The sequence below is a fragment of the Curcuma longa genome, chromosome 2 (genome assembly GCF_044706935.1).
Source record: "Curcuma longa cultivar G26 ecotype Majalengka, Jawa Barat chromosome 2, ITB_CL_G26_1.1, whole genome shotgun sequence".
NCBI lineage: Eukaryota > Viridiplantae > Streptophyta > Magnoliopsida > Zingiberales > Zingiberaceae > Curcuma > Curcuma longa.
Window position 1 is genome coordinate 11,625,310 of NC_133862.1, and position 266,548 is coordinate 11,891,857.

General features: G+C 38.2%; 38 protein-coding genes and 2 pseudogenes across 49 annotated transcripts; 20 read left to right on the forward strand and 20 right to left on the reverse strand.

Annotated features, from left to right (window-relative positions):
* Window positions 1-2,696: 2,696 nt before the first annotated feature.
* LOC141817299 (nuclear transport factor 2B-like) lies at window positions 2,697-5,792 on the forward strand. Its single transcript, XM_074704982.1, has 2 exons — window positions 2,697-3,058; window positions 5,488-5,792. The coding sequence occupies exons 1-2, from the start codon at window positions 2,762-2,764 to the stop codon at window positions 5,560-5,562; spliced, it is 372 nt and encodes a 123-aa protein (XP_074561083.1). The 5' UTR covers window positions 2,697-2,761; the 3' UTR covers window positions 5,563-5,792.
* Window positions 5,793-5,807: 15 nt separating this feature from the next.
* On the reverse strand, window positions 5,808-7,839 carry LOC141821621 (pentatricopeptide repeat-containing protein At5g66520-like). The gene has a single exon (XM_074708991.1). It carries the CDS (start codon window positions 7,837-7,839, stop codon window positions 5,914-5,916), a length of 1,926 nt encoding a protein of 641 aa, XP_074565092.1. The 3' UTR covers window positions 5,808-5,913.
* A 792-nt stretch (window positions 7,840-8,631) lies between these two features.
* Window positions 8,632-19,913, reverse strand: LOC141821214 (uncharacterized). Of its 5 annotated transcripts, XM_074708613.1 has the most exons (10): window positions 19,751-19,913; window positions 19,354-19,447; window positions 18,918-19,291; window positions 17,666-17,854; window positions 14,872-14,964; window positions 14,615-14,797; window positions 14,428-14,530; window positions 14,168-14,353; window positions 10,518-12,925; window positions 8,632-9,353 (listed from the first exon to the last, which is right to left on the reverse strand). In XM_074708613.1, the coding sequence occupies exons 3-10, from the start codon at window positions 19,146-19,148 to the stop codon at window positions 8,802-8,804; spliced, it is 3,945 nt and encodes a 1,314-aa protein (XP_074564714.1). In that variant the 5' UTR covers window positions 19,149-19,291; window positions 19,354-19,447; window positions 19,751-19,913; the 3' UTR covers window positions 8,632-8,801. The 5 variants fall into 5 exon arrangements, with proteins under 5 accessions (XP_074564714.1, XP_074564715.1, XP_074564711.1 ...); XM_074708614.1 differs by lacking the exon at window positions 19,354-19,447; XM_074708610.1 differs by having other exon boundaries at window positions 18,918-19,447.
* A 1,242-nt stretch (window positions 19,914-21,155) lies between these two features.
* Window positions 21,156-25,293, forward strand: LOC141822341 (uncharacterized). The gene is made up of 3 exons (XM_074709784.1): window positions 21,156-21,463; window positions 21,628-21,750; window positions 24,859-25,293. The coding sequence occupies exons 1-3, from the start codon at window positions 21,220-21,222 to the stop codon at window positions 24,999-25,001; spliced, it is 510 nt and encodes a 169-aa protein (XP_074565885.1). The 5' UTR covers window positions 21,156-21,219; the 3' UTR covers window positions 25,002-25,293.
* Window positions 25,294-25,402: 109 nt separating this feature from the next.
* On the reverse strand, window positions 25,403-26,771 carry LOC141822468 (uncharacterized). Its single transcript, XM_074709918.1, has one exon. It carries the CDS (start codon window positions 26,754-26,756, stop codon window positions 25,755-25,757), a length of 1,002 nt encoding a protein of 333 aa, XP_074566019.1. The 5' UTR covers window positions 26,757-26,771; the 3' UTR covers window positions 25,403-25,754.
* A 1,536-nt stretch (window positions 26,772-28,307) lies between these two features.
* On the reverse strand, window positions 28,308-39,317 carry LOC141815204 (uncharacterized). Of its 2 annotated transcripts, XM_074703124.1 has the most exons (19): window positions 39,106-39,317; window positions 38,918-39,019; window positions 37,733-37,815; window positions 37,509-37,593; window positions 37,342-37,428; window positions 33,373-33,434; window positions 33,054-33,247; window positions 32,911-32,971; window positions 32,608-32,785; window positions 31,867-31,905; window positions 31,729-31,790; window positions 31,592-31,628; window positions 30,077-30,126; window positions 29,899-29,968; window positions 29,101-29,176; window positions 28,842-28,921; window positions 28,697-28,765; window positions 28,582-28,624; window positions 28,308-28,494 (listed from the first exon to the last, which is right to left on the reverse strand). In XM_074703124.1, the coding sequence occupies exons 1-19, from the start codon at window positions 39,145-39,147 to the stop codon at window positions 28,463-28,465; spliced, it is 1,452 nt and encodes a 483-aa protein (XP_074559225.1). In that variant the 5' UTR covers window positions 39,148-39,317; the 3' UTR covers window positions 28,308-28,462. The 2 variants fall into 2 exon arrangements, with proteins under 2 accessions (XP_074559225.1, XP_074559230.1); XM_074703129.1 differs by having other exon boundaries at window positions 28,308-28,624.
* A 204-nt stretch (window positions 39,318-39,521) lies between these two features.
* On the forward strand, window positions 39,522-41,329 carry LOC141815230 (uncharacterized). Of its 2 annotated transcripts, none has more exons than XM_074703143.1 (6): window positions 39,522-39,669; window positions 39,751-39,772; window positions 39,867-39,972; window positions 40,054-40,161; window positions 40,264-40,806; window positions 40,931-41,329. In XM_074703143.1, the coding sequence occupies exons 1-5, from the start codon at window positions 39,600-39,602 to the stop codon at window positions 40,363-40,365; spliced, it is 408 nt and encodes a 135-aa protein (XP_074559244.1). In that variant the 5' UTR covers window positions 39,522-39,599; the 3' UTR covers window positions 40,366-40,806; window positions 40,931-41,329. The 2 variants fall into 2 exon arrangements, with proteins under 2 accessions (XP_074559244.1, XP_074559252.1); XM_074703151.1 differs by having other exon boundaries at window positions 40,276-40,806.
* A 404-nt stretch (window positions 41,330-41,733) lies between these two features.
* LOC141815219 (zinc finger protein 7-like) lies at window positions 41,734-43,749 on the forward strand. The gene is made up of 2 exons (XM_074703138.1): window positions 41,734-42,909; window positions 43,122-43,749. The coding sequence occupies exon 2, from the start codon at window positions 43,136-43,138 to the stop codon at window positions 43,694-43,696; it is 561 nt and encodes a 186-aa protein (XP_074559239.1). The 5' UTR covers window positions 41,734-42,909; window positions 43,122-43,135; the 3' UTR covers window positions 43,697-43,749.
* A 3,330-nt stretch (window positions 43,750-47,079) lies between these two features.
* On the forward strand, window positions 47,080-48,904 carry LOC141821918 (uncharacterized). The gene is made up of 3 exons (XM_074709303.1): window positions 47,080-47,490; window positions 47,691-48,041; window positions 48,142-48,904. The coding sequence occupies exons 1-3, from the start codon at window positions 47,080-47,082 to the stop codon at window positions 48,715-48,717; spliced, it is 1,338 nt and encodes a 445-aa protein (XP_074565404.1). The 3' UTR covers window positions 48,718-48,904.
* A 1,774-nt stretch (window positions 48,905-50,678) lies between these two features.
* Window positions 50,679-52,969, forward strand: LOC141821623 (protein SYM1-like). The gene is made up of 5 exons (XM_074708992.1): window positions 50,679-50,796; window positions 50,922-51,100; window positions 52,025-52,253; window positions 52,663-52,787; window positions 52,871-52,969. The coding sequence occupies exons 1-5, from the start codon at window positions 50,679-50,681 to the stop codon at window positions 52,967-52,969; spliced, it is 750 nt and encodes a 249-aa protein (XP_074565093.1).
* An 830-nt stretch (window positions 52,970-53,799) lies between these two features.
* On the reverse strand, window positions 53,800-55,467 carry LOC141821963 (uncharacterized). The gene is made up of 3 exons (XM_074709362.1): window positions 55,118-55,467; window positions 54,428-54,526; window positions 53,800-54,338 (listed from the first exon to the last, which is right to left on the reverse strand). Exons 2-3 carry the CDS (start codon window positions 54,494-54,496, stop codon window positions 53,934-53,936), a joined length of 474 nt encoding a protein of 157 aa, XP_074565463.1. The 5' UTR covers window positions 54,497-54,526; window positions 55,118-55,467; the 3' UTR covers window positions 53,800-53,933.
* A 4,192-nt stretch (window positions 55,468-59,659) lies between these two features.
* On the reverse strand, window positions 59,660-61,117 carry LOC141822159 (putative N-acetyltransferase HLS1-like; annotated as a pseudogene).
* Window positions 61,118-66,360: 5,243 nt separating this feature from the next.
* Window positions 66,361-67,572, reverse strand: LOC141815598 (putative strigolactone esterase DAD2). Its single transcript, XM_074703554.1, has 2 exons — window positions 67,003-67,572; window positions 66,361-66,930 (listed from the first exon to the last, which is right to left on the reverse strand). The coding sequence occupies exons 1-2, from the start codon at window positions 67,422-67,424 to the stop codon at window positions 66,495-66,497; spliced, it is 858 nt and encodes a 285-aa protein (XP_074559655.1). The 5' UTR covers window positions 67,425-67,572; the 3' UTR covers window positions 66,361-66,494.
* A 7,347-nt stretch (window positions 67,573-74,919) lies between these two features.
* Window positions 74,920-75,664, forward strand: LOC141822429 (uncharacterized). The gene is made up of 4 exons (XM_074709877.1): window positions 74,920-74,928; window positions 74,997-75,188; window positions 75,247-75,432; window positions 75,534-75,664. The coding sequence occupies exons 1-4, from the start codon at window positions 74,920-74,922 to the stop codon at window positions 75,597-75,599; spliced, it is 453 nt and encodes a 150-aa protein (XP_074565978.1). The 3' UTR covers window positions 75,600-75,664.
* Window positions 75,665-76,876: 1,212 nt separating this feature from the next.
* LOC141821970 (UDP-D-apiose/UDP-D-xylose synthase 2-like) lies at window positions 76,877-79,698 on the reverse strand (annotated as a pseudogene).
* Window positions 79,699-82,919: 3,221 nt separating this feature from the next.
* Window positions 82,920-83,746, reverse strand: LOC141821733 (peroxiredoxin-2E-1, chloroplastic). The gene has a single exon (XM_074709079.1). It carries the CDS (start codon window positions 83,712-83,714, stop codon window positions 83,037-83,039), a length of 678 nt encoding a protein of 225 aa, XP_074565180.1. The 5' UTR covers window positions 83,715-83,746; the 3' UTR covers window positions 82,920-83,036.
* Window positions 83,747-87,555: 3,809 nt separating this feature from the next.
* LOC141821624 (phytosulfokines 5-like) lies at window positions 87,556-87,999 on the forward strand. Its single transcript, XM_074708993.1, has 3 exons — window positions 87,556-87,676; window positions 87,754-87,827; window positions 87,887-87,999. Exons 1-3 carry the CDS (start codon window positions 87,568-87,570, stop codon window positions 87,992-87,994), a joined length of 291 nt encoding a protein of 96 aa, XP_074565094.1. The 5' UTR covers window positions 87,556-87,567; the 3' UTR covers window positions 87,995-87,999.
* A 3,368-nt stretch (window positions 88,000-91,367) lies between these two features.
* On the forward strand, window positions 91,368-93,814 carry LOC141820705 (serine/threonine-protein kinase AGC1-5). Its single transcript, XM_074708076.1, has 2 exons — window positions 91,368-91,983; window positions 92,770-93,814. The coding sequence occupies exons 1-2, from the start codon at window positions 91,451-91,453 to the stop codon at window positions 93,590-93,592; spliced, it is 1,356 nt and encodes a 451-aa protein (XP_074564177.1). The 5' UTR covers window positions 91,368-91,450; the 3' UTR covers window positions 93,593-93,814.
* Window positions 93,815-96,429: 2,615 nt separating this feature from the next.
* LOC141816280 (zinc finger A20 and AN1 domain-containing stress-associated protein 5-like) lies at window positions 96,430-97,257 on the forward strand. The gene has a single exon (XM_074704092.1). The coding sequence runs from the start codon at window positions 96,785-96,787 to the stop codon at window positions 97,199-97,201; it is 417 nt and encodes a 138-aa protein (XP_074560193.1). The 5' UTR covers window positions 96,430-96,784; the 3' UTR covers window positions 97,202-97,257.
* A 3,924-nt stretch (window positions 97,258-101,181) lies between these two features.
* LOC141822036 (putative purple acid phosphatase 20) lies at window positions 101,182-102,751 on the forward strand. The gene is made up of 3 exons (XM_074709447.1): window positions 101,182-101,325; window positions 101,410-101,692; window positions 101,763-102,751. Exons 1-3 carry the CDS (start codon window positions 101,182-101,184, stop codon window positions 102,626-102,628), a joined length of 1,293 nt encoding a protein of 430 aa, XP_074565548.1. The 3' UTR covers window positions 102,629-102,751.
* A 426-nt stretch (window positions 102,752-103,177) lies between these two features.
* On the reverse strand, window positions 103,178-107,344 carry LOC141821945 (CAAX prenyl protease 2). Its single transcript, XM_074709334.1, has 8 exons — window positions 107,040-107,344; window positions 106,897-106,959; window positions 106,595-106,798; window positions 106,088-106,199; window positions 105,562-105,633; window positions 105,390-105,452; window positions 104,715-104,795; window positions 103,178-103,440 (listed from the first exon to the last, which is right to left on the reverse strand). Exons 1-8 carry the CDS (start codon window positions 107,277-107,279, stop codon window positions 103,307-103,309), a joined length of 969 nt encoding a protein of 322 aa, XP_074565435.1. The 5' UTR covers window positions 107,280-107,344; the 3' UTR covers window positions 103,178-103,306.
* Window positions 107,345-109,132: 1,788 nt separating this feature from the next.
* On the reverse strand, window positions 109,133-112,056 carry LOC141822037 (uncharacterized). The gene is made up of 5 exons (XM_074709448.1): window positions 111,636-112,056; window positions 110,481-110,595; window positions 110,320-110,401; window positions 109,687-109,738; window positions 109,133-109,345 (listed from the first exon to the last, which is right to left on the reverse strand). The coding sequence occupies exons 1-5, from the start codon at window positions 111,987-111,989 to the stop codon at window positions 109,280-109,282; spliced, it is 669 nt and encodes a 222-aa protein (XP_074565549.1). The 5' UTR covers window positions 111,990-112,056; the 3' UTR covers window positions 109,133-109,279.
* A 279-nt stretch (window positions 112,057-112,335) lies between these two features.
* Window positions 112,336-113,394, reverse strand: LOC141821625 (uncharacterized). The gene has a single exon (XM_074708994.1). The coding sequence runs from the start codon at window positions 113,392-113,394 to the stop codon at window positions 112,336-112,338; it is 1,059 nt and encodes a 352-aa protein (XP_074565095.1).
* Window positions 113,395-115,924: 2,530 nt separating this feature from the next.
* LOC141821964 (glycerophosphodiester phosphodiesterase GDPD4) lies at window positions 115,925-124,251 on the forward strand. The gene is made up of 9 exons (XM_074709363.1): window positions 115,925-116,125; window positions 116,215-116,301; window positions 116,381-116,478; window positions 116,811-116,871; window positions 117,875-117,955; window positions 118,156-118,248; window positions 122,978-123,067; window positions 123,588-123,715; window positions 123,920-124,251. The coding sequence occupies exons 1-9, from the start codon at window positions 115,928-115,930 to the stop codon at window positions 124,077-124,079; spliced, it is 996 nt and encodes a 331-aa protein (XP_074565464.1). The 5' UTR covers window positions 115,925-115,927; the 3' UTR covers window positions 124,080-124,251.
* Window positions 124,252-127,094: 2,843 nt separating this feature from the next.
* LOC141821894 (putative RNA-binding protein ARP1) lies at window positions 127,095-130,756 on the forward strand. Of its 3 annotated transcripts, none has more exons than XM_074709273.1 (7): window positions 127,095-127,461; window positions 127,639-127,771; window positions 128,189-128,330; window positions 128,559-128,595; window positions 128,682-128,988; window positions 129,105-130,539; window positions 130,616-130,756. In XM_074709273.1, exons 1-6 carry the CDS (start codon window positions 127,285-127,287, stop codon window positions 129,227-129,229), a joined length of 921 nt encoding a protein of 306 aa, XP_074565374.1. In that variant the 5' UTR covers window positions 127,095-127,284; the 3' UTR covers window positions 129,230-130,539; window positions 130,616-130,756. The 3 variants fall into 3 exon arrangements, with proteins under 3 accessions (XP_074565374.1, XP_074565373.1, XP_074565375.1); XM_074709272.1 differs by having other exon boundaries at window positions 130,612-130,740; XM_074709274.1 differs by lacking the exon at window positions 130,616-130,756 and having other exon boundaries at window positions 129,085-129,218.
* LOC141821626 (uncharacterized) lies at window positions 129,880-131,148 on the forward strand. Its single transcript, XM_074708996.1, has 2 exons — window positions 129,880-129,972; window positions 130,612-131,148. Exons 1-2 carry the CDS (start codon window positions 129,880-129,882, stop codon window positions 131,146-131,148), a joined length of 630 nt encoding a protein of 209 aa, XP_074565097.1.
* A 1,866-nt stretch (window positions 131,149-133,014) lies between these two features.
* LOC141816233 (protein STRICTOSIDINE SYNTHASE-LIKE 4-like) lies at window positions 133,015-136,649 on the reverse strand. The gene is made up of 6 exons (XM_074704059.1): window positions 136,365-136,649; window positions 136,062-136,283; window positions 135,853-135,920; window positions 133,903-134,139; window positions 133,661-133,793; window positions 133,015-133,568 (listed from the first exon to the last, which is right to left on the reverse strand). Exons 1-6 carry the CDS (start codon window positions 136,512-136,514, stop codon window positions 133,296-133,298), a joined length of 1,083 nt encoding a protein of 360 aa, XP_074560160.1. The 5' UTR covers window positions 136,515-136,649; the 3' UTR covers window positions 133,015-133,295.
* A 2,402-nt stretch (window positions 136,650-139,051) lies between these two features.
* LOC141822359 (zinc finger BED domain-containing protein RICESLEEPER 2-like) lies at window positions 139,052-145,183 on the forward strand. The gene is made up of 3 exons (XM_074709804.1): window positions 139,052-139,221; window positions 139,490-139,553; window positions 142,917-145,183. The coding sequence occupies exons 2-3, from the start codon at window positions 139,549-139,551 to the stop codon at window positions 144,931-144,933; spliced, it is 2,022 nt and encodes a 673-aa protein (XP_074565905.1). The 5' UTR covers window positions 139,052-139,221; window positions 139,490-139,548; the 3' UTR covers window positions 144,934-145,183.
* Window positions 145,184-145,981: 798 nt separating this feature from the next.
* LOC141822274 (ABC transporter G family member 42-like) lies at window positions 145,982-160,106 on the reverse strand. Its single transcript, XM_074709715.1, has 23 exons — window positions 159,799-160,106; window positions 158,393-158,602; window positions 158,182-158,266; window positions 157,935-158,094; window positions 157,790-157,866; window positions 157,646-157,699; window positions 157,129-157,219; window positions 155,705-156,006; window positions 155,335-155,616; window positions 154,938-155,254; window positions 154,331-154,491; window positions 154,099-154,208; window positions 153,867-154,017; window positions 153,580-153,687; window positions 153,280-153,446; window positions 151,538-151,870; window positions 149,892-150,182; window positions 149,717-149,800; window positions 149,374-149,507; window positions 149,057-149,284; window positions 146,930-147,101; window positions 146,525-146,779; window positions 145,982-146,422 (listed from the first exon to the last, which is right to left on the reverse strand). The coding sequence occupies exons 1-23, from the start codon at window positions 160,089-160,091 to the stop codon at window positions 146,153-146,155; spliced, it is 4,335 nt and encodes a 1,444-aa protein (XP_074565816.1). The 5' UTR covers window positions 160,092-160,106; the 3' UTR covers window positions 145,982-146,152.
* Window positions 160,107-163,429: 3,323 nt separating this feature from the next.
* Window positions 163,430-167,414, reverse strand: LOC141822201 (pentatricopeptide repeat-containing protein At1g80550, mitochondrial). 2 transcript variants are annotated; one of them, XM_074709637.1, is made up of 2 exons: window positions 165,880-167,414; window positions 163,430-163,720 (listed from the first exon to the last, which is right to left on the reverse strand). In XM_074709637.1, exon 1 carries the CDS (start codon window positions 167,412-167,414, stop codon window positions 166,074-166,076), a length of 1,341 nt encoding a protein of 446 aa, XP_074565738.1. In that variant the 3' UTR covers window positions 163,430-163,720; window positions 165,880-166,073. The 2 variants fall into 2 exon arrangements, with proteins under 2 accessions (XP_074565738.1, XP_074565737.1); XM_074709636.1 differs by having other exon boundaries at window positions 165,846-167,414.
* Window positions 167,415-167,595: 181 nt separating this feature from the next.
* LOC141822034 (uncharacterized) lies at window positions 167,596-175,940 on the forward strand. 3 transcript variants are annotated; one of them, XM_074709443.1, is made up of 10 exons: window positions 167,596-168,001; window positions 169,822-169,984; window positions 170,295-170,495; window positions 170,972-171,214; window positions 171,473-171,623; window positions 171,786-171,854; window positions 174,896-175,064; window positions 175,140-175,397; window positions 175,478-175,541; window positions 175,680-175,940. In XM_074709443.1, the coding sequence occupies exons 1-10, from the start codon at window positions 167,641-167,643 to the stop codon at window positions 175,732-175,734; spliced, it is 1,734 nt and encodes a 577-aa protein (XP_074565544.1). In that variant the 5' UTR covers window positions 167,596-167,640; the 3' UTR covers window positions 175,735-175,940. The 3 variants fall into 3 exon arrangements, with proteins under 3 accessions (XP_074565544.1, XP_074565545.1, XP_074565546.1); XM_074709444.1 differs by lacking the exon at window positions 175,680-175,940 and having other exon boundaries at window positions 175,140-175,655; XM_074709445.1 differs by lacking the exons at window positions 175,478-175,541; window positions 175,680-175,940 and having other exon boundaries at window positions 174,896-175,139; window positions 175,214-175,296.
* Window positions 175,941-177,745: 1,805 nt separating this feature from the next.
* On the reverse strand, window positions 177,746-194,961 carry LOC141820887 (signal peptide peptidase-like 2). Its single transcript, XM_074708248.1, has 14 exons — window positions 194,596-194,961; window positions 193,948-194,106; window positions 190,890-191,001; window positions 190,624-190,743; window positions 187,739-187,896; window positions 185,608-185,790; window positions 182,886-182,920; window positions 182,638-182,794; window positions 181,981-182,034; window positions 181,802-181,894; window positions 180,848-180,990; window positions 180,087-180,157; window positions 178,246-178,329; window positions 177,746-178,152 (listed from the first exon to the last, which is right to left on the reverse strand). The coding sequence occupies exons 1-14, from the start codon at window positions 194,776-194,778 to the stop codon at window positions 178,055-178,057; spliced, it is 1,650 nt and encodes a 549-aa protein (XP_074564349.1). The 5' UTR covers window positions 194,779-194,961; the 3' UTR covers window positions 177,746-178,054.
* A 2,890-nt stretch (window positions 194,962-197,851) lies between these two features.
* Window positions 197,852-199,434, forward strand: LOC141822382 (uncharacterized). The gene has a single exon (XM_074709832.1). The coding sequence runs from the start codon at window positions 198,201-198,203 to the stop codon at window positions 199,248-199,250; it is 1,050 nt and encodes a 349-aa protein (XP_074565933.1). The 5' UTR covers window positions 197,852-198,200; the 3' UTR covers window positions 199,251-199,434.
* A 5,444-nt stretch (window positions 199,435-204,878) lies between these two features.
* On the forward strand, window positions 204,879-206,157 carry LOC141822203 (alpha-1,3-arabinosyltransferase XAT3-like). Its single transcript, XM_074709638.1, has one exon. It carries the CDS (start codon window positions 204,980-204,982, stop codon window positions 206,126-206,128), a length of 1,149 nt encoding a protein of 382 aa, XP_074565739.1. The 5' UTR covers window positions 204,879-204,979; the 3' UTR covers window positions 206,129-206,157.
* Window positions 206,158-208,961: 2,804 nt separating this feature from the next.
* Window positions 208,962-226,961, reverse strand: LOC141820898 (DExH-box ATP-dependent RNA helicase DExH3-like). The gene is given in 20 exon segments (XM_074708258.1): window positions 208,962-209,825; window positions 210,003-210,113; window positions 210,212-210,364; window positions 210,575-210,634; window positions 212,324-212,632; window positions 213,100-213,248; window positions 213,345-213,414; window positions 213,754-213,957; window positions 214,131-214,325; window positions 217,491-217,763; window positions 217,843-218,010; window positions 220,405-220,535; window positions 220,629-220,788; window positions 220,888-221,076; window positions 221,893-221,988; window positions 224,404-224,570; window positions 224,573-224,648; window positions 224,810-224,897; window positions 225,011-225,165; window positions 226,400-226,961. Coding segments are annotated over 20 exon segments (3,660 nt in total). The 5' UTR covers window positions 226,859-226,961; the 3' UTR covers window positions 208,962-209,378.
* A 2,075-nt stretch (window positions 226,962-229,036) lies between these two features.
* On the reverse strand, window positions 229,037-232,227 carry LOC141822346 (serine/threonine/tyrosine-protein kinase HT1-like). Its single transcript, XM_074709791.1, has 3 exons — window positions 231,785-232,227; window positions 230,531-230,986; window positions 229,037-229,399 (listed from the first exon to the last, which is right to left on the reverse strand). Exons 1-3 carry the CDS (start codon window positions 232,148-232,150, stop codon window positions 229,187-229,189), a joined length of 1,035 nt encoding a protein of 344 aa, XP_074565892.1. The 5' UTR covers window positions 232,151-232,227; the 3' UTR covers window positions 229,037-229,186.
* Window positions 232,228-235,638: 3,411 nt separating this feature from the next.
* LOC141821734 (vacuolar protein sorting-associated protein 20 homolog 1-like) lies at window positions 235,639-240,634 on the reverse strand. The gene is made up of 6 exons (XM_074709080.1): window positions 240,350-240,634; window positions 237,788-237,940; window positions 237,543-237,695; window positions 236,475-236,558; window positions 235,948-236,095; window positions 235,639-235,849 (listed from the first exon to the last, which is right to left on the reverse strand). Exons 1-6 carry the CDS (start codon window positions 240,449-240,451, stop codon window positions 235,824-235,826), a joined length of 666 nt encoding a protein of 221 aa, XP_074565181.1. The 5' UTR covers window positions 240,452-240,634; the 3' UTR covers window positions 235,639-235,823.
* Window positions 240,635-244,108: 3,474 nt separating this feature from the next.
* On the forward strand, window positions 244,109-245,759 carry LOC141821899 (small ribosomal subunit protein uS5w). Its single transcript, XM_074709279.1, has 2 exons — window positions 244,109-244,545; window positions 245,649-245,759. The coding sequence occupies exons 1-2, from the start codon at window positions 244,150-244,152 to the stop codon at window positions 245,739-245,741; spliced, it is 489 nt and encodes a 162-aa protein (XP_074565380.1). The 5' UTR covers window positions 244,109-244,149; the 3' UTR covers window positions 245,742-245,759.
* Window positions 245,760-248,674: 2,915 nt separating this feature from the next.
* LOC141822103 (cytochrome P450 77A2-like) lies at window positions 248,675-250,413 on the forward strand. Its single transcript, XM_074709528.1, has 2 exons — window positions 248,675-250,261; window positions 250,335-250,413. Exon 1 carries the CDS (start codon window positions 248,718-248,720, stop codon window positions 250,212-250,214), a length of 1,497 nt encoding a protein of 498 aa, XP_074565629.1. The 5' UTR covers window positions 248,675-248,717; the 3' UTR covers window positions 250,215-250,261; window positions 250,335-250,413.
* Window positions 250,414-250,637: 224 nt separating this feature from the next.
* On the reverse strand, window positions 250,638-259,604 carry LOC141821047 (chaperone protein ClpD2, chloroplastic). The gene is made up of 12 exons (XM_074708404.1): window positions 258,836-259,604; window positions 256,871-257,019; window positions 256,551-256,780; window positions 256,363-256,471; window positions 256,154-256,284; window positions 255,352-255,453; window positions 254,987-255,268; window positions 254,710-254,819; window positions 254,315-254,609; window positions 253,527-253,760; window positions 252,066-252,299; window positions 250,638-251,228 (listed from the first exon to the last, which is right to left on the reverse strand). The coding sequence occupies exons 1-12, from the start codon at window positions 259,441-259,443 to the stop codon at window positions 250,938-250,940; spliced, it is 2,775 nt and encodes a 924-aa protein (XP_074564505.1). The 5' UTR covers window positions 259,444-259,604; the 3' UTR covers window positions 250,638-250,937.
* Between the last annotated feature and the right edge of the window lie 6,944 nt (window positions 259,605-266,548).

Consider the following 266,548-nt stretch of genomic DNA (forward strand, 5'->3'; position numbering starts at 1 on the left):
TTTACGGCTCTCGTTTGACGAGAGAACAACGGGTCCACCGTCGATCTGCGGGTCCCTCGTGATTGGGCCGTTCAGATCCGGTCATCCCATATACTTCATCAAAAGTAATATGAATACTTCAACGCACATGTAAATCATTTTTGTTTTTTTAATAATTCAGATTCTGAATATAACATCTTTTTCTCTGTCTATATATATATATATATATATATATATATATAGATGTGATATACTGCGCGACGAAAAAAATGCGACCCCGTGCGCGTGTGTATATCGACGCGCCCGGCGTCCGTTCATCGCCGTCCGACCACCGATTGCCGCCGGACCGGACCCGTTGGATCACCGGCGGTCCGGCGGGTACGACCACCAGCGCGTCTGCGTGTTTTGAGCCACAATCCGGCCGGAATCCGGTGATGTGTGCGCCGTCGAGTTGCGCTTCCAACGAGCCCGGGATGGTGGCCAACGGTGACCGGACGGCGAAGAACGGCGGCGATGAACGCAGGGAGGTCGGGCGGTCGCGTACAGGAGTCGGGTTTTTTCGTCGCGCGGGATATCAGACCTGTATATATATATATATATATATATATATATATATATATATATATATATATATATGTTGCGCACCGACTTCGTACGTGCCCGTGCGCGACAACGGGATCACCGTCCATCACGCGTGATCGCGAAGATCAGACCGTTCAAAAGTGGGAATGCACAGTGCCACTCGCCCCTGACCCGTCGCTATTCGGCCGCCACTGTCACTTCGCCGTCCGGCCATCGCCGGCCGCCGGACCGAGCCCGATCGACGCGCCACTCGTCGGCACGTCGGTCGGCGTCGGATTCCGATCGGATTGTGGTCGGAATCCGATCGAATTCGGCCGAAATAGTCGAACCAGCGCGCAGGCCACTGTGGGCAAAATCGCGGTCGGAGACCGGCCGAGGAAGGATCGCCGGCGGCCTTCATGCTTCGGTAGTGGCGCGCGCCGATTTCCAACCAAATCGCGGTCGGATTTCGGTCAAATCACGGTCGGAGACCGACCGAGGAAGGATCGTGGTCGCACGCCGGTCTCTGACCACAATTTGGTCGGAATCCGACCGCGATTTGGTCGGAAACCGGCGCGTGCCACTGCCGATTGCGTTCCGCCCAAATTATGTCGGATTTCGGCCACAATCCAGTCGGAATCCGACGCCGACGACGCGCTGGCGAGTGGCGCGTCGATCGGGCCCAGTCCGGCGGTCGATGGTGGCCGGATGGCACGGCAAGAGCGGCTGGAAGCGGCGGAGGTTGGCTATGTCACGCACAGGATCGCGCAGCGTGGGTCATGCAGAATATCAGATTTGTATATATATAATAGAGGATAACATGAGCATATACATACCAACCATTTAATGCCCTTATCTTTACGTTTCTAAACCTGTAGATTGTTATTCTATCAACAAAATCAAACTTTGGGCATGGTGTTCGCAAGTATAAAGCACAGAGCACTGATACCTCACAACCAACCTACATCCTTCATCTGGAGCGTGGACTGCGTTAGCCTTTACAACTACAATGGTTCAAAGAGCATCTCCTTATGTTTCATTGATTGTGTTAGCACTTGTGTCCTGCTTGGGTTGTGCCTCTGGAGCAAGAGTGCTGCAAGTAGTTCCAGGTGTCTCGATAGATCATGGGGAGGAAGGTAATGGTGGTGTTGGTGCAATGCGTAAGGTCCCAAGTGGCCCTGACCCAATCCATAATGGTGATGGATTTGGTGTCCGAGACATTGATACTATGCGCACAGTTGTAAGTGGTCCAGAACCAATACAACACAGCGTTGGTTCTATTGATAGAAATGATGTCGAGACAATGCGTTTAGTCCCCCAAGGTCCAGATCCATTACACAATCCTGATCAAAATGCTAATGATGGCATGGTTTGACAATGTATGAGTTTGAACATGAATAAAAGCTAAGTCTAAGTTTATCTTGATTTTATTGCTCTCCTTATATTGTTTAAATGTTTCTAATTGCAATGAGATCATTGATCAGAAAGTAAACTTCCTCTTCTGCCTTTCTGATGCCGGGAGAAGGTCAACTTCCTTGGGCTTCTCGTCCTCAAGCTCACTGAGAATGACTTCACTTTGCTCAGCAGATTTGCTTGTCTCTTCTTTCGCTGGCTCGGGCAAGAGAGGCTCTTCGACAGGGGAGACGACATCAAAGTGGAAGGTCAGAAGCAGAGGAATAACAATTGGAAGCACCAAGAGGAACAGCAGCACCATAGTGAACACCACAACCACATTATAGCTAAGCTCAATGAGGTCTTCAAGGATCATGGCAGCCATCAAATAAGCTGCCAGAAGCAGGCAAATGCTGTAGATAAACATGAAACTGGACGGATCAGAAGCTCGCAGAGGGCATGTACACCGGTCATTATGTATTGAATTATAGTATCTATTCATTTAATTATTATAATCATTATAATATTTATTAATCATCCTAAATAATTAAATGAATAGATACTATAATTCAATACATAATAAATATTAAAAAACAATACAATTTAATTATACATATAGTTGTCAATTTTTAATTTAATTTTATCAGCGTTATTAAATTGAAACTGAACAGAATAAAAAATTGTTTTTTCTATTTTATTCATAGGGCAGCCCATATTATAAATGGGCCGGTGCGTGATTGTTACGCATTCCCTTGCCCTCTCGCTCGCCTATTTAGCAGACGAAGAAGAGGGAGCGGCACTTGTTTCCCCTTTGACGGCGTCGGCAGCGATGGATCCTGACGCTGTCGCCAAGGCGTTCGTCGAGCACTACTACCGGACGTTCGACAGCAACCGGCAGGCGCTCGGAGGGCTCTACCAGGACGGCTCCATGCTCACCTTTGAGGGCGACAAGATCCAGGGTGCGGCTGCCATTGTCGCTAAACTCACTTCTCTCCAGTTCCAGCAGTGCGCCCATGTCATCTCCACCGTCGATTGTCAACCCTCAGGACCTCCTGGTGGTGTTCTTGTCTTTGTTAGCGGATCCCTCCAGCTCGGCGGCGAGCAACATTCCCTCAAGTTCAGCCAGGTATCTCTTTTTTTACCCGTTTGCACATTCTAGGGTTTGTTTCTATTTCGATGGTTTCATCACAACCTATGTTTGATTAAGGAAATATAATCAAACATGTCATAGATAAATGATTGCATTTTTGGATGGCTTATTTGTAGGCGTTCTTATGATTCCAGGTGCGGGTGGTATTATTCAGTCTACTTTCGAACCCATTATTTATTTATTTTTTAATTTTTAATTTTACTTTTTTAGATTTTGTTCTACCGATGGCAATTGAGTCCTTTGTCGTACATCAATTTCACAAATATTGACACGATCATTGTTTTGTGAAAATTCTCTTGTCATTTGTGATTGTTTAATATGCTAGTAAATGTTCTTGAATTCCTTATAAGATTAAAATATCATCAAAAAGGGTTTAGATGTGTGGAGATCAGATGAATCTTGTTGGATTTGAAAGCTTTGGAGTTCATGATTTAGATGTTAGATTACTTGTTTCTTTACATGATCATATTCTGGTTTTATGACTGATTTAGATAATCATCATTCTTGATAAGCTGTGTTTGTCTCAACTATTTAGGATACCTAGATGAATTATTTCCCCCAACTATTTAGGATGCCTAGATGAATTTAATCCCCCATTTGAACTTCATTCAAGGTAAATATCACAAGTAATATTTAAATCAATTAAATCATTTTTATATTGACCAATGGTTTTCTGTCTCCATTACTCGTTTTTGAATAAATTTATATTAACTCAATTTATTTTCTCTTATTTTATCACCTAATTGAGCTGCACCTAAATACTGGAATTTCTTATTTTATCCTTTATAGTAACTCTATATCTATCTTAGCATTTTCATCTCTATTAGATTAAATTTTTTGTACAAATTCCCTAACATCCTGAAACATTGATACACGAAGTATTGGGGATCAAACCAATCGTCTTATAAAATTTCCTTTTACTTAAGGGGCATTTGACATTCACACAGGAATCCAGAGGTTTGTCTTCATTTCAAGGATCTATTCTTTATGTAATTACATTATATCTTTATCAGTATCCCCTGGTATTCTAGACCTTCAGCTACCTTATTTAGTAGCTTGCAATGCTTAATTGTTAAATTAAATACTTGTTTCACAAGTGATAAATACTTTAGATATCCATAAAAATGTCTTCTAATATGTAATATTGAACATATGCCTCCACAAAAGATATGAGTTATGTTTTGGGTTGACTATATACCATTTGCATACACTTTCTGAAATTTTCTTGCATATGGTTTGTTAGCTTATCTAGTATTATTGTTAAAGATAATGATTTAAAGTTGTAGTTATGGAAATCATTTTTCACATTCCCAATGACTTTGACTCTAGTTGTAACATTATCATACAATCTTTTATTGCATGTTGTCCAAACATGGACTTTTAGAACCATGGAGTTAGACACACAAAGTTATGAGCATTCCATCTACATCAGTGCATTTTCCCCTTTCTGTCTTCATAGATTTTCCAATTTGCATAATATTATTGTCAAGGTCTACTTCATATCTGCAATAACTATCTTCCATTTTAGGATACTTTTGTTACTTAAGATTTTCTACCTAACCTTCTGTTACTTTGTGAGCAATGTGCCTAATTACAAAATGCTCGTAAGAGATGGCTCGCATCTTATGAATAAACTAACAGAAGGTCCACGTGAACAATACTTAAAGGGATCAAAGTTTGTCATGAATCAAATTACTAAATGAAACAATTCGGGAACAACATTTCATAGGTGGAATGTCTGGCCCACATGATTGGGATGACCATATATTCTTTTTTTAGATTATAATGATTTATCTGAATTTACTTTGACTTAGTTTCAGCAAATTGCTTAATTACAGAGTTACTGTTATTGCAGTTTGACATGAATGCTTATGACTAATATAAATGTACAAAGCATCAGGTAATTATATAATTAGTAACCAATTTGGTGATTGTTAGTATACACAATATGATGGCTTTTCTTCAGTTCAATAGACATGTTTTTACCTACTGCTCTGTTTTCTTATGTTCCTTTCTCTGTCTACGCCATGTTTTACATTGATCTTTCAATTTGCATTCGACTTGAGATTTACCCATGCATGAAATTCTGCACTTTGTTTATATGACTTGATTATAGAAATTTGTTGAAGAGCTGGTCCATTTTTTTTTGTTAGATCTATGAATTTGTTTGCATTTGCATTATTTTCAATTCCTGAGATGTTAAACACTTCTAGTTGCTTCGATTCTGATCGATTATACATTGAAGAATGTTTTAAAACATCAAACCTAGCTATTGTTTGTTATTTTTAGTTGATTATATTGGTAATTGTTACATCCTTTGCTTTTAAAAAAAATTAATCTCTATTTGTATGTTCCATTATCTAATTAATCAATGACTTGTTAATCAATGGTGCTTATTTTTGTAGATGTTTCATCTTATTCCGACACCTCAGGGGAGCTTTTATGTGCTCAATGACATATTCCGTCTCAACTATGCCTAAGTCTATTAATGTATCTGTGATCTGTGGCTGGTTCATGGCAGGGCCACCTGTCTGATCAAGTAGACCTTTGTTTGACAGAAGAATGCTAGTATCATCGTTGGTTCGTTGGGCTTTTCTATCTGAAGGGTAGTCAGAAGATAGTTGAACTTTTCTTTTCAGAACATTGGTGATCAAGTGATCTATTTTTACCTCCAGTTTCATTATTGATGTCGGATGATGTTAAATTTTAATGATTGCAAGCAGTGTTCTTTCAAATAAATTCCCATGATTACAAGTAATAGCTAGTTGCCGTGACACTTGAGTTATTGAACTCTGGCCTTTGACTGTTTTTTGTCCCATCTCATATTCTGCTTACCAATAATCTTTACAAGAACAAGATCCGTGCCTGAACGAGTGAAACCTGTTTCGATCTCGGACTACAATTTCACGGTTAGTAATCTCAGATATCAATTTCAAAGCAGCGTGACAGTCACTGCAAACTCTGAGATTCTTCATGATCCTGATGGGTGTGCCATCGGCAGTGTTCATTAGCCCAAACGCAACAGCAAGCTTCTCGCTATGGCGATACAGTACACGTTCCTTGTTCTTCTCATCCATGTCAAGCAACACTGCTGATGTATCAGGAACATAACCGTGATGCCTCAACTTCTCCAACAGTTCATCCAAACTTCTGTGGATCTCCTCAATTTGTGGATGTTCACTCTCCCCGGCGACGAACAAGTGCACCACTCCATCCAAGGAAATTGTGCTCCGCCCTGGAGTCTTCTTCAGTCCTCGATCCTTCATCATCCGTCGAATCCGAGCCACATCCTCCCATCGCCCTGCGTCGGCATAGATGTTTGACAGAACGACGTAATAGCCATCGTTACGAGGATCCAATTCCATCAACTTGTGAATTGCTTCTTCTCCCATTTCGACATTCTTATGAACTTTGGCTCCGCCCAGTAGTGCTCCCCAGACAACGCTGTTGGGCTCGATTGGCATCTTGTTTATGAACTCCCGGGCTTCGTCGAGGAGCCCTGCGCGACTGAGGAGGTCGACCATGCAGCCATAATGTTCGATCTCAGGGACAATGCTATAGTCTTCGGACATGCTTCTGAAGAACTGCCTTCCCTCCTGCAGCAGGCCTATATGGCTGCAGGCGTGAAGAAGCCCCACAAATGTGACTGCGTTTGGCTCAACGCTAGCTTCCTGCATCTTGGAAAAGAGCTCCAATGCTTCCTCAGCTTGCCCGTGCATCGCATGCCCACCGATCATTGCTGACCATGACACCACGGTTCGCTCCGGCATTTCGTCGAAGACTTGCCGAGCCATCTGCAGGCACCCGCACTTGATGTACATGTCGATCAGCGTGTTGCAGACGCGCACATTGTTCTTGTGGATTGAGCATTGCATTGCGAACGCATGGATCCGCTTCCCCAAATCGAGCTCTCCAAGGTCAGCACAGGCCGCGAGCACGGCGACCACCGTCACCTCATTTGGCTGCATGCCAGTGGTTTCCATGTCGCGGAACAACCGGAGAGCCTCACTGGGATTCTTCCACTGGACATACCCTGCGATCATCGCCGTCCATGACCGGATGCTCCTCTCTGGCATTGAGTCGAACAGCTGTTGTGCGACCGCCATTTCGCCTGTCTTCGTGTAATGCGTAATCATGATGTTCCAGGTGACCACGTCCTTCGCCGGCATGACATTGAAGAGAAGCCTCGCGGAAGCCGTTTCACCGAGGGAGGCATACATGTGGACGAGGGTGTTGAGGAGGAAAATGTCGGAGCGGAAGCCGAGCTTCTCGACGAGGGCGTGGACGGCGCGGCCGAGGAGCAGCGAGAGAGGAAAGCGGGAGCAGGCTTTCAGCACGAAGGATAAGGTAAAAGTGTCCGGAAGGACGCCGGCGAAGCGGAGGCGGGAGAAGAGTGCGAGGGCTTCGCCGGGGCATGGGGAGGAAGAGAGGGTGTTGAGGTGGGTGTTCCAAAGGAGTGTCTCGGAGGGGGCGGCTCCGTATAAGAGGAAGACACGGCGGGCGTAGGAGAAGTCGGAGGGGGAGGAGAGCGCGCAGATGGCTGCGACGCGGGCGAGAGAGATGGGGAGGGAGGAGGACAGGGGGAGGCCGGACTTGATGAGGCGGGCGTGGAGCTGCTGCAGCTGAGAGGGCGAGGAGAAGTGCAAATCAAGTAACTCTTTGGAGCTTTGCGAGGCGGCGACGGCGGCGTTCCCGTTGTCGCGAGGAGGCGACGTTGGAATTTGGAACGCAGAGAGAGTAAACGATGATGCCGCCATGGCTATTGGCACTTCAGATTTCGCAGGCACAGAAGCAGTGCCCCTCCGCTACTTCAGATTTGTTTCCTATTAATGGAACAATTTGGTTCTTTTATCTTTTAAGCAGCACGTATTCTTCTTTCCTTTGTCGTTTCAGTCATTCGTCATGTGTTCTTCGGACTGCAAAGACGAGAATCAAAAGAACACTACGAATTCTTCGAGATTCCGATCATCTTTAGTGCTTAAAGAGCTAAAGGAGAAATCTTTGCAAGTTATGACTCCACAGTGCAACTGTAGCAAGTAGATTTCGATTGATGAAATATTGAAATGTTGAAAAATCAGCTCACACAATAGTTTCTAAATACAAAAAACTTGAGTCCTCTCAATCGACTGATCTAGAACGAACTACCATCGTTGGGATGAGTCTTTTGTCATTGACAATTTTATTGAAAAATAGTTCACTTGAAGGAACAACACCTATCGAATATTACTGCAACTAAAAATCCAGCATGGTTATCTGCATCAAAATCTCACGGAAACACCCTATCCTCAACATGACGAGTGCAAAGAGAGGATACCAACTGAAGACAACTACAAATTTCAATGTAGTATCCCTGTCAAGGAAACAAATTAACTCACGGACGGTACACCATGGAACAGGAGATTGATCATATACAAGATATCTGACAGAAATTTGGTCTAGACATTGTATCCATCCACTAGTATGCGCTTTCAAAGTAACATTTATCAGTTCAATTGTTGCCAAAGGTACCGTCAGTCAATCGACAAGAATGATAAGGTTTAAAAGTGAACAATGGCATTAGGATTGGCCCGCGAAGACAACATTCTGTCAGGGATGTTTTTATTTGCCTCTAAACTGTATTCTCAATGTTTTTCCACCTTCAAAAATGAGCTACAGCACGAATATGTACACAGGAAATTTAGGAAAACAACTACAATTGGAATGAGAATGACATTTCTAGTTAAGGTGAAGAAGGTTGATTTGGAGATGAGCGAGAAGAACCTCTGTGATATGAATCATGCTTGTGATCATAACGTTCACCTTCTGTAACTCTTAACCTATGGGCTTCATTGCCGCTAGGTATATGCACAGCCCTCAGAGAATCAAGCACAAGCTGGTCAGCAGGCGAACCATTTGCAATTCTTTGATCATATGGGTACATGAATACAACAGGAGGAATTTGTTGGTCAGCAGCTGGAAGGACACCATTTGAACTGGAAGCAAATTGAGGGTGCATGCTATGTGCATTTTCTAGATTACTCGACAAATTTGTAGATGCAAATGCGCGGTCATGACCTCTGTGGGCAAGAGGCTCATGCCTGTATGACTCCCACCTTTTATCCTCATGATTTCTGGCTGCGGGAAGCCGGCCAGTCCGAGCACTTGCTCTATCAGATTGGTTGCGGCCATGACTGGGGTCAAAAGCCCTTGGTCTGTCCCCAGCATCATTACGATCATAGTTCCGGCTCCCTCGATTCCTCGAACTACTTTGTCGATCTCTAAAAGAAACCTTCTGTACAAAGATAAAGAAATTCTTTTACATGTCATATAATAGAAGTACAAAATACAATTTTATTATTTATCAAACTTCCCTTGCCCCTTTTTGGAACAAAGCACAAATATATTTTCCTATCATAGAAGATCAAAAAATATCATTCACAGGAAGTATACTGTTAAATAGGAGAACAAAACTGATCAAAGGATGATGTCGATGAGAATCAATGCCAGTATGCAAGCTGGGCCCAGAATATAACTTTGAGGAAACACATACTTGGGAAGAACACAGTTTAATCACTGTCGACATAACTGTTTCTTTAGAATAGAAACAGTGCCACGTACAACCAAATTTTAGAAAGCATTAATTAGGAAATAGCTGATAAATCAGACCCATGCCGAAAAAACACAAGAAAATGCAAAGGAGTCTATGGAGGGTATCAAAAGTCCAAGTGTACATGGTTTTGTGGTGCAAAGAGCAAGCATCGTGACACAGGAATTATGTATCAAAACTTTCTTGCAAATGATAATGCATTAAAATGGATAAAGGTACATATGGAACTGATGCATATAGAAAGAATAACTTCTATGTGAAGTAAATTAGACTAATAAATTGCTCTATTCTTATCTTTAGATTTGAGCTTCAATAAACTTTCAAACTACAAAGTTGTAGCTAACTGAAAACATCATATTGAGGAAGAGTTAACAGACAAAAATACAGTTCAGCGTAAAGTGCCCCATTATCTGTAACTAGGAAAACGAAACAAAATGAAGAAATTTTGGAATTCATCAAAAAAGAAAGAAAAAAAAGTGAAAGACAAATTTACAAACTTATTCTTCATTTAAAGCATGTTAGAAGCTTCTTTTCGAATTATAAGTCAACAAGTAACCAACTATAAATTAGTAGTGTACGTATAAATCTCCTCCACAGGTACATCAAAATTTTCATGCTTTATAATTCTTGGCAATAACAATTACACAATAATGCAATACAAAGATCAGATGCAAAATCTAGGCAAAAAATAAATAAATAAATCAACTGTAAGGACAACAAACAGGATAAAGAAATACAAGATGTAGAACAGCTCAAATAAAACATCTATTAAAATCTCAGGGAAAATATAAAAATTTCTAACAAACTTACAGATTTTCTTATAATATCAAAATGTTGTGAGAATCTTACAGGATTTGGCAGGTAAGTTCCAGTACCAACACGAGGCCTCGGAGCTTCATCTACATTATGCCGGAAGGTAATAGAGGCCGCATCAGGCCCAGACTGGAGTGGCATAACAGGCATCAGTCGAGAACTGTATCCCATAGCTTGTGCATAGTTCAGATTAGCAGAAAGAGATCTTCCAGGGCCATCCCATGGATAATGACCAGGAAGATAAATTTCTGGCCCTACATAAGGCGAAGAGTAGAATACAGTTCCATGATAAGTGTTTTGGCAAAACCGTCCATATACTAGATTTTGCTGATGGCCATTCAGATCACTGTTTAGAATGTCAGAAGTAGATTCCTTGGAGAACTCAGAACCAGAATTCATAGAAACAGTTGGGCTCACTACAGCCTCAGATGACTGCTCAAGGTTCTCCAATAAATTGACATGGTGTTCAGAACTTTCTTGAAATTGATCTGTCACTTCTTCCCTATCCAATTGCCCTGCATATCCATCTGTTTTTCCAGAGTTGGAAGTGAAACTACCAAAGGGAAATACAAAGTATGGAACTGGTGGACCAGTAGCAACAAATGTAGGAAAAAACTTGGAAAAATCCATGGCCCTCTGCTGGGAAGTATCAACAAGAACTGGTGCAAAAGGGATCAATGGATCTGACTGATTTTGCTCAGATTCCTGGCCTGGTAGATTCTGGCTTCTTGCATCTGGTGCAACTAAAGATGATGATTCTGTGATTGTTTCAGGCATATCATTTCCCACAGTTGAGGGTATCAAATCTGAGACATCATCATTTACCTTGACCAAACCAATGTCAGAGGAACCCTCAAACTGCAATCTACTGTTGTCTTTTCCACGAGGGGATGGTGAGACTGATGGAGAACTTGATTTTCTACCCCATTTTTCCCTGGCAGACCCTGAGGTGTTTGCAGTTGGCTTGTCTTTATGATTTTCTAATACAGATTTGCCTCTAGAACTGCTTCTAGAAGAAGCTGCCCGTGACAGAGGGAAAATCCTAGAGTTTGCAGTCCAGGAATTAGATTGAATATCATCACCTTTAGTTGTTTTGGATTGAAATGATCCATTGGTTTCTTCTCTAGTCAAACGTCTAGCTTCTCTGCCTACTCTATCATGTTCCCATGGAAATGAACCAGAATTGATGCCTCTTGCTGTGGGACTGGAGGTCAAACTGCCCTTTAGTTTTTGCTGCTTGTAGTCAGGAGCAACACTGTGACCAGGATTAGACCCTCTGGAGAGTACAGCCTCTTCTTCCTGCCAATTGCTGTGACCAACTTCATCTGCCTTGAGCTCCACTACTGCAGAATCATCATTAGAAGAATCAACAGTGCCACCCACATTTGAACTTAATGTGGCAACATTGATGTAATGGGAAAGGGGAATGGAAGCAAGACTTTGATTAAATTGCATAGTGGACGCCCATGGAGCCCCAATAAAGGGCAAATTTGAAGGCATAACTCCAGCCAAATTTCTCTTAACATAACCCATTGAAGTTGGAAAAGGTGAAAATGTTAGTGGCAGATTATATGGAGCTACATGCATTTGATATGGAGCCTGTCCATTAAAATTATGAATGCCGGAAGATCCCATCATATTCACCAAGTCTTGTTCTTCCTGCTGCATCTCCAAGGCCTCTGATACAGAAGCAAGTTCAACCCCCATGTTAGAAAATCCACAATCAACCTGATGGCTATTTGAAACATTGTTTGTGTCAGAAACCATTTCAACATTTTTATGTGCTGGAATCAGCCGCTTTGATGCAGAATCATCAAAAGACTTGGAATTGTGACTGCCTATCATTTCAGATCCCAAGTTTTTCATTCTGATATTAGAATTGAACTTTGTTTGGCTTTGTACTTTCACTGTTTCCATTGCTCTACCATGTCTTGCACGAGATAAATCCAAAGATGTTTCTGTCAGCTCAGGACTAGATCTAGTCCTTGCAAACTGAAGTTTACCCTGCTCTTTCCATGGATTGGCAGAGTGACTAGATTTCAAATTTTTTTGATTTTTTTCACTATCAAGAGAGACTGCAGATAAAGTGTTAGCTTTAAACATTTCCTGATGATTGGCAACAATTTCATTAATCGAATTATGAGAACTTTGGCTAGTTTCAGTCGAATGCTCCTTGGCAACTCGCAATATTCCATTCTCAAACCTCCTTCCAACATTTGCACTGGTTTTTAAGTGTTTAGGCTCAATTGAAAGAGTTTTTAATTGTTGAAAAGGTTGTAAATCTAAGCTATGAATATCAGGACGATGACCAGTACCATGTCTTATCCATGTGTTAGCAAAGAAATCATTTAATTCCTTAATTATTGCATCTTTTGGGCATTCGAGTAACCTGGCTAATTTTGTGGCTCCGAATGCAAAAGCACTACGTATTCTGGTGAAATTTCCTGACAAAAATGTCAAACAGTTATTTTCAGAGAATGTAGAACACCATGCTTCATACATGCAAGAGATGGACAGATGAAAATGGACTAATTGAATTTCCAAATTTCTAGAGCAAAACTTAACCTCAGTGTTATGATATATCATGTTGCAAATAACTAAGAGAGAGATATTCATACATGCACAATTTAATCAACTAATAAAAGGTAAAATGCATGCATTAGACTATGCATCATCTGTACATTCTTTTATCATTGATTTAACATGAGTGAGCAGGCGAAGATAAAAACAAATGAAATCATAATTCACAACTAAATGCAAAAACCTGCTGGCAGCATAAAAAGTTCTGCTGCAAAGAAAAGGCAGCAATATGTAAATCCAACAAGAAGTACCAGAATAGCTCCCCTTGTAGCATAAAATTAAACAAGAAGTTCAGATTGACACAATATGGACAACTTCCAGTTATATCAATCTAGTTGGCATTCATGGTTAAAAGACAAAACCGTGTATACCATCTGATTCCACACTGTCTATCTTCAATTGCACAATATCACTCACACAAATACTATCTGAGATAGGTCCAAATCATGGTTTAAAGTACTTGTTCCTTGCTGGAGTAGTTTCAGTGTCCAACTAGAACAGTACACTTTGATGTGCTGAGATTCAAGTCAAATGAGTGTATAATACCAAATTAAGTTTATAGCAATTGTAAAAATTGAATTAAAATTTTAGAGCAACAAATTCATCTCGATTAATGTCTAGTTGATTATACATTATACCAAAATTAGTGTGGTACATCTAATAAGATTGTAGGTTCTTGTAACATCTACTAAGATTAATCTCATAATTTTCTAAGACATACTAAACAATGCTACTAAGACATTTAATATTGAAATTGATTTCTCTATATCCATAAATATATCTTAGTTTACCATTGCAATTTCAACTTGGGCTAACATAATTGGAACTAAAATTAGTACGGATATAGGATATGAATATATCAAAGTCCACCACGTAGCAAATAAGTGCACCTATCTATAACATCTACCCACATTGAGCGGCAAAGACCAAGACTTAAACTTCTGCTCTCAAAATTATGTTAAATAACATGAAAATAATAGGCAACTAATGTTGAATAATAATGTGATATGAGCATAAAGAATAACCAGACTATGTTGATTGTTACTTAAAATGGAATAAAATGATATCATTAGCAAAGGTACGCTAAGAAATAGAGTTGCTACTACCTTTGCTCACACTACGTCCAAGATTGTTGTTCGTCCTTAAAGGATCAATAACATTAAAATGCTTTGAAACAAAAGGTTGGCTGTGATTTTCTTGTCCACCAGGTGTGACAGAATAGACTGCAGTGCGGTGGTCAATAAAGGCTTTGGTAAACAACAATTTGCCATCATCCTTTCTAGGAGGCTCCGCTGCACGACATTAGATGAGTGTGACAATAAATTAAGTATTATTAGTTCAGTAAAAGAAATGGCCATAAACTTACCAGTCATATCTGGAAGTAAACGGATAGGTACTGGTCCCCTAAGACTAATGCAATAGTTGTCCCAATCAAAGTTACTAAAAAATTCCAGAAACCGATACAAGACCTGCATTGGAAGAATTTGGAAAAATATCAGGCAAAGGTAAGTACTGTGAGAAATAAAAGATCAAATGCAACAAAGTTTAATCACCTCAAGTGGACCAACAAATGAATTATTGAAGACATGAAATACATAAAGCACCAATGTCTCCAATGCATATGTTGATATAAGCCCATGATGTGCACCCAATATTCGACTTTCATAATAACACCATGCTTTGATTAATATAATGCTTCGTTTGAATAGATGATTTTGATCTATCACTTTGTCCATCTATGAAGTATCCAGAGGTTATATGGGCATAAAGATGTATGAGGATCAACAGGAACAACATCAATTCTACTAACCTCTTCCAGAAAACAAAGTGTGCATAGACCACCAACTTGATTAAAAGAGATATCAACAACAATATTTTCAACGAGACACTTTATAAGTTTTACCTGCACAGATGGAAACAACACCATAAAAATGAGAAATTCATTGAACAGCGATGCTGGTAACAGAAGTACAATGCAAAGCAGATTCATCTTAAAATCTAATTGATAAGTAAACACATCAAATCAGCATTTAGATCAGGATAACCTAAATTAATCAAAACAACTCGTAATGCAAATTTTAAAAGTAAACTCAAGGTGCAAAACTTAGTTAAGAAATTTGTATTCAAATCAAGTGTTGTAAAAGATTCATGTAAGAATTTTTAACCAAAAAAAGTAGCTTAAGTTAGAAAAAAAATAGGCCAAATATCTTTATCTTGGTCTCCCATTGCTCCTTTCACCTTCCACTCTAATAGATTCAATCTTCTAACTATAAAATATATACTAGCTGTCTTTAACATGTTCATCGCATCTCTACCTGTTTCTTTTTTCTCTATTTATCAACTATAGGAGTCACCTCTAATTGCTCTCAACTGTTAGTACTTTGATTCATCCTTTCTATAAACCCCACATATATTCGTATGTAAGCTACATTAACTTTTCGTATGTGTTACTTTATCATAGCTTTTACTCTTGATCCATAAAGTAGGTAGGTTATAAAACTTTGTTATAATTCTTCCCTTTTAGCCTTTGGGGTCACAACAATCAACCTAGCCCTCCTCCCTGAGTCAAACCAATTAGCATCAAGCCCTCATGATGAACAAGCATATGCTCAATCTCCCCTCACCTACTGCCCTCATCACACCCATGTTTGTGGAACTAAGTGGTTTCTCGACAAAGAGAGTAGATCCCCCACCCAAATAGAATAAAAGAAAAAGAAATTCTCAAGGACCTAGATTTATAGATTGTTGCCTGACAAGGATGATAGCAATCAAAAAGAAAATGGACATGCAAAAAAGGGAGTTAATTATTCAAAAGTGAAGTGTCAAAACAACGAGAGAGACAAAATGTGTTCTCTATCACATGCAACACTTTAGATCTTGAAGCAATATTAGAGTTTGGCCACTCAATTTTCATTATCAATATAATGTCATCAATTCATCTTGTGTTTACATATCAAGATGAGAAAGTATTGTCTCTTTCAATATCTCTCTTGTCGAGTAGATGTCTCTCCCTCTGCATAGGAATAAGATTGTAATTATTTTTTTTTACTTTGGAAAGAACGAGGGAGAGAAACTATAAATTTCAAAACTTTAATTGTTACAAATATTTAAAGATAAAAAAATGACTTTAAAATGAAATTTTAGTTTTGCATTTTTTTTAAGAACAATTTGAGCTACATTCTATTCCTTTCTTCCAGCATTTTCCACCTAAGGAAATTTTTATGCCACCTTATCTCCTCCTGGATCTTCATCCCTCACGGCAAACACAATATAAATGTTGGAACTCCAATTTCACTTTTGTCTAAAACAATTATATTCTCCCTGTAAGTTGTAACTTCAAAACAATTGACTAACCTTTGTCTTGCTTCAAGTATCTTTCTCTCAAGTAGATGTCATAACTTCATACAGAGTGTCCTTAGCCATTTTCTCCTCATCTCTTAGAGCAATGTCAAATTTTAAACACTCTCTCCAAATATCAACTCCATGTCTCAAGATAGTAGAATTTTGATCTCTCTTTCTTTGCAATCTTCGATTTAAGGAGAAAGTAAGGAGGAGGATTGCATCTATCTTTTGACGGTCATCACCAACTTTATCTTTTGAAAATAATCTACGTTCTGAAAAATGTTATCAACTTTATTTTTATTAAGATTTAAAAAAACTTAAATTAGTCTAATCAACACCTCTTTTCAAATTAATCTACAGTTCACTTTATCAAGCTTCTTAATCACTATACTAGTATCATTTCATATTTTATGTAGTAAGCTACACACGACAAATTTTCATGTTGAGGGGAAGTGTTAGAAATAATAGTCTACAATCTTATTATGATGTGGTATTTCAACAATATTAGGAATATTAAGTTTAATATCATACCTGTATTTTTTAAAATTAATTATGCTTAAAGGCTATACGTACATAGATTACAATCTCCTTTGGTTAATACAATGATATATTATTTTATCCCTCTCTTTGACTATGTAATGTTGTAGTGTGATCGAATGTGAACAATCAAATCATAAGTTCAAATTGTAAGTCCAAAAAAAAAGTATAATACCAGCTAGGTGTGGCTCCAAAAGATAATAATATGAGAGACAATAGATTGAAATGATATGAACATGTTCAAGTACAATGAATACGTTATAAAGTAAGAAGAGTTGGATTGATCATAGTTGGTGTGAAGGGGTAGAGGGAGACCAAAATATTAATATGATAACAAACAATTAAATGGATTTGAATATTACTAATGATATAAACTTGGATAGAATTTAATGGAAGATAAGATTGATGCACATGGTCTTGAATCTTGATGATGAATCATCATCTAATAATAACTTAAGATTGGATATGGATTGGATGCCCACCAACAAAGATATCCTATCCTTTTACCTGAACTGAAGATAAATTCTCCAAGACTTAATAACTCACTGGAATCGGATTTCTTCATTTAAGCATCAGGCCAGAAGAGAAACATGTTAATAGCAACACTAATCACAACAACTAAACACATGGTAATTTATAACCAAGAAAAGAAAATAGCATAATAACCATATCAAGAGGCAATTGCCCGCATCCATGCAGAACATAATGGGAAAAAAAATCCACACCTCTGCTTGAATATATTTAACTTCTTTTACTCGGAACTCAGCATTTTCATTTTTCTCTTCCCTCTCTAATGCAGCACATACTGTAGCAGCCCACGTATCTTTTATATTCTCATTATCACTGAATGCAGTAAGGTCTATGTCTCCATCAGGTAAATAGGTCTTGAGAGGAACTGACCCAAATGTAAAAACCTGCAAACCAGAATTGGAACAAAATTGAAATTGATATCACTTGAGCAAAAGAAGACAAATCCATCTACAGGAAACCTAGCTAGATGGGGACCTATACTGTAGACAGATAACTATATATTTTGTATGTCTATATCAGCAGTGTTCATCATTCAAATAAAATCTAATTTTCATTTCAGTTTGGATTTTGATAAATAAAATGTAGTTTGATTCCATTTGGCAGTTCAACTAAAATTTTGGTCAGGACAAGTTTTTTGCAAGGTCAAACCAAAAAGTAAACAGAAATGCAATACTTGTGTGCATTGATATTATAGATTTATTATTTGATAGTTCATTTTTATTCAAAGATCAATAATCAACTAATCAAACTTGGATCTGTTGATATTTGGTTCAGCACTAACAAACCCAAATTTCAGCAAAAATTGTTGGTTTCAATAGAATTTTGGTTTGACTTAATTTATATAGCTTAGTAACAAAAATCCAAAATGATTCAATTTCGTTTGGAGGAAACCCACAGATCCCACACTCAACTCATATATTAAATTCTGAATTAATGATCTTAGTATTACTTGAAAATAGTTTCATGCTCATTATGGTAGTTACAATAAATTGCTATTTTATTATAATAATTAGTTAATAAAGAGAAATTGGATAATGTGTTATTTGACCCCTTTGCTATTTTTCTAATCCTGGCACAATGAATGTCAATGCAATTGTTATGCTATTCATGCCAAGGGAAAGAGCATGATAAATTTAGCCCATTGATCCCTATCCTAAACCTTATCCTTGTACAATATGTCCATGATAGGTTCTCATGAGAAAAGCCAAACAGCCCAAATAACTCGAACACAATAGCCAGTTCCATAGCTAATTGTGTCAACTAAACTACACAAATGGTGCAGTTACACTTCTGGATAGCAACTTATTCCAAGAAAGATCTAGGAACATCTTCCAAAGCTGGTGCACTAAATTATGCAGCAAAGAGATGACAGTGGAATTCACATATTGTGGTTCAGAAACACACTCATATTTTAGTAAGCAATTAGCAATAAGCATACACACTCACCGGGCAGGAGAGGCAGTCTGTAATCAGATGCTGGACATAGTTGGCCACAGCATTTCGGCGCTCCTCAGATGAGGGATTGGGCTGAATTCGTGCAATCAACTCAGCAGTTTGCACCTCTGCCTTAAGCCATCTATCTGCATCAAGCATTTGGGTCGCATTGGCCATTTCTTCAGGCAAAAGACCATTTGGAATTAGGCCATTTAGCTGTGGCCAAACTCCATGATCACCCATGTGAAGCTACGTTCAGTTGATAACAAATGACGTCTCAAATGCTTCTCTCTCTTCAAATGCAAAAATTCAACCCCAGATACGTTCTCAACAAAGAAGTACGCCAAAGCGGATTGCTCACAATATCCACAAGAAACAAACGGCAGCTGCAAATTTCATAAGACTCCTTTGTGATCTTCAGCCAAGATAACAATAAAAACAACAAAACCTGATCATCGTTTTCTCCACGACACCAACAACCAGCATCCGCAAGCAAAAGAAATTAAGTATCCACCACTGACTCTTTAGACAAGGCTCTTCCGCTGGAAAGGTCGAAGATTTCACTATATCGGCAGGTAACAAAAGAAATAGCTCTAAAACCGTAACGAAAATAACTCTGACTACCAAAGAGAAGAAAACTATTAAAAAAAACAGATAAATCCTCCACCTCCAGCACCACACTGTCCAATCTAATTAATTCCCGATCAATCCACGCCAAACCCAAAGTCGGAGGGGCGAAATCCCCCAATGGCGTGGAACACGGGAGACCAACCGAAGGGCAAAGAGGCCCCACCCCCTCAACCGCACAAACCCTAGAAAACACGGGGGGAAAAGCAGGTTCCAACCTGAGGCAAGAGCAAGGAGAGACGAATTCGTGAATCGGGGCGACGGCGGCGCGCAGAGGATCTGGAGACTAGGGTTCGAGCGAGGAGCTCCACGCTTTTGAAGGATTTGTGGGGAGATCGAGGAGCCGACGCAAGCGAGAGGAGCAGGAAGAATGCGGCCAGCTTCAGGGCCCAAGCATTTGCATTGAGGGTTCCATTCCATGCCACCTAATAATTCACAAGTATCTGCGCACTGCGTGTCACTATTTATTATTATTATTATTATTTAACAGTTTAAAATATTTTTAAAAAATTAATTACTCTATTGGCGTTATAAAGTGTGAAAATTGAATTCAAGAAAAACAATGATTGTTTTCATCGAAATGAACAAATAAAGATAACTGTAAACTCCTTTTTAAACAAACAAAGATATACCCACTACATTTGTCGACTTATAGACAAGGTGACTAATTGGATTCTTTTGGACGAATTTGGAAAAAAAAAAATCAATCTACAAATTACAATATTCAAATTACATAAATACCCAAGAACAAAAATTAGAAGTAGTTAAGTAATCATGATCATCAGTGACAAGACACCACTGATGATCTAAGAAAGTATTTTTGAGTTGAAAAGAGAGTGAGAAGAGTTAGAAGGGATTGAAAAAAAGCTAAATATAATATTTTTTTCAATTTGAAATATATTGGAATATTATTCTAATGTGTGAAATTTACCATTCAACCATGGATCCTATGATCACCTGATTGTGAAGAGGTAAATCTTATCCTCTTTTATAATTTTATTCCGTCGTAACCAACTCAGCTATGTCCTAAGATTAAAATATTATTTTTAACACTTGCATGTATAGCCGTCAATTTGGGTTAGGTCCGTTGGATTGACCCGTCCTGTCAAGTAATTTAGACGGATTGAGTTGAAATTTTATCAATCTATTTTAAAATGAGTTCATATGGGTTGGCCTACCTAACCCGTGACCCGCGTGGATTGGCCTGCGGTGGGCTTGGATTGACTTGCAGGTTGAGAAAGTTTATTTATTTATTTTAATTTTTAAATTAAAATAGAAAACTCAATGAATTAGTAGGTTTGATCTATTTAAATTATAATTTAAACTTAATTCAAACTTAAAAATTTCAACTTAATCGATTTAAATTATAATTCAAATTTAAAATTTTTTTTTTTTTAATATTTTTAACATGCCCGTTAGGTTGGATTGGAGATTTCCTAATCTGTGAAGTTAGTGGGTTGGCTTGCCCCACCCTGTCATATGATGGGTCTGTCATGGATTGAAACAGCTCTACCTGCATGAATGTATAATTTTATTGATTTATTATAATTTTATTTATTTTTGTGTTTTTTTATAAAGGCAATTGGGAGGGAGAGGGTTAATCATATTTGGGCTTGGGCTGAAGTACACAGTAGTGCGCGAAGGTCCCAGAAGGCTGCGGAGGCGTCGGCGCCGGCGCGGGGGGCTGATGGACCGTCCCTCTTCTCCTCGACCTCGTCGCAAACACGAGGAGGGGGAGAAGGAGAGCGACCGGCCGAGGTTCTTCGACACCAAGGCCAAGGCTATGTGTTGGAATAATGCGGATGTGGTGCCCGGCCGCCACCCCGATCGGTGGCGCAAGGACTCCGCCGGCAACGTTGTCTGCAAGCGCTTCTGGAACTGCCACGGATGCCTCTGCTACGAGTTCGACCACATTATTCCCTTCTCCAAAGGTGATTTTGAATTTTGATGCCTCGGGATCTTTTCTGAGGGCATTCGAGGTGAAATACTAGAAATAAAAAATCGTTTTTTCAAAACCATATCTCTAAAGGTTTTGGGACTTCGTTGTTGCTTGAATCTATTAGTATTGTTGTCAATTTGCGATGCCTCGATTTAGGTGGAGAATCAACTGCTACGAATTGCCAAATTCTGCAAACGAGGGTCAATAGATTGAAATCAAATAAGCAGTGGATCGACAAAGCAGAACTAGAAGGTTTCTCGTGCGACATCAAGTTCACTGGTATGGTCTCTTATTCTGATTTTTTAGTTTATAAAGTGAAATATGTATGCATTTGTTGTGTTTGTGCTCACGCTTCTTTAGCATCGATGTCGTCAAAATTTTCAAATAACATCCTGCAATATACAGCAATATAGAAAATGGATTTCTTGTTTTTTGGTCTTAGGTGCACGTGGATTTCTACTGTGCTGGGCTGAAGTTTGTGGCTTCAACACAATGCCTTCACACAAGACAATATGTTCCATGTAGGATACTTGTTATTTGCCTAAGGTGCACGCAGATTTCTTGAGATAGGGATACTGTAGAATGCTGAAGAGAAAAAGGTCTAGCCATGTGATAAAGAAGTCTAGAATGGTGAAGAGCAAATGTCTAGCCCTGTGATAAAGCAGTCTAGAATGGTGAAAAGCAAAAAGGTAGCCATCTAATGAGTGAAAAGCAAAAAGGTCTAGCCATCTAAGAGTTGCTCCAGCTATACAATCTTGTACACTAAGATGTCATTGAGAGAAAAATGGAAAGAACACTAGTAAGTCCTAAGGCATTACAAGAAATTCAAAATGCTTGTGATGGGGTCGAAAAAACAATATTCTTTTTTGTTCTTCAAGCTCATCCTGATTTAATGATATCTGGATCAGAGATTGAGATTGGTGAAGTGAATTTCATGTAGTTCATGTAAGTAACTCATTAATTACCATGGAGAAGAAATTTATATTCCATTGCTATTGCAAATTGGTGAAGTGGTGAGTTTCATGTATTTAATGAAGTAACTCATCAATTACTAGTAATAAGAAATTTTTATTTCATTGTTACTGCAAATAATTCCGTTAGTTTCCCTAGATTGGTCAGGTAGGAAGGATACAGGGAAAGGAGAGGTACTGGATGAATAATACCCAAACAACAGCTTGACCATACATTTTCTTTTAATCTTTCTTTCTGAAGACAAGGGTAGCAATATGGGTGTACCACTATGGGACATGTTCTTCGATGGGTGTGATGTGATGCTTACGGAGATGACTGAATAGGAGTTAACAGATTCAGGAAATAAGACACTGATGTAAACTAACAATCAGCCAAAATTATGTTGGATTAGGACAATTTGATAATGTTTGCAGATGTGGTGTTTTGAATACCTCTTAGCCTCTTGGAGTGTGGTATCACGAGCACAATCTCATAATTTGAATCACATGGGCATGTTCTTGAAATTTCAACAAATTGCACTGGGCATACTCAGCCAGTTGAAATTGAGAACTAGTCAAAATCTCTAAGAAGGAGCATATAAAAAATCAGTAAGGATGGACTCTTTATCTCCATGAACTATATAGTTTTATATGTTGGGTTATTGAAGAAGCCAAGAACTATCAAAATTGCTAAGAAGGAGCATCTGAAAAATTGGTAAGGATGGACTCTTTATTTGGGTGAAATTATTATTATTATTTTTTGTATGCTGGGGTATTGAAGGTGCTTGTTTTTTATGATGATACACAATCCATTACGTCCATGATTTTGGTAGATGCAGTTAGGGGTGGGGATGCCTAGTCTAAAACAGGTAAACTGAACAAATCAAACTGAAAATTTTAGTTATTCGATTTATCAGTTTGGTTTCGGGTGGAAAGTAGTTTTTTTTTATTTGATTTCAGTTTACAACTTAGAGAAATTAATAAAACCGAACCAAACCTATTAGTAACTACATAACTATGAATATATACTCTAACCCATATTAACCATAATTAACTCTAATAAGTATGTATATGATTATTGTTTAGGATGATTAGTAAACACTATAGAAGCTACTAATTACTGCTATATTGTTTAATAGCTTGGCAACTAGTATGTACTTGGTTTGTGATTATTTTTCTTAATTAAAATTTAGGTTTAAACTGAACCAAACTGAAATTTTTGGTTTGATTTCAACCCAAACCATTTCAGTTTCGATTTGGTCTTGGGTTGATTCTTTTAACCTGAAAAAAAAATCAGTTTGGGCTCCAGTTTTACTTATGAAACCAATATCTGAACTGTGCCCACTCCTAGATGCAGTCATTTGACAATGTCCCAATTAAGGTAAGTTGTGCTGTCGGAGCCAATCAAAACTAGGATGGAGGTGCCCTAATGGAGGCTTGTAACTATATGTTGTGAGGTCTCTGCGCCTCAATTGTAGTGAGCAGTGACACCTCATACTACCAACAGCTAATGTTGATTATTTTCGAGGCATTTGAGCAAGAATCGGTTCTTGTTGAGGTGACTTAACTATAAATTTCTTGTCACAGTTGAAGTGTAGGACCTGTTTATGATATTTTCCATCTCAGCCATGGCAATCGATGAACAGAAGGGTGAGGTTTTATTGAATTGCAGTACACAGGATGAACATGATGGTAGACCTGAGGGTGAAAGGCTTGCTATGTGGCAACTGCATTCACCGGTCATACACTCTTGCAAGAATCATTGCTTCAACAAGTGTTGATGGTGAATGTGTGTTCTCTCTAACATGGAGGAGCAAAGGCCCACCTGTGAGGATTTGGAGGACAAGATTGAGTTTTGAGTAGTTGTTTATCTTGAGGTTAGATTCTCCCTAGCTATTGTTCTTGACATGATGAGGGTCTCATTCTTCCAATGTGGCTGAGCTTCCTACTTGCTCTAATGATCAAAATTTTTGGTGTGATCCCATTGTTATGCCAAATTAGAGTCAGGGTCTGCATCATATCTCACCTATGGTCGGCTCTAATAGTGTTCAAGAGCTCTAATCGAGGATCAAACCACAAGTGAACTAGTATTGATATCAATCTTGCCAATGACTCATGACCAACAGATATCACCATTTTTCCTCTTGCAACCTATGGCTAGATCAAGAGGAACCAGAGATGGAGAAGACATGAGAAAGGTGATATACTCTTTTGAAGTAACTCAAGACTTGGAGATCAGGTGTAGTTGTTTCTATCTGCATTCTTATTAATCACTTATATATAGCATTTAATCCCTGTATTAATTGATATAAACTATCAAATGAAGACTTTTTGATTCATTACATGCTAATATCTCTTCATCGCTGTGTTTTCTTTTTCTCTCTTTTCCATCGTTGAATCTTTAAATCAGCGTTGAGCAAATCTAGATGTTTTGCAGATAAGGAGCTTGATGTGATTGAGATGGCTGTGTACGGGGATGTTACTCGACCAGGGAATCAATGTCGTTGCAGGACTGTGGCAGAAATGCTGGGGATGGTGAAATCTAAAAACCCAATGGCAGCATGTGAACTACCATACTAGCAAAATCAGGGACCAAATGACCCTGCCTGATTAATTCCATTTAATTTCTTCTGCAATTCTATTGCGTCGTAACCAACTCAGCTATGCCCCGAAGAGCATTCCATTTAATTTAACATCTCTTAAATGTGAAGTCTAATTGTCTGGAACAGTTTGGCTATTGATTATTGAGCTTTAGAATTTTAGCTGCTAGTATGGTGATATAGTTCTACCAAATGTCACTCAATGAACATGTTTGACGAACTCACTTGTTGAGCTCTATCATCTGATGATACAATTATCTTCGAGTTTTCCATTGCTTTTCTATTACAGAAACAAAATGTTTGGTTAATTTGCCGAAAATGCAATCAAAGATATGAAGATAGACAACTACCATCATCTATAATCATCATTTTTTTCCCATTGGCAACAAACTAAATGATAAGCAATCACCCAGAAAGAGTGATACAGTAGGTATTTAAATTAAGAAACAGTTATTCTTGAGCAAAAGCTAAATAATGATAGTGAAGATTTACTTGGTTATTTATCTGGAAAAATTAGGGAGGCACAGTTCTATGGAGTGCCAAGGTTGCAGCATCATCTCGTCAAACTGTGAGCTCTGGCTGTCGCAATTCAACCTGCAAACATTCTGGAGATTCTCAGATTCACCAGAAAAATCAGTGAACATACGTTAACTGATCGGAGCAAACATCTAGCTCTCCCTCTGTGTGATGGAAATGGCTCGGATAAGAATATCATGTCAAGAAGTTGTGTTCGTCAAGAATCCATTGCTTTGGCAGAGACATTTCCCTTTGCTTCAAGCAACTGAGCATCCTCGCCAGTTTCTTCGATGATGGAGGATCTACAGGTGAAATAGAAGACTGCGCTCATCATGGAATCGACTAGTACAACAAACGAATACATGAACACCAGAAGCGGTCCCTCCCATAGCCGTGATGAACCATCGCCGTAGCTCAGAGTTTTCACTCTGTGCTCGAATAGCGCTTCTACGAGAGCCATGCCAATCGTGGAACCAAGGAAAATAAGCAGTCCCGCCTGCGTCTGCCCCCTGATCACCTGCATCGATCTGAACAGTGCTTGCAGCCCAGAGATCTCTTCCAAGACGGAGATCACGCCGGCTAGGTTGCAGACGATGATGGTGTGCGCGTAAACCATCGAGAAGATGAGCACAGTAAGCAAAGCGGGGTAGACGATGATTTCGGGCGGGTAGCCCATTACGGCGAACACATTGCAGACGAGCAGAATGAGGGCGATGAAGATCGAGAGGCAAGCAGAGATGGCTGCGCAGACACAGATATAGGTGGAGATTAGGCGGGGCCAGATCCGCCGCACGACCGCGAAGAACTCAGAGTGGAGCGAATTCTTGCCGGCGTAGGAGCAGGCGACGGAGTAGGAAATGGAGGAGCGGGCGAGGAGGAGGGCAGTGGCGAGGAGCGGGAAGCAGGCGGAGGCAGATAGAATGGAGGCGGCGAGGTGGCGGCAGAGCTGGAGGAGGGTGCGGAGGGGCGGGAGGCCGCTGGCGATGGCGAGGCGGGCGAGGCGGCGGGAGAGGGCTTCGGTGGCGGCACGCGGGGCGAGGACGCCGGAGAGGAGGACGGCCGAGACGGGGCAGATGAGGAGGGCGAGGGTCGTCATGAAGGGGGACGGATCGGCGCGGAGGATCCGCACGGTCTCGCGCAGGATATCCAGAGCGCTCATCGGCAGCGGCGCCCTTCTCCCCTCTGGCACTCCGCCGCGGCCTCCGGCGACGGCATCCATCGCGAACGATCTCCTGGAATGCGCGTCTGCTTTGATTGATGATCCCAAGCGACGATGGTCTGTCCACCGAGCGACCGCTTTGATGGATCAACCAGAGTCGATTAGGCATAACATAATACTTGAACAAGAACGATCCTTGCCATATTAGGCCAAATAATCGGGATACAAAGTCAAATCCTGAATGAGTTTGTTGGCAAATACGATTTGATTCGACCTGGAATTACCGGACCGCGCCATGAATCTCCGATGTCGGTGGAGATAAATTTCCGATGTCGGTGGCGTAAACTAGCTCGTGAAATAGGACCAAAAATGAGCGCCTAGCACACATTGGTGCGATGAATTATGTCCCGGGGCTATAGGATATAGCCGTCGGTTAGCCAAGTAATTTAGGCATCAACCCTAGGTTGTCACCCGCCTGGGTTGGCCCGCGGTGGGCTTGGGTTACTCGCGGGTCGAGAAAGTTTATTTATTTATTTTAAATTTTAAAATTAAAGTATAAAACTTAATGAATTAGTGGATTTCATCTATTTAAAATACAATTTAATTTAAGTTTAAAAATTATAATTCAAACTTAAAACTTTCAACTTAATCAATTTAAATTATACTTCAAACTTAAAATTTTTAATATTTTTAATATTTTTTTATTTTTTCGGGTTGACCCGCCTAATACTGGACATGGGTTGGGTTGGAGATTTTCGCCCCGCCATATGATGGGCCCGCCATGGGTTTGCCATGGCCCGACAGTCTAAATGGAAATCGCAATCAAAGGATGCTGGACATTTGGATTGGCCGCTGCATGCGCTTTCCGATTTACCCTGATGCCCGGTGGAAAACCATGGGACTGGACTGGTCACCCCCAGGGATTAAGTCAATACGACTAACTGGGATTATCATATTTTTTTGAAGTGTCTTATCCCAAGTGGTAAGCATGGAGACATGTGCTGCTTGAGATTTCGAGTTTGAATCCTCTTAGCAATATGTATTTGTTGACTGAGGTGCTATGAGATTCAAGTCTTAGCAACGTGTATTTGTTGACTGAGGTGCTGTTGAGGCAGTATGCTCAGTCTTAGCAACGTGTATTTGTTGACTGAGGTGCTGTTGAGGCAGTATGCTCTTGAGATTCAAGTCTTAGCAACGTGTATTTGTTGACTGAGGTGCTGTTGAGGCAGTATGCTCTTATCAACCTAGTGGTACCTGCCTACAATTAGTCCCTGGGGAGGTTTTCTCAGATATGGTGGATCATTTCGACGGTGGGGCCGATCACTATAAAAAATTTACCCACTACAGTTAATCCCCGAGACCATGATGCCGCAGTAAGACATCAAAGGTTGTCACCCAGGCACTTGTAGTTGCGTGCGCTTCTCGATTTACCTTGATGGCTGATGGAAAACTTCCATAAGATCGGACCGGTCACCCCCAGAGCTTGATCGGACCGGTCATCACAGGGCTTGAGTGCGACTAACTAGGATTTATTATTTTTTTAATGTCAACCTTCTCAACGTAAAACAGTGTATGATACCGACATGGAATGGAAACTGCAAGGAAATGAAATTCTTTGTACTTTTCACTTTATTTATGGCCCACAATAAATCCAAATTAAACCTTAACAGTTAACACATTTAGGCAAGATGAATTGTGATGTACATATTTGTAAATAGGAAAAAATATGCTATAATGTATGATCGCACCGACATCAAGTTGTGCATTCAGGCTCCTCTAGGAACTCTTCCCGCTTTTTCTGTTGAGATGACAGCACTTGTCAAAGCATTTATGTAAAGAAATGCAGAACTACACAAAATTTGATCAATCTATTGGATTCGACAACCTTGTTCTTCAGCCTGGAGGGAGATGAGCCCACGGGAAATCCTCTGATAAACAAATACCAAAGCACGTAAGAACTATAAATGGAGATGAGGATTAAAATTTTCAGATGTTAGTACTTTGCTGGTATCTTGTAACCGCAGAAGCTCCAATCTCTCTGATGGCCTTATATTTAACAAGTTGATAAGCTGCCAAAAATGAACAGAATTAACATGCTAAAACGGTATTTTGACCATGAGATCCAACTGCAAGTGAGTGACATACCCAGAAACTGAAACGTTCAGGATCATCTAACTTCGGCACTCCCTCAGCTTCAAAAAGTTCCAATTGCCTTGATCTTCTACCTGAAAAACACAGTGCATTTAACTTCTTTCTAGCAAAACTCTCTTGGCTAAATTAAGAAACTACCAAATAATAAAACGAAATAAAATTCCAAATTTACAACAATAATATAAGCTAAGTAAAAGATGCACGAAGAAGTATGGAACATGGAAAGCATGATTATCGGTCATCATTCGAGTACCTATTCTCATGGATTCTCTTGCACGCTTGAACCATGCTTTTGTCAATTCTGCTGCTTCAATAGCCATTTGCATTAACTATTCAGAATCCAACAGGCAACTAAATTAATGAGTGCTTTGTCTATTGCGACTTCAACTCCAAGACATACGTACATTACATATTAAAACACACATTAAAAGTTGTGCAATAAAACTCATATAGACTTCGATGCAGAAAAGACAAGAAGGTGCAATCAAAGAAAAGTTGAACTAAACAGGCAACCAAAATACCCAGCGTGCATAGTTTGGGTTTAAGGATGTTATGGTGTTTCTGTGCACCTTACTATACTATAGGAAATAACAAAATGTCAATGTGGATAACTAAATGGTTTATCATTCCTGCTTCACTAGAAACAACTATTTGTTTATTGTGTAGCTTGTCTCACAAGTAAGAACAAGAGAAACAACTTATAGAATCCAAAAGGCTTTCCTATCTGATTGTCCTAGTAGCAATGGCTCATTTTTTAGGCAAAAGGAGGGCAGAACCTACCATCTACTAAAGAAGTCCAGCAATTTCCTTTGCTGCATTGGTTAAAGTGTGCTGCAAGCTCAACCATAATCAAAGTTTGTAAAGGGGAATTTTATCAAGAAGGAAAAGATTCAAAACACTACAGCGATGGATAATAAAGACACTCATAGTCTTATATAACCAACCAGACCGACCACCCACAATTGAATCATCAGGCCATTTATTCAGGGCGAAGAGAAAATATTCATTGTAAATATAGAAGATTCTTAGAAAAAGTACGTGTCATGCTTACATCCTCCTTCTCTTGAGAATCTTTTGGTGGAAGAGTATCCCAAATCCATTCAACTTCGGCAACACGATACCTGCAGTTATTCATAAATGATATTACCTCTTGTCATAGTGCACCTTTAAATCTACAGTACCAAACTTGCAAAAGCTCATGTATACTAATTAGCCTCTATATTACTAACCCATCTTGATCCCATGATCGTAGGATACGGAATCGCCTTTGTCCTTCTACCTACATACAGAAATGTGCTTCATATTCAGTTAATATCATGGCTACTAGTCATACATTCAAATACAAGTCCAATTGAAATCCCAATAAATAGATACAACTAGTAAAGGCAGCACAATGAACTAAACCAACCAGTTACAATAAAAAAAACATAAATATAAGCAATAATAAGTTGTGTGTCCCAACACAACTTGAGAACAGTTACCTAAAGTTTATCCTGCCATTAATCAATGATGATAGTCAGGTCAGTTTTAGATCTCTAAAATTTTTATCTTTGTTTACCCTCCGAACCTTATTCAATAAATAATTCAATTTGTCTAACTATGAAATGGATGATCCTTGTTTGAACATATACTCAAAGCCATATGTTTTCTCATCATCATCATCATGGGTACATTTAACATTCCACAATAAATCTTTATCCTATTGCTCCTAGTGACTTCACATCCATCTTGATATTAACCAAAATATAGATACACACATATTTTTGATCTACAACTTTTTGGCAAGTTGTTTGTTATTTAATTGAGATGACTTGACAAATTAAATCCTAAATGGCATTTTTAAGTAGGATGACTAAGAGAATTACTATAGTAAGCTAACTAGTGGCTATACTCTTGAAACTTCTGGTGAGATTTGTTAAAACTTTTACAAAGTCAGTTCCCATGTCTGATTAATCCTTACACTACTTACCAAACGATCGCTATAAGTTCTTACCAGATTACGATAGTTTTTCAATGCTTGTAACTATACTATCCTGGTCCACAATCCTAATGGATCTACTGGTAACAACTTTAATTTTACAGAAATAGGACAGATGAAAAGCAAAGAAACTAGGACATTGAGAAAAGGAGACAAGCATGAGTTTATACTTCTAGCTCTAGCACAATCACTATCCTAATCAGATATATAATAACATGGTAAAACTGTCTGCTTAACCTGATTGAATCTAATAAAAATGATTGCTTAGTTGTGGATGAGGACTCATATAGCCAACCCCACTTAGTGGGATAAAGGTTTTGTTGTTGTTGTCAGTTGTGGATAATGAGAGTTTCAGTGAGACACAGGGTCTATTGAAAGAAATGAGCAGAAAAGTCCAAGAATCTAATTGCCTTAAATAGTGTGATATATTGCAAATTTGCAAGTGGTTGAAAAAGCCATTCATCATACCAAAATGCATGAAACAAAGTTTTAGTGCACAATATCTAAAAAGAAGAAAAAAAGAGAAATAAGGCCAACAGTAAACCCTGCAGTAAGAAGTCAAGTAGAGCAGCACCAGTCTAAAGAATATCAATTAATCATTCTGATGGCTATACAAATATTATCAACTAACATTGCTAAAATAAGGTAATCACAGTAGCATCAAGCAGGTGAGTATTTGTTATAGGATGATCAAAAAGGTCAGGAGAGAAGGAAAAGTGTAAATATAAGTTAAAACAGAAGTATATGGACACACAACAAATGTTACCTCCAGATAAAACCGACCATCTGGGAGTGGTTCACACCTAGAAAAGCAAAAAAATCCTTTCATACATGGACACAAAAAAACAAGATTTCAACAACTGAGAAGCGACGGACATAAACCATGAGAGAACCAACACTTACTCAAGAATTTCTACTTCACAAGCAAAATCAGCAATTGAGCCTGTTGCAGGATCAATAGCAACCTGCAAGTTTACCAAAAATAGATAAATAACACTATGGAAATATTTTGAGAACTTATTGCTAGAAACAATATGTGACCATTCCCATTCGACGATTCCCTTCCATGATCCTCCTAACCTATAGAAAAGTGCAGAGCAAAATAATAAGATGCAAAAAAGATTTTGTTGGGCAGAATAAAGCAAACAAAATAGAAATCAAATTCATCCAATATTTTACAGAATTCCAAACAAACTATGGCTGGTGAGTCTGGCCTAAATTAGTCACGTGTATTAAGATTATTCAAGATTCCAATCATCTGTATAACAAAACAAAGTATGCAAATGACTGTCTAACAATACTTCATTTAGAGTTGCTTTGCCATATGGATTGCAAATGACAATTGAAACAATTCACCTCAGCAAAATTTGCTAAGAATTTAATCCATATCCGTTAAGTAATCTTATATGTATAAACATTTTCCTCATCTATAAAGCACTAACACTGAATAGCATATTTTACCAGAAAAAAGATCAGGCAAGTCATGACTGAAAGATAATTTTACCAATGTAAACACAAATATTTTAATAACAAACTGGTTATTTACATTGAATTTGCAGTTTCCCTTCATTTCTCTTCAGATGTTACATTATAAAACAGAAAATACTTCAAAAATAACTTTAATAAATTCATTCTTCAAGTTATGACATTCCAATACTGTGTCCAAACAAATTTAGAATCATTTAAAAAAATGCGAATATATTGAAATTCAAGCAGAAAACAGGTGCAAAGGTGTTATCTTAGTAGCTTAGAGCCTAAAAATGTTTAAATATATACACATACCATAAGTCTGTAGCGAGGTTCAAATATGTTAAGTGACATCTTTTGACATGGGAGGATAACATCCATGACGAAAAGAGGCATTATATCAACTCCTAATTGAGTTAAACTTTCTTGCTCAGACTTCCTCTCAGCATATTCTTCTGGAAAACTTTTCTGTATGATATTATTGAGTGTCACGCTGAAAGTGAAAATTAAAACAAAAAGGTCAATATTCTGGTCCCTGAAAACAAAAGGAGTGGAAGAATAAACAACCCAAAAGGCAATTCAGTAAGGAAACTACTAGTCAAGGCAAATGTACCTCACCTGATAGGATAGGTTCTAGGGCTGATGAATAAAACTCTCCGGCACATGGGACACTTGTTGCCTACCAGAATAAACCAAGTGACCAGGAAGTTTTAATAGTAATAATAATGATAGAAAAGTAAAAGTAATAATACTATGCGTACCATGGTCCATAGACTGATGCAGGCAAGAGCGGCAAAATGAATGTCCACATGGAGTGGTGACAGGTTCATACAGTAATTTGAAACATAATGTGCACTCTAAGTCATCTGTACGTTCTAGTTTCCAGTGTTTAACCCTTTTCCCTGAACCAGCCACAACCCTATCTATCTCCTGGAGGTATGTCTGGAGGAGATTGCTACACAGGATAAATTAACCAGTATGACATTCTATTTTGGCCAATAAGCTGTGTATACCATTTTTCTCACAAAAGAAGGTGCTACACTGGCAAAAGAATCAGATAACTAGAAAGTAATGTCGTACCTCAGAGGATCAATTTGAAGGCCAGAAAGAATGGTTTCTCGCGCCTCTTCATACTGCTCAAGCTGAAAAAAAAAAGAGGAAAAGCATAACTTAGTTCCACACAACAGGATTGGAATCTAGTGTTTTATATAATTGTATGGGTTGCAAGGGTGCAAACATAGTCCCACATCTAGAACACATAGAAAAGATCATGGGTTTAAAAGGATGGAAAGTATCTCCATTGGCATGAGACCTTTTGGGGAGAGCCCAAGAGCAAAGCCATGAGGGCTTAGGCCCAAAGTGGACAATATCATGCTATTGTGGAGATACATACATTCTTTTGGACCTAACAATTGGTATCAAAGCGAGGTTGCTCTTCACCGGACTAACCGCCGGATGAGCCATGATCTAGATCTAACCATGTGGGAACCCTCGGGAAAAAAACAAAGGAAGTAAGGGAGGCTCGAACCATGAGGGACATGGCAGCCGGACCATGAGGGACATGGCAGCCGGACCATGAGAAATGGCAGCCGAACCATGAGGGACATGGCAGCCGAACCATGAGAAATGGCAGCCGGACCATGAGAAATGGTAGGGGAGCTTCCAGTGGTCCTTTGTTTGAGGGGGGGATTGTTGGGTTGCAAGGGTGCAAACATAGTCCCACATCTAGAACACATAGAAAAGATCATGAGTTTAAAAGGATGAAAAGTATCTCCATTGGCATGAGGCCTTTTGGGGAGAGCCCAAGAGCAAAGCCATGAGGGCTTAGGCCCAAAGTGGACAATATCATGCTATTGTGGAGATACATACATTCTTTTGGACCTAACAGTATCACATGTGTATGAACTATCTGATCATCTAATCAGAAAGTGTTGCCACCAATACTGTGTTTCTGAGTCTCACATACGATAAGATATAAAAGGCATAATTACCCATTCATTTTGTAAGCTACTTAGTGTAGACACCCAGCATAAGTTCAACCAATGACATTCATTAGCAATGTGCCAGTATTCAATAGTATTTGTGCACCTTTTACATACCAAACCAACGAACATGCGAAAAAAGACAACGCACTCACACACAAGGGATAGAAACTTTCACAAATGAATCCAAGGGGAAAATTTTCTCAAACACCCACACAATAGCAAGCATTATCCAACTTATGAAAGATTATTTTAAACCATTACATCATTGATTGCCCCAGATAATGATGAATGTATTCAAAAGACAACCATTATTAACATCATGGTTTAAAATTTTGCACTGTGCCGAGCGAAACGGTGGAATTTGCCGTTGTGCCTGTTGTTCGACATCGGCACCGCGGGTTGTTGCGAGATCACGGCGATTTGCATGGGTCGCAGAGGCGCCGCAATCCCGCAATGCCTCCACGATCCTGTAGCACCTCGGTGATCCTGATTTTTTTCTCCTTTTTTCTTTATATATATATATAAAATATATTAATTAATATATATATATATTAATATATTTTATATTTAAAAAATATCGAAACCATATCAGTATGACATGATACGGTACTAAAACCGTATCATTCTAATCATATACTGAAATTCCGATATGAGTCAAAATTTTAAACCATGATTAGTAGTTGGTAAACAAAGATCTCGCAAACACAATCATTGGATGTTATGGGGATGTTAGATCGAGATATTTTCTAACACAAAAAAGGAAAGATAAGTAGAAGAGGGTAGAAAAGGGGATAAGGGAAGCTAACAACAACATCAGCCTTTTCGAAGAGGTGCAACCTCTCCTATGTGAGAGTTACATGAAGAGTCTACTTGAGGGTTGTACAAAGTCGAATAAGGGTTTTGTTACAATAGGAGGGGATCACAAGATCTCACAAACTATGTGTAGACATTTGGAAAGGGGAATCATATTGTGTTGCTTATGATTTCAACTTTCAAGATAACCATTATGTAAACTCTCGTGAGCATATAAAGTATCACTATGGGACTAAACTAACTAGACCTATAACCCTATTAATTTATTATCTTTAACAAAGGGAGGAATACAAAGAGAGAATTATCAGAAGAGAAAAATAGGACGTTCACTTAAAAATATTATCTACTTGGAAAGAAATAAGGAAGAATTGAAAAGTCAAGAGATCAAAATTTGCTTTTTTCTTTCAATCCAATCTCTCAAAACTTAAAAGAACAATTAGAAAACCTTTAAGTTTCTCAAATGTTCTCCAAGCGAACAATTAGAATGAAAATCTTAAACATTTTACTTTATTCTCTCTCTCTCTCCTTCCCTTTCTATCACGGTTGGCAAAATCGGTGGATCCCAATGTGAATCGATTGAGTTGGATCAATATCAATGGAAGTCGATTCAATTTAATCTGAGAAATTGGATGACCACTGATTCCCCCTTGGAATCTTTCCCGATTGATCGACAATGTGGGGATGCACATGTTGTTCTAGATCTAAAAGAGTCTTACCTTGATTTTAAATTTTTGAGAGGAATAGAGGTGATTTGGCATCTCTTTGCCTTTTCATATTCTTTGGGCGCTCTTGAGGAGGAAGGCAAGGAGCTAAGTCTATGGCCATTGCTGCAATGTTGTCTAGTGAGGTATTTAGAGGAGGTGCAAGATTTAGAGCTAATTGATTAATTAATCATTCCCAAACATAAATTTTTTTTAAAAAGGACAACCAAGTGTACAAAGCTTCTGTCAGTGCGGAGTCCCTGAAGAGTCGGACTACATTGGTCAATTATACACAGTCTTACTTTGCATTTTTGCAAAAGGTTGTTTCTGTGACTCGAACTCATAACCTCAAGGTCACATGGCAGTAACTTTACTATTACACCAAGGCCCCACTTCATTCCCAAACCTAAATTAAATAACTTTAATTATAATAATTTAAATAGTTTCATATAACTTAAATAATTAATTGAAATAAAATAAGTTTAACAAATATTAAAAATTAATTAAATATATTAAATTTAATTAGATTAACTTAAATAATTAAAATTAATTAACTTAAATTAAATAGTTAAATTAATCTAATTATAACTAAATTAATTAACATAATTAATTAAATACACACAATTAATCTAATCACAATTAAAATAATTTAAATTGGATGGTAATCTAATTTTAATAATTAATATTGGATAAGTTATTTGAAATTTATTTTAATGAGATTCTAAAATTAGTTTAGTAATTAATTTAACTGCATTAACAAGAATTCGTTAAAATTACGTTAGAACTGATTTTGTTAACCAAAATTAAGTAAATTAATTAAATGTTTTAATCAGAATTGAAATTGATCAAACAAGAATCAAATTAGTAATGTAAACTTTATTTGAGTCAAAACAAAGTAAGAGTGAGTTTTTTACTGATAGTATTTATATTTAATCAAATACAGACACATGATTTTAAACTTTTTATGTATCTTTTGTTATCTTATTCAACTTATTGTTATTTTGTTCTTTTCATATATAGAATATTTATTTATTACCAGTTCTGACCCCACAGATACAATACAGCCGATGCTTTAGATTTTTTAAACTTCTGACACTGATGCCAATATTTCCACCTGAGCTTTTTTTATCTTCCCTACACAAGTACACATTCTTTGTTATATGTACTTTCATCTATGATCATGTTGTGAAACTTCAAGATGCAAAGAGGGATATGGGGTATGGATAGTTAAGAGCATTCAAATTCATTTGATGTTTGCATTTAAGTATGCTTGAAAGAGAATCTAAATAATTAAGACAAAAATGGTAATAGCCCCAGTGTGTGTGGTTAAAACGGGACCAAACTAAAACATTGCAAATCAGGCATGCAAAGCCAAACTATAAAGTCTTTGGTTGTGGTTGGTGGGCACCATTAGTCACTTATAAGCCTTTACTGAGATAAATGAATGTGTGCAAATATACAATCATCCAACTTAGTGATCATGCTTTTATTTTCTTCCATGCAAAAAGATAATTGTCGGACTTAAGCAACCACAATTCTCAAACTCTTACCAGAACAAGAGCATTTGCCTTTAAGAAATATGCCTTTGGTGAGGTACACTGGACACGAATAACTTTTTCTGCATCCTTTAGTGCAAGCTGATACAGTAACTGAATGATTAGAATTCTAAGTCACTCAGGAAGTGATCAAGATAGAAAAGATTAGTAGGCCGCTATACCTCAGCATGAGTAGTAGGATCAAGCCCATTCAAGGGTTGATACTCAGAATCACGTGCCGATCGATCCTTAAGAAGTTGGCTGGTCCTGTAATCTTAAAAAGGTTAGGTTAATGAGAATAACATATGAAAGAACACTTAAAAAAACACTCCAAGCACAAGCACAAGAAATGAAAGCAAAAAGTACACCAGCCAAACAAAGTTGAACTCTCAAATAGTAAATTAACCTGCAGAAAGCAGCACTTCGATTGCCAAGAATAACAGGGTCTTGAGGTTTCAAAGAAAGAGCTTTGGAGTAATATGAAATTGCCTGTCCAGAGCCTCAATAGAAACACAAACATTACAAGGAAAATGATATTACTAAATCAGTATAACCTAATAGAATAAACAGAAAATTCTAAGAAGATAAATGCATGCTGTACAATTGAATCATTGGATACGGGGTAATAGAATGAACACCTTGAAGCATAAAAAGAAATAGACACTGCATGTTCTACACACAAGAGATGACCCAACCAATAAGAAAATTGGCTCATTTTGACAGTACAACCATCTGTACCAATAAACCTCCTCAATTAGTTCACAACTTCAAATGTGGAAAGAATTATACAATGTCAAATCTATCTTCATCAAACCAAAAGTCTAGATTATAGACAAGAATCATTGCCAACCTGACTAAATTGAGATATCATGGAATATGAACTAAACAAATGAAATAAACACACAAATATGGATATTCACAAAAATATAGTAAATCCAGCTAAATATATACAATGAGGAGAGAATCCACATATTCAAACCTCCATGGGACTCACTAATTAGCGTCTCTTGACCTTGGTTGGGAACAAAACCCAGGTTTGACTGAGGAAGTCAGTTGTGTGAAAAACAAAAACAGAAAAAGATTCATTGGTTCGCGAAGTTCTTGCTCATACATTATGAGATTATTGAAGCATCTTGCCCTCCTCTAGTAGCTTCTTTTGTTAAATAAAAGTAATCATAATTATGGTTTAGGAGTCATTTGTTGCAAGGTTTAAATAAAATAAGCCACCGAGTACGAGGTCATTCACACACTTTGGCCATGGTTAGTCGAAAACAAATGGTAAATAACGTTGTGCCACTGAGGTCATAGAGGTGGAGCAAAGCTTTAATTTCAATAAAACTGAAACGGGAGTGGCACTTTTTCACAGAAATAACGGATGCTTAGAGCAACAAAGAGTTGTTATTTGCTTGCTTACGTAAAAAAAAGTTGGACAGCGTAGTCGCCGAGCGACGATGCCCCAGAATCAACACTAACTGAATTAATTTCTCCATAATTTTCAGTACAAAACAAAGCACGAAGGGATTAGAAATCACGTTGCCAAACCAATCGATGATTTTGCCCCAAAACCTCAATTTGCATCTCGAAAGCTCACCTCCTCGAACCTCTTCTCCCGGAAGGCACGGTTCCCCCGTCGCAACAGATTGAACACCTCGGAGAACTTCTCCAGCGGGATGCCCATCTCCGCCTCCTCGACCTGCACGCCATGAAGCCGATCAAATCAAACGAGAACAAAAGAAAAGATGCGACCGAATCGGAGAAAGGGATGGGGGAGGGGCGCACCCAGACGAACTCGTCTACGTCCTGGGAGGAGGGATCCGCCATAGAAGGGACAAAGAGCGAGCGAGCGAGAGAGGTAGGTCGGATGGAAGAGGGAGGGATTAGGGATGGAGGAGATAGAGAGGAGGTTTGGTGTCGCTGGTGCGAACGCGCGGACACAAGCGAGGCGACGTGGTTCGCTGCTTCTCCTACACCATAGTCCGCTCCGCCACCACAAGAATGAGAATCAAACTAGAAATATTTTCTTCGATTTCGTTGAATTCACAGCTGATCGGTAATTTTGCCTTTTTTTTTTTTTTACCGACGAATCGAGGATTAAAAAAATATTGATCAATTATTTTTTATATAGATTTTAAAGAAAATAATTTTTAAAAAATAATTGTGAGGAATTAGTAAAGCACACATCAGAACCCCGTCGGTCGGCCGTCGTCTCGACCTAGCAACAAGCAACCGGCGGCGATTCCCAGTCTGCATCTCCGTCCGAGGCAGAGGAAGGAATGGCATCTTCCGGCACCGGCATCGCTGTCGCAGAGGCTGTCTGGGAGCAGATCAAATCCTCCCGCTCAGGTCTTTCTTCTGCGTCTCTTTCCTCCTCGACCGATGTAGCGTTCTTCGTTTCTCAGCCCCTCTTGATTCGATGATCACCAGCGTCCGACGATCACCTTTCCATGTGAGGCACACACTCTTTCTCCTCTCCTGCCTATCTCTCCCACACGGTGATACTGCAGGAACTGAGCCATCGTTTCCTCTCTGCCGCCGTCCAGATTGCACTTCCTCTTCGGCAAGAACTTGGAGCGCGCCGCTAGGATCGTCGACCAGGGAGGCGTCCGGAAGTTGTCAGCCACGCCCAGCGGCCGGTCCCTCTTCTTGGTCCATTCCCGCTCTCTCATTTCCTCCCCTCCTGCTTCTGCTTTTGCTTTTGTTAACCGTTTTGGGAGAGGGGGGTTTCAGGTAGTCGGGGAGTCAAGGAGGAAAGAGGAGTACATCTGCTTCCCGGAGCACCACTGCACTTGCTATTCCTTCTTCTACGACGTTGTCAATCGGGGGGAGCAGCTCTGCGTAAGCTCCCTCCCTTGTAGGCTCCTGTAGTTCAATTGAGTTTTTTATTTGCTCGATTCTCATTGTTGTTGTTGTTGCTGCTGCTGCTGCTGTTGTTGCTAGTGTAAGCATCAGATAGCTGCTCGGTTAGCGGAAGCTGTTGGTCAGCTCGACGAGCTGGAGGTGTCTGACGAACAGTTGGCGGTGATGCTTTCAAAGCTCTGAAATCTCGGATGCTCTCAGTAATGCGTTGCTAGTGCATTTATTTTGAGTTCTTGGATACTCCTCCTTGCAAGCGAAGATCACTTGAAGGGGAACTTAGTTCACAATTGTGTTTTCTTAGATGTCCATGTTATTTGAACTTGGTTATCAGTAATGGCATAGACTCGGATCCAAACACATATTTGACATGGCTATTTTCAAGATTTCTATACATGATCAACAGTGATTTCAGGTGTTCATGCTGAGAGTTGGTGTTCGAGTATTGATGTTGGAACACAGATACAAAGGAAGTAGATCAAAAGTTCAGTTTTCATAGAAGAAACTCACTGAAATGAGTGGTGGTCGGTCCATAAAGCTGGAGTGGAGTTCTACCATTAGTTATAACATCAGTATAGGACAAGCTCTGCTCTTCTATTGGTGAAAGTGAAACGCAAAAAGGGGGAGGTAGGTGAAATACTTCATCATTCTATTTTTCAAAAATATTTAATGTATTTAATCAAATACATTTTTTTTTCAAAACAGTGTATAAAATTTTAACAATTGTTTTGCATGGAACTACATGATCCAGGTACAAAAGATTTTATCATACTGACTAGCTGAAAACAAGATGATGAACACCCCATTCAATCTATAAAAAGGTTCACAGATAAGTATTTCCCACAACACTCCTTTCAAAGAAAAGAACTTTTTAGCAAGTGCTCTCTTAATTGAATTCCACTGACAAGTCCCTCCCAAAGTCAATTAGATAGAAGCAGGAAGATGTAATTCTGTGCTGGGAAGTTGTCATTGTTCTTGATTCTGGAAATTCTTATTAGTTGGAAGGCGAAGTTGAAAACGTTGCATCATCTTTGCCACGAGCACCAGTGAGCGACAGACTTTGTACCATAATTTAGCATCTCAAGACTGTCTTGTAATTGTGTCTTTCAGATGACATAATTGAAGCGAGCAACAAAATCTCCATGTGATCTATCTTTGTGATTCTTTATATCTGTAGTTATCTCTGTTTGGGAATCAGGTGGTCCTCCACTGCATTGCATTATCTTCAAGCTGGCACCATTATTGCTGCACTTTTGTTGATGTGGTTAAAGTAAGTTTTTGCAGCTCTCGCACTGAGTTGAGTTCCACACCCATCCCATTCAAGGCCTCGTGAGGCCATGATAAAATAAACAAGGTCAGCTCCAATTTGATAAGAACAGATTCAGGTGAGTGGAAGTGTGAAATCAATGGTTCTGGTTCGTTCTCCAGCACTTGCTAACTTCAACTAGTTCCATATTCTCCCACACATGAAGGACCACAAGAAGAACAAAACATGAAACGGCTGCGACCAAAAGGAATAATTACCATTGACTTCACCTGAAAGATTGGTGGCATAACTCTACTTTCTCTGTGCTTGCTGATGACAGAAACCACCATGACAGTTGATCCTCTTTACTGGAGGTGGCACTCCTCCTTTGCACGTTGGAGTTACAACACAAGGAATCAGTCTTTAAAACTGCTTCATATCTTTAGTTCAAAACCACATGTTAAATTATGATGTGGTCCAACTGCCAGAGAGATTTGAGTTGATCTGGATGAACATGTCAATGATTTTCCATGAGGATGGATTAATGCAGCACCGAATACAAAACTTCTGTAGTGCTGAGAAGAAACCAGGGATCAAGTTGCAGACTGTCGCTGAGGTGGGGCACCTAGGGGACTACAAAGTGGATCATGAACATGTCCACATCTCCAAATATGAGCAAATGAATTGTGCAAGTGAAATCATGTCCCTTATCTATAACGATCAGATTGTCTGACTCATCAATCCAATACCACAACTTCTATTCCACAAGGGAATAACAACGAGAAGCCTGGCATCAAGCTTCAGCAAAACCAACAGTGAATGCTTGGCCTTTTCAGGCGAACCAAGTTTCCCATTGTCTTGTTAACAGTGATAGTCCACCCAAACAATACAAAGTACAAGTGGTTCGGAAAGCACGACTACTTGGACATCCTCCACTACCTAAAGTGCTGGGAAGTCTCGTTGGAACTCATCCAGCCAAATACTCCACTAAGGAAGAACAATAGTAAATCGTGATTAATGCAGCACCCAAGTCTTGTAAACTTTATTGCCATTATTGATACTTATGTGGGCCGTGGGGACTATAAAGATGCAAAAGAAACAATGATAGCAATGTCAATGTGTGACATCTCCACTCAGCTGAATGCTTTCATGAAAACTCGAATGCAGCAGCAGAAATATCCTTCTCCTGGCGCAGACATGCAAAAATACAAGAAACAAGACTTAGTCCACCCTTCTGCCTGCCTTCACTATGCATGTATTGGCCAACTACTAGAGAATGATGGGAACAGAGGTCTTACATAATGATTGAAGTTTTTGAATAACTTTTTACTCGCAACAACTTTGTTCCCAAAAAACTTCTCACCAACATAGAGCCTACCTAAGCACTTACAGTTTGATAGAAGAACCATGGAAGGTGGACATGGAGTAGTAAAGAAACAAAAAGACCAAGGGAATCCTGAAAATTGACCTTCACCAGAATATAGGTACTATTTTTTTTGTTTTTGTTTTTGTAAAGTGATATATAACAGCAAAAGTATCCATTTCCACTTCTATTTCTACTGAAGAATTTCCTTTGAAGTTATTACTACAACATACTTTTTCTGCTTCTTTTTAAGGGAAACCAGCATAATACCAACGTACGCTGTGCAACTTCCTATCCTTGTTTTTCCACCCTCTTGTGTCTTCTCTCTTGTAGATATTGTTGATCGCATGGAAGGGAAAGAAGACTCAGACGATCAAAGGCAAGCACAACAAACCGTTGATCCTGGCAGCAGGAGCAATTTCAACGAGGAACGGCAATCATGGTTGAATCTTACGCTTGGTGGGAGCACCTCGTCAGCTGATGGAAGCTCTCCTAGCGCGCAGTGCAAAATGCAAAGCCGCAAGATGTTCTCGTGCAACTTCTGCATGAAAAAGTTCTTCAGCTCACAGGCTTTGGGCGGCCACCAGAATGCACACAAGAGAGAGAGGGGCGTCACGAGGAGACCTCAGCAGTCCCAGAAAACGATGATAGGATTTCCCCTCTATGCATCTTCTCTTAAATCTCTGGCAGTTCAATCCCACTCAGTCGCGCATGAGCAACACGAGGGAGGCTTGCCTACGATCACAAGATGCCGTCAGGTGAACTCTTCTGACACCGAAGCCACAAGGGTTCCGTTTGCGCTTGATCAAGTTAGAGGATCGACATGGCCTGGGAGCTTTCAGAAGAATTCTCAGCCTACGGCTTGTCCATCAGAACAAGAAAAACTTGATCTGAGCCTCAAGCTTTGATGAGTTTGACAGTCTCATGGCTTCCCAAAAGCAGGCTAGCTACTTTTGAACTTTGTCCAGTGCATTTTCTCCTCATCTAACTTATTTTTGCCTCCGCTCGCCAATAAACTTGATCTACAAGTCAAATAAAAGGTAGCATCACAAAGAAGAAATACTTGGGGATCATCAAATTTTCATGGAGGCAATTGTTCTTGCACTAGCCAGTACATGTCCACTGAGTTCCAATTCTCCCAAGCAATTAAGTTATTCAGCTTCATAGGTAATACTCTACCTCTAGTTCTCTTGAAGAAAGAGTTAGTTAAATCAAATATGCAAGGGATTGATTCGTGCAAAGCTGGTAGAAAACAAATCAATTGGAAATTAAACCAGAAACACCAGGAGAAAGAAATTTGATGTATGGATAGATGTCAAGTATCAATTGGTCATTAAATAGCTGTCTTTTGTTTGCATAGAAAGTTGAAGCTGGCTTCCAACTACCAAAGGTAAGTGCTATCATTTTAAACCAGTTGTCTGCTTCAGGTTTTTAGATAAAGATTAACAAGCTTGTTGAGTTACAGAGGCTGAGATTGTTTATCTCTTCAATCTTACAAAACCACTTCTAGTTTATCTATTCAGTTAGCATCACAGTCAGTAGTATGAATTGACTAGATGGGTAGGAAGGAGGTAATTCCTAGGTTATGTTGTCCAATAGTTTCCCTATGCATTTCAACTTCAACTTTGATTAGAACAGCATAAGATTGATAAGAATTCTCAATGAACATGAAAACTACAAATGAAGGAAGAAAAGAAGAAAAAGAATTCCTTGCTCCAACGCTCTTGGTGTTGGAACGAAATTCCATATTATGAAGAATTTAATCAACAATCATAAGAATTCCTTCATTCATTCAAGTACCTACATTTTTAAAAGCTTGGACATGTTTTCTTTTCCCAAACAAATGGAGAAGCAAAACTTGAATCTTTAAAAGACAACTTTAATAAACAAGTAGTGCACTATGATTTTCAAATGTCATAATATAATCGAGGTTTTAAAATCTATTCTAGTGAAACATCCGAATTAGTCTTTACGTGATGCAAATTTCATCCATAAAATTTATCTCAATTCTATGTATCTAACAGAGAGAAAAAGGACCAATTGAAAGTTGGAGTTGTCAATGTCGATCCAACAATCTAGGTCCGACCAATAAGCTCGTCGATAAGTTGATGACTCGAACTAATGGAGTTCCGTATGACAACGTAAATCTCATCCCTTTTATATTCTCGACATATCCTTCTCCATATCGGCTTGATATCTTGAACAACTTTTTAGTTGACATACCCTTTCGGATAAACTTATCTCTTTAGATAAGAGATTTAAGATCGAGACGAAGACTAAACTTCTTTTTCTTATGATATTGTCCAACCTAAATGTTTATAATTTATTGATAATCGCTTTTCAAGATATGCAATAACATATGACTTGAAATAGTAGCATTTTAAAGTTTAAATCCACCTTCGAAATCTTGGAACTTTTTTCTGAGAATAGAGAATTAGAAGTTCTGAGGGAAAGCACAAGAGAAAGCTTATTTCTTATTGTTTGTATGATCTTTGTTGTGAATTATATTGAGAAAAAGAGGGAGAGGGACATTGAAGGGTTATACGAAGGGTTGAAAACGTTAATTGAGTCAATTATTTTCTTTTAACAGCCTATTAATTAATATTCTGTGTACAGTAACAATAATTATGATCTTATTTTCATTCATAAAAAAATTAATTTACAATGATCAAATAGTAGTCGAAAATCAATTTTCCAGCACTTACATAGATTAAGAAGTGAAGGACCAGCATGACCCAGAATTCGCGGCGCCGAAGGGCTACGTTCATGCATGCGGCGTGCAGAGAAATTAAGTGGGGGCTAGAAAGCGCACATGATACATCGCTGGAAAACGCCATGCGTGCATGACTAGTACACATCGGTGTATGTATGCGGGGCAATGTATACAAGAGGAGGTTGGCTAAGGTTACACAGTCGTAGCTGGAGGCGGTTTGCATTGATTGCCTTGGTTGGGTCGCATAATGAGCCTTGTAACGCGCGTGGACAAGCATGCGACTCAAAGGACCATGGCTGAGGTGTACAACTAATCCAAGATATCGATAGGCTGTGAACAGGGACATTGTCTCCCAAGTACACAGGGATATATATATATATATATATATATATATATATATATATATATATATATTTTCTACGCTGCGCGATAGGTATTTATGCTATCCGTGCGCGATACCTTCAACCCCCAGCCGCTCCCGCCGCCGTCACCATGCCGTCCGGCCACCGGAGATCGCCGTCCTGGGCCCGGTCGACGCGCCACTCGCCGGTGCACCGACCAGCACCAAATTCCGGCCGGATTGTGATCGGAATTCGGTCGAATTCTATCGGAAATCGGCGAACCCAACACGCGGTCACTGTGGGCCAAATCATGATCGGCTTTCGGCCAAAAATCGATCGCGATTTGGTCGAAAATCGATCGCGATTTGGCCCACAGTGGCCGCGTGCTGGGTTCATCGATTTCTGACAGAATTCGGCCGGATTCTGGCCACAATCCGATCGGAATCCGGTGTCGGTCGGCGCGCCGGCCAGTAGCGCGTCGACCGGGCCCGATCCGACGGCGGTCGGATGGCGAGGCGACAGCGGAGGGTCAGCACGAGGGAGCACTATGCATCCCCCACTTTTGGACGGTCAGATCCTCGCTATCACACGTGATGGACGGTGATTCCGCTATCGCGCATGCATGCGTAGGAAGCTGACGCGTAGCATAGCATATATATATATATATATATATATATATATATAAATTGACTGAATGAGTTATCTTTTGCCAATTTATTGCTTTTCAGTTTGCGCCTGAACCTAATTGAATGCGAAAATTAAAGTAAAAAAATTGTAAAAAAACTGAAACAAATAATTAAAAATAATAATTGAAACACACCTGCGATGGCTTACGTGGCAACGGCCGACCGGGCGGTAAGTACCGTTACATCAGTCTGTGCAGATGATCGCCACATGGGAGATCGCAATTCACCTGTGAGGTCATCGCCCGAACAGGTGGCAGCTTCTTAATTGCCCCTCGATGTATCATAATTACAATTAATTGCCCCGCACCATTTGTCGGTCTTTTTTTACTCGTTTCTTTATAATTTACTACAATTCTCCTCCGATTAAATAATTATTTCGCATTCCAGCCCCTTAAATTTCTTGGCGGCCAACAGCTAACTCCACTATAAATAGCGCGCGGGTTCCGCGGGGATAGGGTTCCGCGGAGAGGAAGCGGGGGTTCTCGGCGCCGAGGAGGAGGTCGCGCGGTGCTGTGCCGGCGAGCTCACGGGAGAAGGAGAGGACATTGCAGATGAACAATATGCCGGTGCAGCTGATGCTTCCGCGGCAGAGGAAGAAGGGTCACCGCCGCCATTCGTCTCTGTTTCTGCCCCAGGAAGGGGCGGCCGCCGCGGCGATGGTCGGCAGGTCTATGAGCTTTAGAGAGACCCTTGCGCCCTTGATGGAGGGTCCCGACGACGGCGGTGCTGTAGATGCCGATGGAGATCGGAGGAGGGAAGGATGGGTCCACTGGATACGGATCCTGCTTTCGCGTGTTCCTTCGATCAACTCGGCATCGGTTGCTGCCGGAGGTGCGTCCTTCTCCTTGATCCGATGCCCCGACCTCCGTCTCCTTCTTGGAGTCATGGGTGCGCCGCTCGCTCCCGTCCATGTCAGCACCGATGATGGTTCGCCTCATCTCAGCATCAAGGACACTCCCGTTGTAAGTTTCATCTTCCCTTCTTTCTCTGTTATGCAGTTCAGATCGATCCCTGAGCTGCATTCTTTTCTTCCTAGGGCTTCGATATTTTCGATCTTCTTGATTTCCTCCATTTTCCTCTTTTCTCGACTCCGTTTTGTTGATGAATTCCATGATCCATCTCACATTAATGCCACTCAATCCTTGCATTCTCTACTCTTCAGGAAGTGTCATCAGCCCAGTACATCATGCAGCAGTACATGGCGGCGTCGGGGGGTCTGAAACTCCAGAGATCCATCCGCAACGCCTACGCCAGGGGGAAGGTGCGAATGGTGGTGTCAGAGTTCGAGACTACTACTAAAGTCATCAAAAACAGAAGCAGCTCCTCACGCAAGGTTGAGTCGGGCGGCTTCGTTCTCTGGCAGATGGCCCCAGATAAGTGGTACGTCGAGATGGCGATCGGCGGTAGCAAGCTCCACGCCGGCTCCAATGGCGAGGTTGTGTGGCGCCACACCCCCTGGCTCGGCGCCCATGCCGCAAGAGGCCCCGTCAGACCTCTTCGACGCGCGCTACAGGTTCACAATCACTTCAAATTCACTACTTTATTTGTTCAAACAACGAATTGGTTTGGAACGACTCCGCCACTGGATAATATTCGAGTAATTCTTCGATTAGGGCCTCGATCCATTGACGACGGCCAGAATGTTTGCCAATGCGCGTTGCATCGGGGAGAAAAAGGTCAATGGGGAGGATTGCTTTGTTCTCAAGCTCTGTGCTGACCCTCAAATCCTGCAAGCCCGAAGTGAAGGCCTCGCGGAAATCATTAGGCACGTCCTCTTCGGCTACTTCAGTCAGCGAACTGGGCTCCTCATTCTAATTGAAGATTCCCACCTCACTAGGATCCAACCTAACGATGGAGGTGATGCAGTGTACTGGGAGACCACCATTAGTTCCTTCCTCCTGGACTACTGCCTGGTTGAAGGTGTAATGATTGCCCACTCAGGTCGATCCAATGTCACCCTCTACAAATTTGGCGAGTCGGCAATGAGACACACCAAAACTAGGATGAAGGAGGATTGGATGATCGAGGAAGTGGCCTTCAATGTGCCTGGCCTCTCGGTGGACTGTTTCATTCCCCCTGCTGATATAAGTTGTGATTCAATCACTGAATCTTGCCAACTTCCTCAAGAAGAAAGCAAGAAGGGTGGCGCGGGTCACCGGGCTATAGAAGCCAGAGGATGCGTGCGGTAAGGTAATTTGGAGGTTGTAGTCTAGCGTTAGAATCATGAACAAGCAACACCTCAATTGTTCATACTCCTGCTTATTCAATTACGAAACCATAATGGTTTTGATAACCTATCTGTCATATCGTGGGTAAGATCATAGTTCATTAATTCTCATGGTCCTTGAGCTTTATAATTTGGGTGGGAAGCCTTCTTTTGTCCTCAATGTTTAATGCATTTCAATTGCCTTGCCCTTGATCTAATTTCTGACTTGTAACTTGACTTGCAATATTACCTTCAAATTATGGTTTCCTAATGGTGAATAAGAATTGAAAGATATGATTGTTTCAGAACTTGCGGTATGTTTCTACAGTGTAAGTCGAGATGAAACTCTGTGACTCTTTCTGTTCTATGCTAGATCATACTCCTTAGCCCTTGTTTATCCAGATGGTAAGATGTCTTTGTTGACTGAAGCATTCTTTCAGAAACTTTCTCTGACTAGCATCAGGAAGACAGAGGTGGCAATCTACTACATTTTGGGTCACTCACTGAAACATTCAGCTGTAGATGTAAAGGTACTGTCTTTTAATACCATGGCCAGGCACCATTAATATATTTTTGTCAGCTACGTGACTACGTCCCATGTGCCTCTCACCTTTCTGTACCTGCAAAAGTTGGAACAACGATGAAACTAAATAAGGCATCAAATCTTTCTTGCCTGTTTTATCATTTAAAATTGCCCAACTTACTCATGAACTGCTGAAACTGTAAATTTAAGATTTTTAAAGTCGAGGGGGAAACAGTTCCCTTCAGAAAATCTTTGACCAACTTGTAAAGACCAATTATGATCCCTTTGACACCTTTTGCTCTGAAATCTGAAGTGAAATACTGATGGGATAGCTTGTCCTGACTTAGAGAATTGCAAGAAGCTGACAAATGACACCAAAAGAAAAAACCTTCACTTCTATATTTTATTATGCTTGTTCTTCTTTGAGCCTCTCTGAATGGGTTCACCAGGGAACATGCCAACGAGGGTAGAGTCAAGAGGCGACTGCAACAAATTCTACTGTTAAACTGATGGAGACTTGTAGGGGGGCAGACACATTGACGAATCTATCAAGCACTATGATGCCCACTTCTAGTTATCGGATTACTTGTGACTGGACCTGCCTCTCCGTTTGAAGGCCTTGTCAGTCGCTATGCTTCAATGATTTCAATGGGGAGGCTATTCTTCGACAAAAGGTAGAATTTGTCACTCATTCTACATGATTGATCCCATGATGATTTGTGAAAAGATAAATCAAAAAATTATATTTGACCACCAAAGAGGATATTGCCAATGGAGAAGCCACTCTCCACAACTAGCTCATAGAAATCTAATAATGATCCACAGTGTGTCATTGTTCAAAGCTTTTGCACCAGGAGTCGTCTAATTCTTGGCATTTATGTACAGTTTGATTAGAGGAAAGGGAAATTAAAAAGTTCCCTCCGCTTTCTTATAACTCTAATTTGTCTTCTCCCTTTAAAAGTATTATTTTGATAAGGACATCTTAGAGTTAATTTTAATTAGTGCTATTTTTGTATATGTATGGCACCATTAGCATTAGTTTTTTATTTAAATAAATAAAATGCATAAGCGCTTATTTTAATCAGTGCTAATCACATATTATTACGAGAGTTTTAGCCATAATCTGACATGTTGAAATGAAATAGCAGTAATAATAAATAAATCAATCAATGGATAGGGTTAATCGATCCTGAGATTGACGGTGGAGATAACATCAGTAGCATCGGTGGGTTCGTTGGTTACGGTTATGCCAAGCAGCCGTCACTGTCAGGGAGCGGTTACGTGTAACCGACGAGGGAGGAGGCCGTACAATGCGGGACTCGGATGAACAAACGAACGAGCGCTCGATGCGGCGACGGCCACTATAAAACCAGGCGACGGGCAGGGAAGCCCCAAGCAAGCTTCGAGCAGAGTGTGGCGAAATGAGTAGCCTCCTTTTGGGCAACGCCCGACGACAGGTGCGCATGGAATCCTTCTTCACCGCCTTCCCGCTCCGCCCTCCGGTTGCCTCTGCGATCTGCCAAGGCCCCGCGATAGGAGGTCTGCGCGATCGCAGCTCCTCTCCTTCAAGCCTAACCTCTCCTGCAAGTCGTCGTGCTCGCGCCTGTCGCCGCCCGCGCCCTCTTCTTCGTTCTTCAACTCTCCCATCGGTTCCGCTTCCTCAGCCGCCGCTTCGATTGCCGCCGCGGCTGCTGCAGCTCCCGCTGCCGCTGCAAGTTCTTCATCTGTCCCCATCCGGAATGGGTTCTTGAGTTGGTACCTCCGGATGATCGAAGCGCACCCTCTTACAACCAAGAGCCTCACCGCGGCATTCATATTCGGCACCGCTGACATGTCCTCTCAGGTTCGTTAATTACCCATCGCCACCTCTTGTTTCCCCAAGTTTCTGTTGGTTTATTTGTTTGCTAGAACCAAGCTACAGAGCAAAGCAGAACGCAATCTTGTTTGTCGACTTTTGGTTAAAAAAAGACAAAGACCTCACAAGATCCAACACAAATCGAAATAATGATTCTCCAAATCCAAGATTCTATTACTGGAAGGTGTAAGAACTTACTTGAGCAACGAAATGATACATCATATCCATCCTCTGTCTCATTTTGCTAATGAACACCTGATCCTCGTGTTCTCCTTCAATTACTAGGAAAGAACTTGCATGCAACATCCTCGTGTTCTAGTTATGCGATAAGGCATGCATTTACTTGTACAATAAATTCGTTTCTAGCTATCACCTAATATATTTATAATCCTTGAGGGATCTTTCCCTACTCGTTCTAAGTCATATGTGACTAAAGTTCTCCACTCAAGATTATGCATGAAACACATGACAGCACATCAGGACATATCAATTGTCTCCAGAGAGCTAACATAAGGAACCATGAACATGATAAAAAGTTTGAGGTACGCAGGTTAAACCATCCCAAACCTCAGGGGTGTATGCCTGACGGGTAAAGTATAACTTGGTGATCATCCTTATGTGATGGATTTTAATGCCAGAGATCAATCCCATCCCTTTAAAATGAACTCCATTTTGCCTAACTTTTGAGGCAGATAAAATTGTATTAATTTTGGTTAAGTAAACCATATTACCATAATATATAAAAATGCTAATCATATTCTAATTGGTTCATTAATTATTCAAACCTCTATCATTGTCTCAGGACATTTAGCTGTAATTTGACTATAACCAAACACAAATCTACATATTGTCAAGTTTATTACTTCATCTTGATTAGACTGTGTTTCCTAACTCCTGTTCACTTCTTGGCAGATAATCACAACCGCATGGACTGCTAGTCTTGATATTGTGAGAATTCTACGAATGAGCGGATATGGTCTGCTAGTTCTTGGTCCTTCATTGCATTTTTGGTTCAACTTTATCTCAAAAATTCTACCAAAGCAAGACATAATCACCATTCTGAAGAAAATTTTACTTGCGCAAACTACATTTGGCCCTCTAATGACTGGTGTGTTCTTCTCAATGAATGCATTTTTACAAGGTATATTTGCAGTTTTTTTTCCTATCCCATTGTTCTATTATTGTCTTCTTCAACATGATGTTTTATAGATGATTATAACTTTATTCAGAGTCAGAGCTTGTTATACTCGAATTATTGGGGCAAAAACCTATTTGTTCAGTTAATTACTCTTTTGCCTTCTAAATGTGCTTCATTTAGAAGAGATTTTCATAGTAATGTGCAAAAGGCAGTTGTTAATGTGGAGAGGAGATTTCAACAACATGAAGTTCTGGTTTATTACTCTTTTGATTTGTTTATTCAGTTCGAGAAAAACTAACATTACAATCTTAACCTCACGAAAATTTAAGTTTATATTTTTAAACTAAATAGAAAATAAAAGGTTGACACTTCTAATTTTCTGTTCCTTTTTTTTTTTTTGTTTACCTTTCAGGTGAATCTGGTGATGAGATATTTTCTAGGTTGAAAAGAGATTTGATTCCCACTATTAAAACCGGATTTTTGTACTGGCCTCTGTGTGATTTCATTACATTTAAGTTTGCCCCCGTTCAGTTACAGGTATTCCTCACTGTTTTGTCACTACACAGCATGAGCTCTAACAATACACTCTCACAGGTCACTTTTTATTTTCCTTGAAACAGCCTTTGGCTTGCAATTCATTCTCCTTTCTTTGGACGATATATCTGACCCACAAAGCAAGCTTGAAGAAAGTAAGTGATCAAGAGAATTCAACCTCTTGACTTCTTTCAGACTTCGAAGATTCGTTAGTTGTATAGTCCCCATCTCGCAAAGCACTCAGGAGGAAGATTTTAGCTAAAGCACATTGAGTCAGCAGCATAAGTTTTCTCTTTTCTGTTGTATAGTCGTTTTAAAGGCATTTGTCTCAGCAAGCTACTTTGGTAGCTTGGAAATAAGGTTGAAATCGAAGTATCACCATTCTAAAGGCATTTGTTTCAGCAAGAAGCTATGTTTTCTTTTTGCTACAGTGTGGCCTTCAAAAAAGCTTGTACTTTTTTTTTTTTTGAAAAACAGGATATTGATTTGTTAATCATATCACTCTAAACATCATTCCATCTTATGAGACTTACAGTACATTGAAACAAAAAGTGTAATATATACTTTTTTAAAAAAAAACAAAAAGCTTGTGATGGTTTAATTTGGCACATTTATTCCAATAATTCTGTGATTTTGGCCAGATAGAATAATTTGTTAGCTTACCATACAAACTGTATCAACTTTACTTAGTATAAACTTGTTTCTCAAAATAAAACTATTTGTGTTTGTGAGAGATACTGCTGGTAGCTGCAAAATCTATATAGGAATAGTTAAGTACCAGACAGATTTTCGTTTGGTAAGTGATAACTACAGCATGTGTTTGTACTAGTTGATGCATATTTCAGGAACCTGCTTCGTCACAATAGGTTTTCAATTCAATTGTTGGTTATTGCAATACAGGAAACTCTTACATGAACAACCTAAGTACATATCAAGAAGTATGTCACTGTAACATGCCAAACTTTGTGACATGCCAAACTTGTTTTTTCTTGTTTTGTTCAAGAACTGCTGCACGTCTGCTCTTATACAGTCCATTTCTTGTTTAGACAATACACATTTCTGCACATCATCCTTATCTCCATCTGAATTCATACTGCTTCTCACTTACAGCTACAATGGTACCTCATCATAATCAAGAAAGAATCATTGTCAGCTCAGGCTCAAGCATTGAGAGAACCAAGGATTCTGCTTTAGTCCACTCTGGCTATGTGTTTCAAGTTGGAATCTCATATCGATCTCGGGAATCCGGAACTGCCCTGGTTCGTTACCCTTTCTTTGTGTAGTTGCTGACCCTGTCGAGGACGAAGAGAAACTGGATCCAGAATCTGAACATGAAGATATCCCTTTCTTTTTCTGTCGTCTGCTTCCAGTTGCAAGCGTCAGGTCTAAGTCACTCTCTTGGCATTCCACTCGCGTAAGATTCTTATCTTGCTTTTCAGTTGGGTGTTCCAGATCAAATGTCAGGTGGTGTGGATCCTTTTGGGCCTTCTTGTTGGTGCTCATATCTCTCATTAACTGCTCCTGCACTCGATACAGACGGTGGAGTTCATGCACCTGGATTGGAACAAGGATGGAACATTTATGAATTGAGATTTCCAGTAATTGCATGGTTTAATTTGTGAGAGCGAAGCATAGAAAGGCACCTGCTGTCTGAAGGTGTCTTCCTGTTTTAAGATTGATATCTTCAAGTATTGTTTATCATATTGCTCCATGTAGCTTATCTCCCCGAGGCCTTGTCAAAACTGCAGTGCCTTGCAATGTTATGATGATTTACAACACAATTTGCAGCAAACGAGAGGAAGGAAGATAAATAAAATGGAGATCAAGAATTGACAGGAAAGACAATATGGCTGTTTGTTCTAAACATTGAAGTACTACATTTCATAGTAACTATCATTCAGAAGCATTGAACTTCTTGATGGCCTTTCGACATCATCCTGAAGGGAAACATTTCAGGTTTCAGGGTGTAGAAGATTAACACAAGATATACTTGTTTCTATCCTTTCTATGTTGAGAGAGAGAGAGAGAGAGAGAGAGAGAGAAAAAAAACTAGATCATTTGGTTTTACAGGAACAAATTGACTCAATGAAGTTCATGAACGTAGATCACACAAATCATTCTCGGAACACTTGTAATTTTAACTTGGTAAAATCTTGCTGGGCAGCTACTTACAAATCAGCTAATCTACTAGTCCCCTAGTAGATTTCACTCTTAAGTTTCTTCAGAATTATAAGATCTGAATCTTAGAGCATCATATTAAAAACTGAAAAGGAAAAGAAAAAAAAAATCACAATACCAAAGGATTGAAGAATAAGGTGAAATAAAACCCTGACCTGATCACTGCTAGCAGAGCAATTCTTTTGCTAGGGGCCGGAAGAAAGAACTCGAGAAAGACTTAGACTTAAACTTGGAGGCCGAGGTAGAATTCAGGTTTCTTCTCCGAGACTCTCTCCTTCCCACCAGACCAGATTATTTAATGGGTTCTGCAAGGCAAGCCAAAGAAATCCCAGTGTAGAGTTCGGCCAGTGCAGTTCAAGCCTGCGAAGGTGAAAGATGACCAAGGAAGTACCAACGATGGCCAGTATTAATATAAGCAGACCCACAATAATATTCTACATATTAGTTCTCAAAACTATGAAGCACTACTTCAAAGAATCATTGGACAGACAGATATGGCTGCCATGGTAGGTCACATGTGCCCCAGAATTTTATGATCATAAAAAGTTGTCTCGCCAAACCTATATTCCAAACCTATATTCTAATTATTGGCCACCCGGCACCTGCATTTCTATCAATGGTTTGATACTTTGTGGAACAGATAAGAGCAGCTAGTGCGCTACTTATTCTCTTACGACATGGGGAGAAAATCTACATGCTTAAAGTAGCTTAATTGTGCTGAGACACAATGCCAGTCGAGGGCACAAACAATGATTAGTATCACGTCTCATACTAAAATCTTGTTGCCGGTCGCGATTGCTACAGCCATTAGCTGGATCTGCCCTTCATGTTCGCAGATATATATATATATTTGTATTTGACATCGAGCTGTACTTGTTAAATCTAATGCACATGGAGTAGATCTACCTACTTGACCATCAGGATGAGCATATCATAAAAATCGGGTAATTCATTGCATTCTTCTTCGTCGAGGTAGATTTGCTGCAATAAATGGTGGATCCAGATCGATCTGAATCTCAAAACAATGAAATAAAGAATGAGGTTGACAAGTCAATTGGTGTGAGACTGACCACTTCCATTGGCTGCATACAGATCTGGAAGCACAAGCCTTGGATCATGCTGGGGAAGGTACATCCTGCCAAATGTCTTAACTACCTAGAATCATCACCTTAGAAAAGGGATGACACATGGAACAGGTGTGCATTATTGCCCCAATCATACCAAAAGCATCTTTCCTTTTCTTCGGGGAAGGAAAGCTCTGGTTTTGTCCCTGCTGTACTGTACTGGGTGGATACAGGGCATTTGGAAGCTTACAGAAAAGAAACACAAATTAGATATTTGGAAAGTGGTGGGTCTGACGAGAGGGCATCACAAGTGGAGGTCATGTAGATGCATGCATGAACTCCTCCTCCTCTTTGTTCATATGAGTTCACTGAATTCTCCCCTCTTTTGTCAAGAAATGACAAGGGACACGAGGGCCAAAGGAGAGCACGCTTTGCCGGGCTTGGCAACCTCAGCGTCTGTCACCTTGGTGTGACAGAGTCCTACCTGCCATTACTTCTACACGAGCTAGGCCTGCGTTAGGCCTGTGCTAACCACGCAGAAACAAGAAGCTGAGCTTGGTGGATCAGCGTGCTGTCGTGGAAACTGTTTTAGGTAAGTCAGTCGCCATTATTATATATGGTGAGAATAAAAAGTACGTGTGTGCTCTGAATTGTAGGACAAGAAAGCCTTCGCCATGCTTCATTGTCTCTTCCCTCACGCGTTAAATGAACTAGATAAGGTTACCGAGTGACAGAATCGGAAAGAGATGGCCTTTGCCACTGCAGTTTGCTAGCTCCACCACAGAACACAAGTGATGCGATGCCCACCATTTGAGGATGAAGTCAAGAAACCTTATCCTTTTGGTTTTGTGCATAATATCTATCGTTCAGATAGACGGATGCCCCGCTTGGGATTCGTTCTTCTAGTGGAAGTGGAAATGGTTCGAACAAGATAAGTCTTTGGCTTGCATTTTGTCGTTTTTGAGTTTCAGATGATTTTGGAATCGAATCATGATCCATTTGGGCTAACTGTTTACTAGCTAGAGAATAGAAATTAGATTTAGTAAATGAAAACAACATAAATCAGTTTGGTTGATTGTTCAATTGTTCTAAAGAAAGAAGAGCGACAAGCTTGAAAACTGAGATGGATAAAACAAAGACTATGAACACCGTAGTTCCAGCTGATATTTGAATTCTGGAACCAGTGACTGTGCTCTGATTTCATTGAAATGACTTTAGGTTGAGTCCAAGATTCATGTCGCTGAAAGAAACTGGAGCATACATCCACAGCTCGTCAGAGCTTAATAGCTTCAGAAAGTTGAAGTTACATACATCAGAACTAATCCCAAAAGCACATTACCCAAAAGGATTTATCTGGGACTCGATGCAAGAAAATGCCAACCTTAACTTAATTGGACTTGCACACGTTGAACTGCTTCTTCCAGCATTGTGCTGATACGCCCCTGTCAAAAACAGTTATACTTAATCATTTTGATGCTTACTTTTGTTCCACTCGGAACCAGGTTCTGTAAAATCCTCAACCTCTCATTGATCCTTTCTCTCCTTTTCTTTAGATCACATCAAACAAATACACACTTTCATAGTAGCTTCTCCCTTCAGCTTCAGAGAACCATTTGAGTCATCATTTGAGCCTTGAACTGCAATTGCATGACTGGCACTTCCTTCATCCTTCTTGAACTGCGAATTGCTCCTTTTCTTTGTCACCTAAAACACATTATGAATGTGGATGATATATAATGTGATGAAGTAAGCAGAGGAATTTGTAACTCGTATATCCTCACACGGGCACGGGCTTTCTTGTTTGCACTTCCATTGTTTGGCTACTGATCCATTGAATTGAAGAGCAGCAGCAGCAGCAGCAACAGAGGGGTTTGAGGTTGCCTCTCCTTCAGTGCTAAAGTTCACAGGGCTGGAACAGTAGCCATGACAAGATCACAGCAAGATTTGGCATTGTGATCAGGCCAAAGCATTTGGTGTACCACAACACTGTGTTCTTAATCTTGCTGGCCAGTAAAGTAACGAGGGCAGAAAAGCAGTGCCATGACTTCACCAGTAATGTATATTATCTTTTGTCATGATTCTTAATTAGAATGATTGGTTATTCAATTCCATATGTTTAAATCCCTCCAGTTTTCAAAAAATAATTCATGGATATAGAATCTACATTCAATGCGTGCGACATGGAATTGAACATGATAATTAAAGCATAAGCAGATGAGTGTGCTGTCAGTTAATTAACTCAACTCTTTCTCTATATTCATCGCAATCTTACAAAGATTTGCCTGCCTCTTTCCAATAATCCTGAAAGCCACAGTTACCATGTGTTTAAATGCTAAGGAAGTGATGTGCATCACCAAATCTAAAGAACAAGCATTCAACTTACAAAAGCTCGAGATCGATCATTCAGCTGAGACTCACTCTGTTCGCAATGACTCAACTTGGACCAACTTAATTATCAAAATTGGATCATGTGATGTTAACGTGGAGAAGCCAACGTAGGTAGGTCTTATCTACTCATGATCTTAGAAATCCAAAAGTATTGATGCATGCATCAAGATGATCCTTGAAGAAACCTCATTCAAGCAAAAAACTTTGAAATGCTCGCTTAATTGACTCCAGTAATGTGAAACCACAGCAGAGTCGTGGCAATAAAACGTGGTGTTTAGGTGCACCAAAACTCTCGAGTCAACTGCAATAATCAACACTCTCTCTCAATTATTGGTGCGTTGCAAAAGTTCATGCAGTGCTTTTGACTCGGCGTGTTTATTTCTCTCTTCTCCTTGGCATGCCACGCACGGTCCTCTGCTTTTTGACCATTGCGAAGTAAGTTCACTTTCATTCTTGTCCTTCACACCTTTTCCACCAAAACATCTGTCCTTCAACTGCAAGTCATTGAAAGGACTTGGGTCCCGTTCTCTCCAAGGAAACAAATGGATTATGAACAGTTGACTGTTAAAAAGAAATTGATTGATTACTCGGATTTCAATGTGGGCATAATTGGAGGAAGATGAATGCCTACAAAGTCAAGATCATGAGCAAAATATATAAAATATACTTGTACTATAGTTGTCTTGATTAAGTTAATTTGCAAGGTTCAACAATGGGACGTGGCCTTCATTTCATTTGAAGAATTAACTGATAGATCCTCGCTAAGCTCCTTCAAGGGGCATTAAGTATTCATAGAATTGTTGAAGTGCATCATGAATATTGAAAAAGGCTTTTTACTAAGGCATTATTGTTTTCCCCTGATACTGTGAGCTTTTTGGGTGGTCGACAATGGTGTCTAGTGTGGGGCCAGCCATATTTCAACTGATGATCATTAGAATCCAAAGATTGTTGATTAGATGGGTCCATGTCAAATAGTATCTTTTTAATTTTCATGGAGGATGGCGAGTCAGTGATAGAAAATAAAACACTTGTAGTTTTGTTGCTGTTTTTATTAGTGTTTGGGATTACAAATAAATTAGGGTTGGTTAGTTGTAATAAACATGGTAAACATATTAGGTTAATTTTCACATAATCATCTATTCCATTTCATTATTTTCTACCTCTTTCATTATCCAAATTTTATCATATCAATATAGATATATATATACATGGAGAGAAAAAGAAAGAAACTGAAAATTACCATCTTTATAAAAAAAAATAAATAGAAAAGTGATTATCATCGTATGTTGTTGGTGTTTTATAATTCCCTGGGGTCCACAAATATGGAGGGCCCCGGTGCCGACTTGGTCCAATCGCCGACGGCGCTGTCGCTGTATTCCTCCGTCAACCGCTTGACGCACCACACGTCCTCCGCCCCCGACAGTCGCCGCCACATCGGTATCCCCGCCGGAGCGGCTCCGTCTCCGCGACCTCAGTGGCCACCACTGCCGCTGCCCCCCGCGCGCTGTTGTGCGCCTCTCTCCACACCGCCGCGGTCATCGCCGGGGCGGCCGGTCCCTCGCCTCCGACCCCGTAGAGGAACCAGGCTCCGAACGGGCGGAAGAGGTCCGGCACCGAGGGGATCCGTAGCCACGGCATGGCCCTGTCCGCCATCCGCGTCGCGGCCGCGGCCGCGCGCCGCAGCCGCGACGCCCCGCGCACCTCGAGCTGGAACACGCCGCCGCAGTCCCAGACGCTGGCCAGGGCCCACGACTCCGGCGGCGCTGCCAGGAAGGCCTCCGCGCCGGGCCACTGCTCCGCCGCGGCGCAGCCGGAGGGCACGGCGACTAGCGTGGTGAGGGAGAGGGGGTTCGCGAGGATGGCGTCGATGTCGCGCGGAAAGAACTCAGTGCCCGCGAACCGGCGGCGGTAGATGAGCTCCGCGTCCGAAGCCTGGATTCTGTGGACGGTGGTCGAGAGTGGGACGGGGAGGCGGTGCGCGAAGACCGGGTGGACGAGGATGGACGGCGTCCGGAACTTGGAGTAGCCGCACCGGTCGGTGAAGAGACCCAGCGAGGCCTTGTTGCCCTTGGTGGTCGCCATGTACGCGTACTCCGCGCCCTTCTCCCAAAACCACTCCTCCATTTGCTCCACCAGCTTCAATGCGATTCCCATTCTCCTGTTCAATTTTCAAACGCATTCATTCATTCATTCATTCAAATCGAAGCAATCAGTGCATGGACACAAACTCCGGCCAAATCCCCGACCAATAAACAAATTACCTGTGAGAAGGAAGGACTCGAAGGCCGAGGATGTAGCCGACCTTGGTGTAAATGGGACGCGCCTCCGCCGGAGCATGGCCTTTCTTCAACATGCCTCCGCCGCCACCCTGCGGAGCCATCTTCCGCCCGCAGGCGACCACCTTGATGCTGCCACGGACGACGCCCACGATTTCCTTCACTGGCCAACTCGTTTCCGCAACCTTAATCAATTCATTCAAAATCACCAATGATTACTCCATCACCATCATCGCATTGACGATAAGAGAAGAAGCTAATTAATTAAGCAGATGTACCAGCATTCTGTAGGCGGGGGAGTGGCGGACGCGCGAGGCAGGGTCGCCGAGCAGGTCCATGCAGAGCGAGACCTGGCCAGTGGCGCCACAGTCGCACAGCCGGTCGACGGCCTCCGTCGCCGACAGGTCCTTCGCCGGATCGTACACCCTCACCGCAATGCTCACCTCCCCACCTCCCTGGCCCATCCCCTGCGATCGATCCGCTGATCAAACGAAACCAATTATCGCTGCAAAAAAACACGCCGGTCCCCTGCTCTCCTCTCCGATGAGTGGTTGAGCCATTAGAGATCGAGGGAAGCGCGTATATATAGACGCGGATATCGCACAGACTGATCGCACATCGACAGGCGCATCAATCATTAAATAAATGAATTATATCGATCGACTCAGCGAAGGCGGAGGTGGTGGAGCTCGTGGCGAAGGAGGCGGCAACGATGACATGCAAATTAAACAAGAGGAGAACAAAAAAAAATGGCGGCTATGACTGCGCCGACTTGACCATTAATCCATTAAATTCCCACGGGCCCGGAAGACGAAGAAACCCTGGGAATCTAACCGTCTCATTTACATCCCATCAATCGCATTCCATAAAAAAAAAACTCAGTGCGTGCGTGGGTGCTTCCTTCATCCTGATGCGAAGGCGAAGAAAAATGTGGCACTTGCATGGCAATTGCAATTGCCATCACTGTGGAACGGGAAATTGTTTATTCGGCAAATTATTTATTGTATCTAAAAAGTTAACGAAGCGTAGACAAGGAAAGGGGAGTAAACAATCTGCATAATGAAAAGTATTGAAGATTTCTTGGGAATTAATTAAATCGCAGTCGCTGGAAACAGATGGGGGACAATTTGTAATAGAGAAGAGAGATTAAATCCCACCATATCAGATTCAATGGCTCCTCCCATTGGTGCGAAGAAGCGATCGTCAAATTTGACCCGGCCATGGGAGAACAAACTGATGTGATCGGCCATCTTCCGCGTTCCTTACCATTAAAAACGACCATAAAGAAACCAAACGCGTGTCCCACAAGCTAATTGATCATTAATTAACTAGTTTTCTTCGGATCCTATATGATTTGCATTCTATCTATTTTGTTCAGTCCCAATCATGGCTGATTAACTATGGCTTTCTTTTCAATTTCAGCAATGTAATTACTTGGCACCCTCTCATCCACATCGACCTGGATGAACTGATCATTGACTATAGCAGAGCTTCAGCTTAATTTCTGAAAAAGAATGTTGGTGAGTTTAGTCGGTGCAGAAACTACAGTCCATGTGTCCAAGAAAAGTTAATGCGATCGGAGCCTACTTTAAGGGTGGTCAAAGATCAGTCTTATATTTTATACTGAGAGCGATGAGTAATGGCATAGTTTTTGGCAGGAGGTTGATGGATCAAGTAATTATTGATCCTACCAAACAAATGGATATGACAAAGTGTTGAAGTGAGGAGGAAGGATCCTTTTTCTGATTTTTTTTGCTGCACTTCAATCGGTTTAATGGATTAGTTCGAGAACAATGATAAGCACAAATGAAATAAGCAGGAGACAGATTAAATTGCAAGTGAGCGTTGGATGATATTGGGTCTTAACGGACTAATATAGTTTTGTGAAAAATCATAGTGTCATTAATCGATGAAAGTTAAAATTAACTTCAAAATCAAAATTTACGTTTCACGTAGATAGATTTAGACTATTAATTTGCTCAAAACCGATTAAAGGTAAATGAGAAATTAATTGTTCAAAGTCAGCATATAAGGAAGTGCATGGAGAATAGTCCTACATCAGAAAAATTTGATTGGCTTCCCTTCCTTATTAATGTTGTTGTATTAATGGAGTTAACACAAAAGCCCATGTACTCTTTTCTAACCGGCGAGCAAGTACTTGCACCTACGAACCCGCGGTCCGCCACACGCGCAATGGGTACTTTGTTGGCGTACTTTGCACTTCGCATGTGCGAGTCATCGCAAGGAGCTTAAATTTATGCTTCAGAGGATGTGACAATGCTTGCGTGGCACTCGAATGACGTGTTAGACTCACATGTGACGTGGCAGTGCCTATGTGGCATCCACATGGGTAGGGAGAGATGAATGGACTACTAAATGGGTGAATGGATGACAACCGTTGATCAAAGAGGTGTGATGGATCACATGTGATATGATCTGAAGCGTTGGATCACGAAGAATCGCGATCTGACTACTAATGAGGAGGGTTGATCTAAAGCATCAAATCAAATGGATCATTAGATCCAGATCTGACGGCTGATGACAAAAAGAGATCTGAAGGGGGTTACAATTGCCCAAAAATCACAATCACTCACCAAAGGGTATTCTATGACCTCTTCCCTATCTATAAATAGATCCCTCCAGATGCTGAAAATTTCATCGAATCGTCAATTCAACTCATCCCTTGAAGCATTCATCTTATCTTGTGCTAGTCTCAGAATTTGAAGTGCTACTATTCCGAGACGGATATCTTGGAAAATGAATTACTGCTATCCGTAAGCACTTGTAACAGAGCAATATCGTTTTACAGAGATAGTGTTAAACATTAGTCTCAACGATCCGATATCAATTTGCATCCGTTCCGTCCGCCACCGACCAACAGTGAGTACTGTGTATATGATCAAAATATAAAATAAACATATATTTAACACTAACAAAGACAGTATATATAACATAGTTGAGAGTATAACAAAAAGAGTCATCTAGTGAATCATTTCTTTGAGTGAGACAATAAGATAAGTCTTTACAATGATCACTAATATATTTGTCAAGCACATGCAAGTGGACAAGTTGATGATTTAACAAGTATCGATGGAAGAAAAAATATTGTACGATGGAAGGATGATCCAAGTGATCAAAGTTGAGGGTGAGACTTACGAGCTCGACAATATCTGTTAAGACTTGGGAGACTTGGATCTTGTTGACTTGTTCCGATATAAGACAAAGCTCTGTAGCTTGGGCCAAACTTTTATACTTATTGATGTGTACGTCCTTCTTAAATGTAAAGACTTTCCTTATGCCTTTTTTTCAAGGGATAGTACACAGTGGTGGGCCGTGGACTAAGTGAGGAACTACATTTTGTCTTCATTAATACTTACAAATGGTGAGTTTTACTACCTAATGATTGTATTCGTGTGAAGTTTGTGCAAGAAATCGAAAATATATAAAAGGTACATGCATCTTCTATTCGTCCCCTCAGTCGACCATAACCCTAATTACTCAACCAAATTGGTTTCTTATCAATTTTTACTCTAATCCATTTTCATAAGTTTATAGATTAGCCTTTTCAATTATTTGAAATTCTTCTTGATCATCCTTGGAAGTTCAGACCCATAGAAAACTTAACTATTTTAGTGCAGTACTCAAACAAATTCCACTGCCAATTAAAACCTAGCGGGCTTTAAGGACGTCAGTTCAACCCGTATGGCTTCCTTCTAGCTACGTGCGGCCATGCATGAACTGGTAGCTAGGAAAAGGGCCATCATCTGCAAAACCATGAGTAGTGCTATAGACAAATTAATTAGTAGTTCGCGGAGAGTTCTTACACCTGGTGGCATAAATTGAAGAATCATTATTCGAAACTCCACTCAAAAAGTAATTTTTCACCTACAGTGGATTTTGTGCGAGCCGTGAAAGCCTGATGTCATGGGTTGGCACGAGTGTTTTCCGAATTTATTTTGATGGTTGATGAAAAATTTCCAGAACTGAATTGATCGCCTCCAAAATTGGTATGTAGGCCAGGGTGAGGAAGGAAGCCATGGTGGGTGTATGTGCAATTTAAATAAGTTGAAATTTTTTAATTTGGATTGTGATTTAAATGAGTCAAGTCTATTAGTCTATTGAGTTTTCTACTTTAGTTTTAAATTTTGAAGAAAAAAATAAATTTTCTCAACCCACGGGCCAACTCAAGCCCGCCACGAGCTGATCCACACAGGTTGCGGGTCTAGATGAGTCGACCCACTTGAACCACCTTGTTTGGCGGGGCGGGCTAATCCGACGAGCCCCACTCAAATTTCCAATTATGTTGCACTAATAATGTATCGGTTACTTTTTTAACCTTCTTATTCTCAAGTGAAGGATCTACGAACGAGAGCTCTTCTGCTCACGGATTTGTGTAATAATGAAATCTATACTTGACCACTCTTCAAGTCTCTCTCATCTGCACCCACTCCTCATCTCCATCATTGTGTTGTCGTCCCTTTGGTACTCTTGTTTGGGTCATCCTTCTTCTAAATTGTTCGTCACTTAATCTCTAATAATGTTGTTTTAGTTCTGTCGGGTGTTTTTTTTTTGAATTTTTCTTGCAATTCTTACAATTTTAATAAAAGTGACAAGCTTTTATTTTTTGATTCCACTCTTCTTCATCGACTCTTCTTCATCGATATGTAAGCCTGACAAATCATTACGTGGATAGGATGATACAAAGCCATGGTGAGGAAGGAAACCATGGTGTGTACGTGCAGACCATAGATACTCAAGAGTCAGACCACACTCAAGATGCTACTAGCTTGGATCAGGAAATAGAATTGGCTAACTAATTTTCAATTCTTGAATTTTCTAAATTTATATTTTTATCGTTCTTCTAACATTTTGTCACTGGATCAACCTTTTCTTTAATTTACTTGCTAGTGTGTAACGGAATCATTAATGGCCATGATTGAATGATTAATGATGAATATGTAACCTCTTAAACGGAAATGACCGACCATTGACAGTTCACTATTGAAGTTTCAAGTCAGGCGTGCAAAGACAATAATAACATTTATTCGGCTATTAATCGACAATGATATGGTGGTAGAAATCTCATTGCAACGTCGTGGTGGCAGAAATCTACCTCTTGCTTATGGTCTTCATATTCATTTTAAGACATCACTATCTCTTCGTGACTTTACTAATACTGGTTGGGATGACAAACTTAATAATCGTTGTTCCATTGAAACAGAGATGTTATCTTCCTGGGCTTCAATCCAATTTCTTGGAGTTCTAAGAAACAAAGATCCATTGGAAGTTGAAGATCTAGCCATAACATTGGGTGCTGCTGAAATTTCTTGAATTTATTTTCTTTTTTGAAAATTATATGTTCCCATTTTATCTATATCTGTCATCTATAGTGATAATGTTATAGCCACTTATTGCTGTGCTAATTCAATTTTCACTTCTCATGTAAAGCATATTGTCTTGGACTATCATTTTATTTGCAAACGTATCCAAAATGCCAAGTTGTGTATTTCTCATTCAACATCGAGGTTTTTCGATCTTGAAAGGACATATTAAATTAGATATGTATATATATATTTATAAATATTTAATTAATTTAATTATCAATTTTTAATTACTTTTATTTTATATAAATAATTATTTAAATTAAAAATTTATTCATACTTATCTAAATTTGATGAATATATATATAATTTTATTATTATAATCAATAATATCCAACTTCTTCTCACAGCCTCATGCATCCCTTCACAAATATCTTCAACAGTCAATGCTTTCAAATCATTGAATGCGACTCGCGCCAGCTGCTACCGAGGGGAAGCTAAGGCACGGCGAAGAACTTGGCCGAGGACGGCGGGGGCGCTTAGGTGGGGGAGGTGGCCTTCGACGGGGAGATGCTCCACCGTGGTGTTGCCGCCGAGATGGTGCTTGAAGTAGGAGGCGACGGAGAGGGGGACGGCGGCGTCCTTGGCGGTCTGCACGACGACGCAGGGGGTGCGGACGAGGCCGAGCACGCCGCGCAGGTCGCTGTTGAACACCGTCCGACACACGAAGACCGAGATGTCCGGCCGCATGTTCAACAGCGTCCGGCTGTACTCCTGCACCGCCGCAGGCACGTCCACGCCCACCGCCATCGGCGCGAACCCCTGCACCCACGCCTCGTAGTCGGACTCCATCGCCAAGAACACCTCCTCGGTCTGCGCTCTCTCGAACCCCCCATGGTAGTCCCCGTCGTTCAAAAACCTGGAACCCCAATTTCCCAACCCCAACAAATCATCGCGGAATGAGTTACAGGAAATCGATTAGAGCTAATACCTAGGGGAGGCGCCGATGAGGATGAGCTTGAGAAAGAGGTCGGGGCGGCGGATGGCAGCGAGGATGCCGATCATGGCAGAGACAGAGTGACCGACGAAGAAGCACCGGTCGACGTGGAGGGCGTCGAGGACCGCGAGGAGGTCGTCGACGTAGGAGTCCAGGGTGGCGTAGCGTCGGAAGTCGAAGCGGTCAGGGTTGACGCTGCCGGCGCAGACGAGGTCGTAGAGGACGAGGCGGTAGTCGCGGACGAAGAAGGGGAGGATGCCGTTCCAAGACGACTGGTCCGTGCCGAAGCCGTGCGACAGCACCACCACCTGCTCGCCGCTGCCCTCCACCCGCACGTTTAGTAACTGCAGCAGCTTCGCGCCGCCGACGCCGCCTGCTGCCATGTCCACAGCATCACAATTGCTGCTGCCCGCCATCGCTCCGAGCCAACTGATTCTGACCCGCCCACTCTACTCTGCTTCTTATAGCAAATACCATATTGATCCATTAACCATCCATGTGAAGAAGACATCTTACTTATCTTTCAGTTGTGCCAGAAGAGGCGAATAGGATTCCAATCTTCCGCCCTTTGGTGATTGGATTGCAGGATCTTGCCCTGCTATTGATTATTGATTATGGCTGGGATGTCAAAAATGCAACCGAATCGGTCAATTCGATCGGGATCGATTTTTAAAATATCAAATTAGAATTAAAAATTTTAAGATTTGAGTCAGATCTGATCTGAAAATTTTTTTGATTAGGGTTGAGTTCAGATTTATTCCATTTGATCTGAATTTAGGATGAAGTTATTTTAGAATTAAATTAAATTTTATTTTAAAAATTAAGATATTATATATATATATATCAATAATAATAGAAGGTTAGTAGGATCATGATGAAATATTAAGATAGAAATAAAGAATTATTAAAAAAATAATAAAAAAATTTAATTGGATCAGTTGAATTGTTCGAATTGGTCGGATTATTTGAGTTTATGTTTATAATTTTCAAATTGAATTCAAATTTGGATAAGTTTGGGTTTATAATTTTCAAGTTGTGTTTGGATTCTCATTAGGTTCAATTTGAGATTTTTTTATAATCTCTATATTTTGATCTGATCCGATTTAATTCATCTGAATTGACATTCCCTAATTATGAAAGAGAACTTGTACAATGGCCAAGAGATTGAGTTTGTCCATGAATTATTATTATTATTATTATTATATATTAATAATTTAGATAAATCAAAGCATAATTTATTCCTTTTCATTTTTATTTTTATTTTATTTATTAATTCAGGTTCTAGATTATGTTCAACTAATCCCAAAGATAGTGAAATCTAATTAAAATCAAATTATTTAATTCAATAAATTTTATTTTAAATATTTATAAATTAAAAAATAATTTATTTTAAATTTTTTTTTCCTAATTTATCCATATGATAAATCTAAAAGTGCAAATGGATGGCTCTCATTTTTTTTTTAATAATCCAAGTATTCAAGTCTTATGATCCGGCTAATCCTAAAGGTGACCGATCTAGTTTCATGAAAAATTTTCATCGACTACTAAGATAAATTCAAAATACAAGTGGCGGTCCACACGATATCCCAACGATCCTAGTGATTCGTGTTAGGACCTTACGAGCTAGAAAAGGGTTAAATAACTCTAATCGTTTCGCCGTTAAGATATATTAACACAAGGGAAACTTTGAAGTGATACTCTCACAGCACAAATGCTAATAAATTTATTTTATTTGGTTTACCACCTCCCATGGCAGCTAGTCCAAGACCTAAATTTGGGTTCTACAACCTCTATTAATTTTTTGCTTCTCAACCAAATCCAAATGCGGAGAACTCTTACAGCAATATTACAACAACATAACAACAACATAAGAAGAAAATGAAGCAAGAAGTTACGCTGATATCATTGTGGATGTGGGCTTCTTCTTCTTCAAATACTTGCACAAATGAAAGGGATTGAGCTCAAAAACTTCTCAACAAGGAGTTAGCACAAAAAAGTTGACTTAAGATTGGAGCTTTGCCTTCAAACCGTTCCCATTTCCTTTTATATGAAAGCTTATCTTGAATAAACTGCAAGCTTCTTTTCAGACGTCAGTCGATTGATATAGTCTTCAATAACTATTTTATATCATTAAATGATTTATGAAATCTATTAGATTTTGTTGGTAATTTAAATATTTATTAATTGATATGTTTTATCAATCAACTGACAGCAAGCAATCGAATCTCACAATCGAATCAACTTGCTTTTGATCGACATCAGTCGATTCTAAAGATATTCACCATTAATCGATTGATGTCATCAGTTGAATTGAACAACTGAATTGATAAGCTTCTGTTCGATTTCTAATCGACATTAATCGATTGATGCCCACCATTAATCCATTGATGTCATCAGTTGAATTTAACAACTGAATCGATAATCTTCTATTTGATTTATGATCATCATCAGTCGATTGATATTGACATAAATTGATTGATTATATCAATCGAATTCGACTTACTTTTGTTTGGTTCACGATTGAGATAAGCCGATTGATTTAACCATCAATAGATTGATATTTCGATCTAAATGCTTCCTTCTATTTTTCAGAGTATCAATCGATTAATAGAGACCTGAATTCACCTAATCTTTTCTACCCTCATACCCAAGCATTCAATGTCAAATGAACCTCCTATTTTTTGAACTTTTGTGCTTGGAGTTTTCATGTCTCTGCATCTTCATTCACCCTTGCATTTGATCCACAATCTGCTTGGGTTTCGTCCTTCTACCAAGAATTCAATGACCTTCTTAGATTTTTCTTACCTTGCATTCGGTCTTCCAATATGCACAGACTTCCTTTTGTCAAGAATTCGATCTTCAACTTTTTTGGACTTTTTCTTATCTTGCATTTGGTCTCCAACCTAAGAGGATTTTTCTCTACACACTGGTTGCACAAGTTAGATATGCTTGGGTTTCCTCCTTCCAAGAATTCAATGATTTTCTTAAATTTTTTTTGCCTTACAACCGATCTTCTGATTTGCACAGACTTCCTCTTGTCAAGAATCAAGTCCTCGACTTTCTTGAACTTTTCTTGTCTTACATCCGGTCTCCAACCTATGAGGATTTTTCTTTACACACTTATTGCACAAGTTAGATCTCATCATTTCATCTGCCTTAATTTAAATATTATCAAAAATTAAAATTATATTCCTTGAGTATGATTGCATCAACATTTCAAACGTGAGAGACGAACTTTTTACATTCCTTGAGTTTCAAATCCTGAGTGCATAAAAAGCTCCAAATTATACTTACCACTACCATAGTCCAGTCCAGGGGCTATTTCAAACAGCTTCCCCAGTTGATGATATAAGAGAAGGGTTGAATGATGCTCTATGAATGACCTCTTTAGGTGCCTCACCAAACTCAATTCATCCATTGCCAGTTCAGCTATTGGATGAGAATTGCCCAAGTTGGTGTGTTTATATTAATTAAATTTTAAAAGAAGTTGAGTAATGTCTAATATTACAAGCTCTAACAGCGATAAGTTATATATACTTTTTTTTTTCAACGGCAGTTAAATCCGATCCCAGTCTTCTATCTATCTATTTTGTGAAGTGACCTCATTCGCCTACCTCAATTTACTAAGACTTAATTACTCTAAACAATTGTTTAGTTACATGACCATTTTAATTCTTAATCGTTGCATTCCTTCCCAACCTTCAAAGGGCACTGATAACACAAAACATGCTTCATAAGCATAATCAATTCCAAAGTCTTTAGCCCAAAGTCTAAATAATCCATTTAAAAAATATATGTATTTCTTATAAAAATGAACAAGAGGATCCAACATGTACAGTAGTTTGACAACTTGCTTGATCCATCCATCGCACGAGGATCTCGATCGTTGACAATATAGATATACATTGCTGCTACATCAAACCCGTTACTACCCCTTTTTTGGCCACTTTTCTATTCTTTTATGTTTCACGTTGTGCTTTAAAATTAATTATATATATATGCTGAAAACGTATTAGCATGTTGTTATGGGTGTTATGATCCAGCCCGTAAAGATTAGTGTAAGGTCGGGACACATCGGACAGAAGGTTGACTTGACTTTATATCAAGTTGACTTGATCCTATATCAACCCACTCCGACTCACTCAAACCACTCGGGAGCCGCCACCTACCCATCCACTCGTGAGCCGCCGCTCACTCACTCAGCTCGGCCACGCTCTATCCGACGACTCCTTGCTCCACCTCTCGTTCTGCCCAAATCTAGCTCGGCCCATCCCACAACCATGGCCCCTAGCAGAGTACCAAAGTACCCATAGCACAGTACCAAGAGCAAGAGCCTTAGCTCAGATCCCATTCAGCCGTATTCGGACTCCACTTGACTATGCTCGTTCCTTGCTCAGCCCCACTCAAGGCCAGACCAATTTCCCTTTCTATCTTTATCAGTTAGTCAAATCGTCGATAAAAAATTTTGAGTAATTATGTGACATGATAACTTGCCCCTTGTTATCACAGTATAATGCTGAATGATGCAATTTCATGCTATTATGACCATGATAAGACATTTTCCACACTCTAACAGGACATATCTCCTTACAAAATCTTACCACTGGATATTTTCCTTAATTAATGACAAGACAGACCAGTATAACTTTCTCACTCTTCACCTATATAATCTTCTTTCTCAGCACATAACAGATACACGTGCTTAATTACATTCAACGAACTCAATACGTTTTTTCCTACAAATTTCTTTTTCTCCTTCTGGTAATTGACTTCAACGTCGAAGTAGTCAAGTCAGAGCACTTCTAACTTTCCTTCTCACTGTGTTGGTGCTCGCAAACCCCAGAGCTCATCATCTCCTTCCTCCTCACAAAGTCAACCTCCGATGCTGCGTGGTTGGTGATGTGTCTAAGAGGCGATCTTAACAGAAACACATGCATTATTTGAAATTTTACATTGATCAAACGAATTAATTAGGAGCAGAACTTTGTTCAAGTACGAGATGAAGATTGCATAAATAAAGTTTGTATTATCATTTATCAGTACAATAACAAGCTAGATCGGCGCGTATAAGTATTAATTAATTAATTCGACCTTTTGATATTTAATTAATTAAACACTGTTCGACGAGCAGCAGCAAATTAAATACATATATATTCGATCATTTATTACCATATATATATTCAACAATTAATAGCGGCGAGCGAGCGAGAGAGCGAGCGACGATCGATGGGAATGCATGCATGTAGCTACTATGCGTAGTCACACATCCCATAGGTGCAATTATGGCAGGTCCTGAAGCAGATCCCGCAGTTGTTCACGTCGAACTGCAGCGCCACGCACCGTCCGCCGCAGCAGCGGTACGCGAAGTCGCACTCGTGCCCGCACCGCCCGCAGTTGTACTCGTCGCTGCTGGTGTCCACGCACTCGTCGCCGCAGCAACGCAGCCCCTGCCTCTGGCAGACCCCGCGGTTGATGGTGCACCTCCTCCTGCCATTATTCTGCTGGAGGAGCCGCCTTTGGCTGACGATTTCTCCAGCCGCGGCGACCCCCAACGCCAGCAGCAGCGCGGCCACCAGGAATAACGCGGCGGCGGAGGCGGAGGCGGCTTTCCCCATGCCTCAGCTGCGGGCTAGCTAGCTAAGAAAATGCGATCGAAGCAGGGGTTGGAATTGGAATCCCATGCGAGGGCCTGTATATAATGAGGAGGAGGAGGAGCTAGGGAGGGAGGGCCGGCGATCGCGAGTTGAATTGTGTGCAAAAGGTTAGAGAGCACTGAAAGCAAAGGCGGGAAGAGTGGGATTGAAGGCGTTTGCAGTTGAAGCTTCTACATGCATGGCCATGGAGATAGTCAAACGATTTTGGGGTGGACGAGGCCAGCCAGTTGTGCGTAATCTAGGTCAAGTAATTGGCAAGGATTAGTAACATGGAAGAGAGGGATTAATTAAGGTTTTCGAATAATTAATTAACAATGAAATTTGAGATTTGTAAGGGGATTTTTTTGATTGGAAGAGAATAATAAATTTTTATATAAGAAAGGCTCGTTTCCAGTTCAAACGCTTCAGTTGCTTCGATTCGGGTGAAAATCAAGAGGCAGGCAGACTCTATTTAAATAATCAAAAGCTAGCACTCTGCTCGATTTTAATCATAATAAAAAAAAAGAGTTCTCGATGCACTCGATCAATGGCTCACTTGTTCAACAAGAAAGTTCTACCGACAGACAAATCGATTCATTTAATCAGTTATTTTTTTGTCACTTTTCTATTAATTTGTATGAATTTCTATTTATAGTCTGCGAATAATAGTTTTGACCTACTCACTTAGATTTTCTTTTTAAGTTCTTTGAGTCCCATGTTGACCAATACAAAGAAGTATATGTTGTGTTCATTGAACCTCTAGAATTATATTGTTTTACACCTTTATTTTTAAATTATGATTAATTTAAATTCACGTAATAGTTTAAATTGTGACTACATAATGATGATACATGAACCATTAATTGTTTCATACAGTAGTTGTATTTATATTTATATTTATATTTATTTTATTTTATGCATTTTTAATACAACTAAATAGAAATTTTAAAATAAATAACAATTTTGTTTTTCATAAAAATGAATTTGTCAGATCTCATACAGTCGACCTCATAATTATAGTATTTAACTCAATCCTTATCATCAATTTGACTAACTTTTTTACAAGTCAAAAGGTTGTCAAATCCATTGCCTCTAACCCATTTCATACTAGACCGACTCAATCATCAATGATTTAAGAACAAGGGCAATATTTATGCACTTCCCCTCTCGATGATGATTTAACAAGCTACTTCAACTCAAATCTGTTTAAAGTAATATTTTTTTTACTTTCAAGAATACGTACAGAAATTTGCAAAAACTCATAAGCTTAATGTTTCAAACAAAGGAGAAAATTTAATATCGACTGTGAATTTCAATTCAGATTCGTTACAACTCTGACGATTCAACTACCCCGAGGCGAAGGTAAGCAAGCAAGACCACGTTAGGCGTCGTCGCTATTCAACAGTTAATCCACGTACGAAACGCTGCTAAAACCGAAGGAACAAGCCTCATCGGGCGGAGTGAGCGGAAGCCAGCAGCAGCACTGCGGTGCATGTAATTCCTGCAAAAGCAAGAGCAATTAGTGCATAATTATGAGGCCAATAAGGACGAACAATGGCAATCCAACAGGTACACGGCCTCCTCCTCCAGGATCCAACAAAAGAAACGCTCCGAAAGGCCTCCTCCTCATTCAATGCGCCTCGTCGAGCTCCATGGAGTTTGACAACGAACGGTTTCCTTTTATCGAGAAACAGGATGAAGCTGTGACTCCCGATGCCGGGGAAGAGTTAACACCACTGACGTGGTTTCACGTGACGGTGCGTGGGGGGCGTACCGAGGCGGAGAGGGGTAGCTTCTCAACCGGCGCGGCCCAAGTCGAACGTCAACACCATGGCATGGCCTAGCAGTGAGGGGTATGGGGGCTTTTGGCTAGTGGAGACCAAAGGGTGAGTGCGAATGAGCCATTACTGCTGGCCTTGGGAGAAGGGCCCGGAGAGTCAGAGGAAAAGGGTGAATGGGAGGGAGAGGAGGTGGTGGTGGTGGAAAAGGAATAGATTAGGTCTTTGATGGCAATGAGTGTGGCTTCCTACCCTGAACCCCGAGGGCAGCAGCAGGCCATGCCTAGTAAAGATGGCCAAAGCACTTCTTGCCTTGTCCTTCTGATTAAGACCCCTCTCTTACTGCTGCTGCTGCTGTGTCTTTGCTGCTACGCTCACATTCCCTTGTTCCTCCACTTATTTTTCTCAACCACCATTTCCTTTCCTCTTCCCTCTCCCTCTCCATCTTCTATATATATATAACCTGTTGCCCCAGTTCTCTCTGAGTTAAGAGCACAACAATGATGGAGGTATGTGTGTTAGATTTGGCTTTGTTAGTGTGGATGTAAATTTAGAGGTAAATTTTGGTCGATTTTAGGAGTGCATGATGAAGAGGCGCCAGGTTCCAGCATTTGGGTACTGGGATTACTGCGACGAGCTCCCCGTCACCCATTACTTCGAGCTGCAGGCCGGGCTGATCCGAGGTCATTATTATGGCGATCATGAACACGAGGGCGTCTTCAGTTTGCCGACTCATACAGCACCAGCCTATCAACACCACCATAGAAAGGTACTTTTGGATCGCCATAACAGTTTGATACCCAAGTCTGATGTGTGGATGTTTTCAGGCCAAGAAAGTTGGTAATGCAGCAGGGGATCATAAACCATATGTGAAAGAGCAAAAGGGGAAGCAAGTGAAGGCCATCGCTGATCTTAAACAGCAGACGACTCCCAGAAGGCCCAGAGCAGCCAAGGCTGTGGACGAGGACTTGTACAAGATACCCCCTGAGCTCCTGTGCCAGAAGCCCAAGAGGGTGGGTGTATAATACTCGTCGTATCTTTGCATCGTCCCTGATTTTCTATAGTTCGTAGTTATGTGTGTTTTGCTGACGGTGAGAGATGTGACTGTGTGCAGAAGAGGTCGTTGAAGAACCTGTGGTCAGGATGTATGGGACTCAACAGCAGTCGCTTACGAAGCTGAAGACGGACGTATCTTTTTGTGTGCTTCGGTCGTTGCTGTTGTTTTTTTCTTTCTTTTGGTCAGTTCGATGTGATATAACATCGAACTGATCACTACTAAAATGACAAGTATCTGTGTTGCGTATCTACCTCACGGTGGAATTTAATGTAAGAATGACATCGATGGGAAATCAAACATTTAGCAGTATAATTGATGTGAGTCTCGCTGCTTAACCATCCAAGTGTTCATACTAGATTCAGTTAAACACATCAAATAAATGTTGCTTTTACTTCCACCGTTCTCTCTCAAGTCTGCATACGTTAAAGAAATTCTGTTTGAATTTTATTCTTCAGAGATTTAAGGCTACCGGTAAACAAACTGCTGCATATGATGACATAGAGGCATGTGCTCTACAGCTTTTATTATTGTGTTTTTTGAAAAAAAAAAAACAGGTAGGACTTGTCAGCTTTGGATAGTTAAAGGAGGGGGCAAATACTTTGATTAATAGCTACATTGGTTGTCATCTTTTGCCCCCACCTAGGACAATTCTGATGGTATTCTGGCTTTATCATAAAGGGTGTTAGGCTTTTGAATTCCCCTTCTGTGGAAACTTTCTCAAGTTGGGTCTGATGCAAAAGCTGGGATCAGATGGAATCTGTTTGGTGTTGAGTTAGCATGCATGTGAATCGTATAGAAGCTTTAGTGAGAATGGCATGCATGTTAATCAAATGTAGCGTTATTTTAATGGTTATAAGTTAAATACATAGTAGACAAGTTTTGGTAGGTTTCGGCAATCTAGGGCCAAACACATTGTAAGGTGGTTGTTAGTGATGCTCTTAGAGTAGGTCAAAAGAGGGCAAAAGTTTTATATGAATAAGTTACACAAGTACACTCTGGTAAAATGTAAAACAAAATATAGTTTATAATGCAATTGAGACTAGATATCACTAATTTAAGTTCTATTATATACTAGGAAGGTGCATCTCCATGATTTTTTATGGTACTAATTCTAGTAAAGCAAAATGTAATACTAGGGTCTCTAAATGCTTTATGAAGCATCAGGCTATTGTTTGTTTGAACATGATAACATTGCAGTGTGCAGTCAGGAGTGGACTTTTGTAGGCCTCTTTTTGATTCCCAATGCTAATTCACAGCAAGATTTTTTTGACATTGCAGTCCTTTTTAATCAATATTCAGAGGGGTAGTTTTTTGTTGAAGTTTTGGCAGCCCCTAGACTTGTTGGATGTTGGGTGGGATCATGCCTGGAGACTAGAGCTGTGAGCTAATTGCAAGTAATGTTTAGCAAAATAAAGAAAAATATGTTAAGAGTTATATGCAAAAGTTACGCTCTTCAGTAGTTAGTTCCTTAGGATCACACAAAATTATGGGTCATAAAAGCCCAATATTAACTAGTAAAGGAAAGAATATAAACCAACTAATAGAACGAATACGACCTTCAAATTGGATTAGAATAGATATGCCTTCAGGAAATCCATTCTATTTGAGCCATCTAGGTGGATGCAACCGACTTTGCCATTGATCTCCTAATGGCTTCTGAGTACGTCTTATGTTGGTAGGTCAGTGTTGAACCTAGCAAGTCCCATAGGTATGTCTTTGGGTTCCAACCTGTAATTACACCATCGTTAACTTGCATGTTCAGAATAAAAATCTTGAAAAGGAAACTCAGGTTGGTGTATTAGCTAAATACCTAGTTGTTTATTGATAATGGTCATGTCAGGAATTCGCTTATCACTATCATCATATCCTTCACCATAGAACTCTTTGGAACTCACATCAACAGTTGGTACCTCCAAAGGAGGTTCCCCCGACACCTTTGAATACACCTGGAGAGCAGGCAAGCTTCATTAAAAGATAAGAAAGACTCGGAAGATCTGCAATTTGCTCATAGAACGTAGAGGTACCTGTGTCATGATTTCAGCAAGTTGCTTCACAGTGACTTCGTTGTTAGGATTACCGACATTGAATATATGAGGATTAGCTCGAGAGGCGTTTAGCAGGGTGTAAAAACAGTTTTTATTTCATAGCAAATCTGCAAGAAATATAGAGGAACAAGAGAGTTACTATGATCAGCAGAACAGCCTCTATGATGTAGACAAATGTCCGTTGGGACTGACCGCCATCAACAAGTTTTAGAGGCTCATGTCGTAGGAGATTCTGTATCAGGTCAAAATGTATCTGTCATCTTTGATCGTGCTAGAAAGCGATATATGTATTTGTCCCTACATCATGACTGATACATACATTGCTAAAGCATGCCAAAGCCATAGGAACACCCTCACTAGGACCATCTATTCCAGGAATGAAGTCCATCCTCAGTCCAATCCAATTGAAAGGCCTCACAATAGTGAACTCCAGACCATTTTCTGCACCCTCAGCTTCAAATAATCCAAAAGGTGTGAGAACAAAAATACTACATTCTGCAGATACAAGAAAACATGAGTACACTTACCATATATTAGCCTCTCGATGAGTTGCTTTGATATGCATATGACCACCTCTGCTTACAAATAGGACCAAAAATGCATGGGGATGCATCTTCTTTCAGTACATAGAATTATGGTATCTATGTGATCACATATATTCTCATCTGCAGAATGGAGAGGGGGAAAAGTAAAGTATCAAGTAAGCAAGATACTGAAATCTGATATGGGCAAGGGTAAGGTATATAGCTATGGCATCAATTATAAATAGTTTGCTTGTTCACTATCTTACACCTCAAAACTTATTTTCTCTACATTTAAACTAATAGTCACTTCCATGCCTATTTGTAATGAAATTCTACAGTATCTCATGTAATTCTGCATATGATCGGCGCCCAATTCAATACCACTAAAGTGTATAATCCAAAAAAAAAAAAACAGAGTTGAGGGACGTGAGTCAGTCAATGCAATAACTAAATTGCATATCTAAAATCAGCAATGACAATTTTTAGGCGAAAGGGGCAGGTTGCTTGTATTGAGGTTCCAGACCAACCAATTTGGCATAACCTAAATACAGATACGGACAAACCATATGAGGTGTGCTTATGTGATGATCTATTAACTGTGACAAGCAAGCTAACTTTTCCCTTCAAACTCCAATCAATCATGACTAATTTATACACTTATGAGGATGAGAGCTAACATAGATAATCGAGATAACATACTTTTACACTAGGCAAAAAAAAAAAAAAAAAGCAATGGCAGTTCGGGAATGTTATCATGCTTTGATCAATTAATCTAGATAGACATATGACTCTTTATTTCCATACGATTAACTGTTCAGGCAAACAACGAATTATGTGAATGCTGTGGTTCACACCTTCTTGAGAGGGTGATCGTTTGGTAGAGGAAGCTTCCGACTGTTTTCCCATACACCACCCAAGTGGAGAAGCGAATGAGACGCTTGCTGTTCTCTGAGCAGTATCTGACCTACACAACCACGCTCCAGAAATCAGACAAACACCAAAGTACTGAAAATCTATATACATAATTGGATAGGTGAAGAAACCAAAAAACCTACGACGGGGAGAGCATCAACGAAATTGCTGTAGATGGTGTCTAGAGGACGGGTGTTATAATCCGCTGGTGTGCAAATTGCCGCCAGGTTGATCGTCTGCAAATCCAATTTTTAAAGAAAAACTTCATCAAAAGACCTTACGGAAGAAGACACCAAATGATATCAGCGTAGACCGGCTCAAAGCATCAGACGACAGATGAAAAAGACCAGTTCCGATCCGAGTTCCCTACACCGTAGCTAGACTGACAGACAATGAACATGCAAGTCCGAGAGCATCTAACTGTTGCAGAGAATGACAGATCCGAAGCAAGATAAGAATGTGCGCGTGTCCAAGTGAACTAGTAAGCATTAACTGACCAACCAGATCGGACATCTTGATAAGGCCCTCGAGCCTGGAATCGTGCTTGATGTTGAGGCGGTGAAACTGGATCCGTCCGTCCCAGGGGTGGCGGGCCTGGTGCCCCTCGGCAGAGGACGCCGGATCGAGCAGGTGCTTGATCTTGTCGTTGTATACGTCCATGGTCAGCACCGTGTGTGGCGTCTCAGTCATCCGTTTCTCGCATAGATGGGATCCAATGAACCCCCCGGCCCCAATCATGCAGATCGTCGTCGTCCATGGTCGAATCCCTACAGGAACCACTTTCTTCCCTCAATCCGCACAAAAAACGTTGAAGAAGAAGAAAGACGAGGAGAAGATCGAGGAATGCAGGAGAGGAGCAGGCGCGGCACCTCTTTGTCGCCTGAGTTTCAGCTGGCGATGCGGGTTTTGTTTGTTTAATGTTAGAAATTTATTTATTTATTTTAAAATTTTTATTCGTGAAGTAGTGGGCATAATGTTCGAATCTCGACGAAGTCGAGACAATATCCTCCTTCGTCGTGCAATTACAGCTTCTCGATTTATTTCATCATAGATAGTCATGGAGCCGACTGTGTGATATTGTTAGAGTGATGGATTTCACCTTTTGCTAAAAAGTACCCATTAATATGCTTTATTCTTTACTAGAAAGTGACTTATTATTAAAAAAATTCTAAATCCTATAACTTATATTTTTACTAAAAATATTTCTTATTTTAGTGTTAATTACTTAAGAGTAATTAAAATATGATCTTAATTATTCTACTAATTAAGATTCAAGATTGAAATTAGATCTTGAAAAAACTATCTCTAGGCCCATATCTGAACATTCAAACATAGGGAAAAAAAAAGATTGGATTTAGGATTCTCAGCACAAGTATATATATAATCTAATTTACTAATCATTTCAAGGCACCAATTTCACTTCATACTCCTTAAGGAAGCACAATTTACATTGGCCAGATAAATAGGCTACAAGAGTTGAAATACTATGCAGTCACAAAATGTCGAGTTGAGTCGAGTCAGAATTTTCAGACCGCGGAGATAAAGAGTAACAGCTTGTTCATTGACTTATGTAATCACAATTCACTGATTTATCGATATCACTTCTGTTCACTTCTGAATTGTGTTGCAACATCACTCTCCCAAACATAAAAGATATCAGTGAAGGGAAAAGTATATATGCACATCTATGTTCTAATAACTTAAAAACATAACGATATCGAACAAAACTTCAAGGTTCTACTGGCGAATAACTGATCATCCAAGGAGATAAACAGAAGAAAGGACACACAATGAAGTGGTTAACAAAAAGTAACAGAAGAGGACTGCAACTAATATAAAAGTTTTTTGTTTTAGTAAACATGATACTATATTCATTTTCAATAGAAAAAAAAAGGTACTAGTCCAATTGGTCATAGTTATAATACAAGTAAGATCGTATTATACCACAAACATTCATTCAACAATTTGACGACGACAACTATAGAGAGCAGATTTAAGGATAGCCACAGTTGTTACAACAGCAGTTACAGAAAATCCAAGCTGAATAAATACGCGAAAAAAGGTAACACAAATGGAAAACTCATTTAAACTACTTTGGGGGCTTGCGTGCATTATTTTAATGCATGAATCTATTAAGTGCCATGTATAATCTAAGAATCATGAAAATCGTAGTCATTCCAATCTAAGAACTGCCTATTGTTTGGAAAAGTCATGTGCAAAAGTTAATTTGATATCTATAAGTAGGATTGTCTACAAGGCCATGTAAACCAAGTTGTTGAATGAAATTTAAGATTCATTTGTTTCTTAGAGTATCTTCTTTCTCATTTCATTTTGGTTATAGGAGTGTCCTCGTTTCAATATATCTAGCATGGTTAATTACTGAATATACTATCTATTTTTAAAAAATTTCAAATCTATTGTAACCTTTAAAAGTTTGTCAAATCGATCTACTATTCAAAGGGATTTGATTTCAGTAGCCAGGTGATCTACATCACCTTCCAACTCAACCATTAATAATTAACTTTGATGAACTTACAAATTTGAAAACCCTGAAATGCAATCACCCCACAATAGGGCAATAGCAATTGTCTCACCTTCACCGTGATTGAGTCATCATCTACTCTCTCTCCCTCTTAAGATAATCCATGCCAGTCGAGCAAGCGAGTTCATGATGTTTGATCCTAATGATGACAGCTTGGACTACTCTCACCTTCGTTGCCCTATCCAAATCTAGTCTATTATCTACTCCATTTCCCTATAGATCATCCATGCCAACCGAATGAGTTCATGAAATTGGTTATGAGGTTGACTAGCAATGATTCTAACGAGCCTCACTGTCTACTACCTTTGCCTAGTGGTGCGCTCTCCAGGTTGCCAACATCATCACCTCCTTTGAGAGGGAATCACCTCATGTGTCTATGGAAAGGACCAAGGTTGCGGATTTAGAGATGCACAACATGTTGCAGCTAGACCAAAATATTCTATCTCGAGGATCCTATTGCCTATGCAATTGTTCTTTACTTAAGAATTTAAGCTCTAGCCTAACCTCTTCTCTTCATCATTCTACCTTAGTTTCTTGATTGAATTGAGTCCAACTTTTGCTACTTAGCACACGACAGCAATAACTTCTTAGCAGACCCTAGTAACAATTTTCCATCAACACCCACACTATTCCATCTTTTGAGACTTGTGGGATCTCTCACAAACCAATTCTCAAACTCATGTCAAGAAAAATTATTATTATTTTCTAACTGGATTGCTTCAGTTTAAAAATACCGAAACCATAGAAGGATCTCAAATCCATGGAACCCTCTGACTTCCAACCATCACCCTGACAGGAGCTATAGAAACAGGGTCTCAACCCATCCCCCAACTAGAGCTATAGATACAAGGTTGCTGGATCTCAGGGTTAGCAAGAGCACCAACAAGATCAACGCAGAGAAGTGGGGATTAGGGAATTAGAGCTTTTAGTTAATTATTTAAATAGTTGATCATATTGGTGAATTGCCAGGAGATTTAGATTAGTTGACATTCTGCCATGTTAACATTACCTCCCTAAGTCAACATTAGATGGACAAACAGTTTAATGGGTAATAGATTTGTCAAATTTGAGATATTGTGATGGATTTGAAAATCTATGCAGAAACTTTGTGATAGATTTAGTAATTAACCCTATCAACAAACATTTGCACCATAACACCTACGACGTCAAATTTATACTCTAAAGTTCTACAATGAAATGAGATATTAAGCCTGACAGAGATTCTATTTTGTATTTTATTTTATGAATTTCCATTCTCTTAGGCATTTTGGCAAATGCCTAGATTACGCTTAACTGACAATCCATTTCATTTTTCCCAATTAATATCCTCTTAGGCATTTGCACAAACACATGTTCTACTCGCAACAATCATCATCATACAATCAATCTGCCTCAATTAGCTAATCAACAATCTTGGAAATGCTAAATTCTCCAATATTTTTATTATAACGAGAATTCATTTATCCAAATTCAACATTTTTGGGGTGCAAAAAAGTAGACTGCAAACCTGAAACAGCAGGGATGGCAAAAGAGGGTATTAGAGGACCTTGAGCAACTCCTCGGGGCTGCTGATGGTAAAGGCACCTCCTTCCTCCAAGTTGAGCACCTTGACAACCCCATCATCCGCCAGCAACGCATAGCGCCGGGATCGGACACCCAGGCCCACGGGCTTGTCAGACAGATCGAGCTCCACTCCGAGCGCCCGGGTGAACTCCCCGTTTCCATCGGAGAGCAGCAACACCTCGTCTCCAATGTTAAGGTCCTTCTTCCAGGCACGCATCACGAACGCGTCGTTGACCGAGATGCAAGCGATGGTGTCGACGCCCTTGGCGCGCAGCTCCCCGGCCTTTTCCACGAATCCGGGGAGGTGCTTCTGGGAACACGTCGGGGTAAAGGCCCCCGGGACGGCGAAGAGGATGGCCTTCTTGCCCTTGGTGAGATCGGACACGGTGACGGTCTGGAGCTCCCCATCGGAGCCGAAGTAGGAAAGAGTGGCGTCGGGAAGCTGGTCGCCGACGGAGATGGTGGTCGCGGCGGCGGTGGCGGAGACGGAAGAGGCGAAGAAGCGGGGGAAGAGCGGAGACCGACGAGTATGCAATCGGAGCGGTAGATTGGTAGCGGAAAGGACGCAGTGGAAGCGGGCGGCAGGCTGGAGGAGGCGGGGCAAAGAGGAGGGGAGAGCGACGAGCTTGGCGGCGGAGAGGGAAGCGGCCATCCTTGGTAAGAAAGTGGGTGGCTAGGTCTTGGAGGCGCCTTCATCGCTGTGATTCCTTATTAACTGCAGCGGTTATGGGAGGAGACCGAAGGAATTAAAACGACTACATATTGCTCTCCCACAGACGGGGTACACAACGTATACCTCCGCGAGGATTGGACGATGGATGCCAATTGCCATGTGGGTCCCTCCTACGTGTTTCAGTGGGATAATCAATCCGTCGTTCGGCTTGTAGCAGCAAAGGAACGGCGTTGCCGGCTGGCCATCTGTCTTGCACGTGCAAGTATTTAAATGTGACCGCTAGATATTATTTTAAAATTGATTTTGATGACTTTTTTTTAATAAGAAAAGGCATGAAAACATCTCGAGCGTTACGTCATTTTGTTGAACTGCCAAAGGATCAACAACCGACTTTGCAAGGTTTACTTCTTCCACCAAATGATTTCCATCTCGAAGGGTTAGGTGTGAGATTTCTCTGTAAATTTGTTTAAAAATTAAGTTTTAATTAGAGTTGAACTAAAAATTAAGTTTTAAGTAGAGTTTAACTATGTTATATTTTTTAATAGCATTGTGTTATGATGTGGCGGGAACCTACACCTCTCACATGTCTCATATAATCAAGAATCATATTGAATTAGACGGAGCCAAGTTGAAGAAGAAGACGAAGAATCATATGGAACTATCCGTCAAAATCAAGATAGATCAGATGTGATCCGAAAGGAATCTGACTGTACCTAAACGGGACTCAGATCTAGTCGAACCTGCTTGGTACACTCATTCTAAAATACCTCAGCCAAGACATTTCGACCTTGACGACTCGGCCAATTGACATCTCAAACTCGACAAATTGGCCATGACATCTCGGTCTCGATGACTTGGCCAAGACATACTTGTCTCAACAACTCGACCAAAACATTCCAACTCGCCCACTCAATCAAGACATTCCGCCCTCAGCATCTCAGCCATGACATCCCTGCCTCGTCATCTCAGCCATGACATCATGCCCTCGACAACTTAACCAAGACATCACGGCCTCAACAACTCGACGAAGACATCACGACCTCAACAACTTGGCCAAGACATCCCGGCCTTGACATCTCGACCATGATATCTCACCGTCCGCAACTCGGTCATGACATCTCGGCCACAGATCAAACATCCCGGCCTCAACAACTCGGCCAAGACATCTTGGCCTCGACAACTCAATCAAGACATTCCGACCTCGACAACTTGGTCAGGACATCCCAGCCTCGGCAACTTGGCTATGACATCTTGACAACTCGATCAAGACATCCTAACCTCGACATCTCGACCTTGGCAATTCAGCCATAACATCTCACCCTCGGAGACTCGGCCAAAACATACCGACTTCAACAACTTGGCCAAGACATCCCAGCCTCGGTAACTCGGTCAAGACATTCCACCCTCGACATCTAAGCCATGACATCCCTACATCAGCATCTCAACCATGGCATCTCGTCCTTGACAACTCGGCCAAGACATTTCGATCTCGACACCTTGGTTATAACATCACGGCCTCGACAACTCGGCCAAGACATCTCAACTTCGGTAACTCGGTCAAGACATTCCGCCCTCAACATCTCAACCATGGCATCCCTGCCTCGGCAACTCGGCCATGACATCTCATCCTCGACAACTCGGCCAAGACATTTTAATCTCGACATCTCAGTCATGACATCATGGCCTCGACAACTCAGCCAAGGCATCCCGTCCTCGACAACTCGATCAAGACATCCCATCCTCAACATCTCAGTCATGACATCATAGCCTCGACAACTCGGCCAAGGCATCCCGTCGTTGACAACTCGATCAAGACATCCCATCCTCAACATCTTGACCATGACACCTCGGCTTCGACATCTCGACCATGATATCTCAGCTTTGACAACTCGGCCATGACATCTCGACCTTGGTCTTAGATCCCAACATCATCTCTGCCTCAGCCTTAGTCGTTGACTACGTCTGTCTTCAACGTCACTTCATATTGACCTTATTTCCTCTTCATTCTCTTCATCGATGATCTTCGAAGAGCACGCATGTCGGATTGTTCGTTGACTAGTAATTTGATCATCCACGATATTTGACTAAAATAAATTAACGTCATCTGTTGGAATTGAACTCATGACTGTTACTGATCTTTAGAGGATGCACACGTGCATCAGATTGTTCGTTAACTGGTGACTTAACTGCCCACGGTATCCGACCTGAACAAATTTATCGTAGACCATCTCTGTCTTTGCCTCGGATCTCAACACCATCTCTATTTCGGCCTCAAACCTCGCGCCATCTCTGTCTCAGTCTCAGAACTCGACACCATCTCTGTCTCAATCTTAGACCTCAACACCATTTCTGTCTTGGATCTCAAATCTCGGTACTATCTTTGTCGGGGTCTCAGACCTTGGTACCATCTCTGCCTCGGTCTCGGATCTTGACACCCTCACTGTCTTGGCTCTACTTGCCAACACTGTCTATTCTCAAGGTCACTTAACATCGACCTCACTCGCTTATCCCTCTTTGGGTCGAATCGATACTCTATGGAATCCACAAAGAACATGTGCGGACAACGACGGTGAATATTTTGAAACATGCATGGGACACCATATGAGTGATAAAGCAGTTTTGTAATTGTCAGGCCTGGTCCCTTTGATGTCATCCATTAGACATGTGGTGTTTGGCCATTAGAAAGGTCACCAACGGCTGTCAAATCCCTACTAGCTCTCATTGAAATGACGAAGAGGAGGGCAACGTTCAACGTGAAGATTGTCTTCTAATAACTATATAAATCCTACATAGGTAAGGAACAAAGGACTCTCACTTTTTTTTTACAGATACTCCATTAAACTTCCTCTTGATTTTTCTTCTTTTTCTTCCTCCTGCTTGGAACACAAGGGGCATAATCCTAATTGGAGCATCAAAGGGGTATGAACCCTTCTCCGGTGTGATTCTGACTCATTGATGAAGTATCTTTCATGCCTCTTTAATTATCCTCTTCGTTATTGATCTCCGGAGGACACACATGCATTGGATTGTTCGTTGATTGATGGATTGACCATCTACGATATATATTTGATCAGAATAATTTTTTTTATTCTTGTTTCTATTATTTAATATCACTATTCTAATATTACAAAGGAGTTATAATAGTCCAGCTTCCTTATCTCCCAATGTCATCGATCCTATACAAGGTACTTTCAGACATCTTTATAGACTTTCATTATTCAAAATTAAAGTGCCACATCACTAATACATTAATGTTTTCCCCATGCAAATCTTGAAGTCTTTCCAGGGCTCAAAATCAATGTTTTAGGACATAATACTTTCGCGTTACTCCTAAAAATGTGCATCATGCCAAGATTGATTGTGTATTATATATTATCGAGATTTCTATTAAGATTCATTGTGGGCAGGACCATAAAAAATGCACCATCGAATGATGAACACAATAACAGCCTTTGATCCATTGCACCATGATGCACTGCAATTGCAAGCTCATGAAAAGACCCGCAAGCAACACATGCACTTCAACTTTTGAAAAAGTGGCACCTATCCATGTTTTGAAAATTAAAAACAAACCTAGCAATGGACAATCTTGATGTCCTCTTAAACTGATCAAAATGGTTGATCTCTGATTTCGAGCATGACACGATCGAGTGGGTTGTGCCTGCACCAGACTTTGCATTGTGTGCCTGCTTAATTTGACTTCTCCTCTTCTTCACCTTCATCTCATGCCAAGTGTTAGTGCTCACTCATTTATGTACTGTGTGTGTATATATTCTCTAGCCTCGCTGCTGCTGCTCTCCACATCTGTCATCTCTAGCTGCAGACTTCAGAAATGAGGCAGTCGTCTCCTTTCTTCTTCCTGCTGCTGCTGCTCCTCCTCCTCGCCTTCCACACCGCAGCCATGGCTTCTCGTGTTCTTCGTCCACCGAGTGCAGGACAGGGTGATCAATTAGACACAGATGCCTTTTCCTTAACCTACTAGATGGCGATTCTCTAATGGTTGCCCTTTGGAAAACAGGAGAAGACAAGACTACAGGGCCTGAAGAAATGAAATATGAAGCAGTGGATGAACTGGAGTTCCCTTGGCACAATGTGAGTCCTTTCTTCTTATACTGTCCCGTTTATGAATCTGCTAATTGTTGGCTCAGCAGGTAGGCACGGAGGGATGCGAGCATGGGAACGAAGAATGCCTGGACAGGAGAGTCATGTATGAAGCTCATCTGGACTACATCTACACGCAGCATCGCCCTAAGCCGTAGTCGAGCAACAGACTTGAGGGAGGGGGAAGGAAAGTGTAATCCATGGATCAATCTTTGCTCAATAAAAAAGGGCTTCTTTTTCCCTTTTTCTTTTCTGAGACATGCATCAACAGATCATAGCTAGCATGATAAACACCTCGAGTCTGTTCTTTGTCCTAATTTGAAATACAGCACAGTGAAGATGTGATGGACGCCAAGTAAAATGACACTCAACAAAACATTCAGCGGAATCTTATCATGAAACAAATGCATGCTCAACTCCAGTAACAGTGTCGCACAGGGGTAGCTCGAGAGTTATTAAGCTTGCGACCCCAGCTACCATTTATTATTGGAAGGAAGTCAAATATGTAGGAATTCAGTTCTCATCGATAATTGCTTTAGCCTTTAGCACATGCATGCAGCTAAACTAAGAAGCCTAGGTCGATTTATGGTAGTGAAAAACTTTAGTTGGGGTGCACGAGAAAGCCACCACTTCCCACAAACAAGTGGCCTGCAACTTTTTTTTTGGCTGGGAGAAGTGGCCGCTCCATTAACTGTGGTCAATGGTGGTGCAGTGAGGGACTCAAACACTGGGAGGATGAGAGTCAGAATTCAAGACCCTGAAAACCAAGATGTATAAATCTATTCTATTTGCCATGTTTTTAAATAAGGTATAGTGGTGTAAATATAGGAAGGGTGAACAAGTTCGATCGTGCTAATTAACCCCTAGGTTGCAGCTAATGTTTTCTTCCTAAAGAGTACTGCAATTTCATATTACTGCATGCATGGCTGACAACCTGACGCCTGAAAATAGAACAAGCAATGGAACATGAACAGGACCTCGTGCACTAAACTTTGGATCATTTTAGTAGGTCATCATGCTCCTTTATCTATTCAATTTCTTCTCCCCAGTGGAAATGCATTCATGGGTCATCATTATCAGCAAGCATGCAGTAGAACCTGAGAAGGCAATAATCGATGGCTGACTGGGGAAGGACCCACCTAACAGTGTAGAAGAAGAGGTTGCTCATTTAAACTGCATTCTATTCAATATAAAGTTTTAAAATCCATATTTTATGATGTAACTCTTAATGAAAAACTCAGTCCTCGATCATGTGATAGAATCAAACTAAAGTAACTAGGCAATTGGAAACTCAAAGCTCCTCTAAAAGCTTTTATTTTCTAATTTGGCAGAGACTTGTTGACTTAAACTTTAACATTGACAATTGTAAAATTCACTTACTCAGGTTTTCAGAATCCATACGATGATGATTCTTTTTATTTGACAGTCATTTTTGTTGGTTCCATGAGGCAGATAGCAAAACAAGCTCTTCCCCTTCTCTCTTTTGTTGATCTAAATTGTAAAACTCAGCATTATGTATGACGCGGCGGATCCTGAATGGTTCTACGTGGCAGAGTAAGTCAAGAAGCAGGCCGATGTGTCAGATCAAAAAGTCCATAGTCAGTTTTAGATGTATCATTTCAACCATCTAGGTCACTTGGTCCTTTGGCTCTCTCAGTCATTCCGATCTCGACCATCTCAATCACTCGGTCCCTTGACTCTCTCGATTATCCTGACCTCCACCATCTCGGTCACTTGATCCTTTGGCTCTCTTGGTCATTTTGACTTCGACCATCTCGATCACTCAATTCTTCGGCTCTCTCAGCCATCTCGGCCTCGACCATCTCAGTCACTCGATCCTTCGGCTCTCTTGGCCATTTTGATCTCGACCATCTCGGCCACTCGATCCTTGAATTCTCTCGGCTATTCCGATCTTGATCATCTCGGTCACTCGGCCCTTTAGCTCTCTCGGCCACTCCAATTCAGAAGTTGTCAAAATCTCTCAAGCGTGCAAGCCCTACCAAAGAATCAGGATGGTTACGAGATTGTAAGGCCTGGTTCCCTAGATCCCCTCGTATCTGCGCCTACAACTAAAAGGCGAGAATAATCAGCACTGCTAAGCCATAGGGCGGTTACAAGGTTAACAGATTTGGTCCCCCATATGCCACATATCGAGGCCACTTGGCAGCGATTATTAGAACTTATCCCCTCGACCCCAACAGAAGTCTATCCGAGTCAACGTGGATATTCCTTTCTGTAAGTATATAAACCCTCTCGCATGTATGAAAAGTTCTCTCCGGGCTTTCAGCAACTTTCGATACTTCTTCTTCTTCCAATATTAACTTGAGCGTCAGAGTGACCTATCGAGAATCCCTGATATCCTGTTAATCTGATCGTTCAGCTTCTCTTCAAGTCCCTTCGCCTAGCTGGAGCAACAATGTGTGAGTCAGCAGATTGTTGACTGATAACTTTACCGTCCATAATATCCAACCGGAATAATGTACATGAAAAATTTAAGAAACTGCAAAACGTGCAATTCATCGTCTTGCTCTCCTGCATCGTCACTATTACGTGCCCACAGCAATTCCATGTTAATCGACTATGGCGGAGTGGGTGAGTGAGAGTCCCTTCACATGGGCCTTCCATGCTAATAGGCTTTAGCCGTTGGATAACAGACTGAGCAACCCAGTCCAAATTGAATGTTAGAGGTACTGCAATTCATAAAGACACCACATGACGCTTCTGTTTGCTTCGTTGAGATGAGTCGTTGAGTGTGTATGAGAGATATTAAGGTGTATTAGATGTGAGGGATGCAACATTAAGTTGCCATTGGAAAGTGTAGCAGAAGGCAAGGAAGGAGAGCTAAAAACGTGTATCCTGAGTTGACTACTGTATGCAGATTTGGAGTGCCACAAACTGTGTCAGCTTCTGAGCAAAGCAAAGGCCCTTGGCTTGATGCAAAACTAGAAAGGAGAGCTAGTGCTGCCTGTGCTCAAAACACGGATCCTGTAATCTCATATACCTCCAATGATGAAGCTGTATGCTTGAATCGGTGCAACCGCAGCTCCCTGTGCTCAAAACACGGATCCTGTAATCTCATATATGAGCTCTCCTCCAATGAAGAACCTGTATGCTTGAATCGGTGCCACCGCAGCTCTTCTTCAACCACCCTTTTTGGCGTTTGGAGGAGACATGAAGGGACTTCCACTGCCGAACATCAAAAATTTTATACAGGCTCGGTCTCTGCACCAAACGCCATATCCCATGATATTGTATTCTTTGCTTAAACGCCATATATCCCACGGTATTATAGAGTAGACAATTCCGCAAACAGGTTCTTGCATATTCTTTAGTTATTGATTTTATTATAGTTTTTTTTTTCACGATGCGGGATCCACGGCTTGCACGGCCCCACTGGTTTGCCGGTTCGGCGTGCCGTTCAAATTAATAACCCTCCAGTCTCGCGCGGCCCGGCTCGGCCCGGTCCGGTCGCATCAGCCTTGTTCCGCTACAAATCCCCCTCTTCGCCGATTCGGTTCGCTTCCCAATTCACACTTCGCAGTCTCCCTCCCTTCGTCTTCCGCTCGTCGCCGCCTCCGCCTCCGCCTCTTTCTCGACCTCATTCCGGTGGAGCCATGCCGGACGATCTCGTGGACGACCTCCAGAGCATGAGCTTCGGCTCTTCCGACCGCTCCGGCGTCTCCAGTTCCCTTTCTTCCTCCTCATCCTCCTTCTCCGCCTCCCTCCACAAGCCTCGTCTCACCAGAGACCCCATCACCGACGCGATCCGCCGGCTTGGATCTTCGGCCGGAGGCGGGCCGGGCGGGAACCCGCTCTCCATGTCGGATCTGAGGTTCGTGCGGCGGCTTGGAAGCGGGGACATCGGCAACGTGTACCTAGCGGAGATCAAGTGCGCCGGGGCGGAGGAGCTTCTGCTGGCGGCCAAGGTGATGGACAAGAAGGAGCTCGAGGGGCGGAGCAAGGAGGGGAGGGCTCGGACGGAGCGCGAGATCCTGGAGGCACTCGATCACCCCTTCCTCCCTCACCTCTACGCCTGCGCCGAGAACGACCGCCATTTCTGCCTCCTCACCGAGTTCTGCCCCGGCGGCGATCTCCACGTTCTCCGCCAGCGCCAGCCCGGCAAGCGCTTCGACGAGGCCGCCGTCAGGTAATCCGCAAAAACCAAAACCAAGCATTAACTATTTAGTAACTCGATCGGTGGCCACATCGTCATCTCATAACCCATCGAATCCCTCGGGCAATGCTCAATAAACTAGTATGTGAATGGACCAAATCTTCAGGAATTATCTTTTTCGAGAAAATAAAAGGCGTAGATTAAGGAAGGAAAAGACGTTAACATATGATCATTGCATATATAGTGGATCCATGCGTTGGTGAAAGGGGGGTCTTGTCCTATCAATTGAAATCAATTAGTTCAGTTTGGATCCATGCGTTGGTGATTAGCTGTTGACGGGGACGCTGTCTGAGAGTGTGGGCGCGATGCTCGATCGTTCAGTGGCTTCGCTGGCCCACTTCAAGCCCCCTCTGCTTCCTCTGCTTCTTTCTCCACGCGATCCAGAGTAGTCAGTTCTTCTTCTTCTTCTTTTTTTTTAAAGTCCTTTCTTGGAGTCTGCCGGCCCTTCCGGTCCCCGGGGCACCTCACATGTACTCATGTTCATCTTCCACGCCAGCCTTCATCCCGCCCCATGCTTGGGGTGAGCAGTGGACCATGGTGCTACGAGTGGAGCAGAACGCGGATCATATCACTGGCTAATTTAATGCAATACTTTGTTTATTAGTTAATGCAACAGCTTCACGTGGGCTCAGTTCTAGCCCCTCCAGCAGTTTGTTTGTCCTTTTTTTTTTGAATTTTATTTGCGTCGATCGATCCTCCTGCGCTGCGTGCAAAGTAAAAGTAGTTTTAATTGTTGTGCATGTTAAAATTTGGATGCAGGTTCTACGCGTCGGAGGTGGTGGTGGCCATGGAGTACGTCCACATGATGGGCATCGTCTACCGAGACCTGAAGCCCGAGAACATCCTCGTGCGCGGCGACGGCCACATCATGCTCACCGACTTTGACCTTTCCTTCAAGTGCGACTCCGCCGCCGCCCCCGCCGCGCAGATCGTTACCGACCAAATTCCGGCCCTGCCGGTGCCTCGCTCCGGCGTCGGCGGAAGAGGAACCGAGTTCTCTGCGGCCTCCTGCATCATCCCCAGCTGCATCGTGCCCGCCGTCTCCTGCTTCCACCCGGCCAGGCGCAAGCGCAGGAAGCAGCAGCAGCCCGGGCGCCGTGGCCCGTGCCTGGAGTTCGTGGCCGAGCCGGTGGACCTCCGCTCCATGTCCTTCGTGGGGACGCACGAGTACCTCGCGCCGGAGATCGTCTCAGGGGAAGGCCACGGCAGCGCCGTCGACTGGTGGACGCTCGGCGTCTTCGTGTTCGAGATGCTTTACGGCGTCACGCCGTTCAAGGGCCCCGACCACGAGCTGACGCTGGCGAACATCGTCGCGCGGGCGCTGGAGTTCCCCAAGGAGCCGACCGTGTCAGCCGCCGCCAGGGACCTCATCGCCGGCCTGCTGGTGAAGGACCCCGATCGGCGGCTGGGCTCCACCATGGGCGCCGCAGCCATCAAGCGCCACCCCTTCTTCAACGGCGTCAAATGGGCGCTACTTCGGTGCGCCGCGCCGCCCTACGTGCCGCCTTCGTTCACCCTCAGTACCCACAGCGGCGATGTGTCGGACGACAGCTGTCCCGGCACGCCAGTGGACTACTACTAATACTTAGAGCCCCATTGGACAATACGTCTGGTCAACGCAAGGAGAAGGAGGTGATGGGATCGCCGGAAAGGCTTGACGGCGCATGCTGCTGCATAGGCGAGGAATTTTGATTACTGGTCGCCGGAAAGTCACTGTTAGTTAAACGTTATCTACATGGGTGGGGATTTTCTTTCTTAATTAACAATTTAAGCTTACGACTATAAATAGATCAATCGAATATCGTCCGAGATTTCTTAATTAACAATTGTTTAACTAACATTGGACATTATGATGATTAAAATATATATAATCAAGAATTTTATGTAATTTGTAAGGATTAGTGTATTAATCATTGAAAGCTAATTATGGATTGAAATTTTAATCGAAATAGATTTATGTGACCAAACTATTGAATTGTATTACATCTTAATTTAAGGTAAACTAAGAAAATAATTCAATATTCTATCCTAGTTAATTATATTCATAGTAAAAATTTTATTAAATTTCATTACAAAAATATAATTAATACGGTAAATATCCATTTGCCTAAACTTATAACTTAAATAGATCATAACGAAACTATTGAATTATTTTTCATTGTTGACGAAATTTTATTCCACCGAAGAATCATTTTTGCATTGAAATTATACAAACCACTCGAATATTAAAAGTCGAGCGTAAAATGATTACATTCCATACTAATTCACACTTATCAATGTATTAAAAATACAATAATAATTGATGTGGTGGATCCTTATTAATCCTACATGGCAAAAGTCAAAAAGAGGACATAAGACTAATGTGTTAAGTCAGAAAGTCAATAATTAATCTTAAGTGTACCATCTCGATCACTTGACCTATCTTTCAACCATCCCATCTTTGACAGTCTTAGTAACTTGGCCTATCTCTCGGTCATCCCGTCCCCGACAATCTCGGTCACTCAACTTATCTCTCGCCCATCCCATGCTCGACAGTCTCAGTTACTCGATCTATCTCTCTGTCATCCCATCCCTCGACAGTCTCGGTCACTTGGCCTATCTCTCGATCATCCCGTCCCGTCACTCAGCCTATCTCTCGGCCATCCCGTTTCCGATAGTCTCTGTCACTCGACCTATCTCTTTCAGCCATCTCGAACTCGACCGACTCGGTCACTCGGTCCCTCTCTCGGCCATTCCGAGCTCAGAAAATGACAAAAGCTTTCAAGCGTGCAAGCCCTGCCAAAGGATCAGGACGGTTACGAGGTTGTCAGGCCTGATTCCCTAGATCCCCTTGTATTTGCGCCTACGACCAAAATGTAAGAATAATCAACATTGTCGAATCATAGGACAGTTACGAGGTTGACAGATTTGGTCCCCCGAATGCCACATATCAGGGCCGCTTGACAACAACTATCAGAACTTGCCTCCTCTGTCACGATAGAGGTCTGTCCTCAATCCTCATGCCGATGTGAATATTTCTTCTCGTGAGTATATAATTTCTCCTACAGGTACGAAGACTCCCTCTCTCAATTTTCAACAACTTCATACACTTCTTCTTTTTTCTTTTTTTATTGATTTGAGCGTCAGAGTGGTATGTCGGAAATCCTCAGTATCCTACTAATCCATTTACTCAATTTTTTAAAATCCCTTCGCCGATGGAAGTGATAGTGCGTGAGGTGGTGAATCATTGATTGATAATTTAACTGTCTACAGTATCACAAAAAAATACTATGAAATTTACAAGAAATAATTCAAGTCGACTTGATTATTCAATCTTTTATCGCCATCCGTAGCATGGCATGCCTTATCTCCATCTCTCTCGACGTCCTATTCCATGTGTTGTTCCGATATGACTAGAGAAAAGATGACGAAAAATATTCTCTAGTGGTCGACTCGAGGCACCGATAAGATTGTGTTAGTGTGCACGACAATGATTAGTAGCTTGTTAACGGGTATTAATAAATTTTAATTAAACTATATATGCCGAATAAGATCATGAAGTAAATAAAATATACCGATCACTGTCCTTTCAGTCATCATATCTTTCATTCAAGTGGTCGATCGATGCATCATTTCAAACACTATGCGATTAATTGAATTAGTTTTAATAATTCGGATTTTCAATTCTTCGAGTAAATCTGAAAACTTATCTCCCTGATTAATTAATTAGTTCAACGCTCAGAAAGCTTGAGATCTCAGGATAATCATCAAAGCCATGATCACCCACCGAGCATCTGGCCATCAGTCTGCATTATTGTGTCGGCTCGGTGGAGATGGAGAAGATGCTGCTGCTGCTGCTGCATAAAACCTAACGGCAAGTGACAAACGTCAAGTGGCAGAGCTAGAGACGACAGAGAGGGTGGAGAAGCCCCGGTGGATATGCTGCAGTGTTCCGGCCATGCACATACGCGACTGTCGGATAAACTGCGTCGCTGGCTTGCCCACTTGCCAATCGCATCGTTGTCGATCGATCATTTCAGAAAGTTTCAGGATTAGATTGTTGGAGACAGAGGCGGCAGGGGGGAAAAGTAAGATATGGAAGGAACAAGAATAATAATTGGGGACTTGCTTCTACAGTTTGGTAGCTAGCTAGCTAGCTCTGGCAGAATTCGAGTCGGCCGTACCTCACCGACTTGTAGTTTCTGTCGCCATTTGTCTCTGCTGTTTGAATTGTAGTCAGCTGGGAATAAGAGCGAGCTCGCGCGCAGCTGCCTGCGCCGCCGCAGTATCTGCGCGTCATCGGAATGCATGTGGGTTTCAGGACGAAAGAAGAGAAAGCGATCGAGAGGGGAGAATGATCTGGAGAACTTAGTCATAGGCAAATCTTATACTTATATTTATAATCCTATTAATTTTGAAGAAGATCGATTTGATTCTAACAAATTTGTTACGCAATTAACCTTAAAACTAGAATAAAAACGATTTATTTCAGACGAGTAGTGCGATTTTTTAACATACCGCCGCCGCCGCCACCACCGCCGTCCTTGTCCTTTTACTTTCATAAGGTATTATCTCTTTTCTCATATCGTCTCTGTGCGGTGTTGAATTTTCAAATGGGATTCAGTCGCCTTCCACCGGAAGCAACGGATTGATGAACCGTGACGCCAAAGATTTGATTTTTGTTTTTTTTCAAAGAAATAGATGAGGTACCGCCGGCGGTGGATTTTTCTGTCGACGTTGGTTTTATCTTTTCCTGTTCGTAGATTGATTGATCGGGAGAGGATCAGTGAGGAGGATGGAGGAGGAGCAGCGATTCGAGGAGGGCCACCTCTTCGGGAGCCCCGCGACGCTCGACCTCTGCTCCAAGTGCTACCGCGAACACTGTGTCGAGGAGGAGCGGCGGCGGCGGAGGCAGATTCAGGATTCTGCCGCAGGTAAGGTAGCCGCGGAGAACTCCCGCCAGACCTTGGATCCCTCGATCGCCAACTCCTCCGCGATCCGGGCAGAGATCGCGGCGGTGGCAGATCAGGCAGAAGAGGTGGAGAGGAAGGAAGGTAGGGCAGCGGCAGGACCACGGAAGTTTTCCATCGGCCGCGAGCGATTCCGCTACGTAGAGCAGCACGGGTGCAGCTTCGATTTCAAGGCTGCCGGCCGCGGCGCCATCTCGCGCGCCAACCCCGTCGTCAAGGCCGACGAACTCCGGAAGATCTGAAACAATTTCCTGCCTCTGCCTCTACCGAATCGACGGCCGTGATCTCGCCATCCTGACATGATAATTTGATTTTTTTTTATAATAATTCATGTATCCAATTTTTAAATCCGATTAATTTTAGAGTTAGTTTAAAATTTCCCACCAATCACCAGAATAAATTGGAAAAGACGTCCAACATCTTTTGATTGTGCTCCCCATTTAAAAGAAAATTCCTGCAAATACACTGTAGTTGAGGATCGAATCGTAAGTGGTAGTTGAGGATCGAATCGTAGGTGCCTGGATGACAACCTAAATATCTTACCGCATTACCATTGTTTCGGAGACAAAAATAATTTCTTATAATATAGTATATCATAGTTGAGATTCAAATAATAAATATTTACATAAATCATTTAGCATTTTACTGCTGCATCATTGGTTGAGTTTGTTTGCGATTATTAGGATAATAAAGATCAAAATTCATATTATCGTCTTCATTCTTATTTAATATACTTATCCTCTTTTTTTTACCTCCATCAGATATTTGAACTTTCATCCTCATATCCATTTTTAAAAAATCATAATTAAAATAAAATAATAATAAATTTATAATATATATATATATATATATAATAAATATATATATATAATTCAATAAATATTTGAAAATTTTTATTTTAGATTACTTAATTAGATCTTCCATAATGATTGGCCTCTCTGTCTTTTTTTTTTTTAAAATTAATTTAGTGGTTGTGGAACATGGGTGGTGATGTAAATGTAACTGGTGCTATTATTAGAAAATTTTAATTGTCTTAATTTTACAGCTGACATTATTTAATGCTAATAAAGATGATAGTAAAGCGGATGTTGTCGTTTCCGCGTGATTGGAGCAGTATCGAGTTACGGTTCGGGTTGGATCCGACAACGGACTCAGGCCCATTTCAGATGCGCCGGTAACATTCAATCAAATGCGTGAATTACTATTTGATATCTATCCACCTAAATAAATTCATATAATAGATAAGTCTATATTTTTTTAAAATATTTGTTTTTAAAAACAATATGAATTATAACGACATTCTTAGTGTATTTATTTATTCAAATTTAAAATTTGAGTAAAAAATTAATCATTTAGTATTTTTGTCAAAACTATTCTATAACTATTTTAAAAGGTGTTTTAACCAAATCAAAAATATAAATGTTTTATTAATCTCTAGAGTGTAAAATTTGAGCGTAAAATCATTATGTAATAAGTTTGAGTTAAAAAATAATTATATGATTATTTTTAAATTATTTCGGCACTTCAAAAGCGTGCAATGAAATTTAATAGCCACCTAAAATGCATTTATACATTCAAATTGGAAATTTGATAAAATTGATATTTTCAGCCAAAATTACTATAAATTTATTTATTTTACAAAAATGTCATATTTTTATTTATAGTTTATTTTTTAAAACAATAATTTGTTAGCTTATTTACATTATTCTGTATACATCTTATGGTATTTTTAGATATACATATTAAATTCATATTTCAAGTAGCAAGTTGACAACTAAGGGCTAACCAAGTAGGTATGTTAAATTTAAATATGAGAACCCAAAGATCATAGATTTTATAGAAATCCTTCCATGTAAATCAATTAATTTTAAGAAGACTCTTCCATATAAATTCTCTAGGTAAGCATTTAAGTCCCAAGGCATGATTAAGTTAATAACCATGTGGTAGGTTTACCACATTAAACAATTTGCCACATCTAAGAAAGCATTTAATCAAGGAGAATCTACATTATCACTTAATTTTAAAATATTGCATCTAACTTTGATCTTTATTAAAAATATATATATTTAATTTTCAAAATGCTCTCTCTATGTTTTTTTTTGAAAAAGTCCATAGTAAAAGAACTTCGGAGCGCTTACAATGGCTAGGATTCTACTGTGAGTAGGATTAAGTCAAGAATTTCATATTGGGGATGAAAGATGTGTTTTGGGAGAGTGATCTTGTAGTTGTTCCTCATTTCTATTCATCTATACCACTTGCACTAAAAAAAAGGGGCTTGTCTCTAACAGTGAGAATTGTGGCCCGAAGAGAAAATGAAAGCATTTCACGATCATCTAGCTATGAGCAAAGATGGATCTAACATAGGATCCTAATCTCTAATTCAATCCAAAAACCAAAAGTACCTATACAGATATTTTATAGTCTACAATTTGATATCAAGAAGAATTTGTGTTCTTCCTTTCGTTCTTTTCCTCTTTATTCAATTGTTTTAAATGCTTAATCCACCCTTTCCACATTTAAAGTCCAACTCATCTCTACTTCCTGAATATGAATATGTCCCTGTCTATGAGCTCTATGGGCTATGGTCTCGACAATCATGAGCTCTTTGAATATTTTGAAAAATAAATATACATATTTCTATTAAATATTAAATATTAAAAGTTAAGTATACATTTTAAATATTTTTTCATAGTTGAACTTGTGATATGTTGACCTTGTAACCAATGGACAAATTCATGTCAAATATTTGTTCCAAATAATAAATGCTTACAACTCATAACATAAAACATTTCCACTTTCACCCAAGGGCATGTTTGGTAAGGGTAATCAGGCTTATAATGTAATCAGGATTACATTACAAGATGATTTACTTTGTTTGGTAACGTAATCAGGCTTGTAATGTAATGTAATTGGATTACAAAAGAGGAGTCAAGATATGTAATCTGGATTACAAAGGAAATAGTATGTAATCCGATTACATTACAGATTCTATTTTTATCGTACCAAATATACCCTTTCACTTTATTAATAAAATTAATTATTAAAATAAGTATTAATAATTATAATTAATAAAATAATAAAATTAATAATAATAATTATTAATAATAAAATAATAATTATTATTTATTAAAATAAGTATTAATAATTATAATTAATAAAATAATTAAAATAATAAAATTATTAATAATTATTATTAATAATTTAAATAAAAATTATTTATTATTATTATTAATTAATTAAATATTTATTTATTATTTTAATAATTTTTATTTTATAATTTTAATTAATTATTATTTAAACTAATTAATTATTTTTTTAAAAAAATAAATAATTAATTATTAATTTTAAAAATTAATAGTTAATAATAAATTATTAATTATTAAAAATTATTAATTAATTTTAATTAGTAATTAATAAATATTTTAATAATTTTTATTTTTAATAATTAATAAAATTATTAAATAATTATTAATTTTATTAATAAAAATTATTAATTTTATTAATAATAAAAATTAATAATTAATAATTATTAATTATTAATAAAATAATTTATTTTAAAGATAATAAAAATAATCTTTATTATTACATTTATTTTTATTTTATTTTAAAAATTAGGAGGGTATTATTGGTATTTTATAATAATAAAAATTAGATTCCTTACTGAAAATAATGTACACCAAACACTGTAATGTAATCATTCTTGTAATCAAAGATTACATGCATTCCTTCAACCAAACATAGTAATGTAATCAATATTACATTACATTACAAACTTGATTACATTACAAGCGTGATTACATTACGTCGTACCAAACGTCCCAAATTCACAACTATCATTCCCAATCAAAAACATAAATTCTTTTCTAGGAGTCAAATTTATTTAATCCTAAAGCATTTAATTCTTCCCTAAACCGCTCAACGCTTCCATCTTCGCAAAACAAAAACTAGTCGCACCCTATTTCCGCCCACCGACTTTCCTTCTCGTGGGCCCAACGGTGGCATCCGAGTCAGAGCCAATCGGGTTACGAAACGAGTACCGGCAGAAAGACAAGAAGGTGAATACCTAGCCAGGATGTGGCCACGTGTCCTAATCTTAGATACTGGATTTGATGCGGCCGTTTTAGCTTTCCACAAATAGAGCCGAGCCGGCGTCGGCAGCTCTCCCTTTAAATCCCATCCCCACCCCCGTCCGACACCCACCCCCATCGGCTGCTGCTCCGCCATGGCGTCGCCTCCTTCCGCCCTGCGCGCCGCCGCCCTCGCTTGCTCCCTCCTCGCCTGTGCTCTCGCCTACAGCCGTCCGCCGCCAAGGGGCGCCCTCTTCGTCCCCCTCGCTGACGACGCCGACAACGTCACTCCCCAGCAGGTACTTCATTCGCTAGAGCCATTCCGTAGAAATTTGGATCGGTGGTCACGACTGTTGTGGTCCTCTTCTGTGGTCCTCTTCCAGGTCCATGTATCGCTCGTGGGGGAAGACAGAGTGAGGATAACATGGATCACCGAGGACAACGGCCCGTCGGTGGTGGAATACGGCAGCCAGTACTCTCTCAACGCCACCGGCTCTTCCGACACCTACTCCTACCTACTCTACCGCTCCGGCCATATCCACGACGTCGTCACCGGCCCACTGAGTCCTAGCACGGTGTACGACTACCGATTGGGCATGAACTCCGCTCGCAACTTTTCGTTGAAGACCCCACCGAACTCCTTGCCCTTCAAATTCGCCGTCGTCGGTGCGTTCTTCTGCCCACCTTTTCTGTGGCTTTTGAAATGGAGTATGTTGAGATCGTCTGTGCGAAACAGGGGATTTGGGCCAGACAGAGTGGACGGGCTCGACCCTGGACCACTTGGCTGCGGCGGACTACGACGTCCTGCTGCTCCCCGGCGACCTTTCCTACGCTGACATGGACCAGTCGCTGTGGGACTCATTTGGTCGGCTGGTGGAGCCGCTGGCGAGCGCCCGGCCGTGGATGGTGACGCAGGGAAACCACGAGATCGAGAGCATCCCCCTCCTCCACCCGAAAAAGTTCGTCGCGTACAACGCGCGGTGGCGCATGCCGTACGACGCCGCCGACCCAGCCACCTCCTCCGGGTCCAACCTCTTCTACTCCTTCGACGTCGCCGGCGGAGCCATCCACGTGATCATGCTCGGCTCCTACGCCGACTTCGACACGGGGTCCCCGCAGCTGTCGTGGCTGGCGGCTGACCTAGCGAGGCTCGAGCAGCGGCGGCCGCAGTGGGTGGTGGCGTTGATCCACCCGCCGTGGTACAACTCGAACGACGCGCACCGCGACGAGGGCGAGGAGATGCGGCAGGCGTTGGAGGCGATGCTGTACGAGGCGCGGGTGGACGTCGTGTTCGCCGGGCACGTTCACGCGTACGAGCGGTTCAAGCGCGTGTTCAATGGCAGCTCCGACTCATGCGGGCCGGTGCACATCACCATCGGCGACGGCGGGAACAGAGAGGGGCTGGCGACCCAGTACCAGGACCCGCAGCCGGCGATCTCGCTGTTCAGGGAGGCCAGCTTCGGGCATGGCCGATTCGAGGTGGTGAACGCGACGCACGCGCTGTGGTCGTGGCACCGCAACGATGACGGCGCGGCGGTGACGGCGGACCAAGTGTGGATCACCAGCTTGGCATCCGATCCGGCTTGTCCAAGGAAACGGTGAAACCCAGCTATCCACCAAAAACATTCATGGGATAGAAATAAACAATTCCTTTAATTGGTTCAAATATCCAGTTTGATCTGTTGTAGATTCGGCTCAGGAATCTAATTAACCTCATCACGAGGCGATAAAACCATTCACACAACCTACTTATGGTAGTCAGCCCAGTGTTTGAGAGGGAGGACACATCTAATTGCCACAGTAAAGTGAGTGGGAAATTTCAATTTATTCATATTTATTCATATTAGCGAAAATTTTGAGTGGGAAATTTCAGGGTTTATTCATATAGGCTCTTGATTGAGTTGACATGATCAAGGGGCTTCATCCTCATTAATCATAGTAATTAGGAGGTGACCATATAATATTATATTTTATCTTTATTAACCATGTTTTTGATTGGGTTAAGCATACCATGTTTAATATTGTCAACCCTATATTCCTATGATAAACTATTTTCATAATAATTGAATGTTGTCTTGCCTCCAACATTAAGTTCATTACTGAAAACACACGAGAATTCTAATCATTTCTAGTAAATCTTTAACACAATAATTTAAACATCACATTGATCAAAATGGTACGAAATTAACTCTTATAGCCAGGGTTGAATAGAAGTACCTTTCTAGTTTCGTCAAATTGATGATGTGTACATGACCACATCATAACCATCCAGCTTCAATATCAACTCCAACTGCAATAACGATGCCAACAGCTGCAGCCATCTCTCAAATCATTGTACAAATATGGACTGGTGGCTGGAAAAAGAAGCCATAAGAAACAAAGCACACCAGCTGCAGCAGCTAAAGTTGCTAACCCTGCAAGTTGAAATATATGTGTTTTTATCTTTTTGCGCTAAACACAAAATGCCAACTTAATCAACCAACATTTATCCAACCAAGAACAATATTAACAATAATAAACCGAAGGTTTTAATATTGCAAAGAGAAAGGCAATAACAGATTATTTCTAGCCGCTTCTAACAGATAAAGGGGGCGTGCTAACATGAACGCAAAAGAATTGTATGGCATAAAATACATCTTCAAATTCAATTTTGTTGATATTATCAGGGTATTTCATTATATTCGTTCAATGGTCCCAACAGAGTGTTTGATTCCAAACTTAAAGGTGACAATTAAAAAAAAAAGGAAATATGGACAAATTAATGAACCATCATATTCACCAATTCCTGAAATTGGGTAGCTCAGATAATGATAAATGATTTTGAAAGGTTAATACACAATTTCTAGTTTAAATTCGAAATTTGATAGTTCAAAGTCAACAAGTACAGAGGAAAATGTTAAAATATGATCTCAAATAATATCTCTATTTTCTTTCTAGTCCAAGAAAAAAAATGGTAGTGTTGTACCTTAGTGGTAGGAAATCTTAGATTAATTGACTTTTAGTTATTTCTTTTAGAATTGATGGTGCGTACTGATTATTCCTATCATTCAACTCATGTTTCATGGCTATAGAGCCAAGTTAAACCGGCATAATCAAAAGTGATAGTTAATTATTCTTCCATCACACTCTGGGCAAGGCTGCCTTAATAACCATTCTTTATAAATTGCTTAATACAGATTGAATAGAAGAAATTCCCTATGATGGTTTCAATAAGTTGTTCTTGTAATTAAAAGGCCAAAGGTAATATGACTATTCTCTGGAATTTGCCCACCTCCACAGTTGAAACACCACCTAACCTCAGAAGCAAAGAACTTCAATGTTACGGTGTAACTCACTAACTCAAGCCAAAGATTTGCAAACTTATCTCTACATAATTGCCCAAGCTATTCAGGATGTTGGCCAAATAATCTATTGCAATCTTTAAAATACAGCTTACTGTTTCTAGATTTAAGCTTCCATCCATACATTTTGGTATGCCACTCTTTGAAGTTACCAAATACTATATGAGTGAAGAAACAACTTCCACTTAAGACAAGCAGAAGGCATCCCCTTCCCCCCAAAACCACTCATTTTTGCTAATATGATATTTTCCATTGACCATAAGCCAAAAAATGACAAACAATTACTGTGCAAAAGGCTGCAAAATACATTTGAAGCTAAATTATCTTAATCAGATTAGTGTCCAAACCTTTTGTCCTTGGACATACCAGCACTGGCAAGCCCATCACATTACAAAATATATGGGCAACAATGGGAGATATTAAGTTCCCTGCAGACAGTGCTATAGTTAAGTGCTGGTCACTGTATAACATCAACAAAATGCAAAACAATAAACATAAGCAAGCTATGTTGGAACTCCTTTCTACTAGGGAAATTTTAAATTCACTACGAATCAATGGTATATATTCCGTGTGAACAAAAAGAGAAGCTAGAATCATTTTCAGCAAAGAAAATAGTAGTTATTTTTTCCGTTTTTAACTCCTTATCTAGAAAATGTTTTAAGTGTTGTCTTTCATTGATCAAAGTAGGAAAAACAAGAGTTGAAGAATTTATGGAGCCTACATCACTTGAGCAAACATATGGAAAAGAACTAGTAGTTATTTTTTCCATTTTTAATTGCTTTCTGAGAAATTTTAAATTTTTCAATAGCCGCCACTAATTATTGCTTCCTTTCTGATCAAAGAAGCAACTACAACAGTAGAAGAATCTTATGGTGCCTACACCACTTGTTAAGCATATGTAAAGCGAACGCTATTTACAAGAAAATACCAGGTAAAAGAAGCTTCAATATCAATATTTCCCTCGAGTATTATATAAAAGAGGTGGTATTGCATTTTATGACAAAATATGAGACATCACAAACCAGTTCGAATGAAGAGAAAGGATGCAAACCATCCAAAAATCACAGTATAGCCAAGCTGAAGACCTGGCACAAACCATGAATAGTTTTTGTCACAGATAAGAAATGGTAGATAAAGCTTGAAGTAGAACTTTGTTAAAGCTAAGTGGCGTTTAATAAAACTTAAAATAAGTACCTACGATTAGGAAAGCCTTTGTAAATCTATATCTTTTCTGGTAATAAAGCTCCAGAAAATGATTCAAATGTGCTGGAAAAGAAAAATGAAGGGGGCAGAGAGAGAGATTAATGTTTGAGAAGAATCAAAAACAACATAAAGAAAAGTAGAGTTTATTACATGACAACAGTAAAAAATTTGCTTACCCTACAAAATAGAAATAGACCTAGGGCCATATCAGATTTTTGGTATAAGAGTTTCTATTATCATGTCAAAGAAAGTAAAATAAATAAGGAATCTTGGCACTTGCAATTTACAGATCAAATGAAACATGCATCACAGGTGGTAGATATTGTTCTCAACTCAAAGTAATAAGCTATATCCAGAGACTGAATTGTTTTCAATACCATCAAATTCTCAAAGTTCAAGAACCTTTACATGAAAATTCTAGTAATATTTCATATGTTAGTTTAGAAACAAATAACACACTATTATTAAAACTGAAAGCAATTAAAGTTGAGGTACTTAAAAATTACAATTGAATTACCTAAACTGAAGAAAACTGGACTCAGAAAAATGATACTTGAAGTTCCAAACCCTCCACAAAGAAGCAATGGTATCATACATGCCCTGAAAACAAGCTCTTCAGTAAATGGTGCCTGATCATAGAAGTTCCTTAGTCAGTTTATCTCAGGAGGTAATTATTACTACAATTTAAAGCACAGTCATATGATGCAAAAAAAAAAAAACACACACATTCAACTAAATACACACACACACAAACACATTCCTTTATTTTGTAATTAACCAAAATTTTAAATAAATATGAAAATAAGTAATTAATATAATAAGAAAGACACTGAAAGTGTAGAAATTAAACTAACCATCAGGCTCAGACTCTAGCATATGACCCAAACAAACATTTCCAAGTATCAAAAGGTTAACTACATAATAGACCATTGGATAAACACTTCATTCCAGCACTCTATACTTTTTATGCTGAGAAGGGATGAAGAATATGATATGAAGTTCATTAACATACATGGTGCCTTACCACTACATAGTTACGCCAAGCCATGACATTCCTAGCATATGCAGTGATCCAATCCATACACCTCAGAACACACATGTCAACTCCGCTGCAAGAATTTTCCCTGCTGCCTTCTTTTCGAGAAGCAATCAACTTCCATGCCTTCGACACAAACGATCCTCCATACAGCAGAGAAGTCAGAAGGAGAGGAAAGAAAACAGCTTGGCACTACAGAATTAACACGACTTTTCACTTTAGAAGTACAACGAAAGCATCGACCTCGCGATGCTAGAAAACCTAGAAGCACAAACAAGTCGTTAACTTGCCAAGTGATCGCTCCTGATACCAAAAACACCCAAAACGGATGAAAAATCATCGAGTCTCCCAAGCTGATACAAAAAGACTATGTCAATCCTGAATCTCTTGGGACGAATGGTAGTGAAGTCGACGAGGTGGAAGCACGGCTTACTCCGAGTAGGAACCCACAGGCGACGACCGAGGCGACTGAGGAGACAGCAGCGCAGGCAAAGCGGCGAATGATAAAGTTATCGAACGACGCCGGAGGAGGGAGGCGAAAGATTACCGTCGGCGAATATAGGATTGCGACGTAGAAGAATGCCATAGCCGCACAAGCGGCCACCGCCACCGCCCCCGAGACGGAGCCCGCCGACGCCACTGCCGGCGAGGGGTCGAATACATAAGGATCCATCGCCGACGACGAAACACTCTCGGCCGATGGGTCTTTCCGAATCCCCTCAACGAGAGGGCGACAAAACCCACTCAGGCACGGAGAAGCCCCATCACAGCTCGGATGCTTTTCATTTCTGAAATTCCCAAAAAGTCCACCGAGTTTCATTTTTTCCAAAAAAAAAATGTGTTTAATTTCAAAAATACCCTTCTTTCTTTTCAACCCTAAACCAAAATAAAAAATATTATTATTATTATTTAAATCGAATCAAACTCAATCGAATCGAATTAAAAAAAATAATAATTATAGTGCTTCCTCTGGTCCTCCTGTGTATCACAGTTAAAATATCCTAAGTGTGTCATAGTTAAAAAATATGAAACCACCAATGTACTCCTGCTTTTTATTCGTGCCATTATTTTTTAATTTTGATCATTAGAAGGTCATTAAGGCTCTTATTTAAAACCATTTAATCAAGGTGTTTTTTTTAGAACCACTTTTATGGTCTTCATGTAATCAAAAATGGTAGTATGTGACTACCACTGTATTGGCAGTCCTCCTAGGAATTCATTACTTGATTTTGACCTTGATTTTGGGAGACTGCATGGGTCCTTTATTATGATGTTTGTTCAGATACACACCACAAAATTCAAGATGTAAAGTCAAGCATCCAGAAATCTCATTATAGTAGTAGCATTCCAAACAGATCTGCATAATATGTTAAGTCAGAGAGAAAAAAAATATTTAAAGGATTATAATTCAGATAGATAAACCATGTAACTAGTTACAGTTACTAATCTACACTCCAGTTTCACAATTTGGTTTGCCTTCCAGACACTAAGAGTAGGTTTAACCAGTTAATTGTTGGATAATACACTATTTAGTGTCCAGGGAACATGTCTTTGCCAAGAACATTAACCTACAAAGCACATCAACATTTTATAAATAAAATAGAAAGAATCTACCTAATCTAGACAACAAATTCTAATCGTTTTTTGAACATGATGGTAAGTTGATTTAGTAGAATTTGCACATCAAGAATGAACTCAATTACAGTTCAAAGACAATTATCATGACTGACTGCAACCAGTAAAAAGGAACTAGCATGTCCACAGGGAGATTTTCGGCATAAATGGAATATGTTGCAATATCATAATCAAGTGCAATATCATAAATGAAATTGATATCATCAAAAATATTGTAGAAAGAGCAAGTGCAAATTGAAGGTTTTACCTTGTTTAATTTTTCAAAGGAATTTGCTTTTCTAGGAAGCCATCCTTTTACTGCTTCTCCTGCCACAGAGACTAGCCAAGAAGGCCAACCTGCTGCAGCATGCTCTCTTGCAAACCCATTGGGCACATTTACAATACCAGCAGTGTCTTCTATCTGATTGGAAACACCTTCACCTCCCCAACCATCTCTAGCCATTCGCCTCTGATGTGCTCCAACCTTCCTTTTTCCCTCGGCCAAAGTCGCAACTTTCTTCTCCCTTTCATCCAGCGACAGAAGCAAGATGGCGGCATCGTTGCTGTCGTGTCTCTTAGAGAAATACCTCGGCGTACCGCCACGGCTTCCACTGAATGCAACAATCAACGGCGACGATGGCACCTACAGGATGAGTACCAAGTACCTTCGGACGCTTATGTTACGTTTCCATAACAATCTGGGTTAAAGGAAGGGAAGAGTTCGTTCGATTCCTTAAACTCTGGCCGTCACTTTTGATTGCCGCCACTTTCGGTCTTCAGACTCCAAAGCACCATTGGAAACTCGTCGCTCTCTGCGCGTAGGCGATGCACCATGAGATGAGAGGGGAGCACGACGTACTGCGAGGTCAGTGCATCCTAATGACTTGCGAACAAACAAACTGAACTCGCAAATTATACAGTAAAATGGGATGTACAAAGATTAAAACATGCTTATTTATGTGGTTTCAGAATATATCAAATATCTTGCACAAATAAAATTATACAGTAAAATGGGATATACAAAGATTTATGTTTCCTATGATCTGGCAAATATGATTTCTATTGCAGCCGGTCGGCAAGCTGTGGAAATTTCTGAAGCAGCCAAGTTACCCCCTGGATAATTACCTGGATGATAAAGTAGATGAAAAGAATTGCTAAAATTTGGATGATATAGAGATTAGTAAGTTAGAATTGCTTGGAACTATAAATATTTCTACTGCATGAAAAACCACTCAATCTTGTTGCTAAATCGAAAATGAACAACCGGCACGGAACCTCCCTTCTCATGTTATTTCTGGGCCATGCATAATTTTAGAGATATTGATGACAGGGTTCAACAGAAGTAATGGGACTGGTTATCATAAATTCAAGTAGCATGTCATACAAATAGCAACCAGCAGAAACAGAATAAAGCACAAATGCACATTGTAAAAGGTAGATGAAACAAGTTGCAGGGTAGAGTGTACCAGTGCTAAATCTCCAGGCTTCACAGCAGGTTCCACACAATCTCTACCATAGCTTTACAAAAGTAAAACAAAAAAAAAAGTAGAGGAAAAAGGGTCAACTTGAATCATAAACAACAAGCAGAAACGTTAGATGATTGAAACTAAAGTTGTGGTTAGACAGTTTTGAAATTGATAGCGAGAGTATCAAGAATATGTTCCATCAGTATTTGCTTGAATTAAGACATTATCTGTATCAAACCACCATAAGATCTCTCAGCCAAAGGACTACCCATAAGAAGAGGTTCCCAGCCCATGGTTCCAATGCTACTGAATTCTCAAATAGTTGACATGAAATTAAGAAGCTAATAAAGATGTTGCCAATTATGGAAATGGGAAAATAAGAAACGCTTCAAAATTCAAATGGCAGAAGCTATGCGTAATAGTTTTAAGAAAGACAATGAAGAATCAGAAACAGAAATCATGAAGGTAATTTGATAAGCAAAAAAGGCTTGCCCTAGATGACAATGCCTTATTCAGCATCATCACATCATCCTGTTATATTATCATACATATATGCTGTGCACCATGATAACCACTCACTTTATTTCACTTATTAAAGCATAATCAGTATCATAAAAACAAAATGGAGCATACACTATTTGTCTCTTGCCCTCCCGGACTTCAAAACGGTAGAAGCTGCATCCTTTGCTAAATGGAAAAGGCTTCCCACGCCACTCTGTACAAGGGACAATGTCTCTGAACAATTAATGTGAGGTTTCCTAAATTTTGGTTTAGTTATATTAATTCTTGTATACCCAAATGCCATGTAACTCCTACAGCCAATGAATCTTCGCTAGATATGTCATCAATAACAAACTGAAGGTCAGCACTGGTTGTCTTGGTGAACTTCTTGAAGAACTCAAGAATAGCCTGTATCATTTTAAATATTTATCATAACAATGCAACAGTAAAGAATCCATGATCCAAGGTAATTTGCCATCCAATATATGAACCCAATGGTATCCTGCTTGTCAAAAATGATAAAGTTTTGTCCCTTAAAATTTCAAAAAAAGAAAGAAAGAGAAGTAACTTTTATGCAAAAAAATTAAATTTTTTATGGTTCTAAGTACTCCAAATCATAAAATAATATAGGAAAATTTCCCCTCTATCTCAAAGATTTTCATAAATTTTTCTAATTTGTCAAGGATGTAGGAAGAAGGATTTAGAACAGCAAAATCTTAAGGACCTTGTGAAATTGATTCAAGAAAAAATCATGGATTCAAGAAAAAATAGATTGTAGGTTCTCATCTAAGAAGCCCCCTTGAATGTTGGAGATTAAACCCTTCTCCTCTTGTGTTGCACATAAGACTCCGTTGCTCCCTCTCTTGGCTCTCTTCTCACAAAGTAACAAGGCAAAATAACTCCAAAACCCTATCTAAGAGGGTATTTAAACCAAATTCCATCACTTAATCCTGATTAATCTCTAATTGAATTAGGCAGAACCTGCACAGTTCAAACTCCATCACTATCCCTCACATCAAAAGTTTTGTAGGTGGACACATACATTCCTAATTCTAAAAATTAAAGCTTCCCATTTTCTTAAATTTAATTTCTGTCATATCTTAAATTAACTCAATCAACCACATAATTAAATAACCATAATGCTAAAGACAGGGAAAAGATCATGATTCAGGATTTACTATCGCATATGAACTCTAATGGACAACTGAATTAGTATCTACAGATGAAGTGATCGAGGAAAGTTCATCTTCTTCGCCTATGTTCTTCAAGGAAGCTTGCTGGAGACAAAATAATGGGTTACAAAGTACTATCGGTGTACCGTTTGTTTATAGCATGAAAACTAATCAACCAAGTGCTTTAAACGAGAAATAACTGCAACCAAATCCTTCAATTTAAGCCAACGACAGAGACATTCATCATCAGCATAAAATCGAAACTTATCTTCTAACCTTGCGCCCAACAAAAGGTTGGGGGAACACTAGATCCTCGTAAACGCAATCCTCTGCAATCAGTGACTCCACGGCAAGAAAATCCCGGCAATTTATCCCGCCGTAGAAATCTTTCACTACATCTGCCGCCGTCATGATCCCCAGAGGATCGACTATGCTAGTCTTCACCACCGAAGAAGCACAGACAACGGGAAGCCTCGCTGAGATTGCTGAAGTGTTCGAACTCGATCGATATAAAGAACAAACCGCAGCTGGAGGAGACGGAAAGGGCATACTCCGCCCCGCTCCTAAAGCCCTAGCTAGGGTTGGAGTTCCAGGGAATCCGAGATGGATCGCGGCGACGGATTCCGGCATCTCCTACCGCTGCGAAATTGCCTCCGCAGAGGGAAGAAAAGGCGCCCCGATGAATTCGAACAGTTGGATGATAAACCGACGGACAGTAATTGACGGAATAAAACGGCATCGCGGTATCGCTCTTCGCCACCCGTTTTTTCACTAATCCGATGCGCTTCGCTTCAAGTAGATGTAATACGGACCGGGCCGCCTGTGACCCGGCCCAGCGGTCTGGTTTGGGTTAGACCGTGGTGATACTGCAAGTTTACACACAGGTCCACTAAATATATATATATATATCTCAAAACTGGAGGTGCAGCTTCATTACAGTACAGTAGTACATGTTGTTTAATTTACCTTTCGGTCCTCAAATTAAGCTCAGTTGTGTAAGCTTATCGAGCAACATGACTCTCATTCTAATCAACTGCCTGTACACTTGATCCACCTTCTGTCCGAGCGACCTCGTTCTCTCTTCCAGTTCTGGTCCACTTCTCCTCGCCAAACGCACCGACATCCCAACCTCCCGCCCGTCTCCATGCGCCACCGCGCGCCGCAAACTCCGAACACAGAAAGCCGCGGCCTCCAACTCATCCAGAACCGCAGCTCCACCTCTCCTCCTCTTCTCGAATTCCTCCTTCACGGCCTTGTGCAGATCTCGCAGCTTGCCTGTCCACCCCGAGGCCTGACGACCCGGTTGTTGCACCGCGGGCAGCCCTCGTCGCGTCTTGAAAGAAACGGCGATCCAAGTGGCCGCGACCGCCAACTGCGTCATCGCCAATGTTCCGCTCAGCGCTTCCCGGAGCTCCGCCGTGGAAGCGTCGGTACTCGCTTGATGGTTGTGTGCCGGCGCCAGTACTTCTGCATTTCCGGCGATCTCCTCGCCCAGCTTCCTCCAATTGAAATCCCGCAGCTTGTCCAATTCGTCGCATCGCTTCTCCGTCGCCTCGCACTCAGCTAACGCCACTGTCGCCCGTGCCGCCACGCCGGAGCTGATCCGCTCCTGCCGCGGATCCTGATCAAGGAAATGCGAGGCCGCGTACAACGATCCGGTGTACTTCCGGAGCTCACCCATCCTTTCTCGCAGCCCATTGCACGCGTCGAGCAGCTCCACCACGCCGTCGGCGTAGCCCTCTATCAACTTGCGGTCGCCATGGGTTGCAGACTGGCCGGCCGGAGTGGCAAGAAGCCTGACCGTCATCCGCTGGACTGCGAACGTGAGGTCCAAGGCCTTGGCCAGCCAATTCCCGCTCGTGTACCGACTGACGCTGAACGGAACGAGACGGAGTTCGTCGAGCTCTGACATGAGCCAGCGGTCAAAGGCAGTTCGGACCGGCGGCCACGGAGCGACTGGGGAGGGGGCGAGCTTGGGGGATAGCGTTAGCCTTAGCGACGAGGTCCGCCGCAGAAGTGAACAAGAAGGCCTCATGGCTCGATGAATGATCAGGCGCACGCAACAGAGTAGATGATATATGGTGGAGCATGCATATATGCATGGGAAGGAGAAGACAATTAGGCAATTAAAAAAGGATTTGGAGTTTAAGAATCATTAGGTAGACTAAGCACGGTGTTCCAATGGAGAGCATACACGAATTGAATGGGAAGGGAATTAATATATATATGTTGCCGAAGAGGTTACATTTACATGTATATATCTTGTTGGTCCGGCCACGTTTTCATTTTCATTAACTTGATTTTGATTCATGGATGAGGCAAGTGAGCGACAGACAGTATATATCAGTGCAGTTTTGTATTCGTTTAATCACGTACGCCACATGCATGCCGACCTTGGTTTAATTTTGTATAATTAATGTAGCTACAATTAGATCAAGTGCCTGAGTGAGAGCATAAAATTGCCGTACATCATGCACGAACAAATTCAGGCACTCGAATAATTGTGAGTATATTCAAAGTTGCATGCATGTGGCAGTGTTGGTGTTACCCTGCTGCCGACATGGTCGGGGGAGATGAGTTGTAATGTTCATGGAAGAGAGCAGTTATTCTGCGCCGCTAAAGCCTCTGCACCCCTGTGCCACTCAGAAACGACAAACTCCTGCACGCGGATCACACGTGAGTCTTCGCCAAAAACCTTCGGCGCCAAAAAACCGAGCCTCCTCCGCCTCTCTTCGCCACCGCAAACCGAGCCTCCCACCCGACCGGCCTCGTTGTCCAATTTCCAATGCTGCACGTTGGACCTGGTCGATTGCGTGATCAACCAAAGCACGCTGGTCAATCAGCTGATCGACCAAAGCAAGCTGGTCGATCTGAGCAAAGCAGCAGAGAGATATATCGGGATAGGAGATTGCGGTGGCGAGGGGAGAAGAGACCAGGGGGCGTGGCGGCGAGGGGAGAAAGACCAGGGGCGCGGCGGCGAGCAGGGTCGCGAGTCGAGCAGGGGCGCGGGGAGAAGAGAGCAGGAGAGGAATCACGAGCGAGGGGAGGGGAGAAGAGAGGAATCGCGGAGGGTTACGGTTCGAGGAATCGCGGAGGAGAGGAGAGAGGCGGAGGAGGCTCGGTTTTTTGGCGCCGAAGGTTTTTGGCGAAGACTCACGTGTGATCCGCGTGCAGGAGTTTGTCGTTTATGAGTGGCACAGGGGTGCAGAGGCTTTAGTGGCGCAGAGGATCCGAACTCCTCTCCGGAGCTGCTGCCTGCTGTCCACATCACAACAGCTAGTCTTCTCGTGTTAGCAAAAGGTCAAAAATAACCCAGAAAAATATTATATTAAATTCTAAATCAATTTTTTATACCAATAAGTTGTTTATCTAACATTAATATAATTATATTTTAACATTAATATTATTATATTTTAATAAGATGAATTATATCTTTTAATTAATTAATTATATATGTATAATATATAAATTTAATATTGATTATATATAAGTCAAATAATTTTTATAAATTCAATATTAAATTAATAAAATAATAAAATAAGATCAATGATTAATTAAAAAAGTTAAATTAAATTAATAAATTTAATAAGTTAAACGTAAAATAGTTCGAATCCAAGTTAAATAAATTATAAAATTAACTTTAATACAAAGATAGAATAATTTTATATTAGATGATTCAAGCTAGACAAGTTATAAAATTATTAATAAAAAGATAGACAAATAAATTATAAAATTAATTTTAATATAAAGGCAGAATAGTCTCACATGTTCAAGGAAAATAAAATAAATTGTAAATTTTCTTCAATAGAAATAGAATAGGTCAATTAATATTAAACCACACCATTAATATCATATAAATATTATTAAATAAAAAATTATGATTAAAAAATCTTTAAAAAATTAATTTTTTTAATGATTTGGTCGGTTGACCTCTTATGAGTCCGAGTTAAATCTGAATCAAACTCAGCTTGAGGTTGGATCTATCTAATAGCAGTTTGCACAATGAATGTGATCCGTCCACTACTAAGAAAAATTCAATTAATTTGATAATCAATCAAATTAATTGATTTTTATCAATTTAATTTAGTAGTAAAATTTGATCAATCGATTTAATTTTTTTTAAAAAAATTGATTAGTTTGATTCAATTTTTAGCTCCACCACAATGGTCTCCCTTTTCGTTTGAGCACTTATTTGTGGGGGTAAATATATCCTTTCGATACCTTTATCACTAATTTAATATTATTAGACACCGACTTAATAATATCTTGCCCTATTTCAGGCCAGCTTATCTTTTTTAAAAAATGGATTTTTAAATAGAAGTTAGAAAGAGAAGAATTTAAAATTAAATTAAAATAAATTAATTAAATTAAATTTTTTTTTTTACAATCCTAATGTGGAAATTGTTAATTTACACCTTTTATTGTTTTCATTTATGCCTTTTTAGTTTTATTTTTTGTTGATGGCGATAAGTGGATTTATTATTATTATTATTATTATTTGCGCACAAAATGAATCTGGAAGCGAATTGCAACAGACGAATCACCAGAAGGAAATTACGCGAGTCGAAATGAGGGCGATCGCCGGCGGCGGGCGGCGATCTTCGCCGCCCTCCTCTCTCCTCCCTCATTATTCCTCGACCTACAGGAAGCCTGCACGAGCTAAGTTCTATCGCTTCCCCTCCAAGAGATGGATTCTTCTCCTCCTCGCTTCCCTCGCCCTTGCCCCTCCTCTTTTCTTCCACTTCCGATTCCGCCGCTTCCATCAGGTACTATCCCGTCTTCAATTCACCTAGTTAAGAAACCCTAGATTTTGCATATCGTTCATCTTCTCTGTTATCCATCGTGATTGACTCAGATGCGCTTGAGGAAGTGCGGGTGGTTACAAAGTCCTCCCCTTGTCTGCGCTCATGGTGGAGATTCAAGCAAAGCCGTCCCCAACACCGTAAGAATGGTGCTCAGTCGTTTTTTTTTTCTTATTTTGTTTGCTATGACTTTTTTTAGTCGTTCTGACGTGCTAGCAGATGGATGCGTATCGGATCGCCATCGATTCTCGAGTCGATTGTATAGAAATGGATATCTCTCGCTCTTCAGATGGAGTGTTGTTTTCGCTGCATGATAGGTGATGTTCGTTTTCTTATCTTTTCCACTTGCTTTTGCTCAGTTCATTGTTTTATTTTTTTGCATTACCAATGAAGTTCATTCGTTCAATAAACCAATTTGAAGTTATCCCAAACTGTAATTCAGCAATGAGATTGATCTGCAGCAAATTTTCTTTCAAATATTCTTCATTAAGCCTCATGGAAGGGATAACTTCAAGAATTGCTTTTGACTTTGTGATAAAATTTACTCCAAACTTTGGTAGCTGCATATAACTTGCTAGTGGCTTCTTCAAATCTTCCTAGGATTTAGCATAATTCATAGAGCTAAATCTTACAACACACAACACAGCAGGGATCTGCAGAGGATGTCTGGTAATAGTACAGCAAGAGTTGGTTATATGAACATGAATGAGGTAAGGATTTTCTTGTTCATTGTGGTACGAAACCTATATAGAATGTGCATATTCCTTTCTTCCAAAAAGTATGAGCCTAGAATCAGAACTTAAATGGACTATTTACTCATCATGAAAGAGTTGAACTTATATCATTTGTTTTTAATCATCACATTTTTTAGTAGTAGCATCTTTGATCCCTAATGGCCAAGATGTTTAATGTACTTTGCAAAAGAAAAGTCTTATAACAAGCACAATATAGTTATGAAAGATAAATGGCAAAAACAATTGTATTATGTGGTTTGTTTTGGCCAAGATAATGAAGCAATTTTCCTCTCAAGCAGTGTCAAATCTGAACCTCTTCGTTATTATGGCTTAAAAAAAATCTGATATCATCTATAAGTACTAAGACTTGCTGTTGTTATATATTAGTTAAGTCTCTCTATCTATATATTAGTTTGTCATTATCTGTCTTAATTTATTAATTCATTGCTTGTTAATTAATGTATTAGTATATTGTATAAAGCTCATTTGCCACTCCACATAACAAATTCTGTATTGTACATATTGAAGTATATAGATAGACTGATTCATCTTGCTAGATTCATACCGTTATGGCTTTTCTCCTTTGCGCTTAATTCTACGTTCTTGATTGTTTGACACATGATACACAAAATTTCCCTTTGCTGTCTATTTCTAAGCTTGAGCTTGTTCACTATTAAAATGGTTAATCTATATGAATTCTTTCTTTAAGATTGGTTAGAGAAGGGTCAGAGTAGTTACCTTGATAAGTTGATTAACTTCTATACATTGGTTGGGTAGGATCTATCTTCATGAACACAACTGTAATTCAATGGAAGCTAGCTGGTTAGACTGTTTAATTATTTGCACTTTTATTGAAATCACTTTCTTTCATTAAAAAATTATTGGAAAAGGCCTTGATCTCTACAATAATTACTGTTTATCAATCGTTTATTTTGTTGGAGAAATAACATTCATATGATGATCTTTTAGTTTGATATAGATAAAGGAACTAGATGCAGGGAGTCAGTTTCCTGAAGAATTTCATAATCAAAAGGTTCCCACAGCTGAAAGTGCTTTAGCGGTATAAGCTACTTTCTCTCATGAACTTCTTCTTTTCTTTTCCTCTTTGAGCAATAAAGCTAAGACAGTTTATTAGATATCAGAGAGAAAAAAAAGTAACCAAACTATGTATGGTCTAAAGGTTAACTTTTTGGGTCAGCCCAAAGTCTGTCATTAATATTGGACTGATTACATGTTCTGTGGTTTCATTGTCTTCTGCAGTTAATAACAAGCTCAGTTGGGAAAGTAATCTTGGATGCAAAAGTTGGTCCTCCTTCATATGAGAAAGACTTGGCAAAGGATATATTGTCAATTGTAAGTTGCCTGTTTGTTCAAATTTTATAATTTATACTTATTTGACTTCTGAGAAAAAATACCAGAAGTCAGATTCTTTAGTTTGGAAATAGCTTCTTTTGAATATTTTCTTATTTTTGTTTTTAAAAGTTCCTGTTGACGCAGCACTGTGACAAATAAACTCACTAAGAGAAAACCACAACCCAAATATAACTCAAAATTTTGTTAATTCAATGATACCAAACAAGTGGGGATTGGGGTCCTTTTGAAGACCCAACCGTTATCCCCCTCCCCCCCCCCCACCATCACTAAGGAGAACTCAACTACAAACAAGTTGCCAACTTCTCATTTTGGGTTGTTGTTTCCCAATTGTTGGTGCAATCACGTTGCAAGTGGTCGAGCTTCACCAAGTTGTTTTAATATGTTTAACAAAGGGCTTAAGTTAGGATCATCTTGTTTTTCTGATATGTGTAGTGAGTGTGCAAGTTGCATATGTCGATTGAAAAGCTAAAAGGCCAAGGTTGACTAGGAGCTTGACAAATTAAGAGAAATGTCCAAGAGGTAGAGGTTGACTAGGAGCTTGGTTGGATGATTGAAAGCCCAAGGTCATGGTTGATCAAATGCTTAGTAGTTGATGTTAAAGTCCAAGAGGTCGAGGACGACTAGGAGATTGGCAGGCGATGAAAAAGTCCAAGAGATTGAGGATGACCGGGAGGTTAGAAATTGTTGGTCTTGGTCAGTTGCTTGTAAGGTCAAGATTGACTAGGAGTTTAGCAGGTTGCAATAGAGCTCGTAGAGATCATGACTTAACACAGTCAATTTGTTTGACCAAGTTGTTGGTACAATCATGTCACAAGTGGTTGAGTTTGACCAAGTTGTGAGCGTGCAAGTTGCACATGTTGATTGAAAAACTAAAAGGCCAAGGTTGATTAGGAGCTTGACAGATTAAGAGAAAAGTTTAAGAGGTAGAGGTTGATAGAAACTTGGTCGATGATTGGAAGTCCAAGGTTTTGGTTGCTTGGTAGTTGATGCGAAAGTCCAAAAGGTCAAGGACTACTAGGAGATAACTTGATTAACTGGGAGTTTAGCAAGTTATCATAGTGCTCGGAGAGCTCATGACTTAATGCGGTCAATTTGGAGTGGTGTTGGTTGGTTAGATGGCTTGGAGGCTAACAAGATGGGTGTGTGAGAATCATCGGCGACATTTGAAGGCCTAGAGGAGAGGCTTTTAGGCACGAAGATCAATGAGCTTTGAGAGATTACTAGTGTGAAAAATTACTAGGGACTGGAATTTTGGGGATCATATTTTGGGAACATCATCAACGTGATGATGTATTGACTTGTAGAAGCCTTTGATCAAGGAACAAGTGGCTTCTTTTCGTAGTCACATAGGCTTTCAAGGTCGTAAGGCAAGTGAAGTTGAGATCTCTAAGCAGATTCATGATTGGAAAATGACCATAGTTGACTAGAGGGTTAAGTCAATTGAAAACACTCTATTTGAAGAACAAAATGTTTCTGTTTGGACTCTAGTCGACATTAGTCCAATTTGTTGGAAGCTTATCCAGTTGGCAAGACAGTTGACTATTGGTTGTATAACAGTTAGATTTTGAATTTGAGTTACATGGAAAGTATTTGGATTGACTTTAGGTGTTCAAAATGTAACTGTTGGAGCCTTGTTTTTATAAGCCTTGGTCACCCTTTTGCTCGTGATGGTGCATGAAAAAGCGTGCAATACTTTTGTGACAAAAGAACAAAAGTTAGATGGTGCATGAAAAAGTGCGCAATACTTTTGTGACAAAATAACAAAAGTTAGACCACTCACAAAGGTTATAAATCAAGTGAAAGCTCATATTTTGCAAGCATTTCAGTAACCATTTTTGGTACTGATTTTGCATAGCATCTGTGTAAGACAAGATTTCTGTATTGGGATTTCAAGGAGTGGTCCACCTAAAGAATCAAGCTGTGGAGTAGAGCAAGGATGTTCGAACCATGTTAAATCTTTCTTGTTAGTGTTGATATTTGATTTCAAATCCGTTGTGCTAACTTTTATCTTAGCCTTACTTTTTCAAGAGTAGTGATAAAGTTGTGGTCATCCGTTAGTTAATGCTCTTAATAGGTCTACTATTATCATGACATCTGAAAATGATGTTATTGTAGACGATGAGAGCATAGGCACTCAGACTAAATGACTATAACTTGTGACAAAGTTAATATACAAGTGAGATAACAAATCCTCAAATTTGAATATAAACTATATTTAAGTTGGCAAGTTAAATGAATACTCAAAAGAAATAGTTTCTCTGACAGTACAGCTTTATAAAATGGGCAAAAAAGCTCTAAGAGAAGTTTTTATGGGAAAATCCATGTTTATGAATGCAAAAGGATTATCCATTCTATGCTTTATATTTGTTATCACTTCATACCATTTCGTTTCTAGTGCTATTATGTGTTTCTTGTTGAAGCTCAGTAGAACTCAAATGTGATAGCAGATGTAAGAAAATAAATTAATTCCCTAGGTTGATGATCTTTAAAGTCATAAGTAAATTCACATACCAATCAAAGTTTTTATACATTTATCAGTTATTAAATGAATATCTTGCATTCTTCTTTGTTAAGCTTGTTTTGTTCAACCCCCTCATTCTTTCTCTTAGGATGTAAACTTGTTATTTCGTGTAAGTTGAAGTCATGGTTAGTACTATGTTGAAATCTATTTGAAAGGGTCAAATCATCAAAGGCCTCTTCAACATCATGTTTTGTTGCTTAATTAAACATGCACATACAGGAGAATGATCAGTACGTAGGTGAGACAACAATGCTGGTTGCCTTCTTAGTTTTGGAGATTCATCTTAAATGGACTAGTCACTATAAAACTCTTGTGCAGTTAAATTAGGTGATTTAGTTAAAGATTTATTGGTTTTGAACGAAGGCTTTGGATGCAATCTTTTATGTTTGTGCTACTTTTGGAAATTCAATTTCCTTTTCAACTTTGGTTAATGTATTTTTAATTTGTAAAATTCTATATTAAGGTAGTATTCTCTCTCTATCACGTTGTAATAATATCTTTTTGCTTAAGGGAGTATTTAACATTTCTAACTTTATGATAGGCCTCGTCTATTCTATTGAAGAAAGTAATAATAATTTCAGTTCAAATTGGATTTAAGTGTTAGTTAAGTAAATGTTGATAGATCCTCTATGATGTTAACTGAATGAGCATTAACTCATAACTGAATATGCATGCTGCATAGTAAGTATTGCCAAATTAGTGATTATTGTTTAGTAACAAATACTCAAATAGGTATCACCTACTAAGAATTATTTAATATCTGTAAAATTAGAACCCAATAAAAATTTGTATTAGATTAATAATAACATATTATATTGTCAATAATTGTGTTTTGTTGTTCTGGATAAACAGATTGTATATTTCTTTAATAATATGATATGATCCATTAGTTTGATAAGATTATATAATATTATTTATTTTTATTAAATATATAATGGAATTTAATTATTGAACTTTACATATTAATCTTCCCATACTATTTTTTAATTATATTGTGTCTTATTATCTAATATTATCCAATAATACTAATTTACAGATTTATTTTCATTAAAAAATTTAAATCATGAACCATAATAATTTTCATTCAGAATAATTTTCTTTCATGTTTCCGGACTAGTACGTTTCATCTTTCTTCTTTCATATATTACAAAAAGAAATATTTTCATTCACTTCTAATATGGACTATTTGCCAACCAATACAATAGGACTTATATTACTAGTTGGTATGATGAAACATGCGCATGTTCTTTGCATCAATGAATATCCACATAGCTCAAGTTAAATAAGCACATTGGCATAAACATTATTTAGTATTTCAAATTGATATGGTAGAATTTGGATGTTCGTGGCCGACTACTCCTTGGATGCTTGTTGTCGAGCACTCCTCATAGCCTTTGTGTCTTAATAAGATAATTTTCTTGTCCAAAGTTAACACGCGGTCAGAGGGCGCCGGTCTTGTCCTAGTGTGACCCCTTCGATGCTTGAGTGAGACTTTCAACATAGAAGAGATAGAAAAACAGTGGAATAAAAGAAATGATCTTGTGAAAATTAGTATTCGCCCTTTTTTTAAACTCTTATCGCGTAATGACACCCATTATGACATTCAAACTCTTCTCTCATAATGGCCACCAATTGCCATTACTATCCGTCCGTTTAGTATCGGCCTTGCGATCTCCTCTCTTGGTAACACTTCGTGATAAATGAGTGTTAATGCTCGTTATTATTGGCCGCTTTTACTACACCCCTCTTTTCCAAGTCCCCATCTCTTATGCCTAGTGCCATTGGGCGCCAAGCCCAACTTTTGAGTACCTCCCGGATCCGATCCCCGAGCACCTCCTGGTTTCGCCTATCGAACGCCTCTTTGTTCCGTAGTCACCGAGCCTCTTGGTGCCAAGCGCCATTCGGCTTGATCCGACTGGTCCACCTTCTATAATCGCAGATTATTATGAGAGTATCACAAACATTATGCAGTGGACATATTATTAGCAAGTGTTCCTGAACAGAAATAAATATCAAATGTACGTTATTGTGTATGAACGTTATTGTGCTTCCATGTAGTAGTTATAAACTGGTATGTTCACCAAGTTCTTCATGAGTAAAACCTTTTTGTTTAGGCTGTGTAAGCTTATGTTTTTCTTCCTTGTCTTAGTTTATATTGTCCTAACAAATCAACTGCAATTTTGACAGGTGAACAAAACTCACTGCCAAAATTGCCTTGTCTGGTCAAAAAGTGACATCTTAGGAAGAGATGTTACCAAGTTATCTCAAGACGTAATGGTATGATATGCACCTTATTGTAACCCTTGTTTTGAAGGCTGGTTTGTCAATTTTGCATTATTCAACTGTTGCACCATAATAAAGCAATGATGTTTGGTATGGGTGATAGAGTCAACATGGTGATTCAGGATAAAGATCGATAAAATCACCATGGCAATCACCAGGAGTGGATTTGACTGTTGCAGAATCTCAGTTTACAATGTTAGGGCTATTTAAATCTTACTATCTAAAAAGAAAAACACTTTTTAGTGATCTTGAATTTAATTGAGGGTAGCCATCATGTTAATCTGAAAACTTTGTTCATAAGTGATTTTAACAGCATTAACTTTCACTTGTACCAAGAAAGATTTGCCATGAATCAAATCTATCAAAGAGTACCAAAACTGTTGTCCCTGTGTTAGGAACCATCTCTGGTTCGTTTCTTAACAAAAAGTTTAAGCGGTGTGTGCGGAATTTACTTTATAGCAAGTTTCCCATAATTTGAACCTGGATGGACCTCATTCTTTTGCTTGAACTACAGGTTGGATACATTGTCATGTCTGATCCCTCTACCGGCACTAGAAGTAAACTTTTGAGAATGAAGGGTGCTGGAATTGTGGGTGTCTACCATCACTTGGTCGATACGAAACTCGTGAGAATTTTGCATAGGTAGGAGCACAATTTAACTCATTCTGTGTGGGGCAACCAACATATCACTATTTATAAAGTCGCCATAAGAACTGCCTGCTTCCTGTACTTGGGCAAATAACTGATAATATCCTTGTATGAAAAAAAAAGTCTGAGAGCTTGCAAATCTATCGGAAACTATAAGTATCGCAAAGGAAAATTGATGTGTTTTTCATTTGCAAACAGGGCGGGTAAGAAAGTCTATGCCTGGACAGTCGATGACTCGGAATCCATGCAAAGAATGCTGTTTGAAGGTGTCGACGCGATCATCACAAGCAATCCAGGTCTCCTTCAAGGTCTCATGCAGGACTTGAAAACAGAATGCCTTCAGGATGACTTTCCTTGATAGCAAAATATAATCAGCAACAACAGTTTCATTGTTTTCTTCTCAATCTTATTAGATTTTACAGATTCGGAAGAATGAACATACAATCAGAATGGCAACTAATTTCATTGTTTTCTGTTTTTTTGGGGAAAAAGGAAGTCATACGTTTTTGGAAAAGGTGTTAATTACCTTGTATTATCTTTTGAGCAATCTATTGAAAATTTAATCTCAAGTACGGTTACCTGTGCTCCCTTGCTCTTCTACATCTAATTTTAAAAGAAGTTAGAAGATTTTGTTTTGTTTTTGATAATCTTGTAGGCGAACAGTTTAATCTCATGAAAGTTTTTCATCGATCATTGTAAATCCAGAAACACGGTGTGCAATTGAAACACAAAAACTTATATTTTACAATTACTATATAACAACTATATTAAAATATCATAATACTTAGCGAGTTACCATTATCAATGGAAAATACGTTGATTAATAATTCTTCTCACCAAATATCAAGCATTACATGAATAAGTAATGACCATTAATCCAAACTATAACCTAAACGAAAGTATTAAAATAGATGTTGAGTAGATTGATATTGTCAACCTAGAATGAGAGACAACAAAGGTGGGTTTAAAGGCAAGCTAGCAACAACCTCATGCGATCATAAAAGGAGGAAGAACTGATGCTGAAATTAGAGATGCAAACACGTACGAATCGCATCAGACCATGGGGAAACAAGACTTAGTCAAGCAGGGACATTGAACGTGAAAAGGGTTCCAAGTTGTCGACGAGAAAGGAGAAAAGCTACAAACACATGGGCGACCGATGGAAATCAATCAATCAATCAATCTTAGGAGACCATGAAATGAAATGGTGAAAGAAGAAAACAAAGTCATGACTCAAAACTACTCTAAATTTAATTAGATTATTAATTAAATATACAAATAATATTTGATATTGTTACCATCAATATCAGTTCTGTTTTAGGTCCCATCTCAATCTAGTCAAGTCAGTCCGATCTAATTCGAGTTGTGGAACTGTTGTGTTAGTTTGAGTTGTCATTTTACTAGAGCTCTTTTAGCCGAGCTCGACAAGTTACAAACAGACATGGGCCACAATCCATACTTTTTCATGATCTTCATACGAAGGTAAAGATAAAAAGAGACGGGCGGTTTTTTTCTAATTCGTTCATTGGATAAATTTAAAAGTATGAACAAACCGCGCGCTAGTTTCTATTTCCAACCAACTTTATCTTTTAATAATAGACCTTCAAAATTAAGCATTTCTTTCAATATTATTCTTAAATCAGTAGCTTTCTACAAATCTACTGGAATTACTAGCTTCATCCATTAGTATATAATTATTTGTATTAAACAACTAATATAAAATATTTTTTATTTGAGATTTTTTTTATGAAATTATTATGCAACGCTAAAATCCTAAAGGTTATTTTCTTCCTGCTTTGCATCCAAACACTAGATCAATATTAATTGACAATACATCTGTATTGAAATGAGGTCAGTTCAATTGTTCAATTATTAAACATTTGGTTAGTTCAGTTGAAAAGGAGGTTGTTTGGTGCACGAAGTTCTGTTAATACAGAGTCCTGGAGAATTAAGGATCGGATCATATTAAATTTATTGTACGTAATTTTATCTTACATTAGTAAAAGATTATTTTCGCGACTCAAATCTGTCATGCTTAGAGGTGTAATCCCTACATCGAAAAGTACCCCACTTCTCAATCATAGGAGGAGTATGAACAACACTTTAGAATGGTTTCAGAAACATCTTATATGTAAAGTTCATACTAAATATACTTTTTGACTTACTTTTGTGAGATTTATAGGGCATGTTGTTTTTAGCCAAGGGATTTGTGTACCCTTAGAAGATTAAAACAATTGTCAGATGAGAACGATCAAAGTTAGTGTAAGAAATTCATAATTTTCTCAAACTAGCTGATTACTATCGACATTTTGTTGAAGAATTTTTTGACATTGCTGCATCTTTGACCCAGTGATTAGAAAAGAAGATTTATGAGGTCTAAGACTTGTGAAGTAAGCTTTCAAGAGCTCAAGTAGAGATTGATGAGTACTCCATTGTTAGCTATTTCCTTCTAGAGAGGATGAATTCATTCAACGCATCTATTTAGAGATTAGGAATCATTTTATGTAATATGATCAAATGGCAACTTATGTTTTCCGTCAATTAAAAAAATCATGAGAAGAATTATTCTATACATGATTTAGAATTAATAGTCATCATTTTTATCCTAAAAATATATAAAAAATTCATAATTTTAAAGTCATACGATAATAGTTTTATCCTAGCCAATTATAAAAATACTAAATAGGATACATTCATGGCAACACATTTATTGAATAAAAAACAAAATAAAACAAAAGTCGACTCACGAATGGATTAGAAAATCAATTTAGCATTCCTATCCATCAATCTAAAACAAAACAAAACAAAAGTCGACTCACGAATGGATTAGAAAAATCAATTTAGCATTCCTATCCATCAATCTTAGCTTTTAAGAAACTACTGGGAAACCGTAAAATTAATCTTGTTTTATTTTTCTAACACAAAAAGTCGACCGACGATGATCAATCTGCCACAAAACAATTTTGCTTGCCTCATCCTCGATCTCAAGCTAAAAAAAATAGAAGAAAAAGAAAGAAAAAAGAAAAGAAAAAGACAGAGACAGAAAATCCACCATGAAACGTAACTGAACAGCACACAATCTGGCATTATCCAAATTTATTAAACTAGATTCTGTTCTGTTCTGTCACCAACTGCTTCCGCATTCCCGTCTCGATCGACATTCCCCCGTTCCGTTGTTGCCTCTCCCTCCGAGCTCCACACATGGCGAATGCTCCCGATGGGCACGCCGGTCATTTCGGGCACAACCAGCGCTGGCGATGGTGTTCATCGACAATTTGAGGGCCATGGCACACCAACAATATTCAACTGCACCAGCAAGAGTATATATAATGCAATAGGTCCTACTCCTTGTGGTCTCTTTCCCTTTCCTTCCTTTACCTTTTTTTATCTTCCTTCCTTCCTTCCTTCTTCCCTCTCTCCTCTCTCCTGTATCTCTCTCTTTCTCTCTAGATCTCTCTCTCCTTTCCCTTCTGAATTCCTCGCGCAGTTCGGTGGTGTGTTGTTGGCGGTGGTGGGGGGAAGGCGGGGAAGGAGAAAGGCGGGGGAATCGAGCTAGGAAGAAGATGAGTGCTCAGGCAGGCCAATTCGGAGACACCACCCACACCAAGGTCTTCGTCGGGGGGCTTGCTTGGGAGACGCAGAGAGACACCATGAGGAAGTACTTCGAGCAGTTCGGAGACATCCTGGAGGCCGTCGTCATCACTGACAAGAACACCGGAAGATCCAAAGGCTATGGCTTTGTGAGTATACGTAGTTCAGTTCTTCACTTCTTTTTCTTTAATTTTCCTGTAATTTCTTGCAGATATAAGCAAGTACGTAGCTGTCTTATACATAGAATCAGAATCTTAAACTTGCATTTATTCCACCTCGAGGATAGTTATATTTTTCTTTTTTTGTAAAAAATAATAATGATTCAGGTGACTTTTCGTGAGCCGGAGGCTGCCATGAGAGCTTGCATCGATCCTGCTCCGGTGATCGATGGAAGGAGGGCTAATTGTAACCTTGCTTCCTTGGGCGTTCAGAGATCTAAACCTACAACACCTCTTCATGGTTTGTGTGTTTTTTCTCTTTTTGTTTATGATCTATTTGATTCCTGCCTCATGTTTCTCTTAGACATATAAACAACTTTGTACCTCAGATTCAGCATGCGTTCTGGTAAATAATTATAAATATTCTACCCAAATGAGCTGTATCTCGATCATTACCATGAGTGGTTTGCATGATTATCTTCAAAAAACATGCATAAAATATACATCAGTGTTAAAGAGTGGTACGATCTGAAAGCCTACAGCTGAGAGCTTTTCATTTTGTTAAATCGAAGCTTCCTTGAGAGTTTTAATTGCATAATCGTTAATGATATTACACAGCTAGCTAGCTACAGAAATGATCCATTAAAGAAAGAAGTGTCAGTTACAGTGCTGTATTTAACTCTCTTTGACTGAGGTTAATCATTAGTTTTAATGACAGGAGGAGGAGGAGGGAGCAGGAACTTTAGGGTAATGAAATCATTTCACGGTGGAACAGGAGCAGCTTTTGCTTCGCCTGCTGCTGCAACCTTCCCTCCCCATTATGCCATCCACCACCAAGGCATCCCTTACTATGTCTATGGGTAAGCATGCAATGCAAGCTGTAAAGAAGCCACGCTAGCTCTGGTGCCACCACGTGCATGCATGGACACACATGGTCGACATCTTGCATGCTCCTTAGACCTTAAAGCAATGCAAGCAGCCATGGTGGCCTGCACCTCTCCCTAGCTGTTTCTGCATCATGCATACATCTACTACATGTTTATACTAATTGCATGCACAAAATCTCGACTCTAACTTTCCATTTTCAGGCTCTCACCATACTCGACCGAGTACAACTATGCTACGGTATGTCACCTGCTTTAATTTGTTCTTATCCATCCTTTTAATGGAGTCGCTGATGAAGCCTTACTTACTGATGACTCTGTTTGTAGTCCGACTACCAGAGCTACTACAACATGTATGGTGGAGCAGCGGCTGCTCAGTACCCGCTCTATGGAGGCGCGACGACGGGGATGGTGTCGTCTGCAGGAGCTGGCTACTACCCTTACATCCAATTCGGACAGGGCGGCGGCGCCGCCGCCGCTGCTTACGCCCAGCTGGGCCAAGGCTACGGCACGCAGTTCCCTCAAATGTTCCACTACTCCGCTGTCACCGCCACGGCCGGGGTGACGGGCTTCGCCGCCCAGCTCTACGGGGGCGTGCCCATCTCCCTGGCGCCCAGCCCCACGGCGCAAGCAGGTTTGCCCACGGCCCTGCTGCCAAACTGCATGCCTTCTCTGCATGCGCTCTCTGCTTTCTTTAAACTCGATCGAGGCGTACTAATATCTTTAGCAGTGTCCTTTGCTATCAAACAGGCATGACTATGGCTGTCGCTGCTCCCACCCTGCCAAGCCCTCCTGCAGCTCCAGTATCCTATCGCTACAGAGTTATTCCTCCTCACTTCTCTCCGACGACTGCGCCGGAGCAACCCTTGGCCTAACCATGGTTTCCCTCAGCCTTCATCTCTGTCTGCACGTGTCGTACGAGTCTTCGCTAACATTTACTAAGCTCCCTCCCCGTATTCTGTTTTAGACCAAGGGATGGGGCGTTCATCATGGTCAGATTACTGTGGTGATTGATTGGATATCTACCCACAGGTAGGGCACTATACCTTCAGAACAAAGGTAGCTAACAAGATCCATCTGATCACTAACAACCCAATTGCTCGTGGTGAGCTTTGAGCTAACATTTAGTCTGGTCATTACTCGACATCCATTGGCCAACTTCAAGGTGAGGAATGCCCTGTAGTGGTCATTACTTAGCTTAAGTCTTCTGTGAGTTATATATATTTCTATGGAGAAGAACATGACCATCTTTATTAGTTAATTAAACTCGACGATTATTTAACTACCCTGTACTGTAAGGACTCTTTTCAGTGTGACTGACCATTCATCTTTCCAAGAATATTTAAGGTGAGATGACTTCACTAACCCTGTTTTCTGTTGATTAGTTTCTTGAGTGTACATTTGTGCATGGTTAGGCTCCCGGGGGAGTTCTAGCCCTTGCAAAAGTAGGTGTGGAGGAGAGCCAGTGTTTGTTTTTGGCATTTGTCTCTACTCCCTGTCCATCCTAACAATCTGAGCTTCATAGATGGCTGTGGAGCTCTGCGTAGTTCAGCCCAATGGACCCCGGAGAGATATTTTTGGTCTCAGGGGTTCATCTAACCCTGCCACTTCAACCATGGTTAGGTCCAAGAGACTCTCCCTCTGTCTGTCTATCTATCTCCATCTCTCTCTCTCTGTTTGTCTGTCTGTATGTCTGTCTGCTGTTTAAGTTTGGAAAGACGTATGTCAATGTTTGACTACCTATTGTTTCCTTGTTGATGTTAATGTTTAGGGATTCAGCAGCTACTATTTCTATGTGCTATGTAATTGAGAACTGGATGCTGTAATAATTTAGCTAGTATGTCTGCTTTCCGAGTTTCTGTGATTCAATGGGCGTGAATTGAGTAGCAAAATTGTGAGATCTCAAACTGCCCAATAACAATTTGCCATTTGTCAGACTACAACGTTTGGATAAGATTTTGTTCCCATCATTTGGGAGATCCTCTTGGTTGTTTTTCATGCTCATGGCTTGCATTTTGAGCTCCATTGCCGTCCTACCGAGAACTAGGAAGTCGATCACTGTAAGTTTCTTCGACTGGGCGAAGATCCGGAGAGCAGAGGAGCCGCCAAAAGCCTCCGTTCGAGTACCATGACGTCGATCTCCTCCCGTTCCCTCCGTCACTGGTGGCTAAAACCTATCTGAGAGGTACTTTGTGTCATCGGATTCTAATCAGTTAAGTAATGATCGATGAGTTGAGTAATTTACTTGTTTATGTAGTTAGGAAGGGAGCTGAAGTGCTGCTACAGGGCCTCCGTCGACGGCTTCAGCGCCCTCGACTTCCACCGCCGCTGCGACTTCAACGGGCCCTGCGTGGTGGTCGCCGACACCTCGACCTCCTTCAAGTTTGGGGCGTTCAACCCGGAAGGTTACCGGAGCACCGACGACTACTACGACACCTTTGATGCCTTCCTCTTCTACTGGAAGGAGTCGGAGTCGGAGTCGGCGAGCAGCGAGCCGGTGGTGCTGCCGAAGGTAGGGGGCAGTGGCGCGGCCATCTTTGACTACGCGAGGGGCGGCCCGCAGTTCGGGGCTGACGGCTTGCTCATCGGCCCGCCGCTGACGCCGGTCATGGGCGTGTTCACGGGGCCGGACGCGAGCTCCGGCGTCGGGGACCTGAGGCAGGCCAAGTCCAGGCTGGGCTTGTCCTACGCCAAGAGAGAGGATGGGAAAGAGTCCATCTTCGGGGACATGGGCAAGGCGATACTCATGGAGGTGCAAGTCTTCTGTAGCCCACAGATTGCGAGCTTGTACTAGGCGATCCACTGTTTCTGAATATTTACAGCATTTTAACCTATTTGAATTTTTTATGTAAAAAAGTTAAATCTGTCATCCTCAGCGGTCCCATACGATCACGCTTAATAATTATTTATAAAAAAATAAATCAAAAAATTATAATTGATCATGACAAAGGAAAGGTATTGCTCGACTTCGTCGAGATTCAAACTTTGTTCTTTTCTATAAGTCTGTTCCGTCACAACCAACTCAGCTATGCTCCGGAGGCTAATCAACTTAGAATTTCATCTTCAAAGGAAAGGGATCACACTGTCACCGAAGGCAAACTCAAGTGATCATAGACAAGATCTGGATTCTTGCATGAAACCTTGTCTTCAGGTATCTGTTGGTGATTTCTATAAAATGAAAAAGAAGAGAAGGAACAAAGAAGCAAGATAGTTATGTTTGTTCAATTGTGTCCTTTGATGTCTTTTGATATTGCAATGAAAGATCATTTTCAAAAGAAATGGTTTTTTATTTATCGATGTTTGAATAAAATATTATGATGTAAAAGGTATATTCTTTTATTCACAATGATTTAAACATTATAAAATATATACAAATAATTCATCATCTTTATAATAAAAATTTTTCCTCTTAAAATTACTTACTTTTGAAGTATTATTTATATATTATTGTACTATAGTAACAATATATAAATATTCAATTGTTGAATTTGAATAAATTCAAGATATTTAAGATTATTTTCAAGTGTGCACTTTGGAAATAACATTATTAAGGAATTTATTATATCCTAAAGGAATATTTGCTTAGTCCGAATGTATTATCATGGTGTAAGTAAATAGTTGCTTAAGGAAAGTGATCATATGTATCTTAGGTTCGTTCTCTAATTTATTGAAAGATTTATGGAGTTCCTTGATGACAACAGTTCCCTTGTAAGTGCAAAACTAATGAAGTAAAATCTTGCAACAAGCGACAGCAACAACAATAGTTCCTTGACAGAAGAAGAATCGATCAAGTTTTCCTACCAATAATTTTAAGAAACTATTTATTGCTTCTTAAGGAAATTCGCTTCGTAACTTTGCTATAGATTTTGTCAAGTTGGAAAGGTTTGATGTCGAAAATTTTAGACATGGCAAAAGAAATTACATTTGCAAACTGAAACCGACTAAAAAAGAAAATGAAATTATGGCACAAGTAAGGGCAAGATAAAAATGGGATTAAGATGATTATGTGTACAAGGGACATATTTGCAATGCAATGTCCAATGCTTTTTTGGACCAATATTTCAATAAGGAAACCATAAAAGAAATCTAGGACTCACTTGAAGTTACGTATCAATATGAAGATGCTACAAGTAAAAAAAAAATTAATTTTTAAATTTTTTCATTATCGCATGGTCAACACTAGAAAAATTATTTAGCAAGTCATGTACATTTATAATTAATTTGTACAACATAGATTGCATATAGATGAATTTATTGTTGTGTCTTCGATAATAAATAAACTTTTTAATTAATGGAAAGATTATAAAAATAATATCAAGCATGAAATGGAGGACTTTCTTTAGAAGAGTTTGCTAGTCATCTTGGTATTGAGGAAGATTTTTGTAATAATAATTCAGAGGAACAATCCTCTAAGGTGCTTATGGTGAAAGAAGTTAAAAATCCAAAGAACAATAATAATGGTATCTCCTCTGCAAATAAAAAAAAAGAAGAAAAGTTGATGACAACAAACAAAACTTTAGAAATCAAAAGAGAAAAAGCAGTTGGTTATCATTGTGATAACCCAAGAGAATCCATTATATATATCGTGAAAAAATATTTGCTTAATCTGAGTGCATTATCATCATGATAGGAGCAAATAATTTCTTGAGAAAAATGAATGTATGCACTTTAAATTCGTTCTCTATTTATTGAAAGATTTATAAAGTTCTTTAACGACGATAGCTCTCTAACAAGAGCATAACAAAAGTAAAATCGTACAACAATTGACAACAACAATAACAATTTTTTGACAGAAGCAGAATTGATCAAGTTTTTCCCACTAACTATATCAAAACTAAAACAAACTAGATATATATCTGCTGCTCCTGAAGCTTAATGTTTCAGTTGAGCATCACCCCGGAGCAAGCTCTGTTCTTCTTCGTGATCCAAGAACATGGACGATCATTTCAGCCGTAACTTGCCCACGAAGTTGTTAACTAAGCTACCCATGTAGAGGTGGTCATCGAATTCCAATACCGACGTGACGAAAGACATCACCTTGCCTTGGGAATCATCGAGCATCCTCCTCATCTTCCCGTCGCTCCCCACATTGACAACCATGGCACCTCCCTTCGTCGCGGTGGCCTGGGCCGCCTCGAGGAGTGTCGGGAATGCAGCGATCACTTTCTTTGCCGTCGGCGACCCGTGAATCCAGTTAAATCCTTTTGGCGTCAGCTGCAGGCCATGCTAGTCATTAGTTAGCTTGTGATCGCTCGTCGATCGGCAGGGAGTAGGAAAGGATATATTCTAAGGAGAAGTAGCTAGACCTGCAAGATTGCAATCCAGAAAGAGCCATCAGGTGCGAGCTTGATGTTGTCTGGAGATCCTGGGAGATTGTCGATGAAGATTTCAGTCTGGCCTTTGTCGTCCCCCTTCAGCCAATGCTTCAAACATCTAAATCTGGTTTTGTGAAATCACAATTAATCATCATGCTTGTTAGCGGCAAAGAAATCAAGTTAACAACAATGGCCAACAATAATAACATAGGCACAGTGAATTGAAACCTCACTTTGATGACTCGCACACGACGACGAAGTCTTGCTGCGCGGAGAGTGAGACGCCGTTGGCGAAGGAAAGGCCACTGAGCACCACCGAGGTCGCCTTAGTTTCTGGATCGTACTTGAGGAGGCTTCCAGAAGGCGTGGCCTGGAGAAAGTCGAGAAACCAATCATGGAACTCGAACTTACTGCTTGCGTCGCTGAAGTAGATGCTGCCGTCGGAAGCCTCCGCCAAGTCATCCGCTAATCTGCAAAATTTGAAGCCAACTACATATTTTTACTCATAGATTTTGAGCCAAACTAATCTACGTACGATCATCTTTATAATTAAAGCCAATTCAAGGATGAAGGATGAGCCCCCAAATGTGGCGGAAAAGGTTTAAGAGTTCCATCGCACATTGATTATCGATCTCAGAGTCGATGAATCAGACATCATTGAAACTGTAAATGATCATCAAGAGAAGCTTGAATTAGCTTCGAGTCTGTTTAAACTAGTTCTAAAGCTTATTTGCAAATCTTGGTCACTGCTTCGTCGGAAACAGTGTTCTTGGTAATTTCCTTTGTCCACTCATTGCCTTTAAACTTTTCAATAAACATCATGGATTCTGATTAATCTTATGTGATAGAAATGATTAAGAGGCAAGTCGATATGTCAAGTCATAAAATCAATAGTCAATAGACTAATATCCTCATCCCAATCTGAACTATCTTGGTCTCAAGATCTCTCGATCGTTTCGGCCTCTCGGCCCTGCCAACCTCAACCTGAGTCATCTCAGTCTTTCGATTATCTCAGTCTTTTGGTCATCTTGATTTATCGATCGTCTCGGCCTCTCAACCGTTCTGACCTCGATCATCTCGATCTTGGCCATCTCTGTTACTCCATCTCTCTCGGTCACTCCGACTTGAACCATTCCGATCGTTTCAGTCTTTTAGCCATCCCAACCTGAACCATCTCAATCTCTCAATTATCTCGGTATCTCGATCATCCCGACCTCGATCATCTCTCACGGTCGTCTTGGCCACCTTGACCTCGGCCGCCTTGATTACTCCATCTCTCTCGGACACTCGACCACTCGACGACTTTGCCTTACGATAACCCGACTCTCGAATGACTTAGCTCCTCCATCGCTCGTTCTCTCCAGATCTCTCAATTAAGCGGCCCTTTGACTCCCTCGGTCTCTTCACCCCTCTTGACTACCACCTGTCTACCACAGAAGCTGTCAAAATCCTCAAGCGTGTGAGCCCTGTTAAGGGGTCAGGACAATTACGAGGTTATCACGTCCGATTCCCTGGATCCCTTCGTGTCTGCACATACCGTCAAAAAGTAAGAATAATCAGCATTGTCAAACCACAAGGCGGTTACAAAGTTGGCAGGTTTGATCCTTCAAGTGCCTCATGTCAGGGGTCATCTGCTAGTAATCGTCAAAACTTGTTCCCTCGACCTCGGTAGAGATATGCCCCTAGACCAATGTGGATATTCTTTCTTGGAAATATATAACCCTTCCCTAGGTATAAAAATTCACTCTGTAAATTTAGCAATTACACATACTTCTTCTTCTCCTATCAATATTGATTTGAACGTCAGAATCATTTATCGAAAATCTCTGACATTCAACTAATCCGTTCACTCGGCTTCTTCTCAAATTCCTTCGTTGGTTGAAACAACGGTGCGTGAAATAAAAATCTGTTAACTAATCATTTGACCATCTACGATATCCATTCGAAACAACATTTACTTGTTCACTTTTTCTTTCTTTCCTTTCAAGAAAGGGCCATGTCGAAGCCATTTGAGAAGTTTGTTTCGACTCCGTGTAGTGATATAATACTAATAGGACAAATCACTACTGTAGTAAAAAATATTTAAGAAAAAGAAGAAAAAAAAATACAAAATTTTTATCATAAAAAATCTCTGGAGGGAAAATTTTGCAGTTTAGTCTTCTTTTCAATTTCTGAAATATTACCTTATTCTGGTACCGTCCACGTGGGACGCGAGAGTGACAACTCCCTCCTTCCCCACCTTTATCAGGCCCTGTCATTTTCATGCAGAAGGAAGAATTATTTTCTCATAAAAATAAAAATAAGATACTCGCGCAATTAATAAAAAAAATCAGTCGTAATTAATAAACAGAAGAAAGCAAGGAAATTAACGTGGGCGATCTGGAGTTGAAACCTTGTCGGCATCACATACGAGGACTCGCTCAGGGTCGTCCCTGGCCAGAGCGAGGCCGAGGAGGGCCCCCCCGCCGCCCAGCATCCAATCCTCGAAATCCGACCCGTTCGCGAGCATCCGCTTGATCCAGCCGTCCCTCGTGGCAGTGTACAGCGTGCCATCGCCGTCCACGTAGACGTCCTCCGGCCCTTGCAGTTTCCCCTCTCCTAGCTTCTCCACCGCCTGAGCTTGACGTAACAATTCAGCAGTTGAGGAAGAAGAAGAAGGAAGGAAGGAAGAAGAAGGAAGCAGCTGCTAGCATACCTGGAGAAGGTTGTTGGAAGGGAAGTTGAAGGGGGAGACAGGAAGGCGTAGGGGAAGAGGCGAGATGGGAGAATAGAGCGAAACGTGGACATAGACCGCGAGGACGGCCACGGCGGCGGCGGCCGCCACCAGAAGCCACGGCCGAGACATGCTCCTCGCCGCTCCCCTCTACTCTCTTGAAGCCGGTGGGCAATGCTTGCCGAGAACGAGAGATCTAGAGAGGAGAGAAAGAGAGAGAGAATTATTCGGTGGTTTTGGTTGCGTGTATGATTTTCATGAAAATGAAATGCCTCATTTTGTGTGGGGGTAGGTTTTCAGTGTTACAGATAAATGGGCCACCTTTACATTTATTTACTTAGATAAACTTAACCCGACCCGCCCGCCTATTTATATACAAATAATAAAATATATGTTTGTAGGCCCTGGGATTTTTTACAATGGTATAATTCGGTAATTACATGGACTTGGACTTTGGTGTAATTATGAATTATCCTTATTTTTTTGTGTGGCCATGAGATGCTTCCTATTTTGGTATGAACATTGTTGATTAGTTATAAAACTATGGATTGTATTTTAGACTCTTTTGTAGACGCTTATTATATCAATTATCATCCGTAAAATTCGTTTTTTTACATTCGATAACCCGCCAATCCGCCGCCAATCCGCCCGCCCGCCGGACCCGCCACCGCCGAATTTGATGCGAAAAAAAAAATCGAGTTGGGTTTAAATTTTATTAACCCGCCAATGGTGGGTCGGGTGGGAAAATCGCACGAACCCGTCCGACCCGCCCGATCACCCCAGAGATAAATGGGCAACCTTTACATTTCATTTTTTAGATAAATTTCAACTTCAAATTATATCCATGCTTATCCACTAAATAAATCTAATACTTAAATAAAATTTGACCTATAAAATATTCATTCTCTTATTTTTTTTATAAAATGGTAAATAAGCCGAATTTAAGTTTAAAATAAATTAAATCATTAAAATAATTATTTAAATTTAACTTGATTTTTTTTGATGAGTTGAAATTTAATTCAAGCTTGGTTTGAGATTTAGATATTATTAAATTTTCAAAATAAATTTATTTAAAATTTTTTATATTTTAAATTTATTTAATTGATTATTGAAGTTGATAATATAAATTTTTTTATTCATTTTAAAATTTTATTTATTTATTTATCATATTTGATAAAAATTTTATTGATAAATATGATTCATATAAATATTGTTCATAAATATTATTCACTAATATTAATCAGTTGAACATATATATATATATATATTCAAGTTTATTTATTTAATTTAAGGAGTTATTTAAATTTATTTATTTAATTAATCTTATATGTATTAAATAAATATAAATAAATTTTTATTAAATTAAATATTAAATTTATTAACGAAAGTTCAGTTCATTTACAGCTTTAGATTACACTTATAGGGTAAAATGTAAAACTACTTCCCAAATTTAAAAAGAACAAAAATAATAAAAAATAAAAAATCAGTGACTTTTGTGAGTTTTTAATAACTGATGGTTGCCTCGGGGAACCTTGTGAAATATTATAATTGCTAACTAGGTTGCTTGTGGTTGTCTTCATGGATAATTTTTTAATTTGAGTAGGACATGAAATCTAAAAATTTACTAAAAGCATTTATATTGAAGATTTAATTAAAAAATATTTTAAAATCTATAAAATTGTTTAATCTTTGTGACTGAATATGAATAAGATTTTGTCGATTTTGATTTTGAAAAACAAATTTACTAAAGCTAAATTAATAGGTATTATGCATTTAACAGTATGCATCCTACTTAACAAAAGAATTTAAATTTTTTTTATAAAGTTTAGTATATGTTTCTGATTTCTAAATTTATTATTTATTTAAAAACTAGCAGTTTCCAATATTAATCTAAACCCTCAATATTTAAAATATTTTAAGATTATCCACACCAAATATTTTATTTTTTTTACATTATAAAACATTAAAAATTTTATTTTTTTCTACATTATAAAAAATTAAAATAATCTTCATGTATTTAAAATAATTAGAGTTTTTTTCTACATGTGTAATGAGTATACATGTTTTATCACATCTAAAAATATTAAAACATTAAGATAAAATTAGACTCTAGAATTTATATTTAATAATAATTGACAAACAATTTAAGTTCAAATCACATGTGCAGTGAATATAAAAATCTAACGGATTAAGATTTACTAAGAGTTTGATAGAACAATAAGTCTGACAAACCAATGTTGAATGGGAAATTAAGAGAATTCACTTCAGTAAAAAGTGGAATCCATCACATAAGTGATTTTACATGAGTTGATTTTTATGATACACAGTTGATTTTATGACTAGAGGTAAATCGAGAAATTATAAAAATTAAAAGAATTCACAATTGAGTGGATTGTGGCTCGATAACTAAAAATTTTGAAGTTAGATGGAAAATCTAGAGAAGTTTTTATTTGAAAATGTTGCTGTACAGTGCCTTTAAGAAATTAATAATTACTGATTTAAAAAAAATTATTTAAACGTTTTTTTTAAACAAAATAAGGAGGAGCGTTGGAATCAGGTGAGTCACTGTGGCTTGGGATGGCTATCAATTTAGGCCCACAAATCGGCCCATGGGCAAAGTTATGTGGCTGTCTCCCTGCTTTCGATCCCGGTGCTCCGCCGCTCTGCGTTGCGCTGCGCTGGTCCTTCCCACCACGGCCCAACCCTAACCCTAATTGCCGGTCCCGACCCAAATCCATTCGGCTCCGCCGGCCCCGTAACGCGGCGGCGTCGTCCGATCGCCGGACGACCTCCTGATTTCGCTCGTCTCGAAGCCAACGGCTCGATTTCCTCATCCTCGGTAGGTCCACCTTTCCCTTGCATTTTTCCAGCTCTTTACGAGCTGCTTTCCCGCCTCCTTGTGGATCTTGTATCCTTTTTCGATTCTTCTCGTTTTTGTTGCTTTTGACTAAGAATTTGCCGATACGTCCCTTTGTTTTTTTTGGGCGATTTCATTCTCCGGGTTTCGGTTGGGTTATTTGGCTGATTCGTCTCCATCTCGTGTGATCTTACCTACGAATTCCGTTTCGAGAGCTGTTACAGGTTGATTTTTATGACTCACTGTGCAGGGCGTCTATTCTTTTGGAATCTCTGAGATCTGCAGAGTTCTACTTCGTCTTGATAAGATATGAGGTATGTTGGTCGCCTCATAGTTTAAATAATAAAGCTGATGTATTTCTTTTCGCTGAATGGTATTTCCCCCCTTGTAATGTGCTATTCTTTTTAAGTGCCTCCTTTTAACTGGGCCTACTCCGAAGATTGAGAAGAGTTATAGAAAGGGGATTGAGCCAAACGAAGCTAAGATCAAGCTGGGAATTGAGAGTAGGAAATTTTTAGTCTCGAAATATCTTCTGCCAGAGTGCATCATGTCTTGCTGAACTGCTGCAATAACGTCGAGAAGCAGAGAAATATTAGAAAGTTGGTGGATATCTAATTGCAAAGTCTAACTCTTTTGCTGTCTGTGTGAATTAGTATTTGTGGGCTTTGAATCGGTGTAAAATTGTCACCTTTTCCAGTTAGAGACAAATGCAATTAGCCCACTGATTATTGTGCACTATTTCTCCATTCGTTGAGCTCCAATTCATGCTTCTATTGCTGTTGAGTCAAATCCAATGCTTGGTGATGCTATTTCTATATCCATATGGGCACCCTACTACTAGAGTGTATAAACAGGGTATTTAATGCAGGTGCTAGTTATTTTCCCTCGTATTGGGTTTTCAAAGAGACATGAAAGATCATCAGAAAATCTGTTTAATCTCTTTCTAACAATTGTTTTGCACCAATCCTATATTGTTTTGACTTTTAATTGCTTCACACAATATACAGGATTTTTAGCTTACTATATAAGTATTTGCTTACTAGATACAATTTTACCCTGCTTTATCTCCACGTTCTTTGAAAGAATTTGATTTGATTCTCCAAAGTTTAGTTTGGCTTCCTTTTCTTTCCATAGATTAACCACTCATTTCTTTTGCTTTGTATGGCCTTTAGCTTGTTCATTGCTCTTGCCACCTGTAGAATCTTCATTCAACAATATTATAGTTTGTTTGCCCACTTTGTTTTTCTGTTCTTCCTTCACACCTAACTCCAGATTCAACTGTTGGGTGTGGGATAAGCATTTTCTATATCTCAACCTTTTGTGTGCCTATGCTTAATGAAATCCGACAATCCATATTCAATTCTCACTTAATGTCATTTGTTTCTCTGAGCCAGGAAAAACTTTTGTTCCCCCATGGCTTGTTTTATCTTGTTGCTTGAATACTTTGCCATTGATCTTTCTTTTCCACCTTTTTATTTATGAAGTTATTTGTCAAATTTCTACCAATTCTTGTTATGATCCACTTGTTTTCCTGATGGAGTCTGTCACCATAAAAGTAGAACAGGTGGGAAAGTTCCTGCCTTTACCATGGCTTTCATATTTGTTTACATGAGGTTGTTACTACCATTTCCAAGAATGGTTTTGAAAGTTAATGTGAATATTCTCACCTCTGTTAAGAGTTTGATATAGATTTTTTTTCTTTATTCTTCCTCCCATTAGAACTTTAGGTTTCAATAGGATTTTGTCACATCCATAAACCTCTCCCTGGCTTAGACTAATCGACAATATATTTTTGTGATACACGTTTCTCTTAATGCATCATCTTGTAGAAGACAACAAAACCATAGATACACTAAATAAGGGTGTGCCCAACCTACACAGAATTATGTACAAGAGTCATACGTTTAAGCACCTTAAGGATAAATACCCTATTTGTCCTCACTTTCAGATGGTCTTTCAAGAATACAATTAGAAAATCATCAATTTGGTTGGCTATGCTATTAGGGACAACTAACTTTTTGATTATACAACCTATGTATTTCTCAGACATCAATTAGGAATTTCTTAGTGTGAGAATTATATGTGGATGGCCTTGGTAGGTTATTTTAGAAAATGCAAGGCTATGGTTGTAAGTAAGCAATATGCTCTTCTTGCCATCCTTAAGGAGAGATGTTTTGGAGATTTTGCCCTAATGTTGATTATGCCAAACAATCAAAGCAACCAAACAATACACATACCTTTACATGCTGCTATTTTTTACTTTACGAAATATGACACGTCCAAAGTATGAATCTTGTTTTAGGACTACCTATTACCAATTGAGATCATGTTTCCATTTTGGTGATCATGGGCAAGTTTAACTAGAAGATACATTTCATTCATGTAGTAAAATCAATGACTGGGCCTTATATAGTTAGTCTGTCATTTAAGGAAATTATTATGTTGATGGTTTACTAACATCTAAAGTATCTAATTGGTTGGAAGTTGCTTGACACAATTTAAATTTTCATCTAAATTCATCCATTGGCTAATGGTCAAAATTGAGGTTATCAATTGTAACTTTGAAAAGTTACTTGAATGTAATCAAGGATTTGGGACTCAAGTTTATGAATTGTCATATTTGCTTATAACAATTTTATAAATATAACAAATATTATATCTCTTATAAATTTTGTCGAGTAATTTTCAAAATGCTCTCCAATAGTCACCAGCTTTTTAAAAATGGTACACAAGGTGCCATTAGTATAAAAATGCTCCCTACGATTTTCATTCTGTAGTCAAACACCCCTGTCCATTGGTATCTTGGTCTTAGGTGGAGGCAATTAGATGGAAGTTTTTTTTTCAGTGCAATTGACATTAATGAAATATTGTGTGTGTATGTGGAAATTTTTAAAAAGTTGTTAAATGTTGGGGGCATTTTGAAAATTACCTAAATTTTTTTTATGCAGCTAAAGCAAATCAGCCTATTTATGTCTCTTCCCATTTATCTAAGTCCACAAAGTTTTATTAAATTGAATTCAACATCATGAAACATAAGGATTACCATATTGGAGATTATGTGGTTATACACATTTGCCCTGAATGTTTCTTTATAGACTTATTTAAAAAATTTCATGCTCAGTTGCTCACTCTAATAGATCTTTTGGTATTATAAAATAGGTAGAATTACTGCTTATGCTATCTTGACTTACCAATTAAATTAAACATACTTGGGATTTTCACTATAAAAGATTTGCTATCATATGAAGGGTGTTTGAGCTTTCCGCTTTTTAAATGGGGTGTTTTAGCTTTCCGCTTTTTAAATTTTTTCACAGGTCTGCTCTTTCATTGTTGGTGCCTATGGTCCCATTTAGCATCAAACATAGTTGACATGTAGGCAGTGATAGCCGTCATAGAAACTCACAAAGATACATAGTCTGTTAGACTTCCATTTGGAATCTAAATTTTGATTAAGGCAGTGAACTTCCTAGTTTTGTCTTGGAGTTGCTTGTCTATTGCATTATAATGTACTTTGGACTTGTGCATTATAATTTTGCAAGCAGTGATGTAGTGTTATTGCAATTTTCTTTAGATTTTATTTGATGAAAACCAAGCTTTTGAGTGGTTTATGTAATCAGGATTGATGGGACTATATTATGTAGTGCATTTTGATAGACCCAGATATATGCTTCATGCAGCTTACCAGAAGGCAATGAAATTGAACCTATCAACACGGAACCAACAACAACTTCAAGACGTAGGAGAAAAAAGTCATCAGTTTGGGAGCACTTTACTATTGAAGAAGTGTCCGGAGGATGTACACGAGCTTGTTGCAAACTGTGCAAGCAAACTTTTGCTTACAGTAGTGGTTCAAAGATCGCTGGCACTAGCCACCTCAAGAGACATATTGCCTTAGGTTCCTGTCCTAAAATAAAATATCAGAACAAACTGGCGCTTGCAACAGCTACAAAATCTGATGGAGAGACTGCCGATCCACCCAAAAGACGTTATAGGTCTTCTTTCTTCTCAAGTGTTTTTGACCAAGACCAAAGCTATGTAAATCTCGCAAAAATGATTATTGTGCATGAATATCCACTTGACATGGTTGAACACCCTGCCTTCATTGCATTTGTTCAAACTCTTCAACCAAAGTTCAAGATGATTGATATTAGCACCATTGAGGGTGAAATATTATCAATATATCAGAAGGAAAAGCAAAACCTCATGCAAGTCGTTGGAAATATGCCTGGAAGGGTAAGCCTAACAATAGGTCTGTGGACAACTAGTCAAACCCTCGGCTACATATGCATTAGCGGACAGTTTATTGATAATGACTGGAAGTTGCATCGAAGAATGCTAAACTTCATGATGGTATCGTCTCCTCATTCAGAAAATGCTCTCAGTGAAGCCATTGGTGTTAGTCTTTCAGATTGGAATATCAAGAATAAATTGTTCACCATAACCTTAGACAACAATTGTTCATCACATGATATTTACAGTGCAAATCTCAGGGATCACCTCTCCAATAAGAACATGCTCATGCTGAAGGGACAATTGTTTGTGGTGCGTTGCTATGCCAATATCCTGAATGTCATTGCAGAAGACGTGATTGCTTCAATTCATGGCATTATCTACAACATCCGGGAAAGTATAAAATTTGTGAAAGCTTCTCGAGCGCGTGATGAAAAATTTGCTGAGATTGCTTTACAGCTTGAAATTCTCAGTGCAAAAGACCTAGCTCTTGATGTCACAACACAATGGAACACGACTTACCTCATGTTACTAGCAGCATTAGAATATAAACAAGTGTTTGCTTTCTTGGAAACATGTGATGATAATTACAATGAGGCGCCATCTGATGATGACTGGAAGAAGGTGGAGGTTGTTTGCACATTCCTAAAACTTCTTTATGACTCAGCAAATGTTGTGATGGGAACAGTTGATCCAACTGCAAATATATTTTTTCATGAAGCATGGAAAATTCAATTGGAGCTGACCAATGCAACTCAAAGTGAGGTTAGTGTGGTTAGCAGCATAGCGAAAGGAATACATGAAAAATTTGACAAGTACTGGAAAGATTGTAGCCTTGTTCTGGCTCTTGCTGTCGTCATGGACCCTCGTTTTAAGATAAAACTCATCGAGTTCAGTTTCTCAAAGATATATGGCCCTGAATCTGCCAGATATGTTAAACTGGTAAATGACAGTATTCATGATCTCTATCATGAGTACGTTACCATGCCACTTCCTTTAACTCCAACTTATGCAGATCAAGGAGAAGCCAACCACGTAAATGGCAATGATAACAATGTCGCCACCACAACACTGCCTGCTCCAGACAGTCTTCAAGATTTCGATATGTATCTGTCTGAGTTAGCTGTAAATCAGCCATCTAAGCCGGAGTTAGATCAGTATTTAGAAGAGTCACTTGTGCCACGAATCCAGGAGTTTGATATCTTGAACTGGTGGAAGCTCAACTATCTCAAATATCCTACCCTCTCAAAGATGGCCAGGGATATCTTAGCTATTCCTGTATCTATGGTTGGTACTGGCTGCTCTATATTCTGCGTTAGAACCGGAAGCCGTGCACTCGACGAATATAGAAGTTCTTTACGCCCGGAGACAGTCGAGGCACTTTTTTGCTCAAAAGACTGGCTCCAGTACTTGCCCACCTTGTCCGAGCACCCTTCCACTGAAATTGTTAAAATGGAAATGTAAGATCAATATGGATGCAATCTGTCTGTATCATTATGTGTACGCTTGGAATTTGTATTCTAAGGCCTGTCACCATTAGTTAGCATTTTAATTATATATATTAGCTTTACAATGCAGGTTTTAGTGGTAGTGAGAACTTAAATTATTTGTACTAGTATCTTTACTTTTTTGTACGGCTTGATTGTATGATAAATTCTTAGTGAATTTGATGTTTCATGCTATCGTCCATTCCATTTATAATTTTTTTCATGAATGCCTACTCGTTTACAACGGGTTTTTAAATCTAGGTACACTCTTGAAGCTTATTGTGTCATTTTATGCTCGATTTTTTTTTTTTTTATCAATCTTGTTTTTTTTATATAAAATTTCTTTATCTCTTCTCATCTTTATGTCCCCTCAAATTATGTCAATACAAATGTTATTTTTTTTTTTTTTATTTTAATTTTTGCTAGTTCCTTTTGTTGTAGATGCCCACCCTGTTTCTGCTGCCCGTGTGATGTAGGGTCTAAATAAATCATTTGGATAACTTGAGGGTACAAATTGTTAGGATCAATAATCGATCGACTTGGAATAGGACTGAGCCCGTCTAAAATGGATGGGGGTGAATGCTCGAATTTAAAATCAAAATTTTTTTACGATACAAAGATTATAAAAAAAATAACAAAAGCTATCAATTGTTAGTACTCACATGAAGTAGTCTGTATGTTTGATTGCTTATATAAGTTTAAACACAATGAAAATATAATGAAAGCTATAAGAACAATGACATTCCTGTCAAATGATTCTACTAAATTGTCCCTTTATAAGAGAAATTAGAGTCAACGTTTTACAATTCTAATCTTAAGAAGTTCACTAGGATCATTATCTCGAATACAATGAATAATAAAAGTTAAGTATAAAAAATTACCAAGAGTTTGAGTCGATGATTTTAATATCGTCCTAGCCCTTTGTGATCTTCAAACATAGTTTGCACAACAACAGGAGCTTTTAGAAATATATTCAAGCAAAAGATTTCTATACATATTGCCTCAATGACTCTATTGATCCCGCCTCTAGTCGACTGGACGTTGTGCAACCACTGATACAGAAAAGGAAAAAAAAATCTACAAGACCTTGTGAAATCAAACACACATGAAATAAGAAAAAAGAAAAAGATTAAATATCTTTATCACTCAATTCTTGCTAGTTCCTTTTGTTTTGCAAGTTTCCTGTACAATTGTTCCTACCTCTGTTGGAAGTTCAACATCTTGATACAGAAAGCAAACATGAAAGCAAAGAAGAGTGCAAAGCCGACGAGCACAACAGCCACAACAGGCATGAAGTCTGCATCGTATCCATAATAGTCCTTGACGTAGTTTTTTATTCTCTGATCTGGTTGGTCAGGCACTGTGATGTATCGTTCGACGTCACCATACTGTGTCACAATTAGCCCATAAACTGTCCATTGCAATGGGCAAATCCAGTAGTACCACAGCCACCACTTGGGAATTCTCTGAATTCAATTACAAACCGATACATGAATCTATAACAGATACAGATATTCTTGAAAATATATTCTTTGATTGGGCCAAACATTTGAGAATGAGAAACTTACTGGTCTAGGAATCAAAAAGCCGGAGAAGAGGTTAAAGAGTGAGTAGAATGTGGCAGCAAGGACTGCAGCAACTTGTTGATTTGGTGAGAGCGAGACAGCCATCATTCCGTAGTAAGTGAAGTATAGGAAGGAGAAGAAGGAGATGAAGTAGAACCAGAAGAACTTGGCCGCTGTCCATTGGAAGCTCATCATGGAGTATATAATAATAGAATAGTACAGCGCCTGAACCAGCACATATGGTATTTCCACAAGCACCTGCAATAAAGATTATCATGAAGCTAAAATTTGCTATTTGTTCGACAAATTGTTCTATCTCAATTTTTGTTTGTGAAACAATGGATGAGCCCACCAGTTCACATGCAGAAAATTTCCATTGTGGAAGATTACCGTACATGGAGCTCCTACCTGAGAGAGAGCATATGGTAAGGCTGAGTAGATTCCAGCAGCTCTTTCTCGATAAAAGACCGTCCTCTCTATCGCAACAAGTGGTTGCACTGTCCCACTGTTATTGACACCAACAAACATAACTGCTGCATACATGGCTCCAATGACAATCCTAAGATTGTTTGAACTCCCCCTGCACCATCAGACAATTATTGACATGTAATATAAATTATATGGTATGAAAAGATAGTTATGAGAGACCTCAAACACTTTTGGGTGAAGGCAGATTTTGAACCTAAGACCTTGACAACTTCCAAAGTCCTTACAACTAGCTTTGCTAGTCCTCAATATATATATATATATATATATATATATAGAGAGAGAGAGAGAGAGAGAGACATTTATTATGCATTAAATTATATAGTCTGTTATATTTTTATTTGAAATACATAAAGATTAAATAAATTTCAATTATTTTTTTATTATTACATATTCGTACATTATTAATTCTGAACCACTCGCTTAAAAGCAATATACTATAGAACAACATTTAATATACTATAGAATCTAGATTAACAAATTTGACTTTACGATCTGAGTGCATAGATCATTGTCTGAATTAAAAAAATAGTGAGAGTGAAGCAGGTCTGACAATCTTATGTAGAAAAGGATCAAATATATTTATGATCTTAACTCTTAGCAATGTGCAAGTGAGGATTCGTGTACAAGTGGATCCAATAAAGAGTGTGAGCTGAAGATATACATCATAACTGACTTTAAATGACCATTTGCACAAGGAACACAAATTATATGGAAGGGCTTCTAAGAGTTCAAAGAAAATGTCTTTTTTGCCAGGTTCATTATTCAAATTCATCAGAAGCTCTGATATGGCATAATACATGATTTTAAAAAATATATAGGATATAAAATTATAAAAATTATATATGAGATATTGGTAGAATTCAGCGTAGTAGGGGAAATGTTCTACTATGGGTTTTAGAAATTATAAGGCACTTTGTACTATTTATAAGAAAAAAACATCTGTTCAAAAGGAAAAAAAAACATAATCAGTTCTGTCTTCCACTCTCGTAGTACCTCCCTCATTAAAGTGCTTATAATCTATCCTCATCCCCTTTCTCTCCACTCTGGCACCAAGCTAAAAAAAACAATGATTGTCCATCTTTCATCTGTGATCTTCTCTAGTTAATGACCATGGGCCTCTCCTTTCAACTGGTAGGACATCTCAACTTCTCCTCAAAGTACAACCAGCCAGTTTCCATGAGAATTTAAGAGTCCATTTAGGTTTGAGTTAGTTCATGTTACTTACAGTGGCTCTGCTTTGTGTTAAAATGATGGCAATTGAAGCTGCCCAATTGTAAGAGCTAAAATGCTAGTTCTCCTTTTAGATTTATCACCTCAAGTCCTTGAACTTCTGAACACTTCTGATGTGTCCCTCTGATGTTTTTTTTTACAATCATCAGTATAGTGCTAAAAGATGGTTTCCCCCCTAATTTAGCTCAGTTAATTATTGTGATACCATAATACAGATATATGCATGCATGTCAGCTTTTGTCTGTATTAATCTTGCAACTTAATATAATGTGAAGTTCAATAAAATTTCAACATCTTCTAACATTCACACAATGGCATTATCTTATTCCTCCATGATGCATATTGCTAGTGATGTGATCATCTACAGATTATCCAAACCTAGTCTTTGTTTTTCTCTTTAGTTCCAAGGACCGTTGCTCCTATGTTATCGATCCTTTTGTTCAGCCAATACCAAATTATGCATGTATTGTACAGACCTAACTAAATTTTTTATTTGGCTCACAGAACCCTTCAAAACCCTTGGTACTTGGGAATCTTATTCAGACACCTACATTTCCTAGTAATGATATCTAAAACTATAATAAAGAATCATAGAATAGGTAAGGTTCCCTATGGAGGAGCCACCATACATTTTGTGCTCCCGAAGAGGGATGAATAACATGAGTACTAGGGTATGGGCATGAAACATGATTCTGCTAATAACCTGATCTAGTATATATAAAAAATTTGATCAGGTAATCAATTTTCTAAAAGATTGGATTACAAGAAAAAAGGCTAATCTTGAAGATGAGAGTAACATGTTCTTGACTTAATTACCTCTTCAGGCCAATTCTCCAGAAAATGGAACCTAAAAGCAAAGCAGTGATTAGGGTGAAGAAAAATCTGACAAGGTTGTAATCAGGGCTTCTCCAGTAAGTCAACCACTGCTTCCAGAGGCAGGCTCTGAACTGTCCCCAGGTAGACTGGGAATGCTGGGTAGGGAAGAAGAGATCACTTGTTCCTGCTGCTGGTTTGCTCAGCTCACTCACCAATGCTTTGTTGTGCCTGACCATAGGTTCTCAAGCAAAAAAAGTAAATCCAACCATCCTCACTTAGTACATATGCTATACATATAAGCATTGTATTTCACTTACTGGAACAGATCTGATGATCTGTAATACTCAGCAAGGTCCATCCCTAAACGTTCTTCAGAGGCAACTGAACTTATTTCTAGCATCCATGTTGCAGGGTTATATTTCTCCTGCATCTTTGGTATTCCAGGAATTGCCTAACATACTCAAATTAGTATTTTGTTATTGGCACAAAGTTCAACCAACTGAGAGTTAAGCAAGAAAGAACTGTTAATTGAAATTTGTTCATTCCTGTTAGCCTGTAATGATAAATGAAAAATACTAACAAAAATTTGATTGATTAATAGAAGGCTGTAAGAAAGAAACTGAATTTTAGTGGCCTGTTTTTATTGACAATAATGTGTACCTCGAAGTATTCAATTATTTTGTGAGAGTTTTTCCCCAAGGGCCCAGCATATATCAATTGGCCTCCTCTTTTCATTAGTAGAAGCTGTCGCAGCAATAAATATATGTTATTAGCTCCTAGATAAACACCAATTATAAGTAAAATTTTCACCTAGCGTTAGCTAGAGTATAGGGACCTCATCAAAGGCCTCAAATATATTGATACTTGGTTGGTGGATTGTGCAAACAACAGTTCTTCCAGTGTCGACTGTGTTCCTGACAGTTCTCATGACAATAGCTGCTGCTCTTGCATCAAGACCTGATGTTGGTTCATCCATGAAGATGATAGAAGGATTAGCAACAAGCTCTACTGCTATTGTCAGCCTCTTCCTTTGTTCTCTAGACAGTCCGGTGACTCCTGGAAGGCCTACAATGGCATCTTTCAGGTTGTCAAGCTCTACTAGGTCCATGACTTCATCCACAAATTTCTGCCAAACAAAAGGGCCTTAATGGTGCCTTTGGCTTAATAGGATAAGAAATGGAATAATTATTTCTAAGAAATGGTATTAGACCAAAGAATACAAAAGAAAGTATATTTTGTAGTTTGGATCATGGAATAGAATATAGACGATTTTTTTTTTTATATTCAACTTGCAAAAATATTGGAAGTGATAGACAAGGAATAAATGATCCATAATACAAAAATATCCCTACTAATAACATTTCATTTGTCCAGCTCAACCATCCATTTTGCTCAGCCCACATAAATTCATTAAATCCATCTCATTGTCAACCCAAATCCCATGACCAGCCCGGATTGCCTTTATAGTTTGGCCTGCCTGATGGCTCAAATCACCCAACTCAGCAACCTCACTTTATTCACTGGGCCTATCTAACCAATACTGCCACCTTATCCCCGTCTAGTAGATTTGAAAATTGCTCGGTCACCAATTTGCTTGGCCTCCTGAAATGCCTGCTGATCAATTTAGTCAACGAGATCAATTCGACTTATTATGCTTATTCGGTTTGCCCATCTCGTCCAAATGATATTATCTGCTCAACAAATGTAGTTCACTCGATCCCGTTGCTAAATTTGCCCGATCTCAACCACCTGAAGACCATTGCAAATTTTGTTTATTAAATCAACTTAGGATACTCTACTTGTCTAATCCAGCTACCCCGCATGGTCTGACCTACTCATCTAGATTGTCTAATTTCCTAGGTTTGTCCAACAACTTGGCCCCCATCCGGTCCACATTACTTGCTAGATTGACTTGATTCTCTTTGTCACCAGGTTTGCTAGCCCTCCTGACCCACAAGGTCCTCTTAGTTGACATGGCTCAATTGGCCAAACTCATCCATCTCTCTTGATTTACTCAACCCATTTGATACATGACACATCTAGCTGATAGGAATATGTATACAATTGAGAGTTGAATACGGTACAAATAGTCATTTTTTGAATTGGTGTGACGAATAGCTACGAAAGATAATAAAGGTAGTATAACTAATATTTATTTTTTAAAAATTAAATAAAGAATTATTATTTCAAGAGAATTCACAATGATAACATAATTGTTCATGCAAATCCCATGCACCATAAGTTTATTCTATTATCATCCATGCTTACCTGCAAATAAGTTAGGACAATAAAAGGATTGTAATAAAGATTAAGAATGGAGAAACAAAGAACTCGATGGCTCATGGAAACTATGCTAATGGTCTGATTGAGCGACCAGTTACTCTAAATTTTACCATATAATACAAAGATCAAGATTTTTGTTATGATTATTAAGATTTCATATAGACAAAAGAACTTTAGAACAGGAAGTATTAATCTCACCATTTTTTGTTCATCATTGATTTCCTGTGGAAGTCGGAGAAATGCAGAGAATATCAACGATTCTTGGACTGTCAACTGTGGTGAGTGGATATCATTTTGCTCACAGTATCCTGAAATCCTTGTAAAGGTCTCTTGCTTCTTAGGATAGCCAGAAATTCTAATGTCTCCTTGGATATATCCACTAGTCTTTCGGCCAGCCAAAACATCCATCAGAGTGGTTTTTCCTGCACCACTGACTCCCATAAGGGCTGTTAAGACTCCTGGTATGAAAAAACCTGTCACATTCCTTAGTAATTGGAGCCTATCTTCAGTAATCCCTTGATCTTTCATTTCCTGAGGAACAATGGAATACATAATTATTAACAAATTTGTTTAAGCACTGGTGTTTTTTATCATTGTATCTAAGTTCATTATAAGCATCAAGTCCAGGATACATGCTTTAAAAAAAAATAACCATGTTTCTGGCTCAACAAATTGTACATGAAAAATTCTAATTGTAATCTATGATATTAAAAACTATGGCACATGTTTGTAAAATTGTATTCTATGATGTACAGAACTGTAGTATATTGATATCCAACCTCCATTAGAATTGTCATTATTGATTGATGTAACTTGTATTTTAGGGAGAGAGAGTAGTGATAAAACTTAGGTAAAGGCCCCTTCACCCGCGATGCTTTCATCACATGACATGTGTCTCACAAGAATCTTAAAACACACTATCACATTGTATACAAATATACTAAAATAGTGCAATTACATATACTAAATTGGTTCACCTTTGTATACTAAACCTAGTGCTCCTAGAATATAGAACTAGTGCACCTACAATATGTTAAAACACCATGCACTTTATATACTTGCATTAAAATTGGTACACATATTTTTACTAAATTTGTGCATCTAAATCTACTAAGTTGGCGGACCTTGAAATTTGTAACTTTGTGAAACATCCATTTTCTTATTATCATACTTGTATATTATATATAAGCTACAAAATTGATGCACCTATGTCTACTAAACTAATGCATCTAGGTATACTAATTGATGCACCTTAGAATACATAACTGATACACCAACAGTCTACCGAAACACCTATATCTTTTAGTATATTTACTTGTAAAATTCTGTAGGGTAAGTATCATGTGAAGGCACCCTTAACTATATCGTGGATGATATCATCTTCACCCAAGTTGATTCTGAGTAGGCTAATGACTTGCACAACTATTGCAATCTCATAGAAATGGCATGACAAATTAATCTACTAAAACACCTATATCTTTTTTATATTTACTTGAAAAATTCTGCAGGGTAAGTATCATGCGAAGGCACCCTTAAGTATATCGTGGATGATATCATCTTCACCAAAGTTTTTTCTGAATAGGCTAATGACTTGCATAACTATTGCAATCTCATAGAAATGACATGACAAAATTTTAATTTGACAGGATCAAATGTCTTTTACATCAACAAAAAGGAGATTGTAGGATGGACAAAGCACTTTGACAACTTGTGACATCATTCATAATAAATGCAAAATTGCACTTAATTATGTGATCAGCTTGAGCAAATTGGATGGATTGTTATATATATAGTAGTTTACAACATTTAGTCATTTAGGAAGGTATATTTTTTGTTGAACTTTATTTGCAAATACCCAAGTTTTAAAGAGCTTCTTGATATGGAGAAAGTTTCAAGTTTCAAACAATAAAGTATGTATAACCTGCACATATTAAACTTACTGGAGGCATGTCGACAAAATAAGAGACTTCGTCAAAGGACATAGCTAGAGGTGTGAATGGAAGAATCATTCCTCTTGTAGGAGCAATTCCAGTCGCTGAATTGATGTACATCTCATGATTAAACTCATTGATAACATTAGGGCTCATTCGCATCATCAGTACTTCACCTGAAAAAAAAATAATCATTTTCGACCACAACAGTAAGATTGTTATTCAACTCTTAGAATTTTAGTTTGAAAATAGGTGAGCACTTGTGTTGTTTCCATATTTTTTTTGGCAAGGCACAAGATAGAGACTCACTCTTATAGTCCATCCTTTTAATTCTTGGTAAATCCTGAATTTTATCTTGGATTTCTTCTGCTTCCCTTACTGTCTTTTCAGATATAATAGTTCGTGGCTTTCCAATAGCTGTTTTAGATTAAAAAAGTTAGCTTGGTATACAATTAGCCTTTCTCTAGATGAATCCCTTTTAAAATTTTATTTTGAAGTGAAACATAACTTGGCCCACAAGAAAATTTATAACATTTCTAGTCAGATTGGTTAGATCTTTTATACCCTTTGTTGAATATAACAGGTTGATTACGTACGGTTCAAAAACATGAGGCAGAGTGTGGATAGCACATTGAAGAGGATGATGAAGCCTAGGAGTCCAGCAACTCCAATCCAGTACCACCTGTCCTCTGCAAACACATTGGCATTCTCAAGGATACTAATTCCTAGTGGTCTTCCGTTTGATGCCTAGCATGAAATAATTAGAACTTTCAGTTATATATTAAAGACCTTGAAACACAGGGAAATGTTTTTGCAAATCCAGATTACCAGTTTGTCCATCCACCTAGGAGCCAAAAACTCATTCACTACTAAAGCATTATATGCATAGGTAAGCGGTGAAATCCAATATCCCCATATCCACCACTTAGGAATTGTATCTGTAGAAGAGAAAGATAAGAAATAAATTATACAAATCATTGAAACATCAAGTATCACTTGTATTTCCAGTACATTCCATCAAATCCTTAATGCATGCAGAAGCAGAGTTATAGATGAATACTTTTTGGTAGAATGAAGCCTCCAAGAACAAACATGATGAGCACTGTAAGTGCCCCACCAGTGTTGGCAATCATCATAGACCTGCAAAGCCCAGCAATGCTTTTAAACAGCCCAGCTGCCATCTGTTGGATCAAGAATATCACCAGTAGCTGCTTGAAGAACCTGTGATGAGGATTACCAACATAAATATAAGTTCCAAAATATCTTACCATCAAAAATAACCTAATTGGTTTCATAATTTCAGTACATAGGTGGTGACATTGCACCAATCAATGAATTGGTATAGGCAGTTCATCACTTGAAATGGTCCAACGCATTCAACTAATCCTAGCTAACAAAAGTCCAGGTTCCACTCAGTTTATCAAATTTTTAACAAACTTGTGAACACAAATTATATGGAGGTACTTTGACAGCCACTTGATTTGACTGTAATCCTAACTGTTGCTTCCAAATTAGTGGAAATGCAACCCAACAGCTAGGGGAAATGCTACAAACTTGTATGGATACAAAATATTGCTTCTCTATAAAATTTGTATTATTGTGTACAATCCATGACTATCGAATTTTGGAGTTAATAATACTCTTTGGAGAAAGAAATCCAACTCTACCTGTTTGCAGCTGGGGAATATCCTATGGTGTAATAAGTTATACTAGTCCATACAATGGCCTCCAAGATGGATATCGGTATCCGCAGGAGAAAATTTGGCAAAGTGAACACCCATGCTGGGTAGAAGAGCAGGTCCTTGTGCTTATAGTACACTGGAAGACGCTCAATGGAGATTGACAACTCTGCATAGCCATTAAATATGTTCACGATCAACCCAAAAAGAAGAGCTCCGATGTAAATGACACCATCATCTTCATTTCTGAAGTGCATCCGCGGCTTCACCCACACAGTCGAGGCTATGAAACCCATTATGACAATCTTCAATTAGAGAAAAATAAGACATTAATGCACGACAACATTAACAAAGAGGTCAACTTGATTTGTAAACAAAATGATACCATAACGGTCTTAGAGATATAGACGACGGAGTTGCGTTTAATGAGGAGCCACTCCTTGTTGAAGGAGGCCTTGAGAAGATGTAAGCAAGAGACTGACTTCTTAGAGAAGACGAGAGCAACCTTGTGGTTGCAGGCCTTATCAAAGGGGATAGACAACTCGTTTGCCAGGTGTAGACCAACATGGAATCTTTGGAACCGCTGGACAAATTCAGAAGTTGTAACATAGCGGTATGGCTTATGTTTGTCCACCCAATATTGTGCTTGGTCCTTCCTCGATGTCACCTACTTTTGTATGGAGAATCAGAATAGTTTACCACTTAGTAATGTGTACCTACTGATTTGCAAGTGGAATCGAAACTTTAGAATATACCTCTTGCAAGAAATCAGTGATCCCTTTACGCTTGGGACAATGAAAGCCACAAGACTCAAAGAAGTTGAGTATGTGGTTGCAGGGGCCTTGGTAGACAATTTGACCCTCGCAGAGTAGGATAATGTCATCAAAAAGCTCAAAGATCTCAGGAGCAGGCTGGAGGAGAGACATGAGGATGGTGGCCTCACTAAGGTGGACAATCTGCTGCAGACATTTGATGATTTGGAAGGTGGTGGAGCTATCAAGACCAGTTGAAATTTCATCCATGAAGAAGACTTTTGTTGGTCCAACGATCATCTCACCTAGTGTCATCATCATGCCATGAATGAATGTGAGAAATTAGGAATAATTATTTTATCTTTATAAATTTCTAAAACAAGTACTCTATAATTTGGTTGCATAAGTGATTTTGGAATATAAATTCTCATGAAATAGTTCCCTACTATTGAATGTGGACTAAGTAAGATATTCTAGTCTATTTAGGTAATATATAAGCATGTTGGATGAATTAAGCAAGTTGATGTAGTTAGACAATAAGTTCAAGTAGACTTACTAGAAGGTTGAACGAGTCAGGATGGATATGTAATGTGAGGGTCCAATAGGGTCGAAGGGGCCAATTAGACTGACTAGGAAGAACAATCAAGTTTGTTGGATTACTCAAGTGTCATGGGTAAGCTAATCAGTCGGTCTTGTTGATTGGGATAGAGTGGGAGGGCCATTCAAGTTGGTCAGGTTGTACATATTGGACTAGCTTGCTAGGTTTGTTGGCTAATCGATTGATAAGGCCAAGTGAGCTAAATGGGAGGATTTGACCAATTGAGTCAAACAGGTTGTTCAAGCTAATCAAATTGAGCAGGTTGATTAATCAGATGAGTTAGGTGGTTTAGATAGGCCTGGCAATTTGAATGTGCTAGTGTGAACAAGGGGTCCAACACATTGCATGTGTTGGTTGAGTTAGATGAATCAAATAAAATTGTCATACAATAATCCTATCACTATGACACTTAATCTTTATTTATTATAACATTTTCACAAACCAAACATAAGAACAATTATCCCATATTTATTTTATATGATAAAAAAATTAAAGGATAGTTATTCTTATTGTATTTCTTTATTTTCTATTCCTAGAAATAGCTATTATATACTTTATTTGTTCTATCCTATCCCATGCCATGTAGGATTCAGAAATGAATTTATGACTTTTGGATTGTATTTCAAAGTTTAAAATCTGATAAGAACTAAATTATTATTTTTTGGATAAGTTCAATTGGATATTGGATAAAATTAATTACTCTAAATCAATGATCACAACCTTTATGTCCTTCTTCATCCATATGAGTGCACGCACTCACACACACACAAAAAGGAAAGAAAAAAAGAAAAGGTTACATGAATCCCTAATGTAAAAAAAAAAACCATACCTGTTGTGAGACGCTTCTTTTGACCTCCAGAAATACCCCTTTGCATATCATCTCCTACTATAGTATCAGCACAAACATCCAAACCTAATATCTACACAATCCCATTGTTCAAGACTATTAGTTAGATTTCTTTAAATAAAATAATATAGAAGCAAACATAATTTTGAAGAGCAGATTCAAACTTAAACCTTTAGGAACTTTAGCAATAACTTCCAAAATGCTTACTGTACCTCAAACCTATTAGTTAGATAGACCACAGTTAACACTTTAACTTGTTGACTGGGTCAATTATCTACAAATAGAATATTCTTGGTCTGCTCATGATGTGTCAATTGTGAGTGACACAAGAAAGATGAATAGTTTTAACAAAAACAAAAAGAAGAAATATTACAAGTTTCCACAACATTATTTTGGACAAATGGGTTTGGAGCATTGAGACATACTTCAATCAAGTATTTACAACTCTGACTTCTTATTTAAGAGCATGTCCCATTAAGTAATCATCAAATTCAAATACCTTGAGGATGTAGTCCGTTTGAAGATTGCCCTTCACTCCTTCAATTGATGTGGCCTGAAGTTTTCAAGGAAATTAAGATCAATCCACCATGCATAAGAAAAAATTGTTTCCTATATGGTCCTTCTAATCCATCAAATTGATGACCTTCATGAATAGATCTACATCAGCTTCTGGAAATATTCCTGCATCTTTCTCCCTTCTCAACAGCTCCAGAAGAAGATCTAACAAAATAATTAATTCTCAACTATTGTAACCTGAAAAGGGAAGCAATAGATCAACTAATGAGTACCATATCTTGCTCCTACTCCTTGACACCTTGCTGAGAAATCAAGCGTCTCTTTAACAGTCATTTCCCTAACATGGACATCATCCTGACTAATGTATGCTGCAGTTTTCTGAGGCACAAACTCGTCTAATCTATATCCATTATATGTTACCTCTCCTGTTGTCTGCAAGTCAAAGTTTTGGTTTCAGTTCAATTTGATAGTCACAACTGATCATTAATTGCAAAAGCAAATTAGTTATCTGACATCAACCTTTAGAGTTGGGTCAAGCTTCCCAGCTAAAGCTCGCAAAAGGGTGGTCTTCCCTGATGATGGAGGGCCTAATAAAAGTACCATCCTGAAATTAAGTTCACAAACAAAGATACTAGCAATATGGTTACATAGCCTTTTCAAATCAGCATAACACTAGTTCTTGTGGAGTACTTGATGAGTTGAATTAGGATATACATAATGCTTTGTTCACCTTGACGGTTTTATGGTTCCTGAGATATTTTTCAAGATGGTGAGGGTGGTTTTTCTGGTGAGGTTTATACCCAAGAGACCAAGTGCCAACTCTGCGATGTCTCTTACTGTGTTGGTAAGTGTTGGTAGAGCTCTGTTTCCCACATGACACTTGGCCTCTACATTTAGCTGCTCAAATCTTACTTCTACCGTTGGTAATTGGATGTTGACTCTGCATCAAGATTCTCATGTTAATTTAAATTACCTTGTTGAACCCACCAAGAGATATTCTGCCTAGCTAGCCCTGCCAAGCCAGCTCAAAACATGTACATAGTTGATGATTTATATATTATTGCTACATTGATGCCATTACTGATTCTTAGGATAAGAAAGTTTCTTGCAACTTGCCCACTAATGGCCAATAAAAACAAACCTGGAGCCTAATTGATTTCACTAATATTTTCCTAATAAACCTTGAGAGATTCTGCATCAGCAAGGGATAACCTCACTAGCCTACCAGTTAGGATGCAACTCTGATGTAATTAACAATTGAAAGACAGAGAAAAGACAAATCAATCAGATGGAATAGAGTTATTTCTCTTAGATTTATTTTTGTGCCATTACCATTGTTTCTTATCATGCAATGAAAACAATTAAGGCCAAAGTTAGTAAAACACAAGGACAGAAATAAGATACACATGATAGGACACAAATTCTATGAATCCTCCTCCCTAAGTGATTTTAAAGATTAGAGTACACTGATCTTAAAGTAACAAGATAACACTGAATTGCACTATATGGCTTTTGAAACCATAGTATATGGGTAAACTGAATACTAGTATACAGGTAGGGTAAACTAAACCATAATGTGAGCAGTCTAGTATATAATCATTGAAACCAAAGTACATGACCTGTGTAATAGCAGCATATCAGTAAACTAAACTGATAGGTATTGCATCCTTAATACATAGATTCTGTAAATTCACAAACATAGTATATGATCTTCCAAAGCATAGTATTTAGAAATTTCCAATGTGAATATGTTTCTATATGTATGACCTTCTAAACTGTAGTATTTAGTAGTTCCTAATGGTACTATAGCAAGGGGAGCAGTGCTAAAGCTGAGTACAATTAACTTGCTTTAACATTCATGTTTTATTGATGGAGCTAGCCTCTATAAGATCACTTATGAAGGAGGGCTCTCTAAAGTTTGTGTTTCACAGTGAAAGTAGAAACAAATATGATTAAATTGTGATGCAAAACAGTTTTTTCAAATATAAATTTTCTAGAAGTAAGCAAGTATACTAAGCTTGAATGTAAAATGGCGAACTCTTCAAATTTTATGCCAAGAAGTATTACTTTTACGGGTAAATTAATAATAGGAGGCTATTGAAAACTGGAGACGGGTGGCAACTATGGATTTCATACTTGTCGATACGGTTGCGGAGCTTGCTGAGAAATCTCTCGTTGTCCTCCTCGGCAACCTTGAAGACGCGCTCGATGAACTCTCGTCTCTGGTTGACGCCCAGCTTGCGCACGTCGACCTCCTCATGTTGGTACTGCCGCCGGCCACCGCCAGCTTCCCCCGTCGTCACCACGGAGCGGAGGATCCCAGTGCGGAGCCGCTGGTAGGTGGGAAGCTTCTCCAGCGCGGCCCGCCGCAGCGCGTCCTCGTCGTCCTCAACGCCACGGAGGTTCCCGCGCGTGACCACTTGCTCCATCCACCAATTCGCGATCTTCCTCCAAGGGTTGATGGTGCGGCTGAGGCTTCGACTCCGGCTCGCCCGCTGCCCCCGATCCACCACCGCCACCGTCCTCTCCAAACCTCAAACCAGCCAATCCTTTTATATCTGCCCTAATGCTGTCCGATCGATTGCGCGGAGATGGATCGGAACTGGCGGACAGTGGAGTAGAGGAGGAGTTGGACATCACGGCCAGTGGATCCGGTGGATGAGGAGTTGGAAATCGCTGGCACTGGAGAGGAGCAGGATGGGTTGGGGCGGTTGCAGCGCTGCAGCTTGAATCATGCAGCCCGCAGATTAATTTATGATCAATGGTAAAACTGATAGAAACTTCAACAAAATTCTACTGCTGGCCGATCTTGAAAACAGCGAAGAGGAATGTGATCTACTGCTGGCCGATCTTGAAAAGACTACAAATGTCCAATCTGAGTTTCCTTCGAGGCCTGTTCTGGAAGATGAGATTGAGAAGGTTATCGAACCTGCTCTAGTAAATTTTTGTTTCTTGTTGGATCTAATGATGAACTGCAACTGAACCGAATTTGTTTGCTGTTTGCCGACTCCTCTGGAAGTTGCTGGAAGCAACAAATTCTGAAAATTTTCAGAAGGTGTATGATATTTTGATTCTGCTGCAAATGTTGGAGCTGAATGAACTGATGTTGCTGGAATTGATAAGAAGCTACGTCTTTGATATGAAGAAGCTAACGAAAGCTCTAATACTGCATGGTGCGCTGCATTGCACAACCGGGCAGGCAGGATTAAACCTGACCACAGTTTGAAATCGTTAGTTTGATAGTTTGAAATTATCAAATTGGACCATATTTAAATCCTTAATTTTAATTATCCAAGATGATTATAATTCAGCGTTTGAAATTGTCAATTTATGATTCGTTCAAAATTATTATATTAAAAAATTTAAATTTATAAATTTATAAAAATAATTAAAAAAAAAGGATTTGCACTTCTTTCCTTGTATTCTCTAAGTATAGGAGCATCAAAATCTACATAGTTCTTTTTCTTTTTCTTTTTTTTTAACTCTTTTAACTGTATTGTCATTTACTTCAATTTCTCCTTCCGTAATATTCGTTCTTTTGATATTAAAATTTTCAACTTTATCATTTAAAAGTTCTTTGATTTTTTTTTTTTACTTTGATCCCATTGAATAATACTTGAACTTCCCTTGAGAGATAAAATCAATCGTCGATCATCCAATATATTATCATCGGCACTGAATGCCGATTCCACAATAATTGTTGACACAAGTTAATTTTTTTTTTTTTTTTATGATCATGGAGAAGATGGAAAAATTTTAAGCTTTTGTGACAACTACTTTAGGATATCAAAATTTATTTCATTATCTACTTCATTAAAATGAAAAAAAAGTTGTAAAATAATTCTTAAATTCTTACGTGGGACATGAGGATCTTGTGGACATTTTGTTCGTTCTTTTAATAAAAATTATACTTTTGTAAGTTTAAATTACTATTATAAGTATTTTATATTTCAAAAATATTAATTTATATTCCATATTTTATACTATATTCTTTATAAATATCATATAAATAATTTTAATATTATATACAATTTAAAGATTTAAGAAAAATCTTTAAATGAAATTAAAACCTTATACTACAAAATTAATATTTCTAATAAAACTTCTAATGTTTAGGATCTAAATCAAATGTAATTAAATAAATTTTAAAAAAATAAAAAAAAATATTTTTCATTTCTTTTTCATTACTAATACACAAGAAGATATAACTTTACTATGTTCATTTAAAACTAATACTACATTATAAAAATTTATTAAAACTAAATGAGAAATAGAAATATTTTATACTTTTATAAAGTTATAGAATAATAAAAATTAAAAAGTTATTCGGTTGTATAATTAAATATTTTACAATTTTATAAATACTACTATAAATATTTTATCAGTATGAAAATAAATATATATTAATATTATTAATAATTTATGTAAAAATAAATATTAATATGACATATACAACGAATATGATAAAATAAATTACCAGTAATAAACAAATTTTAGTTCATCAATACTAAATACTATTAGAACAAACATTATTAAATGATATTAAAAATATTATGAGTTAATTTATATTTTTTAAAATTAAATATAATAATTATGAAATATTGTAAATAATATATGATTCATCAAAAACTCTATATAAGTTAATAATCTTTTTTTTTTGGATATTCTAAGAGTTATCAATCTAATAACAAGTCATGCTCATATATGAATGTGTTTGCCAATGATCACTTCAAATATCAAATTATGAAGAAATTTTATTATTTAATTTACTAAATTTTTTAATTAATTTTTTTATTTTTTATTAATTTTTTAATTGCATGAGTAAGTGTATTTCTAGAAAGATTCTTTACAAAAATCTTCAAAAATGTATTTAGATCCAAAACTAAATAAAAGATGCTCTAGAAAATAAAATTTTAACTAATGATTTTCTTAATTTATTATTAGAATAAAAAATAAATCAAAATTAGTAAAATAAAAAATCAGAATGATCGATTCCATATTTCATTAGGTGCTTCATTTTTACATATCGTTTCAACCACCTATAGTCACCACCGACTTAAAATTTGTAGGAAGATTATAATGTTTACATTTTACATGTAATTCTCTTGACAAAATAGTAATATTCTTAAAATATTTAATAAAAATAAAAAATTTTAAAGGAGGAACTTCTTGATTATGAACCTCCTCGACCTATTCACTATAAAAAGTTTATATATAGTTTTTAGTAAGAATCTTTTTGTAAGTAAAAGTTGAAAGCGTGTAGAGATTGCAGAACCAAAGATTAACCGCCGGTTCATCGATTTTTATTAGACTAGAACCGTAACCGGCCCAACACCCCACTGGACTGATTACAATTCCAGCCCGACGACAAGTCAACGGCTGATCGTCAACGGGTACCCGACCTGTTGACCCAGTTACATGCCCGAGATCAGGATATCTAGGCAGGGTTGGGGCTTATACATTGGTGAGTTGCATCTCTGATACAGGAGCTGGCGCTAACGGTGAACAATAAAATGGTGGAAGTTCAACACAAAGGGTTCATTCGAACTGTTGTCGAATTGGTCTGAAGGCACACAAACATGGAAGCAAAATTTAATACACATCGCGAGTTGTACATCAAATACACACCATGCCAAATGAAAACAACACAAATGTTCCGGTATAGCAGCTCTTGCACCTACAAGTATCAAACACCATACCGACAAATCAAGACATCACAAATATGCTAAAATATGATTGGAATTCATCTGCCATCACAATAATTTTATCAACATTTATTGTGTTGGAAATAGTGATAATTTAGTCACTATAAAATGCTTTCAAATGATATGACCAAAACCTAAATGTTTACAAGTACATAGGCGATAGCACTAATAAAACAAACTTTAAACTGACATCAACATGAGGAAATAAACTCGTACATAGCTAAGCAGCAGATAAAATGAACATTGAGTCGGCGAAAAGCAACAATCTTCAACAAAGTCTAGTTGTGAAGCCAGTCTCAAAGCACTCTGATGACTTACATTGATACTCCTCCGATATTTGCCTTTGAGTAAATCTAGAGGTGGGCCAATAAGAGATGTCAGCTGGGAAATAACTATTAGAAATGACAATACTTGTGTAATGGAAGATAAAAACTAGCATGATAAGCTAGAAATAAATGATGTAGCTGGCAAGGTATAGCATCATGACATACTGTATAGCATGTTTGTATTTCTATACCAAGATTGAGCATATAACTTTTTTGAGTTTCCCCCTGCTCTCTAATGGAGAGACACTTCATGTATACTTACCACAAGGCTAATTGCCCCTGCCAAACAACACACACACACTCATCAATACCAAATCGAGTGTGAGATACCGGTAAATGCGAGTACCCGTTGGTGAGTCAGCGGGCTCGCAAGAGACCAATATGCAATAAGTATTTGTGTTATTGTTTAATTATGTATGATGCTTATGTATAATCATGAACTAAAAGTAATGATAGCAACAAAAGCAAATTGTAATTGTATCACAATGCAGATTAAGACGATAGCATATGATATTAGTGTTAAGCAGTAATAAATGAGAATTATCTTATGTCTACCATGATGCACATGTACAAGAAACTATTATGGAGTTCAAGGGTGGTAGAAACAACAATTAACAATAAATAAGGTCAAAGGGAGCCGCTTCCATCATTTTGGATTTCTAACAAGATTAGTTAACATCATTCGCTCCTAGATATCTTTTACTTGATGGAGAATGATCCGCACAACAACAAGAAGGATCCCACCTCAAGTGAAGGTCGTCCATAAAATATTGACTAAATGCCCACTGTTTATCGCTGCTATGTTCCGTGATTCACCATTCACATACAATGGAATCCCTTCCTCAAGGCAATTTGTAACAAAAGTCATAATGGTATAAAGTTCCTAATGAAACATTTGAAAAAGCTTATAGAGCTATAAAAGCTTCAAACCTCTTGAATGGTCTTAGGTTCAAGCCAATCATTAATTCAGCTAATCTATCTATTAAAAAAAAAAAATCTATACTTGAGATCATAGAAATGAACACTTACTTCAGATTGAAATATAATTCTTCGAGAACTAAAGGGATGTATTGTGGGAGTCATGTATTTTGTTGTGTATTATGATGTTAACAAGTAGATTACTAAGAACTTTCCTACAAAAGATTCTAGAACATGATTCATCCCCTGCATTCAAAAATCCAAAGGACGTGAATAAGCACTGATGAAACTCATCCTGTGTTTTAAGGGCAACCCTCTATTCATCATCAATTCAAATCTTGATTTGGTGATACCTACCGCATAATCCAATATCAGAGAAACATTTTCACAGCTCGGGGTTGTGCTTTCACATACATGGAGGTATCCTACTTAGTGACAATAAAACAATAAAATACAAGATAACCAAGAACTATAAAGATAATAAATAATTCAAGATAACCAGGAAGTGTTCAGCAAAAATATGAATTTATTCCTTTCATTAAAAGAAAGTACAACAAGAATTACAATAGCAAAATGTTAAACGAGAGAAACAAAAAGTAAAGCATGTAAAGAAAATCTAATTTTTAACATGTCAAAAAATATTTGCTATACACCAGCTAAAACCAACTAAGACTTTAAAATAGATCTCTGCTTGCAAATTAGACATCGAGGAAAAAACAAAGCAAGTACAAATTGCTAAGCATGTACAAAAAGGATATGCATAAATCTTAATCTTAATTAAGAGTCCAAGAATTCCGATGAGTCTCAATTCTCACTGTCACACTAAAGTTCCAAGATGGATTTTTATTTTAATGTAAAAATTTTCATCTTTATGTCACTTATCAATGATTATTCATGTGTTTGTATTCACTTCGAATTTGTCACAAGTAAATCCACTTTAATTATCATCACTAATCACAAACAAATCCATATAATATGGTAAAAGATAAACCTGATCCACAGGAATTAAAATAGGTTGACATCCTTTTAGATAACCATGTAATATGGTAAAATATAGAATCTTATGCAGTAATATAAATAAACATAAAACTATTAGCTAGCATAAACTTCCATCTTATTCATTCTGAAAGAAATATATTTGTACAAAGAAGGATAATCAAATACTCTTGAAAGAAAATAAAAACTATTACTGAATATAGAAAATAAAAGTAAAGAAAAAGGCTTGTGAACGTACATAGCATCCCTGTATGAGGCACACCAATTATCACCTTCTCTTTCTGAAACCATTAATATATCCTATGTACAAGTGGGCAAGTGGGTTACTTTGCAAACACCTCTGAATTTTCGGAAAACCAAGGAACATTCAATATATCATAAAGGAACACAACTCATGTCAAATGGCAGGTCAGTCACAAAACGGTATAGTATGCAACATCTTCCTGGAACCCTTTTGTTTGTGTCCTCAAAAGACGCCATGTAAAATGTCATCATTGTTGTCATTGTCCATTTTCTCAGTACCTTCGGCCCTAAACAATTTTCTTGGTTTTGGTGATAATCCCAGAGCTACCATCTCCTCATCGTACTTGCGAGCCATGTCAACCAACCCTTTCTCCATTAAGGCATCAATCAGTGCATGATAAGCAAATGAATCTGGGCTATGACCATGCTCCTTCATTGACTCCCAAATGAAGAACACAGGCCTGAGAAACCCCCACCTGCCAAACTTTTTAATCAGCATCACATAAGTATCCATCCTCGGCCGGGTGCCGTTGCTTAACATCCTCTCATAGAGGCCAAGAACCTCCTTTGGCTGATTCATGTTCTTAAAAAAGCAGTGGTATGTAACCGCATTCGGTGGACAACCCACTTTATTCATCTGATCAACAAATGCATATCCCTCCCTGAACCTCCCCTCACGACACAATAACTTTATGATTATGTTAAACGTCACAACGTTGGGCTTGCAAGAAGAGTCTAGCATCTCCCTGTACATTCTAATGGCGAAATCAGCACCTTGTGGCACTCCAATTGCCTGGATTACTGTATTATAAACAACAACGTCCAATGGAAACCCTTTTTTCTTCAACTCTTTGTATACTTTGACAGTTTTCCAGGGCTTCCCAGACTTGTAGAGAATATCCATGTAGATGGAGTAAGAATGCAGGTCCTTCTCAACACCTTTCTGATCCATCTCCTCCCAGAACTCTCGGCACTTCTTCCACCACTCCAACTTGAGCCATCCCCGAAGCAGGAGGTTATAAGTCTTGGTGTTAGGGGGAAAAGGCGGCGACTTAGAGCGCAGGCAGAGTTCTTCAGCCTCAACTGCAAGGCGATGGTCGCAGAGGGCGTCTACGAGTTGATGGAAGGTGTCCCGATCCCGGAGGCCATATTCCGTTGCGGCGCGATGGAGGGCGGTTAAAGCTTCATTGACAAGATGAGCTGCAGCAAGGCGGTTGAAGAGGACACGGAAGGAGGGGCGGAGGAGGTCGGGAGAGGAGATGATGCGGGATTGGGAAGAGATAAGGGACCAAGCTTGTGGAAACTCGAAGTGCTTACCCAAAATGTCGACGGTGCGGGCGAGAGCTGCGGCTGAGTTCGATAGGCCGCCCTCGGCGGCGGCCGGGGCAGACCAGTGGAAGAAATCGAGCGCCCGCTGCCAGTCGTTCGCATAACTTGAGAGGGTTTCTAAAATAGTATCAAGATCGAAATTAGTGGAGGCGGCGGAGGCGGCGGAGGCGGCGGCGGAGGATGATGGAGAGGAAGAAAAGAGGCGGTGGAGATTTGGGGAAGATGGCAAACGCATGACGTCACGCAGCGTGTGCGACGAGGAACCAGGTCGGACGTATGACCCCGAGTCCGGTTTAAATAAGGTTTACCCGTTACGGCTAAATGAACTAGTTTGTTATGCCACGCAGAGAAATTAATATGCGAGAACTGAGCTTATTTAAAAGAAAAGAGATTTTATCTCGCCGTCTGATCCGAGAGGCTGCTTCCCGTCTCCTGCTAGCTCCGATCGCGATCGATCGGAGATGCGGCATCCTCTAGGTCTACCGTTCTTCCGCCGGAAGCACCGTCGCTTTACCATCCTCCTATTCGCAGTTGCCTCCGCCGCCTTCTGTCTTCTCCTGATTTCCTCCCGCCCCGTCGAGCCCTCCGACGGCCTCACTTTCTTTTCTCACGTCGGAGATCCGAACGATGTGGAGAATGATAGAGGCGGTGCGGAGGAGGGTAATGAGGATCCAGAAGCGGAAGGTCTAGTGGTGATGGAGAGAGCAGATGGCGGTGCGCCGTGCGCCACGGTGGAGAAAATGGGGGAGGCCTTCGCGGCGAGTGCTGAAAAGGAGAGCTTGAGGGTGAGAGAACTGATTGAAAGACACTTCAATATTCATGGTACTTCACAAATCGAAGCTCGAGTGCGGACTTATTCTCTTGAGAGACTAGTTGTGTGACGATCGTAAATTTGCGTTGAACTCCCTTCTTCTTATTTTTCCTGGTAGTGTTTGTGGCTTCTCCGAGTCTCTTAGGTTGATTTAATTTTCATGATTTTCGATTCAAGTCTTTTAATTTTCTGGAATTGCAGTAGGTATGAACATAGAAGATGGACCATTATAACAGTTTAGCAGATTTTAGAGTTTCATTTTCAATGTTTATGGTAATGAATGTTATTATTCCGAGTATTATGAGTTAATCACAAGGTAATATCTGAATGTTTTTAGGAAACTTTTGCATATGAGTTTGGCTTTCTGTTTTCTATATTATACCCTGCCAAGAAACTTTTTCAGAACTAGATGGAATATTGTGTCTTCAATAGCCATCTAAATAGTAGTGGGGTTTAAAAAGGTGATGATAGGGAATGCAGTTTAGAGCAGTGAAATTTGTGATATAAGGATTCCACACTGATCAATTGCATTATCTACTTCGTAAGTTTGTGAACTTTTGTCAAAATTTTGAAAGTTAATTGTTGATTCACACTTATCATTACCATTAAGATCTTTGATACAAACTGTGATTTAAGTTTTATATGAAATTGAAGAGTCGATCTAATTCCATCATCAACTCCATGCATTGGGCTGCCTTTTTTAGGTGTTTTCTGATTCTCAGTCATACATGGACAGCCGATACATTTTTCATGTGCACCAAGCATGATTTTCGAGGTTATCATTGGTTTTGTTGTTACATAAAGAAGATTCCTTATGTCTATAAGTGGGGAAAATTATTGAAGTTATTCACAAATGTATCCTCTATTTTTCTTATATATTGCCTTATTGTCACTTCATAATTATATCCCTGCATTTTGCTATATTTACAAATAGGCCCTCAACACTCCATTTCAAGCAAGTTCAAATTATTGTAATTCAATTTGTTGCAGATAGACTTACTTCTCTTAAAGACAGCAAATTTGCTAAATTGTTGGAACTAACAATAGTAATCATGATGCCCTTAGATGACCTTTTACCTGATACAGTGATAATCAACCTCTATTGTTTTGTTATCCCATGAAAAATTAAATGAAGCATTGCACAAGACAGCTCGATTAGCTCACATATAGTTTCAGGTGCTAAATAGGAGTATTTTTCAATTTGTCATTTACTACTTGAGCCAAATTAGCTCACATAGATTTAGTGCCATAGCCCTGCATTATATCTTTGCACATGACTTAGCAAAATAGTTGTCCACTTCTTGCTCTTCTAAGACTGCAAATTACCTTTCAAACGAACATAGTAACCTTATGTAGATCTCGGATTCACGGGAGAACTTGCAAGAGACTTTTTCATGGAGCATTTGTAATAGATCAGAAAATCAGATATATTTCAAGTCAACTAATCCTTAATTTGGAAGTTCATGAAAGTATGTTTTGTAATTCCTGCAAAACTATCATTGATAATGGTGATATCATCAACATAAATAAAATAGGAATATGGTTCGCAAATCTATAGATAAGTTGAAACATGTCTGATGAACTCCCCATCTATATTACTTTGACTCCAGTATGAGTATCCAATATGAGTATGGATCCAAGTGTTTGACATGGCTATTTCTGAATTTTTACATGTGATCAATAGAATATCAGGTGTCCAATTGGAATGTTGGAAAGGATTCAACAGTTTACAATTATATCCTATTAGAATGCAATTCTTCTCTAATTTTCAATTTGCAAGTGGAGAAACTGGTACAAAGAGAAATCTTTTACTAGTTTGATTAACTTGCAGGAGCTGCAACAGTTCGTGAGCAACCTCCAGGCGAGTTTTGCAGACATGGTTTTGTGATAGGCAAAGCATCTGAAGCAGGGTTTGGAAATGAAATGTACAAGATTTTGACTGCAGCAGCATTAAGTGTTATGCTAAATCGGTCCCTGATCATTGGACAAACCAGGTATATATATCTTCCTTTAGCTTTGTTCATCTATGCAAATGAATTTCTGAAGACATTAGATTTGAACTATTTACATTTTTTTCTTAGGTTTTGTGTATATATTTGCTTAGTCAACCACACTTTTTTGAGTATTTATGATATCACCTCTTATCACTTGCTACTGATTTGTGTATATGGTATACCATATCCTTGGTTGTTTGAGTTCTCATTGTTGTAAAATTTTTTGCAGTTTCTATGATTATGAAGATGGATTCAATAGTCTTGTATTTTAAGCCATGTTTCAAAGGAAAGCTTTACTTTTGTTTCACAGGCAGCAATATCCTTTTGGGGATTACATCTCTTTTACCAACCATTCATTTACCCTGAAAGAAGTCAAGCATTTATGGAGAAAGCATGACTGTGCTGGGAAATATGGAAGGAAGTTAGTAATGAGGATTGATAATTTTGCACATCCAATGGACACAAATGTTCTTTGTAGTAACTGGAAAGGCTGGAAGCATCCTATTATATGGTAGGTGCAACTCTCCTCCATTTCGTAGCAATATTTGTATTTAATCTCTCCAGTCTCCATTTCTATTTCAATTCTACTGTCAGATTTTCTACAAAAAAAAAGAAGAAATTAGCTAGCAATTCTGGTAATGTTCAATGAAGGAAACACAAACTTATAAACCTATCATCTAGATTATAGGGTGAACTCTTTTGATGATGACATATTACTTTCTTAGCCTAAAATTTTCTGAATCTTCATCTTCACAAACCTGACTTCCTTAGTAGGTATGCCTGGCAAGACATTCCTGACTAGTGTCTATTCTCTATGATGCCCCTATTGTCATGCTGCTCCCCCCTGAATTAACATCACTCTCACCTGAGTTTTCAATTTGTTTCCTCTAACTAATTTTCTTTGTTCTGTTTTTGGTTTATCTCTGCATTAAAACATTTCTTCCAAAGTTATAAACCAGAATAAACTTGATAAATTGCTACCAACAGGTTCCAAGGTACAACTGATGCAGTGGCCATTCAATTTTTTCTGAAGAACATACATCCAGAAATGAAAAATGCTGCTTTACTTCTTTTTGGAGCAGAAGAATCACTTCGCTCAAGGCCTAATGTGTTCGGCGAACTGTTGCGTGTTATTATATCTCCTTCATCAGCAATTGAAGAAGCTGTTGATCAAGCTTTGCAAGGAATAGATCCTGACATTGTGCTGCATATGCGTATGATGAGTAACAGGTACCAGTAGAGACACTACAGGAAACTAATATGATAGTTTTAACTGTCTGATCAGCATTTGGATAGTTTCTATTTGATGGTCGCAGTCTATAAACTTTACCCAGTTTTTAGCAAGGTTTCAAATCATAGACCTATCAATTTACTTTAATGCTTGTTGCATATCTTGGAAGATTTGCTAATGACACAATTATTCATTAATTTAATGTACAAAGATAAATTTTTGAAGTAAAATGACTTTCTTTGGGGGTTTTTTGCAAGGTCAATAAAAGCAATACAGGCTGCCGTACAATGCATTAAGAAAGCATTAAGCAGCTTTCAGTCCCAGTTTGGAAAACCTAAGGTGGCTTTGGTTTCAGATACTCCTGCATTTGTCAAGGATATTACTCCCTTCTTGCTGGAATTTGCGGAAGTAAATATTCTGTCCCTTGTGTTTTTAAGGATTAACACATTAATACATGCATTTCAACTACTAGTTTAGTAACTTAGAGCTAGAAATAAATAAAATGTAACCTCTGCTAGTTCTCTGCATCAGGGGAAGTAGCATTTTCACTTCCTTTTTCTGATGGAACAGGTACTTCATTTTGATTACAGTGTTTTTCAATGGAATAGATCTATTGGAAGCATGACGACACAATTGCAGGTATGCTTAACTTTATTAGTTGTATAAGATTGTGTTGATAAGAAATTGAAAAGACAACCTAGACCTCCTTTATTTTGCTAATAATCTACATGAACACTGTACCAACTCGTTATCTCAAGCGATTGGCCATTTGGATGTGATTCCTCATATTAAGGGCTCAAGAAGGCATATAGACCTAACAAAGGAATCAACATTTTACCATTTCATGCACCCAAAATTTGATATTACCTAAAATGTACACAGTATTTTGAAATATATCAAAAGGCACACTTTTTCAAAGTGAAATGACAAGATTACCCCTAGACATCCAAACCGCATAGAAAATTGGCCCGTCGCTTAAACCTTCATTGAACTGTCACATGCAATTGTCATTGTCAAGGTATTTTTATCGCAATAACTTGATGGCCATAGAATGTTCAGAGTTGACATATGTATATGGTTTGATTCCTTGAAGAATCATGAATTCAATGGAAAGCTTCATTCTATGCCAGATTAGCCGAGTTAAACAATTCAATTTTCTCATTTGAGGTTATGGATAGATTTCTTAAAGCATCTTGAACTAAACTTAATGGGAGACTTTCGATGTTCAAATTTGATAATTTTTGGTCATCAAGGTGTTTCGACCAAAAGACCTTGATGGCTAAAAAATATCTAAGTTTATCTAATTTGGTCATCTAAAGTAATGAATGAATTTTCTAGAGCATCCTAAGCTCAGTGGGAGACTTTAGATCATTGAACTTTCTATATTGATCATCTGAGGTCATATATAGATTACTTAGAGCATTTTGGACTCATGGGGGGAGGCTTCAGATGACCAAATTGAACAACTTTTGAACATCAAGGAGTTTTGGCTAAAGCACCTTGAAGACAATAAATGACCAAACTGGTGAGTTAGGGGCCATGAATGGATTTCATAGAACTCCCTGCACTCCTACTCAGTAGGAGGTATTGGATAACCAAATTGAATTGTTTAAATTCATTAAAATATATCAAAGTTACAATGCAATGAAAATGTTTTGGCCAAAACACTTTAATGACCTTTCAAGGGGCAAAATCAACCTTATAGGGCCTTAACACATTCATATTACTTATAGGGATGAAATGATGCTTGCACGAAATCAGTTTTGATCCAGGCAATCAAGCTTTTTTGGCCAAAATATCTTGATGGGTTTCCAATGAGACTTTAACACATTCATGTTCATCCTTGGGATAAAATGGTGCTTATATAGGATGATTTTTTGGACTGTCAAAGTGTTTTGGCTAAATACCTTGATAGTGTTCTAATGAGGCAAAATCAAGCTTACAAGGCCTTAATATATTCATGTTATTCCTAGGGATCAAATGTGCTCATCATTTTATTCCTAGAAGTAACATGAATGTGTTAAGGCTTATAATCAAGATTTTGCACGATGTTTTAGACCCATTATGTTGTTTTGGTTAAAACACTTTGATGGCCATAATGTATCTCATTTGGGCACCTGAAGTTTCCTATTAAAGAAAGCTCCAAGAAATCTATCTATTGCCACAAATGACCAATTTGAATACTTTATGACTATATATATAACCAAAACACCTTGATATATATGTATATATATATATAGTTTGGTCTTAAGTCTCTCGCTAAGTCTAAGATGTTTCAAGAAATTTATGTCCTTATGTGACCAAATGAGACAATTATATACCTCAACGACTAAGAACTGTCAAATTTGAGCATCTAAAGCCTCTCATTAAGTCCATGATGCTCTAAGAAATTCATCCATGACTTCAGATAGTAAAATTGGATGATCTAGGGCACCAATTTGGTAATATGAAACATTTTATTGAGTCCAAAATGCTTCAAAGAATTCAATCATGTCCTCAGATGTCAAATTTTGGATATTTCATAGCTATTAAGGTGCTTTAGCCAAATAACTTAATGGTCAAGAACAATCCAATTTGACTATATGAAGCTTTCCAATGAGTTCAGGATGCTTCAAACAATCCAACCATTTCTTAGATGTTAAACTCGATCATTTTATGGTCATCAAAGTGTTTGGCCAAAGCACTTTCATAATAAATTTGGGCGAGAATTCAAGGATGGTTTAGGCGATGGGCTAATTTTTCGTGCTAGAGGAAAATTTCATTATATCACTTTGAGAAAGTATGCTCTTTGGTAAATTCTAAATTCCATTTCATTTTTTGAAATAACGAACTTTGAGTGCACAAAATGGTAAAATGCCAAAAAAACACACACACATGGAGACTCTTAGTTGGCTATGTTTTCCCTTGAATCGTGGATATTCAGTTCTTATTTGCCTTATTCACAAATTTTTTGATGCTAAATTGAATGTTGAACTAACCAATTTAGCAACACTAAATTCACCTCCACCATCGTCATGTTCTCTTAACAAATAGATATGTGCTGGTAATTTTTGGTTGCAGAGTCATTTACATTTGGTTTAAAGTATATCAAACCTTAATTCTACTTAATTCTAGTGTTTCTTTTACTATTCATTATTAAACTTACTTCAGTAAGTCAATAGACATAGTGAGAATTGACCTTTCTTTGTCTGGAAAGCATAATGTAATGCTATTGCCACCGATTACTGAAGTTTAGAGCATAATGTAACGCTATTGTCACCCGTAGCTGATAGCTGAAGTTTGTTCATACTACTTGTGCTTCTGGTGGTAAAGTGAATTTTTTTGTGAATTTGGTTTAAACTTTATGGGAGGGTTTGTACATTGGTGGTTCCTTCTGTTGTTTTCATGATCTATCCTTTTGTTTTTGTGATTTAGTAATTTAATTTTTTTTTAATCGATACTGTTGTATTATCACACTCAATAGAGTGATAGGGTTCACATAGCCAATCCCAAATAGATGGGATACACTCGGCTTGATGACGATGATGTTGATGACTTTCAAATTATCTTCTTTTTACAGTCAGTGCTATCTGAGATATATTATATTATTAGCCCTGCACAAATTGTGTGTTTACTCTGCTGATGCGTCGATGGAGAAGCAATTACAGATGGTGACTGACTTGCCTTTTCGTCATCTCCAGTCTTCTGATTTTAGAGCAAAGGACTGGGGTCCTGCACCAAGATGGGTGGCATTTGTTGACTTCTTCCTAGCTTCACGAGCCAAGCATGCTGTGGTATCTGGAGCACACCGTCGCGTCGGCACAACTTTTGCCCAACTGGTTGCTGCACTCGCAGCAGCAAATCAAAATGGTATATCCTCACTCATGGTTGCATCATGATCCCTTAGCAGCCGGCAAGTATTGACCTACTTTCTGGGGGTTACAGGTAAACATCACTCAGCCTCCAACTTCTCATTCTTTAGCAGCTTTCAGAGTAACCTGTTGGTAGATGGTCTTAAGAACCAGATCGGGTGGGGTCACATCTGGAACAGATTTGGTGGTCCTCTTAGTTGCCGCCACCAGGCTCACCAATGTGCTTTGTCACCACTCCTTCCACCAGCATGGTGGGATGGCGAGTGGCAAAGCCCCATTGCTCGAGATATCCAGAGACTAAAAGCATATGGCGTTAGTCTTTCGGAAAGTGGTAAAGTTGTTCAAACTCAACTACATTCCTTCTGCCAAACAAGAAAAGATTATGTCAAAACTCTAAGAGTCTTTGAACAGTGAGGATGAGTTCTGTAGCATGTGGTGAAGGACAGGATTTCCATATGCCGATTATGACACGCAGGTAAAAAAAACTTTATTCGATTCATTAGCTTAACTAAATTGAATTAATTTAAAACCCTGAGCTACTCTATTTAATAACTTGGAAAGTGTAGTGTTACTTAAATAATTAGTTTACAATTGATAAATACTTAACTTTCAGCATGCTGGATGTGTTGGTAAAAGAACCATCAATCACTCAACACAAGAATCTCTAGTTTCACTAATGTTAGGGACAATTTCCAACTAAGGTTGGATGAACTTATAATTGTGTTTACTGTCGGCCGACAATCTTTTCTGAGTTGCTTCGTTCAGGAAGGTGCATTTCTTAGAATGGGAAGGGCTATTGATGCAGGCAAAAAGATTGAGGATTTTGATAATATTAAGTGGTCATTTCTTGTCATGAGTTTAAACCCACATGAATAACCTGGATTGATGCTTTACTTCTTGTGAAGTTTCAAGTCGGTGTTTCGAGAATTGTGCCTCTGTTTTTTCTCATACATTATGCATTGCACCTATACAAGGCTAACCAAGCATATAGTGCATGAATGAACACATTTCCAGTTAGGAGTATAAGCTTCCTGAAAATAATAGCAGTGCTAGTATTATCATAGATAACAGATTTTTTGGAATGGCATTGACCAAAAAAACATATTTAGGATCATTGTAATATTCACATTATGCAATTTATAAAATGGTATGATTAGGATAACCATGCAGTTTACAGTATCATAGCTAAGCAGCATATTAACCAACCCTTAGCTGCTAATCGCTATCACAATGTTTTAGATTTTCATGTTCTGATATTCATATGAAATTATAACTTGCTTGAGGCAGTCCACTTGTAGATAGGTTTATTGATGGTTCTCTCATATTAATTGTTCTAAAGCTATGATAGGATACAATAATATAATCTTATAAATTTAAGATAACATATAAATTTTATGAACTTGAAATGCAAACTAAAAATTATATGACTTTAGGAGAAAAGTAAAGTTTTCTCCCAAAAATGATAAATTCATATATTAAAATTACTATTACTCAACAAGTAAACAGAAAAGTTGTTATAAGTTTTTAATAGCTAAGCATAACTATTAATAGTTAGAGGCAAAAAGTAAGAGTTAAGACAAATATATTAAAATTTTAAAATGTGGAGTAAATGTAGATTCTATTAATTGATGAATAAAAGGAATTATGTGGACGGTGGACTAAAAGTAAACTTCATGTTTATTAAGAAACTAAGTAAATTTTACACTGAATAATTTGAGGGGACGAATCGCCTCTAAGCAACTCCTACTAATATCCTGCTGATATAAACCCGATCAGTAATAAATTCCCTTGATAACTAAAGGGAAAAAAAAACCCTAAGAAAATGAGATCAATATATTCACATGCAACACAAAGGAAGCACCTCAATTAGAGTCCAAATTGAGAAAGATGAGAAAGACAAAAATACCGAGGAAGAAAGTAAACAGCGAGAAGAGAAGGAGGTAGAAGTGATCTTGAACGCAAACCATCAATTTTGGAATGGAACGAACCAATTAAATAAAGCAAAATATAATGAGTATTGAGCGCCAACAGAGGAATTGTTGAGGACGAAAGTTAATTTAAAACGTGTATTGAGGCAAATAAATCCCACATTATATGCTGCCAAAGAAGGCCCGTCCAGGCTTTGGCACAGCGGTTAAGACGTAACGGGGATCTTTAGAGGACCGCGGTTTGATCTTCTCCTTTGCTATGATATGCATCAGCATTGAATTTGATGGAAAACTTAAGTTGATGGCCGTGAGCCGAAGTACTCATGGACAGAAATGAATTTGTCTTCACTAGCAGAGTAGTCAATTCGACATTGGAACGGTCTTACAGGAATAGTGGAAACTACAGAGGTCAACTGCTAACACCTTGCTACGGCGCTTTCAAGATTTAATTTCTATAAAATTGAACTAGTCACTTCAAAAATTAATCAGATAACGAGAACAGAAAATCTGGTTATCAAAAAAAAACAACCCACCATTTTTAAGATTTTCCAGGGAAAAAAACAAAAGAACAGCCTAAAGGTATTAAGTTCAGTAGGGTACAGCTTCTATGCCTATATTTGTTACAAACTTGATTTTGTTTTTCTTCTTAAAACTCCCATAGTTTAGGTTAAATCTAGCACTCTTTTGAACCAATTCGCTATTGTGCAGAATATGCCAGCTTAATTATAATCCTATACAAAACATTCACATATAATAAACAAGTATATGGAATAAAACGAATTCAAACGAACAAGATCCACATTGATCAATACAAGTAATACTGAACGACGAAGGTAGATTCAATACAAGTTATTACGTGAGACTCCTCATGTGTATTATAAGAACTTTGAATCTTCCTCTCACCTAAACCTGTCATGTTCTATTAGTGGATCAATATCGCTTAAAACTCATCTTTGCGTCCACCAAAGTAACCTTAACTACATTTTGTTCCTTGAATCTGGGTCGAGAAATTTAACCATGACTTGGAGAGGATTAGTCAAATTACAGCTGAAAGCCTAGATCAACAAGCTTCAATGGAATTGTGGTTTGCTTGTGGTTTGCTGTAGTTCCATAAGTCATTCAATTCTCCTCTGGACCAACCAAATATAATTGCAAGTCCTACACACGGGCACAGTCACCATAAGTTAGCTAACAATCGAATTAAGAGAAAATACACTAATTTTGTAACATGATAGTACAGTGAATATTTACCTAAAGTACAAGGAACCAAATATAACAAGGCTGGTTGGCCATGCCCATCCATCAGGTACAGAGCTAGATATGTGAGGAAGAGACCTGTGAAAGAAAGGTCGTGAGAATAAATTCAGCATTTAGTGAAGGAAAAGATTGGTGTGCAAACAGTTGAATTTGGGAGAGGATGTTTCAACTAAATTCAATATTTGCTTAAGTTTCTTATTCTTTTTGTTTAGTCCCATGTCTTGAGTAGGGAACAAAGAAGTCTATCAAGAAACTCCATACGCATTCGCATATAATACATGGAAATATATATATATATATATATATAGGGACAAAGAATGTGAGCTACTACACGGCTCAAGCATGAAACAGGAGGCAAGGTAGTGCCAAGCACGTGTGATGCTGTGTGGAGCAAATGGTCAGGCCAGTACCTCACATGTACAAGGAACTTTTTTGCAAAATAATTGTTTATTTTAAAAAGATAAAAAAGCTATAACTTTTGATTGATCTTTTTCAAAATGGATTTTCTGTTGGATCAACTTTTTCATTGAACCAATTTATTGAAGGTTGAAAGTGTGTTGTGTTCTCCCTGTTTTCCCTAGCCTCTAGTTTTGCAAACAAGGATTGATTTTAAAGATTTAGTATCAGCCGGTGTGCAGAGTTGCTCAGTGATCCTTGACATTTTAACAATCAGATTTTGCATTACATGCTTTGCTTCTTGTTCTGCTCAATTTGATATTTTCATAACAAAAGGAATGAATCTATATTTTCCAATGAATACCTCTTGTTTACTCTATCTGTAGTCATTAAGTTCTTGGTTACTTTTTTTATATTGTCATTAAGTGGGGTGCCTCTAAGTGAAATTCACATCAAGGACGTAGCAACTTGTTCACACTTCAACAGATTGGTGAGTTCCTAACTCAGTTGTCTTTACAATTTATGCAGTAATACATTTCATGCACAGTAGTTCTTTTTTATTTAAAATTTGAATTTTCTAATTTAAAACAACTCTTCGAATTATACCTGCACTGTTTTTCATAGAAAGTGGAGAAAGTAGTCCTGTAAAAGGATAATTAGGTACCACAGTACCAGTCATAAGAAAGTTCACAAGAGGAAGTATTTTAAGCTTAGTTTCTACAGGAAGGGGAAATACCTAGGAAAATGAAACAAGCTAGGAAAAAATTTGGAGAAAATGAATAGAGAAAGATTTTCTTAGTTTGTTTTTCTTTGAAAGAAAATAAAGAGGGATAGAAGGTTTAAGTTTCTGAAATAGAATATAAAAAATGACAGATAAAATAGATTTAATAAAAAAAATTGGAGTCTTACTTTGACCTTATTTTCCAAGTGGAAGTCATGAACAATAGCGCTTTTGTCCAATTTGGATAAAAGCATGTGTGAAAAAATCTGGGGAAACTTTTTGCCAGCCTCTTTTTCTCCCTACATTTTCTTTCAAAGAAACTGAGGAAAAGACGTTGGGGGAATCTTTTTCCCAGAGTGTATTTCTCTCATTCTTTCTTCATGCGTGTTAGAACTAATTGATGTATTGTTGCAAAGATTATTGAAGCTATAGACTCGTATGAGTCAATATTGACCAAAAAAATAGTAATCAAGGCAAAGCAACAGCGAGAAAAGTGTCTATTCCACCGGAGGCATTCAACCATCTACTTCATAAAATTCAACATACTATACATGGAAATGAGTTAATAATGGTAGACAACTATGGAATGAGTTATATGATATGAGAAGATTTTGAGTTGAAAACCAAATAATTTACTAACAGTCAAAACCTCCTGGAAAATTACTTTTTAGGAGAAAGATTTCCATATAAAGAAATAAACTTCAGAAGATGTACGTACCAAAAGCATATCCGATTATCAACCAAAGAAAATAACCATCCCAGATGCCTTTTTTCTTTGATCTATCATACCTAGAAAACAATTATCACAAGTTTTCAATCAATAGAATTGGCATTATAAATACTGTCATGAAATTTGGTGATCTCAAATAGAATTACTGCTCATGCATAAAAGAGATTGAACTGCCAAGTTTGGTCAAAATTGGCATGTTGCTGCATAATGGGTTAAATAATATATCTAATAACTTTCTGAGAATTCTTAACTGAAGATCAAACCCTTGTAGATTAAAATCAATATGAGCACTTCCAGTAAATAGCTACGTTACAGTGTGTACAATTTTAGTAGGCTACAAAAAGCTCCAAGAAGCGTGGAAGAGAATAGTGCTTTGAAAAATTTTAGATGTTCAATGTGAGTGGCTTTCAGTGCTAATTTGCTTCTTCCTCCAACTTTTTGTTTTTTCTTTTGCTGACAAATTTGACTAGTCAGACTCATTTTTCATATCCGTACACATGCATGCTCATATTTCAATACTTGGATTGCCAGTGAGAGCAAATAAAATGTTTCTTTCCCATATGTATAAACAACATAAACATACACCTGCACATGCATGTGGTCTTAGTTGCTTGAGACGTGTATTTTTCACCCAAATGTGCATAGGAACAGAAACTACGAAACTATGATAACTTTCAATCAATAGGAGCATAGCAAACACTGCCGTATCCAGTTTTTCAAAGAGAGTAAAGTGTCAAGAGAAACAATACCTATAACTAAATGCAACTAGGAGACCAGGAAAAAGAATGTCCCCAAAGCCAATCATATCATAGCCACCCCAAGGATCAAAAAAACGTGGGATTCTCAAAAGCATTGGAATAGCTTCACCACCACTATTGTCACCACGAGCTACCTATAAAGTAAATAACTTTGGTCATAATTGAAATAACTGTTCTTAAAAAGGTGGCAAAATTTCTAGCTGAATAGTTGCAATGGGGAAATAGTGAGCATGTAATAATAGACAAAGTACAGCATTGTTAAAAGAAACATATATTTGGTTATTTCAACAGAAGAAGGTATATAGACAATTGCAGGAATTTCACTCATATACATGCAATGTACTGTGAAGTACACGCACTACAGTAGAGGCAATGGAAGCCATAGTTGTCTAACCATAGTTGCCAGAATCATATGATTCACAATTTGTATAATAAGGTACGATACAATTCATATATAAAACAATATTATTTTTTACACATGACTTAGAAGTCAAAAGAATTATGGTGATTTGGCTCGATTTAATATGATTCCATATGAATCTTATTTTGTACACTTCAAAACATATTAAAAGTTAAATCTAACCAACTCAAAGTGAATTTAACCATTAAGAAATTAAATTAAATCCAATATACTAGAAATTAAATCGAATCTATTATATAATAACAGAAAATAATGAATCTATATTATACAATAAAAGTATAATGGTTAAACAAAGTGACATTTCCGAATTAACGATGACATAAAAGAAAATATCTTAGTCAAGAGACAGTTGGTAATAGCCAATATGAACTCAACACCTACTAATAACTAAGAAGAATAAATCTTGTCACCTTAATGAAAACAACGACTACAGGGACAACATCACAACTCTCAATGTTGCAGATCGAAGGCAAAACCGAGTCTATAAAAATCCATCACAAAAGGAACATCAGAGTAGGACTTACTGCAATCATGACGCTCTCATGGAATATAAGGGGCGATATAAAAACCCAGAATATGTCATATACAAAGGCACAACTAAGTAGCGCTGTAGCAACCTGCAGGACAAATTTAAAATGGATAATAAATCAAACTTTGTAGGAGTCAATGCAAAAACAGGTCTTGTAACTGGCTAAATAATTACTTTGATGTTTGGCAACCGGACCACCTGCAGAACTGTAATCATCAGACAGATTCCCTAGCATATATTAAAGAGAATATATCAGATACACAGCTTTAGTAAATGGTAAAAAAAAAACAGCAACACATTAAAGGAATTAATTGATAACATTGAGGATAGATAGGTGGCTAGTATATCGAGCTTCACATTGCTAACAAGATGATTGTCATCCACCCTCAAACTTAAGCTTGGATGGAAAGGTAGATGAGGAACAATAGGTATAATATTTCTTGACAGTAGGTACCCATGCAGGTCATTGTATAAATAGATGAAGTTTCTTTAATTGATTGTTTTTTATTATAATGAACTAAGAGAGGAATTCGATAGATCCAATTGATTCAGAAACTCAGAGGTATGCATAATGGTTTGACACTTAGCCATTGCAATTTTAACTGGGACGGCATCTAGAGTTTTCATGTAAATAAGAGATGTTGATCAGACAAATGTTCGCCTAAAATATATGTAATAGCTAATAGTCAAAGACTATATATCTTCATTTGGTTATCTTTCTCCCAAAGAAAGGCTTTCACAAATAGATTTTTAAGAAGAAAATGTAAATTATCAAAGAGAAGAGAAGAAAAAACACATAAACAGAAAGACAAAGATGTTAACTTGTCTTACAAGAATATCTTGTCCAATCCAAGCATATGAAGCATGCTGTTTCACAGCCCAAAAAATGGCAAAGGCAGCGCAAAATGGCACAACTGCAATTGAAAGGACCCGTACTTCCCCAATTATGGGAAGATTTACTGTCTTCTGCCCATAGCATTTACAAAACCTATTTGTGAATCCCAATTTAATAAATCAAGGAATCTTAAAACATAGCAGAATCAACACAGCAAGGCATTGCAACCAACTTCCTGTTTTACCTTGATATGAGGCCTCCTAAGCAAACATGCATGCCCTGCCAGAGAAGCAGTTAGCAAGTGCTGACAAAGCATAATTAAATCAAAGATCCTAACCAAGCTAGGATAAAGGTAGCAAAGCAAAAGAAAAAATCCTTTTAACTTTTAGGCAAAATAATTGGAGTTGATTGTTTAAAACAAACTTCTGGTTACTTGGATCTTTGCATGACTAAATTGTTCTGTAGTAAGTACTAGAAGAACACCTTTGAGAAAAAAAAAAAAAAGCAGAACTAAGATTTGATCAAAAATACACAGAAGCCAAGAACAACTCACCATACAATAATTTGAAAATAAGCCAAGGAAAGAATGAAGGAATCTAAACTTAGCCATGCCTTCAAAGATTTAACAATAACATGACAATAGTCTCCAAAGAAGTAAACGTCTGGAAGTGGGCAAAAGGTGCCATGCGGATTTGAAAAAAAAATAGCACTACCTTGGAAGAGGCAATGGGAGTCCCATGACTAGAATATCTGCGTGGGATGGAAATCAAGATTACAAGGGACTCATAGGATCATCTGCTGCCACTACCAGAATCGCACAAAATAATTGTTTTCAGACAGCAGCATTTTTATTATTCCACTAAGTAACAAATGGCAGCGTTCATGACAAGTGATGTTTTGAACTAGTCATATTAATGTTTTATATGTTAAGGTTATAGGTATGCAAGTGTGCAAGGCCCATAGTCCTAGATATGTAGAATTTGAAAAGAAATATGTATTGCAATATTGGTCCCACATAACACATGCATACATAGTACGCAAGATATAACCCTAAACTATAATATCAACGTAGGAATAAACCCATAACACGTACTACCTAATAACTTAGATGCCATTAACACTCCTCAAGCCAGAGCATAGATACTATTTAGGTCCAGCTTCTTACATAAACTAGAAAATGATGCAGACTAAGATGTCGCTATAACAAAGCAACATATAAAACACTCAAGCTCAAGAAAAATAAAGCTTTGGACAGGACTTACAAACCTCAGATCAGTGCAACAAAATAGAGAAAAGAAGACGTGATGAGGAGAGTATATGTGTATTTCCTAGAAGGAAACCAGAAAGGAGATATAAGTTTTCCTACCTTGTCTTGACCACTTCAAAATAAAATTTTAAAAACATAAAATTTAAACTTTTCAAATTTAAACATATTCCCTCACAAGCAAGAACTTGATTCCAAGTAAATGGTCAGCATCTTCAATTAGAATGTCTTTTCCAATGAGTGCATCTTCAATAGTAATAGCACCGCCTCTTGAGTCTTATCCTTCAAGGAGCATAATATCTTCATTATCTTCTACTTTATGCACCACTTCCAATGAGTAATGAATAACTATATTTCATTGTCCGCTTCCCTTTCAATCACCCCTTCCAATGAGTAAAGAATATTATGTCGTTTCCAATTAGAAGTTACTTTGTATTAATATAGTCATTTACTTAAGAACAATAACAACAACAACCAAGCATTTATCCCACTAACTGAGATTGACTATATGGATCCTCCTACGCTATTAGACTCGATTTCATACTATATCTTCATCTATATTTAAATAAATTTTATCTTGTATTATAGTTACTTTGTAGCAATCATATAACTGAAAATAAGAATGCATTTCTAGACAGAGATACAACTATCTAAAGGAGATAATAACTGGAGATGTAGTTGAAGACTTAAGCTAAAGGTACCATTGTAGTAAAAATCAAGGAATCGATGTATCATTGGTACCTGATTTAGTTCAAATTTAATGTGTGGGACAACTAGTTGAGCATGGATTTAATTTCCACTTGGAAGCATGCAAGAATTTTTTTGAAAAATATAGTCAATTTAATTGCTAAAATCAACATGGAGATGAATAGGAATTTTTCTCTAAAGCTTCAAGTTCCCCAAGATCTTTCTAGCATTTGATTTTTTTTTTTGTGTGTGTACCTTGTAGTTTCCTCTGAATTCCTGTTGAAGTATGTTACTTGACTCTATTATTTCTAATCCCATGATTTTCTAAAATCTTTTTGTAACTCCTTGTTGGACCAGACTGAAGGGTCTAATATCCTCACATGATTTTTCTCCAATAGATCTCTTTCTTCAATACAAAGGTTACTTTCATTTTCCAACTCCTCATAGCCAGCATTTACAATAAACCATAACTCTACAATTGGCGAATGGTTTTCATTTATAAAGTGAACATTATATCTATGTTCATTAGTTGTCAAACACTAAAATCATTTTAAGTTACATCATTTGAATAATTCATCTTTCATACATTTGAATTCTTTCCTAGTTGTCACTAGGATTGAACCTTTTCCTTTAACCTTCAACCACATTTCATTTGCCACCTTTATTAGATGCAACCACAGTATCTATTCTAGCAGTATATGCTCATCCCAAACATACGATTACTGGAAATATGATGTAACAAAACAACTACAGCATGTTGTTATTCTCCATGCTAAACCATGTGGCGACCACAACTTTTTCAATATAAATGGAAGTAAAAAACAGTTAAATACTGACAACAGAGCAGACTTGACTTAGAAAGTGACAAGATTGCTACAATTATATTGAGATTATGCTTAATAGGTCAAACTTTTTATATCAAAGCATATAGAGGGGACACAGAATACCATGAAGTTACAAACAACATATAAACTTAAAAACTACCAGTAACCAAGATTGGAAAATAGAAAATTACCTCGATACCACCGATACAGAATAGCACGATCAACAGCCAAACAAACCAAGAAGACATGAAATAAAAAAGCAGCAAGAGGAAGACTGATGCAACTATAACAAAAACAATTGCTCCCTTTGCATTTATCTCAAGAATTTCTGTCTCAGAGTCCTCCCTGTTTTCTGCAGTGGCATTGTGCTGATCCTGCAACATTCAAGAATAAGCAAGCAAATATACATGGTCTGGATTTTATATTCTGATGCTAAAAAGGCAAATGATAGCTAGTAGATACATGTATTTCTGTCAAAAAAAATCTAATTGGCAAAACATCCAATAAATTTTTAACTAACTTTTTAATTGAATAAAAGCAGCATTAATATATCACCAAAAGAATATTTTCATGGTAAAACTTAATCAAAATCTGAATATAGATGCACTCAAAATAGATTTAGGCAATTTTAAAAAATAGACATATGATGCTTGTTAGAAGATAAAATGTAATTTATCAATTTTGGTAGGTGAAATACTGAATTAAAGGGTAAAATGAAGTCTTTTTTCCTAGAAAAGACAAGTTTATGGCTCATGTAAGTTTTGTAAATGAAAATGTAAAAGAGACAACATGAAAAATTTTGCTAAGAGTAAGCTAAAAGGTAGGTTCTAAAAATATTTTGCAGATCAAGATTTGAAATTATAAAAAAACAAGTGAGAATTTGAAAATTTCTAGTGTAGAAAAAAATTGAAGGTGACATAAAAATAAAAATAAAAACTAAGGGCAAGATGAGCAGTCGAAGTTGTAGGGTAAATTAAAATTTTCAAGGCTCGAATTTTAATGTCACATCCTTTGTGTTTCTTTCTCAGCCTAATCTTCTCCTACCTCATTCACAGTGCACCCCCAACCCCAACCCCACCACTGCTGTATTCTCCACCATGTCCTCCATTGACAACCACCTCAACTCCCTCACTCTCTTCTTCATCACCGTTGACAGTCAGTCTCTTGGTCATATTGACCTCACCTAGCACAGCAGCATCACCTCCCATTGCCTCGTCACCAACTCTAGCACCATTTCCTTCCTTCTTCGTCATGCCCCAACTGCTCTGATCTCTAGGTATCATGTCTAAGGACATGCTTTCCATGATCAACGATGTCATTGCCTCCTCTTCCTTCCACTAACTTGATCTCTAGGTATCATGTCTAAGGATATGCTTTCCATGATCAACAATGTCATTGCCTCCTCTTCCTTCCATTAACTTACCAGCTTTGATCTCCCTGATCTTGTCCATGAGCTCACTGTAAGAAATGACCTTGCAAATGTCTGCCATGAACAAGGAACTTTCTAGTTCGTCTTGCTGTCGCCAACTATTAGCTCAGGGCTCAACTTGACTTTTTCTAACATGATTGGATGCATAGGCAGGTCACAGGTGCATCAGCTTCTTCCAAGCTCGCAAGTTGTGCAGGTGGGCAGCAAGAGTGTCAATCAACTTAATGTAGGGGGTGAGGAAGACAAAGGTGTGACAGAGCTAATAAGGTAACATGGTTTGTTTATAATTGCTGCAAGAGCTTCTCTTGAATAGTTTTAGCATAAGACTTGAGAAGGGAACTGCAGCAAAATACCAAGTGTCAACCAATCAACAAAGGCTTGGCTGTAAATCTCTCCGGAAATACACACTTTAACATATATAATAGTAGTTCAAACACAGAAGTGGCTTATTTTTTTAATCCAGTTTTGTTTTGAATAGATATACTTTATTTGTAGCACTGGATCTTCTCCATACCCACCCTGCAACTCCCACGACAGAAATTCCTAGTGTCCAAGTAGCAAAGGGCTTTTTAGGGGATCAGGGTAGGGAGAGAGGGAAAAGATCCACATCACCACAAGAAACAGTTCAAATTTTCATGCATACAAACAAGCATAATTTTAGATCACTTTTCTTTCTGGTAATAATCAATGTGCTATCAACTGTCAATCATGAAAAGGTAGAAGTGAAGCTATAAGATGCCAAGTAGTTCTTTAAACAACATATTCATATTGTTTACTTTGAGGCTCCCAATTAGTTTATTATCTCTAACTATAGCAATAAGTAGTCTAGCATAACAGTTCTTAATGCACCAATGATGAATAATCAGATAAATAAATTAGAGAATAATAAGTACCTTCCTGGTCAATTGATTATAGTGGTCATCAATGTGCTCGCCAACAATGAACTCTGACCACAGTGAAGCACAAACTATGGTACCAACAGTCATTAACAATAAAAAGGCTGCCGAGAGATCCACCACTGGTCTATTTGGTGAATATAAAAGAACTTCAACTGCAAGAAGAAATATGCTGCATTAGCATCAAAATTGAAGAAGAAAACCATGTAACAACTAATATCTCTATATGTTGTCTTTTACCAGCAAGAAGATCTCTATATATGTGTTTATCTTAATCTACAGTCCCTGAGACAAAGAAAAAGTAATACAAGAACCAAACCCAGTTACATGGTCAAGAAATTGTCTTTGGCTAAAACAGGAATCTCAGTTAGCAAAGTCACATAACCCAATGAGTAAATAATTAGTAGTAATTTACAGACATTCACACAGGATGATAATCAATTGTGCAGCACTAAGAGAGCTTGAAAAATCATAACCTGACATCTAGGGTCAACAAGCCCAAGAATAAGAACAATCAAATTAGCATAACCAATTATAAAAAAAAAAGTAACATTAGAGTACATAAGAAAAAGGTTTGGCATTGCCATAGAAACTAAACTATGTACCCTAAATTCCCAACCATTCAGGATCAGGTATATGAAGCATATCCCACATTGATTTGAGGGCATATGTTTAATAATACAAAAAATTTAGCTCCCTCTTATTGAGTGCAACGTCAAATCCATAGTTGGTTGTTGGTGAAGTCAGCGGTCAGTCAAGATGTCTTCTGGGAAAAAAATGAAGGGGCATCACCTGAATAGGAAGACTGATGTACAATTGTTTAGTGCTCATAAGTAGGCTTTTGGAAAGCAACAGACTGCTGAGTTCTACAAGAAGGATGGACTTGAAGATTTCGGTGGTAAGTTAAAGGGGTAAGGAGGTTAGCTAATGATATCGATTATGTCAAAGCACAAGATGATATTGTCCTCAGTCGACGCACGCAAATAGCAAGTGGAGATAAGTTGTTCAAAGGAGGCAAGAAGAGGTCCTCTTTGCTTTTCCTCAATTATTATATACAAGGCAGCAGGTGGGGTCTGCGAATCCAAATAATATTGCGGAATGGCAATTAGCACATAAGGGGGTTGATGCATCTACAATAGAAGGAATGAGCCGCTAGCCACTGAGGTGAGATAACAACAATGTCCTACCAAGACCTCATTAAACAAGAGGCAACTTTCAAGGTGGTACAACAAGTCCAACAACTGCCAAGATTAAAAGCATCCCACTGATGAAGGGGAGAAATCTTCTAGTCTTGAGTAAATAGATGTATATCGCTTGGTGGATGGTGGAAAGGCAACAATGCGAAAGCATGAGTTGCAATAGAAAGACCTCGACGAGGTCATCACAACCAAAGCAAATGAAAGGTGGGTAGGGGTCTTATAGGCTGAAAGGGGCAAGTAAGTGAAGAAAAGAAATCGAAGATGTGAAAGTAGTTGGTGGTCAATAGAGTGTGCATCCGAAGATTCACTAGAAGGGCTTGAATAAGGGAATAACTTGAGGGTGTGGCAAAGGTAGTTGTGCAGTAGTAGAGCAAGCTATGCTAGGGTTTGTAGCATAGAAGGTAGAAATTCCAGTGGTGGAGTTCCTGAACAAAACAATCAAGATTTCCAATATGATACCAATTGTGCAACATGAGCATAACTCGTACACAGAGAAATTAGATACTTCAGCTCATAAGTTTATTAAAATTGAATAATAAGGGTTTAGGAGCCCTTTTTATATAATGAAAAAGCTCTTCTTCTAAGATAAACTATCTGTTAATTACTTGGAAACTATCTTATCCTAATAAATTATAAAAATCAATAATTATTAAATTAAAATTTTCTAAACATAAATTATAATTAAAGCTTGTAAGTTGTAGATTCAAACTTTATATTGTAAACAGTAAATTAAAATCCCTTTAATGTGAAAACAACCCTCAATATGGATATTGGGGAAATTATAAAAGACAAACTCACCATCACTAACTTTATAGTCTATATTATTAAACACACCACCCACTAATTTATGTTAATCACCCATTACTTTATATTAATTAATCCCTAACTTTATAACTTACATTAATCAACCCATGATCCACTCTTCTTTCTAAAGCTACCTGCCTACTCATTCCTAACAACTTGTCCAAGCATTCCTATCTCTTGTGGCAAGCAGTATTGCACACAACCAAGCAAGTCTCGGATGGCCATCCTACCAGGAATTTGATCCCCTATCCAGTGACTAGTAAGCACTCTATCTCCCATGGCTAGTGGCACTCGAACACCACCATGCCTTCCCATCTTCTCCACACCCACTCTTCTTCTCATAGGATTGTTTGGGTTGACAAGAAATTGGATGCTTTTGAATGAAATCACTGATTTCTTCTTACTTTGATATGATTCCATCAACCTTTCCCGAAATCTCAATGAAATCCTTTTTTACACATTTTGGTGACCCTCACAGACATGACCAAGGAAAAAAGCCTGAAAATGATATGCTATTCCTGACCCAACTCGGTTGATTCGTATCTATCTAAATTAGCCTTATACAGCAGTTTGACTTCAAGTAACAGCTAGAAGGTTACATGTTCCATTGTTCCCTGACCTAGATAATGGGTGATGAAAAAAATTAAAAGGATAAACTCCAATTAGGTATACTTGGTTTGAAACCACCCCCCCCCCCCCCCCCCCCCCCCCCCCCCCCCCCCCCCTTTTTTCTTTTTTTGCAAAAAGTAACAATATAACTATAAGCCATTTTCATACATTTTCAGCCATAGAAAAGTTAAAAAGCAAATAAAAATGGGAAATAAGAAAATGGATTTAATAAAGACTGTACAGTATGCACAAATGAGAAGAAAGGCTCACCCTTCTGTCCGCTAGTCAATGAATCTTTCAGGTAAACCCCTGCAGAATTGGGTATCATTACAACAGGTATCGTCAGATTAAGAGAGGTATCATTTTCTGTGCATACCATCTTGTATAGCTCTGTAGATAATCAGTAACGGCAATGAGAAAAGGAGACATAAACTGAATAAAATTGTCTAAAACTAAATAAAAATGAAGGTAAAAATATTTCTCATCGAACTAATTGTAGGAAAGAGACATAGATCCATGGGTGTTAAATTTCTTGCCTTCGTCATCATTAATGACCAATAAACCTGCTGCACCTCCTAATTGTGCAAATTTTGCTTTAGTAGTGAATGTACAATCACCACGCTTAGCCAAGTAAACAGAATTAGTTATCTGCAGAACAAAATGCTAAATTAGAACTAGTGAGCAAAGCCAGAATATAAACCTACTTCTGTCAGCAATAACTAGAAAAAGAGAACTGCTCTCCATAGTTCATGGGGGGTGTTGGGAATTTGTCAGAGGAGCATTTAGTTATATAATATTAAAAAAAACCACTGTTAAAGAAACAAGAAGGCGTGCTTGTACAAATTATGGGGTGGAAAAACTCATTTAATTTAATAGTTTTTTTAACAATTGAACTATGTTGGAATGAATTGTGACTAGTGTAGGATCCTTTGACGTTAGAGGGAGGTGAATAGCGTAATCGAAATTTTTGTTGTCTTTTACTATCAGAGATGTTAGTAACACATTGGAATAAAACAAGATAGGAAAGAGACAACAAGTTTAACGTAGTTCGGCAATCCCCCATAGCTCCAACAACTCACCACCTATGTCCATCTAGGTCTTGGCACCACAACATGATGCAGGTAAGATCCACCCACTCACAATGATATGAATGGATGGTGATCATCCACTAGTGATTTAAGAGTTATCTCCTTTCCAGAAATCTTCCGGAGGCGGAGAAACCTCTTACAGTTTAATAAGGTACAATCACAAATAAAATAAGAGTAATATGATAATAATAAATAAAAATAAACTCGTAGAGACCCAAGAAATTCGAAACAATCCACAAGTATTCAGCTACCAATCAAAGCAGAACCCTAACCTTAAGCCCTGAGTGATCGCAACACTCCTCCTGACGCTTCCCAGACCACACGAGCAGAACTTGAGTATTTTTTGGAGAGGAAGGCGAGCACAATAACAAAGATGGATGATAGCGATTGTCATTCGAACAGGTAGCCTTGACTCCCTTTTTATACTACTCAATCGGCACTCCTCCGATCGACTAGACGCTCTTCCAGTCAATTGGATTTCCACCGACTCAGTTGGAAGCTCAATCCGTTTCAAGCAAATTTTGGCCCTCCAATCGCTTGGATGCCCTCCGATCACCTAGAGCTCAATCAAAATTTTATCCGCGGCGAGATTCGTGTGAATCAGATAAGGTCGCCTTCCGATCGACTGGAAGGGCCCGGTCGACTGGACTTTTGGTCGACCGGATTGCCTTCCGATCGTCCGGACCATGAGTTCAATGACTCAAACCAATTTCCAACTGGTCTCGCCCGAGCCTTCGTCTAACTGTTGTTTCTTGCAAAACAACCAAACAGACAACAAGCAAAACATACAAAACTTAGTACTTTGTTTACCTAACCTACTAAGTTTACTTGCTTAGAATTTACTCCTCCAAGACTTCTATCTTTGCCAAGTGTTCAATTCCCAGTTGATCCACCGAGACTTAACCTAGTTGGGCTAGTTCCCAACCAGAACTTCTACTGCCTAACCTCGCTAGGACTTTCACTGTCTGGTTCCCAACCAAGACTTCCACTGCTTAGCCCTGCTAGAACTTCCACTGCCTAATTCCCAACCAGATCTTTCTTTTGCCTAGTCTCACTAGGACTTACACTGCCTAGTTCCCAACTAGGACTTCTCATCACCTAAGGTTTACTCTCTTAGGATTTTCTACCAACTTCCAAGTATCTGATCCTACTTGGACTTCTCACTTATTTCCAAGGTTTAAGACAATCTTGACTTACTTGGACTTTACACAATTACACTCAACTTGATCGACCGTAATCAAGTCACCCTTTAAACATATTAGTCAAATCAAACCATCAAAACCCTGGAAGTCGATTGCACCAACAAGTAGGAAACAAGTTCTAGGAAAACTACTCAGCTTAAAACATCTCAACTTCAAAGATATGCTTGTGTCAAATTAATAAGGCAAGAAATATGATATTTTAACTTACAACAATCTTACTCACTTTTTCTCTTTCTACTGTCCTGTTTATAACCCTTGGACCAAAGACCAAAGGTACATTTATTTCAACATGCAATGAATTGTTTTCTTTAGAAGTTTCACTTCACTATGAAGTAGGAATAAAAGTTTGAAATCTTGTTTCAAGCCCAATTCTAGTACCTAGACGGAACAAGATGTGTTGGTTGCATGCCAATAATGTTGACACAGTGCTAGATGTATTGACAAAGAGGAGGAGGAGATGAATACAACCGTAAAAGGAGAAGGAAGATGAAAATCAGGATACTTCATTTGTGCACATGATGTCAAAGGTACCAACAAGGAAGAAGGAATTGGGGAGAAGGAGAAGGAAGAAGAGAATCAAGATACTGAACCCTAACTTTCATTGCATCAGCCTGTAGAAACTCCATGCCACCTTGTGCCGCATCGCCATCATCGCGAAAGGCTAGTGTGCTCAAGGGAAGCTTTGCACGGAGAGAAGCCTCTAGCTATGTCACCATCAGTATGGAAGTTTTGCAGAGGTTTCATCATCTATGGTTGTTTTGTGTGTCAACCGAAAGCAAGATAAAAGCCCATCAACAAGGAATAAAGTTTAAACCAGACCACATCAAATCATGGTGTAACACACTTTAATATATGCCATTCGAGGTATTTTGTAATGTGAGAATTGTTTTTCAAATTTCTTTTTGTAACCTCAACTCTCACTGCAGTTAAGGATCAGCTTGGCATATCAACTAAAATAGGAGAATATAAGTGTCATTGCCATCAAAATAAAAGGTGCAGTTGGTAAACAAAGTAATATACGGATTTCTAGAAGCAAAGTAATGAGATAACTTCAATGGTTATATCATCCTAAAACAGTTTTAAAAGAAATTGAAATGATAGATCTCAAGTAATTATTTCATTTTCATCAATATACTGCTTGTAAAAAAGAGAACACGGAGAACAAAAGAATGGAGATAGAATTATTTAACAAAATTAATCTACACTTAAAAGGGTCATAGTCTTCGTGGCACTGGAAAACCACAAATACAGCAAATGGTCTAAAGAGACAGAAAATCATCACAAAATAAAGTAAGGAACTAAACCTTGGAGGACAAATTGGCACAGGAGTTGAGTGGATCAGCAAGAACAACAGAGTTTAGTTTAGCATCAGAAGCTAAGCGTGGAACTGTGGCGCCAAATTTGGCACTTAGTCCCACGATGGTCATGCCTTCAGTCCCATCCACCCGGCTCACGATTTTTACCTGGCAGGCAGAAAGACCTTTAAGTTAAAAGATTCAGATTTTTTCATTTTGAGGAATGACCTCTAATCAAAATTGCAGTTCTAACATTTTGAATAAAGACGAAAGTTATTGGCATATACAATTTTCCATCGGTTTATCCAAACGAGCTACATTGCCATTTCAGAATGTATGCGTAGAAAAGCAACCTAGTCGAGTAGCACTATTTTACTGTTTCGAAATAGTCCAGAACTGAAGCCAAATATTGCAGACCAGACTAAGGTAAAACCCGCCACAGAAGTCAAGCTAAATATTTTAGCAGTTAGGATAAGTAAAAAAAATAGTAAATTTCAGATACAATGCTGTTTCATGTAGAATGTCATTCAAAAGAATAGGATAAAACAGAGCAAAATCAATCAAAAAACTAGGAATCAGACATTGCAGATGTAAATTTTCGCATGCTTACACGAAGACCCCATATGATATACAAATGGCAGATCGGAATAGCTTTACCAGTTGGAATTTGTTGTCACAGCCGGGGAATCGGGGGCTGTCATCGTCGTCGTGAGAGATCTCGTCCTCCGCCCCGACAAAGATAAGCGAAGAGGAAGCGAGGAAGAAGAAGACGACGGTGGACACAAGAAAGGGGAAACGGCTCGAAAACAAACGACCGGAAGGAGCACAGCATCGCGCCATCAAGGGTATATCTCGACAGCCCAGATTCGACAGATCCCTAATTTGATTCGCCTGTAGATCGCATTCAAATCGATTCAGGACAGTAGCGATGTGAAGAAGGCTTGAGCATTCACCTGGATGTGTTCTCGCAGCGAAGTTACTCGCTGAGAGACTCCTATCGCACGGAAAGCATTCGATCGAGAAGCAAACCTAATTCAACAAGCTTCACGCTGGAACAAGGAGCGAGACGAATCAGATCGTAGGGATTTCTCACATACACCCTCGTATTATAACAATTACATTTTGAAGTCAAAATCTGTCTTCCAGTTTTTTTCTTCAAAAATCAAACTGTTTTTTTAATTCAAAAATCCAAATTAATTTTGAAGATGAATCAAAATCATAAATGAATTTTGATGGATGACCACTATAAAATATTTAAACTCTCCAGAAGCTACAGTATATCACTATTAGAAGGGCATTGTCTTAATTTTACCGATTCAAGTCGGGTCCATTTCAACAATTCTATCATATAGTAATCAACTCAAAAGTTAAATAATACTATCTTTCTTGGGCATAACTAAGTTAGTTATGACACAGCAGACTTACTGAATCCGACCTTGTGGGGGCACTAAGGTAGCGAATTCCATCTTTTTACAGAAGAAAAAAAAGTTAAATAATACTATTCTAATAATTACCATATTGTAATAGCCAACTTTAATTAAATTATTTGACATGGTAGACACAGGTAATTAAAGTGATTTGATCAATTTAAAATATTTTTTATCAAAATTAATTAATTTGTCATCGAGTTAATTAAATTTGTAAAGTTTTATTTAATTAAAAGATATTATAATTAAAGCATTTTATTTATATATAAACTTTTTTTTCTTACAAATTTTTCTCCCACACTTATAAAAGTAACATTATATTATGGCTCGGATACGTGTAGCTACTCGATAGTCATCTGTCTCTTATATTTCTGTAAAAGATCAACTTGCTAATATCTTTACTAAGTTATTACTCAAACAACGTTTCATCAGATTAGCAAACAAATTTAACATAAAAAACATCCCGTTGAATTCATCAAGAGTAAAAGATAACTATTTAATAAAAACTAATTATTAGATTAGATTTTTCTTTTGTAACCGTTTATTTATTAATCTATCAATTGATCGAATACCCTAATATCTCTATAAATTATATTCCTCAGTAAAAGATATGAATTTATATATTCGTATCTAATATCGGGAATGTAGTTTTTAAAAAAAGTCTCTTTAGTTCGATTATCTTTTTCTAATATCGAAAACGTATAGTTTAAACAAGTGTGTTGAATTGGATGAGTTTTAAGCTAATTAGTGGCGAGCCATCATGTTCATGGTGAGCGTGACAGGCAAGGGGATTGGATCCCCTGCATACATAGTCCAACCCTAAACAAGCAGCTCTAAGCTAAGCCATTACAAAGGACAGTTATATCTACATATATAGCATTATATTTTTGAGCTTCTCACTGTGTTACGTTGAACTTCATAATATATATATCACTCTCGAGTTGAGAGTGACCTAACGGCTGCTGTGGCAAAGCAGATCAGACATGGATACGTGGTACAAAGAAAAGGACAAAGAACAAACAAACATCTCGAGGATACAACGATAAAAGTCTCAACATGCAAATGTGGATCAGTACAGTAACTTCCTCTGTTCAGAGGAGAGAACCCCAACATCTAGCTAGTCATGCAGCAGCTAGCAGCCATTCCATCGCACCAGTTTTGAACATGTGCGATCGACGCTACGCGCTTTCAGTTATTATTATATATTGCTTTAATTTTTTTTCTTCTTCTCTCTGTAAAGTTGCGAACCACTAAAAACAGCCATAAAAGCTAAGTTTTTCTTGAAACATTAAAGGCGCGCGTGACTTGGAATCGAGGGCAATGATTAGGCAGAGATTCCAGTTGGTTTTGCAGAGCAATTTGTGCGAGTGCAATGAACCGAGACACTGAAGCCATTCTCTTGATACAGTGAGATAACTAGGGCACGCTGGGTATGATGATTGGGAGCTGGGATTAAAAAAAAAAAAAAGGAGACGGACGGACGGACGACGGCGGGAGGGAGGAAACAAAGGAGAAAGGGCGGCATGTATAAAAAGAAAAGGAACGAGCTGGGAGATAGCAACAGCACGAGAAGCTTTCTTAAGTGATGGCACGACTACTGCCACTACCAAAGGCAAAAGGCCTGCAGCCTACGCGAGGCTTGGCCGCCTGTTTCTTCTCCTCGATGCATCACTCTGAGACACTGCAGCAGCATCTTGTTTGTGTGCTGTGTACGAACCAATGGAATCGACGGGGTCAATTTTGTGTGCGGGGGCGGCTAAACCTCGACACTGTAGCAAAGTGACACCATGCTTGCTTTATCGTACTGGAGGGAGAGAGAGAGATAGAGAAAGGGAGGTGACTAGGGTTGCAGGCCAGGGGAGGCGTTGGAACCTGTAGAGTGAATTAATAATTGTGCACAATGGGTTGCAGGAGAAGGACACGCCACGCGTTGGCTTTAGAGAGCATATGCGAAGGTACGTACGTAGTTGGTAACGCCCTCCTCTCCTCTCCTCGTGTTCGACGACTATTCTGAGAGAGCCTAAACCTAAAAGCTTTCGCCATTAGCGCACACATAAGACAGTAGACTGATGACGGCCGGAATGTTAAGTGCAAACAGTTGAGCCATCACCATCCAACTGATGGCTCTCGCAGTGATTGAACGAGTGGGATCTCCTTCCTGGCCATCCGAGCTGACCTTGGTGATCGAGTAGCCAGCCTGCAGCGACAACGAAGCCCCCCCTGCGTCCACACTCCACGTGCTGCCATGGAGACATGCAGCTCAGCTGGGCCATCGCCGCCCCCCTTGAGATCTCGACGAAGATTCGTTTAAAATCTTTTATTTTAGCCGAAATTCTTGATGAAGACACGTGGATATCGTGTTGCATATGCGATCATAAATGCGAGCCCATTAATGCGGCTTTCTCTTCATTGTCAAGTCCACTTCGCCATGCTCCTATCCCCTTGCTTGCTTCTTTCCTTGCTCCCTTAGCTTGCTCCCCTCCTAGCCTAGTGGCGTGGATACGATCTCCTCCATGCTCGAGTTGAGGATCTCTCCGAATCCATTTCACTGCACATAAAGCAGCAAGTGGGTTGTTGAATAAAGAGGAAGGAGGAGGAGGTGAAAATGAAACGACAGAACCGGGACTGTGCAGATTTCATTTGCTTGAGCTAGCTCCTCTTTCACGCAAAGGGTTACGATCACTCGACTGTCCGTACGCCTCCATCCCCTTCATCCACGTAGGTTGCAAGATCTGTTGCAGTCCATAGATCTCTGTGTCTCCTCCACGCCATTCCAATCCATCATCCAAATCTACCATCTACTTAAGAAAGAAAGAAAAAGCGGCTAAAGAGAATATGCTACCCTTTCCCGATTATCAAGATCATATCTTTGGCAAACCTTTGGCCGAGCAGCTTCAGGGTTACCCTAATCTCGTTGCGGATGCAAACAATTGCTGCTTCGCTTCCCCTACGCCAATTTTGTACCCTGATGACCTCCTCCTCTTCGCCTCTCCTTCTTCGCTGGATGCTTTGGTGAGCAGTAATACGGCGGTTCCGTCGATGCTACCCGCGGCGGCAGCAGTGACGACGCAGGCGAGCGAGGAGAAGAGTTCTTCTTGCGTCGGCCGGAGACTGAGGAGGAAGGACCGGCATAGTAAGATAGTTACGGCGAGGGGGCCGAGGGACCGCCGGATGCGGCTGTCCATCGAGGTGGCGAGCAAGTTCTTCCAGCTGCAGGATATGCTGGGGTTCGACAAGGCCAGCAAGACGGTGCAATGGCTGCTCACAATGTCCGCCTCCGCGATAAGGGACCTCGCCGCCGCCGTCGCCACTTCCGTCGTCCAAAGCCCTTACAGCACCGAATCCTCCACTCTGGCCTGCGAGGATTACCACTCCTCCGCCGCTCACGGTCCCAAGAGCAAGCAATCCGCTGCCGCCGTGACGACCAACGACGAGGCACTCACTGACCGCGAAGCGTCGAAGTCAAAGAAGAAGCACAAAACGGAAACCACCTGCAGGAAGAAGACGGAGTTCCACTCAGCTACAGCGAGGCAGTCGAGGGCGAAGGCCAGGGAAAGAGCGAAAGAGAGGGCGATGGAGAAACAACGGTTCATGTCTTCTTTTACGGACGCCATGAAGGTCGAGGAGGAGTCGCTGAAGCCATTGCTGCAGTTGGCAACTGCGGATGAAACGAAGTGTGCACAGGCGATAGAGAGAAGCTATCAACTGACGACGACGGCAGCCGGTGGTCCGGTAGCCATGCCGTTGTACGGAAATAGCCATCTGGAGCCTGGAGGGGCGGCAGCAATAATCCTCAAAGTTGCCGGCGCCGGCGCCGGCGCCTCAAGCTGTGGCGTCTTCCAACAACCAACGTGGGACATGGAAGCAATCTCCTACTCCAGGTAATTCACCTATTTGCGGCCATATATTTCTACTGCCAATTAATTTGTGCAAATTGATGTGTAACAATAAATGCAAACCTCCTGTCGATCGAGTTCTTCAAACTTTCCGTTGTTCGTCGTCGTTTGCTTTCATGTTGTACTCGTGTTTGCTTTCTGTAATTAATAAACCAATCTTATGATCTTCACGATTGAGGCACGTACGTTGTTTTTACTAATATTTTCCCATTAAAACGGAGATTAAGCCCTTGCGTCGACATAAAACGCTTGTTTCCATGCTTCATCACTTGGTAATAAATGCAATTAGTCATTGGCAACTTAATCTTGCATCCTAAACCACAGGCTTCTATGTTTATGTCACTTGATTTATATATGTTTTAATATGTCTCTCACGTGATCATTCATTCGGTGCCATTTTCGTCTCGTGAGATGCAACTGTGCAGTTAAGCAACCGGTGAGAAAAAGCTTAGTGGTTATGTTAAATTAATACATTCATTTTGTCTGTGTCTGATGAATGACATACTTCTTTGTGAAGTATGAATTTAAATATATTTTTTTGAATGACAAGAAATCATGATCTTCTTTATGCTCTGGTTCTATATATATGTTGTAACATTCAAGATTAACTGTAGGAATGCCATTTCTACCTTCAGGTACATGCAAGGATCTATGTTGCCAATTAAACTATTTTTTATTGCAGTAATTAAATATTTCTTTATTTTTCTTTTGTTTATGACTTTTTTTGCATGATCTTCTAAATAATCCAACCTAATTTTCTCATTTTAACATCCATGAATTGGATCTTTTTTGGAGAAAAAATATGCTGAACTCAAAGGCAATGCACGCAGTTAACATTCTTCCCTATGAACTGTAACAGGAAAAATCATTATGGATTCCTGTTTTATTGTTTCATAAACTGCTGGAGTTGAATGACAATGATAATAAGTTGGGAATTGAGAAAGAAGCTTAAAATGAATTAGCTAGCCTTTTAGTTCTTCTACTTTTACAACTTCAGAATCATTTTCAGTCAGCCCTTCAGCTAGTAGATGAACTTATTTACACATTTTCAATAGCATTTCTATATCATCGATACTTATGTTTTATCCATCTTCTGCAACATTTATCGATCATTTATGCATGTTCATGTGTCTCTCGGTTGATATCATGAAGGATGTAGGCCATAGGCATTTCTTCTAGTTGATAAGATTATGAGAACATTTACAGTTACTTGAAATCACTTAAATGTAAAAAATGAGATAATGGAAGTATAAAGCTTAAAGAATAGAAATTTCTTCTTTTGTAGATTTCTAATAATAAGAAGAAAGAGTTTTTATTGTAGTTGGGCTATTTAGTGTGATACCATTTACTACGTTATTGTTGATTTATTCCTCCTAAATTTGATTCCAACAAGGGAGAAAAATATGAAATACATCCAATTTTTTTTTGATAATAATAGACATCCTAACCATAATATTTTGTATACAACCTTTTCCATTTTTCTTTTTTCAAAATTTACAAGTGACACTAATTTTATCATTCTTCAAATTATAGAGAAGAAACTTATTCTCCCTAATAATCCTAATGCTCACAAAGATCACTTTAGGAAGAACACTCATAAGTAATTTTTTTCTTGCTAAGTGGAATGCTTGAAGTTGCATACTTGAGTGTGTCTATATAAATAGATAGAGAGAGAGATACATTCAATTAATGAAAATACATAACCTAGACATGAATCCACTAATACATGCACCTAAATATGAACATATATTAATAACATGCTTTTGTATTTGCATAAACTTTACTATTATGAATGTCCCAAATAGATGGCCAAAGTCAGCTTTACTTCTTCAAATACATGGTACATACAACAAGGCTTCTAAACAACATTAAAATTAGAGTGATCATATTTTCTTAACTTCAAACAGGCTTCTAAACAACATTAGAATTAGAGTGATCATATTTTCTTAACTTCAAACTAGGGTATAACAATTGAGTTTTGTTGTCTCCATTATGAACTTCAACAAAGATTGATAAAAGTACCTAAAACACTTTGCTCAACTTCAATGCTAAGAAACAAGCGAAGTAGCTGTGGTTTATGTTTTTTCATAATCATCACCATGCCTTTTCCTATATCCTTTCATAAGTAGCTGTGGTTTATGTTTCTCAACTTCGCATTGTGCATTCTTTTTGGTGATGTATGCACATTTTAACTCTAATGAGCTTCTTCCCTCCTGGTGGTGGTGGTGGTGGTGATTTTCCTTCCGAAATAGGTTGAAAATAATCATTATCTATCAAGAGTAATCTTTGTAACATCCTTCGCTTAGGTTGAAAATAATCATGATCTATCAAGAGTAATCTTTGTAACATCCTTCTCTTTCACACAATTTGATCTCTGTCACTCTAGTCTTAGAGCTTACTCTACTGGACAAAGATGCATTCTTCAGATCCATCATCATGTTTCCCTCCTAAATGCGAAAGCTTTTGAAATGCGAAGAGTTCCACGGCTTGCTCGTGCTTAGACCTCCTACTCTTCTTCTATTCAGGAACTTCTGTCTTTTGGAACTTGTATAGAGGTTTAGGACTTTGCATTGTGGAAGTGTTGATTCGATATAGTCCGTCCTTTGGTTCGGGGAATTTTGATTGAAGATTGCTCCTTAATTGGTCTTGGCCTTGCACTGGCTCACCTTTTGTGCTGAAACATGCTACAAATAGTGGTTCAAGAGTTGTCTTTGTTTCTATTACTTCTCCATTTGCTATTCTGACTTTAGAGAAACTGTATGTGTCTGGAAATGCATGCTTATTTTCGATCGATCCTATGGTTACTAGCTAACAAGTAATTATCAATCAGAATATTAGATGATATCTTTAACTTGGGATGTAGTTGAGTGAGGTTAGAATAAGAGACCACCTTTGTGTTTAGAAGATCAATGGGCTTGTTATTTTTGCATAAGTAATTATTTATGGAACCTAAGTTTCATTGGTATAAAACTCTGGGGCCTTCCTTTGAACACTAAACATTAGTATGATTTGAGTTTGTGTGGTTTGTACTTTGTGAGTTCTGTTGGTTTCTATCTTGATATGAATTAAGATCAACACTAATTCTCCAAACGCAATCAGGAATTAAGATTATCAAAGCTTAAAATAAGAGGTATATTGTGTATGCACAAGCAATTGATGCGATGATTTAGCGATCAATCATCGGTATCTTAGGCCTTGATATATATGTTGTATTATTTGTATAAAAACATTATACATCATAGCATGATGGTAGGCTATCATCTGTTCCATTATATTATAAAAAATATTTTTGCATTTATTAGTGATTAAATGATATTTTAAAAACAAACTTCTTCCAAATTTTATTCATCAAGCTCAACATTTCAAGAGGACATCATCTTAGATTTTCTAATCCTATTATTTTATTTTTTATTTTTTTGAAAATCTTTACTTTAAAATGGTTGGTAGATTTGGTATCTTGTGAGAGGCTGAATGAGTCAAGTGCATAAAAGAATAGAAAGTTTTCACAAGCCTTCTTCTTACTTACATTTTGATTTGTATAAATTCATCATTGTGAAACAATCATTTCGATGTCGTCGGAGTTTGATTGATCGGATGGCATCGCGAAGGAGGTGAGACAGACGATCCAAGGAACCGAGAAGGTAGGTAATTGTCTAAGACATTCATTAACCTCCTTACCTAGTATATGTCTTGATGAAGTGGTCCATAGAGAGGTAGAAACTAGGAATCTTTCTTTGTCTAGGTAGGCAAATCCCATAATTAGCTCCACTACGCATCAATTTCGGCATTCTCAGGCTGCTCCACCAACTTTTGTAGCTAGTGAGAATGAATGAATGAGTGTTGTCCTTCCTTTTGGATTTATTAGATGGATTGAATGTTGCAAGCTAAAGACCCTCTCCTAAAACAAAATTTATGGAGGGACTTCCATAGCCCTCACGATAACGTGTTCAGCAAATTAATCAAGTATCATGCCTTCCTTGTGCATGGTGCAGCGATAAGACATTTAATAGATTCATCAAGTATCTATGATTTGAATACGATACATTGTAGGATATTTTCTTTCATTAAAATAAAAAATTTAATATGTTAATTAGTTGTTGAGTGAAAAATCATTTAGTTTCCGGACTTATTTGATGGACGAATCAGAGGAACACCATCCATCGTCAGGATTAATTGGGTCTGTAAAGGTTGATAAGGCGTTCAAATATTTTTATATAGCGAGATGAAAATTTTAAGACGTTGGTTGTTGGAGGAGGAACCACTTACGTTTTTTAATTTATTTGATGGACGAATTAAGAAAAGGTTATTCATTTTTTGAATTAGTTGGGTCTCTAAAAATTTAGATATCTGGATTATAATGGTTTAAATCTCAATTACAGTGTACTATAGGGCATTTTAAAAAAATTTTGAGATGTTAGATTATTGGGTGAGAAGTTGCTTACGCTTTTGAATTTATTCAAGGAATGAATCTAGAGAAGGTTATGTATTAATTGAAATTGACTAATTAAGTATTCATGATTTAAATCATAATATATTATATGATATTTTTTTAATAGAATGAAAATTTTAAAACATTCATTTTAGTTTTCAAATATATTCCATAGATAAATCAAGCAAACTGTTCACTTATTATTATTATTTTTTAATAAAAAATGAAATTTATCACTCTAACATATTCAATCGAATCTTTATCCATTTCAATAATTCTAATTTAACGATACCTGAATATCACTTTAACCGTCTTATATGATCAATTTCATAATCATCTATTAAGAGATAAATCAAAAAATTATAATAAATTAGGATGAAAAAAAATATTATTCGACTTTATCAAAATTTAAAATTTTATTTTATTTTATAAATCTGTTTCATCCTAATCAAATCATAACTCAAAAGGCGGAACACAATTAGCTGTCCGACGGAGACAAATGATTCGTCCATCATTGTCGGTGGAATAACCTGCGCGACTGCTCAGGTCCCATCATCGCCGATCGGACGGCCGACAGGGCTCCTTCCATAGATTTGTTTGTTCCCGACCCTTATTTTTCCCAGCGTAGGCGTCTTCCTCGAGTCGCAGAAGATTGTCTAGGGAGGAAGATGAAACTGGCGGCGCAGCTGAAGGGAGTCCACCCTGCGTGCTATGGAGCGTGGTTGCTCGTTGCTTGCTTCCTACTCTCCCTGATCTACGTCTCCACCACCAAATCCGATGAGCTCAGTTTTTCCTTCCGTAAGGGCTCTCGAGCTGTTAGTTCATTCAAATTGCTTACTGCGTTCTTCGTCGTTTTCCTGTTCTGATTTCTTCCTCGCAGTGGGTTCTCAGATACAGCTTGATACCGCTAGCAGCAGCCAACAATTAGGTAAGTTTTCTTAAGCTTAAATCTGTTCCTGTTCGAGTTTCAGTGGCTTAGAGAAGGGAAAAGAAAGCTGGAAGATGAAACAAAGGAGTCACATTCTTTCCCTTTTTTGTTTTTTGTTCTTTTCTTGGAATTGTGGTCTGATTTTTCAGTTCTTAGTTGGTTTATAGTACTCGTCATCTGCTCTGCAGGAACAAGGGAAAAAGAGGGGATTGAGAGATCATCGCCATGCAATCTGAAGTTCAACTATTGCGAAGTGGATGATAGCGCAGTACTCGATCGTAGCCGGCTGGCTGTCAAATTCCAAAACAATGCATCTGCTACTGTGGATCCATTGCAGAGATCTCCTGCGACGAAAGCAGAAATGTCGGATCGATCGCCACTGTGTGATCTTTCCAACTACAGAAGCGACACTTGTGAAATCGAGGGCGACGTCAGAGTAGCCGGCAAGGATTCTTCCTCCGTCGTAGCACTTCTTCCCGACCCAAGCCCGCAGTCATGGAAGATCAAGCCGTACGCCAGGAAGTCGGACCCGTCGGCGATGAGCAATGTCCGGCAAGTCAACGTGCGAGCAGTGGTCGATCATACCGCCGTTCCGCAATGCGACGTGACCCACACGGCGCCCGCCGTCGTCTTCTCCACCGGCGGCTACCTCGGCAACTATTTCCACGATTTCTCCGACGTGCTGGTCCCGCTCTTTCAGACCGCCTGGCCGTTCGCCGGCGAAGTCCAGCTCGTCGTCGCCGACTACAAATTCTGGTGGGTCGGCAAATACTCGCCGTACTTCAACAGGATCTCGCGGTACCCGATCATCGATTTCGACAAGGACGAACGCGTCCACTGCTTCCCGCACGTGCTCGTCGGCCTGAGCAGCAACCGGGACTTGATTATAGACCCGGCGAGTTCGCCCGCGAGGTACACGATGTTCGACTTCGCCGAGTTCATGAGAGAAACCTACTCGCTCGACCGACACCGCGCCGGCGGCGCGCAGGGGAAGAGGAACCCGAGGCTCTTAGTGATCTCGAGGGCCAGGACCCGGAAGTTCATGAACGTCGACGGGATCGCGAGGCTAGCAAGGAAGGTGGGGTTCGAGGTGGTGGTGGCGGAGGCCGACTTCGGCGGCGTGGCCAACTTCTCCCGGCTCGTCAACACCTGCGACGCCATGCTGGGCGTGCACGGCGCGGGGCTCACCAACGCAGTCTTCCTGCCGACGAACGCGGTTCTGATTCAGGTGGTGCCTTTCGGGAAACTGGAGTGGATCGCGGCCAACTACTTCAGGAATCCGGCGAGGGAGATGAGGCTGCAGTACCTGGAGTACACGATCGGAGCAGCGGAGAGCACGCTGACGGAGCTGTACTCGAGGGACGACCCGGTGTTCACAGATCCGGCGTCGATACACAAGCGGGGGTGGGCCGAGATGGGCGCGATCTATCTGAAGAAGCAGAACGTGAGGCTGGATTTGAGGCGGTTCAGGCCGGTTTTGGCGAGGGCTCTGAAGCTTCTCAGGAAGTAGCTAGGGCCGGTTCAGGCCGGTCCACGTTTTCCTGACGTGATGCACGGCGGATCTGACAGGTTCTGACAGACTGCCAGGAACAGGAGATTCACGGGAGGCCGTTTGGCAAAGAAAACGTGCGTTAAAATTCTGTAAGATTTTTTTTTTCCAGAAAAAGAATAGGGGAAGGATTGCACAAAATCCTGCATCGAATATTATGAATTTCAAAATATAATAATGAAATGCAAGTGATATCTCACTTCATGAAACATTTTAACTTCTGACATGCAGGTCCAATCAAACCTGACAGCACAATAACCATCGAATATTATGGATTTCAAAAAAAAAAAAGTCAAATTTTTATAAATACGACGTAGCTGAGAATTGAACCACAGGTCCTTGAGTTACAATCCGAATGTCCTACCATTGCACCATTACCTCGGGGACAAATATTATGGATTTCAAAATATTATAATGAAATGCAAGATGTCTCACTTCATGAAACATTTGAATCAACCCTCACAATAACTCTAAGGAGCCGTTGGATTTAAGTATAATATATCAATAATTCTAAGGGGTTGTATATACTATCAATACATTTTTATATAAAATATATTTATTTTTATTTAATTAAATTATAATTTAACACATTGTTGGATTCGAACCAGTACATCCTAGGACACAAGCGCATATACTTACTATTGTTCTACAACATCTTTTATTTATAAAATTAATATAATTATATATATTAATTCAATTTTAATACGCCGTGTTGATGGGAAACAATTCTTAATACCGTCACTGCCCCCAATGACTTTTATACATAATTTCAATACAATATTATATATAATATAGTTATATATTTATTTCAAAATTATATTTACAGTTAGTGAGGTACAATATTATATATAATATAGTTATATATTTATTTCAAAATTATATTTACATGCCGTTAGTGAGGATCGAACTAGAGTTACACACCATTAAACTATATCGATTTTTCTCTCTTTTTTCAATATTTCTTTTATATACATTTAAAATTTTTAATATAATAATCTCGAACCGTCGTGAACCGTGAACCGTAAACCGTAACTGTCTTGGGCGGTTAAGGTTAAGGGTCGACCTGCCATGAACCGTCGAACCGACGGTTCTGAACCGTAGTCGGGTCTAGGGGTTGTTTGATTTTAAGTTATAATGTATAATCTTAATTATATAATTACTAAGAGAATAAAATATAACTTATGTTGTTTGATTCAATTTTAAACTTACCTAGTAAAACTTGTTTGGTTGAAAATTTTTGTATATCTTAATTTCATATTTACAATATTATCCTTCTTCTCTCCGCTAAGCTTAGCAGAGGGTGCGCAACCGCCGGTGCTCAGTGGTGCAACCAGACAGAGGAGGGATCGCGGTCGACAGGGAGGCACAGATCACGATCAGACGGAGGTTTGGATCGCAGCTGACAGGCGACGTCGCGGCTGTGGAGAAGAAGCAGGGCAGCGCCGTGTGCCCTTTTAAGAAGATGAACAAGGGCGCTGGTGTTTTCACGCAATCATCGCTAAGGGCCGGCGACGAGGAAGTCATGCGATGGTCGAAGGTCGGCCACAGAACGTCTCTGCCCTATTTTTCTCTTGCACGTCTCGCTTCTCTTGTTTCCAGCAGCCAGCGAAGGAGGTCAACGCCACACAGTGGAAAGAAGAATAGCCTCTTGCTTTCCGACGGACGGCGAGATCTTCGATCCTGCGACACCCTTGTGCGGGCAGAAGAACAGGACGGTGGCGTACACGAGAGCGAAGAAGAAAATCCTGTTTTGGAATCAGGAGTTGCAATGAGTCGACTAAAATGAATTTAGGGCAATTTGATATTTGATTAAAGTTTAAAGATATTTTGCCTTTGAGACATAATTGAGTTGGTTACGACGCAGCAGAGTTGTAGAAGAGGACAAGGGTTCGAATCCTGACGAAGCCAGGCAATACCCTCCTGCGTCGTGTGGGGCCGGTGGCGGATTCCACCTTTTGCAGAAAAGTTTAAAGATATTTTTGTCTTAAATGATAAATATTGAAAGGTTTTTTTGAGCTAAATTTATTATTAACCTCAACATTATGAAAAACCTTACCTCTTAAGGTTATCATATTCCAAAGTTATAAACCATTTTACTGATGTGATAATAATATTATATTGCTCAAGAATCATTGATAACCTAAATCAAACAAGATTATCATTAATACCTTTGGACAAATAATCAAGATTATTGTATTGCTCAGGAATCATTGATAATCTAAATCAAATAAGATTATCATTAATACCTTTGGACAAATAATCAAGGCCCTCTTAAGGTTATCAGATTCCAAAGTTATAAACCATTTTACTGACGTGGCAATAATATTATATTGCTCAAGAATCATTGATAACCTAAATCAAACAAGATTATCATTAATACCTTTGGACAAATAATCAAGATTATTGTATTGCTCAGGAATCATTGATAATCTAAATCAAATAAGATTATCATTAATACCTTTGGACAAATAATCAAGATTATTGTATTGCTCAGGGATCATTGATAATCTAAATCAAATAAGATTATCATTAATACCTTTGGACAAATAATCAAGATTATTGTATTGCTCAGGAATCATTGATAATCTAAATCAAATAAGATTATTATTAATAATCTTGAACAAATAATCAAGATTATCAAAGATAATCCTCAACCAAACATCCCTAACTTCTTTGTTAAAACACAAGCAACAAATGGAATCTTACAAATTAGTGGTGTTTGGACCTTGCTTTATGTTTGAAGCATTAAATGTGCCAGCACATGTGATTGTTTGGAAACAAAAGGACATGACTGTAATACGAAAGCACAAAATTAAAAATTTCACCTAGCTACAAATAAATATATAAGTGAGCATTATTAATGCAGAATGCCTGGCCACAGATCGTACCAGCTGATCAAACTGGCTGTTAGACACAGGAAGCACAAGTGAGTTGAACTCAATTTACAAGAAACTAAAGTACATGTATTGTCCACCTTATCCAAGTTTCCACCTGTTCTCCCAGAGCTCTAGAGTCCAAGAATTTGGGTGCCAGTGAAGTTATACCAATGAAAAATGAAACTACATATGACCACTTTCTATGATGCTGCGGTGTATGGCTCCTCGACAATTAGGGAGAAGCTAAAAAATAGACTTGGCAATCTCTGCCATGGCAGATCTGGTTCCATATGCAGATGCTTCCGGGGCATTGCTTCTTCTTTAAGATGTGTCACTTAACTTCTGTGGCGGTGTTGCTTTTTGCTTTTTGTGAGCAGCATGGATTTGGGTTTGGTGTCCCCTGAACTAAGCAATGACCCACCCTGGAGCCACTCCAAGGCTTGTGATGCAGCATCCTTCTCCGCAAGTTTCTTGTTGCTACAAGATTTCCCAATAAATTGCATTCCATTGAACTCGACCATCGCTCGGAACCGATCGTTCCTGAGCTGCTTTGTCTTGTAAGTAGGGTTCTGGCGCCCAGCTCTGGTGAGCAAGGTCTGCAATTGGTTCTTGGAGTTATCACCACCGCCTGTGCTGCTTTCAAGCACAGACTTTGCTGCATTTGGTTTCAGCTCCTGTCGACCAACGACAAAACGACCATTGCAAGGATCTTCTGCCGCTAGCAATCTAATTGCTGAAAGGAGATCCTCACTGCCCTGTATGTCCATTCTAGGATTGACAAGCTGTTTAAGAAACAGGAGTGAGCAGAAAGTTAAAAGGAGTGCATATTACAAGAACTAATTGTTTAAAAAAACCACCTAATGTGCAGCATCAACTCAGATCAAGCCAAACATGAGTATTCTTTCTACTAAACTGCACGCAAAGCTAACAACTAATCTAAAGTGAAAAAATAATCATACTTTGCGTTGAATAAGCTCTTCAAGCTCTCTTTTGAGACTAAGATAAGTTGATTGTAGGTCGGGCTTCATGAAGAATTCCAGGTAACCACCCAACATCTTCACGTGACCATCCTTAACAACAACAAAAACATAGTTAGCAACAATAAAGTGGAATGCCTGAAAATGCGTAAATAAATAAATAAACGAAAAATGAAACTAAAGAAGCTCACAAGTCCGCCTCGCAAAATGTTTCCCCCAAAGAGCAGCAGTACAGAATCAGATACACCAGTTGAATCCCGAAGAAGCACGGAATTCACCTTAACCTTTTCATTGAAAACTAGCCATGGATATGGAATCTTTGCCTCCTTGCTATTAACTGAATTCTGTGAAAGAAAAATGACCATGTAAACAAAACTATAACTGTAGAGACTACTATTATTATGAGCTTAGAACTTTCATTTGTTGCAATAAAAACTGTTGGAACTTTCATTTGTTGCAATAAAAAAAACTGTTAGAACTTTCATTTGTTGCAATAAAAAAAACTGCATGCATGTATCATGCGGTCAAATGAACAGGTACAGAGGAAAACTTACATGGTAAAGCATAACTCGACCATCATCCATTGTCTTCAAAGAAATTGACTTTGCCTTGTTCTGTAGAATGTCAAGTTAATCATCAAGAATACTCATTCTTTAATACTTTCATGACATTATAGAAATTGTACAGCAGAAAATCAAAGAGAAACAGAAACAAAAACAAATATTTTAAAGAAGAATGCTTAAAACTATCTAGCTATGTTTATCTCCACTATTTGAGTTGGCTACATCAATCTTATCCAAACATTAAGCTCCATGCTATATAATTAGTAATATTAAAGTAGATCATTAATTGAATTTTGATCCAATTAACTAAATAGAAGACTTTCAACTATAGATTCTATTAATCACTTTTGAACATTTCCAAATATTATGTTCTAGTTATAATTAACTTTCAATTTTTAGGTAATGAAGTTTATTTCTACCATTCAAACTTCATATCTAATCTACTTGTCCTATCACAATAGCATTTGCAAATCATAAACCAAAGTTATTTATCTATAATATGATTACTGAAGTCATCTTGTACAAAGATAAAATAAGAAGTTAGACATAGTTACTAATGAAAAATCATCTGCACACAACTCTAATACTAATTTCAGACATCTTTTATTCCAACAACATGATTACTAGATATAGTTTTATACAAGAAGACAATAATTGAATAATTAAATTAGTTAAAACTAGTCCTAAACTCATCCAAATTTCATTAGGAATATTATGCAAACTTACAGTTTTTCCTACATTTTCTTTAAAGGTTTTTCAACTTCAGTCAATCTATCTATCTATCTATATCTATCCATATATATCTAACAAATTTATGATTTCTAAGCTTACCAAAAATTTTAGTCACTAAAACTAAATATTTTTTTATTAAAATTATTAATAATGAGATATGGCAACATTCAAAATCATGTCACCCTCTTTATATCTTTCTCAATTACATGATCCTCCATATACTCCCTTGTATTCCTCATAAATTCTCTCTGCATGTTCATTTTAATCTCAGTCAAGTATAAGCTTTTCAGTCACAGAAATACAATGATCTATGTTCTCCCAAAATTCTCTTCTGATTTGATCCTTCAATCCTACTTGAGAAGCATACACACTTGGAGCATCAAACCTCTCTTCTTTTTTTTTAAATCTATCTTACCACAATAATTTTATTTCCAACTCTATTAGCTATGGAAATCATTTAATTGTAATCCTTAGCTAGAAAATACTTCATTTTGAATTTTAGTTTGTGCAATGTGCCAAATTTTAGATCTTGCAAAATGCTGATTTATCAAGCCTTTTCTTCAACTATATTTTTCCTACAAACTTGTTATTTTATTTTCTTTACATCATTGGATTTACAAAGTCTGGTCATTCTCTTAAAAGTGTTTATATGTTAGAAGAGGTTAATCTAATGTTACAATAATAGATAAGCTTCTGGACCCGCATTTTCCCACAACAGTGTGAATATCCTTGCCTAGTTTCCATCATATCTGGGTTCTTATGTGATTGATTGCGTCTAGCCAACTTCCTAGGTCACCCTTTGAACATCGAGGTACTCAAGTTGTCAAGGCTCCTCGTGTCACTTAAAGTTTACAATGTGATTATAAGAAATAGGGTCGAGATTCATGCTCAATTATTTACATGCTTTTAACACTAGTTGTCAGGGCCTAATGTAACTGTTAGCCCTTTTTCATTCTTTGTTGAAAAGAATAGTGCAGAAAATTCTGGTTTAAAGTATTGAGAACTTACAACAACCGAACAAACCCCTGGATATAAGCCAGCACATATTACAGCACGGACAAGGCTTTCATCTCGATTCCATTTGTTGCAAGTAATTAAATTCTCATCAACAAGACCAGATTCCTTCAGAACAGGAAGAAACTGCTTTCGAAGAGAATCAATAGCTTTCAAAGTTTGTCCTGAAAGAAAGTTCTTCCAGCAATATTCGTATCCAGAATGCTCACTTTCTGCATTCTTCCATCCCTCATAAGCTCGAACCAAAGCAAGATGATCACTATAATCACGGCAAGAAAACTGAGATTTTGCAGATTCTGCCAACTGCATTAAAATTTACAAGTCATCATAATCAAAATTTGTCGTGCTGGGAATTTTTGAAATCTGAGAACTCAAAAATAGTGAAGGTTACACACTAGATATTATATGCAAAAAAGGAATAGGAAATGTTCTTTCCATTTTATCATCCTATATTTCCATTTTATCATCCTATATATGGAGCTGGAGTGATCTTTTTGCAACTGGATCTCAATTGAAACCAAATTTTGTACACCTAAATGAAAATCCTCACATTGAGGGCCCGGATGATATGAGGATGTTTTGCATGTCATTCCCTTTTTATTTGAAAAGTAATTCATGGCAAGCAAGCTAATGGCAGTTGGGTTATGCCTTATAAAATACTAAGAACATCAGAAGACAAATGGAAGACACTCAGCCAATTATGGCACTAAGATCCAGGATACAAACATTGAGTTAATAATCAGTTAAAAGGACACAAGAAAGTCACTTACATCCTTCTTGTCAAAGGGGGTCAAAAATGGATCTCTAACACTTAGACCAGCAACAACAGTCAATATAGGATCAAGACAGTTGAACATAGCTCCATAAATAAGCATTTTTCCCAATTTGGGTTCCAACGGAAGCATTGACAAGTGATGTCCTGTAGAAAGAAGTACATGACAGTTCAATAAAAAAAGATTATTACAATAAGAAGAATGGTCAATAACAGAACAGATGAACAAATATCACTTGGTACCTAGAATAGTCAATTCTTCCTTCTCATCCAATGCACCAATGACTTTAAGATATTCAATTGCATTTTGAACCTACAATGGAGATAAATTATGCTTCTACGTGGCATTCAAATCACTCAACTACCAAAAAATTACAGGAAAACTGTATGATAAAGCATGAGAAACAAAATCAATCACCAGATGGGTTTGTCACTAATAGCAGACCATTTGATTTGATTTTCAATGTTTATTTTGGGCCAAGCCCTCAGTTTGAACAGGTCTAACTAGACAAACTGTAGGTGAGGGGTGATCACATCCATTATTTCAATGAAAAAATAGAAATGCATATTTGAAAATCAGAGGGCCTAGCTAGCTGAGTCAATTAATTGCTACTGTTTGACATAAATTAAATGAACAAAATCCAGAACATACTGAAAGACGTTCTGGTGACTGCAATGCCCTGGATAAGAACTTAGATATGCTTCCAAGACGAAGACTTTTGATTTGCAGACAAAGAGATTGTAATGGTGTCCTTAAAAGCTCAGGTAATTGGTAATCAGCAAATGCATCATAGACACATTTTGGATAAAGGTGATAGCACTCCCCCGGCTGTACCCGACCAGCTCTTCCTCTTCTCTGTAGAATAATCCGTGCTAACATCAATAATTCTCAACATAATCAAATTAAAAGGAATTCAAAAATGATTGAGGGAATTAGGGAGAATACATAGTATGAAAGAGACAAAATATTAATTAAATTCTTTTGCCATAGTTTGAACTAAATTTAAGCAGATCGCAATTGACCCTTACTTGTCTAGCAGCTGCCTTTGAAATCCAGGCTGGAAGCAAACAAGGGGTGTTATTTAGAGCATCATATGAAGTCTCCTTTGCCTTTCCACAATCGACAACAAAAACCACATCATTGATTGTGATACTTGTCTCAGCCATGTTAGTTGCAAGAACTATTTTCCTCACACCATTTTCAGGTTTATCAAATATTAACCTCTGCAAAAAAAGAACAAGAACTGGCTTAGAAAAGGAGTATAAAATTAAATAAGACAAAGTAGCAGTAGATAATACCCAAGTATATTAAATCGATCTGAGGAGAAAACAGATTTACTACTCAACTCATAAGATTTCTGGTTAATTAAAATAATGGTTTCTGGTTAATTAAACTTAATAATTTTGGTTAATTCAAACCATGATTTCTCCTTAATTAAACACAAGAATAGTTCATTAAAACCATGATTTCTGGAAATTAAACCCAAGATTTCTGGTTAATTAAATGCAAATTTTCTAATTTATAAATTCTAAATTTCTGATTTTAATAGTGGAAAACAATTAAAGAGAAAAGGTGACATTATGAATTTAAAATCAAAAACTCTTGAACCAACACCTAATTGATTAATTATTTTAAATTAAATCTTCTATAATGATTTCTTTACTATCAACAAAAAAATTATTTTTATCTCTCTTACATACTTGGACACTAGTTGCTTACATACTTGGACACTAGTTGCTCCGGGATGCAAAACTCCAGTTTTGGTAGTTCTATGCTATGTAGTGGTGCTAACTCAGATTTGAGTTGTCAGACGTAGCAACAACATGGTCATCACATTGCGAGAATAATTGATCCTCAATCCAAGCACACTAGTGAGTGTGTAGACCACATTAAGGGAGTGTAAAAGTTTCTTTATCAGCGCTCGCATCTTGGTTTTTTGTGTTTCAATGTCTTTGTAATGACACATCATGAAATGAGGTTTATGATGTGATGGATCATTATTTGTTAGATTTTTTATCCTTCATGCAAATTCTTTGTTGTCTATATTTCTCTTGATATTAGTATTTATTTATAACATTTTACCTTGACTCCTACTTAAAAATTGTGTCCTTATTGCTTTTAACATTTTTTTTCATATTCTAGTGAGCAGTTTAGTGAACCCGACCAAGAAAAAATGTAGCACCTTTATATACAGTTATTGAGTTGTTCTTTCGATAGATTTTTTTAATAGTTGCCATCATGACATGTTTTGAAAAATTGTAAAAAATGAGATATTGTGTCAATTAATTTTGCTCCTTTAGGCTTTGGATGTTTACATTATTTTAATGTGTGACAATTGTTGGAATGTCCTAATGCACATATTAGTGGGTGCATTGGGCTGCGCCAGTATGAGCACAATAATTGAATGATAGAGACTTCTTAAAAAGTCAAGACAAAGGCTTAAATGTTCTTTGGTAATGGTAAAGAAATGTCTGTGTCCATTAGTTCACAGAAAATGCAATTGAAAATTTGAGTACAGCATCAAAAAATTTCCATTAGGTTTTCTAAATGTAGCCTATAAACTTAACATCCCTATTTGACAAAATAGGTGTAGGTAAATTATGCAACCTATGAATCTCCTTAACAATGTTGTGTGTGATATGTGATGCATATTATTTTTCTGATATAAAAGAAAGTCTTATCATTTTGTAAAATTTATCCATGCCCACCCTAACAGAATCATGAATCTAATTGAGTGCAAAAATCAATATTTTTCTTGACAGTACTAGTCGTTCAACATTAACACACAGACAACCCTTGCAACCTCACAAGAATGAAAAAAAAAAACCGATCAATTACTAAGGTTGCAATGACCTTTCCAAGCATCTCATAAAGCTACCTTCATATAATTGACAAAAATTTTCAAATGGATGTTCAAGGAACAAACTAATGTGTTCCCTTAAATAGGTAAAAAATCATTGATCAAGTAGTTCATCTAGTCACAATGGTTCCCACTTTATATCTCTTAAAAATCATCCCAAAGTAAACAAGTAATAAGCCAATCCCTCTGACACTCAAATTCTATGATTTGTGTGCTAATCCTGAAGCAGAAACAAGCCTGCTGAGTGCATTAGCACGTTTGTTCTCATGAAGATGATGTTTCAAGATAAAAGTTGTATTCTTGAAAGAAATATACCAATCTAGCATGTTTGACTCATTATTTCACAATTAGATGAAGTTTTGTACCTCATGATTGAAGTGCAAGATGAACACATTCAGCATCTTAAACCCTCAACGATAGCATAAAACTGTTCATCATAATTGAGAAGCATGCTGTAGTCTTGTTGAATTTTTCACTAAAGAACATAATCATGTCTTCCTTATGGCTTAAGGTGTCTCCCACCCATATATGTAATGCATCACAAGTCGCTTCAAAACGCTTGGTATGATCTAGGTGCCTAAAGACAGAAGACCAGTCATCCTTTCATTGATCTCCCAAAAGATTGTGAAAGCAGAGTATATCCAAGTGAACTCTCCTTTTCTAATAAAGGTCCTTATGGGATGGTACTAAATTTTTTAATGAGTGTGCAAAAGAAAAAAAAAAACAGTGAGACTGTAGTAATGAACTTCCTAAATGTAATTGGATTTAGGCCAACCCTTAGTTATCTTAATTTTGCATCATCAGATCTTGACTAGAAATGTTAAGAGAATTTCTTAACAAAAACATTTTCTAGAAATTGATATAAACTTTTTGTTTTGAAAGAGATCCATACAAAATGTCTTTTTGTTTTGAAAGAGACCCATACATTTTCTTGAAATTGATATAAACTTTTTGTTTTGAAATTATATAGAAATGCTTCACTTTCATATATATCAAAATGTCATCAATCTAGACTACCAATAACTTTTGCATAGAGATTCATACAATTTGATGTATCACCCTCATGAATATGCATGGAATGTTTGACAGTTTGAAGGGGATGACTACCTATTTACCCAACTCATCTTGTGTTTTATATAAAACCTTGCGTGCATCATCAATTCCTGATTTTAGTTTTAGCAATACCCACTGCACAAGTTAATTTGGATGCCAATTAACCATCTAAATGACTTTGGGTCTCTTAATTGATGATCCCACAGGATTAAAGAGAACATTTGAGAACCAAGAATATTTATTGTTAGAATAATGAAAATCATATAGGTTTTAAAATAATCTGATTTCAGAAGACTAGGACGAAATAGACTAGATTTAGTAGAGAAAGTAAGAAAAAAATAGAAGTTATGCAAAAACAAGTAGAGCATTGTAGACCATAGATTGATTTATTTATAAAATTTCTATTTGTATTTGCACATGATTCAACAAATTGAAAGCATACACACAACTAGGGAACAGCGAGATTAAGTTGCACCTGCTCTGAACTAGCCATTGCGCCATGGCATGCGAGAAGCAGAACCTTTGTAGGATCTCCAAGAAGAGGATTAGCTTGCAATTGATCTTTGAGAGAGTTGATGTCATCCCAACCAGTCATAAACACCAAAATTGCACCAGGCCTTTCATTCCGACAAATATGGCAAAGAATACCTTCTATAAGGTTAAAACCAATGGAGTCTGGATTCCAACAAGATAGTGACTCACGAGTCAGTGAACCATACTCCCTAAAATCTGCAGCCTCTAAGGCATCCTGAAAAAAATGATAACATTATTAATTTTGTATTTAAATTAGAGCTTTAAATTATAAATTATAATGGCATATTTCATACCTCAACAGCAGAAGCAATTTGGCTTTTCCTTTTCCTGAGAGTTTGTTTCTGCATTTTCCACGTTTTATCTTGGCCATAATCATCAATTTGATTGTATGGGGTCAACCTATAGCCAGTCATTTCCAGAACACTCTCCAAGAAATGTGTCCGAACTGGATAGGTAAAACCCTGTAAATTAAATTAGAGGACTTGTGGTTCAATCATTCAATTAATAAACTACAAGAAAAGCAGCATATATGAGTGAAAACAAAAACATGCAGGTGCTCATACATCAAAATGCTGATACTGTAAGGCAAATTTTTGAAGATTAATAAACCATGACTGATCAACAAAATCCCTAATTCAGACAGATTAAATTGATTTCCCAAATCAGAATTGGTCAATTAAGATAATTTTCATTCCATTTTAAGTTTTAGATCCAAATATTGAACCAATGGAGAAATTAAAACTAGAACAGTCAAGCACAATCCTACACATATTTATAAAGGAGAATATATAAATGAAAGCAAAAATAATAATATCTGAGCATGCACCACAAAGTTGATGCTAAACAACAAAGGTTAGAACGTTAACCAATTCAAGTCTATGGCCCACTAATTTAAACCAAACAAATCTATAAATAGAACTGATTTAGAGTCTGGGATTCTGGATTAAGTTCAACAGATATTAAAATCTACAAACTGACTCAAAAGAGAAATTCAAATCAGAACATAATTTACCACTAACCGAGATCTACAAATCAACTAATATAAATTCAAGTATTCAATAGCTTTCGTGAGAACCATGATTGGCAAGTATCAGAATCGCAAATATTCCAAAAGCCTAAGTATCCACCGTATCGAATTAGTAGGATCAGAATTAAAGAGAAAAACCTTAAAAAATGGAAAATAATGGGAAAAATAAATAAATTTATTAAATAACTGAAATAACAAAAGGGATTCAAAAAAGTCTTTCAGAATATTAATTGATATTTAAAATATTTCAAAAAATAGGCAATAGTATGGTTGCTATTTATTTCCTTCTCATATAAATTACCTGTATTCTTGATATCATTTAGAAATATTCAGAATATTACTTGATAATCAATTTATATTGTTACTTAGTAAATGAGAAATAACCACTAATAATTATAATATTTAACATAATGAATAGCTACTTGGATTACTAATTTAGTAGTAAATTATTAATCATCAATAAAAATATTGAGTATTCACTATATAATGAAAATAATTACACTTGTTAATTGACATAAAAATATTAGTAACTATTACTTTATTTGAATCCCTGCATAAAAAATATTAATTTATTTCAACTTTACTAAATTATTGATAAATGAAAAGGTATTAATAACTAGCAATATAGCCTAGGAACTATAATTTTAATTAAGTCTACCAATAACAATTTTTTAATTAAAATAATACTAAATATTTTAACATCAAAATATGATAATAAATTACTAATAATAATTAAAAAAGATTAAAAAATAGCAGTACTTTTTGAAACAAACACAATTTTTCTTGATAATAATTAACTATACACTAAAAATCATTAATTAATTTTATGAAATCCGGATATCATATTATATTGTACAATTATATATTTATTCAAATAAGTTAATAACTGATATTTTACACTAAATATAAGTATATAAGTTGAAAATCCTAATATCTTTATGTTTCTTACAACCCCCACATTTTCTCACAACCACAACACATGCCACTCCCCCACCTCATGCAATCAGATCTCCTAATGGCCACATAATCACAAGTCAAACACACAACCAAATGCCAACAACACAGTTTCACCATCATCACTGCTTCATTTAGTCATCTACGCATTAGGTATCATTCAATTAACCTGAAATTCTATGACTTCCACTTGAACTTAGGTTTTTGAAGTTTCTAACCCCTGCATTCTTCTTCTCCTCCTTGGTTCACTTGAGATGCCTGAGAAAATGGATAAAATCAGATCAAACTAAGCCAATTTCAATCCAATTTGCTGATCCAGATAGTGACATTGGCTGAGTTTGTCAATCAATGTCAGCTCCAACTCCATGAGCATCATCCTAGGTCAACCGTCATAAATAGAAGAAGAGAAGGGAAGATGTAAGGAGGATATAGATCATTGATTAAGAATAATTTCATCTAGAACACCTCAAAGCAAAATTTTAAACAAGCAAGACAAATAGTTTGGTAACTCTATGGATAGCACGGATTTAAGTAACTATCAATTAGCTACTTAACTTTATCAATTAATGTTATGGCATAAATAATCCTTGATTATGGTCAAACATGCAACAACCAACCAGTAACCAGACTAGGACCTCAAGCTTTCTAATCAAGTTTTCATGGCTAAAGTTGCATTTCAAAAAGATGGGACCAAATCAATGAGACAAAACTGTAAGGAAAAAAAAGAATAGGTAAATGAAATAAGAAAGAAGAAAAAAAGAACAATAATAAGTGATAAGTAGAATAAGAAATAACTCTAGACTAAAATCAGTAAGTAGCACTAGGGGTCAGATTTCTAAGAATAGAGACATTCTTCAACAATTTGCTAACTTACAGGGATGTGCAGCATTGGAGAACCACCAAAGTAGGAAGAGAACAATTCAGCATTCAGAGTCGCACTCATCAAAATTAACCTAAGTTCAGGTCGACGGGGGAGAAGATCTTTTAGAACAATGAGAAGGAAATCTGGTGAATGCAAGCAACAGATAGGTCGTTAAAGATAAACTGCTACTTTCCCCTCAAAACTGGATTTCTTGAAAGTCTCAAAAACAAAATCACCTTCATTCATTCCACGTTCATGAATTTCATCAACAATAACATGTGTAACACCTTCTAAGTTTCTATCAACTAGCAATCTCCTCAACAAGATTCCTGTTGTGCAGAAAAGTAAGCGAGTATCCCTTCCTTTCATGCCTTCCAAACGAACTTTATATCCAACCTACAAAAAATGATAAAGATTACTAGTTCTTTCATGATACTTGAATCTGATTCACATAGAGAACATTTGCGACTAAGCGTTCAATGTAAAAGCACTTACAGATTCACCCAATTTCTCTCCCCTTTCAGCAGCAACCCTCTCGGAAACAGCCATTGCTGATATTCGTCTAGGCTGAGTACAAATAATATTGCAGGTCGCACCACGTGCTGCAACAATCTCAGATTCTAAAATATATTGAGGTAGTTGTGTAGTCTTACCACATCCTGTTTCACCTGAAACAACCACCACCTATAGAAGGAAGAAAACTATCATTTGCTGGACTACTAACAAAAACTCAATGAAAAATAGGCAAATGAAAGATGTTCAGACTAACATCTGAAATATAACAATTATAAACATCAGGATGTTACCTGTCATGTATTGGAAAAAGATATTAGACAAACTACTAGAGTGAAGAACAGAGAAGTGTGTTGGAAAAAGACATTAGATATTTTGGTCATACAAAGCCAAACTACTAGAGTGAACAACAGAATGCATGAACATGGGGTTCAAGTGTAACTAAGTGGTCAAATGTGAAATAAAATTACACCCAGGTAATTTCAGATGGCAGATCTGCTCAAGCACATTGATATGCTCATTGATGTCAAACCCTACAGTTGACATCTTTTGTCCCCCATTTTACCCAAACATTGATGTCAAGTAGTTAATGAGCAAAATATGAATTGTACTAAATGAGTTTACAGTATGTCAGGAGGATACACAAGATTAGATGAAACACAAACAGAGTTTCTAAGCAAGGATTTTGCAAAATCATAAACAAATAGAAACACCAGGAGGTAGGAAATGCTGTTTAGTATTTTAATGGATGAACTCCCACAGCACTCAAACAGGCCCATCAAACTAGCAGAGGAATTGAAACAAAAAATATTGAAATTGCTTAGCGTATTTTAATGGATCAAACATCACATGACATATCTTAAACTGAGAAAATTACAAATGGTTGTTTATTGCAGATGAAGTTTCAGAAATGAAGAAAAATGCTTGTTGATACTGAAAATCAATATGATATTTGAAATAGGAGAAATAGTAGGAACTGTACACAACCTGATTTTGAGATATGGCTGACAAAAAAGCTTCCTTTTCTTTATAAGCTGGAAGATTTCTGCGAAATTCAAGCATCTTCATGCCTTCTGGAGATTCCTATACAAGAATATAAAATTTGTCAAGGTATGACACTAGGTTGGATGCTACAACACCTGAAAATTTTACCCAAGCAACTAACATGTAAGCCTTTAATTGACACAGGAAAGTCAAAGAACTTCTGAGCAGAATGCCAACAATTATAGTAATTTTCATTTCTACAATTTCCATAATTTCTAATGTTTTACCGCAGCCATTTGATGGATAAAATTTTGGGTTCAAACAATAAGCCTTCAGTCAGTGGCTAAACATGACCAATACTATAGAAAATGACTCTGATAAAGTTCAACCAACAAGGTCAATCTATATTACAGAGCAATACCAAGGGAATAATATAGCAAAGAAGAAAAAGGATAGGAAATGAAGGCAAGCTTACACAGTTCAATCAAGGAACAAAGTCAATTGTGGTTAGAGTGTAATGACATGCGTGGTAAGAGAATGGGTGAGAGAGATTATAGAAAAACAACATATAAAGCAGAGTCTAGATCCCTCAACTAATATCTCAGTTACCACAGGCACTAGACAAACAAGAGCTTTAGGAGATCAATTTGTTCTAGCAACGCATCAAAGCAGAATAAAGATGTGTAAGTGGACTTTAAATTCTTCAAAATACCTCAGAAGCTGTGGGTGCTAGTGAAGCTAGAGCTTTAGGAGATCAATCTTCTCTTGCAAGATCTTTTCTTTTTTTACTCACTCTTTTGTTTTGTTCTTCCTACATAACCACCATCAATCCCACAGATAAAAAGCAACAAGAATTAATAGTTTATTCCCACATTGATTTTGATTTAGTCATCAGATCTTATGTTGGAATCCTACATGAGCTTTTGTGATTCTTTTTCAATTGAATAATATTTTGCTTTATTGTCTCTTGGTATGAAAGCAACTTTAATTCAAATTTTGTGGCTACCAGGTGTTAGTGTCAGCCCTTAGTGCCAATTCGGATTGAGTGAGACTCGAGTTGGACTCAAGTCAAATCGAATCCATTAAGAGGATTGCATGATCATCATGTATCAGATTAATAGGGTATTAATTCCCTCATCATTAAGAGGGTTGCATGAGCATCATTAAGAGGGTTGCATGATCATCATGCATGGCATGCATGGGATTATTAAAGGTATTAATTCCATGGAATCCCAAGAGCCAAAAACCGTTCATATTCCATGGTTGGATATAAAAAAGGGATGAGAGGCTCTTGAGAGAAAGATTATTGGTCTTCTTCCTCTTCTCTTCTACCTTGGCCGAACCTAGTATTGTGGCTAGCACCACGATTTGGTTCCTCTCCATCTCAGTGTTCGTATGGATACCGTGGAGGTGCGAACATACTGATCGTGCTGAGATTCGTCAACCTTTGAAGGCAAGAGTTGCTGTCGGGATTGCGAAGGGCTCGCATCGAAGGTAATCTCGATTCCAGTAGCTAGAATCGGTAAAACGAATATGATTTTCGCATGGATCTTCTGGAGGGATCCTTTTTCCGCTGCGTTTTATGCGGCTAAAATTGTTTTTAGGCGCATGCAGATCCCTACGCCAGGTTCTTTATTTCACCATGAATTTTCATTTTTATTCAAGTTTTTGTTTATTGATTACAGTACTTAAAACAAAGATTATCAATTGTCTAGCCCTTCCAATATCTTTCTTTCAGAATCAATGTCAAATTTCACATAATCTAATGTCATCTTCTCTTGATCTTTCTCCCCTTTGAGAGTAAATGTTGGAACACTAATCTCTTTAATGACAGCAACACATATCAATCCCTCAGTGGCACAGTAGGTTCCAATTTATAAGGTATATAAATCTCTAGGTAGCACAGTAGGTTACAATTTATAGGTTGTCATTTTCTCTCTTTAGATATCTTCCTTGTCTTTCAAGTAGATAATAAAGCTTTACTCAGCCTTTTCTCTACATTGATCAACCTATAAACTAACTTGAAAAAAAATCTTTGTCAAATTCTGTTCAATATTCCACTTATCTCAACAGCACCAATATTGCATCTTTGCTATGTTTGTAACTCTTAATGGTATGGCACATTTATTATTTGTGGAAACAAAAGTGCATATAAACTAACTTGAGGAAAAAGGGCTGTAATACTACAGTGCATGCTATATAATTTAATATCTACAATCAACTAGGCATGGTATGGAAGGATGAATTATGCTAGAGTAAACTACACAAAACAGATCACATCACTAAGCTATACTACATGGATTGACACATATAAACAAATCCACTTATAAAAGGCTAGATCTTCCCATTTCCCAATTAGATAGATGGGAATATGTACAACTACTATGTAAATACGGATATCATATCCACATACATATCTAATATCAAGAAGCTTCTGAGAAACAGGATTTTTTACAAATTTATGAAGACAAAGCACAAATGATATAAAAATTATGCAAACTAAGAAAATTTAACCTGCCAATTCTGTTGTTGATTACGGAGCTGCAAGCTTTTCCTTCTGAGGATTTTCTCCATCACAATACTTTTAGATGTTTGTATGTCTTGTTGTTCAAAAATGCTTTCATCAGTAGCAAAACTGTCAGTGCTACTTGTTCTGGAAAATCCAACACTAGGAAATTTTTAAGATTTTTTCGCTTTCGAGTAAGATAATCCCCAAGCAAGGAATCTACTTCTCTATGCAAACCAACAGGAATAGAGACCTAGAAGCATAACAACTAGGTTATGTCAGAATACCAACTTCCAAAAAAGACAGAAAAAGTGAAGTCAATAATGAATTTTAACAAAGAAGAAAACAAACTACCATCCTAGATTTTGGATGTTTATACTAATGGATGGACTGTAAGTAGTTACTCAGAAGTACCTCTCTTTGAGGCCTTTTATCATCAAGGTCTTGCCTATAGTTAGGCAATGGCACCTTACTGAAGACAATGACCTTTGCGTACTGTCGACTGAAATGGAAATAATTTTCTTTAAATAAGCACTTCTTACTCAAAAGATAGAGAGGATATTTTACTTGGCAAAAATACACTAAATCTGAAGGAATAAGATGGATAAAGCATACCTGTACAAGCCCATTCTATCTGCCACTGTTGCAAGATGCTCAAAGTCACGCCTGTCTTTTTTCTCCCTCGACACTAATTCTTGCTCACTTTCATTTCGCAGAAGCATGCTTAGTTTCCACTTCCATTCATCAACATTTTCCAAAGTTGATGCACCCTGAACATTTCAAAAAGCAGAATTCAAGAGAGAAAGACATTGAAAGAATATAGGGCAAATGTCAAAAGAGTGCCTCTATTTTTTGGAATCATCAAAGGGGCGCCGCTTTTTGATTTTTTTTTTATCAAAAATGCATCCCATCCCACCAGCAACCCATGTACAATTACCCAACTGCCTTCCAATACCCTGTTTCCATTATTATCTTCCGCCTAAATCCTGAACCAGTCGGGCGCATTGTAGCAACTACGAAATCGTAGTTGTTACAATGTATACTTAACTTGTTCAAAAACATTCACGGATTTAACTTTGCTCACCTACCATTCATGTTGTAGCAGCTACAAAACCGTAACTGCTACAACATAGATTCGACTTGCTCACCAAACATTCACGTTATAATAACTACGAAACCGCAGCTGCATGTGTAGCAACTACGGTTTTGTAACTACTATAACACACCCCTAGTTCATAATTTAGGTGGGAAATAATAATAGGAATAGACTAGTGGAGGACAGTTAAGTAATTAAACATGAGTTGCTGGTGGGGTGGGGTACCCTTTTGATAAAAAATCAAAAAGGAATGCCCCTTTGATGATTTGGAAAAAATGAGGCGCCCTTTTGATTTTTGCCCAAGAATATATATTGGGATAGAACAGTATGTAAACTAGACAAACAAGCTAATAAGATCTACAAAGTCACAGTTGCAAAATAGGAATGTTATTCAAATTTCAGAAGCTATCATAGAGGAAAACCACATTGTGAAAACTAATGTGATTATTTGTGATACCGATGTCTCTGTAATGTGTGGAACATCCAGCTCAACCTTAAAAGACTCGGACAACAAATTGACAATCAACTGTTGGCATTACTACATAAATTACGTCCTTAGATATATATCTCCAAAAAATCAAAGTGATATTTTAACTTTCCACGTGTGAGCCAGAGAAACAAAGGGCATTAGACAAAGAGATTAACAAAGCAAGGAATATTATTCGAGTCCAGAAATGGACCATGAATTTGAACAGCTTCGTTTTTAATCTGAGCTAGAGCTACGATCAAATAAAAAGGGAAAGAAAGTGGCGCAAATATTGTAATTCCGTTCTTAGCTTATTCCTTAACAATTTTCCGAACAAAGATCATTTTTTTCACAATGATACTAACAGGTCTAACGTCAAAGTAGAGTACAAAACAGAGCAGACGTACCCTATCAATAAAAAATATAAATACAAACCACCAACCTTGTCAGACGCTGATGATGGTTCCACGTCGCGATCGGACTCGTCGTCGGGGTAATCCTCGTACGCATACCTGGAGTAGTGCGAGCTTTGCTGGTGTAAATAAGGCGGATATCCATCGGCTCCAGAAGCAGTCGACGCCGAGGACATCGGACTGAGAGCTACTCCCTGCCCAACCCCATCACCCCAATCGTAGTCGACAGACCTCGCAGCGCTGAGGGTCCCGTTCGCTGACCTGATCATGGACCGGAGCCGTCGCGGGATGGGCGGCACGTAGACCCCAGAGGTGGCGCCGCCGCCAGTCTTCATGGGCGCGAAGGTGGGGCCAAGGTATGAGGAACCCCTAGGTCTCGGGGTGGGATTTGTAGGGTAGAAAGAGCGGAACGGAATGGTCGGGGTTACAGGCATGGGGAAGCGGCGGCGAAGCCGGCGGCAGCCCCGCAGAACTGTGGCGGAGAGCATCGTAGTTCTCCACCTCTCATCAACCTGCCGCCGAACCTATTCGCTCGCGACCAGAGGGATCAAATCACTGCAAATTGTGAACTTTTTCTCGATTCTGTACGAGAGGGGCAGCCAGAGGCGGCGGGCCGCAGGGCGTGGCGAGTTAGGGTTCTTGTTCGGTTACGGTTTGGGATCCTTTGAGATCCACGAAATATCCGATGGGAGCTCGATCGGTAGACACGTGTCAATATAGAGTCGAGCGACGTCAGATGTAGTCACGGTTAGGTTAAGAATTCTGAAATGTCTGACGTGTCAGTAAAATAGACGCGAAATACGATGGGTGTTGTCTCGGACGCAACGGGGATTCCAAATTTGCAAATCGTGCTTAGTTGTATTTTGTTGGCCCATTAATCAAAACAGTAATTAGGATTACTTATAAATTATAACCGTCAATTGGATTGGACTCATCAAATTGATCCACGATGGATTAAATTAAAATTTTATCAATCCATTTTAAAATAGATTCAAATAGATTGACTTGCATAGATCCGTGACTCGCAATCTGTATGAGTTGGCCTGCAACGGATTTGAGTTGATCCGCAGATTGAAAATTTTTATTTATTTATTTTAAAATTAAAATAAAAAATTTAATGAGTTAATAAGCTTGATCCCTTTAAATTACAATTCAAGTTTAAAATTTTCAACTTAAATTGTAATCCAAATTTAATATTTTTAAATTTTTTTAATTTTTTGATAGGTCCGTGAGTTAACCCGTCTAACTCACAATCCATCTTAGGTTCGATTGGATTGGAGATTTTTCAATTCGCCAAATTAATGTGTCGATCCATCTTGTACCCGTCCGTCGTAGATTGATCTGTTTGACAGCTCTATTATAAGTAAATAGGACTAATTAGTTTATATGATAACCGATATACAAAAAGAAAAAACGGCATGCAATACATAACGACAAATGAAGCTAGAAAGGTCACATGTCGTTTTGCATCGACTTGTAACAAGTGTTACAAGATTTCTTTGAGCGTTACAATTATTCTTGAACAAATGTGCAAAAGCTTTCGTAAACACTACAATTCACCTTCTATAAATCCTTGAGAGATTGCGCATATATTCTATAGCATTACTCTACTCTTAACACTTGAGAGAAGGCATTTTTTTCTTCATAAAAGCAAAGTAAGTCTTCTTCCTCTTTGATTTCCATGTGAATTTGATGGTTTATAGATGAAATGGTTTGATGGTATTTCAAGCTTAAACTTGATCCTCCTCCTTATCGGTTTCGATACGAATTCTTCAAACTCGATTGCTTCGTCCTCTCCTCATAGCCGAGGAGCTTGATATTGTCAAAATCATGGCTTATTGTTTGCAAACATTAATGATATCCCATGAACAACACATATTGTTAAACATTTATTTCTACAATTTTAATAACTTCCTCAATTATGACGTTGAGTAGGTATCATCTCAAGCTTTCGATGGAGCATGGATACAACTAGAAATTATCTCCGGGGCATAGTTGAGTTGGTTACTATGGGGCAAACTTGCAGACAAGGGTCGAATCTTGGAGAAACCAAAGCAATGCCCTTCCTCGTATTGGCCAACTGCAGCTTCTCGATTTACCTCCTTATAGATGATTGTGAAGGCGATCGTGTGGAGCCATTGGAGTAACAGATTCCACCTTACTGAAATGGATACAACTAGGAACTATACAGCATCAACACAGAGTTTTCTGTGCTATTTTCATCAAAACTATCACTGCAAGGCAGCTTCACCTTCGATACATTTCCACAATATCAAAACAATTCGAACAATTTTGATCTTCAAACATTCAATTTGGATGAAGATCTTATGAAGTAATTATGATCAGCAGAGCTGCAGATGCATTCCGGCAGAGAATTATCAGAGCAGTTTTGTCAAAGAACACATCTAAATTAATGGATTAGAGACTAATCACTAAGTTCTTTTTATTGCTATCAAATTCTCTCTTCTATTTTATAAACAAACTAAACCATTGCTATCAATAAGTGTTGGTATTTAGTTTAACTATGAACTATCACTTAGTGTTCTTAGATGTCCCATTTTCTTATAGAAATTAAAGTTAAGAACAATGGAGACATTTTCTGCAAAAGCTACAATACTTTCCATATGGTGGAAGAACATTGTTTTTCTTTCTAGATTACGGGATGAACAGGAAATGAATTGCCCAAACAAAGTCAAGCCCTTCATCCAATTTCGAAGAGGCAAACATAGGCAACGAAAAAGAAAATATATAATACAGATTATACCTTGGACAAAATCATGTTTATGCTTTGGGAGAATTGTTCTTCCGCAGGGAATTCACCTTGGGAAACATCTGAATCGAGTCTGCAATTTAATTGGCTCGTAGGATGAGAAAAACATAGGATCTGCTTCAAATGATTCTCCGTAGCTCTCGAGTATTGCAACGATTTCATCGAACTGTGGTCTTCGATCAGGGTTTCTAGCCCAGCACCTGTTTATGAGATGGCTAAATGCTAGAGGACAAGAAGCAGGTAAAGGTGGCCTCGCATTCTGTATACATCAATGAATAAAGTAAATGATCCTATGAAATTTCTTTATTAACACATCTCATCAGTTTAAGAAACTAAACACATTCGGTAATAGGACAAAATGAGTTCATAATCACCTACAACAACATAATTTTGAAAAACACTTTGTTTTGCATGTTCTTGCAAGAAAAATAGAAGGTAAAATACTGAATCAATAGCAAGGATTTATAGAAAAAAGATTGCAAATTATTTCAAATGTGCAAGGCTACTTCAGATTTTTCATTTGAGCATTTGAATGGATTATTCCTCATACAAAAAAAAATCAACAACAACAAATAATCTAGCAAACAATGAAATCACAAATTTCAATTATTTGATGTTGACAATACGAGTTTTATTCCCCAGCTCAAGTAAAACTTTCATACAAGCAATGTTCAAATCCTTTGATCCATTTTAATTATATTTCATATTTGTTTTTTTTCTTTTGCTCCCTCTACCACCTCTCGCCTTCAATCCTTATTCCTTATTCATTTAAGGTTTTTCATTATAGAATTTATAGATCACCTTTAAACATGTCTCCTTTTAGACATGTCTGATCTTAATTTATATTCTCTCGTTTTATCATATTAATGAAAGTTATGCCTAACTATTAAATTTTATTGATTTAATTTTTTGATTATTGAATTCAGGGATCAGCTTTAGACAAATCTTTGTCATCATAATTCATTTACTCTCATTTATCATAATTTATCAAAAACAACAAACGAGGTGAACACATCCAAAACAGCTAATTGAAGCATCAACAGCATTAACATCAAAATTAAGGGTTTAAAGTAATTTAGGAAGCCTTTAGCCTTAAGGGAACCTAAACTTATTGGAGTTCTGGAGTGATCTTAAAACTCCACTAGTTTTATATTTTAGAGCTACTGAGGAATTAAAAGGCATAAGAGAACACATTTAATTGTTTTCTGTTGGTTGTCATTCACTGAATTTTTATGCAAACTATAGATCAAACAGGTAAATTAATCTGACTGCATAATCAATAGCAGGTTACTGATTGACCTCTTTGTCAAATTCTGCACCGTTAGAGTACAATCAGGAAAAGTTCTACAAGAATAATTCGATTCTCAAGGTTGAAATAAGAAGAATATACCTTCTGCGCAACAGCATAAGCTGCTTGTTCAGGTGTCATATCGTTGAAGGGAACCAATGCAGTTAGTAGTTCCCATAAAACAATACCAAAACTGTACACATCAACTTTTCTGGTATGACTTCTTTCCTGGATCATCTCAGGTGCCATCCACCGGTAAGTACTTGTAAAACCCTTTCCACTGCTGCACTGAGATTCCAAGCATGAGATTCCAAAATCTGCTACCTTAACAGACAGATCATCTCCAACAAAAATGTTGTCTGACTTGAGATCCCTATGAATTATACCCTGGAAATGAAGATAACTCATTCCACGAGCAATGTCGAGAGCTAATTTCAAAATCAGAGCATTTGGGACTGAATAAGGTTCTTGCTGGTGAAGGTATTTGCGGAGAGAGCCACCAGCCATGTACTCAGTAATGATGCAGAAGACTGGAGGTTTCTTGCATGCAGCCACCAACTGTGGGAATAATTATGGATTTTAATTAGCACAGTCAAAAATTATCATAAACAAATTCAAACACACGAAGTTGTAGAAGGCTGTAGAGGAAACTTCGAAGCTAGCCCTTCTCCTGATCAACTTCACCTCTATATTTCTTGTGGAACTGGAAGCACATTGATGTCGGGCTGCTCTTTAGCGTAACTATATTAATGGAATGGTTCCTCATCAAAATATCAATTCATTACCCAAATTAAACAAATCTACAGAACATTGCATTGAATGCTATGTTTGAAGCCTTCATTTACCTAACATGAGTATCCTTATTAGCTCTAGTTTAATAGATAAAAACTATGCCTATTGTTTTTTATGTCTTATTACGTTTTTGTCACCTATGCACAGATTTTATGTTCACAAGAGTTTTGCCATTCTGAATGTTAATTGACTAAAACATAATATAGCACAATTGTTTGAAGTTCGAGGATTTAAATGTTGTTGTTGCTCAAGATAAAGGTTCTGAAGTGTAAGCTCAGATTCTTCCAATAAGTTCTTGAATTTTCAGACTTTTTTTCATCATTCAGGAAACATTGATAACAACATTGATAGCTCAAGGAACCATAATAGTAAAGTAAGCACCAGGCGTAAGCTAATGTACAAGGAGAATGACTAGCAGCATTAATTAAAAAGATATTGAAGAGTTGTTAGAATTTTGATTGAGAAGAATATTGGTTAAACGAGATTATAGTTTTGGTTGATAAGGTTCAAGAAGATGCTAAATTTTTAATCTCAACTTGTTGAAATATAGGCATCATTTCTTACCGTGATAATATTGGGATGGTTGAGGTGAAACAGCAGAGCAACCTCTGAGGTGAACTGCTGCTCAAGCGAAGCAGCAAGGATAGGATCCTCCTCCGGCTGGCTCATGATCTTGATGGCCACCTCCCTACCCTTGTATTTGCCATGATAGATCCGACTATGGCGACCGGTGGCGAACTTATTCCCGATGAGCAGCTGTGACATGTCGGCACTCCATTGCTCCTCCCTGCCAACTTTGATCTCTCCACCAGAAGAAACCAAGTACATAGACCACGACGCGGCCCTCTTGTACTCACCAAGAGAAAGCCTCCTTTGCATTCTACTAATCCTAGTTGCTTTCCCCCCAAAGCAATCCCAGACCTTCTTCATTTACTCAACTCAGAACTCTCCTTCGTGACCCAGTCGAAGCAAGCTAGCCGCTAAGAAAAGCGTCCTCCTTTGAGAAAACTAAGGCAACAAGTCAAAAATGCTACTGACACTGACCAGTTCACCTACATTCCGCAGATTCCGCCCGCAATCAAGCGCAAAGTGGCACCTTCAGCCAGAGCTAACGAGCGAAACCCCAAGGGACGGCATCCGTACTACAAGCGCTTCTTCGATCTAAATCCGCATGCACATAACTCCCGCCTTGCTTTTCCTCCTAGATCAAACTTCAGCAGCAGAAAGATCCAGAACAAGACGGCGCCTTTCCTTTCCTACATCCACTCCGATTTCTTGCACGTGCAGATCCGCCACTAATCGCAGCCTGTTCTTGTTCCTCCCAGCTCAACCCCAAAAGAAAATTAAAAGTGAAGGCTAATGTGCGTTAACTATAAAGAGATCCGGCGAGGGGAAGGCAGAGGAGGAAGAAGCAGCTAGCGTCGGCGGCGGCGGCGGCGAGGACGGAGCTAGCCCAAGGTCCTCTCCTCTGCTTCGACTCGCATAGATAACTCCCATTCACTCTCCTCGAGCCAAGCCGGTGATGGCATTTTCGTTATTTTCGCTTCAGACATGGGCGTTCAGAAAGCTCAACGGGAAGGGAACATCTACAACTTTTTTTTAATAGAGGACGCCTCGATAGAAGTGCCGATCCGGTCTCTTCTCGGGGACACCAGTCAGCCACGACATCCAATGGGGTCGGTTCGAAGCAACAAAAAACCAGCGCTCCCTGTCCCAGCGACGAGCATCTGATCCAGGTGGAGGAGGACGAGCCGTATCACTCCGTCCGTATACGGCCCTGTTACGGCCTCTCGCACCGGTAACTCCTCCCTCCTCTTTCCTCCCAGAGGAAAGGTCGCGACGGGCCCTGAAAGTGCATGGGGCGAGGAAGCGCATAAAAGCAGCATGCGGGGCCCAGCAGCGGTGGCTCTCGTAGTCTTGTCCCTGGGCTCCGAGTTGGCAATTTGATTTAGGAACCTTAATTGGCGGGGCCCGCGACTGGTGCAATTAATGTGATAATAATTAAGTTGGGATGATATTGATCGAATTTAAATAAATTTTATATTCTTATATCTCATTTATTATATCCATCCTCATTAATAGCATTAATAATCAATTTCATTATATATCTAATTTTAAAGAACAACTCCACTTTTTTATATATTATTCAAATTGAATATGAATAAAATTTTATTAATTCATGTTCATATAAAATTTATATATTTAATTATTTAATTAAATTTAAAAAATTATATATTTTTTTTGTTCAGATTGAATCGGATCATCAATCTAATTTTTAAAAAAAATTATAAATCTCTAACTAATTAGTAGCTAAACTTAAAGGCGCATGCAATTATTTAAGGGCATGTGAAGCGTGGAGTGGGACTCCATGCACTTGTCACCTTGTCATGCCAACTGCCAAAGGCATGTTATCTGACACATGGATTTGTCCCTTAACCATTCTAGCCAATTTTAAAATAGCTTTTATTTTTAATATATTTATTATAAATATCTTTAGATCAATCTAAAAAAAAATAGATTCATTTTGTAATTTGTCAAAGCTATTATATATGTTATAATTTTTAAATATGTTTTTAAAATAATAAAATATAATAGAGAGTAAAATTACATAAATTATGTTGTAAACTTTAAAAATTACACTAGCTGCTTTATGAAATAAAAAATATCAAATATATATATATATATTAAAATATTATAATCATTTTAGATAAGATAGTTAGTAAATTATTTATGTAGTAGTTTTTTTATCAAAATTATTATATGATTTTTTTACTTAAACTTTAAAGTTAAATATATAAAACATCAAAAGATTTCAAAATGATCACCTCACCCCTTCCCTGTCCGTCTCAAGATCTTATGAAAAGAAGATAAATCACATATTCAAAGACTGCTCGAATGGAAAAAACTAGGAAGCTAAAGGCATGTACTTGTGGGGATTACAATATTATTTTATTATTATCGTCTTTATCGGAGTACCAATTCGATTATGTCCGTGGAAACTATTTTTAGTTAACCAACTCAATTATAGGTTTAGTAGTTTAATAAATATACAAATGTGCATCATAGTGATTTTAATTTAAAATTATTATGTCACCTGTCCAATATATATATCAAGATTTTGGTAAAAAGGACTGCATAGTTATTTTTATGATTTATTTATTGGCTTTGAAAACATTAATTGTAAATTAGTAGTTTAATTAAAGCTATTACATCTAGTAATTTTAATCAAAACTATTGCACGGTCATGGTGAAAATTTTTACAATGTTTTTTATGAATATCTTTTTGCTAAAGAAAAGAAATGAAAAGTAATAATCTCTAAAATGCATATATATATATATATATATATATATATATATATATATATATATATATATATATATATATATATATATATATATATATATATATTATATATAAAATGACTATATAATAGTTTTGACAAAAAAATATTATATTTACCAATTTAAATTTTATTTTTTTTTATTACAAATAATTTACTCATAAATTTATAAAGTATATGCACCTTGATCTCTATTTTTATATTTTTAAATTATAATTTTTCAGAACTGTATACTTTTGATATTTTAATTTATAACTTATGTATCATTTTTTAAAATTTTATAATAGCATTTATATATACTATTTTGCTCTCTCTTTTTTTTTGCTATTTTTTATATATGTTTTTAAAACTTATAACTCATGTGGTATTTTTTTTTAAAAAAAAATAGCAGCTTCTTGTTCACTTTAATGCCCTGTTTATTTGGGAGGGGGCAGATTTTAAAATTGAGAAAACTATTTCTTTCATGTGGAAGGATATATTACTTATGGGTGTAATCAAATTGAGCTGAGCCAAATATTAAGAAGCTTGAGCTCAAGTTCGATTCATTTTCCTTAAGCTCGAGCTCAATTCGAGTTCGATTCAAATTTTAATTCTTAAGTTTGAGTTCGATTTATAATAAATTTAAATAAATCATAAATGACTAGAACTTGAGTTCGATTTAAACTTTAATTTTTAAATTCGAATTCGGTGCATAATACAATTAAATAGCCACAAAAGATTTCTTTCCCTCCTCCATCCGCACTTACTTTGAAGGAAACAGAGCATTAGGAAAGAGGAGGTGAAAAAGTTGAGATACAAAAGATAATTTGAATAATTAATATCTGAATAATGAAGGGTGAAAATATAAATTTAAAGTTCCGACGAAGGCCCACAGGCAGACCGCAGACAGGTCCAGGAGTTGCCACCAGCCAGCTCATTTGCACTTATTTCCATTTCCAGCTCAATCAGCGTCAGTCATGCGCACTGAGAGCTAGATCAACCAAATCCCACTTTCTCTATTTACTTGCCATTTTTACCAAATTTAAATTCTCACCCTTGCTGATTGGCAAATTTATCCATAGAGAATGATGAAATGAATGATGATTTAATGCATAATAAAACTTAATGAAGTTCTCTGTACAGGTAAGAGGTTAAAAAACACATTGAGGTTGACAGTTTTTATAATGTCCTGAAGTCTGTAGGATCTGAACTTAATTCCATACAACTCAGAGAGAGATAGAAGACAATGGAAAAAACTATGAGCAATATTTGACATGCTCGTATCATGCAGGCAGTGGCTCCTCTGGAACTGCAATTGCAAAATTAAAGATAATGAAACAAAGCTAATGTGCATTATGCAACTGGTTCATGGTTGCAACTGTAAAATAAAAATAGAAAGATAAAGACCTTTTGTTTTTCTTGCTGCTTGCTTTGAGATGTCACCAGATGGTACATCAGGAAGATCGATAAGGTCATCTTCTTTGCTCTCGACCTGGGAATCTGCTGTAGGCTCTAATGCCTGAGAAGGAACTGTAGGCATGGACTGGAGGGTAATCTGCGAATATACAAAAGGATTAAATGCAGGTTCACATAGATTCCATCAGGAAGTTGATCAGTGATTTGTTTGAAAAGGAATTTGATTGTATTTCGAAATTCAAAATAGCTTCTTCAGGTCTGTGAACATGACAGTTACTATAAACTGCACCTTTGGCTGTCTACTGAAACCAATAGACATTAAATGCTCCAAGCAAAAGTTGGAAATAAATGGGTTGATGCAGATTTTATGAGGTGCGTGTTCAACTGTTTACTGAAACTGCTACTCATCATATACAAGTTGAATACAAAAAAGTATATAAATTAAGCATGTGACAATTCCATTGCGAAACCAGAAAGCCCAAAGGAAGGTATTGAGAGATTTCTGGAGAAAAACTTGCCTCAGTTTCCAAATTCTCAAACTCTGCCAGAACCTCTTCCTCATCTTCGGGAGATAGACTCTCTCCCAGGATTGCATTTATTTCCTTCAAAATGAACAAACAAAAAGGAAAAGAAAAAGAAAACAGATCCACCACTTTAGGAAGTACATTCACATTTATGTGAGAGAAACTGGTGAAAATAAGAAAACTATAGATCGAAAAGAACTATGATTAACATTTCACAATATGGACCTTGTGCCCCCAAAAAGCTAATCAAAACTACACGAATTCAAATTTATCAAACTTTTCCAAGCTAACACTTCTAGTTTAAATCCTCTCTCTAAAAGAAATAAGAAAACAAAGGAAACATAGATGTTGGAGCATTTACCTTGTAAACAGGATAATGACAATGTCTGGAAATTTAGAATTTTATACAACATAGTGTATTTGTTTTAACAAATGTCCTAATGGCTATTTCAGAACCAACCTAGCAGCAACCTAAGATTTCAAACGAGCATCCTTCGCAAATTATGATCAACCAACTAGAAAAATTAACTCAGCTCTAAAAGGCCAAAAGAGAAACTAATGACCTGTTCTTAATAAAAATACCCCAATTACCTGAATTTTTAACCATATAGTTCTACCTCTAACTTGAAGCCAGGAACCCCTAGGTCCTTGAGAGGACCACTTCTCTCTCACTTTTTTTTTTCTTTTCACAACACCAAACAAGTCATCTTCAAAGACCTATAAGCAGTTTTCTCCTCTGTAGAAACCGCATCCCCATCAATTATATGATAAATATTGCAGTTTCTTCTTCAAAGTGGCTTGTTTGCATAACCAAACATAACTTACCCATCAATTATATGGTAAATATTGCAGTTTCTTTTTTAAAGTGGCTTACTTGCAAATGAAACATAACTTCTGTAATCTTAGTCATTGACCAAGTCATCAATTTGATGTTCTAGGTTAAATATGAGATTTGTTTTACTGGTTAACCATCTATCCAAATGAAGTGATTGGCCAATATGAGTCATGGATCAAATACAAAAGCTTGGGTAGAAAATCCATAAAGATGAGCACAGATCTTACCTCTTGATAAGCCTTTGCCTCAGCAGAATCATCCATAAGCTTCTGAACATCCTCCAAACTGATCTCACTTTGTATAGACTTAATGGCATTACTTCCTGCCTTCAGGCTTTCAAATATAGCTTTCTGCCTGCTTGCTAATTCAACATCTGCCAACTAAAGCAGATACAGAACTATCATAACCCCCATAAGTCGTAACTATACTTGCATCTCTAGTAAAATGATAAAGATACAATTATGTGCCATACTTGTTGCTCAACGTTTAGAAGCCAACCATCAACTTGTTTGAGTAGCTCTTCTTGAGCTTTCTTCTTCTTAAGTGCAAGCAATGCCCGGTCTTTCCTCTTCTCCCGAATCAAGTCCCTAGCAGCTTGTTTCTCAGCTTCAATCACAGCTTCAAGCTAATCAAGAACAGGAAATGGGAACATATAATTCAGACGTGGCTTTATAAGCAAACTGCAAAGTTGTAACTGAAGACTGAAGCAAAATTTCATACAGGATAAATATCTCACATGGAAATCAGTAGATTGAAGAGGGAACAGTACCTTTTCAAGCATCTTAAGATCCCTAATGACATTTTTAGGGTCAAAAACAGTAAACCTGTTTACCACTAGTAGACGTCATGGTCAGGAAACTGTCAAGCTGGAAGGCAAGGAATTGAATTATGCTGGTAGAGTGGAGCTCATAATATCAGTCATATTGGACAAATGCTAGTAGACTTCCAAATGTAAAAAAAAAAAGAGGTTAAAGCAGCTCATGGCAAAATTTTTGTTATATGGTGAGGTCAAACAGGTAATGCACAAGGAGATGGGTGGGTTAAACTGGAAGAGCAGTCACGCTTTAAATAGGCTTGGTTTCTTTATGTCCAGGGCATAGCATGATAGCATCTAAATGGGAATTTTTGTTATTAAGATGGTTCTTTACTACATTCTTGGAAAGAATTCCATATGGATTATAAAGACATCACTCAAGGACTTAAGTTCATGCTGTAATGGTGTATGAATGTATAAATTTCTTGTTTGGAGAGGGAAAGGATACAAGATTTGAATGGATTACTGTCACCAGAGAGTTTATTCTTGCTAATGAAGGAGAATACAAGTTACAGGTTTCCTGACAAACAAATGAAGGTAGTCACATCAATCAAACAAAGGAAGTGGAATCTTGAATATGTACAGCCATTCCAATTCTCATGCTTGGAGAAGCTTTTTCTTTCTATTCCAATATTGAGCATAAACAAGAAGGATGAGGTGGTTTGGACTTTAATCAACTCAATGCAGTACACACTTAAACCAGATAAGCTAATGACAGGTAGAACTACCCCTGTTAACTGGAACTGACTAGTTTAGTTTAAGGGATGTACAACAAAAACAACAAATGGATAAGAAAATATGATTGCATTATAAGGTTGCAATTGAACAAATTGAGCAACTTCAGATTGATATGACATGAAACCTATTAGTCCAAAAGCACCATGAAGAGCAACAAAAGCCCGCGTCACTTAATTCACCGAGTAAAATCTCCTTGTGCTTCAGGACCCCATAGTAGCAAGAATGTGCTAAACTATTCACAGGAGTGGAAACTGCAGTGGTGAAGAAATTGCAACCTTCCAAATAGGAACTTGTCAACCCATGAGTATACCATGAACAAACCATTTTAATCTAGATTCTATAGGTTGAGAACTACTCTTATACATAAGCATGCAAGAAATTAAAAAAAAAAAGATAAAAGAAAAGAAAGAATTGGTGTCAAATTGAAAGTTCTCACTGCCTAGAAAAGATGGTCCCTGTAAGAGGAGCTAGCATTGGGAAGAGTTGCAACGTGCTCAGAAAGAAAAATTCACTGCAGCTGTAATGAAATCTATTTTGAATTTTGAACTTAAATACACTGCAGCTATATCAGAAAAATTGTATTAAGTGTGTGTTCTGAAGAGAATTCTTAAGGTGGGAATTGAAATGGATCTCTGTTACATACTTAAAATGATGATATACACTGTAACAGAAACATGGATAATAAAATCAAAATTGTATTAATTCAAAAAATCTCACCACAAGATAATAAAAGCAAAATTGTATTAATTCAAAATCCTTCCTATACATAGGATCTTAACGCCTTTTTTATAATTGACAATAAAACTTATTTCCATAAAATAAAAACTCCGTTTATCTCAATAAAAGCTCTAATTATTCAAATAAAAACTCTAACTAACTTTTCTAAAAACTAAATCAAATTTTTTAAAAAACAATCCACTATTTTCTGAGAAATATTACAAACTATCAAAATTTAATGACTTGGACAACTTTAAACTTTTCAACAATATTTTAAATAGAATCTAAAATTCTAACTGCGGTACTAAGTCATCAAATAATTAAGAATAATGACCAACAGAAAATTAGACTTAGCCAATCAACGACAATGAGATTTTGAAATGAACCAAGATAACTATGATATGATCATCCAATTCCATCATCCTATAGCAGAGAACTGATTCATTATAGCCTGATGGAGTAGGTCACCGAAAAGGGGAATTTTGGCCTGTCTCAGTGAGACTATACAACTTCCCTCTTACTTAAAATGCAGGCAGCGGGCAAGGAGACACTTGGAAAAAAAATTCAAGATCGATGATGCCCTAGGCAATCAGCAATAACTCCTAAAAGACGGATTTTTCTAGATATTATGCTCATTTTGAGCTTGAAAATTCCCTAAAACCAACAAAATTTTAACAAAAGTCAGACAATGACCTAATTCGCTGGAGGAAGGGTCAACAAGTTCAAAGCGCGATAGAACGAGATGATACGATGTGAAGGAATTACCTGCTGCTGGTACTGAGCGAGCTTGCGGCGTTGGGTCTTGAGGGACAGGATGGCTCGATCCACCTCCGTGATCTTGGGCTTCTTCACGAATATGTTGCCCATCAATCAAGTCCGTCTCGCCCCACAGGCCACGACGATAGAGAGGGAGAATTCGGATCGACCGAAGAGGGGGATAGACAATCAGAAGAGTAGAAAGAAAGGGGAAGATCGTCACCGACAAAGAAGAGGAGAGGAAAGGAAAGACGGAAGAGGAAGAGGAGGAAGATGGAGGAGGTTAACCAAAAGGATCAATTTTAGGGTTTTTATTGGACCGGCGAGTTTGGGCAACAGCAACTTGCCATGCAAATCATCGCTGTAAAAGTCTTAACTTGATCAAGTCAATCCATTAATTAAATCAACCTACCTCAATTAAATAAATAAATAAATAATAATAATAATAATAATATAAATATTTTGGAGTTAAAGAGATTATTAGAGAAAATTACTATACCTCTTCCTCATATTATCAATCGCTTTTTAACTCTTTTATTGATGATATCCCTTCTGCAACATCGACTTCCATTAATTGCTTTCATAATATCCATCATTATTGTCCTAATGTTCATAGCACCCTAACTATTAACATTCGTCATTATCGATTATCTTCTATTTTCGAATTCTCCCATGTCGAGTCTCGGGTACCGAGCTCTAGACGATCTTGAATTCTCACATGTCTAAGTTTTGAGTGTCAAGCTAAAGCACTAAATGATCTCGAACTCTCACATACCTAAGTCTCGAGTATAGAACACCATACTTTCCTCCTCATTCGAGGTTCGATTTCTAAATCTATCTTAGATCCCGTCCATGTAGCCTCATCTCCCGGGCTTTCCGACTTTTTAATCATGAATTATTATGGAAATATCCTAAATCTAGAATCATTTTAGTATTTTAAAAATAAGAGTGAATTTGAAGGTCTCGAAGTATTTAAAAGGTATCTATCCACTCATAATCTCAAAAAAATATATCATTTAATAAAAATAATTAATTAAATATTTATTTATATTTAAAAATTATTTAAATATAAACTAGTACTAAAAGTAAAAAAGAAAAGAAAAATTCTAAACAAATTTATAAAATTTAGTCACAAGTAAAAGAGAGAAAATAAAGAATGCTACATTTAATTGTTACTAAATTCGTAATTTATCGTCTTTAATTTCTTGTCTTATATAATATCGAGAGGCTTCATCATTGCTATTCAACTTTTTGGTGATGGTCTTTAATCTGTTTGGTATGCCTTTTTCCCTTAGTTCTTTTGTTTAATTAAATTTGATGATATTCAAATTAATTTAATAAAGTAATCCAGCTAAATCATGGTAAGTCAAAAATGATCGAAGCTGTTGAAGTAATTGTTTAAGTTTACCTTAATTTCTTTTTTATAAGTTTGAGTTTGATTCATTTAGATATCTCAAGTCAAGTTTCTTTGATCATTTTAATTTTTTGTGACCAAATTTATTTGTTGATTATTAAATTTGAAAATATAAATTTATTTATTCATTTTTATTTATTTAGTATTCTGATAAAAATTTATTAATTAACATGGTTCAAGAACTTTGTTCATAAATATGGTTCATGGATATTGCTTATAAATATTAACGAACTGAACACATATATATATTTAAATTTATTGGTTTAGTTTAACGAATTATTCAAATTTATTCATTTAATTATATTGTGTATATTGAACAAACATAAATAATCTCTTACTAAATCGAACACCAAACTTAATTGTTCGTGAATATTCGATTGATTTAGAGCCCTAGTTTAAATAAAAAGTTAAATTAAGCCAAGAGACAATGTGATAAAGTTAAAAATGGAGATCAAGTTGTAACTCAACAAGATAATAATGGGATCAAGTTAAGGTCATGGAAGAAAAGATGCATCTTACTCTAAATATTGTTGATAATCCATTATGCATTGATAGAGACTCAATTACAAAGGTTAATTAAAGCTAAAAAGACAAAAGAAGTACTTAATGTGTTAATTTAAGATGTTAAGATCAAAGCTACAATCTAAAAAATTTGACCAAAAGCAAGTCATACGTCTTAATCAATTTAATTTAAGCCTTAGATGAATTTAATTAGTTTCTTATATATAGTTCCATTTCTATACATGCAATTTACATATATATGCATCTTCTAAATGAGTTTTCTTATAGTATTTTAAGGTTTTTAGGTCATCCTCTCACTTATTAGTTTTTGGTTGAATTAGAACTTATTAAGATATTTTCTTATAGCATTCAAGAACTCAATCTCAAGGTTGTAACGTCTTTTATCTTCTACATCAAGGTTCGTCCTCGTCAAAATGAAAGCAGACAATGTGATAAAGTTAATTGTTCGTGAATATTCGATTGATTTAGAGCCCTAGTTTAAATAAAAAGTTAAATTAAGCCAAGAGACAATGTGATAAAGTTAAAAATGGAGATCAAGTTGTAACTCAACAAGATAATGATGGGATCAAGCTAAGGTCATGGAAGAAAAGGAGCATCTTACTCTAGATATTGTTGATAATTCATTATGCATTAATACATAGATCGATGCTCAATTACAAGGGTTAAGACTAAAAAGAAGAAAGAAGTATTTAATGTGTTAATTTAAGATGTTAAGATCAAAATTATAATCGAAAAAAATTTGATCAAGAACAAATCATACGCCTTAATCAATTTAATTTAAACCTTAGATGAATTTAATTAGTTTCTTAAATTCCATTTCTATACACATAGTCTATATATGCATCTTTTAAATGAGCTTCCTTACGATGTTTTAGGGTTTTTAGGTCATCTTCTCACTTATTAGTTCTACGTTGAACTAGGACTTATTAAGATATTTCTTGTAGCGTTCAAGAACTCAATCTCAAGATAGTGACGTCTTTTATCTTCTATATCAAGGTTCGCCCTCTTCAAAATGGAAAAGAGAAAAGATATATAGCCAAAACTAATTAATCGTCCTCATTAATTAAACGATCGAGTGAGATGCGAGAGTGGAGGTGTTACATGCTCTATTAAATGTATTGCTCTTTAGGGGCCCTCATTAAACAGCAGTCTCTTTCATCCTCTACTCTACTTTGCTTCTATAATAACTTCAAAGCTCCCAGGGGCGTGGCGCACCGGTAATGACACTTCCTCTCCAACGCTACTACCACGGTTCGATTCCTCCGGGACGCGTCCCGCTGGGTATTTTCGCCTGGGACGTGGCAGTCGACTGTGCTGGTCGGGCATGTGGATCAAATCTTGGTAACGGGTCGGAGTGCAGGTGCCGGTGAATCCTCCTGATTTACCCTCGCTGGCCGGTGGGGACTCTCGTTGAAGGTCGTGGGGCAGGGCCGGTCAGCCAAGGGGACTAGTTGGTGCTAGGGCCCAGACACCTCTTGTAAATCAAAAAAAAAAAAATATAATAACTTCAAAAAATGTCCCCGGAGTCATGGTGCCGCGATAGGACATTCAGATGGTCACCCAGGTACACTACAAGAAATTCACAAAATAACGATGAAATTAATTTCCGTCGTTAAAATTAGAGATGAATATTCCGTCGCTAATTATAGCGACGGATTTAAATATTCCGTCGCTAATATAGAAATGAAATATTAATTTCTGTATTAAAAAATACTTTAGCGATGAAATATTATATTCCGTCGCTAAATTAGAGACGGAATAGAAACGTCCGTCGCTATTATCGCGCATTTTAGGGTTCCTAATCCACTCGCTCCCCGTCAAGGAGCACCAGATCGTCGACACCCTCCTCGGCGGCCGCCTCAAGGACGAGGTTATGAAGATCATGCCTGTGCAGAAGCAGACTCGCGCCGGACAGCGCACCCGCTTCAAGGCCTTCGTTGTCGTCGGCGACAGCGACGGACACGTCGGTCTCGGCGTCAAGTGCGCCAAGGAGGTCACTACTGCCATTCGTGGAGCCATCATTTTGGCCGAGCTCTCAGTCGTCCCCGTCAGGAGGGGATTCTGGGGGAACAAGATCGGGAAGCCCCACACTGTGCCCTGCAAGGTTACTGGAAAGTGCGGCTCTGTCACCGTCCGCCTGGTTCCGGCACCGAGAGGGGCAGGGATCGTGGCTGCCCGTGTGCCGAAGAAGGTTCTCCAGTTTGCTGGAATCGAGGACGTGTACACCTCATCCCGCGGTTCGACCAAGACTCTTGGAAACTTTGTGAAGGTCAGTGTTTCCTGCGATTATCTTCTTCCGTTACTCCACCATATAAATTTGTCTCTTTTGAACTCTTTTTGGAACCGCTTCATTTCACTAATCATGCTATTGATTAACGTTGTAGTGATTATAGGTATGTTGCCGCCAAATAGTATATTGATGACGGCTGCGTCCAGATAATTGTTTATAGAATTAGAGGAGAGGTAGTTCAACAAAGTGGTGAGCTTGAAGGAGAGGAGAAACCTTAGTTGTTCCTTGTGGTTACATAGGATGTTGTGAGCAGTTAAAGTTTTCTAGGTTATCCTTTGGTCCAAGTTAATTAATAGACAACATGAATTGGATAATTTTAATGTGATAGATTGCTTTATTCATTTTTGGATTTTAGTTTTTTCCCTCTTATTATATGGTGTTGATGTCTATCATTATTTTGCCTTTCATCCTAATGTTTAATTTTTCATATCTGCCTGCCCTTTATTTTGATGACATTAAAATATTTTTCTTGATTGAAAGTTTAACTTTTCTGTAAGACTAACACCATTATACAATCTCTTAGAGAACAGGATTCAATCAAAGACTTGTTATCATAAAACTAAGATTTCTAAATCCTATGAAATGAAAAAATTTTGCTTGGCACACTTCCATCACAATTGTTCTACTGGTTTTATGGACTAGAACTTGTATCTATTTTTTCCCCCAAGTTGGATACTTGAATATTGAGGGTTCTAATTTGAAAAATCCTTTTCACATGTTAGATTATTGAGGGTTCTACTTATTTCTAAATCCTTTTCCCAAGTTGGATACTTGTATCTTTTAACGGCAGCAACAGATTATCATATCGTGGAACCACCTGTTTGTCTGATGGTTTTGCCTTCTTGTTGGATTGATCTCCCCTCTTTTTGCTTGTTATTGGGTTATAAACAATAATCTGATTACGAACATGTTTAAATTCCTTAATGTTGAGAAATTGCTGGTCGATCTGGCTTTCTAAGTGTATCTTTTTCATTTCATACTTATGCTTTGGGTTATACTTTTGTGGTGATACATGGAATATCTTTCACACATTAACAACAGAGCTACATTTGCTTGTATTTCATACATCTTATTTCTTGCAGGCTACCTTTGATTGCCTCATGAAAACCTATGGGTTCTTGACGCCCGACTTGTGGTTGGACACTCGCTTCAGCAAATCTCCCTTCCAGGAATAGAGTTAAAGTTTATCAATTTTTTTTACAATTAATAGTCTTCCCTTAGATTTTCCATCTTGCAGGTATTGCTTATTCATCAAACAGTAATAAGAAAATATCAAACTCTTCCAAAAAAATGAACACAATTTCCAGCACAGATATCACTTCAAACTAATGGAATTATCTATCAAACTTATTCATCTATTAATATTTCATCTTTCAGAAAGACTTATATAACTGCTGTATATAAATTTAATGGTCGACATTGCAGTATATAAATTTAATGTTTGATGTGGATCAATAGCTGTCTGCAAGGTATGTTAGTATTTTACAAATAGGTTGTTATAATTACATTATTACTAACCTATCTTATTTTCTTTTTGTAGGATTTTCTATTTTGGCTGGGCTCATTTTTGTAAGATTTTATATTTAGATATTGTATTCAGATATTGTATTCAAATGCGCATTTTTCAAATAGGTTGTTATAATTAAATTATTACTAACCTATTTTTATTATCTTTTTGTAGGATCTTCTCTTTTGGTTGGACTTGTTTAAATAAGTTTTTGATATATTATTGTATTTTGTAGGATCAGTGTATCTAAAAATTTGTGTTGTATTCAGATATTATTGTATTCAGATTGTATTAATATTGTATTCAGATATATTGACATGTCGTGTATTCAAATATTGTATTAGTATTTTGTTTTATTATTATTGGGTTATTAATGTATTACTGTTATATTTGTTTGATTGATATACAAACAGGAAATTCAAAAACAAAATTAAAATATATAAAAAAATAAATTATTAGCGACGGAATGATAAATTCCGTCGCTAATAAACGCTTTTTTTTTAAAAATTAGAAACGGAATTTAAATTTCCGTCTCTAATTAGAGACGGAATTTATATTTTCCGTCTCTAAAATTAGCGACGGAATTTAAATTTCCGTCTCTAATTAGAGACGGAATTTATATTTCCGTCTCTAAAATTAGCGACGGATTATTATTTCCGTCGCTAATTTTAGAGACGGAAATAATAGTTCGTCGCTACTTTTAGCGACGGAAAAAAATTTCCGTCTCTAATTAGCGACGGAAATTTAAATTCCGTCGTTAAAGTGACGTCAACGACGGAATTTTTCGCGACGGACGATTTCCGTCGCTATTCGGTCGCTAATCGAGCTTAGCGACCGAATAGCGACGGAAATCGTCCGTCGCTATTTGCTTTAATTCTTGTAGTGGTACCCGCGGTTCGATCCTCAACTATCGCAATCAGAGAATGTTGAGCATCTGAATTGGCCGCTACGTGCGCTTCCCGATTTACCTTGGTGGTCGGTGAGAAACTTCCATGAGACTTCTCGATTTAATTCTCACATATGATTGTAGGGCCGACTGTATATGACCATTGAGATGACAAACTCCATTTTTTACTGAAGTTGATAGTGATAAATCACCAATGATTAATAATAAACTAAATCAAGTTAAAAAATAAACTAAACCATGCCTACTACTAAAAGTCTAAAACAATAGTTAGACGAAACGATTGTTCATTTTTTTGAATATTATTTTCCTGATCAAATCTCGACGGTCTTGCTCGATTGCCTTGTGCGACCGTCGCAAGCGGCCTTGACCGTAATCTCGTGAGGTCCTGCGCGACCGCCTCACGTCGTCTTATGCGACCATCTCGCGCGGCCTTGCGCACGACTGACATTCTTCGCGGCGGTGAACAACCCAATGCGGTTCGAACCACAATTCCTTTCCTTCGTCGTCAATCCTTTAGAATGATTGATTTGTAGTCTGGTACGTATCTCCATTCTCTTCCACCGCATCCTCCCAAGATGGAACAATCTGCCCCTGCCTCTGCCCCTGCCCCTGCCCCTGCCCCTCGAAGCATTCAATTTCATACCCAAGAAATTGTGCTCATAAAAGCGGGGCAAGTAGACCGCCCATCTTCACTGTTCCCGCCCCCACCGCCACTCTCTCCTCCTTTAATAAGCCCCCTCCTTCCATTTATTATATCGCCTTCATTAACTCCTCCTCCTCCTTCCCTGACGCAGACCGCCCCAACCGCTAATCTCACTCTCTGCATTTCCCCGTCTTGCCCTTTTTCTATTTCCCAATTTGGCCCTACTTCCCTTTCCTTTTCCTTACCCTTTCCTTTTCCGTCCCTCCAGATGCGCCGATAGAGATGACAATTAGACCCGGACTCGATGAAGAATCCATTTTTCGATCTCATTTTGATCGAGAAATCTTCGAATCCGAGAAAGCGGGGATGGAGATGGGAAATTCCCGAATCTCGGAAAACGGGGATGGGTCGGGATGATATTCCAAAAATTTCCCGTCCCCATCCTCGAACCCGACTTTGATAATTTCATTTATTGAGATTCATTAATTTGATTATATCCTTATATCAAATGAAAAAATAAGTCATATTGATAATTACTTGTTTGAATACGAATAATGTAGTTTCATTATTTTTAAAATAAATAATATTTTTTTTTAATTAATAAAAAAGTAATAAATTTTAAAAAATATTTTTTAAATATGTCATGACGGTGATGGAGGATGAGTATGAATATGAGGATACCCATGAAAATATCCGCGGAGAAAACCACCTCCGAAATCTATGGGGATATCCGAAATCCGTTGGATACCCGAAATCCGATAGGGACGGGGATGATATTTAAATTATGATACCCAACAGGGATGGGGACGGGGATGGTATATGGATTTGGGTTTTGGGGACGGGGATGAAGAAGACTTCCCCGCTAATCCCCAAATCCGTTGCTATCCCTATTTCCCAATTTGGCGCCCTTTTCCTTACCCTTTCCTTTTCCGATACTCGACGCGTACGCAGCTGCGAATTAAACCCCCCACAACTGTTTTTTCCGGCACCGTCTCGTCTATATTCATTATAAACACTCCTGACTGACTGCCACTGTCGACCACCACTGACTGACTCACTGACTGACAGACTGATAGCTTCTTCCTCGTCACGCCATGGCCGAACTTAGCCTCTTCTTCGTGGCGTCCTCGCTGGTCGTGTTTCTCTTGGTCGGGTTGAGGAGGAGGAGGCCGTCGCTGAAGCTGCCGCCGGGGCCCACCGGGTGGCCCTTCGTCGGGAACCTTTTCCAGATTGCCTTCGCCGGCAAGCCCATGATCCACCTCGTCCGCGACCTCCGCCGCCGGTACGGTCCCATCTTCACGCTCCGCATGGGGGTCCGCACGCTCATCGTGGTGACCAGCCCGGAGCTGGCGCACGAGGCGCTCGTCGAGAAGGGGCAGCTCTTCGCGTCGCGCCCCGCTGAGAGCACGGTCCGCGCCGTCTTCAGCTGCGACAAGTTCACCGTCAACTCCGCCGTCTACGGCCCGGAGTGGAGGTGTCTTCGCCGTAACATGGTCTCCGGGATGCTCAGCGCCTCCCGGCTCCGGGAGTTTCACCCTGCCCGCGTTTCCGCCATGGATCGCTTCGTCCAACGCCTCCGCGCCGAGGCAGAAGCCAACGGCGGAGCTGTGTGGGTCCTCCGTAACGCCCGCTTCGCCGTCTTCGCCATCCTGCTCTCCATGACCTTCGGGGTCACGCTGGAGGAGGACGAAATCGTGCGCATAGACGAGATGATGAAGCGAGTGCTGCTCTGCATCAGCCCCAGGATGGACGACTACCTGCCCTTCCTCGCTCCCTTCTACGCCAAACACCAGAGGAAGGTGCTCCAGGTGAGGAAGGAGCAGGTGGAGACCATCACCGCGCTCATCGATCGGCGGCGAGCCATCCTCAACGACCGGAGCATCGAGCCCCACGCCGCTCCCTTCTCCTACCTCGACTCCCTTTTCGACCTCAAAGTGGACGGCTGCCCGCCCAGCGAGCCCCAGCTCGTGACGCTGTGCTCGGAGTTCATCAACGGCGGCACAGACACAACCTCCACCGCCATCGAGTGGGCCATGGCCCGCATCATCGACAATCCCGACATCCAGGCGAAGCTCCACGAGGAAATCACCGCGACGGTGGGCGATCGGCCGGTGGACGACCGGGACATCGAGAAACTGACATACTTGCAGGCCTTCGTGAAGGAGCTCCTGCGGAAGCACCCGCCGACGTACTTCTCGCTGACCCACGCGGCGGTGGAGCCGGCGAAGCTCGGCGGCTACGACATTCCGCCGGACGCCAACCTGGAGCTGTTTCTGCCCACCATCTCCGAGGACCCCCGGCTGTGGTCGAACCCGCTGGAGTTCAACCCCGACAGGTTCATAACAGGCGGCGAGGCGGCCGACATCACCGGGTCGGCGGGGATCAGGATGATTCCGTTCGGTGCAGGGAGGAGGATATGCCCGGGGCTGGCGATGGGCACCACGCACATCGGCTTGATGGTAGCGAGGATGGTGCAGGCGTTCGAGTGGCAGCTGCACCCGTCGGAGCGCAAGCTCGACTTCATGGACAAGGTGGAATTCACCATCGTCATGAACCGGCGACTCCTCGCCTTAGTCAAGCCCAGGAATTGAACAAACTCCATTACTACAAAACAAGAGCTACTACTACCACTTTGCCAGTATGTTTATGATCTACTACCATTTAGGATTGCTTCGCTCGGTTTGTGATCTCTTAAAAATGCATTATTACAGATGAACAAGAACAGCAAAACAAAACAAAAAATCAGAGAAAGTTTGGGTGGATTGGTAAGCCCATAATAGATTGGATAAATTATATGTCAACAGTTTGAAAGATTGTTAATTTATAATCTAAGCAACTTTTTCTCTGTGAGATTGTGGTGTTGTTCAATAACCAGTCATTTCTATAAAAAATCTACACTGCTAAGTATTATCATACATCAAATCTTCCAACCTCAAGAGCATGGCTAGGATCATTCTTTGGGTGAGTTCAAGTTATATTATCTAAATCAAATAGAAATTGACAAGCTACCAAAGTTATCAAAATAACCCCAACCAAACAGTCCTAGGATATTTAATTTAGATACAATTCATTTCAACAATAAATGTTTCTCCAGGCATACAATTAATGATGACAAATACTCCCATTTGAAGGGCGGTCAAAAGGACAAGGTTGTGTGTGTTTTTTTAAAAAAAGTAGTGGGCCTTACAATAATTATCATCTTTTCCAAGCTAACCTACTGTTCTATACATGTTAAATACGGTGTCTATACAAAATAAATAAATAATCAGTAACCGTGTGGGTGAATGAAATATGTGTGAAAATCCATATGGTGTTCATGCTGCGTCTGACAACTGGATTAGCTGACTCACTGCGGGATTTCCCGTGGTATCGATGTCGAGCATGATAGTGTCGCCGGGCTTATAGTTTCCAGCGAGAATGGCTTCACTAATGACATCCTCGATGAGACGAGCAATGGCTCTTCTCAAGGGTCTTGCACCGTAGCTTCGATCGAAACCTTGTTCGCAGACCAAATTCATGACGGCATCTGATACCTTTAAACCAATCCCGAGAGATAAAAGCCTGCTCCTAACTTGCTTCAACATTATGTTTGAAATCTCCAGCATCTGAAAGAAGGGAAGTCCATTAGAAAAACTGCTCTGGGTTGTGAAAATCACCATTAGAAAAATGGACTGCTCCTAACACTATTTGGTAATCCAAAAATACCATGTAGTTTTCTTTCCAAAATGGCATGCTCGGGTTGTGAAAATCATCTTGAAGGATCTTTGCAGCACAAAAGTATCTAGTGCAATTGCATGACACTTACTAATCATCTAGTAAGATTTCTGTCCAAAATTACCATGTTTGGGTCTGATTCAAAGCCCCATTAAGGTGATTTTGGCCCAAACCACGTCATTTTAGGGAGAAATATACACCAAAATATTTCTAGGGTAGTAAAATAGAATAATTTAGTGTTTTTCAGTTCAAAGATTGATCAAGATGAGTTAGAACGCCCAAAACACATTTTTGAACTAAAAATAAAAAACTATCAAATCTAGGATATTTTTGGTATATGGCAGAAGTGTGTGACAATTTGAAAGTACTTCAAATGTGCCATTGGGGAAATATACCTAAACACTGAGAAGCTCAATCACTGACAGCAAAGATTGAGTGCCACATATTGAAATGAGATGATGTTCAAGGGTGACAAATAGATTTATAGCAAGATAAGTTGAATCAATTAAAACTAATGCAATGGAAAGAAAACTAGTTAATAGTTTGATTGACTTAAAATTTTCTAATAAGAAGACTTTCATACTGTCCAGTGTAGGTAGCTGGCTCTAAATAGTGGAGACTAATACCAGTTTGATGATGACAACGAATTAAACAAGCATGAATTTCTTAACTTTGTAAAAAAATAAAGTGAATAATCAACACGATGAGAATTAAATTAAAGAACCAACCTGAGTTTGCTCAAGGGAGCGGAAAATAACCACTTCATCAATTCTGTTAAGTAGCTCAGGACGAAAATATGCTTTTATCTCTTCCATCACTAGTGTCTTCATCGAGGCATATGAGTTAGATTCTGTGTCTTCTGCAACAAAGAAACCTATGCTCCGCCTACCTTTCGAAATTGCTTCAGACCCAACATTAGATGTCATGACAATCAATGTGTTCTTGAACGAAACTTTCCGCCCCTATTGAACACAGGTTGATGAATAGCAAAAAACAATTAAACAAAGTATACTTGAAAACCACCAAATTTGATATGATAATAATACTTCCAAATCATAGAGAAAAGGTGCCATGGATACACATGTCAAGAATGTGGAAAACTGAGCAAGCAATTTGGACAATTAATACCATACAGACCATAACTATATTGATCGACATAGATAGTCAGCTATGCAAGTTTACTGATCAGAATGAGGGAAAAAATTAACTGTGTTTTTTTTCTCAAAGAAAATTTGCCGAAGTCCAAAACAAGGAATGATAATTAGCTTGAAGATTAGTGGTGTATTAAACCAAGCCATGGGGGTTCTGTTACTTTCTGTAAAATATGATTTCTAATGCCTAAATCATGCCAAAGACAATGTAAAATCAGGAATTAGTTAAGATAATTGTCTCCTGATCATGAAAGAGATTAATGCTTACAACATGGAGCTAAGATATACAATAGACACATTCATATCAAAATCTAGCATCTATTTGGAGTATACTATATGTAACTTCATTCTTTTGGGGTAGTTTGTTAAGAGTTAGATTATCAGAAGCAACAAAAAGACAGCAAGCTGTCCTAGTCGAATGCATGAGATTATCAGCCTTCTCTAGTGTCTCCCAAAAGAGATTAATGCTTACAACATTTGAATAAGACATACAACAGATGCATTCGTGCCATATGTGTCCTAAGATCCGTCTTTAGCATACTTTATGTAACTTCATTTGTTCTTGGTGGTCATTTAAGATTTTGCTTATCAGATCAATGAAAAGATGGTGAGATGTTGAACACTTGAAAAGATGGTGAGATGGTGAAATGAACAATAACCATGATGCTTCAAGATCTTTGACCAGGTGTAAAAGGATAGCAATACTGTCAGTAGCAATTAAGATACCAGAACATTGAACTTTCAGGATCTAAAAATAAAAAATAAAATTGCAAAGTATCTAGTTTCCTGAAAAATTTTGCAACAAGTTTTAGCTGGTAGCAAGTTATATGCTTATATAGTACAAAGAATCAGTTGAGGTAAAGTTTGGAAACAATAAAATAATTTTAAAAATTTGCAATATAAAAACCACATTAATATCCAATCTATAGCCATGAAATCATATATCTGACAAGCAATGACAGATGAAAACATCGTAGAGAAGTAAAAGGTTAATTTTATGAGTGTTTGTACTTGTTGACTGCATCCTGAAATACTAACCTGAGAGTCAGTTAGGTGACCATCTTCAAATACTTGGAGGAGGATATTAAATATATCAGGGTGAGCTTTCTCTATCTCGTCAAGCAAGATAACTGTAAAAGGCCGCCTCCTAACTGCTTCAGTCAGGGTACCACCCTCTCCATACCCAATGTATCCTGGTGGAGATCCAATCAGCTTACTCACAGTATGTCTCTCCATGTACTCACTCATATCCAAGCGCAACATGCTTTCCTCCTTTTATAGAAAATATAATGAGTAGAGAAAACTAAAGTCAGTGGAAAATCACATGAAGACGCTATAAAGATAATAAGCAGTAAAAAACACCCAGTGACAGTATACAACTTGGAATCAAAGTTTATAGTATTTCTCCACAGTGGAGTTTTGATCTCCAGTCACAACAATATGGTTTTGGAGCCTTATTGTGCTGACACTCAGCACACTTTAGCACATTTAAAAGTGCACCAATATCAAATCAAATGTGTTTACTCTTATAATCTTCTTTTAACTTAGCTTATTTACCTACAAATGTAAACTTACAACAATTAAAAAGTGAATTAAATTAACTTTAGCAACAAGTTCAAAAAATATAGTAAGTACCTTGACTGATGATATAATTTACTAATACTAAAATAATTATCATGAAAGAGAGCATTGAATGAGAACAATAAATTTCAACCTTGTCAATTGATACCAATAAACGTTGAAACTGTGCTTTGAGTTCCATGAGTTATTATCTACATCTATGCATGGACTATTGGATGGTAGGGAGAAACGGAATGAGGCAATACCGATCCAAAGTAGGAGGCAGCTAATGCTTTTGTCAGCTCAGTTTTACCAACACCAGTTGGACCACAAAAAAGCATTGCAGCAATAGGCCTATCAGGATCCTTCAGGCCAACACGTGATCGCTTCACAGCTCGAGATATTGCACTAACAGCATCATCCTGGCCAATTACCCGTTTTCTCAGTTCATCATCCAAACCAACTAATAGTTTTCTCTCATCTGCATTGATCTGCTGTACTGGGATTCCTGACCAAAGAGAGGCAACAGTGGCTATCTCCTCTGGCCCGACAAAGATTTCTCTGCAACATAGCAAAATAAAAAGAAATATGTACACTTCAGCTCTTCAGAAAGATCAATAATGTCGTTGCATACGTATTTGATAAAAGATATATATCATACTCATTATCATTTAGTGAAGATGGATTAGAAGACATTGGAATCTCAAGATCGGATGATCCGTCGTCCTTGATGGTTTTGTTAGTAGAATATGTCAACTTATTTTCTGACACCTGAATGGGAAGCAAAAAACTATTATTCACTGTTATAGAAGAAAAATATTCTCGAGGCTATGGCATGACAATTTCATCATAATGGAACCTAATGAAATAGAAGCAAAAAACAACAATGGAATGCAAGGAAAAGCATGACATAAAAGTTCTAATCTCGAGGCTATTACCAGTGCATGCATTGTCTGGACAGCCCTAATCTCTTGCCAGTATTCTTCTGGTGTCTTTAAAAGCACAGAGATTTGCTCTTCCTTCTTCCTCTTGAATGCATCCATACGAGCTCTACTACCAGCTTCATCAATCAGATCAATTGCTTTATCAGGAAGATGTCTATCTGCAATATATCTAGCTGAGAGGTATACTGCAGCATTTATGGCATCTAATGTGAATGTGCACTTATGATGGCTCTCATATTTCTCACGTAAGCCCAGTAATATCTTCACTGCATCCTCCTATTACATTTTTTTTAAAGGGGAAGCAAAATTTAGCACATAGGAAGCAAATAATCATAAAACTGGAAGAAGATAAAGAGTACCTGACTAGGCTCATTTATCAGCACTGGTTGGAATCGGCGAGCTAAAGCTTTATCCTTCTCGAAGTGTGTCTTATGTTCATCTAAAGTAGTTGATGCAATACACTGAAGACATCATGAGAATTGACACAGAACACAAAATAAGTAATAGCAAAAAAAAAAAAGAGATATTTGATTGCTTTTATCTATAGAGAATCTAATGCAGCATGAAGATTCAAATCACCGAAAAATTGGACCTCTCGACTCACAAAAGAGAAAAATATTATTAAACTGAAAAAAATGATTAGTACAAGGGATTCTAACCCCTTTTGTACTTCCATAACCATAAGATCAATTTTGAAAAATAATGACCTAGCTTATTCCTAAAACAATATAACAAAATTTTCTAAAACATTTCTTAAAATCAAACAAAATTGCAAATATTTTAAACACGAAATTTAAAAGAAACCTAAATTTATCCCCAAATCTCATACTGTGTCATTCTCCTAACGGAAATTATGCAACAGGGTTGAGAGGCCAAAGGTATCCCATGAGTGAATCATAGAGACCAAAGAGGTAGCCATGTGCTCGCATTTTCTGAAGGTGTGTCAATTTATTTATAAAGCCACAACAACTTGCAAAATTTACATTTTCAGATAAAATAAGACCAAAATTCTTTCCACTATGAAAAACTCGAGTGACCATAAAAACTGATTATTCTATTCAAATATTGAAGAAACTCCAGCAACATATATTATCAGTATGTTAGAATGCTCATGAACACTTTGCTAGGTCAACAATGACACAAAATTGATTGGTGTTTTACCTGCAATTCGCCTCTACCAAGCGAAGGTTTCAACAAATTAGCGATATCAAGGCCTGAGCCTTTGTTACCTCTTCCAACAGTACCAGAACCAATCAGTGTATGAACCTCATCAATGAAGAGTATGACATCACCTGAATTGTGCAAAAAATTCAGAATGCTAGGGTACATTAAAAACAGAAAACTATCCATAAGATGATGGTCCTGCTAACCTGATTTCTGTACTTCGGATATCAAACCAGTAACTCGGGCCTCCAGCTCCCCCCTTTCTTTAGCACCCGCCAACAATAAGCCAACATCGAGTGACATTATTCGTTTCTCCTGTATCAAAGTAAATCTAAAAAGATATGTACACAAGCGTACGGGTGATAATTATCATCACAATGCATGAACAGCACACCATAAGGAAAGAAGGAATGTCGCCTTCAGCAATGCGAAGTGCCAATCCTTCAGCAATTGCAGTTTTTCCAACACCAGCATCTCCCAAAAGAATTGGATTATTTTTTGTTCGTCGGCAAAGGATCTGAACAACTCTCTGGATCTCTGTATTTCGACCAATGATTGGATCAATGAGCCCCTCTCTAGCATGAGCGGTTAAATCAACACAAAAATCTGTCAATGGACTTTTTTCTGCAAAGAAGGGGGAAAAAGATTGATTTTTGATGTAGAGAAGCAAAAGTTAATATTGCACCTGCAATAGTCAAAAGCCTTTTGGCTTACCTTGAGACTTCAAACTTGTAGATGTTTTAGCAGAAGGTTTCTCCTTTATCTTCTGAGATGATGCCAATGGCTCTCTACCATCCTTGGCAAGCTCCACTTGGAGTTTGGACAGGGCAACTGATGCTAAGCGACCAATATCTGCTCCCAATCTAATAATGATAAGCCACAAGTTAGATGGCAGTTTGTGACTAAAAGAACAAGTGCTAGTAGGTTCCTATCAAATCTACTTCAAAGCATTAAGGTTAAAAGAAGATGCTATAAGTGTTGATTAAGCATGCAGTAATGGATAAAGAAACTGCTAGAGAGATTCTGAAAATAGATGCCATGATTCTTCTATGGAAAAACATTTTGCCTGCTTTTACCCATAATCTCGCTGAGTGACCCTCAGTGAAACAGTGGATACCATTCTGAACTGGAAAAACAAGGTAAAAGTCAAAGGTTCACCTTTGACAATACACTCATCAATTGTCCATTGACCCTGCAATGGGAATATCCTTGTACATTACAATGCCCTTTATTAAGTATACTTACACACCATGCTAGTACCATGTCGATCATGACTCAATTCTTTGGATGAATATTAGACATTTTAAAGTGAAAGGATGACATTGAAAGGGTCATTCTCCTTCAGGATGTGTTGTGTCTACACAAATGGGTTTCTATAAACAGCCATGAGACACAAATTTGAATCTAAAGAGAAAAATTATATTCTGCTTTAATGGATGTATCCTAAAATGATCACAATGACTACTGAGCTGCTTATCTGAATTTCTTCACACCCGGTAGTAGAATATGAGGTAGATATGTACAAGCTAGCTTATTGTGTCAAGGATTGTTGTACAATATTGAGTAATAGGTAAACTAAAAGCAAGTTTTGGCATCCCTGAAAAGCTTGATTTATGTTTCCAACTAGCACACTCTTCAGTCAAACACGGAATGAAGTACTTGACTAAATAAGTCTCAAAAGGTTATAATGTAAACCTCAACAAGCTAAGAAGAATTCAAGAACTTCAAGCATGCTAATCATAAGGTTTTCAACATGAGAAAACATGAACCCTTTTTTGCATTATGAGGACAAGTCAAATCAGCAGTACAGTGCACAACTCCATCATAATCAAGTAGATATGCTTTGAGGTTAGTGTAGCTGAGAATAAAATATCCTCATTTGCCTCTCTGGTGCATATCAAAGGAGTTAAGTCAATATATATAGATGCCACATTTTTAATTTTTTTTCTTTTAAGAAGATTTACCCTAATTTCCACCCTGTCATTATTAAACATTTGAGCATAATTGCAGTTGTCATCTAAAAACCTTTTTAGACAGACATTTCAGCGGATAAAAAAATCATATGCGGTCATAGCATTCGATCTATTATCTGGGTACAGAAAACAACGATACTTCTCACAAAACTACATCTCATCAATGCGCAATCAATCAATTGCTTGGCATGAAACAAAGATGAAATGGAACAGCGATAGACATAACCACAAGCCTATAGCAGTGAGGACTTGGGCATTGATACAACTGTTGTGAAAAATTTAAATCTTGCAGGTCAACCAACTTCTGCTTTATGATTTTTCTTGCCTCTATATTATATGAAGGATAGATGGATGGCATTGTGGTTGTACAAGAGAAAGAATGACAAAACCACATTCCTCCTTTCTGATTATCAAAGTGAGATAATTGCAGAAGTTAAATGCAGGGAGATTTCAGTGAAAGAATGAAAGTTAAGCCACTTTTCTTTGTCAATCTAAAGATACTGTGGATCAACAAGTAAGCCTAATAGACTTGCTATATTTCCCTTTTCGTGGCACACTAGGTTATCCTATCACTGTACATTGCTTTTCTAAGTGAATTATCTTCAAATTTTAGTTTTTCATCTTTTCTCAGATAACAAAAGAGAGAAAAAATTCACTCCAAAAAGTTAAACAGAAAGGAGAGAATAAAAGATGCCATTCGATATACCTCTTGAGCACCTGCGCCGCGCTTCCGTCATCGGCGTTGAAGAGGCCGATCGCAATATGCTCCGGACCAATAAAATTGCATCCCATGTTCCTGGAAAAATCCACAGCAGCCTCAAACACCCGCTTGCTGCTGGTGGAGAAGGGCACGTCGGTGGCTGCAGCCGAAAGGGAGGGCGCAGGAGCCTCCTCGTTCCAGATGGCTCGGACGGCCTCGCGGGCTTGGTCGATGGTGATACCAGATCCAAGAAATCCGACGAGGGAGCGCTCCTCGGCGACGAGGCCCAGGAGGAGGTGCTGGTTGAAGACCATCTCCTTCCCCATCGCGCGCGCCTCCCGCTGGGAGAAGATGACGGCCTTGATGGCCCGCTCGGTAAACCGCTCGAAGATGGCGGAGATGGCTCTTCGGCCGGGTCGCCGCGTGCCGGAGCGGCGGGCGGAGGGTAAGGGCAGCAAAGTGAAAGTCCGGCGCCGGAGATCGACCGGCCGGGAGGAGGCGACGATGAAGCGGGAGGCTGACGAGACGGCGAGGCGGTGGGAGGAGGGCCGCAAGGAGTGGAGAGTAAGGAGGGAAGGAGCCGAGGAGGAGGCGCAGCAGCAGGTCGCCTCCATGATTTTCAGGATTCCTCTTGTGCCCTGGACGACGATCGAAGTAGAAATCGAGATGAAACTCGAGAAGAAGAATCTACCGTTCTCGTGTAATTAAAGAATAATAATTTATTGTTGGTTTCGTGTACAAATAATCAACTGTTGAGTAGCGTGGGGGGAAAGGGAAGGGAAAAGAAGATGCGTGGTAAATTAAGAAGCGGGGGGAGAAGTTAAATAGGGAGGAAGGAAGAAGGGAAGGAGTTAGGAAGGTGGAGCACGGCGGGCGGTGAGGATCCGCCGACGCGAGACCACTGTTTTGTTTCGGCGCTTTGAATATCTATCTGGTGGGGAAGAGAGAAGGGAAGTGAACGGAACAGCAGAAGACGCCAACGTACATGACTCGGTAAATTATTAAGGGGGTTTGTGCGGAAGGTGTGTGTGGGAATCGCCTCTGTTGACCTGCTCTCGCTCCGGTTCCTGCGGCCATCCGCGCCAATCTCGCGCGCGCTTGCTTGCTTCACTTGTGTCTCACTTGTGTCATGCTTGCGTTTTAATTGAATTTTTACTCACCCCTAAAAAAAATTAAATCTGTGGCTCACGTGAGACTTATATTTTTCATCCAAGTCTGTTTGGAGTAAGGAGGGCATGAATCTCGTGCTCATGGCTCCCAATTATCCCATTGCCATGTTTTTCATCCGGAGCGCATTCTACGCATGGAATTTAAAAAATTTTGATAAAATTTTTTTGTGAGATTGAATCAATTATCTTTAAAATTAATCTAAATATTATTGCAAAAAAATCTAATAGCCTACCTAAATATCTTGCTTAATTCGTTGGCTCAATCGGTAACCGAATGCGACCTTGTCGTAGAATGGGAAGACATGATTTCTTGTTGGTACTTGGTTTTGAGGAAGACATGCGCTTCCGCCTAATTTTGGGATCATTTGGAAAAAATAATGTGAGCCAGAGTAGAATAAGGGGATGGTTTGGTCCAGCACAATTTTGGTCGTTCATGGCCCATGCAAACACACTAGCTAGTCTTGTGAATGATTAAGTTTATTAACTACTTATCCAATTGACCAATTGGGTTGTGTTTCACCATTTTTTTAATATATCATCATCCTCTTTGATCATTTGTCAAAAATAATATTATAATTGATGGTGTCATTTTTCATCTGCTTGGCTCCGCTCTCTTAGCCTTTAGAGTGAAAATTTTGATCATTCTCTGATGTGCTCTCATTGATTTGGGAGTCAAAGTGTGCCAGTGGGGGTCTGACATTGCCGGCGCGGCCCATCTGACAGTCAAGTCAACTCGCAGAAACATGAGAGAAAGAAATGTTCAAGAGAGAGAGGAGAGATCATTAGTGGAGAAGAGTTGCCTCGTGTGTGATAAAAAAATCATTCTCTATTTCATTTATCTCCATGGATCCTTATATGGCCAACGGAAGAGAATTTTCACATAGGTGATCGCAAGAGCGAGACGTTACCCATCAGCTGGCCGCACGAAGGGTAGTTAGGGTGCCAAGAGTGACAACTGTTAGACTGTATACCTGACATTGTCTGCTATTAGGACACCAAGGGCGACAACCATTAAACTATATATAGCTGACATCGTTACGCCGTTGGTCAAGTGTCCCATTGTGCCAGATTATTAGAGGTTAAGACTGAGTGTCGGATTGGTTGAGTATATGATTATCAAGTTTCTGAGTGGCCTTCCCGAGCTCGAATGGGACGTTAGTGGATGAAGGATGAGTGATCGGAACAAGAGCTAGCTAGTCGATTGGGCTTTTCGAGTCCAAATGGGACATCATTGATGAATGTCAAGTGCTCGAGAAATGGTGATGGCTAGTCGTAGTGGCATAGCTGAGATTTTCAATTAGGAGGAGCGAATTCAATAAAAGGGCAATCTAGTGTACAAAGTTCCTGCTAATGCGAAATTACTGGGAAAGATTTATAAGTCTATTGTACGCAGCCTTACTTTACTTTACAAGAGATTATTTTCGATGGGGTGAATTCAATAAATTAAAAAAAAATAATACAACACAAAATGTATAATAAAAATCATATATTAACTTCATATGTTTTTGTAATAACACTTTCCTACTTTGAAAATGTTGAATAATAGCTTGATTATCAATTGTATTAAACATATATCGCTCAATATATGATACCATACAATCATTTATTGTATCATCTACAACCGATTAGGAAGTGAGATTTTGATTATTTTCATTACTGAAAACACTCTCTCTATAGTTGTAGTTGTTGTGATACAATCAAAGTTTCATATTGAAAATACATGGAAAAGATCATGAGTTTATAAGATGGAAAATATCTTCATTGACATAGGTCTTTTGGGCAGAGCTCAAAAATAAAACCATCAGAGTTTAAGCCTAAAGTGGATAATATCATACTATTGTGGATATATTTTGATAACACTTTCAAAATCCAAAAACTTAATTTTCAAATTTAAGAAGTTGAAAATAAATTTAAATTCAAAATTTTTAACCTTAGCCTTTGGTTCTAGTTGAAATAATAATTCGTCAATCCCTAGAGCTATTTTATTCGACACTTATTCAAGAACACAACTTAATTAATCAATTAAAGTTTAAAATTTTTGACCACAAAAATTCAAAAATCGAATCAACAATTGAAAAGTCAGCTAGGATTTCACTTCCACTCACCACGAACCACAACCTTCGAAATCACACTTTATGTACCAAAACTAGTCTAAACTTCCTCAAACCACGATTTTCAATGACAAAAACCCATGGCGGCTGCAAAAATGCATCACGCAGCTCCAACAAGAGAAGAGGGCTAACGGGTTCATTCCAAATAGTGATATTTCTTCGCAAAAGTAGTACCAATGAATAACTTAAATTGATGGCTTTCCAAATATATCATCAATTTCAATTTTTCGATGACGAACGATGGTGAATTGGCCTGTCAAAGTCGAGGTGAGAGTTTGAGACTATTTTAGATAAGAAATGGAGAGAGAAAGGAATAAAAATCATCATACATATTTTTATTTTAATTAGTACTAATTTTATATATTATATATATAATATTATTTTAAAAAAATCAAGGGTGGTCGTAACCTCCCGTCCTCATGTGGCTATGCCATTAACTAATCAAGAAGTAAGGCCAAATACTTTAGAGATGGTGTTGATTGGTCGGGAAGTAAGGCAGAGTGCTTGGGAGTGAAGACTTTGAGCGGTGAGTACTTGGAAAAGAAGACTGGTGGGTCGGGAAGCGACACCAAATGCTCAAAAGTAACTCTAGATACCATCGCATATCTCTTTTCAAAGTCGGACTGAGAAATAGAGTCGAAGAGGATCAATTTGGCAAGGATTTCTCTAGACAAGAAGTCACTGGAACGAATAAGTTAAGTCAGGCAGGCCAAAGTATTCAAGGCATGCTGGGCTATGGGGAGGTAGTCAACTCAGACGGGAACTGGGATACCATCAACAACTATCAGAATGCTTGATTTCGTTCTAATTAGGTTATTGTAGCTCATATATGGTAGTTGCATGTTGGATCATAAAATCATAAGGTCGTACCATTGAAAAGTGATTCTAGTGTCCATATATCATATCTTATAATTGTATATATTGTAAGTAAAATCTAGATAGACATAATTATAGCTGAAAAAGTTACTATTGTAGTTCATACCATTTATAATTGTGCATATCTTATATCTTCTGCAAGTCTACTACGTCGTAACCAACTCACCTATGCCTCCCCCATTTTATATTCGGGCAAAAAGACACATCTTATAATTGTGCATATTGATCTTCTTCTAGGAGATTTTTTGCATCCAATGGGTTTGACTCATTTAGATGGGCCAACTAGAGACAACAACTTAGTTGGTATACATCCCTCTCAAACTTCATAACTTCAATCTATTTTCAACTAATGATTCGTCATCCTTTAAGAGAAGGCCAAGTATCTTCTTCTTGTTTCTAAAATTTTAATTGCTGTCATGAATTATCTCTTTAAGGTTAATCTTTCTTCCAAGTATCTCTTGGTAAAAATAAATAAATATTCTTATAATTTTTGCCTACAATAAAATTGCTCAATTTTCTAATTTATAGCGTTAAAGCTACCTTCTATTTTTTTTTAAGAAAAAAAAATTGACTTTAAAAAGTAAAATGCCAGAGAGGAATTTGACGCCCAATAGAATGATGATTATTATGAGGTGAAAGATTAGAGGAGAATTATAAAAAAAATATACATGAAAAATTTTAAAAATGAAAAGAACTCGTGATAATGTGATTTTTATAAAAATTTTATTCAATAATCAATAGTCATCTGAAAATAATTAAACATGCATATAGTTAGACTCTAAATAAAATCTTAATTTAAAAAAGTTAAAATTATCCTTAAATTTTAAAATAAAAATTAATATAAATAGTATAAAAATATATCGAAATTTTTGAAAAAACATTAAATGATCTCTGATGAATCTGAAAATGAATCTATACGAGTTCTTGGGTAGTTTAATAATCACATAGAATAAATAATATGCTTCGCATTGCGACAACAAATGAGGATCCCACCATACGTTGACTTCTTTATATTTGTATAAATTCCTACTCAACCACCTCAATTACTTGGGTTATTTGCTCTCTTTTAATTTAAAAAAGGAAAGAAAAGAACTAGTTGAGTTCTTTTAGTAATTTAATTAGTTAATCTCTATCCCATCAACTAACCCAAATAATATAAGTTAGTTATCGCGATCGAGTTACCGGTATAATTTATCTCAACATAAACTTTTAAAACAAAACGCATTCAATTTAAGTGAATTTTTAAAATATCATCTCAAATTTAAATTTCAATAGTTGATTAGACATTTCAGTGGTCCATCATCATCCGCCTGGGCCCCGCTTCCCTCATTGTCCTACAACATGAAGCTTTTTCGGTTCCCCTTTTACACTTGAACAAAGTCAACGGCTTCTCTCACATCTTAAATATCAAAAAAAAAAAAAAAAAAAAACTTCGCCATTCCAACCAACAATGCTATAGGATCGATCTCATAATTATCTATAAAAAATTAAATTAAAAAATTATAATTACCCTAGGTAAAAGTATTGGTTTGACTTTGTTGAAATTCCATCATTATCCACTGTAATAAATCTGCCCGTAATAACTAACTCGATCATACTACTGAAGCCTCATCTTAAATATCTATTTCAGTAACAAGAATCTGCCATCATATCTACGGTTGATCTCATAACCATCTGTGAGGAGGTAAATCGAGAAGCTGCAGTTGATCACGACGGGAGAGAGCATTACCTTGGTTTCACCAAGATTCGATCCTTATCTACTTCAGCAAGTCTGTTTCATTGTAACCAACTCAACTATGTCCAAAAATAATCATATTAAATATCCATATTTTCTAATCAAGTTGATTTGTCATTCCTTCAATTATACACTTTCTATTTATGTGTTTGAATTACTATATAGGTCGGAAATTCGAGTAAAAATCAAATTCTTTTTTTATATCCTTTAGAAGCAATAAATATCCCCAGATAAAAAAAAAAAGTCAATCTCTTTCTATTATCACAAGAGGTAAATTACTAAGCTTGCAAAATATATCATACATTGCTCGAACTATTGATTATGCTGACGGAGTCGATGGCGACCACTATCCTTCTTAATTTATTAATGTAAAAAATATAAAAATAAAAAAATAAAAAATGAATAGAGGATAATAATATGATCCTCTCCTTCACTGTAAATATATATTTTTTATCTTTAATATGAAATTTTTGACTGGGTTCTTGACTAAGCATATCATATACAATAGTCAAATTATTGATTATACTACGCTATACAAATTAAAAAATCATCCACCTCTCAAATTAATAGATAAAAAGAGGCAAATTAACATTTTTTCACAAATAAAATTTAAATCACAGATAATTCAGATGTCCAATATCCAGAAGGTGACATGTACAAATTGGGTACGTGTCATGGTCCGAGACGGCGTCTGGCACAATCGGGATCTGCTCCAACACGAAGAGGTGCTTAAAATTCGCCCTCTGCCGAGTAGTTCAGATTTTTCTTGGATAAAATCCGTAAATTTCGAATTATTATTAAATAGAAACTTTAAAAAATAAAAAAGTTTTTTTATTAAGGTTTCTTATATTTTTTATTAAAGTTTTAAATTTAAAAATGCAACAACATAAATTTGAACTCGGTCATTAAAAGTTAAAAATTTTATTAAAAAAATGAATAGATTCAGTAGGTTATCAAATGTAAACTCTTTAATATTAAAAGTTTAAAATTTAAAAAATAAAATCAGATTCAATAGGTTATTAAGAATGAACTTGATAGTTTTTTTTCCTTTTTTTTCTTTTTTTTTATTTTATTTTTTTCTCTTGTACTAATTAAAAATATATAATTTTTTTATTAAAGTTCTTTTGTAATTTTTAGATATTTTTATTAAGCTTATAAATTTAAAAATAAGAATATAAATGGATTCAAAAGACTATTAGATGTGCAATAATATAAATCTAGAATAAATCTAAGCTCTTTGAAGTCAATGATATTTATCAAAATTTAATGATGGAAGGCTTAATTTTCTTTAAAAAAAATTATATATTTAAAGGTAGTAGCTTTTGAATGAAAGCACTTGAATTATTTTTTTTAATTTAATTTGGTAGAAACATATTTTAAGAAAGAAGTATAGTTTTGATAAAATATAAAATATACCTATCCCAAGAATAAAGGACAAAACTCAAAGGGTGCTCATCTTTTAATATATTTTCATGTATGAGCGTTTCATTTTTAGTTTAAAGTCAAATGGATACCTCATTTAACTTGAATATATTTTTATATTATTTGATCATTCAATAGTGTTTGTTAACTTTTACAAGTTGATTTTATTTTTTTAATAATAACCTAATTAAAATAATATTTTAACTAGTAAAACAAATAATATAGATTATATAACACTTATTATATTTTAAATAAATATTATTTGATCACGATTGATTGTGTAAAAATTAATATGTACCTTCTATCAACTTCTAATAACTTTATGTCATTATAATTTTATAATAATAACCTACTTAAAATAATATTTAATAAGTAAAACAAATAATAAAAATTTTATATCATTCAT

Excerpts from the sequence above, each read along its gene's own strand:
- LOC141821899 (XM_074709279.1), top strand. The coding sequence starts at position 244,150 with ATGAAGATCATGCCTGTGCAGAAGCAGACTCGCGCCGGACAGCGCACC. Across the intron at positions 244,546-245,648 it reads CTCTTGGAAACTTTGTGAAG|GCTACCTTTGATTGCCTCAT; the intron begins GTCAGTGTTTCC and ends TATTTCTTGCAG.
- LOC141822203 (XM_074709638.1), top strand. The coding sequence starts at position 204,980 with ATGTCGGATCGATCGCCACTGTGTGATCTTTCCAACTACAGAAGCGAC.
- LOC141816233 (XM_074704059.1), bottom strand. The coding sequence starts at position 136,514 with ATGTCTCGGCCGTGGCTTCTGGTGGCGGCCGCCGCCGCCGTGGCCGTC. Across the intron at positions 135,921-136,061 it reads TCGTATGTGATGCCGACAAG|GGCCTGATAAAGGTGGGGAA; the intron begins GTTTCAACTCCA and ends TGAAAATGACAG. Across the intron at positions 133,569-133,660 it reads TCTGGATTGCAATCTTGCAG|CTGACGCCAAAAGGATTTAA; the intron begins GTCTAGCTACTT and ends CATGGCCTGCAG.
- LOC141822382 (XM_074709832.1), top strand. The coding sequence starts at position 198,201 with ATGCTACCCTTTCCCGATTATCAAGATCATATCTTTGGCAAACCTTTG.
- LOC141816280 (XM_074704092.1), top strand. The coding sequence starts at position 96,785 with ATGGAGGAGGAGCAGCGATTCGAGGAGGGCCACCTCTTCGGGAGCCCC.
- LOC141821963 (XM_074709362.1), bottom strand. The coding sequence starts at position 54,496 with ATGGAGCAATATGATAAACAATACTTGAAGATATCAATCTTAAAACAG. Across the intron at positions 54,339-54,427 it reads AAGACACCTTCAGACAGCAG|GTGCATGAACTCCACCGTCT; the intron begins GTGCCTTTCTAT and ends GTTCCAATCCAG.
- LOC141821894 (XM_074709273.1), top strand. The coding sequence starts at position 127,285 with ATGAGTGCTCAGGCAGGCCAATTCGGAGACACCACCCACACCAAGGTC. Across the intron at positions 128,331-128,558 it reads ATCCCTTACTATGTCTATGG|GCTCTCACCATACTCGACCG; the intron begins GTAAGCATGCAA and ends TTCCATTTTCAG. Across the intron at positions 128,596-128,681 it reads CCGAGTACAACTATGCTACG|TCCGACTACCAGAGCTACTA; the intron begins GTATGTCACCTG and ends CTCTGTTTGTAG.
- LOC141821214 (XM_074708614.1), bottom strand. The coding sequence starts at position 19,148 with ATGGGTGATCATGGAGTTTGGCCACAGCTAAATGGCCTAATTCCAAAT. Across the intron at positions 17,855-18,917 it reads CAGACTGCCTCTCCTGCCCG|GTTTTTACATTTGGGTCAGT; the intron begins GTGAGTGTGTAT and ends TCTGGTTTGCAG. Across the intron at positions 12,926-14,167 it reads TGGACGTAGTGTGAGCAAAG|GAAATTTCACCAGAATACGT; the intron begins GTAGTAGCAACT and ends CATTTTTGTCAG.
- LOC141822429 (XM_074709877.1), top strand. Across the intron at positions 75,189-75,246 it reads ATCAACACCACCATAGAAAG|GCCAAGAAAGTTGGTAATGC; the intron begins GTACTTTTGGAT and ends GGATGTTTTCAG. Across the intron at positions 75,433-75,533 it reads TGTGCCAGAAGCCCAAGAGG|AAGAGGTCGTTGAAGAACCT; the intron begins GTGGGTGTATAA and ends GACTGTGTGCAG.
- LOC141821621 (XM_074708991.1), bottom strand. The coding sequence starts at position 7,839 with ATGGCGGCATCATCGTTTACTCTCTCTGCGTTCCAAATTCCAACGTCG.
- LOC141821625 (XM_074708994.1), bottom strand. The coding sequence starts at position 113,394 with ATGAGGCCTTCTTGTTCACTTCTGCGGCGGACCTCGTCGCTAAGGCTA.
- LOC141820705 (XM_074708076.1), top strand. The coding sequence starts at position 91,451 with ATGCCGGACGATCTCGTGGACGACCTCCAGAGCATGAGCTTCGGCTCT. Across the intron at positions 91,984-92,769 it reads TTCGACGAGGCCGCCGTCAG|GTTCTACGCGTCGGAGGTGG; the intron begins GTAATCCGCAAA and ends ATTTGGATGCAG.
- LOC141821964 (XM_074709363.1), top strand. The coding sequence starts at position 115,928 with ATGAGGGCGATCGCCGGCGGCGGGCGGCGATCTTCGCCGCCCTCCTCT. Across the intron at positions 117,956-118,155 it reads CAGCTGAAAGTGCTTTAGCG|TTAATAACAAGCTCAGTTGG; the intron begins GTATAAGCTACT and ends TGTCTTCTGCAG. Across the intron at positions 123,068-123,587 it reads AGTTATCTCAAGACGTAATG|GTTGGATACATTGTCATGTC; the intron begins GTATGATATGCA and ends CTTGAACTACAG.
- LOC141822036 (XM_074709447.1), top strand. The coding sequence starts at position 101,182 with ATGGCGTCGCCTCCTTCCGCCCTGCGCGCCGCCGCCCTCGCTTGCTCC. Across the intron at positions 101,326-101,409 it reads ACAACGTCACTCCCCAGCAG|GTCCATGTATCGCTCGTGGG; the intron begins GTACTTCATTCG and ends GTCCTCTTCCAG. Across the intron at positions 101,693-101,762 it reads CTTCAAATTCGCCGTCGTCG|GGGATTTGGGCCAGACAGAG; the intron begins GTGCGTTCTTCT and ends TGTGCGAAACAG.
- LOC141822201 (XM_074709637.1), bottom strand. The coding sequence starts at position 167,414 with ATGCGTTTGCCATCTTCCCCAAATCTCCACCGCCTCTTTTCTTCCTCT.
- LOC141815204 (XM_074703124.1), bottom strand. The coding sequence starts at position 39,147 with ATGGCGGATCCCTCCTCCCAGGACGTAGACGAGTTCGTCTGG. Across the intron at positions 37,816-38,917 it reads GGGAGAAGAGGTTCGAGGAG|GCAATTTCATATTACTCCAA; the intron begins GTGAGCTTTCGA and ends GGCTCTGGACAG. Across the intron at positions 29,177-29,898 it reads ATTCTCAAGAGAAGGAGGAT|TTAATGCAAATGGCTATTGA; the intron begins GTAAGCATGACA and ends GATTCTGAATAG.
- LOC141821047 (XM_074708404.1), bottom strand. The coding sequence starts at position 259,443 with ATGGAGGCGACCTGCTGCTGCGCCTCCTCCTCGGCTCCTTCCCTCCTT. Across the intron at positions 257,020-258,835 it reads GCGGCGCAGGTGCTCAAGAG|ATTGGGAGCAGATATTGGTC; the intron begins GTATATCGAATG and ends TATCATTATTAG. Across the intron at positions 256,472-256,550 it reads ACATTCCTTCTTTCCTTATG|GAGAAACGAATAATGTCACT; the intron begins GTGTGCTGTTCA and ends ACTTTGATACAG.
- LOC141820887 (XM_074708248.1), bottom strand. The coding sequence starts at position 194,778 with ATGGCGCGATGCTGTGCTCCTTCCGGTCGTTTGTTTTCGAGCCGTTTC. Across the intron at positions 194,107-194,595 it reads GTGACAACAAATTCCAACTG|GTAAAAATCGTGAGCCGGGT; the intron begins GTAAAGCTATTC and ends TCTGCCTGCCAG. Across the intron at positions 187,897-190,623 it reads ATTGACTAGCGGACAGAAGG|TTGAAGTTCTTTTATATTCA; the intron begins GTGAGCCTTTCT and ends TTCTTCTTGCAG.
- LOC141815598 (XM_074703554.1), bottom strand. The coding sequence starts at position 67,424 with ATGGCGGGCAGCAGCAATTGTGATGCTGTGGACATGGCAGCAGGCGGC. Across the intron at positions 66,931-67,002 it reads CTCATCGGCGCCTCCCCTAG|GTTTTTGAACGACGGGGACT; the intron begins GTATTAGCTCTA and ends TTGGGGTTCCAG.
- LOC141821918 (XM_074709303.1), top strand. The coding sequence starts at position 47,080 with ATGAACAATATGCCGGTGCAGCTGATGCTTCCGCGGCAGAGGAAGAAG. Across the intron at positions 47,491-47,690 it reads GCATCAAGGACACTCCCGTT|GAAGTGTCATCAGCCCAGTA; the intron begins GTAAGTTTCATC and ends TCTACTCTTCAG. Across the intron at positions 48,042-48,141 it reads CTCTTCGACGCGCGCTACAG|GGCCTCGATCCATTGACGAC; the intron begins GTTCACAATCAC and ends TTCTTCGATTAG.
- LOC141815219 (XM_074703138.1), top strand. The coding sequence starts at position 43,136 with ATGGAAGGGAAAGAAGACTCAGACGATCAAAGGCAAGCACAACAAACC.
- LOC141815230 (XM_074703143.1), top strand. The coding sequence starts at position 39,600 with ATGGCATCTTCCGGCACCGGCATCGCTGTCGCAGAGGCTGTCTGGGAG. Across the intron at positions 39,670-39,750 it reads GATCAAATCCTCCCGCTCAG|CGTCCGACGATCACCTTTCC; the intron begins GTCTTTCTTCTG and ends GATGATCACCAG. Across the intron at positions 40,162-40,263 it reads ATCGGGGGGAGCAGCTCTGC|TGTAAGCATCAGATAGCTGC; the intron begins GTAAGCTCCCTC and ends TGTTGTTGCTAG.
- LOC141821734 (XM_074709080.1), bottom strand. The coding sequence starts at position 240,451 with ATGGGCAACATATTCGTGAAGAAGCCCAAGATCACGGAGGTGGATCGA. Across the intron at positions 237,696-237,787 it reads TTCTAAACGTTGAGCAACAA|TTGGCAGATGTTGAATTAGC; the intron begins GTATGGCACATA and ends TATCTGCTTTAG. Across the intron at positions 236,096-236,474 it reads TTGAGAATTTGGAAACTGAG|ATTACCCTCCAGTCCATGCC; the intron begins GCAAGTTTTTCT and ends GTATATTCGCAG.
- LOC141822103 (XM_074709528.1), top strand. The coding sequence starts at position 248,718 with ATGGCCGAACTTAGCCTCTTCTTCGTGGCGTCCTCGCTGGTCGTGTTT.
- LOC141821624 (XM_074708993.1), top strand. The coding sequence starts at position 87,568 with ATGAGGCAGTCGTCTCCTTTCTTCTTCCTGCTGCTGCTGCTCCTCCTC. Across the intron at positions 87,677-87,753 it reads TCCACCGAGTGCAGGACAGG|GAGAAGACAAGACTACAGGG; the intron begins GTGATCAATTAG and ends TTTGGAAAACAG. Across the intron at positions 87,828-87,886 it reads TGGAGTTCCCTTGGCACAAT|GTAGGCACGGAGGGATGCGA; the intron begins GTGAGTCCTTTC and ends TTGGCTCAGCAG.
- LOC141821945 (XM_074709334.1), bottom strand. The coding sequence starts at position 107,279 with ATGGATCCTTATGTATTCGACCCCTCGCCGGCAGTGGCGTCGGCGGGC. Across the intron at positions 106,799-106,896 it reads GTATCAGGAGCGATCACTTG|TGCCAAGCTGTTTTCTTTCC; the intron begins GCAAGTTAACGA and ends TTAATTCTGTAG. Across the intron at positions 105,453-105,561 it reads AAAGGCTTTCCTAATCGTAG|GTCTTCAGCTTGGCTATACT; the intron begins GTACTTATTTTA and ends GGTTTGTGCCAG.
- LOC141822341 (XM_074709784.1), top strand. The coding sequence starts at position 21,220 with ATGGACCGTCCCTCTTCTCCTCGACCTCGTCGCAAACACGAGGAGGGG. Across the intron at positions 21,464-21,627 it reads CATTATTCCCTTCTCCAAAG|GTGGAGAATCAACTGCTACG; the intron begins GTGATTTTGAAT and ends GCCTCGATTTAG. Across the intron at positions 21,751-24,858 it reads GTGCGACATCAAGTTCACTG|ATAAGGAGCTTGATGTGATT; the intron begins GTATGGTCTCTT and ends GATGTTTTGCAG.
- LOC141821733 (XM_074709079.1), bottom strand. The coding sequence starts at position 83,714 with ATGGCCGCTTCCCTCTCCGCCGCCAAGCTCGTCGCTCTCCCCTCCTCT.
- LOC141821623 (XM_074708992.1), top strand. The coding sequence starts at position 50,679 with ATGAGTAGCCTCCTTTTGGGCAACGCCCGACGACAGGTGCGCATGGAA. Across the intron at positions 50,797-50,921 it reads CCAAGGCCCCGCGATAGGAG|CCGCCGCTTCGATTGCCGCC; the intron begins GTCTGCGCGATC and ends CCGCTTCCTCAG. Across the intron at positions 51,101-52,024 it reads CCGCTGACATGTCCTCTCAG|ATAATCACAACCGCATGGAC; the intron begins GTTCGTTAATTA and ends ACTTCTTGGCAG.
- LOC141821626 (XM_074708996.1), top strand. The coding sequence starts at position 129,880 with ATGGCTGTGGAGCTCTGCGTAGTTCAGCCCAATGGACCCCGGAGAGAT. Across the intron at positions 129,973-130,611 it reads ACCCTGCCACTTCAACCATG|TTAGGAAGGGAGCTGAAGTG; the intron begins GTTAGGTCCAAG and ends TTGTTTATGTAG.
- LOC141822037 (XM_074709448.1), bottom strand. The coding sequence starts at position 111,989 with ATGCCGGAATCCGTCGCCGCGATCCATCTCGGATTCCCTGGAACTCCA. Across the intron at positions 110,402-110,480 it reads AGGAGTTACATGGCATTTGG|AGTGGCGTGGGAAGCCTTTT; the intron begins GTATACAAGAAT and ends TCCCTTGTACAG. Across the intron at positions 109,346-109,686 it reads AGCCTGGAGATTTAGCACTG|GTAATTATCCAGGGGGTAAC; the intron begins GTACACTCTACC and ends TTTATCATCCAG.
- LOC141822346 (XM_074709791.1), bottom strand. The coding sequence starts at position 232,150 with ATGAAGAAGGTCTGGGATTGCTTTGGGGGGAAAGCAACTAGGATTAGT. Across the intron at positions 230,987-231,784 it reads ACCATCCCAATATTATCACG|TTGGTGGCTGCATGCAAGAA; the intron begins GTAAGAAATGAT and ends TTATTCCCACAG. Across the intron at positions 229,400-230,530 it reads CTTATGCTGTTGCGCAGAAG|AATGCGAGGCCACCTTTACC; the intron begins GTATATTCTTCT and ends TGATGTATACAG.
- LOC141817299 (XM_074704982.1), top strand. The coding sequence starts at position 2,762 with ATGGATCCTGACGCTGTCGCCAAGGCGTTCGTCGAGCACTACTACCGG. Across the intron at positions 3,059-5,487 it reads ATTCCCTCAAGTTCAGCCAG|ATGTTTCATCTTATTCCGAC; the intron begins GTATCTCTTTTT and ends TTATTTTTGTAG.
- LOC141822274 (XM_074709715.1), bottom strand. The coding sequence starts at position 160,091 with ATGGAGCAAGTGGTCACGCGCGGGAACCTCCGTGGCGTTGAGGACGAC. Across the intron at positions 157,220-157,645 it reads AAACGGACTACATCCTCAAG|ATATTAGGTTTGGATGTTTG; the intron begins GTATTTGAATTT and ends GGGATTGTGTAG. Across the intron at positions 154,492-154,937 it reads TATTCCCCAGCTGCAAACAG|GTTCTTCAAGCAGCTACTGG; the intron begins GTAGAGTTGGAT and ends TCCTCATCACAG.
- LOC141822034 (XM_074709443.1), top strand. The coding sequence starts at position 167,641 with ATGCGGCATCCTCTAGGTCTACCGTTCTTCCGCCGGAAGCACCGTCGC. Across the intron at positions 168,002-169,821 it reads AAGACACTTCAATATTCATG|GAGCTGCAACAGTTCGTGAG; the intron begins GTACTTCACAAA and ends ATTAACTTGCAG. Across the intron at positions 171,215-171,472 it reads ATGCGTATGATGAGTAACAG|GTCAATAAAAGCAATACAGG; the intron begins GTACCAGTAGAG and ends GTTTTTTGCAAG.
- LOC141822468 (XM_074709918.1), bottom strand. The coding sequence starts at position 26,756 with ATGGATGCCGTCGCCGGAGGCCGCGGCGGAGTGCCAGAGGGGAGAAGG.